Source organism: Micrasema longulum, unplaced genomic scaffold (assembly GCF_059751315.1).
Source record: "Micrasema longulum isolate JH-2025_06_02 unplaced genomic scaffold, ASM5975131v1 h1tg000533l, whole genome shotgun sequence".
Classification (NCBI taxonomy): Eukaryota; Metazoa; Arthropoda; class Insecta; order Trichoptera; family Brachycentridae; genus Micrasema; species Micrasema longulum.
In genome coordinates, this window is record NW_028277729.1 from 658,149 (window position 1) to 946,506 (window position 288,358).

At 30.6% G+C, this 288,358-nt stretch overlaps 1 protein-coding gene across 4 annotated transcripts; it reads right to left on the reverse strand.

The window, feature by feature from the left end:
* Positions 1-16,110: 16,110 nt before the first annotated feature.
* LOC148280817 (fibroblast growth factor 17-like) lies at positions 16,111-208,622 on the reverse strand. 4 transcript variants are annotated; one of them, XM_088227755.1, is made up of 6 exons: positions 208,560-208,622; positions 207,456-208,108; positions 85,999-86,044; positions 72,164-72,296; positions 20,431-20,543; positions 16,111-17,341 (listed from the first exon to the last, which is right to left on the reverse strand). In XM_088227755.1, the coding sequence occupies exons 2-6, from the start codon at positions 207,623-207,625 to the stop codon at positions 17,003-17,005; spliced, it is 801 nt and encodes a 266-aa protein (XP_088083881.1). In that variant the 5' UTR covers positions 207,626-208,108; positions 208,560-208,622; the 3' UTR covers positions 16,111-17,002. The 4 variants fall into 4 exon arrangements, with proteins under 4 accessions (XP_088083881.1, XP_088083880.1, XP_088083883.1 ...); XM_088227754.1 differs by lacking the exon at positions 208,560-208,622 and having other exon boundaries at positions 207,456-208,166; XM_088227757.1 differs by lacking the exons at positions 207,456-208,108; positions 208,560-208,622 and adding an exon at positions 89,971-90,536.
* Positions 208,623-288,358: the final 79,736 nt, after the last annotated feature.

A 288,358-nucleotide genomic window follows, 5' to 3' on the forward strand; every position in this document is an offset into this window, starting at 1 on the left:
CTTAGTATACACCTTTTCTATGGTAGTTTTATCTTACTTACCTTTTTTATATACCAAATTGTAAAAACGATTATACCACGAGTTCATTCGTTAGACGTACCTGTAGAAATTATAATGGACTCAGTATTGATGTAGACATTTTTAATTGCACGTTGCATTTATACAGAAAATTTCTTCGTGTGGTCGATTATTTGGGATAGTTGCTGAATGTGCATCTTGAGTGGTTTATGCTATGTATATGTGCCGCATGTAATGTATATTAAAATGATATTAAAGAGGGAGTTGAGTAAAATTCTCAACTCACTCTTTGATGCGCCTGAACTACTGAGCTCAATAAAATTTAATATCCCAACTAGAAACCTCAGACAAAACTTACTCTTTCATACCTAAATCAATAGAACTAACTATGGTTTTTATTCCCCTATGCCCAGAATTCTTAGGTCTGCCAACAAACATACCAGTCTTGATTTCTTTGATAACAAGTTGTCTTCTTTCAAACGATCACTGAATCAAATTCAATTATAAACACCTCTCTCCCGCTTCGACTCCCACTAAGTCTACTATAAACCATTGGGTATTTCTGATTTTTTATAATAATTTTCTATGTATAAATTTATATGTGCGTTCATGTGTGTGTGCGTGGATGGCTCGGAGTATGCATTAGGTTTTTTTTATTATTTTAATTTATTACCTCCATGGAAAACACAAATGTTAACAATTATTATTTTTTCATTTGAAGTTCTTATTTTTTTTTGTGACATTTAATTTTTATATCTTTTGCATAATTTATGAAAACTTAATTGGTCTTTTTATGTTAAAAAAATGTTGTTTTTAATACTTATTATGTATGACTGTATGTTTTCTGACTAAAAAAAATAATAATTATAAATATATAAATATAAATATAAATAATTGTGCAACTAGTACGAAATTTGCATGTCAATATAAAAAGTGTCCTTTCAAAGAGACGGGTACTTCTCGGAACCGGTAGATATGGTATATTCGGTAATATATACTAACATTTAAAAAGTATCGTCGTGTTAGTTTGTAATGTATATATTATTTTAAATATATGCTTTATTTTTCCTTTTTGCAGTTGAAAACTTGCCCTAAGACAGGATTACTCGTAACCAGCAGGATCTTTAATAATAGCTGCATACATTTTTTCTTCTCATTTTTTAACCTGACCTTAAATTTTAGGCTCGACAGGTGCTCAAGAACCGGAAATAAATCCTTTTATAACAAATTCCTAATTGTGTAATCCCCAAAAGCTTTCACGCCATACTTATTATATTTTAAGTGCTCATTTTGTTAAACACAGCTGTCCGTTAAAATAATATCACTTATATTTATATCAAAAAATGTCGACGAGATGTTTTATGACTATATTGAATAATACTTAAATTGCGTGTGTAGTAAATAGGTGTAAACTCGTTATAAAGATGTATAGGCTCTTTTCACTAATCTCATAATTAATGGTTTTTATTATTAACTTACGCATGTCCTGCCGGTAAAATAACGTTGTGATTTCAAATTTATTGTATGTCACTTTGTTGATCTGGAATATAAAAAAGGGTTTCCACTACAGTTCATTAAGAATTTTATAATCGTTCCTCGAATTACAAATTAAATAGCGTTGTATATTTTTTTTAAATAATTAAATCAACATTGTTCTTAAACGCTTTTTTTACCAACCGGTTTTGAGGCTATGCAAGCTTTTTATTACTGGGGAATTGGATTATCATTTTTATAAACATAAAGTTGAAAAAGTTCAAAACCGGTAGGTAAAAAAGAATGAAAATAAGAATGTCACTGGCATCAATAAAGGTTTCTGGACTTGACAATGATCAAAAGATGGAAGAATTTGAGGAATTTTGATGTGGGCGATTCATAGGTGGAATGGTGAATGTTACACTGTGTGTAGAGTGGCCACTTGAATCGGTCAATGATTGGTCATAAGCCCTGTAAATGCCTAGACGTTAATATTCCCTTCTATAAAATGTTCTTCATACTCAATGTATTAGATGAAAATTTGTAACATTACCTTTAGGTACATGCATTTTAGTAATAGTAACCAAAATAAGTTATTTTGAATGGGTGTCAAATTTGTTGTGAAATTATTCTTCGTGGCATCCCTGCTCGCCATGCATCTGCTGATGATAGTCCATACCTGAATATGGCAGGGACGCAACAAATTGACCATTAAGATAGTAATTTATTGCTGCCTTTAGGGTGGCCATTCGCTTCCCGCATACGACACACGTTGCCATTTTTATACGCGATAAACCTTATTATATTACAAATTTTATCCCTAATAATATAACCTTAGTTCTGTTCTGAGAAAAAATATGACGGAGGAACCTTTGAAGAGAAATCGATACTTTGAAATCTTTTCGATCTGGTATTTTGTACATTAACACCTGATATTTCAGAGAAAAATATTTTTTTGTTGAACGCTTTGTGCTAAATAATGTTTTTTATTGTTTTGATAATATTAACCTTGACATTAATTGATTAAATTTATTAGCGTGTTGATAAAAATAATCCTTAAGGAGTGTGTCGTATTCACTTTTTCGGTCGATTTATTTTATGTCCGGAAGAAATATCATTATCATACACACCCCCCACTCAAAACGCGTTGCATCGATACACTTAACGAAACCTCGTTCATCTGTTCTATAAAGGTAAGGTGATCAGCCTCACGCTTTAAGTGCCAGTCCAGGAATATGAAATATTGCAGCGTAGAACCACCCTTTAAATCAACATTTTATGTCAAACTTTCCTGAAATTGATTGCAAAAAAAAACTAAAAGTTGAAGATTTTTTATGGGCTACATTTTAAACATTTGATTTTGAAAAACGAGCTTCTATTATCTTGATCTAATTTCAATAACTTCTTGGTCAACCCTTTGCTTCCTGACTGTACTCCTGGTGTAAAACAAATCGTATTATATTTATTTATTATAAACATGGCCTAAGTCAAACATTGACATTATATGACGAAAGATATGCACAAGAAACTGAATAAAAATAACATAAAACTATGTGGCAAAGACAAACAAGGGCAATGAAATTTAATATATTCATAATCGCGATTAACATATAAGACTTACAGCCAACCCATGTCAATCCTTCTTCATCCCATTCTGTGTTAATGGCGAAGAGATCTATGAAAAGCCGGAAATATTCCAAGTTGGGTGACGAATTGACTAATTTACATTTTCTGGACATTGGGGCATAAAAACAAGAGTTGCTATAAGAAGATTTGATAAATGGCAGATTTTGACTTCTGGTAACACGGTTGGGAACATGCAACGAAATTGAATGCAATTATATATTTTATTATGACAATGCATTCGATGTAATAAATCATGGTTGGTACATACATGGACAAGTTTCGACCATTTTAAAGTAATTTATTCCAAAAATGATTCCTGGGGATGATTATTGCGTAAAGTTGTCAACCGTTTTGTTGTGTAAAATTACTACTCCTGTACAAACCTCAATATTATTATTATGGTATTATTGTTTTTGGGAATATTATCGTAATTTTATTAAAACGATATTTGTTAAATTTGTTTTTGTAAATATATCATATAAAAAAAACGCATTTTTTGTAATAGTTTATAAACACGTCTGTTCTTAAGACACTGATGCGTAACTAGTTATTGCTAGACACACATACATACATGAAAGCTAGAAATATAGGATGTCTAGATTGTTGGAATGCAAACTAAGGACAATAGAAAGGTGGGATCCGTCTGTCACTTCAGTAACCATGACCGAATCCATTTACAGAACTACAGACAGTCCTACACCTGCTAGAGAATTCAGTTATACGATGATCATGTTAATTCGATATGATTTGGCGGTTTGGTGGTGAAGTCAAATACAGCTAGCTAATGTATTATGTATGATTTAAAAGCTAAACGGTGCGTTTTTCAGTGCTGTCTTACAATTTTAAAACATAAATTCAATCGTTGTATATCTTGGATATCAACACGATTAACTCTACAGGAGATATAGAAAATAATCTAGACCATTCCGGAATGTTTGATAGACCATGTATATTATAGCAGAGTGCATCGCTTAAAAGATTGCAGAATTTCTTGCCAATTAATGTTTAGCAAACATTAGACCATAGCTTACTTCTTCCACTCCTCGATTATGCGTATGTTACCCAGATGCTAATTTTAAATTTCTTGAAAAGTTGAAACGATTGCAGAATGTTTGTTTCATAGAATTAAGAATAGTCTAGAACGGTGATTCCCAAAGTGGTCTATATCGACCCCCAGGGGTCTATGACAACCTGCAAGGGGTCTACGTCAGCGAAAAAAAAATTTGGGGGTCCATGAAATGAAAATGGGGGTCCACGATAGTGCATCTCAACATACACTGATAGTACTTACACTGTACTTCTGGATGCAAAAAAACATACCCGTTACTTATCCTGTATTATGGAATATAGCGAGCAAATGTTTAATTTCCTTTCCATCGTCATACCTAGTGGAAAGGAGATTCAGCGCTGTTACCAATCTCCTAACGAAAAAAAGAAACAGACTGGACATCATTGGCCGAGGAGATTTAGGATCAAACCTGACAAAACTGACGCCAAATGTTGATAATTTATTATTAAAGCATCAGGTTCATCCTTCCCACTAAAAACATTTACTTATTGCTTAGTTTTTTTATATAACAGATACAAAATTTTATTTTGAGTAGTTTTAATTTAAATTCAATTAATAAATGTGTAAAACTTAACATTTGTTTTAACTTGAAGTTTTTAACACTAAACTTCACTACAGCTAGAAATTTATGAAAAATCAATATCAGGTAAGTAGGTAGTCTACCAAAAACCGAAAAACATGGCAAGGGGTCTACAACACAAAAAAGTTTGGGAACCTCTGGTCTAGAAGGAGCGTAGAATCATATTTGAATACATCGGACTGTGTCCAAAAAACCTCCCACTATGCCCCACTTTCACCACGCGCATTCGTGATGTCGCTGCGTAATGTTGCACGATGGGAAAATATAATCATAACACAAATGTGAGGTAAAAAAAGCAATCTGTTAATTTCTCTACAATTTTATTGTGCACGCGGAAATATTGATTGACACAACAGAATAGATAAGTAAATGGTCATTTAATAAGAGTAATTGAATTAATGAACTTAAAATATAAAACAAATTTTATTTTACATAAAACTGATATTTTTATATCACGTCAAATAATATTTGATGTTTTAAAGATAATGTCGGTCAAATGTCCACCACAAAGTTGTTTAATCCGAGGTGCAATTTTCATTAGTTCTCTCATTAGACGAGCAAAGTAGGGTAAAAAATTACTATCCTAGCAACACCAACGAAATATCCATTTTGATTTTTTCGACAATCTGACAGATGAAAAAATAATTTAATTTTTAAGTAATGTATTTGCTACTTACACATGTATTTGCTAATTACACATGAAATGTGATTCTATCCTGTTTTTTTAAGATCCTCGCGGTATTTCTACACTTTAAAAGGACACACCACGGCATAGTTTAATTCAAATCAGGAGTTGTACACTGAGCGACGTCTACAAAGAAACTAATGAGTCAAAACGTGAAACTATTCTTTTAAGAGTAGTTTAGTCGCCTTCTGTTTGATGCTTGAGTTTTTCCTTCTCCCATTTTCCTTGCCTCTTTATCCCCCCTTTTCTTTATAGTATAGTTTAGATATTTAGTGATTTTTTTATTTCTTAAAAATATATAAAGTATATACGTCAATGTGTTGCTTTATAATGAAAATATTATAAGAATATTTATGTTCAAAATAAATGGTTTGGGTAGGTAGGAAGAAATTGCCGTAAGGCAATGTGCCCGCCTTTATGCATATGTACGAGTATGTTAACTATATATAAAGTGTTAAAATAAATAATTATTATAGAGAAAGCACTATGTCTATATATTATTTATTTATTAACGCTCAAAGGGCTTTTACATATACAGAGGTTATAAACAATTTAAAAATATGAAACTGCAATTTAAAATTTAAAAAAAAATATAGGTATATGTAAAAAATTAAAGAAAATACTAAAAACTCAATTGTTTTACAACATTTTGAAGAATAATTGGCTCTTGAAGTTTGATAAAGTTGGAGCAAATACATATATTTTTTTGCTTATCAGTGTATTTGTTTCCGAGAGAGTAAATTCTCGGGAAAAGAGAATTAATGTGCGAATTGGACACAGATATATATTAATACCATATATCTTAAGTAAATATGATGCCTCATTGGCTTATAAGGCACATTGAAATAGATACATTTGACCAAATCAGGAACGTCAAAAAGATTATTTACAACTTTTTACAGAAAAAAACATATCAGATATTATTCCTTTATCACTATTTTTCACTAATTTATTTAATGGTCAGCGCATTTGCCTACCATGTAAGAGGTCTCGGGTTAAATTCCCGACATGGTTGAGATGAAATATTATTTTAAAGGGTGTTTTTATACTAGAATATTTCATAGTCCCTAGACTGGTACATGGAGCGTAAGACTGATCACCTTACCTTCATGTAACAAAAATGATCAAGAAAATTCACCAGAGCTAAAAACGCTTTAAAAAAAAAATTTAACATAGCAATCAACCCGCAAAATACTTTGTTCAAATGATTTGAATAAATTATTTTTTTTAATAAAAAAAATATATATTTATAATTAAATTTGATAAAAGGTACATGTTTTTTAAAATTCTATACATATCTAATTTTACACATCTAGTAAATGTTATCACTGTAACTCTCCAAAAAAAGAGACTAACTCTTGTGCTTGGAGAATGACTTATACTGTTGTAGTTGTTTATTTATAAGAGTTTATATAATTTTAAATACGAGTACATGAGAAAAAATTTTTAAATACAGAAAATATAAAGAAAAAACACAACAATAATACATTCACACCAATTAAAATTGAATGCATCTTTGTTACAATATGGGATTGTAGGGTGGGGTGGTTCATACGCCAATATATTAAACCCTCTTAAAATAGTACAAAGAATAATTATTAAAGTAATTCTAAAGAATCCTTCAGCATTTAACACGGAAAGTCTAATTAAAATATTTAAGGTTCATACAGTAGACACTCTTTATAAAATAAATTCTATTATTCAAATTTATACATAAAAAAAAAAATTTTTTTTTGAGATGAATTAGTAGATGATAAGAAACCTACATAATATTAGAATTCCTAAATTCCACACAAGTCATGGTCAAAATAACTTTGTCTTCAAAGGTGTAAAAAATTATAATAATCTTCCCAATGAACTAAAAACTATTAAAAATAATATATCAATAAATAAATTTAAAGTAAATCTAAAGGAATTTTTTGAACACGTGTAAAAACTGTTTGAATGTTGATTGATTTTTTTCGGGTCGGTTTAAAATTTTTGGGAGTACATTCAGTAAATTCCTTTTCAGGGCTGATTCAAGGTACAGCAGGTCTACAGGGACCCCGTCACGAGGTGTTTGTTCACTGTCGCTCCGCTTTTGACATTCGATAGCGGTCCGCAGTCCATTAGCTGGTTCCCGGCCACGGTAGGTCTAAGCGCAAACACGCCACTTGTCCGGGAACACTTTGTACGCCGTGTTCCAACTTCTAATGGACTCTAATTCCCGTTTGTTCAAACACCGTGGACGCGTTCCGTTGCAGGGCTGCGACCTGCGACTAAATACCGGGAACTTCATCTTAATTTCACTTTAAATGCTTTCAATTATTGAATAAATTAACACCTTGTAGATAGATACGTACTACGTACACTTCCTTACCACCCACAAACGTCAGAACTACAAAGCCACAAATTTAGGTATGTCCCGCGACAACACAGACTCTTTGAATTTGAGTTATTTCACTGTTCTGGCTGCATGATAATTCCTAATTTGAATGATGCGCCTTTTTAATATTTTTACTTTTTGAAAGGTTTGTGTGAAAGTGAGGTTACTGACTGCATAATAAATGTAAACAACGAATGTCTCGAGCGAGTAGAAGAATTTGTGTATCTGGGAAGCATGTTTTCAAGAGATGGAAGAGTAGAAAAAGATGTTGAAAGAAGAGTGAATGCGGGCAACTAAATGAACGGAGCACTAAGCACAGTAATTTCTAATAAAAATATGTCAATCGAAGCTAAACTGGCAGTGCACAACGGAGTTTTAGTCCCAACACTTATATATGGAAGTGAAATACGGAACTGGCAGAGGAAGGATGAAAGCCGAGTGAACGCGGTTGGAATACGATCTCTTAGACGAATGTGTGGGAAATCAATGTATGACAGGGTTACGAATGATGAAATCAGGCGAGAGTGTAAATCTGAGACAAGTATAATTGATAAGATTAAGAAAGAGTCTCTGAGATGGTTTGTTCACGTAGAACGAATGGACGACGAAAGAATGGTAAAACAAGTATATATGGCGAAAATGAACAGCAACGTTAGACGAGGACGACCAAGGAAGACGTGGCATGATCAGATAAACCAAAATCTTAAGTTTGGTCATGTCAAAAGCAGACAGAACCGAAGGGCATGTATGACAAAATGAATGAATGTGGAAGAGGCTAGGATTGTATGCCAGGATAGACGTGTGTGGCAGTCCTGCGGAAAATCTGCTATTTATAAAATCTTCTAAGAGCAACTTTGGTTTTTATGCCCCAATGTCCAGAATGTGTAGATTAGTCAATTCATCACACGCCTTGAAATTCTTTGGGATAGATCTTATGGCTTTTCGTAGATCTCTTCGCGATTAAACAGTGTGGGATGAAGTTGGATTGGCATAATTTAGCTCGAAGTCTTAAGTCTTTCGTTTTTATAAATATATTGTGTACAATTATTGTTTTGCCCTTATTTGTCTTTGCCTAATAGTTTTATGTTCTTTTTGTTCAGTTTCTTGCCTTTATGTTTCTTCATGTAACTGTTGTAACTGGCTTAGGCCGTATATATAATAATAATAATAAAAAAACATAAGTCCCGAATTGCTAACTTATCCAAATTACCAGCACCATTAACATTTTTTCCCGCGTTCTTTTCAGTATAAAATTTATCTACAAAATAATAAACAGATACATTTTCTTCAGTGAAATACAAATAAATGCGGGATTGAGAATATTTAGACATCGGGGTATCATAAAACTACCTCCATTTTTAAGCAACGCAACATATACACCTTTGGTCGGGATGTATCGAGAATGTAACATACACTGCCGAAATAGCAGGATGGACATATTTCATGATTCTTTCCCAATTTTGTAAATAATCTATAGGGAATAAATATTAATTAAAATTATACTGTAAGTACACGTGTACAAGTAATTTTGTAAAATAAATATTTATTCATGAAAACACTTAAATGTGAAACGTAATTTAATATATTCGATAATTGAATCACATTTAAAATTGCTGAGACTAATATTTAAACATTGAATGTTTTTCAAATATGTATTACTGTTGAATTACCAAATGTTATAAAATAAAGAATCGCCGCGTCGAAAGCAGCCCTACTGTTTCCTAGTTCTCCAACTATTTTTCTTTTCTCCTTACATCCATTTCTTTTTCTTTTGCCCACTTTTCATAGTCATATTAAAAAAATTCTCAAACGTTTATGTTTTACATTTACTTTTTTAGTTTTTATTATTTACTCAAATATTTAAATTTTCAGACCATTTCCTGAAATTCGTAAATAACTTGTGCTGGAAAAATGGATATCGAGTTGCGGTAGAGTGTGATTTGAATCTCGGACCTTTGGCCCGTAAGTCCACAATACTACCACTCTACATATATTTTTTTATGCAATAAAGACATATAATATTATGTTAATTCACTTAGTTTGATGACTTTCTTGAATTGAAATTTCGCATATTTTCTCTAAATATCCTCAAAAAAATCTTCGTCCTTAATCTTTCCTCCTTTCTTTTTTCCTCTTTTTTTCCTTTTTCCCATTAAGTAATAGTTTTGATTAAAGGTAATTAATTACGTTTATTTCTATTTTTATATATCTTTAGCTTTTTAACCTTTTTTTTCTATTGTATATGTTCTGTAACTTGATTTATAAAAATAAAACTTTTATTTTATTGGTTGGTTGGAAGAAATTCCCATTTGGCAATAAGCCCGCCAATGCACAAACAACATTATGTACAAAAAGTAAAATAAATAAATAAAAATAATTATTTTTATAAGAATTTTGATGCTGCCAAATTAATTGAGTGTGTTTCATTGATCTGATTGCATGACTCAAATCTAAAATCACCTTGACATTTCATTAAAAAAAATCACTTGATCTGATTAAAAAGGACAAAATACAAGAAACAGTTTTTCTCAAAATGTCATTTTTTGACTCTGGACACTTTAAAAAATCATTATTTCTGTCTTATTTTAGTCAGCCATTTGCTTCAATCAATCGTAGTAAGTCAGAACGATTTCCTCATTTTTTTATGCTGTCCAGCATTTTGTATAGATCTTTTCTGTGTAAATATTGCGCATAACTTTTAAGCTTATTCACTCAAAGTATTCGACACATTTGTTTAGTCATAGCTGTTTTGTCATAGCCTACTATATTTACGCTTGTGGTATTTATTTGTCATTATATAGGAACAGAAAGAGAATACTATCTTTGTGGTTTGAACGAAGAAGTCATATCTTTTTTTTCATATTTGCTCCTTCTGATTTGCAATATATTTGTGGAATATTAGAAGAAAAAAATGTGTTTCAGGCAGAGTAAGATATAAACAAAAAAGACAAATATTTGATATATCTACCGAGGTATCAATTAGAAAAACGGAAAAAAGTTTAATGTTAGGGATTAAAAAGTCGTATTATTTGTACAATAAAAGATCAGACGAAATGAGATATGGAAACAATCGCGATGTACTACGCGATATAGTAGACGAAAAGATAATCAAAGCAGGTGTTATATTTTTTGTAAAATAAACTAACTTAGAATTTTCATTTTAATAATAAAAATAGGTTTATAATTTTATTATTTCAATTAAAATGCAGTTCTACCAAGAAATGTTAGAAAAAAACTTAATCTATTAGAATTTTTAGTTCGAGCAAATGAATTCACCATATTTTTATCTGCATTTAAAAAAGTGGATTCTTTCGAGGATAATGATGCATTAATCTTTGTACATTGTATGTACAATGTGCATAGTTCCCTTCAAACAAAAAAAAAACATTTGCGTTAAATGCTATATTTTATCTTAGGGATATAATTTTCAGAGCCAAAATGCTAAATTGAGAATGGTTTATTAAAAATCGAGACTAAATGTAAGGTATAAGTGGTTATTTTAAATTGAAAAGAAACATTTTTACCTTGATACCTACTCGTCTATCATGTGAAATAATTTATGGCTATTTTTATTCCAGAGCTTTTTGTCAAAATTTCAGGTATCGAAACTATTTGAGAAAACAACAAGATTACACCATGCAGTTGACATAACAGTATCGTTGATCGTAATAATTTATGTCTTCTTAAATGCAAATAAGTATGTTATACAATTTGGGCTCGGAAAATTTATTCTAAAAATGGTTTTAAATGCTCATATCATCATGATCGTAGAACAACGACGGATGTCTGAAAAATGCGACAATGATTTTTTTAAATATTTGATCTTGAACGTCTTAAAAAGGCTTTACATTCCAGGTTTGAAAAAAATATATCCAAGTACCAAAATATATACTTATCGAGTCGTGAGGTAAAGTGCCAAAAATAAAATTCTGCTCTTACAGTAGAAGAAAATCACATGCGTCGTTATTTTATGATTATGAAGATATAATGGATAGGTCCATGAAATTTCAGTTTTTTTATTCCCACTTAAGTCAAAGTTAAATTTGAAATTGAAAATGGTTTCAAATTTGAAAAATTACCTTTTGGTTTTAAACCTTCCTTGCGTTTATTTTTTTATGATATTTACTTATGTTTTTGTTTTGAGTTGTTTGCGTTTCATTCACAATTATAATCGAAATCAATTTTTCATTTGTAATTCTGCATATTGGTTATGTGTACAAAGAGTTACTTTCTCGAATTCCTGCGAATCATAAAGCGATAAATAAAACAAACTTCATTTGTGTTTATTAAATGTAAAATTTTTATTCTGACTGATTAATTTGTATGAAATAGCCATCCCTGAAAAAAAGAGCTTTCGGGACTAAAGCCCTCAAAAAACGATTTCCCCCTTGATCCAATATTTGAAGATGTTTTTTTTGGCTTCTTTGCGCTATCATCTAAGAATGTCTTTGAACATTGTCATATCCCCTTGTGAACCACGTAAGTATCTCGTTTGTTGAATTGTTTTTTTTTTTACTTTTGTTTTCTTCTTTTATTGTACGTAAATAACCTTTGTATTTAGGGAGTAGGTGAAGAAAATATTTTAATTGTTATTTCGGCCCTTATACCCAACGAATTAAACCTTTTTTTAATCTAATCATAATAATAATTTTAAATCTAGTATAAAGGTTTAGTAATGCGATGTCAATATTACCTTTAAAAAAACATATGTTAGCTTCATAAAACAACCGGGTTGTAGTCCCGTAATATTATTGTGGACTCGCGGACTAAAAGTCCAAGGTTCAAATCCCACTCTATCACAACTCGATTCCCATTTTTACAGCAAAAGTTATTTACGACATTTAGGAAATTGCCTGAAAATTCAAATATATTCGTAAATAATAAGAATTCAAATGAAATAATAAAAACAAAAAAAATACAGTAAATAAATAAAATAAAATCAATTATAATACGTCCTTATGGCGGTGCGGTCTCGGCATTGTTTTGTAGCCACTGCTTGAACAGAGTTTAGCGGATCCACCCGGCTTGGAGAAGCATATTGGAGCTTCTAAAGCGATGCCATAGGCTCCAGGCTCTTTGGTGAAGTAGCGCAAGCGAAAAAGTTTGATGTTTAAACTTAACGCCTTTCAAACCTCGGACATTATTGTACTGGTACTAATATCGATCGCACCATATCTTGTCAGTGATTACACAATGATAAGATGATCTGTCCTTCGCTAAAGCTATGAAATACTGTGATTTAAAAACCTTGTCAAGAATTGAACTCGCAACGTTAAGCGATATACGCTCCAGTGTATCGAAAAATATTTTTTAACACATTTATCATTGTTCAAAACAATTGTTAAATTATGCATTTTCTAGAATCTTTCAATTTGGCTTTCCATTAAGTTATATATATGAAATCTAGAGTTAACTTTGTAAAATTGGTATTAAAAATAATTGCCTTTCTTTTTTTGAAAATTATTTAGTAAATCGACTTCTAGGCACTAAGATTGGAACAATTATAAGTAAAGCTAATACTGTGATACATAGAGTCCCACAAGGAACAGTTTTTGGCCCGTTATTGTTATTAATTTATGTAAACGATCTTTGTAATATTAATGTGCATGGTAGGTTCTTTTTTATGCTAATGATACCGCAACTATTGAGCAAGTTAAATCCCGGGAAGAAGCTGCCATAAAAGCCAACCAATGTATAACAGTAAGCAAAGAGTGGCTGGATCAGAATCTTTTTTCTCTTAATTGCAAAAAAACTTTTTTCATACCTTTTTACTTCTTCTGATCTTAACATTATTATTACGTATTATTATGGACAATCTGTGTAAAAGAGAGCACAAATATATAACTCATAACAATGAAGACAAAGACGCTGTTCTGTGGCAGGTATTTGTGTGAAAGATATTCGGTCGGTTATTAACAGTGATGGGGGACGCACGCATGTAAAATAACCGGCATATTTATGATTTTCAATTAATTTTGTTGCTAAGGGGCTAAATTATATGTTTTTCAAAAACAAATCATGGGAAAGAAATGAATAAACAGTATGTTCCCATGCTTTTTTTAAATGTCTAAACTTTAGAATATTCTATCGTTTGCTTGTGGTAACACTGTTACATCATCGAGCGCAAAAAAATTATTTACCACAGGGTTTTAACAGTTTACAAACTTGTTTATCGTTAAAGTTCGTTTGATGCAGAATCCTTGGGTCCAAAGTTAATTAATTTTGTCATTTTTTGTATCTAAGTAGGTTAATTGTGTGGATTTTTAATACGGTGTAGGAAGGCTGTGTATTTGCCACGACGCACCACGCTGAATCAGTGTAATTCTGACCATATAAAATACATGGACGTGGTATGCGCCAGGTAGCTCCAAAAACACACCACTCCACAATGCGACATAATAATGAAGAATGAAGACACATACTATTTTGTGAGTTAAAAAAGAAGAAAGGAATTAAAAATAACAAGTCGTATTTAAGTAGAATTTCACCTTTTTCATTTATTCTTTCCATATTTCCAATTTAAGAAATAATTTCCTCAGACTCGGAATGTAAACAAGTACAATTTATCTTCCAATGTTATATAATTACATTAAAGTTACTATTTTATACATACATATATATCATAACAATGAATTCAATCATTAAAATTATAATTATATTAATATTTTCATAATTTAAATTGCCAAACTCATTATGGCACAGATCTTAAACACATGTAAAAGCTTATTTATTAAATGAAGGGATAAATATTACAAAAGGAAGAAAGGTTTGTTAGAAAGGGTTTTAATCTTATCGTGATTGGTTGTTATTCTAGTATTCGATAAAATGATCAGATGAGCAATGATAAATGTCTAAAATAACTTTCCACAAAAGCAAAAATAACTATCAATTCCTAGTTTACGACTGCACCAAGCCAAAAACTATAAATATAGTTGATGGTAAAATTCCAATATAATATTAACACTTTGAAAGTATACATAATCAAGTTTCTTTAAGGAAAACACGTCCAGAGCCTTGTCCTTCTAACATATGATAGATAGATTATACCCTCAGCCATTTTGGGGTAGACAAATCACAGAAACATTACTCGAAAAATCGCTAAAAGAAAAAAAAGACACATCACACACCTACTCAAAACTTCGTCACGCAATTAGGTCTTGAAATATTAATGTAACAATAAAAATATGCGTGCTCTCCAGGCATGACTCTGGACGTTCTTGAATTAAAAATGCAGTTCAGTTTATTCGTGTATCAAAAAAGTAATATTTTTGACAAATTCGAATATTTCTTGTTGTATTAAATGAACGAAATGAAAAAAAGTTTCTTTATCTAAAAATAAATAACATAATACGAGCACAGGTAATTAATTTGAAAACATGGTATAAATACAATATTGTTTATTGGTGTCTTAATAATGTTAATGTTTTTTTAACATTTTCAAATAATTAATTATATTATTTCGACTTGTTACAGTATTGAACTAAGGTAACAGTGTGTTGATTGTCACAAGATGAGAAAACAAAAAATATTTTACTAATAGTATGCAAGTAATATTATTTTGATTATTTCAATGATTATCAATGAAAGGCTTACATAGTATCGGCTAATTAAATGACAATATTTTTTAGACATATCATTGCATCGATTGGATTTTAAATAACTGTGTTTCTTTTTATAGCGATAAAAAAAATGATCATTTTCTCATTGCTTGTATGATGAATGGGATGAAAGTAATTTATTTCTAGCACGAGACAACTTTATTTAAAGCTTTATATAAAACTACGGTTCTTGCAACGAATCGTAAATATACAAGTTTTAAGTACACGTTATTTTTCAGAGTCGTTAAATAAATATATAAGTAGTATTTAAGGTTACAAGGACTAATCATTAAGTTAATATTATTTTCACATAACAATACATTGATTTCATTACGTACAATAATTGTATCGCTTCATCGGATGCGTTAAGTGATTTTTGTCACAAGTATTACAACAACAACAGCAACATTAATAATAAACGTCTTGTTTTAAATATAAACAACTACATGTGAGCAGTTATACATACGAATGCTGTTGGTTTTACATCGCATATGGGTAGTAAGATTTGATGTAAATACAGAAAGCTCGAAAAATCATTTTTCACACTGATAAGCGATGAGTCCGTAAAATGCACATAATTTTATCTACAACAAATTCGTTATCTACTAATGACATTCCGATATTTTAATTTGTATTCACCTTTTGAGTATTTTCAACGTACGTTTTAAAATGCAACTAGTCACAAATTAATATTCATTTTTGTCAATTTCGTGAATCCCGCGAGTAATGAGTAAGCGATTTACTTTCTACTATGACTGTTGAGGCCAAATATATCTTAAAATTTATCCATAAATACAAGGTACGTACTTCGAAGTTCACCAAATCGATTTTCCATCGAAGAGCAAATGCATTTTCACAAGAAACTTATATCCGTCGAGATGGTTTCCTCTCTGCGGCTTACAACAATCGACTCGAAGACGGATAGATTTGTTCTAAGCGAGTTTTGGGTGTATGTAAACCGTTCGGAATACTTATTTGGAACAAAAATATCCATAATTGGTCATATTTGTACAAATTTAGTCAGTACCGGCTCCACTAGGTAAAACGCAGGCGATGAAGCGGTAAGGCGGGCGGGCGGTAAGGCGGGCGGGCAACAGACACAGACACGAAGAGGATTGTCAGCGGAGTCGCACTGGACACATTTGTCTAGCTCGAGGGTAAACAGTAAACAAAGTCCGACTACATCGCGACTTCATGGGGAATTTCACAATACATATCGAGAAGCGGGCACCTTGTTTGTTAACAGCGAGCCAAGGAAGAAAGCGCGTCTAAAATACGTTAAGTCTAAAGTCAGTGCGATAATACTGCGCAATAATATACATCGATAATAAGTTATGCTTTGTAAGAGAGTCCAGTTAAATAAAGTTATTAATATAATAAAAAAGTACATTTGAACTGCACACATCGTCCTAAATATATATAAGCGTATTTTGATTTTGTAACCGTAGGCGCGTTCGGTTACGCGGCGCGCGGCGCGCGGCACGCGGCTCGCGTCACGCGGCACGCGGTTCACTACGCGAGTCTAGCATCCGCGGGACGAGCGCACTCCGCGCGCGAGCGGGCGCGCACTAGAGCCGCAGTCAGGCGCCTATGCGGCCCCGTCGCGGGGCCTCTTCTTGCGCGGGTGGCGCGAGCGCGCGTGGCGCAGGCGCTCGTGCCGCTTGTGCGGGGCGCGGCGGCGCGGCTCCGCCCCCGTGCCGCCCACGCGGCTGTTGTGCTCGGCGATGGAGAAGTCCCAGGCGATCTTCAGGAACGACCGGCAGCGCCGCATGGCGGGGGCGGCGGCCCTCCGGAGCCCCGGCTGCTGCCCGTGCTGGTTGAAGGCCATGTAGTGGCCCCGTTCGGCAACGGAGTGGTACGTGTTGTAGGCGTCTGGCATGTTTTCGTAGAACTGGCACCGCGGCCGGCCCAACGCCTGTCGTTTGCTCTGGAAAAAAAATCCAGGTTACTTTTCAGGGAAAATTTGTCACAAAAAGTTCGTAGGTATTAAAAAAAAAAACATATTTTTATACTTTACGTCCGAAGACGGCAGATAAAACAAGGGGCTTTTAAAACTATAAAACTAGGTTTATTTTGATAGTCTTAGCTCCTATGAAAGACAATAATTTAAAAAAAACGATAGGGACATGCCAATAGTGGATATCTACGCAAAAATATCATCGCCCAGGTAAAAATCCTAAAATAGGAGTGGAGATAAGTCCGTCGCGTAGTGCATCGGTTGCAACGTTTGCCTGAGGTCCTGGTTTCAATTACTGGTAATTTTAATACAAACTGTTAGTTTTAAAGGTTTTTAACACCGCAATATATCACTGTTCCTGTGGCTCAATCACGAATAACTATCAACGTGCTTAAAAACATGCTAAACATTTAATCGATCACAATGAACAATAATGAACATGCTTAAGCTATCACAGTCATAAGTCAACGCGTGTGTAATCTCTAGTCAACGCTCGTGTCGGTTTGTTTTCCTCGTAAATAAATACAGTTCATTGGCGAAAAATCGGCTTTTATTATAAAAAATATAATACAGTTGCATTTGCAAAATAGTAAGGAGTATCAAATAAAAAAAAGTAAAAATTAAATTTCAATTACTATGGCGACTGCGTTTCTTGACATTTGGCTTACCAGCCGCCGCCGCCGGCTAAATGCAATGATGAGCGTGATAAATAATAAATAAATAAACAAAAATAGCAGTTTTGAAATATTTTCCATATTTACAACGGTGAAATTGAAATATGTGATTGCGCAGCAGGATTATACGTCACGAAACGTAAATATTTTGACATTTAATATTAGGTGTTCATGGATGTTGCATTGTGATCGCAAATACGATAAGCAACCATGGCGAGAAATTGTTATCACGTCGCTTATTAGCACGTCGATAATTATCTGTGATTGGGCACCTGGACTGGTACCTGAAACGTTAGCTTGATTATCTCACCTTTATGTAACACATCAAGATACGCTACATTTTGTGTTCCAATGAAATATTATATGCACTTTTAGGTGCAAATAGGATTTATGCACGATATATTTGAAAATGCACCTGCGACGTAGGATTCATATAACAGGTACAATAGAACTTGTTGACATAGCTATTGAAATGTTTTGACTGGACTGACTTTGCGATTGTGTGTTTATTTGCGTTTTTTTTATGTCGTAATGTAGCGATCGATTTACGTGTTTTTTTTGCATAGGGATAACGGGAAAGCCAACAAGCATCATAGACTACTTTTCATCCTAAAAAATATCAAGTTTTCGGAAAACCTTGGTGGAAAAACAAATACATGTTACAATGGTGCTACGTCGCGGTCGCCATAGACTAATGGATCATCGTACTTATACATATCAATAGTTGGAGGACCAGAAGTAGATGTTGGCTACTTTTAATCTAAAAAAAAATCATCGTTTTATCGGAAAAAATATTATTGTTAAACGACAAAACTATTTAAATCACCGTTTCTTCTATAATGCTATGCGTGCGAAAACCGCAGGTAAAAGTTAGTCTACTACAATAACATATTAATAACAACACAAAACTAGTCTGCCGTATTATGTTCAATAGTCTAAATGCTTTAAAGCTTTACTTCGTTTTTAAGTTTAGTAATGGTGCAATTTCATCGAGTTGCAGAGCCTGCGATCAAATGTAATATCTAATATCTTCTGGAAAATGATTGTATTTATTATTTGACAGTAATTTTCCACAATCATTTTTCAAAAATAATCCAATCTATTTGTCAAAGTTTTACGGCGTACGAACAAGATAAAACGGATTAAGATAACACGAAAAAATATATTCTGTCAATTCGGTTTTAGGAAGTACATACGTATGTATATAGTTTGTTATATTATCAGTGTCGTCAATAATATAGCCTAGATAGACTCTTAAGCCGTACGTATATAGACATTGCTTTTCTATAAGTTTTTTAAAGCGATTAAAAAGGAAGGTTATATATAAGAAATTCCCGATAACCAGGAAAGCCAGACTTTTCAAATTCACAATGGGTCACAAAATAGCCGGCTGTCGACGCTAGGATTTTAAAAAAAATTATCTAAAGCATACAAAAATTAACATACAAATAAATTATCAAGTCCTATCAAGTCGTCAGCAGGTGCTTATAGTTAAATTCTAATAAATAAACATAATCTTATCTTTTAAATTCTATAAACATATAAAAACTCTTATTACTTTGGAAAAAAAATATATATATTCCCATGTACTTCGAAAATAAGATAAAACATTGTCCAAATAAAAAAAAAAACACAAAAAAAATACAATAAGTTACAATTACTTACCGAGTCCACATCCAGCCTTATATTTCACAAAAAAAAACATTTCAAATCAACGTGCGTCCAGCTAATAGTATTTTTCAGAATTGACAAATAAATAAATATATTGGTTCTATTTTATAATACAATTTTATATGGAGATTGGCAACCCCACATTTCGAAATATTCTTATAATTTAATTGAATTACAGTGAAAATTCAATGAATTTGAAATAGTTTCAACGTATTTAGAGTATTATTTTACTTATTTTATCGGAGATTATGAACTATTCGTATAAAATTAACAGTTCAATCATGAGTAATATTGGTTATGTTGGAATGATGCGAAGTTATGTTTCTGATATCTGAACCTTAAACAGCATAGAATTAGTAGGACAAACCATGTCTTCTCGCTTTTATGTACTTGTTATTTAATTTTTATAATATTTCTTTTTATTAGCACTTAATTTTTCCCCTCTCCTTCTGTATTCATTAAAAAATAACGTGAAATCTGTAATTGATCTTACTTTTTAAAATTATTTTCTCATACCTCGTGTTTATTAAAAAGACTGACGATTTCCATAGTAAATAATTCAGATAAATAAATAAACTGTAATTAACTTTGATCAGAAACATATTGTCTGAAATTTAAATATATTTTTCCGCTGGCAAATATAGTCTCAGCATTGCTCTCTGGGAGGAAGGTCATAAGAACTTATTTATAAAAGGTCGAGAAGAAAATACTCACTATCGGCTCTCCAATCAGCTTCCACCTCTTGTTGTAGCACAAGAACCTCCGGACCTCTGGAGCAAATATCAACATCTTCAGGTCTAAGTCTTCCGTTATCATCGTAAGGTTCTCTGGAAAAAAATAAGAAAAAAGGATGTAGTCACCGTTCAAGACCATTTCAAAATGATGTAAAAAAATATAATGAGATCATCATTTTACTAAGAAAATGAGCGCATTCCATACATTAGTTTAGATATAGCATTCAAATAAATTTTTCGTATTTACTACTAATAATAACCTACAAAATGTATCTATAAAGAAGTAACTACGTAGTTATTATTTGAAAATAGAAACATCACAACATCAGTACATACAACGATATGTGATATTACCAATAGAAACACTGTCCAAGATGCAACACCCCAAAAAGGATATAAAGATCCCAAAGATTGTAAAAATGTACACAGATATCTTCCGTTTACGAGATTATATTTTAAACAAGTGATAATCATATTACCTTCTCAATATCTTGTTTTAAACACATTTAAAAAATATTATTTTTGATGTTAAATTTTAATATCTTTGTTAGGAAAATAAAAGCAAGAAAAAGGTTTCCTCCATTACAGATACTTAATAAAAAACACCACTGGTTTTTCAATTAAGTAAAAGAAAAAACTGGTCCAATTAACGTTATCTCAATAAATAAACTATGTACAAATAAGGATAAGTTTGTACAACAAATCAAATAAATATTAACGCCAGTAAAAGACAACACAATTATTTTATATTAACAGCAAAAAAAATATTTAAAAAAAACTTTATTAGCTACTGCGCCACGAAAACGACGCGACGCGACGTGATGAATTATATCCAAAAAAATTTTTTTACAAATATTGCGGTGTTTGTCTTAGTTTGTCTGCTTTCTTATTATCCATGTTCATTTTTTAAGATTCCGATTACCCACTAACGTAAGTTAAATAATTTAAGCACGTTTGTTTGTTGACTGATCTGATGTAATCATTTAGCAGGCACTTGCAATGATTTCGATTGGAGCGTGTCTCGAGGTTGTGCCATGAATTTTTTTTATTACAAGGTATCCAAACATGAGGAACCGTATTCTCAATTTTGTATTTGTTTTAATTCACCTGTTACGAGTGCCCTCTTCGTATACTTTACTTGAAACAAAGATTACAATAATGACGAAAGAAGAAAACTCAATATTATTTTTTACTCTGTTAAGGTTACGGCGGTCATATTTGTTTACCGTTCAGGGTGGTGGCATTTTAAAGAAACAAGAAATGTACTTCCTTTTTGTGAGATAATTATAAAATACATCATAATAAATCGCATAAATTTGTTGAGGGACGGAGCTTACAACTTGTCATTGGTTAGTTAAGGGGTCATTTACATATTCTTAAACAGTCATTTTTCTTTAAATTCGTATTTGAACATTAACGCAGTATTTGAATATTCTTTTAATAGACTAAGTTTGTATAACCTGTCATTTAAAAAAAAATTTTGCCGTATAATTCAAATAAAAACATTTTGTTTACAATTATACCACTATAAAAAACCGTGTGTAGCACCGGAACCATTCGGCAATTGAATAAACAATAAATTATTAAAAACAGACAATTTTTATTTTAAATTCTGTAATGAGAAACCACAAAGGCAGTACTTTAAATCAAAACTTTTGTTATTGAGATATTGTGGCTGTATAAAAAAGGTTTTTAGACCTTAAACTAAGAAAAACTTAAATAATTGGAAAGCAAAAATAACTTTTTCCAGAGTTGAGGTGGACCAAAATAGTCCGTACTTACGATACTTTAAATATGATTAAAAAACATTTGTACTTTTTTTATGCCGTTCAAAGAAAGGAAATATATAAATTCAACCACTTTTTTATTAACATATTACAACAGACATGAAAAACATTTTACAGAAGAGAATATAGAAGACTAGGCATCCACAGGGCTTACGACCTGTCATTGACTGGTTTAAGTGGCCACTTCACACTTGTAACATTCACCATTTTGCCTATATTGGAACATCTATATTAACAGCACTCTAGGGGGCTGAATCCAGTTCTCGTCCACAAAAATTTGGACAAACTCAAAACATTGTCGACTTATTTTATTGTTAATTATTAGGTTATACATTTACAGTAGTTAACTGATATAATCAATATCTGTTATAAAAAAGAACGAGAAAAACTAGAATACATAGTACAAAATATAAAAGTTTAAAAAAAAATATAGCTAAATTTATAAATAAATAAATAAACAGGGACAGTTTTAACAGTGGAAGCGAATCATACACGCAGTGCCTGATATCCCGGAGACCACAACGATCAGCATTAGGCAGGTCGATGAAGAAGAAAATGTAGAATATTTACGTAGGAGCAAACCACTTGATAACCAATTTTAATAAAGCAAGACAAAGATTAAAATTCTTATTTATGTCGTCGCTCTCTTTAATTCGTTATTTCGCAATATTATGGTGAAACTCACCTATCAAAATTTTTATCACCTAAAATATTAACAACTCTGATTAAGTTTACACCAAACACCGTGCGCTAACCAACATGGCTGAATAAATCAATGAATAATCATTATTTTGGTTTGATTATGTTAGATAGGTATGCGCTACTTAATAGTGATGTGACGCTTTTGAATACCTATAAGAAAAAATATTTTATTTACTATTCGGCTGAAAACAGAAGAGTAACTAACTCATTTATTTGTTTCAAATTATAATAAATTACAATTCAAATACGCATGAACTTATAGGTTTTAAGGTTGAACGTAGTTATGCAGCCAGTCCACAATTTGGAAAAATGAGATATTGGTGTTATCAGGTGCAGTAAAGTCAATACTATGTTCTGCTTAAAACACCAGGCTGCTTTCAAACAAAAAACAGTAATAATCACTTTCTGAAAATAGTGTCTATCACAAAAACAGGATTTTTCCAATTTGCAGAAAACACCTACAGCACTAGAAAAAGCTTAAGGTACTTTAAAATTAATTAAACTAGTCAAGTACGTAATTAGATTCTTGCTTGTATTATAAAAAAAACTAATGTATTCATTGTTTATCATTCGACAAAATCAAAAACATTTCAACTATTGTGTAGATTTGATTATTAACTCTTTCCACAAAGGTGCTATTATCTCAGTTTCACTTTTCTATGGCTGGCTGCTTTCTGCATGACTACGTTCAGTTGTTCCCCTGCTAAGCTATAATAACAAGCATAGAGGAAAAATCGAGTAAATTAAAATAAATAATTACACATTATACAATAACAATATTGAGAATTACAATCCAAAAATAACGTTAAATTCGTAAAAAAAAAAAACAGAATAGAATGTATACAATGTTACAAATATATTTCACTATTCATTCACTTTTACTTATATTCGATTGTCTGTTAAATTATTGTATATTTTATCAAGTATTGTCTTAAATACTATCTTTACATAATGTGGTGACGGTAAAATCAATAGTGTATTGTTGTAAATGTTGTTGTAGTGAGTGTCCTGATGAAGATATCTGTACGTCATGAAACTGGTAGGCGTTAAGAAATCGGCAAATAGTTAGACACAAATATTTATAAATATTAGTTATTCACTGATAGAATAGCGCAATAAGCTGGCGAAAATTATGAAACAAAGAGTATTTATACAATTCAGATATTTAGTTTATTTCACAGAATACTTAATTGCGTTACTAGAAAATAGAGTTTTTTTTAAATAAAGTCTAAACATAAGCAGAATGGTAAATATTTCTTACTGTGTAGTGATTAATTAAACTAGCTAATGACACTTTATAAGTCATAAGCCCTGTAAATGCCCTGTCTTCTATATTATCTTCTCAAAGAGGTTCTCCATCCCAATTGAAATATTTATCAAGCTAACTTGAATTTTTATCTAATCAGATATGTCTGATGTGGTTATCGAGATAAAAAATTCATTAAAACTTTCTGCCATGTTATTCATTGTTGAGCTTAGTAGAGAGCGCCGTCGAAACCGAATAAATATTTGAATATCAATATAAATACTCGTTATTTGTCTATTAGAAATTTTTCGAGTTGTTACAACACTATTTTTAACTGGATAATCAATTAATATTTGATCTACTTTGAACCATTTTATTACAATAATAAACAACTTTTGAATTGTAAATTCGATGTTTTTATTTTATACAACATGTCAATATCACTCGCTATTTTAATGTGTGAACATTTGATACATGGGACAGAGTTTTCAGACTTCTGTTGTAACATTGAGAAAATTTATGACTTAATTAATTGATAAATAATGCTAATTCGAATTAAAAATATCTGAGAAAAAAAAGATTAAATGAGATTTTAACATATTTACTCTGAATAAGTAATTGATAAGATTAAATTGAGCGTAGGTACTATTATTTTTTTTAAGAAGTATGCAAGATATGAAATAAAGAAAATATTCAGAAATATTTAGTACAATTTTTTTTAATATTCCTTACTCGTATGTAAGTAACACAATGAGTGTTATTTGATATTATCAAATCTAGGATCAATCATTATTATATTAACTCGCTTTTTCAAAGAGTTCATAAATTACGCAATAAATTTAAATTAATTGATATCTTTTGCTGTTTAATATCAATACCTTAAGAAAGGCTTATTTTAAAGGTAGAATGTTTTTTGGAGTCACTTTGAACAGACATTTTGTGGAGTATCCTTATTGTTTATTTGGTTTTTTCTAGGGTACACATTTTTTTGTTTGTTTATCAGTTGATAAAATTGTTCACAAAATAAGTACGATACAAAGGTTTTGTAGTAATTAATTATAACATTTCAATTTCTCTATTAGAGTTAAACATTGTCTTTAGAGATGGAGTTTGTTTTACATAGTTGAAATGAGATATTGAGATATATTCTGAAAGAAACATAATTTTCTACTCTATGGAGTTCAGGATAGTGTGAATTTCGTGTGTTTTTCAAATTAAGATTTAAATCAAGGTGTTAGAAGCAAATTTAGAAATCTCAACCTAAAACGGAAATTTTTTTATTGATGCCAAAATAAACTATACATAAAAAGCTAACTTTTTAAATATGGCGTTATTCTAAACCGCCTCTAAAATCAACAATATTTTTAGTTTGTCCAAATTTTTGTAGACAAGGACTGGATTCGACTCGCTGGGGAGCTGTTTATATTAACATATTACAACAGAGATGAAGAACATTTAAGAGAAGGTAATATAGAAGTCTAGGCATCTACATCATCACTACAATCCAGTCCTTGTCTACAAAAATTTGGACAAACTCAAAATATTGAAGAAGTAAAGAAATTGAAAAAATAACATTTTCAGGCGTTGCCTAGTATGTAGGTGAAATAATTCAATTAGATGAATCTCACCCGCATAAATAAAGGTTTCAGCTCTTTAACTTCACAAACATCAACAGATGAAAGAATTGAAGGAATATAGATGTTCAAATACAGGCAGAATGGTGAATGTTACACAGTGTGTAAAGTGGTCACTTAAACCAGCCATTGACAGGTCATAAGCCCTGTAGATGCCTAGACTTCTATATTACCTTCTCTTAAATGTTCTTCATCTCCGCCTCTAAAATGTTTTTTGCACAGTTAAAAGCGGACGTAAATTTGACTTGTAAGCTCCTGCCCAGCCTATAACTCTATATTGCAGAATGTACTGTATGATTGCGTCGTAAACAGTTTTAGTATTTTAGATAATGTTTCATAGTCTAGCAAATATGAAAATTAGTTTTCTAACTCTTTTTACCATAGCTTTTTTTTGTGATTTCCACTTCATATTACTATCTAGGATAATACCAAAGTACTTTGAACCATTATATTTTTTTATTGTCGTATATGTTTGGGGGCTCATAAAATAATGATTATATTGTTTTCATTTATTTATTTAATTATTAAAATTAGTAGGAAGATCACAGTGATTTATTAAAAAGGGCCAAAAGAAAACTTTTTCACTATTCAGTGATAACTGATTACAGTCGAACCATTTTTTCAATAAATTGATGTTTTTGTTTATGTTAAACGCGTTAATTTGTTTTGAAAATATCGGAAAGAAACACATTGTACATTTTGCTACGTCATTTAATATTAATTAATCAGTAAATTTATATTATAAGTTTTTTTTTATAATACATAATAGAGGACCATTTTATGACCCCGACTCGTGAGTTCAGCAAAGTTGTATTCCGACAAGTATACTTGGGTGAATTGTTTGCTTCGGGCCGCACTAGAGTTGTTTGCTCTTGGCCGCGACCCTTGTTTGAACAGCTCTCAGCTCTATATCTTCCTTGTTCCACTTCTTGCAATTTTTATCAAGGTTTTGGGATAAGCCGCATGAAAAAGGGATCACTAATCACTTAGTTGCGGTCAGATATAATTTTTTTTAAATCAGAAAATTTGCCTACAAGTTTTTAAAAATACTTAGAATACCTATTCATGAAAATAAGGTACAGACTTTTACATTAAAAAAAAATAATAATACATACTTTGACAGATATTTTTACTCACATGGAGAACCTATTTGAAAATTCGATCAACGTTCTAGGCATTTACAGGGTTTATGTTCTATCATTGGCTCTTTTAAATATATAAATATTTCGATGTTGGGACTATTTTAAATAATCGTACTAAAAAATTAAAATCAAATTGCAGTTTAGTGGTATTCGAACGTTGGATCAAAATACGAGACCAAAATGGGATTTTTACGAGTTATTTCATCTATTATATGCAAAAAACCCCATAAAATATTTTTCAACTTAATAAAATATTGAAAAAAACATGTAAAGGGCGCTGCACTAGTACTCCAATGCAGCGTATCAAGCTAGTTTTCCAAGTTCCTATTACACATTATAAGGCAAGACTCCTACGTCATAAGGCCAGCCAGATGACTTAAAAATATTGCAGTGTACATGCAATTTTAATACAAATAATTCACCTCCTGCGAGAAATCGAACCCGGGACTTCTGCAGTCGATTTCCTTTTTGAGAAATTTTACCTAAGGGCAATCATCGCATCGAGTCGAAATTACTCGTCAAGGGTTGCTTCATTTGCCTAAACACAGTTTTTTTTGTCTAAACGGTAAGTCCTGGTGATGAAGTGGTAACCTTGAAACCGGTCAAAGTGTTACTAAAAACTAACGTGTTCCATACAAATTTATAAACAAAAAAGTATAAAATGTCTTATCATAAGTGAATAATGTTTTTGATAAAATAAATTTATTAAATCTACCATGACTCCTATTTGGACTCCTTACTTCAACTGTCACCAAAATTATCTTGAAAGAGCCCAAAAAACTTCTTAAGGTATATAAAATTTAAACTTAGAATCAGTCATGAATTTTAAATTTACGATTTTTTACTAAAAACATTAAATTTGTTAAAACTTAAAGATAGAAGAAAAATTATAGACCTTTTAAATTTATTCAGAATTGTAAATTTAATATGGGATTACCCTGAACTGTTATCTATCATCAACTTTAGGGTGCCTGGAAGAATGACTAGACAGGTGCCACCGTTTTGTAGCAACGATTCACGGACGGTGTATACTTGTAATGCCGCATTGAACAGACTTCATGTACTCGGCAATAGTTATTCCCACGTATCGGATATATTAAGTGTAGGGTATTGTTCCGATAGAACAAACCTTTTGAACCTTTTCAAAGATGGTGAATGGTAATTATATTGATTTATTTATGCATCTCATAATATATACAATTTTTTGTTCACTTTGCCCAGCTATAAGAAACAGTACTTACGATTTACTTGTTATATTACTTTAAAATATTTTATTATTTAATTTGTTTTTTTTATTTATTCTTAAATTGTTTAAACTTTCTACCAAATATGTTATATATTTTTTTGGTTAATTTTCTTATAAATCTTGGGTAAAAGGATGTTTATGTTTTTTTTTTTTTTAATTACTAAGTCAAATATGTCAGTATTATAATTTTTTTATTTATAAAGGCAGATTTGCCGTTTATGTTAAGAAAATAAATAAATAAAATAAAATAAAATGACTCCTACGAATTTTTGGCAAAACTAGCACCTATTTTGCTATTTTGTTTAACGTGGTTATTGGTTTAAAAAAATATATATAGTAAAACGTCAATTATTTTGTAATCATAAAGAAAAAATAAGCTCATTTTGCCATTATCTGATTCACATCCTTAGATCAACTGAGTTCAGTTAACCAAAATCACTTGAGTTGCTTCAACAAATAATACTTAAGTGTTTGTTAAGAGAAGAAATAAACCATTGTTGAGGTTTTATGCCGCACAAATTAGCACATAATAAAGTGAAGCTCTTCTTTTTCTTTTTTGCCTCTCCTACCGGAGGTAGGCGACCATCATTATGAATTTATCACGATCCTGGGTCAGTCTAATCAGCGCTGCTGCATCCAACACACAGAACCACTGTCTGAGATTTCGAAATCATGATGCTCTTTTCCGTCCCATATTCCGCCTGTCCTCTATCTTCTCCAGAATAATTGTCGGAGAAGGGCTATTTTTTCATTGCGGAATATGTGACCAAAGTATGAGCCTTTTCTTATATTGACAGTGGTCAGCAACTCCTCTCTTTGTTAATAATGCTTAAAACCGCTTCATAAAAGACACGATCTGTCCATGAAATTTGAAGCATTTTTCTGCATAATTAAAGTTCGAAGGCCTCAATTTTGTTCATCGTTGAAACTTTAAGAGTCTAACCCTCCACTCCATACAGCAACACTGGCAATGTGGAAGCTTTTATTGCTCTCCATCTTGTGCTTAGTCAGATCTCGGTTGCACAGGAGTTTCTGCATTTTATAGAAGTGAAGTGAAGCTCACGCAAATAAAATTAAACAAAATCAAAAACGGCGAATACCATATGGTTTTATAATTATATTATACATGTATTAAGTTTTTGGCTAATAAAATATATAAATATTTTTAATTTCTTATAACAGGATTACTTACCCTTGTCAGATAGATAAAGCAACTTCTGCTTATATCAAACATTTACATTTCTTGTTTTTTTATATTTATTTATCCTTATAAACTACATAAAAGTAAAAATCCACATTATTCGACAAAATTTGGTTATGAAAATAATTTCTAATTAATTTGCTTATAAATCTACAATTAACCAACGTTTTTGCATAAATTGAAAACTCGAAAAATTAGGCCACATTAAAAAGACCTAAATATTTATGACATAACAATTAAACATTTTCATATCGGCTTCATAATCAAAGAGAAGATTTTTTTAATAGTCAATTAAAAAATATTCAAAACGATTCCGTTGAGTTATTTGTGTGATAGCGTAGAACTAGTTTACCTGACATAAAACTCGATATGTTGATATAATTAATCATTTAAATATTATTTATGGACTTCCAAGGCACTTTGCCTACCCGGCAAGATAGAGTTGAAAACATAATTAGACCCAAAAAGATAAGTATTCAAGTATGTGATTGAAAATTATTTGTTGTATAAAAATATTTTTTGAAATACATTTCATTACTGATTTATTTCTTTATGTTAAATTATAAATCTACATTGTTACAATAAACATAATATATATATTTTTAAATCAATAGGTTTTCTTTCATTCTTCATACTTTCACGCACCTTATAAAAGAATTTAAAAACTTTTTACAATATTATTTAAAACGATTCGCAGGTTAATTAATAAACTCTTACAAACTAAAAACATTATTGATAAATCTATCTGGTCCAAGAAGAAGTGTGGAAATTAAAGATTATTTTTAGGCGTTGTCTAGGTGTAATAATTCAACCAGATGAATCTCATCCGCAACGATAAAGTTTTCAGGTCTTTAGCTTCACAAACGTCAACAGATGTAAGAATTGAAGGAATATAGATGTTTAAATATAGGCAGAATTATGAATGTTACACAGCGTGTAAAGTGGCCACTTTAACCAGCCAATGACACGCCATAAACCCTGCGGATCCCTAGTCTTCTATATTGCCTTCTTTAGATTGTTCTTCATCTCTGTTGTAATATGTTAATATTAACAGCTTCCTAGGGGATTGAATCCAAGAGTGTCTACAAAAATTTGGATAAACTCAAAACATTGTTGATAAACGATTATTGATCGGAATCTAAGCAGTAATAAATTAAATAAAGTATTATTAATAACATTCAACTACATATAAACAACAAAATATACAAAAAGTACACATGTACACATTAAGTATTAAAAAATATATTTTCGTTATGACTGCATTTGATCAAATAATTGCTAATGTAGCTACGAAGAATTTGGTTTTGTGCACGTAGAACACAAATAATTTAAGCAAATACGTAGTTTAAAAAAAATCTTTGTCCAGGAAGATGAAGAGTTCAATTATGTATGTGAAATAGAGCCAGAACTCTGAACGAGTGATTTCAACTCGATGGCTGCTCTCATGCAGAAATCCCAGTCTAGGAAATCAGGTGGAAATAAGTCCGATTTATTACACAGTGTTTGACGCGTTCGCCTACCACTCTTGAGTTCACGGACTCGATTCCTGGCGGGTGGAAGTGAAATATTGATTTCAAATGTTGTTTAAACTGAAGTGTTTTATTGTTTCTGAAATGGCACCCGAAGTGTAAGACTGATCACTTTACCTTCATGTAACAAATGATCGAAATATGCTGAAACGGGTACGGAAAAGGGAATGATGTTAATATATTTTTATTTTTAACCAATCAACAGGTTACCATATAAATTCCGATTGACTGGTATATAAATAGAAATTAAACTAAAATATTTAGTAACTAAGAAGTTTCGGTTTTGGATTCAGCCAGTTTCAGCATATAAAACAGGTTTCGGTTTAAAAAATTAGTCGAAACTTCAGTTCAGCCAAAACCTGGTGTCAGGATGTGTCGGATTACATTCGGCTGTACTCGGGTGCATCTTATGGCTCGTGACGATACAAGTTTTATGCATAACTAACAACGAACCGAAAAGCGCTCAAAACAAACAAATTTACTCATTAAGTTAATGTCTTTGTTGCATTGTGTATTTTAGTTGACACTTAATTTAATTAACTCGTATTTTTTATCAGTAGATTATCGTCAGATTTGGAGTGGCTTTTCATGTAAGTCTCGATTTCAGTTTCAACCGAACCTTGAACAGAAGCCAAAGGTTTGGGCTGAAAATCTTATTTTGGTCAGTCACTAACAATACGATACATTTAAAAAATACGTGCTTTTAGTTTATTTCTTTAAGTTTACTTATATGTCAAGAAAAAAAAAGAAATTAAAACAAAACTCAAATTTTACAAGATATAAAAATTTATCCCTAAATAAACAATCTTTGAAAAATGATTTGAAATTTCATAATAAAAGCTAATTCGATTCCGCCAAAGGTCATTGCTTATCATTTTTTTAAAAGTATAATACTCGGATGCTTATAAATGCGATAAAAATTATTCTTAAAACGTGAAATTTGTGTTTAATTACGCTTCATCTAAGCAATTTAATAACGAGTATCAATCAAACGATAAAAATAAAAGGGATGTGTATGAATAATGCGTAACATTATAATAATTAACGCATAAATATAATATAATCATGATCACCTATTTTGTTATACATTAGAAATTGAGTTTGATTTTGTAATAATTCGGATTGTCTGATTGAGTTCGCACATTTTTGGTGGTTGAGTAGTGCCGCGATTAATTCAATAAATTTAAATTATGAAATTTAAAAAAAAATTAATAATGTAGAGTTATAAATACATGACATTAGCTAAAGTAACAGAACGTCAAACTGGTGTGTTTTTCGTACAGTTTTTTCAAGCTTCTCATACTAATTACTCCTTTTTTATCTGGTGTTAATTATCGGTGTTTTTTAATGTAATTTGTCGTTATCTCAGCTGATTTCTAACTTATTGGTTTAATGATGATCATTGGATCAGTTATTGAACATTTTATTAGTGTGAGTAGTATCGGTTAGTTCCGTCTTTGTGTTTAATATTTAGAATTTTAAATTTATTTCTGATTTTTTAAAAAATTGCAGCTGAAAGAGCTTTTAAATTTTGCTAAAATGTGATATAAGTTGTCGGTTTCTGCGTTTATTTTTTATTTACTTATTTTAATTGAAATAGAGCACACGAAAACATATTCTTATGTGTGCTCAAATAATAACAATGTACATATTTTGCATTTATAACTTGTTGATTATTTATAAACCTTCTGTTTGTATATTGTTTTTTTTTTAATAAATATTTTTTCCCATGTCGTATTATTTTTTGCTGCCTTATATTATAAAATTGAATTTTATGACTTCGCCCTTTTTTCAATGGGAGTCTGATTTATACATTTTCTCTGGTATTGTGATCATGTTTCTGTTGTCTTTGATAAAAAAAATTCAAAAATATTTTTTTAATAATATTGTACATAAATACATATTGACTCGTCGAAGAGTCGAAGAACTGTAAACTTTGTTTTTCATTCTGACGTTACTGTTTTTATGTTTTCTATAAATGTGCGAACTTCCATCAGAGTATTTCTTTAGTGTATATTGCAATGTAATAATGTAACAGCAGGTTGGTGTCGTTGCCTGGGCTATTTGTCAATTCCTCCGGGTCAAAAGTTCCCTCTGAATGAGATCGGACGATTTGGTGTCTCTCCTCATTCTGTTTAGGTGATCTCGGTATCACAATTGATTTATTGAATGGGTAGGTGTACTACTTGCCTTTTCTGTTTATTTTTATATTCTCTATAACCAATTCCGATACATTTAAATTTATTTTATTGCCTTTGTGCTAGTCGAATTGCCTTCTCGCAGGCGCAAGAACATGTGCACGGCCGGTAAAAGAGATTTCTGCAATTAGGACCGTGTAGGTAATGTAGATTATTAATATATTCATTGGTCGATTAAATCAAGTCACTTCTTTTACCATTACGCTGTCCTGACAGTACGCTGTAAAAACATGAATATTATTTGCACTTGTAATTATCAATTTGCAGGTAATAAATACTCATGTTAAATACTACTTTTTATTCTTCGTTTTTATTCACGTTTCTTGATGAAATACTAAGTGATTAATTTTTTTTTGTTGTTCATGGTTTTGTTTTACCATTGAGCATGCTTTATACGTTAGGTACTTGGTTAAAAAACAAAAAAAAAACAATTCAAGAACAAATTTTGAGAGAACAGTGTTAACTGTCGTTGTTTCAGATCTTTCAAATTAAATGTTCTCGTATTTATACAAAAATAGTAACGATAGAGAATTTAAATATATGTAAATGTAATTGACTTGATCTATTTTATCTTCATACAAAGTGTTACGACGTAAATAAAAGACTTTCAATAATGTTATTTTAATAAGTTTAAATTCATAAATACATTGTTACGGCTTGAGTTCAAGCATCAATAAAAAGTTCAAAAGTAAACGAAACGTGTTACCTCAAAATGGATAATATGATATTATTTGTAAATGGAAAGCAGACGGACGAGATATGATTTTTACCCTTAATTGCATGGTATATCTAATTTGATACACACTAAAAAATTACCATAAAATTACCAAAAACGAATAATAAAAACGATTTTGTAATTTTACGAATTAGATACATAGCCAAGATAGGACAAAAGAAGCGCAAAGGTCCGATGACTCGGGTAACTCGGGTTCCTTCATCTGAAGTTCACAAGATAAAAAGAGTCATTGAATATTAATCAACAAGGCAACGCTGTAAATTTTTTTAATTCAAATGTGTAATTCAAACAACAATGTATGACAAAATAATGTATGGCAAAATAATTTAAAAAATGCTTTTTCCCTTTTCTATCAATAAATGTATTTAAGGTAAACACATTTTTTGTACCTTATATTTCCATAAGTTTAACCATTGCATAGTGTCGTAAATTTGATTCATGGAAATTATTTTTCCATCAATTTTTAGCGTATGAAATATCATTTTTAGTAATAAAATTTGAAAAAAATTATCATGCAATGAAGAATTAAATAGACAATGATTTTAAGCTGTTATACTGACTGCAAAACACGATTAAAATTTTGTTTTTTTTTTTAAAGATTTCAGTGGCTCATTTAATAAGCCATAAAAAGCATAGATATTGCATTCATTTTTGATAAAAACTGGACGTAAGGAATGTTAGAAATGGGCTACTTTTGTGTAGCCAATTATTTTTATTTGAGGCTGAATTTTAAAAACCGGTAAATATATTCAATAAATGAAATGAATGCATGATCTATAGATGATCTACAAATGTTCAATAGATGATCTAAATGAATAGATAAATAAAGATACTGGAGTTTAAATCTTACATGCGAATAATGAACGGTTAAAAGAAAATAATATGGAAATATTGTACATTAGGAAAGCATTAAAAAATTATGTTCCTTCGATCAATAACCAAACAACTTTTCAATATAGCTCGTTATAGTATGTTTCATTGTAACGCCCTCCCTTTATCCCCTCTCTCTTTTTTCAACTATTCCTCACTCAATATAAAAAAAATCATAATCCAATCAGTGCATTTAAGGGTTGCCTATTAAAATGCATGGCATGCTGGTTTTATATTTTTGTGCAACAACTATGGTAAAGGTGTGTAGTGGGTTTTTCATGTTGGTTTAATGGGTGTCTTAACAAAGAGACGGGTACATCTCGAAAGCGGTAGACATAGAAAAGTCGGTAAGTGGTTATATACAAATATTTAATAACACTAAGCGAATAGCTGATCGCTTATTACAATATCAATTTTAAACTAAAACATGATAACATCAACCAAAAACAAGTTACATGGATTAACAAATTATAATAAACATTTCAATACCTAGTACGTACTAGTTTGATTATTAATTGAAAACGGCAATTAAATTTAATTATTTTTTGTCTGAAAGTCCTTCTGGTTATTCTAAATTTGTAGATTTAAGTAGCACTCGTCTTTTTTTTTCTATTTGCCATTAAATTATTCGTAAGTATAATGATTACTTTGTAGTCGCTGTATCTAGAAGTAGATGTACGAAACTAAAACATCTCAATTGCATGGAAGATATTATGGGTTGCTCTTATGAACATCCAAAACGTGAGAGGTTTGCTGTAATAATTTATTACATTGTAAATTTTGCAACAGAATAAAAAGGTTTAACCCCTGTTCCTATGTAGATGAAGACGTTAGTCTAAATAAATGTACGTAGCTACAAAATTTAATAATTTTCAGGTCCGCATTTGTTTATAAAATTAATTTTATGCATTAAAATAAAATAAAATCACTTTGTTTTTATGTACCACTTATATTTTTATAATTTGACAACAAACTAGTTTCGGCAATACTATGCCTTCTTCAGGGTTAATTACAAACTAACATAACATATATAATTTTTTTACAGTGAAAGTAGAGTAGGTGTGGCTACGAGAGTAGAAAAGAGAGGGGGTTTGTGTGTGGATTTGGAGAGAGGGAAGATATTTAAAATGGGACTATTACTAAGATTTATTTGATTATTAATAATATTTAAATTTTTATTTACAGCCTTTCTAATCTCCAATATTTCAAAATAATCAAGTGCATATCTACGTAGCAACGCTCACTCTACATTTACTGTTAATTTGTTTTATATGTTATGTTAGTTTGTAATTAACCCTGAAGAATGCATAGTATTGCCGAAACTAGTCGGTTGTCAAATTATAAAAATATAAGTGGTACACAAAAACAAAGGGGTTTTATTTTATTTTAATATATTAAATTATAATGTTCCACAAAGTAAGTCCAAACATCAGAACTATTAATTTTATACATTTAATGTTCAGTACTAAAAATAATTACTTACCATTTTTTAAAAGTTCTTCGTCATAACGGACACAATAAGTCGCATAAAAAAAGTAAAAACGCATTTTGCCCACTTTGATCAAAACAAGACAATTATTTTACTTTAATCTTGATGTCTGGACATGTAGAGCGAATGGACAGCGGAAGAACGGCTAAAAGGATCTACGATGCGAATTTTGATGGATGCAGATTCACGATCAAGTTCATCAAATACTTGAAGATGGACATGTCAAAAGTACGAATAATCGGCGTGCGTCCATGAGAAGATGTATGAATGTAGAGGAAGCGAGGTCTGTATGCCAAGATATAGTGTTACGGCGTTCTATTCTCTCTGCTTACCTTTACGGCGAAACGGCGTGATGGTTTGTGTGTGTGTGTTGACTAGTTTTAATGATTTTTAAAGTACCGTAAGATTTTCCTAGTCCTGTGGGTGTTTTCTGCAAATTGAGAAATGCCGTTTTTGTGATCGACACTATTTTTAGAAGGTGATTATTTCAGTTTTTTGTATGAATAAGGTCTGGCTGTTTTTAGTAGAACATAGAATTGACCGTACTGCACCTGATAACACCAAAATATATTTTTTTCAAAATTGTGGACTGGCTACTTTTTTCATAACTACGTTCATATTATAGTCTACTTTTTGTGTATAAGTAAATATTAACCTTGGTAAATATTGCAATTTTTGTAAAAAAAAACTTACTTTTCATTATTACTACTAATACTACTACCATCACACTTTTTTTCCTGTAGGAGTATACAGAGAGGATGGACCGCTACACACGTCTATCCTAACATACATTCCTTGCTGTTACCACATTCATACATCTTGTCATACGCGTTCTTCGGTTGAATGGAAAACTTATATATTGCCATTTTTGTAATATAATACCTCAAGGGCGCTTTTAAAAGTGATCTAATAAAAATATATATTTAATTTAAACTTTTTCAAATTTGTAAATTAAGTAAAACGATAAACTTTGGCGGCCTTCATGGTGTAGTGCTCAAGACGCTCGACTCACACACTGAAGGTTCCGAGTTCAATTCCCGGTGAGAACACAAAAGTAAATATGTGATTTTCTCAATCCTGGGTGTTCTATGATGTAATTCACCACTGTATTTAGGCCTCCTGGCCTGTTGTGGTGCAAAAAAAAAGTGCATGCTGCGGATTTGTTTAGACGATTTACATCAATAAAATTTGTCAAATCATTTAAAAATAACAATTTCACTCTTATTGAGCAAAATATCAAAAGATAATATTAGTTGTAAAATAAAATGTAAAACTGTAAAAAATATCCTTAGACTTGACCTGAATAATTATATATATATGAAATAACCTTTGAAATAATTAAATGCCATAGAAAAAAAACTATGTGATGACTTCAAAAAGCCAAACAGTTAAAAAAATAATTTTTTGTCGTTTAAACTGTTATTCTTAGTACATTTCTTTATTTTTTTACAGAAAAACTTGTCTTATAAGTTATATTAAATCTCTATTTTATTAATTTGAATAAAACATGATTAATATTTTTTTATTGATATATAGTATTACCTAGGTCTGGCCCTGATATCCAAACGATTTAAGGGTGAATTCTTATTGCGTCACGTAAAAGTTTCCCTAATTACTCATGTATTGGAAACCGCCCTGTTATTACCGGGTATAAATATGATTAAGTACAAAGAGATGAGATGATCCGAGCTGCTGTACATAAACGATTTGAGAATTTATTGTATGCGAGATAACGAAATTGGATGAAGAATGATTGAGAGGTTCGCATTTTAATGGAATTAGTTTTTTCAAAAAACTTAAACGGTCCTGATTTGAATTACAAAATAAAAAGTGCAATTAATCGCCGATAACCTATTGTATGGAAGGTACAATTAATTAAAATTATTCATTGAAAACTTTGTTGGTAAAAAACGACAGGATCGTATTTATTACTGTTTTTTTTTTCAATATCTAATCGCATTTTTTGCCGATTCTCAATTCTTCAAATAAAAAAAGACCAAAACGTTGGATTTTAAATCGGGCAAAGGTTGTTTAATTTATTTTTAATTTACTTAATTTGCGCCGCTGAATGAGTAATTTATGTATACCGGTTTTGAGCTAACAAGCTTATCATTAAAAAATTTGCAAATACGAGTCAATATGCATTATATGTAGATATTTTTAATTACAAAATATGCAAAAATAAAAAAAAAATAAAAATGAAAAATCATAATAGTAGAAACTACAAGTAAAAGCGAACTTGTTTAGTTGTTTTGCTTTTGTCATATTTATTTAGCATTGTTGCTTCAGCTATTATTATTTTTTTTCTTATGATAGGATACTCAACACAAATGAAAAATTTGATTGAGACTAGGTCTAAAGGGATCAATAAATTTTGACCCTGTATAAACAGAAGATATCTCTAAGGTGTCCAGTGTTTGATAAGTAAATGTCAAACACTTTCAATGTTTTAAAGTTTTTTTTTATATTATTACTCGATAGCAAAAAAATGAATTTCTGCTTCAATACAGGCTAACGATGGAGATAACGTTAGCAAAATCCAATGTAAACAGTACAAGCCATAATCATGATCATTTCTCTATCCGCACCTGTTTTCCTCTGTATCATCCTCTGCATCTGCAAAATTGAATGAAATGAGGAGTGTTACATCTACCTTTCTTAACCACCAACACGATACCGGTAGCCGTGAACTTGTGATGTAAAGTGCACCATATCAGAACCTTAGGGATAATTTTAAAGTTTTTATCCCTTTCTAATATTCCAAATCATCTTTTTCAATATACTGTTATCAGTGTACAAAATTTTTAAAGTTATCAGCTGATTAAACAGCTTTCTCGCATTTTTACGGCAGATAGTTGTACAATTAAATCAAATTAACAAGAGGCAGCAGATACAAAAAATTATTAAACTTAAGAGCTCAAGGTGTCTCAATAATATTACGTACATACGTGTTAGTTCAAATGAATACACGAACATTGCTAAATAAATCAGTGTTTTAAGTAATGTCAGGTTATCAGCGTATTAATTAAGGTGGATTATAAACATCACAAACTGCATTTGATTCACTGATGTATATTATTTAGGTATTTATAGCAGGTGGTAACAAAGTTTAATTAAACAGGCATAAAATCAAGATCATTATTTAATTATTAAAAAACAATATTCAATTTTCGAAAATGTTTTCACGTATGTATTGTTCCGATTTAATTCGAATGAAATATGGTAAATTTTGATGCAATCGATTTTTACTGTTTTTTTATGTTGTTTTTTCGACAGATTGTAATTATAAGAAGATACGTGATTATTGTATTAGAGAAGTCTGTGCAAAGTCTAAAGTGGCGTAGAGTTGTGGAGTTGTGGAGCTTTCTCTTACAAAGAAATGGCTTGATGGTCTGTTATTGTAGAAAATTTGGGATTCGATTTTTTTTTCAATAACTCATAAATATATTAACCAATATACGAAGATTTCCTATATATTTTATAGTGTCGTAGCTGCATGTTAATTATAATGAATAGAATGTATGATTATCAACCTTTGTTCTAACTTTAAATATAACATGAAAAAATTTTTAGCCTCCCACCAATATGTCGTTAACTATCAAACCTGATCAGTACAACACATTACATTAAGTTGTCGAAATTAAAGAACTTATTTTGTTTATTATAACTAATTCTTTTAATTAAAATGAATTGTTTTTTTATTTCAGATCAATTTTTATATTTTGTATTGATGTAATAAATATATACAAACTAAAAGATTCAAAGCAAAACACGCAAATTTATGTGAATTTCGATTAATATGCAATTATATTAAAAATAACTTCAGTTTCATCAATGTTTCAGTGTATTTATGACGCAGGTCTTAATTTTATTTAAAAAATCATGTACATACGGACAATGTAAATCTGAAAATTGTTATTTGATGTCAAGTCAAGTTATTAGGTAATTTGTAATTATTTTCACAATCAAACTGTTTTTTTTTAAAATACTAGTGTTTCGAAATAATATGATTGATAATCATATTTATGAAGGTTTTTGTTACTTAGGAATATAAGACATAATGATCGATGAATTTCAATCAATAAAAATAATTTTATATAATATTCTATCTATATTATATTATTAAAGAAAATCAAAGTAAATCCCCCCAATAAATCAGTGATAAAATTATTGCATAATTGCACATCCGTTTGTTATAATTTATAATCATTATGATAAAAAAAGTAATGCTTTATTAAAATATTTCATTTATTGAAAATAAAAATGTAATAAATAATGTCACTTTTAAAAATAAAAGAAATTGCAAACTCTATGCAAAACCTTGCGATTCAAAATAATAAAAACACGTGTTAAATGGATAGCCACTGAATAGATTTTCTGATCTCAAGAGTTTGATCGCATTATGAAAATGTTTGATTTAGATTAAACAATTTATTTATCGATGAACGAAAGGCACTCATGAAAGTAAAGTTAAAAACTTCATACACAGTTTTGTAAATTAAAAAAAAAAATGTTGTTGCAATCGTGAATAATTTTTAACATACATATTTGTCTGCGTATTGGTGATTGTGTTTTTTTAAGTACGATTTTTCAAAAAGATATTAACACTAATAATCAAATATTTTACAACATCATAATTTAACACGAAGTATTACAAACTGAATATCCTGATTAAATTGAATATTCTGATGTATTTAATTTATAATTATCTAGTTACAAAAACAAATAAAGTCATTTTTTACCCTCTGAGCAAAACAACATTTAATAAGAAAATAAAATTAGTATGTGGCAAAGGTATTGAATGCATTCAATAAATAAATTGTGCAATGCTGTAATAATACGTGAAGATTTATTATATAATATTAATCAAATAATAAAATAAAATAAATTTCTTGGTAAAAAGAGTCAATAAATTTCAATGGATCGGGTTAAAATAAAATTGGTGTAATGCATTGTTACTATAGTTAGTTATCATCGGGTTTTCCCATATGGGCGCTTGAAACTTGACAATGTATAAAGGCCATGTTGGTAAAGCTACCGCTGTCAAATTTATAAGTTGTAATAATTCATGTTGGACAAATCATCATGAATGGTAAAGTGTTCGTTAGGAAAATCCTCTTCAGCATCGAGGTTCATTTTTAAATGAATGGCTTAGTAAAGCAGCAAAATTGTCGCATTTGGGAAGATAACAATCCACATGAGATCCATCATTGAAACCATCCACCACATACCCGAATTCGTTTTAAAGACTAAATGTCTTTCTTTGGATTCACTTTTTTTTTTTTGTTATTAATTGATTATATTTCATCCTCTACTAACCAAAATCAGTAAGTAAAAGCGCGAACGAATATATTTATATTTATTATTATTTAGAAAAACAACCGCAATACAAAAAAATAGACACAACATCATAAAAAAAACATAAAATAAAGCCAAATCAGTTTTCAATATAAATACAATTATAAAAAATATAGTTCAGTTAGATATTAATTCATAGAAGTGCATGTGTGCGAGTTTTTTTGTTTGAGGATGCGTGTGTAAAAAAGTGGAGTGTGGTTATGGTAGGTATGTGAATATGTGTGTGAGTGTATATGGGTGTGAGGGTGGGTTTATGGACAGGGTGAGTGTGTGTTTGATATGAGTGAATAGAAACAACTTAAATTTATAATGTAAAAAAAAAAATTCTCAAATTTTTTCTTGGGAAGCATTTCAATAAGCTGATTTCTGGAAGTATATATAATGCAAATAAACTGAAAGAGATCAAGTTCGTATGTTCCCAATAACTATACTAGAGCGAGATCTGATACACTGTTTTACTCACCCAGAAGCCGTACAAATGCAAGTCAGAATTTACCTATTTATAGGGCAATTCGATTTCTGAATACGGCTTCTGCGAATAATATGGATCTATTTTTCTGTACATATCGGCAGTTTAGCAACTATCTGATTTCTAGCTTGTCTAGCTTCAAAAATAATCATATCAAATTACCACCTTTTTAGGAAAAAAAGACTTGATTTATTTTAAAAGGCTTCACGTGTGATATTTAGTAAACACGAAAAAAATAAAATAGGAAAGAATTCATTTGTTACGTATACCTTGACGAAGAAGCTTGTTTGCTTTAAAACCGGAGAAAAAAAAACAATAATAATAATAATAATAATAAAAGTAATACAATAGTGGTTAAAAACAAAGTTGTTTTCTTTATTTTATTACCTGCTTTCTATTAATTAATTTGTAACTTATGTTTACAGTTTGCATAACATGACGGGTTAAACAAACCGTAAAGTAATGCAGACTATAATTGTCAAAAAAAAAAACAAATAATCTCTGTAAATGCCTAGATTTTCATATTCCCTTCTCAAAAATGGTTTTTCTCTGTCGCAACAAATTTACAACTTATTTTATTTAAATTTAAAGTTTGAGCCGCCGTCATGCATATACTCTCATATGGGAAATAATTTTGTTTAAAATCACTAAGCATAAAATATGTGTATTTACTAATTTTTTTTCTGCTATTATTAATGTTTCATAAACACTCTTTAATAACATCTTATTTAAATGAAAGAAAAAAGGATAACTAATAAATCTAGTGTTTAATCAATAAAACTATTTTCGTTGTGTTATTGCTAGTATGAAAACTGGAGTAGGCATTTGTTATAAAGCCTTTTAACAGAGACCCTTGACCCAGAAATATAAATTAAATGCAGAATTGAGACAGAAAGAGCTGCTTATTATAAATTGAAATCCTTATTCTGCAATGCTAATCTAAACTTCAAAATAAGGCAAAGATTGGTAAAATGTTATGTGTGGTCTGTATTGTTGTATGGCTGTGAGACTTGGACTCTAAAAGTGAACACTATAAATAAGCTGGAGGCTTTTGAGACGTGGTTGCATCGCAGAGTGCTTAAGATATCTTGGACAGACCTAATAACGAACTCAGAAGTCTTGAGTCGAGCTAAAACGAACAGAGAACTCTAAACCACCATAAAAATTTGTAAAATTTCATAACTGGGACATAAAATGCGTGGAGAAAAGTACCACTTGCTTCACTTAATTTTGAAAAGGTCAGAAGGGCTGAAAGAAGACAGATGTCCTGGCTGCGAAATATACGAGACTGGACTGGCTTCAGGACTGTGGAGCAGATTTTTCGAGCAGCACAGGACAGAGAGCTTTGCCAGAGTGATTGCCAACGTTGGGTATACCTGACAAGGCACTAAGAGAAGAAGAAGAATAATGCTACATTATATTTGTTGGTTCATGTAAAACATTCAAATAAGTTTGAGGAATTTCTTGATGGAAGTTTGTAATTGAAATACGTAGATTGTAGGCAGAAGGCCTAATATAGCCATCGTAATAGCATAAAACAATATTGAAATTTCATAGCCTATGCATAGTTAAAACTTCTTACACAGTTTGATAAAAAAAATACATGGAATTTGTGTACATTCTTAAAAATTATAAAATTGATAAAATCTACACTTCAAGGTGTCAAAATAAATCAAAAATGTTTTTCCTTTTTCACGATTCAATAGAGGTTTTATGAGAGTCAATAAAATTGATAAATAAGGATACTGCTTGTAGTATTTTGCCACTTTGCGGATAAAACCAATTACTGTACAATATTTAGTAAGCACAGAAATATACCAGCTGTATTTTACGATTTCTCGGAAAAGCGGTGTTGTACTGATAACATGATAACAAGATAATTGTTATTGGCACAATAATTGCTCTACTGATAAAGCAAATAGATACCTCAATAATTGTTGCCACATTATACAAAAACAGTATCGACGGAAACAATACAATTACTTAAAACTCATTAAAAATGAACGTTGTCTCGTGGCTAGCGTCGCGGTCTCACGGATCATTTTATGCACATTGGTTCAGAATATGTAGATTAGTTAATTAGTTACACAACTAGAAATTCTTTGGGATAGATTTTCCAGTATTTCGTAGATCTCTTCGCCATTAACAAAATATTGTATGAAGATGGATTAGCATGGATTAGCTCGAAGTCCTATATATTAATCCTGTTTATGAATATATTTCATACCATTATTTTATTGCCCTTGTTTGTCTTTGCTATACGCATTAACGGTATTTTTATTTAGTTTCTTTTACATAAGTTTCTTAATAGAACATTTGGAACATAGGCAGTATAAAAAATATAAAACACATTTTATCATATGATCTAATTTATTATAGTTTCGGTAAAAATACGGAGAGAAAAAAATCTATTAAGTATGCATACGCCTGCTGCGCGCGCACTAAATCTACTCTTGCATGCATGCGGTTTAATATGTTAATGTCATATAATACACATGTAGAAATGTTTTCTAGTGTAACGGTTTGGAAAAATTGATGTTGCAATTCGAACCATCACATTTCGAACGGTGAACCCCCGAAATTCCGCGACATTTACTTTGAATAAGTAGTAAATAATATTTTTGACACGTGGTGACTATGAATTCATAAGTAATCGGAAATGGTACCGGAGCGGATTGCAAGCCCCTTTATGCGAATCAGTGCAATGTTTGATTCAGCTAGGTCAGCAAGTACCCGTGGTCGCAAATTCAAAAGAGTCGTTTGAGCGAACAGAATGCGCAATTTGTCAAATCGAATTATGAAACCGGCACACAGGGTTGCAAGGAGTCGATCTTAAGAAGGCATCTTTTTAAAATTTAATTTATTTTTTTAATTAAAATTTTTAATTGAACTCCTACGGGTTACATACATTTAACAAAATATTTTTACTTTTAAAATTCACATTATACTGTTAATAATAATATTTTTAACATCTTTTGTAAAGGTTGTCGGAGTCTTTTGTTTAGTTTTGTCTGGTAGTTTATTGTATAATTTCAGTCCATGGTTTATTAGTCTCGATTGTCCTTTTCTCGTTTTAGAAAGTTGTATATGATATTTATCTGATATTCTCGTATTATGCTTATGTTTACTTCAGTTTTTTTCAAGTTTTAATTCTTCGTCTACAATTACATCAGTGGCTAATTTATGAATAAATTTTAAGGATTCTAGTTTAAAGAGTTCAGTTACATTTAATTGTTTGTTTAAAAAGTTTTTTGGTTGCTGTTAGATAGGGTTGATCATAAATAATTATTTATTAAAAACCTTTGAACTCCGAATTAACATACTGCAAATGGTTATAGAATTTGGAAATTCCTCCTAAATTCGGTGATTGGAAATATTATCTAATATTCAAGTTGTTGTGTTAACTTTCATAAATGGCATTTTTCATTTTATTTATTTAAACTTTCAACTTCAAAAAATGTGTTTACTTTGGCAGGCTTATTGCCTAAAACAATAACCTACAGCCGACCAAAAAACAGACTGGGTTAAATTAATATTGGTCAAAATATGGACTTTATTTAAAAAATATATAAATGGAAATTCAAATATTTATTTTTATTTTTATTAAAAATGTTTCAAAACCAAAATTATTTTTTAAAAATAAATAATATGTATTAATATGACAAACAGTACAAATGAAAAAAAAAACAAACAAAATACTACACCAAAAAAAAGGCAACCTTTTGTGCTTTGTATGGGATTACATGTTATCTAAAGTACAATCAAATTATTATAAAATAATTAAAGGTTACACATATTAAATGTAATGTAATATACATATAACTTAGTGATAAGACTGATAAATAAAACAAAATATTTATTCGAGTCTCTCACCACACGCACATATGTATATTAACAGTTATTTTGAGAACTTTATGATGATGAGAAATGTGAGATCAGGTAATGAGTTTGGAAGGAGACATGAAGAGGATACAAGACAGAAAATGTATTTTTTTTTAATTTTAAAAATGAGTGACATCAAATGAGGATATGAGGATATACGAGTACAATTATGTTTTAGGCGTTTCTTAAAAGAACCCAAAAAAGGCGCATTTTTTATATGCAGAAATATAAGTCTGGTACCTCAAACGGAAACGGAACCCTTAAAAAATGATGTGGTATTTCAAGGAATGGACATTGTTTTTTCTTCTGAAGATCGAAGTGAAAGACTATGATCAGAAAGGTTAGTAAAAAAAATAATCAGAAAGGTTAAATAAATTTAAATTCTCAAGGTTAACAAGATATTTTGTTACGAAGATACTATTTGATTTGATCATCCTTGCAAATTTTATGAGGGAGAAATGTTTAAGAAACAAAATAAGGATCCTGTTCTTTTTCTTCTCTTGGTGTTCTGAGCTGCCCGGAAAATCTGCTCCGGAGCCCTGAAGCCAGTCCAGTCTCGTATATTACGCAGCCAGGACATATTCAAAGCAAACTTAGAAACAACAACAAACCATCACGCCGTTTCCCCGTAAGGGTATAGAAAAAAAATATTAAGAGTATTTTACTAAAGTGCGAGCTTCATGCGTACAATTTAGATGTGTTGGAACCAAAATTGCGTTGTGCACTGCCAGTTCAGCTTCGATTGACATATTTTTATCTTCCAGCCCCTCAGTGACCCTCAATCTTGCCGCTCAAAATTAAATGAAGCTAGTGTTGCAACATTTCTTGCACGTTGATTTATTTGAGCATATGCTCTGGACTGTAAAAAACTACTCATTTAACATTAACATGAATCAAACAGGAACAATGAATTTGATTTATGAAAGATTATAAGCGATGTTTGGATCAAAACTATTTTTCAACTCCTTTAAACGAGATTATTCTTTTCAATTGTGTTTTTGTTATAAAATTGAATTGATTTTTTGCTAACTCAGATTTTGATGAACATTTTTCGGTATGCAATTTTGGCAACCCTGTTTTACGGTAACTACGCGGTTAACGGAAACCCACCCTAACGGCGATACTTTACGAATATCTTGGTATAAAATTTAACGAGGCGTGAAAATCGTTTATACCTTCTACCGTAATGCGTTAACTTGCCCATATATTCACGCACTGTGAATACTAAGGCAATGCTCCAGAATCTTACGATGAAAATAAAGGGTTGGAAAATTCTCATTCATTAAATACTGAAAAAAAAGAAACGAAATGAAGCGACAACGTTATGCACTTATCTCAAATTCTTTTTAAATTATTCTATTAAAATCCGTAATACAATTTTTTGTCAGAACTTTAAGGACAAGGAGTGCCGACCTCAAATGAAATGGGATTATTTTGTTTTGTTTTGCAGATTGTACAAGAAATTTAAAAAAAGACGGAAAAGTAATTTCATCTATTTCGTTTAATTATATATGCATGTGAAATTATATTGACGAATATTTAAAAATCGAACGTTTTTAAGTAAGTATCTTTGTTGAATTACCTATAATAAGGGAGAAAAAGAAAAAAAATGTTAACGCCATCATCATAGTCAAAGCTGTGTTAATCTTCAACTACAAAAAATGATTACCCACAACATTGCAAACTCCATTTAATTTTTAAAGTTTCAGTAAAAAGTTTTGAAAAAGTAAAATAATATTTTATTACGACAAAAAGTGTAGCGACCTTTGTTTCATGCATGTATTATAAAAAAAAATCATTACAAAAAAAAAAATCAATGCACATGTGTTTCTCAATAATCAATTGTAATTTATTTTTATTAGATATGGGGACTTGATACATGAATTCGGTACAAAGCAATACCATAAATTAATACAAAACTTTGTTCATAAATATTCCCATCAAGATAAGAAAAGATCCTCTCCGTGGGTCCTCGTGAGATGACGAGTACCAACCAAAACGAACAAATAAAACGACGAATATATCTCACGATTCAGTGCTTAAAAAACTTCAAACAATTTAAAGAGAAGTTTGAAAACATCACTGCGCGTGCGCAGTATGGTGGCGTTAAGATGGCCGCCGTTGATCAGCTGAGCGATATGTCATCGATACATTTGAATGAAGATTGATGGGGCAAGTACGATCGCCTTGCATCGACATTCAGAAGCCTATAAAGGTGTCGTCGTGACTATGAACTCGTTTGAAAGGTGACCATAAAAATACATTCTCGACTATTACAGTTTTTAAACGCTTTTCTACATTAAATTTGACCTTCGTACGAACACATTTTGATGTAGAATAGTACCGAGCGCGCGTTTTGTTATCAAGAAATTGGTTTGATAAATGCATGTTTATAAATTATGTGATTATGATAATTATTAGCAAGAATTATCATCATCATTCCCCGCTCCACAGCCAGTGGACCACCGAATTGGTACTCAACATGGTTCTCAGTTGGCGTTACGCCATTTTGACGTCACATGTCATGCCCGCCAAATGCTCTTCAATTTAAACAGTGCATAGAAGTATGGCCCAGTATTTTAATACTTAGCGTTTTTCTCGTTTTTAAGTAGATAATTTAAAATATGCACATATTAAACCTTTGTAAAAAATATCATTCGTCTTTCTGTACGGAAAAATAATAATACAGTTACTATCGTATTTTTTAATAATTAAAAATAAATAAATAAGAAAAAGTGAATAGTCCCAATTGAAGGATAAATCGTTGTCATTTTATTTTAAAATTAATATATCTTAAATGTGTGATAAATAAATGAAATATAATCGAAAAAACATGCTATCGTATAAGAAAAAATATCAAATGATTAAATTTCTTTATCAATTATTTAGTAGTCTAAAAATAAACAGAGCGATCCCGAGCCGCGAGCGTGATTTCATTTTTTAAAAACATTTTATCCGTATAAACACGGAGATAAATCTGTCCTGTAAAAATATTCAAAGTGCAGCGGTGAGATATTGCTGCGTACCCGAAATGTTTTAATTTAATAAAGGAGAATTTCGATGGGTTACCAAATACTCGATAGGGGTAACTTTGTAAGGACCACCCAATATATATTTTTAGTAAGCCCACCCTTTAAAAAGAAATTGATACTTTTCATATTTTTGATCAGATACGAGTAGCATTATTTTTGTCATAGAATATTTAGATAATGTCATTGTTAAAGGTGATTTTAGTAACAAGCCTGATGAATTTATGATTTCTTGAAGTGTTAGAAAAAAATATTATACGAGTATTACCGACAACACGCTTATTTCTGTGTCAAGGCAGGTAAAAAATAAAGTTCTGAGTGAGGAATAAAACCAGAACCCTGGACGAGTACATTGGACTCGATGGCAGCTATCATGCTAGAAAAAAAAATCGAGTGAAGATAAGTCCGCCTTGTAGTGCAGTGGTTGGTCCTTTCGCTTACCATGTTTTCAGTTCCTAGGTTCGATTTTTGGCAGAGTGGAAGTAAATTTTTGATTTAAAAGTTGGTTCTACACAGCAGTGTTTTATGGCTTCTGCACGGACACCTGAAGCGTAAGGCTGATTATTTTACCGTCTATGCAACAAAAATTATCGAGATACCTGCGCTGCAATTAGACTATTGATTCAGTGCCCCATACACCAATGGGTGCGGATAGGAAAATGATGATGATGTACGAAATGATAGCGATTAAAAAATAACGTGAACGTAAATGGTAAAATACTGATTTTAATTTTATAATAATCCGTAAGGATTATTAAAACAACAATAAAAAAGTTCATTGCTACGGGAAATTGGATGTGAAAAATGTTTTCTTACGCGCGGTTAAAATTAAATTTTAATTTAATTTAATTGTGCGGCGAAGTTTTTAGAAAATTAATTTTGAAAATACACATTTTAATGAAAACGAATTACTTTCACTAGTTCTTTTGAATCAACCAATGATAAATTGTTGTGCTAAATTTCAATTTACGGAAGGCTAATTCACCAATCAGCAAAACTCACCGAAGAGAACTTGTGACGTAACTCGCGGAGTAATTTTAAAATTACAAAAATAATTTTAAAATAAAATTGTTGGCTTAGTTTAATAGTCAATTAACAAATAAATAAAAAAAAACACTCAACCTTTTCACTAACAAACACGGATTTAAGGTCTAAAACGAAATTAATTCGTAACAATTTATAGATTGTTGAAACTTTTGTAGATATGGACTGAATTTCACCCCGTAGATAATGAAGGAATATGGATCTTCAAACATTGTGGATTGCCAGAATTGTGAATGTTACACAGTGGATAAAGTGACCACTTATACCAACCAATGACAGATCATAAGCCCTGTAAATGCCTAGACGTCCATGTTTCCCTGTCTAAAATGTTCTCTTTCTCTGTTGTAAAATGTAAAAAATCATTATCTTGATTAGATAATGATTAACCAAAAAAGATAACCTTTAAATTTTAATTACCGTACGATCAACGCAGGCTGTCATAGTATGCCCAATCCACGGAAGTAAAACGCTGCAACGAAATGTAAAATAAACATATATTATGTAGCAAGTTGGAATAAATATTCTTCATAGCATAATGCCGCTCTAGACGAGCAAGATTTGAGTTGAATTAGTCTCATAACGGGTTGTTGCAATAACCGATTGATTTAAATACTAATCAATTAGTAATTTACAAAACCAGTTTCGGATTATTTAATTATTCCAATGAAGTGAAGTTGCGCATCTCTGATCCGAGAATGATGAAGCGTTAACTCTGAGGTGTGAAGACTAAACTTACTTTAATGTTGTAATTTTGTTTAGCTACATTTTTATCCACCAAATATAATTACGCGAATCAATTTTTCACCTTTGCAACCCCTTCAATAACTTTATTTGCATAATAATATATTTTTTTGGCGCGCGCGGATGAAGAAAACAGTTAAACGTGTGACAACACCAGACCAATGTTTCCGGATGACCATAAAAATCCTGAAGAAAGAAATCCAGTATACCTACCACAGTTGAGGTCTTTGATTCGATTCCTGGCAAGGTAGACGTGAAATATTGGTTTTAAAAGTGGTTCTATACAGGCCAGCATGCGCCGGTGTGCACAGATTTCTTCCAGTAACTTCCAGTATAAATCTATATTTGGGGATTGGATTATCTTGCTTACGCAGCGATTTGTCCCCTGCAATTTAAACTGGAAGAAAGGATAGTTATATAAAGGTTTAGGTCGAAAAGTTTAAAACTTGAATATAATTTTTCGAAAGATGTGTTTACCTTTTTTACTTATTACTCATTTTTGCACGTATCCACGACGTTAAGAGTAATAATAATTATCTCTCATTTTTATTTACAAACAAAATAAAAAAAATGAGTCACAACAATAGTAAATTTTCTGATTATTTATGAATTTGTAATTGTTATACATTATACATTTTTTTTGCATTGTGAAAATAAGGAAATATCCTAAATAATATAGGGTGTCTTCATCAATATTATTATTACGGATAACGTTTATAGCGCCATTGTTGTAATATTTTCACCATCATTCCCTTTCCGCACGTAATGGTGCATATGGAACTGCATTAATACACCAATCACGGCGTATCTAGATCATTTTTTTGTTACATGAAGGTAAGATAATTAGTCTCACACTTCAGGCACCATTCCAGGGACTATGAAATAATCTGGTGTGAAAACACCCTTTTCAATAAATATTTATTGTCAACTATTCCGGGAATCAAACAGAGACCTCTTGCATGGTAGGCAAACGCGCTGACTATTACACCACGAGGTCGTAATATATTACAAATAATATTCATTATTTACCGACAAAATTTGAATAACTCGAATAGATTTATAAATTCTCTTAAATTTAATTATTATTTACATTGTTAAAACAATTAAGTTGTATCCTAAATAATATATGTCTTTAAAAATTATTGTTATTATAGATTACATATATAGTGCCATTTTCCGAGGGCAGAAGACTCGACTGACGCTGTAGGGCCTATTTAATAAGGCCAAGAGGACAGATTCATTTAGGCCCGTAGGGTCGATTAAATGAGGTCCGAAGGGTCGAATTTACTAGCATATAACAGACACCAACAGATGATGGTTATAATTTTAAATTACAGATTCTTAAGTATTCTATTTCAATAGCTTACTAACAGAACGTTTTGAATAGATATTTAATATATGTTCCTGTAAATTTTGAGTGGTTGTGGTAGCATTATTTTGAGGGATATATTCTTCTTTATTACATTTAGATTGCTCCGAATAAAAAAAGGGATTGTTATCACTCGAGGCCCAAAGGGTCGATCAACCGAGGCCCGTAGGGTCGATGAAACAAGGCCCAAAGTTCCGAATCTACTTGCATGGAACAGCCGGCGATAGCCGTATTTTTTTGTAACTAAATGGACCGAATGAGTCCGTAAATAAAAAAATAATTTACTGTTCCTAAACTGGACCTGAATTGCTTATTACCTTACCTTCCTTGTTACAAAAATGATCCAGATCCGCTGCAATTAGAGTATTGGTGCAATGCCCTACGCACCAATAGATACGGATAGGGAAATAATGATAAAGATAAATTAATGTTTTTTTTTTTTTTTTTTTAAATGCCACTTAAGTGTACTATTATATATTTTGCTAAGTGTGGAACGAACATCTTTAAAAAATATTTTTATGGTTTAAATGAGTATGAAAAAATATTTCAGAAAGAAAAAATATTTCAAATAAATATGTTGAGTCAATATAGCTGACATCTATCAATTTAATATTTTTAAGGATTATAAACATGGTTTAAAATTTGTTATCAATAAAATAACCTTACAATGACACGACCGAAAAATTCAATCATGTCAACCGGTTGACAAAACTGAATCAAGGTAATAATCTACAATATGAAGATGTCGTATAAACAAAGTAGAGAATTATCTTTTCCATAAAATATAAATTTAACTTTAAAAACTAAAACACACATCTAAATGACGCATAAAATCACATGATAAAATTTGAATTTATAGTAAATACCTGGTCACCTTTTTTTAAAAAGGAAATCAAGAAATTGTAAGGATCTAGTATAATATCAATTAAGTGATTGAAAAGTTTTACCCTAAATAATTTGATGTATTCCCCTTTCTTCGGCAAATAATGGTTACCACAGGGTGGGCTTCCCAATTACGAAACCTTTACTATACAGGGTGGTTAATAAAATAAAATTGGGTGGTCTCCAGTACTATATGGACCATTATATTTTTTCTACTGCAACAACGCTCCGTCTATGGCTCGAGATTTATAATGACAGGCGCCTTTTGCCACACGTATTCATTTTTTGCGTTATTTATCGACCACAATTAATAGAGCCCGAAGTTGGACGTTTAAGTTTTTAAAAGGATTTCGGGTATTATGCATCCCACTGTGATTTATTGATTTTTCGGCAAATTGATTTAATAGACTCGTAGTTTGTAGGAATTTTAATAACTATATTAGCCGGATTTAACAAAACTGTATAAAAAACCTGTTGTTCGTGTCTTAGAATGAATAACATACATATGTGTGATTTTTCAAAGAATAGCATTTTGGACACCGCAGAGTATTTATATATTTAAAGCCAATACATGTTCTTATACTTATCATACGTGTATTTTCATGTTCAATTTAAAGTTGAATAAAATCTACCCCGAGTATTCCATTACACCTTTTTCCATGATAATACTAGAATTCTAGGGTTCAGTGCTAAAAAAGCTCTTGGTGTCATTGCGAACTGTGTAGATTGAAATGTCACTTTGTAAATACGAGTATTCGAGATTTTTCTTTCTCCTTATTTACTTCCCATCCCCTCTCCTCTTTTCATAGTGTAGTGCAGGTTTAAAGATTATTTTTGTTTCAAATTTTGTATAAAATTACAAGATTCTGTATTAATACCGATAATCTGTCCATATACTCGTACTTTTTATATTCTCAAAATGAACGGTTTGGGTAGGTAGGAAGAAATTACTTCAAGACAATAATATGTAGGTACGCCGTTTAATGTATAAAAAATGTATTGTGATTTTCTACTGACATTTCTTGGTGGAATTACATTTAATTAAAAAGAATAAAAATAAAAGTGTAAATAAGTATTTTTATTATTATTATTGAATTCCAAAAATACGTGCGACGTTTGCTCAGAGGAATTTCTCTTTTGTGGCGCCAAGAGTGTTCAATGACCTGGATGAACAATTTAAGTTCTCCAAAATGAAGGCCATTTTCAGAGAGAGTGTACAAGTCTGGATTTTGTCTAAGGGAGAGGACCATTGCAGGAGACTGCTGCGAGATATTGCATAGATATATATACTACTATGCGTGTTATACAGATGTTTATTGAAATGTATGTATGTTTACGTAAAAATATTTCATTTTTATTTTTGCTTTTTTTAAATTATGTACATGTTCCTCTTTCCATTACGTTGTTTCCCAACTCAACACAGGCCTTTGGCCTCATAGAGATTGGGATACGTTATTATTATGTTATTGTAATATATATGTATTTTTATAAATAAATAAAAAAGATGTATATATATAAACAAACAAACAAACAAACAAACAAACAAACCATCACGCCGTTTCCCCGTAAGGGTAGGCAGAGAAGATAGAACGCCACAACACTCTATCTTTGCATACAGATCTCGCTTCCTCTACATTCATACATCATCTCATGCACGCGCGCCGATTATTCCGACTTTTGACATGTCCATCTTTAAGTATTTGTTGGATTTGGTCATGCCATGTCTTTCTCGGTCTTCCCCTATTTCTGCATCCATCAACATTCGCATTGTAAATATTCTTAGCCGTTCTCTCGCTGTCCATTCGTTCTACATGTCCAAACCAGCGCAGAGCTCCTTTCTTGATTTTGTCGATAATGCTTGTCTCAGCCTTACATAATGTACGGATCTCAACATTTGTGCATCTATCGTACATAGTTTTACAACACATTCGCCTGAAAAATCGCATTTCGACAGCATTCAGCCTACTTTCATCCCTGTTTTTCCAAGTTCATACTTCGCTCCCATACATCAGGAACGGGACCTCAGAGATATATATATATATATATATATATATATATATATATATATATATATATACATAATTACATATATATGTATATATATATATATATATATATATATATACACACACATGTATATATATACATGTATATTATATATTTCATTTCATTTTTTTTGCACCACAACAGGCCAGGAGGTCCAATTACAGTGGTGAATTACATTACAAAATAACCAGGCTTGAGAAAAATCACATTTTAATTTTTGTGTTCTCACCGGGAATCGAACCCGGAACCTTCCGTGCGCGAGTCAAGCGTCTTGACCACTACACCACGGAGGCCGCCGTATATGTATGTATATATATCTATGCATATAAATATACATATATATAAATATACATATGTATAAATATACATATATATAAATATACATAAATATATATATATATACATATAAATATACATATAAATATACATATTTATAAAGTGTTAAAAAAATGATCGATTGTGACAGGTCCCCGTCGATTATTTCTCACCCTCCAAGTGAGGTAAGGGGCAAATGTTCTCACATCCTCAATTCAACCAACAATCCCCTGAAGATGTGATTTCTTTTGTGATTTTAAGCATCAAATTCATATTAAATGACAACCATGTATCCTTATGAAAGTAAGTTGACTAAATTTATTTGCAGAAAAAATCCAAAGTTGTAAAGCATCTTCATTCGCATTTGTAAAGACGTTTGTATTTATTTCTGTCACAATTAATTACCTAACTTTTAAACGAAGGTCCAGATATAATAATTCTCCCCTTTCCATTTAAAACACACATGAAACGAAACGTGAATAAATCAAATTTTTTTTTTTTTTAAGTTCCCCGTCATAATCTGTTTTTGAACGACTTCATTTATTAAGGATTTAATGTTTGCGTTCTGAAACGAGGCTTATTTAGCAAACAAGCGATTATAATGAAAGAGTATCCACTGATTGCGGCCCATCCCCAAAACGCCCCATATTTAAAAGAATCTTCGAGTAATACAACCAAAAAATGAATGAAGTCTTTTCTCATACAGACTTTCTAAATTTGTGATTAAAAAAACCGAAATAAATTAATTGACTTGACAAATTTTTGATCTTCGGGTAAAAAATAATTGTGTGTTTAAGGAAGTATTTCTGTAATTTATTTATTTTATTTTCGTTGTTTTCTGACTGCGTGCATTTTTATTTAAGCATAATTTGTTTAACTGTTCTGTTTCTCACAAGATTTATGCAATACAAGAGAACATGTAAATCGTATGTATTGAGTAAATTTGTGTTTATAGAGAATGTTTAATACCTGTATTCAGAAAATCTCAAGATGATGAAAGTACATTCTGCTGTCCTTACCTTTAAGTTTTTCTCTGCTTATAAGATAAGAATGTACTCTCCTCTGAGTTGTGTTTCTGAATCAGGCATAAGTGTCATAACTATCAAAATATTTTTCAACAGAGAGGGAAAACATTTTTGAGAAGGGAATATGGAAGTCTAGGCATTTAAAGGGCTTATGACCTTCCATATTCCCTTCTTAAAAATGTTTTCTCTCTCTGTTGAAATAAATTTAAATATGAATAACTCCCTAGGGAGGAAATCCAGCCAGTCTGCAAGCATTTGGACATACTCAAACATTGTTGTCATAACTATCCTTTAATCTTGGAAAAAATAAGTACTAAATTTTATTCCACAGCGAGTAAATTGTAAAATGAATCAACCATTTGGTGTTAATGTTCCTATTTAGGACACATAACTTATTAAAGAATTTATCTCTGATGGTTTACAATACTAGTATACTGTTTATTATCTTCATTTTGTGAGAGATCTAGTTTTTTTTTGGTCAATATTACGCCTTTTGCTCTGTCATTTGTCATTTGACATGCATAAGACGTGTATTTGTTGCAATCTTTTGGGGTCAACGAATTTGTTATATATAAAATTTACTCTAGAATCCGCAAATATTACTATTTTCTTAGATAAATCTCTCGATTACATGCCTATTTAATTGAATTACATTTATAAATATGAAAAAAACAGCGACGTTGATTAAAATGTAGACGAATTACCCGATTGATTAAAATGTAGACGAGAAATGAGAACGCGATGACAATCACCAATCAAAATCTCTGAACATGATAACGCTACATTGAAATAATACAAAGAAGACCGAGAAAGACGTGGCACGATTAAATACTTCAAGATGAACGTGTCAAGAGTAGGAATAATCGGCGCCGTGCTTACGCACGAAGATGAATGAATGTAGAGGAAGCGAAGTCTGAATGCAAAGACATAGTGGTGTGGCGTTTTATTCTATCTGCCTACCCTTACGGGGAAACGGCGAGATGGTTTGTTTGTTTGTTGCTTGGTTAAGAAATAAGCCATTTTTTCAATTTTTAGAAAAACTATCAACAATATGTATTTGGAACGTGTTTTGAGGTAAGAAGATTAAAATAGTCGTATAGTGAAGGCGTTGCCTGTCATAGGATGCGAAACAAAATGCATGAAAAAAGTTGAGATGATCCGTTCGTCGATGGTAAAGAAGCATCGTTATTATGTTCACAAAACCAAAATCCTACTACAAAACCAAAATCTTGCTACAAAACCAAAATCCTATTACAAAACCAAAATCCTACTACAAAACCAAAATTTTAATACAAAACTAAAATCCTATTACAAAACCAAAATCCTATTACAAAACCAAAATCCTACTACAAAATCAAAATTCTACTACAAAACTAAAATCCTGCTACAAAACCTAAATCCTACTACAAAAATTTAGGAATATCGCAATAAGCTATTTTATACGTGAGTAAAAAACCGAAGCCCACTTTTGTCATGTAAATCCTTTTTTGAGTTGAAATAAAAAATCTGAAGTTCAATTTGTTTTGAATTCAAAAAACTTCAATAGTCCCAAATAAGCTATTTTAATATGTACTCGTACTAATGCTATCAAAATAATAATTATTTTACATTGAAAGTTCTTTATAGATTGAAATTATCTCATTTGATTGAAAAGTTATGATGTTTTGGAAATCGGACAATCACAAAATCTAGTTTCCTGAACATTTCGTTTAATATTTTGCATATTTTTTTAAATTTAATTGTCCGTTCTTAACCGATTCACCGGAATTCAATCAATAAATTAGTTTAAATTGTAGAAGCCCGATTTGCCAAGGCACGCGGTTATCTGGAAATGAGTACCTATGGCCAGATATTACCGTAACCAACGCAACAATTCAACAATCCAACGTGGAGTGCAATAAAACAGTTCTTCAGGTAGGAATTTCTGCGTATATTTACACTCGGCCGTATATTGTAAATTGCGGTTTTAGGATCGGCCGATAACCGCTGCGAAGGTTTCCTCACAATACGACGAATCGCTAAGTTGCGGGTAGGGTTCCCAATAATTAACCACTCATTTGCTTAGTTACCATTTTGCTCCTAAGAAACCGTTATTGACCGGTAACGGTTTTTAAAAAGACTTTTTATTATTTGAAAATCAAGCAGCGCACATCAATATGATCTATTACACATTTTCATGCCCAGGCGGACAAAGAACACAGCGTTTCGTAATAAGTAGAACAAGAAATACAGTTTAAAAAAATATATTAAATAATCGTATAAAAATCTTGAAATATTCGACAGTAGATAAGTCCGTCTCGTTGCGTAGTAGTTTGCACGTTCACCTAGCATTCTTGAGGTCCTGGGTTTGATTCCTGTATAGACAAAGGCTAACACGTTACCCCTACACCTCAGATTGCTCCATACCTCTGTTCTTTTTTTTAAAAAACAAAATGTACGAAATTCACAAATAGTTGTGAATTTCGACGAAGTAATAGAAGGCAAAATGCTTGATTGTTGTTGAGCTTATTTTTCATTTGAAATTAAGGCTTGTTAATTGATTCCGTTTTTTGATTGATTATCTGATTTAGGGCTCGCTATTTACGATATATTTAGTGCAAAATTAATTTCTAAACTGATAAACAAAATGTTTTGAAGCAATGCCGTTTTATTTAGTTTTGAATTGTTTATACTTGTATTGCCAAATTCAAGTATCACTCAAAATAATTACTGATAAAATAAAGATTAAATTATAGATAAAACCCGGTTGTGGTCTCGTGTACTGAAGGATCAAAAGTACAAAGTTCGAACCCCATTCTATCATAATGACTTGGGCGACTAAATTATAATATTTTGAAAAATCATGAGAATATATTTATAAATAACTTTAAATTTGATTTGCGATGGAGCTTAAATAACCCGTTATTTAAATAAAAGGTTTAAAAAATTACAATGAGTCAGTTCTTAGTTTTAAGGTTTTAATTGTAGTCTGCAGATTGAATAAACACCCCACTAGTCTATATCTTGCTAAATCTCCGATAGGTTTACATTTTGTGTGAATGTTACGCTTTATATTACAAAAATGCCGCATCTTTGAGGGACCATTCGTTCAACCTGAAGATCTGAGAGTTCTCGCCATCCACGTAGCTCGGCTTGTAAAAGACTAGGGCTGGGGGCGAGATTTAATTTATGGATATCTATCTCATTACTTCAATACTCAATACAGTTTTAATTTAAATTGTTAATATATATTTTAAGTTTTTAACTGATTTAATTTTTAAGATCATCATGACTTTTTTTAACTTGTTTTAACTATGTATTTATTTTTTAAAATTTTTATTACATCTTTTACTTTATTTTTTTTTATGCTGTTTTTTTTTTCTTTCTTTCTTTATATATGCTTTTTGCTATACAACATACATTCATTTTTTTATTATGACTTTAAATATGTTTCTTACTATGTATTCTGTTTTTATTTCGCATTTTACTGAGTTTCAAAATATTTTTATAGACTTATTTATATATTTTCATGGTTTTTTTTTTACTATGTTTTCACTGCATTTATTAATTTGTTTTTACTACATTTTTAGTATGTTTTTACTACAATTTTACTGTGTTTTTACTACATTTTTTACCATGTTTTTACTCCATTTTTTACTTTGTTTTTCACTCTGTCCTGTATCTTTATAACTGTTTCTATAAATTGATTACTGTTTTTTATATTTTTTGACTGTTTTAGAACGGGGTAAATAACCCTAGTTAGACAGTCAAAGCAACTTTACATAAATTATAATTTTGTGTATGTAATATAATGATAAAAATAAATAAATAAATACACAGATCGCAATGACGTCAGAAGTTTATTTAGATCCAACTGCCATCTATGAGAACATAACAGAATTGCATAAAATAAATGTAAAAAACGCATGTGAACATATACTATATGTTGTCAGATTAAAAAAATATATTGTCTTAACTATTTTCATGGCGTTTTTTGTTTACATTTAAACCGTTTATGCGTTTTGCGAGCCCTGGTTTTGTTGGTTAAAGTGCGCCAATATGCTGGATCATTGTTTCCACGTAATGTGATTCCTTCGTATTGGATGCCTCCAACTCAACTCTCTACACTACGCTGATGACGAGGAACTATGGAACTGAGTAACCAGAACGCAGAGCCCTAATAGATTTATTTTTACTAAGAGTTCTTCATAAAGAAAGGGCAAAATCAAAATGACTAACTTACGAAAGCATTTTTCATATATTTTTTTAGATTGTAAACTAATAATATGCCATTTTAATTCTGAACTATCCTCAACTTCAAAACTTAAAATGTACAGGAGAGCGCTTGTTTCAATTTTACAAACTATACGGTACGTTTCAGAGTATTTTAAATGCCATGTAATTGTAAAATAGTTAGGAATGAGAAAATCCTGGCAAGAATTTAAAGCATAATTGCTTTTTAAGAGTATATTAAGGATTTAGGATAGTTTAGCTGATCATTTTGAGTGTTTGGCGTTTAGGATACACGAAAATTATAGAATAAATTAAAAATAACCGCATTTTTGGCATTTAAAGTTTTACAGAAAGGAAGGCAATTTCACAGGAAATTCTGTAACAATGTTTCAAAAAATTACGTTAAGGATGGATCAAAATTGTATAATGACATTACTAGCGTGGTATCGCATTCACGAGTTCTGTTGTTTGCAGATGATCTAAAATTGTTTTTGGAGATTTCCACCTTGTATGATTGCCGCCTTCTTCAGTCTGATATAAATGATATATTTGATTAGCGAACTCAAAACCAACTAAATTTCAATGTTTCTAAATGTTATGTTTTGTCATATACAAGGGCATTATAATCTATTTTTAAACGGTACTGTATGGGAGTGTGTTCACTTAAGCAAACTGCCACTGTCAAAGATCTGGGAGTTATGTTTGATGCTAGACTGAAATTTTGTACTCACATAGGCACTGTCTGTGACAATGCGCGCTAAATGTTGGGATTTGTTCTCCAAACAGCTAAGGTGTTCTTGAATACTCATGTCTTAGGCTTCTTTATAACTCATTGGTGCGAAGCAGACTTGAGTGTGGATCTCTGATCTGGGCGCCCCACGAATTGAAGTACTCTGTTAGGCTGGAGGTGGTTCAGAAGAAATTTCTGAGGAATCTTTACTTAAGGAAGTGCGGATACTATCCGTGGTTGTACCCGTCTGACTTCATACTGGGAATGCTCGGCTACAATAGTTTGGAGAAAAGAAGAAATGCATACTTGCTTATGTATTTTTTCCGATTAATCCGTGGTATTACGATCAACATAGGTGTAATGGAGTGTATTTTTCTTTATGTTCCTAATTACTGCTTTAGACCTTGGCAGCTTAAGCTGTTTTATCTTCCTGCTTGCAGAACCAACCTGCCAATGGTAATGCCAGTAGGAAGAGCAATGTTTTTACTTAACTGTATCTCTTCGGATTTCGACATCTTTCATATAAGTGAAAAAAAGTTCAGAGAGGATGGCATCCTTTTTTATAATTGCTGGGTATTTTTATTTTACCATCTTTGCATATTTAAATTTGAGTATTAATTTTTTCATGTTATGTATGCATTGACATATTTTTGTAATGTAAATTCGAAAAAACACTTGTTTAATCAAATAGCAAGCAAGTTAAGGTTTTTACATTCATTTTACTGTTTATATGATGGTGAAAAATGCAAACTGAATTGATATTGTAAAAAGCAATATCTTCCAACCAACCAAAAAACCGACTGGTCAAAAAAAGACTTTTTCGAAGTTTTGTACTAAAAACCATAAATATAAACAAACAGATACATACATAAAATAAAAATAACCCAATTAATTAAAACTAACAGCTGTTTTTAATTGAGAGATAAGACTTGAACATAATACACCCTTTTTCTTAAAAGTACATTATGTTTTACATATTAAATGATGAGGAATAAATAACCAGATAGTGAGTTTGGGGGGAGAGGGAAAGAGGAACCAAAGAATAAAAGGGATAAAAATATACATAAAAAAGCAGTCCAAATCCAACAAATACTTAAAGATGGACATGTCAAAAGTCGGAATAATCGGCGCGCGTGCATGAGAAGATGTATGAATGTAGAGGAAGCGAGATCTGTATGCAAAGATAGAGTGTTGTGGCGTTCTATCCTCTCTGCCTACCCTTACGGGGAAACGGCGTGATGGTTTGTTGTTGTTGTTGTTGTTAAAAAAGCAGTAAAAATTCAGGGAGTTCAGGATTCTGGGGATATATAATAATGTTTCAGGCGTTTCTTGAAAGTTACTAGAGAAGGTGCATTTTTTATATAAAGAGATAGCTCATTCCAAAGTCTAGCAGCTTTGTATGCTGGTATATTTGTATTTCAAAATAAAAAAAAAGTTTATTAAAAAATGTTTTTAGAGATTGCTTTTTTTATCAAATTGGAAATGTAAGAATATAAAATATTTTTTTCCTTTATTGGAAGGAAAGCAGTCCTGGTTGCGGAATATAAAATATAAAAGTAGTCATTGTCGCGTCGGGAGGACCTGACAAGGCATCGGTAGAAAAAATATGTATGAAAATAAATCTACTCAATCGTTTTTTGGCACAGGTTTTTTTTTAAATACATGAAATAAGTGTCGGCCACGACAGCGGGTCTTTTACCAACAGGGCTAAATAACAAAATAATTAACTACCTGTTTATTTTATTTATAAGAGGACCAGCTTAAAAAAATATCGCAAAGTGTTATTTAACTAATCCCCCTTTGATAAAAAAGATCACACCCACAATTAATAAACGCCCATATTATAATTACTTATCATCATCACCATGTCGTTATCGAAAAGCACTGCATTTGCTGGTACACTAAATGCAGCAAATATAACTTTTATTTGTTATTACAATTAGTATGATGTAGATTTTCAGTCTTACGCTTCATATTATTTTATAATTCCTTTACACGTGTTTGGATGTACTGGTGTGTAACTTAAAATTAAGATAGTAAAATGTTTATCAAAAAATTCATACACAAGTAGTAAAACATGTTGACAAAATTATTAGTTACGGAATAATAATTAATCCCTTAAGTTTAGTTTTAGCGATAAGATTTTTTAATCAAATCCGTAATAAATAATAATCATAAGTTTGAACGTCATTACAAATCTTAAGAATCATGTTTAAAATTAATATTTTATAATCATCATAATACGTATTTGCATACCTACACATACAAAAAAAATAGTACATAATAATATGTTGTAGTTAAAAAAAATATTCCTCCCTTCTTTCAGTGTATTTTTTAAAACATTTTTTATTTTTTTATTTGATAAGTTTAATTTTTTTTTTACAATTTTTGGTTTACTAACGTATGTACAAGTACATCATAGTAATTAAATTGAAGAGAGAGTGGAAATGTTATAATATTATGAATATTTAAGCTTAGGTGGAAAATTTAAAATATTTTTTGTCTTTACCTTTTTTTTGGTATTTTTTTTTTGTATTTTTTGAAGGAATACAATTTTTTTAGTATTTATTTTGAAACTGAATGTTGTATTCAATTAACTGAATTTTTGAAGTATGGCATAATTTTACAACATTGTTTATGCTTAACATCACCATCAAACTCTCATCCGCACCTAATGGTGTATTGAGGACTGCATTGGTAAATAAAAAAACCACCTTGTAAACAAATATTTCATGTCTACCCTCCGAATCCAGGGCCTCGAGAATGATAGGCGGAGGCGTCACTTACTACAAAGCGGACTTTTCTTCGCATGATTTCCTTTTTTTGATATTCTGAGAGTAGCCACCAAGTCACAAACACTCGTCTAGGATTATAATTCTATTTTACAAACAGTTTATTTGTCGTACACGTCTTTTACGAATGTTGTATTTTTCCCCGTTATTCATGTTAATATTTTATGGACAAATATACGTAAACAACTAAAATAATAAAATAACCATAATGATCACTATACTTGCAAGTACCTAAACGGAAGTGGCAAGCAATTTGTCAAAACGAGGAAGGAAATTATTTGAAACACAAAAAATAAATTATTATTAATTGTAACTCATGATTTTTGGACGTGTCAGAAAAGGTCAATTATTTTATTTTGATTCGAAACTGTCTATTGAAAATTAATCCTTGAACTCGATTTAATTAAAAATAAACGTCCTTCTGCACAAATTTTTGATTGATACAATTTTAGTGCAATGCCCCGGATAAGGCCTATTGACCTTTAATAGTAAATTAAAAAAAGAGTAGTTTACAACGCAATTATTATTGTAAACTAAATGGTGCATAATCCTTGAGACAACTTATACGATCAATCAACTAAGTTAAATTAGAATTATTGTCATAATGGCTCTCCCTTTCGTATTCTGATTTATATGTTTTTAAATTAATAGAAACAATAAATGTTTAAATTAGTAGGCAAACCATGAAACGTTGATATTTAATGCATTTGTCATTGGTCCGATCCGAAATTGGATTATGGATTTATGTTTCGTTATCGTGAGTTCATCACGGAATATGAAACCATTTGTTTCGCAATGTTTTAATTTCTGATGTTCTTAGAAGATGTTTCTGACTATGGGTCTAATGCATGTTTCGTACATTCTGGCTTTGCACTAGCTACTATCATATGCTGATTGACCCAACCAGTGTCCTTCAAGCATTCGGCGATATCTGCTTCTTAATTAGTATAATAATAAATGAATAAAAGCAGATTTAGCTACCGTTTGTGATATTGCAAAACAGTCATGACTAAGAATGGAAATATTAGACGTAATCTTTTATACGAAACTTACAGTGAAAGAGACAATAAAAGGAATAGAGAGTTATTTTTTTAAAAAAGGAATCTGAGAAAATATTTGAAGTATTAGTGGAACTGATAGGAAGACCGTTTGTTTAAAATGGTGTATATGTTTTGTTTTTTTTGTATATTTTACACAGCGGTTGTAACTTATTATCATCAAAACGCATGTAATAAAGCGAAAAAACGTAACAGTTTTATGTTGATCGTTTGTTTGCAGGTAAACAAATACAACTTTCAATTAACTGGTATCATAATAGCTATTTTAGAATAAATATTATTTACATAAATAAAGGTTTCAGCTCTTTAACTTCACAAACATCAACAGATCAAAGAATTAAAGGAATATAGATGTTCAAATATAGGCAGAATGGTGAATGTTACACAGTGTGTAAAGTGGCCACTTAAACCAGCCATTTTTTTTTTGCACCACAACAGGCCAAGAGGCCTAATTACAGTGGTGAATTACATCACAAAGCACCCAGGCTTGAGAAAAATCACATTTTTAATATTTGTGTTCTCACCGGGAATCGAACCCGGAACCTTCCGTGCGAGAGTCAAGCGTCTTGACCACTACACCACGGAGGCCGCCTTGACCGCATTGACAGGTCACAAGCCCTGTAGATGCCTAGACTTCTATATTACCTTCTCTTAAATGTTCTTCATCTCTGTTGTAATATGTTAATATAAACAGCTCCCCAGGGAGTTGAATCCAGTTCTTGTCTACAAAAATTTGGACAAACTCAAAATATTGTTGATAGATTACCTGGTCCATGAAGAAGTATAGAAATGGAAAAAATAACATTTTCAGGCGTTGCCTAGTATGCAGGTGAAATAATTCAATTAGATGAATCTCACTCGCATAAATAAAGGTTTCAGCTCTTTAACTTCACAAACATCAACAAATGAAAGAATTGAAGGAAGATAGATGTTCAAATATAGGCAGAATGGTGAATGTTACACAGTGTGTAAAGTGGCCACTTAAACCAGCCATTGACAGATCATAAGCCCTGTAGATGCCTAGACTTCTATATTACCTTCTCTTAAATGTTCTTCATCTCTGTTGTAATATGTTGAATATTATTTCATTTAATTGATACTACTATTCACTGGGTAAATAATAAATATTATAATAAAAAGCAACTATAGACCATATTTAAATAAACGCATTTCAATTAAATTATAGATAAGATCACGTGTTTTGGTATTCATTTCTCCACCGGCAACTGACTCATAATTGTGTCAAGCGGGTAAACAAACTGTATCTGTTATTCGATAATTAATTACGTAGGTATTATTTCGCATGTGCGAATATTTCAAACAAGTGTAAAATAGTATTATAAAAGAAATACGATACAAATCAATATGAAGTATGACATAATATAAACACGAACAACTTACCTGAAAAAAGAACTGAATAGAGGAAAATGCTTTAACATTTTGTGCAATTTAAGCTCAAATATTTCCCACAAATCATATTACTACAAAATATTGTAGTATGGGTTTATCATCATTATCATCAGACTATATATATTGAACAAAACATCTACTTTATTTTATTGTCGAAATTCTCGAACAGTAGCTCAATATAATTAACTTATTAATAAATTATAAAACACCGGCAAGAAATATGCCTCCTATTTTGATGTATTTCATTTATCTCTGCCTAACTTCAAAAACAAAGTCTCCAATATATTCTTGACAAAAAGAGAAAATCAGCTTTAATAGATTGAGTTAGAATAGTTTTATTGAATGTAGTTAGTTATTTTATTTATATAACAAGTAGTTTTTTGTCCATATATGCGTTTATATTAATATCTTATATTGTATGATTCTTTTTAAGTTTTCTTCTAACAATTTGAAAAGTAAAGTGCAGGAGAGCCGTATATAAATAAATAAATAAGTTTACTTATACACACCCAGTAATGCATAAATCACCGAGTTTTCAGTCTTACGCTTTAGAGAAGCATTGCAGCGTAGATTCATCTTTAATATAAATATTTGACGCTAACCGACCTAGGTAGGTGAACACTATACTACAGGCGGATTTATTTACGCTTGATTTCCTTTTTCAAGATTTTTCCTGATAGCAGCCATCTGGTTGAAAGCACATTAATCTTCATAATCATATATTTAAAATAATAAAAAAATTGGAAATTTTTTGATAATTGCCCTAAAATTGTTTGATTTTCCAAGTAAAAAAAAAGATTTTTGTTTAGAATAAGATGGTAAAAATCTTTATGGTTTTTTTAATGAGTATTAAGCAGTGTGTTTTTGTCCTTCTTGCTGACGAGAAGCGAAGTTTCAAAAAAATGCTGCTTCTATGACATCAGGACCAGAAAAGCCGCAAAAAGATCTAAGATCTAAGAATTTTAGAGGTATTTTTATTTATCGAGAGTCCAGATGAAAATGAATATGCTCTTGTTTTTTCAACGAGCCGAGAGGAGACTATGATTTTATTTTTTCCTTTATGCCAGCCATATCACAGATACCATACATATTACATACATATGTATTTGCTGTTTTATAATATAAATTAATACTACAAGAGATACCGCGTAGGTTAAGTACTTTATATCACATTTTCGTTTGATATAATTTTATCGTCTATAGTAAAACAATTGATTGGTGACTTGATTAGGATAAATTTGTTTGTATCTATGCTTAAGCTTCTTATAATTATTATAAGTTGTAGATTGCATCGATTTTTAGTCTTGAATTTGTTACCAGGGCAACTGCATGAAATAATTCTGTATCGTATTTTTAAAATTTAAAGTAAGTATGTTGTAGGTATTGTAAATGTTTAAATATTTATTTTGTTGTGTAACTGAATAAAATGGATTTTTGAAAATATATCGGGCATCTAGAGAAAAAAAACGAAACAAGCAGTTTATTGAATGGTACCTAATTCAAACTTTTAATGAATGATGTGAAACTCTGTTTTAAAATGTATTATTTTATTGCAGATATTTTTTAATTATTGAATTTATAGACTTTAAATACTTAGATTTAACCAGATTAATTTATTTTAAAAAAACTAGATTTCTGGATGAATTAATCTTCTCATCAGCATCTATACTGTACGATTTTTCTAGAGCTTGTGGGTGTTTTCTTCAAATTAAAAAATGTCGTTTTTCTGATACACGCTTTTTAAGAATGTGATTATTGTAGTTTTTTTTTTATTAAAGCAGCCTGGCTGTATGTAGCAGATTTTTTTTCAAATTTTTCGACTGGCTGCTCTCTGCATAAACACGTTCAATTGATGCACACGAAACATAATAGGTAACTCCACAATAAATTATAATGAAATAACGTATTTTTAAAAACTTAAATGCGCGACAGGTTTTCCTTAAAATTAACTTTAGAATGTTTTACCTACATCAAACAATTTTTATCTTGTGGTTAAAAATTTACATATTTCTAAGTTATTAAGAATGAGATTGAGGGATAAAGAAAAATATAATAAATACAACATTGAAATAATTAAAAGTGGTGAATTTTTTTATCAAAAACTTATTTTACTGTTTTATATAATTTATTCATGTATTGAGCACACTGAATTCGCGCCTACGTTTGGAGTGAATCAGCTGTCAATGAAAGGGCGCGCGAAGTCGTTTAAGTTTTTTTCAGCAAATTCTCTGATCAGTTTAAAGTTCCTCGATTTTAAACGATTATTGGCCCATACGAAGTAAATCACAATTTTTATTTCATTGCATTTTTTTTGGTACAAAATGTAAATTGCACATTGGCGGGCTTACTGCCAAATGGCAATTTTTTCCAACCAACAAATAAAATGAAAGTTTTATCTATAAACATATTCAATAGAAAATAAAAACAAAAGCCAAAAATATACAAAAACCAAATTTGTATATAAATTACCTTAAATTAATAGTTTAACTCAATGAGAAAAAAGAATATGAAGAGCGATGAAAAGAAGAGAGATTAAGGATATCACCAATAAATAGCCAGTACGCGGGACAAGGCGCACTAGGAAATTCTATATTTAATAAATAATAATAATAATTAAAACAGCGAAATATTTGTTAAGCAGAATTTTCAGGTTTTAAAAGATAAAAAAATATTTGATTTCTCATACATAATTTGTGATATTATTTTCTTTAAATGCATGCATATATGCTAAGCCGCGTTCAAGAGTTTTCCAGATTTTTTATAGTTGATTCGACACCTCTTTTTTTTCCTTAGCGGATTTGGACCGCTATTATTCAAGTGTTTAAATGCTATGCTAGGAAAGGCGGGAACTTTGAAACAATAGGAATGGTTTCAGATTACGATATTTCCCCTTCTTCCTTCCACCTCACCGCTTGCTGGCGCTGTCCGGCAGCTTTCTGATATAAATTCGAGATTAACTAACTTAACTTGGTAGGTGGTAGCTAGCGAATGACGTATTTGCCGGAATGCCTGATTCGCAATACTAATAATTTGAAATTGAATTTCTGAAAGTTTATTGCTTATTATGTACTAATTATAAGATGTAATGGTCAGCGCGTCTGCCTACCTTGCCAGAGGCCTTGGGTTCGATTCCCGACATTGTTGATATAAAATATTTATTTAAAAGGGTGTTTTCGCCAATGAGGTATATAACTAGAGTAAGCATGATCGTTCAAAATATGGTCCTTCAACCTGCAGCCAATTGGCATATGTTTGATAGAACGGACTTAAGCCTGTTGCGAGCAGTCCCGCTTCCTTTTCTTCCCGTAATTACTAAAATGCCTTTATTTACGCTAAGATACTGCACAAATCGATCTGGAAAAGCGATGGTATAACCTTTTACCCATAAGTAATGTTCTTATCTTAATCAATACTTGTCTAAAATAGCTATTTTAATTTAAAAAAACGTATTATTAACATGTTACCGGTACTTATTATTTGTGAGTTATCTCCAGTCTTTGCCCTGCTCAGTTAGTCTAGTGAAACGACAAACAAAGGTGACGCTTATGCAGAAAAGAGCGACATACTGAATAAAACTTACAGTCGACCGATGTAAACAGTCCGTGCTTTTTACTGTACTAGGTGTTTTGCTTATCAAAATCGACGTCATATGACGTGACGACACCTTGCTCCTTCCGCTGGACATTCCCTTTTCTTTGGAGACGACTTTTTAGCTCTAATTTGTATGGTGTTTTATCTCTTTATAATTTATCTCAATTGTTTTCATACCAGAATATTTCATAAGCCCTGGACTGGTACCTAAATCGTAAGACTGATCATCAAATGATTAAGATCCATGTACTATTAAGTGCGAAAATGAATGCACTATTAGGTGCGAAAAGGTAATGATAATGAGTATATAAAAGTCAACATAATCTAGAACTCGCCACAATAAGTAAATGTTTATTGGCGCGTTACTAATAAATAAATAAAAAAACAGGAAATTATTTAAAAAAATCAAATTATCAAAAAATACAACAATACTTCGAATTTACAAACAATTCAATTTTTTTAAAAGAGAAATAATAGTTGAACGCCTTTTTACAATTTGAACACTTCTTGATTTTTAATGTTTGTACCGATGGTTATATGGATAACTAATCGTCATAGTTTGATTATACATACCTATAGTTGAGCTAAAAATTCGGAATAATTATTTGATTTAAGAAAATATCTGGTCTCAGGCATTCACGAGAAAATTTAAGCAACATACACGCAAGCCATTTCATCATTTGTCATTGTTCATTCAGATAGTTACATTTAATTTATTTGTATTAAATTATATAATTTTTATTTGAAGCACCAATATTTAAACCATAAGGCCACTAACCCTTGACGTCACATTTTACATGACGCTAATCAATAGTATTGCATGAGGCATTGTATAAATCTTTTATAAACATGACCATTCAGCACTAAAGCACCTACTTATTCAACTGAAAATCGATAATTTGTTTTATTTCAGGTGAAAAATGACCGTAAACCAATAGTATTTGAAAAAAAGTCAAGATTGACGTACTTAAATAAAAGTATTTATCAAAAGTCCGAGATTTGAGTCCTTTATTCTTAATTCGTTGAAAATGTTCCGAAATTATCATTTTCGACTATTGGACATAAATATTTTTCATTTTACAAAAACAAATATTACGACATGTATCCAATTGTAGAGTTCGAATATTCATTTTACAGAGTTGCATTTTCATAATCACAATCATGTCCTCAAAAAGGGCATGATCATTATTCAATATTTTTACAAAAAATATTTTCATTTCATACACATTCGGGTTATTGTAAAATTTTTGAACTTTCGACTGCATTTGACCGAGTTGCAGATCGAAGCATTAACGATTTCCATATATTGTATTTTACGATTTTATTTTACACATTCATTTGAGGACAATGTAAAAATTTGGACAATTTACATAAATTATTTTTAGTGTATTTCACGAATCTTAAGCACATACAAAACAATAATGATTTTCATAGTATATAGGTAAAGGGTATAATGTATTAAGCGTAAAATTTACGAATCCTGTGTTCATATTATGTAAGTCCATTTTCACCATTGATAATTTACACAATATATTATAATTATGGAGTAGTACTATTTTGAATGCATATGGCAATTTTCAGGTAAACAAAACACACTGAATATTTTCACAGTTATCCGGCAAACGGTTTTTAATTATTGTTAAGTACATGAGTTTGAAGAATGTTGTACCCATTAAAAAAACTTTGCTGATTTCTTGGTTAATACGATGTATTATATTGATACATTATTATTTTTTAATTTTGCAATGTTTTTTAATACAATTAGAAAAATTTGGGAACGTTGCGTCGAAAACATTTTACAAAAGGGTGTGCGTAATTTATAAGCGTGAAAGCACTACAGTTATTTTATTTGAATCACAACGTATGTATAGAGTACCTTCTACAGTGAGAAAATACTAACATTATATTATGCTTCTACTTGAGTATGTCACTTTGGACCGGGAGCATAAAGATGAGTGAGAATGGTATTGGTGTACTTACGATATTGTTCTCTGTCGTCGTTGCCTTTGGCCATGACAGTTCCGTTGGGATATATCTTTAGGTAACCGTGGGAACATTGACTGTAGAGACGGCCTGACCGCACCATCGATGGTACAGCACCACTGATCACCACCTGCGTAAATAAATAACATAATCTTAGATGAAGAATATTGTACATACACCTTTAACGGAAAGTATTGCTATTTGAATATCATGCTAATCTAAATAATCTTCTTATTCTTGTAGATGGGTGTCAGTGCTATTTAAGCTCCTGATGTCACTGCGACTATTGATGTATTTGGAACACATATCTTTCCATGATCCAATTCATTTTCATTTGTACGTTATGTTTCTGAGACCGGCGAGTACAAATAATGTTTATATTTCGTATTTTAACAATATTCAAAAGATTAAAAATGCACTTAAGATAGTAAAAAAAATACGGTGTTCATAATTTTATCTTTAATTAATATTTTATCGCAGGTTATTGCCTCTATAATCATTTTTTGCCTAGTAATGATAATATATTTTCGTTTAGTGAAAAATACGAAAATTGTTTCGAAAACATTTCAATGTAAAGGTAATAAATTGACATGGAATCGTATGAAATCTATCTGGAACATTATAATATTTCATTGTATATAAAAAAATCATTGGAATTTCAGTGCGTTTACTCTGAAATTAAAGTACTTATAGCAAATAACACTGCAATAATATACTCGAATATATTACGTAAACCTATGGATAGAAACTAACATTAGATACGTGTTCTTTTTTGTCAATTCCTAATAAAATTTGATGATAATTAGTTTATAACAGTAATAATATAATAAATACATATATTTAATATAAATTATAACCTGATTCAGTAAAAAAAAAATTAAATTACAAATCAACTAGGTTTCTACTACAAAAAACTTATGTAGCTATGGAAAATTGTTTTGGCCTTGACTTTTTTCAGATTTAAGTCCGAAAAAATAAATCCAAGTGGAGATAAGTCCGCTTCGTAGTGCAGTGGTTGACACGTCCATGTTTAAAGTTCTAGGTTTGATTTCTGACAGCGTGGACGTGAAATGTTCTAAAAGTGGTTTTAAACTGCAATGCTCTTGACGGCCACCCAAAACAAAAGCGTACCTTACCTTCCAGGTAACAAAAATGATACAGATACACAGCAATTGAAGTTTGTACTTCAATTGCCATGTATCTGTACTTGTATACATTGCCCTATGTACTACTGGAAGTGGATAGAGAAATGATATTTTGTTAAGTTCATTTATTTAGATTTGTTTGGTAGTTTGATGCATAATTTCAGTTTCTAGGCCACGATTACAGTGGGAAGTAAATAGAGTTATCTTCAATTAATTATAATAATCAATAAAACTTTAAAGTTTCATTCTATTTTTATTTATAATTTTTATCAGTGACCAAGTTTTGTCGTGACTGACATCGTCAGACTAGTGGGAGACTAATCAAATTTCAGAGAATCACTTAATTACCCCCGGCCCGGGGACATGGCTTTCGAAGGAACCACCAACCAACGGCCCCTGTTGCATTTTAATCCATTTTTCCTATAAAACATATTACAAAAGGGATGGAGAACATTTTGAAGAAGGAAATATGGAACTCTTGGCATTTACAGGGCTTATGACCTGTCATTGGCTGGTTTAAGTGGCCATTTTACACACTGTGTAACATTTACCATTTTGCATATGTTTGAACATCCGTATTTCTTAAATTCTTCGGTCTGTTGATTTTAGTTTGAATTATTCGGCTGGTGGAAGGGTGGTAACGGTTTTGGCTTTCCCGATCGGACTTGTTTCTTCTGGTTTACTGACAAGCTAATGAACTAACATACCCTATCGCCGTCAGAATTCGGAAAATTTGATTGAGGGTGACAGACAAATTGACTGTATATACCAGACTGGTTGCTCTGACGGCGATCGGGGCACTGAAAGCAGAAAATGTAAATTCAAAAAATAAAAATAGGCGAATCTTTTGAAAACAAAGATTTTTTTTGAAAAAATAAATCAATTTACCGTTTATTACAGTTAAAAAAGACCAGTTGATTTTATTTCAATATTTGTCTACAAACATTTGGACAAACTCAAAATATTGTAATAAAACTATATCTTTGAGATACGTCTTTTTTATAAAAATTCACGTAAATTCATTTACTTGTTATTATTTTATACTTCAATTATTTTAATTTAAACTCATTTATTCCCATGATTATATAAAATGATGAATGGCAACCCCTGCTTGCACTTGTATAATATAATATTTTCTGAAATTCGTTTAGTCTACCAGTCTGCGATGTCGATTATGATAAAACCCATTTATTGGTAAAAATTATAAATAAAAGTGGAACGATTTTCCCAAAATAATTCAAATGCAAATCCACCATAAAATGTCAGCAAAAAACTCAACTTATTTTCTTCAATTGCTTTTGAAGTAAAATCGCATTTTCTGTGTAAAAATGCACATATTTGTTTAAAAAATTAAGTATTTTCGTCGGTAACATGTAGATAATTCAACACGTTTTGAAGAAAAATATAAAGACATGAATATATATTTACATTTTTATACAGAATATTTGATTTAACTTTTTATACAATAGAAAAATATCACAATATCGTGTTTTCAAAATCGATATGGATGTTTTAGAAAAAAAAATTTTGTTCATAATTATAAAAATTCAATTGTTAAAAAATACGCCTTCACGAAAACGCGACGAAACTTGCTTTTACAATCCTGACGTGAAGAATTCGACGATCTATTTAAACGGTCATAAGCGACGCAGACGGTAACAATTTAACCGAATCTGGATGTATTAGGAGCGTATAATATATTATAAATTTAAAATTATACATTAAAAAAGAAAAATTATGCTACTAATAATTTCCAATTTTTATATTGTTTATTGTTCAGTATTTTATAAATCCCTTTTAATTTATAATTGTACAAAATATGATATTTTCCTATTAACTTATACTCTTGATATTGAGGTTCACGATACTTAAATATTGGCTAATTTATACAACACAGTTTTCGTGTAAAAAAGCAATTTTAAAAGATTAAAGATAAAAATACAATTGATGCGTTTATGCCACATTTTATTATCATAATTTTTTTTCTCACCACAACAGGCCAGGAGGCCTAATAACAGTGGTGAATTACATCACAGAATCATCACAGACCCAGGCTTCAAAAAAATCACATTTATTTTTTGTGTTCTCACCGGGAATCGAACCTGGAACCATCCGTGTGTGAGTCAAGCGTCTTGACCACTACGCCACGGAGGCTGCCAAAAGAAATATATTTGTTAATTTCCTTAATGACATTTTCACATCTTAATTTTCTCACTTAGCATAAGGCTTCGCATACGTAGTATTTTCTATGCCTATGGGGTACCATTACGACTAAAGATTCGCACCGAGGAGGCCTTAATTACCGCGCATACGACAGACGTCGTTTATATTAATTTCTCGAGTAAAATGATATGCCCGAGGGGTGGAATTTGCATAATTTGACGGAGAGACTTAAGTCCTAAGGCTTTGAATGAACACAAGAAGCTCAGGCCTGTTCAATAAATTTATTCGCGGAGTGTGTAAGGCGAATGCACACCTGTTTGTCAGGTGATTTGAAATATTATGTAAATATTCTCAATTGTAAGTACCTGTCTACGCATTAATATATCTCAGTAGGGAAAACAGGTAGGTAGGTTCAATTATTTATCTGAGGGGATTTTAATCATTGTTTCAAAAAGCGAAAGCTGATTGTCAATGCATTTTTACTAGAGATTTTATTTGATTGCGTGGTTAATATGCATATATATGTATATCTAGATATGTATATATATAATATACATATGTAATATATAAATATATATAAACATATAATTCTTCCATACGTGTGATTTCACTGAACTCCCCCTAAACGGTTTAGCCGATTTACATGCGGTTTTCAGCAAAATGTAGATCTTTGCTTTGCGCGTGTTCGTAAATATGAAAGTTTTCAATCAAATCTGTAAAAAAAAGTAAGAGGCATAAATCTTTTTTCATTGATCTACCATGGATGCATTCGACGAGAATGCACATACAAAAAAAATTGAAGGATGTTGTTTTTTTGTGTTTCAAAAAATATTGATTTTGAATGTTTACAAACAATATTAGCTTTTAATGAATCCCAATTAGATTATTTTTCTTTATTTTTTATAATATATTTCCATTTATTTATTTTTACTGGATTTTTGGTATTACTAAAATAATATTAACTGACATTCAATACATTTTTGAAAATCGAATTCATGAATAAAGTGCACTCCTGTTAGTGAGAAGAGCTGAGTTGAATTCAACCATAAACAAGTATCTAGATACCTACTTAAATGAAATATTTGAATATTAATAATTTTTAATTTTGGAATTCAATCATTTACAAGTACCTAGGTACCTATTTATAAAAAAAGTCTTATTTCAAGGTAATAGCAGGCAAATCAACGTTTGGGCAGGACAACGTCTGTCGGGTCCGCTTGTAATACATATAAAGTCTTGCGCTGAGATACTAATCTAGAAGAACGAAGCCGGAATGGTTGATGTGGGAATCGTTCAGTATATTAAAAAAAAATGCTACATCTGCCTATCTTTTATCAAACTATTAATTTGAGAAAAAAAATGCATAGTTAATATAAACATATTGAATAGTATATTTATTTTAATTGCATATTAAAAAATAATAAGAAAACATACACAATATTTTTTAAAAAGGATCACCATAACTCCAAATGCACCGAATAGTTAATAAGGCACTAATTATATTGAATATTGAAACACCAAATACAACATAGTCCGATAATCTGTTACTTGAAGTCAAGTCGATCAGTAATACAATAGAGAAATATCACTTCTTTTTTTGACATTTTTAAAGTAAAAAAGGTCTATGGCATACTGTCCAGTAAATTTTTTTTTCCAATTATTAGTAGCATAAAAAATTCTTTTAAATATTGTAATTTCGAATTCCCGCAAAAACGGTCATTTTATAGGCCACGCCCCTAATAGGTCACGATTCGTGTTTATTTGATCCTTGCCATTGAAATAAGTGTAGAAAAATTTGTGTAAAAAAACTCAGTGCACACCACATCTGAGGACATAAGTCTCATTGGCGTTGCCCACATACACTTTGCTCGTTGTCAAAAAAGAAAAGCTGCCCAAAAGAATTTTCCGAAATCTAGTAGCCTTATCGTCTTGGTGCTGAAAGAACGTAATCCAGAAGTACATAATTTGTACTGCATCGAATTGAGAAAAGAAAGAAGTTAATTCTTCACTGACTGGGATTAAATTGATTAGACATGATTAATTCACAGAAATGATTACATAACTTTTTAAAGCCACCAGATCTGTATATCTGACAGAACAGAGCCACGGGTAGTAGCGAAAAGCTCCATTCGGTAATCATAGAGAGTAGGAAGGGACAAGACAGAATGTGTGAAGATCGATAAGGATATCCGCAGCAGCACAAGGAGAAGTCAACAGTATTGAAAACAAATAATATTTTGTTAAATTAACTATGACTTAATTAAACTGCGTAGTCCAGTGATCATGGATAACCCAAGAAGATTTTAAGCGTTTATAGATTGAAGGGAAAAAAAAGTAATCCTTCCTGAAGGGAAATATTCCCATCGCGATTGCAAGCATCAAGAAGAGCATTTAAAGACACACACTCAAACAGCACTACAGCTTGTACAGCGAGGAATTGAGACAAGAAATGTAAAATGTAAAGCACAAAATTCGGATGTTCGTGGTCATAGCTGGAAAAAGGCCACCAAATAGCAAAAAGCACACCAACAAACTGTAGAGCGATGAATTGTAATGTTTTCTATTTGGGCGAGGAGAAAGCAATGAAAAATGACAATTATTATTCAAAGAATTCGACAGAAAAAAATATTTTAATCATTTTCATACATTCTTACGATTAAGGGGTAGACAGACTTCCAAATATGAAATCAATATGATTTTTTAAGAAATAAGTTATTTAAAAAATATGCCATTTGGGGTGGGGGACCCTAATATTCCTTTCTTAGGCCCGGAAGTGTTAAAAGATTATTGTGAATAATGTTTATTTATATCTCAACACACAGCAAAGTAGCGAAAGGATTTTTTTACTTATAAAATGAAAAGAATCGAAAAATTTAAGACTGAAAGCACGTGTACATTTATATATTTTTTTAGTACTGTGGCGATCACATAAAATCTTTTCACATAACTCGTATAGGTACACGCGTATTAGCGACATGAACTTTGCCATCCTTATAAATATTGTGAATTCCTTCATAATTATTTGAATAATATTGCAATCAAAGCAGATGATTAATGGAATATTATTCCCATAAACATAACATAAATGAGATAAAACTGATAATTCAAATGCTTTCTGAATCCAACATAAGCAAACATTTAAATTATCATTAATATTAAATGCATAAACTTTGTGGACAAACATTTTACTAAATCTTATTAAATATTTGTATATAACCTCTTACCGACTTTTCTATGCCTACCGGTTTCAAGACGTATCCGTCTCTTCGTCAGGACACCAACTAAACCAACATGCAAAACCCACTATACACCTTCACCATAGTTGTTGCACAAAAAATAAAACCAACACGACATGTATTTTGATTTATTCAAGCTCAGTCTAAAGGACACGAAGATATATATTGAAACAGTTAAGTCCAGATGAAAAAATTATATTAATTTAGTTGAAATAGTGTGAAAATTAAAAACATTTGCACAGGCTCTACCTGAGATATCGAAGAACGAAGTAATCATTAAAGAACTATACATTAATTAAAAGTACTAGTAGGCAATAGTCGGCTATAGCCAACTGGTTCATGATAGGGAATTCGGCCCTTTGGGCCTCATATGATCGGCTCTCTGAGCCTCGTTTTACCGCCCTACGGGCCTCAGTTGATAAGCCTCTCGGGGCTCAGTACCTTGAAATATCCCTCCTTTGAGCCTCACGTTTCTTTTTCTTTAGTGTAAGATAAAGAAATATAAATGAGATAAAGAAGAATTTGTCACGTAGAATAATGCTACAGATCCCGCAAAAAGATACGTATTTAATATCTATACGAAAGGTTAGGTTAGTAAGCGATTAACTGTCTAAATAATAACCGTCAGCTACCACTGACTATTAAATTCGGCCCATCGGGTCTTATATAATCTGCCCTGCGGGTTTGAGTGAATTCGTTAAAAAAAGCCTGGCTAATTAGGATCTCGGATGCGCTGTATAAGCTATCCGTAACTAGAAAAAATATATTTTAATAAATTACTTTGTAAAGCATACTTGCGGGATTACATTACGAAAATGGCGCTTTATACGTTATCCATAATGATAATATTGATAAAAGACCATTAATATACCAATAATAAAATTATGCAAAGTGGAAGGATGGTACAGTAAAAAATCTTAAACCTCGCATAAAGTTATACCGATATCGACCACTATTTATTCAACGATTATACCTGGGACCAACGTGGTAAAGCGCTGGAATCCGCTATTTTTTGTAAAATAGATTGTATTTATTTCAAATTTAAACAATTTAGAGAACACGTTTATTGGGTGTAAAACTGACCATCGAATTTTCGTTTCATTCGGATAAATTTTATTTGGCAGATATTTTAACAATGATCCTTGTTATGTTTTGCCGTATTTGTACATGAAAAAACTTATTGCAATACATATTTAAATTTAAATTTATCCAATGGTCTAAACATTTTTATCAAGTGCATTCTCAGGTATGTAATTTATTGTTTTTATGACCAATGTCGATGCTAATTTCAATAACTATATTTAACTTTATCTAAGAATTGTTATTTTTTTTTTTTTTTAAATATTAATTTATTTTTTCTCTTATACATTTGCTTACATTAAATTATTTCACGTACTAGAAAAACTCCTAAAAATGCTAGACAAATTTAAAACTTCCGATCTCTTAATAATTTGTCTATGAACTTGTAAAAAAAATCCAAGCTCATATTGCAATGGAAAGGTTGGGAAAGCGATTTCTTCAATTGTCTATTAACTAAAATCGATTTTTTGTGTAAACGATTGAATATTCCTACAAAATAAGTTAATACAAATTATCAACGAGGATATACATAATATATCAATTTTAGAACAAATTTACACATTTTTTAATGAAAAAATATTATGCTTTGTAAAAAATTGAAGATAATTATCTTAACTTCTCATTGTAATCGGGGAGGAGGTGTTAGAATAGATGATGCGTAGAGTAGAGAAATTGATCATGTATTTTGAAGTAGCTTGTATTTTTCTTTTGTCATTAGTTTTTTGTTTTTAATTTTAATGAAACTTAGCCCATTTATTTGTTAAAATATTTAAAGTTAGCTGTAAAGATAAAAAAAAGTCCAGACTTAACACAGAAAACTCAAATTCAATTTTTTTTTTAATGATAGTACTCGTGCTTTAAATGTCTATTTTTGGTGATCCTGAACAGGTCAGATTTGTTCCGGCGATTGGGCTTCTGTTTAAGGAGCTTTTGGGGTAAATAATGTGTCGTGTAGAAAAAATGATGTGTTTATCCACTAGTAGTTTGTACTGTCGCAGTTGGCATTAGGTGCATACACGGAAACACCTAAAAATACGATACATGTGGATAAAAATGACCATGAAAAGGTTCGCAGCTTTTTAATCCTAATATGTTTATATTGACTTAATATTTGTTTTGCTCGCTTTAGGATAGTTATTGACATAATGAAAAATTTAACGCCCATTTCTTAATATAATATACATGTCAAACCAACATATGTGCACCTACATAATATAATATACGAATGTTCGTCAAGAGCAGACACTCAGACTTGCAAGTCTTGCGGTCGACCATGATAGGCTCTTGTGGTAATTCCTTCACTCACGGTACCCATAAAGTTTGCCTTTGGCCAGAAAACTATGGGTTCAAGATATATTCTGCAGGTCACAACACACTGTCGTCTTAGCGCGAGGAATAACATCTATATTATTTACAGTTTTACGTTTATTCTCGACGGTATGTTAATTATTTTTAATGTTTTTAACAACTGAATTCACCTTCCGCGATTCTAAGTTAATTTTTGAAATGGCGGAATGACTCACGTAGGTTATAGTATAGCTTAATTTGTTATATAAATAAAACACGAGTGATACTTTAATCCACAAACTTGGAATATCCAGTGACCGGTTTCATCGCTTTTGCGACATCTTCGAAACTGGTATCTTTATTAAAAAGTTAAATGTATTTATACAGAACAGAGGTAAGGATAGATAATTCAAAGTTATATGTTATCGTTTTTCAGAAATCATTATTTACAAAACCACACTCACGAAGGATGGGACACCAACAATAAAATAAAATACTTAAACTCATTAAAATAGAATTATATCAATTCATTAGTTAACCCAAAGAAAATTTGTAGATAATGATAATATAAAAATAACTTTATTTAATTTACTTACATATAACTTTGAATTATGTATCCTTACCTCTGTTCTGTATTGTACATTTAACTTTTTAATAAAGATACCAGTCTCGAAGATGTCGCGAAAGCGATGAAACCGGTCACTGGATATTCTAAATTTGTGGATTAAAGTATCACTCGTGTTTTATTTATATAATAAATTACAATGAACTTCCATCAAGAATTTTCACTTACAAACTTAAATGTTTTGTATAGCTTAATTTTATCGTTTTTATTATTCTCAAAGATGTTCTTATTGTATATATTACAACAGAAATGAAGAACATTTTTAAGCAGGCAATATTGAAGTCTAGCCATTTACAGGGATTATAACATGTCATTAGGTGGTTTAAGTGGCCATTTTACACACTGTGTAACATTCACCATTCTGCCCATGTTCGAACATTGATATTTATTCAATTCTTCCATTAGTTTATCTTTGTGAAGTTAAAAAACTAAAACCTTTATTGATGCGTTATAAATATTCTGACCGAATTATTTCACCTACACACTAGGCAATGCCTAAAAATAATTATAATTTTTTATACTTCTTCTTGGATCAGTTGGTTTTATCAACAATACTTTGAGTTTGTCCAAACTTTTGTAGACACGAACTAGATTCCACCATGTTACACAGCATCAGCATGTAAAGTGGCCAATTAAATCAGCCAATGACAGATCATAAGCCCTGCAAATGCTTAGACTCCCATATTTCCTTCTATTTTCCTATCATTTCGGTTAATGGCTTTTAAGGGCGTTGAATCCAGTTCATATCTATAAAAGTTTGTACAAACTCAAAGTATTGTTAAAGTTTTTATTTATTTATTTAAATACTTTATACACATATACAGACGGGCATATTGTCTTAAGTCAATATCTTCTTAACTACTCAAACTGTTAAAGGCATATAAAAATACTTTTTATTGTATAAAAAAAAAAGTTTATTTTTAAAGAAACAGAAATTAATTTAAATGAGAATCTTAACTGAAATATGAGAAGAGATAAAGTAAAAGTGGAAAGGAAAGAAGGATGAGATTGTTATAATGATAGTTTTATAATGATTATAATATGGTAATTAAAAATCAATACTTTTGTAAAAGTAACAGGGCGCTGTACAATAAGTATCTTAGGGTTCCAGATTCCAATTATAATATTTTTAATTACAGATAAAACCCATGTGAATTGCAACCGATCTTGCAGCTACAGGTCAAAAAAAATAATTTGATAATGATGTGTTATTATTTGTTTCAACAGAAAATAAATTCATCATCATTATTCCCTTCCCGTCCTAATGACGTATAGAGCACTGCATTGGTACACTAACTGCAGCGTATCTAGATTATTTTTGTTACATGCAGGTCAGATGATCAGTCTTAGGCTTAGGTGCGTATAAAACATTACGGCGTGAAAATAAATATTTTAAATATTATAATTTTTATTCACACTTTTAAAGAAATTGAACCCGAGACCCCTTGCAAGGTAGGAAAACCCCTTGGCCGTTAGAAAACAAAACAGAGAGTAAATACTTGTTGAATCGGGTTGCGATCCCGTGGCTAGTGTTTCGGACTCACGGCTCAAAGATCCGTGGTTCTAATCCCACTCTACCCCAACTTGATTCCCATTTTCTGAGTTATTTACAACTCGTTGAAAATGGCTTTCAAAATTGATTATTTGGGTAAATTAAAACACAAATATTTATTTTATTTTAAAAAAATACGTAAATTTAATTGATTTTATACACAAAACGAGTGCAAAAAATAGTGCATTTTTGATGGAAGTTGCCAAAATAATAACCAGATCGAAAAGAAAAAAATCTTGTAAATTAAAAGTCATTAAAAATAAAACATCCTAACAGGATTCAACCATAGTGTTTTTCAACAATGTTTTGAGTATGTTCAAATGCTTGCAGACTGGCTGGATTTTCTCCCTAGGGAGTTGTTCATATATAAATTTGTTGCAACAGAGAGGGAACAAAATTTTGAGAAGGGAATATGGGTGTCTAGGCATTTACATGGCTTATGACGAGTCATTGGCTGGTTTAAGTGGCCACTTTACAGACTGTGTAACATTCACCATTTTGCCGATGTTTGAACATCCACATTTTCTTAACTCTTCTACTTCACAAATGACAACAGGTGGACAGGTCATAAGCCCTGTTAATGCCTAGACTCCCATATTCCCTTTTCAAAAATGTTTTCCCTCTCGTTGCAACAAATTTAAATAGTGTTTTTATTTTAAAATATGTTGTTTTTAATGGAGACAAATATTTAAAAAAAGATGCGTATTAAAATAAAAACATATATTACCATTCCGATAGAGGTTGTGTAACTGATATAAAATTTTGAGAAAACAGTGATAAAAACATAATTTTAAAGCTGCCTTTAAAAGATTTATTTTACAGATCATAAATCTTGTAATTTGTATTTTTTTAGCATAACAGGCTTCATAATACAGGTACGAAAATCAATGTCTATTAAGCAAAATATTATGATTAGCCATTCATTTTGACGAATAAAATTTGTCCCGCAACACAAACCAATAAATATTTTAATGACCGCTAATTATCATGATTGACATTACAAAGAATTAACCACAAGTTTTTATATTTTTAATGCAAATACATTATTCTAATTTGTCCATACAAATATAAGCGGATTATATAACCATAAAATGAAATTCAGGCATAATTATTAGCAAGGTTAATTGCCTTTTTCACTGTATGGTTTTCTTCAATTCATAAATTTTATTTATTTTTTGGGAATAAAATGAATTTCGCATATTTTAAATTTCACATACCTAAACGTTTTTAATAAAAGTATCATCATGTAATTTTTTCATTAATTTCATCATTAAAAACGTTTTGGTTTTGATTTTGATATGTCTTTGAATTGATTTAAATAATTATATGTTCAACGCAAGTTGGGCGATTTTTTATGACAGGTTAAGCATATATATTTTAAATTAATATAAATGGCTCTTTGCCTTATATTTTTAAACTGTTTTGAATTGGGCACAAATATGATACCTTCCGAAAAAATCGTGATTGACAAGAAGAGTTTTTCCGAATCTCAAGATTATTTTATGAACTCAATGTTACACCGTTAAAAAATGTAAGACATTATTTTTAAAATAGAATTTTCGAATCACCTAATATAATTTGAATATAAAACGTTTAAATTGAAAGCTCTAATATTGTTTGAATTTTACTCCTGTGTGTCTGTGATGTAACACGAGTCTACAAAGAATACAAGACTCGATATGTCTCTCTTATTTATAGTAATGAAGTTTTATTTTTAGTAATATTCACAACATTTTCACACCGGATTCGATTCACATGGATTAAAAATATTTATCCTTGCTATGCGAAGAATAATGATACGAATGAAAGTTATGTCAATACCACAATAAATATTATGTTTAACTGTATAAGAAAGATCGCGAGAATAGAACTTACAACAAGGAAGACAGAAACGGTGTTCCGTGGCCAGTGTTTGTGTGAAACAGACAAAAAGAAGAAATTCGTTCAATCAGTCGGTTATTGACAGTGAGCAGGTATGCACGCTTGTTAAATGAGTGGCGTATTTTATTTTGGTATAACAGGTCTAAATTATATCACACTTTTTTATAAATAACGAAAAAGGAATTAGTTAACAGTACGTCTCTATGTATTTTTTTTAAATGTCTGAATTTCAGAATATTTTGTCCTTTGCTTGAGGTAACACGATGTTACATCGCCGCGTGTGAAGAATTTTTTTAGCATAGATTTTTAAGAGTTAAAGCGGCCTTATTTTAAAAACTCGAACGTTATTTTTAAAAACCCAAACGTTGTTTGAATTTAAAGAGTAGAACGCTTTCAGGAACATGATTTTTAAAAACTCGAACATTGTTTAAAATTAAAGCGTTCTTTTTTAAAAAAGACGAAAAATTTTTTTTAGAATCCAAACAGTATTTTAAATTTTAGCGTTGTTATCACATTTTTTACTAAAATTTAAAATGAAATGCTGTCGGGTAAAAAAAAATTTTTTGAAGCTATCAGCAGAGTAATTTTTTTTTTTTTTAATTCCTGAGAAAACGGTTAATTTCATTGGTCACGCCCCTAATATGTCACGTTTCGGTAAAATTTAAACTTTCTTTGTGATCGTTCTAATTAAAATACAACACCTACACGAATCTTGACGTGCCATTGTCAAGGCCAAACATATCGCGTTTTCGTGGAAACATATTTTTGAACAATTTTATTTTGAAAGTTATGTATGAAAACATTCCTTCACATCCATATTCCTATTTTTTTTTAAATTACTACAACTATAATTTTTTTCTTACCATCAGGAGGCACAATATCTTCGCTGACACGGCAAGCTGTGGTAACCTGAAAAAAAAACATTTAATTAAAAATTGGTGGCAAATAATAAAGTTTTTTCATCAATGGTTTATAAAAAAAACAAACAAATGTTTTATATACATGTAACATTAAACGTTGTGTAACTTTCAACAAAATTGGCTACCAATAACAGATCATTACCCCTGTAAATGCCTAGACTTCTATATTCAATTCTCATTCTTTTGTTCACTTTTAATCGAGGGAATAAAGCTGTCAAAGCTGCTCGCGATATTTGGGCAGTGTACGGTGAAGATGCTATGAATTATTGACTTATATGCTGTAAAAGAATGAAGAAGAGTGCATTTATTTATTTATTCATATAAATATACATATTATAAAAAATATGATAACGTATCCCTTACTCAATGAGGCCAAGAGCCCTGTGCTATGTTGTATTTTTTTAAATAAATATTTTCGTTCTTATAACTAACTTAAATATTTAATTTTGAGGGCCATCTTTAACGAGTTGGAAATAAATTACTATTGGGAATCAAGTTAGGGTAGAGTGGGATTCGAACCACGGTCCTTTGATCCGTGAGTCCGAGATACAATTAACCAATTTCTTGTATTCTTTTTGTTGTGTTCCTTTTTTTCTGGCGTTTCCAAAAGTTGTGTTCATTTTTTTTCAGCTGAGCAGAATTAATTTACTCTCTAGATTGAACGCAAACAGAATGAGGTGTCAAAAATGCTCTTTTTCGTATTCCATTTTGAAGGTTTGTAATAAAAAAATAATGCATATAACGTGATACCAAACACAATATCTTGTAGAGCAGAATTATTTTTTCGAATGACGTGTAATCTTTACCACTTTGTTTTACATATTTTGCTCATTTTTAGACAAGGATAAAAATGGCCACAGTATATTATAACATCAGATCTAATATTAATTTAATTAAAAAATAAGCAAGAAAATTTAAAAGATTGGGTATACTATCTTGATGAATGTAACACAGTTTGTGAAGTGCCTATTAAAACCAGCCAATGACATGTCAAAAGCCGTGTTAATGCCTAGAGTTGTGTGTTTTCTTTTCTTAAATGTACTCAATCAAGTTATGTAAGATTTTTAGTGTGCATAAAATAATATGATTATATAAAAGAATCTTGCGATTAAATGTAAATCAACGTGTAATATAAACACACGTCATGTACATACAACATTTTCTACTTACTCAAACAATATCAGTTAGATCGGATTATATTTTCATTACAACAATTAATCAGAGAATCGAAATCAATGTTATTAATGAAATTTAAAAAAATGTTTGAAATATTAGTGCCAATATATTTCCAAAATAAACTTTAAAATAACGAGTTTTTTGTTACCTTGTAACAAGAGAATCTAAAAATAGAAAACTGAAATAAAAATCAAAAGAAATGTCTCAGAACTCCCCTATGTAAGTGCAAAGGAATAAAGTTTTTTATGATTATTACTATAATTGATAAATTACTTGTGTTTTTGTAGCAAAATTTTATTTGATTCATTTTTAATCCTTTTCAATGATTAGAATTTCAACAACTAAATTAGATAATTATCAATTAATTGAATTGCATTTTTGTAAATAGTTACATAATATATAAGAAGGTAAGTGCGTCATTATATTTTAATGTATAATAATTATTGACAAATTAATATAAGTATTGTAGAGTAAAATTGTGATTGCATAATTTTATACGAATGGCTTATTAAGGTTAGAAAATTATTTTAAAAATGGAATTAAACTGAATTTGAATTGAATCACAATACTCTGTGTCTATGAAGGATAACGTAGGTACTGTGTAAAAAAAACAGAATTCAGGACAAGTGTTTTCAAGTCGATATGTAATAGTTCTTACAATGAAAATCGAGTGGTGAAAAGTCCGCATCATGGTTTAGTGGTTGCCGAATTTGTCGACCATGCTTGAGATTCTAGATTCCCGAGAAGATTGACATGAAGGAGGAATTCGGTTTAACAATGGAATATTTCATTGTCTCTAGACTGGTACCAAAACCGTAAGAATGATCACCGTACTTACTTTTAACAGGATACTCATACCCTGTAATGCAGTTTTCTATGCACTATTAGTTCAATGATTTGAGTTTAAATTGTTTGCAGACAGTGCCCGGATTTTACTCCACAGGGAGTTATCAAAATTAACATATCATAGAGTTGAGCATTGTTTTAGGGATGATTGAAATGGTTATATTTGAAGGATATTAAGTGATTGAACGAAGATGGTCAATTTGTTACCAAAGAAGTCAAGATTAGAATTTATGTTAGCAAATCTGAAGATTCTTGGAACAGGAAAGTAAAAACCGTAAAATAAACTAAATATTAATTTATAGTTTGCTTAAAGATTTCAGTCTTACGGCCATTTTGTTTAAGTAAAAAAAAATCGTGATGAACATTTTTATTCTAACTATGCTGTCATTTATGTTTCCAAATAACTTTTTATAAATCACATTTATATAACATATAATTACATATACTCACTACTACGAACTGCCTAATTGAGCTGAAATAAAAATATTATAATAATAATTTTTCATATTTTAATCAAAATTGTTAAATGAATTTTATATAATGTCATAATATTCCCTTGTGGTAACTTTTTGCTACCATTTCTAATTTATTTAGACATAAAATGATAAGAAACACCCAATTTCCTTATTAACTAAACCGAAACTTTACCACATAAATAGCTTTCTTTGATTAAAAAGAAACAGTTTAATTTTGAAACTTCGTTTAGAAAAAAACGTAGCGAATGAGTAGTAAAATACTTGTGACATAGATAATTTACTTGGTAAATGGTAACGTAAGGCGAGAACGGCCGTGAAAGACTTGACTTGGCCGGCATGATTTGATAAAACAAAAATCTTGGTATATAAAAAGATTGCGGGCATGCGTGAATAGATGAACGAAAGTGGAAAAAAATATAATTGAATGCCTTTATGGACGCTTGGAGCCTTCAATCCTTTACACTTGCTCTACTTTACCCAACCAGCGAAATTTGTTTTTCAGTAATTAAAAAAAAAATAGTAATGAAGATAGAATGATATTTAAAAAATAAAATGCTTTGGAAAAATGATGCAGGTAATCAATTTTACAGCTTTAAATTGAATTCCCGACGGAAAACAAAATTAGTAAATAAATAAGTAGTGAATATTACAAAAGTAATTTTTTATTTTATTTCTCATTATCAAATAGTCGAAACCTTAATAAATAAACAGTTATTTTGTGAAACCAGTAGGGAGCTAATTATTACTGCTAAAAATTGAAAATAACAATCTGAGTGCTGAAAGAATTAATTTATAGATAATCGATAAAATAATAATTATCACAATTTCGATTTAAAAAGAGGAAATTCATGAAAGTTTTTATTAAAATAAAGGGTAATTTTTGTTCAATTGTGTTAATTTCCACGTGAAAAAATATTAATATGAATTATTTCATAATATGAACATCTAAATTACAATCAGAAATTAAATAAAGATTATTTAATGAAAGTAATATGAATAAGAAAAAGAATGCAAAATATCATTAGATATCATGTCACTAAGGAAATAATTATCACAGACGAAATAAAAAATGTAATTAATGATTTTATGTAATGCATATTGATATAGTGGTTTTTGTTTTATAGATAGTCTTAATTGTAGTTTAAAAAAAATGAGTAAGTAAAGCTTTAATAATTGAATTCATTTGAAAGTAAATCTATTCGTATATCTACCATCGTATTCATTTTTAAAATTAAAATTGAAAAAAAAAACCTTGTTTAAATGGTTAAGCACGCAGGGGCGTTTCTTTAGAAGTTTACCCAAGTTATCTGCATTTCAGGAACTGTTTGATCAAAACTTGCACGGAGAAAAAATCGTGTTTTGTGAAGTATGTTTGTCTTGTGGTTAGTACGTTTTATTTCAAGTTATGCAAACCTACATAGCAGAATGTTTCCGTCATGTTGTGCTCTCTTCTACGATCGAAAGCTGTAATCAGTCATCTAACACAGCACTTGTAGATAAAAACTCAACAGAATAAAATATAATTTAAATAAACTGAAGTAAAAATTCATAACATTCCGTACAAAAATCAAAATACCACTGATACACTTTGAAAAAACACACATTCAATTTGGATTTTTAAGTCCAGAGGGCCACAATGCTCAAAGAGAAACAAATCACTTTTGAAATCCATCTTGAAATTATAAAACATTATTGCGATTCACATTTCAAATTGCATTTCATGAAAATGCTAACGTGCTTTAATTTCGTAAGCCGCGCTAGTCGTACGTATTAATATTTGAAAACACTGCTATTCATAATAGCATGATATAATTTTGCCGCGCGGTATTCACATATAATTAAAAACACACAACAGAACTTGTACAAACTATTGAGTATCGTGTTTTAAAATTAGTAATGTATATTTACTTTTGAATTTTCGTACAATATGATCGTGTGCTAGTCTACGATACGCCTCTTCTCGACAGTAGCTACGCGCGTACTAAAAGTAGAGATAAAAATGCCGCGCGATATAAAACTTACGACTGGATAAAATACACCGTCGGCTAGTCCCACCAATACTTAAACATGTCGTTTGTATTCTCTAACACATGTTTAGAGATATATTAAATATTTAATTAATAGTTTGCTAGATTAAGTATTGATTTCGCATAGTCGGTGTTGAGGCTCTGTTATTACAGTCGATTGCAAATGTAAATGAGTGAGGCGTCACAAGGATAATAATATAAGATTTTGTTCCTCGGATCTGTATTTGTGGAAGTTTTTCTCGTGAATTGTGTTAAGAATCGAATCGAGCGCACTCGTTTAATTATGCCTACACCTATTGCGTAACTTTTATCTGAAAAATGCATTATTGAAACATTTCTCAAAGATTATCCCATTATTATTATTATAATGATCGATCTTCTGAGGCAACCGTTTTAAGTCTATTTCACCTCGGATAAGATTATGATAAAACACGCCTTTATTATACATCTAAATATCTTTTATCTTATAATTATATATCCTAAATGCGCACTGTTTAAAAGAAAACTAATTTGAATTGGAATGATTAATTTATTTTGTTATTTATTTATTTCAATACATATTAATAATATATAGTTTAATTAGGTTGAATATATTTCAGTTCTTTAGATAAAAAAAATTGTTGAGCGGAAATTTTCTATATAAGAATAATTCAATACGATATTAAACAAAACTTGTTTATCACATATTTGAAGTGACAATACAATTGATATTAATAAAATGTACACAATTAAAAATAAAAAAAAGTTTTAAATATACAGAAACGTTACATTACGGTTTAAATAAACCACAAATAAATACAAGCATTTTAAAGTATCCATAATAATGAACAAAAAAAAAACTGTACTCGCCATGTAACATATACCATTCTGTTGATATTTAAACATCTAAACTTTCTCAATTCATCCATCTGTTGACCTTTGTAGATCTGCTGGCAAAAGTATTTTTTTAGACCAAGTAAAAAACTCTATCATTTTATATTATGTTCGATTTAATTATTACTGTAGTATTTTTTTTATTTTTTTTTACAAGTGAAATGATACTGAGTGGCTTTACACTTGTATGTTTTTTTTGCTTTTTAAAAAAAATTGTACTTAGTAATATATAGAAAACTATAATTGGTTTATTTTTAAATATTGTATTTTTTTAATAATGACTGCTGATTTATTTGAATAAATAAGCTCTGTGAATGCCTAGGGTTCTATTTTCTCTTCTAAAAAATAGTTTTTCCTGCCGATGCATAAATTAAAATCCAAATAGTAAAGAGTAAATTTCGAATAATTTTAAATTTATCAATTTTTAGATGGGAAACCATTAGCTTATCGGGAAGAAAAGAAATCAATATTGTACTTTTGTACGTAAACTAATATTGTATTGACATGTGTATATTTAATAAGGTTATTTATGTCGACAGAAATACTACAATGACTTACTTGACTACTTAAAAAAATAAATTGGTAATAAATTAAAAATCACATTAAAAGGCACATAATGACTAAACTAACAACATAAAAAAACGACATAATATCATTTACTGTCCCGATCAACCGTAATTTGTAATACTTATTTAAAAAGCATTTTTAATAAAAAAAATCTTCAATTAATTAGTCCTGTTCTCGTACTTAAAAAGAGGCACTCTAAATGAATTTGGCCAAAAAGTAAAATTGTTTAGTATAATTATATTTTCACTCTCGCTAAATTTTGCAATGTGGGCTGGTCGATAAGTGTGATATATAAGTACGCATAGCTTATATTTATTGTGTAGCATTGACCTGACCATGTGGTATAAAAATGATTGGAGAAGTCTGTGTCCTCTCCGGTCAAAATAAACTTGATTGATAAGAAACAAAACATTTCTTTGTGGGAATGAAAAATCTCTAAAATGACTGATAAAGAATCAACCATATGCATTTTTAGCTTTAATTTTATAATAATTTGTAGACATTTAGTACAAAGAAACGCATTGAAAAAAATATCACCAATTAATTTATTATTATTATAAACAAAAGTAAAAGGAGATAAACTATCGAGACGAATCTCCAAACGCTCTCGCGGCCGCAAAAAACATTTTTATCTCGCGTATTTTGTATGTTAATATACAAAGGAGGCCGAGCAATGAATATTCATCATCATCATTCCTTTTCCGCACCTAGTGGTGCATAGGGCACTGTATTGATACACCACTTGGAGCGTATCTTGATAACTTTTGTTACATGATTATCAGTCTTGTAACAAAAATTGCTTCAGGAACTTGTCCAGGGACTATGAAATATTCCAGCGTGAAAACACCCTTTTAAATAAATATTTCGTATCAACCATGTCGGGAATTAACCTGAGACCTCTTGTATGGTAGGCAAACGCGCTGACCATTACACCACGAGGCCGACTGAATATTACTTTTACAATTGAATAAAAATATGTGTTATTTTGTCTGCTTAATCATTAATATATATTTATTGTTGAAATAATTAAATATTTGACTAAATAGAAGAGGCATGAAGATAATTTACTCATTTTGTATGCAGTTAATTGGTAAAACTCCGTATTAAAATTTGGCATGGTATCCAAATTAAAATACTTTTATTGGATTTAATTCAACGTTATTTTTTTTAGATATACAAGAGAGTGTGACACGTTTCGTCTTGTTAGAACATTATCAAACTTGTCAGTAAGTTTCAGAATGTCATTGCGTATTAAAAAAATAAAAGTAGTTATAAATCTAATTAAAGTATTTTATTTTGGATACCTTAACAAATTTTTATGAAGACAATACTTGAAAAAAAATAGTTCTAATTAATGATTTCTCAGTTCACATAATACATTATATTACTTACAGAAGGAAAAAAAGGGAAAATTAATAAGGGAGAAACAGCCTCAAACATTAAAATTAATACTTGTACACATGGTTTTGTGCCGATAATTGATATAAAAAATGATAGAACTCTTCTTAATCCTTCCTTTTCCCCCTGTTTCCGTGTCGATTTATATTTTTTTTTAAATTTATTTTGTGGATTTTTGTGATGTAAAAGTAACCGAAAGCAGTCAACGACGATAGTTGCGTGTAAACGCTTTAACTTACTTATTCCACTTTAAAAAAGGTTTATCATTTTAGAATTGAAAAATTCTTCTCGATTCACGTACAGTAGGTAGCGAGAACGGAACATAAAACGCTTCGCAAACAGCGCCACCCTAAGTGCACAATGTATCTCTGAAGATTATACTTGGCTTAATTAAGGGTTATTACCACCGGATCCAGGACTTATGTCAGGATTACTACAAAAGCCCAAGAACGTAAGTACAGTTAAACTGCGTGCTAAGCACGTGGCGAGGTTTACTCAGTGCTGAGCTAATATTTGAAGAACCTTCCTAAAAGCGCTATTGGTCACTTGATTATTATGTAAATAAACCTTTCTCCGGCACCGTTTTTCACAGAGATAACATCAAAACTGTCGGGAAAAAATATGTTACTTAAAAATATACAGTTGTCGTAATAAATCATTAAAAATAAAATACTCGTAATTTTTATTTGTTTTAGCAATATTATTCAATTCAATTCAATTCAATTATTAAAAATAATACATACATTACAAATTAAATTTAAGATCGTTCAACAATGGACCCAGGTTAGAGCCTTGCGGGACACCCGAGAAAATATGGAAACACTCCGACGCGTATAGACTCTAGGAAACGTTTATAAACGTCGGTTTCGTTGTGTAATGGTCAGCGCGTTTGCTTGTCATGCAAGAGATCTCGGGTTCGATTCCCGACATGGTTGATATGAAATATTATTTAAAAGGTTGTTTTTGCACTTTAATATTTCATAGTCCCTAGACTGGTAACGAAGTGCCTTATGAACTTTTAGGTGTGGAAAGAGAATGACGATGATGATTTTAATAAAGTCATTCAATTTTTAAGAAAGAAAATAAAAAGTTTTTTCTGACTTAACGTTTTTGATTACTAAATGCACGCTGTTGAAAATAACGTTACGTATAATACATCAGTCCTACATAATAAAAAAAACGTTATGTTAAAAATACTTTTTAGATAGCACGATTATAGTATTTTAAAGCCACAATGTTGACAAACTGAATTAGATTTCTAATTATCTACTCTAAAAATTGCTGTTCTAAGATATAAAAAAAATCTTAGGAGTTGAAAAAAATTGGGTGTGTCTCTACCACATCAATAAAAGTCTTTTGCTGTTTTAATTATTATAATTTTCTGAATTAAACCTAGAGATTTCGTGTATCTGGATCATTTTTGTTACATGTTGAGGTCTTACTCTTCAGGTGCCAGTCCAGAGTCTATTAAATATTGTAGTGTAAAACCATTTATTATACAAATATTTCGTGTTGAGCTTTCTAGGCGTCGAAGTCGGTACGATATGAAAATGTTCGTGAATAAATTAAACAAAATTTTACGAAAAATGAAATAAAAAAATCTATTCGATTATAAGGGCAAGCAAGATAACGGTGTCCTACAAGCAGGACCAACAAACAAAAGTAATAAAAATAACGGAGCCCTCATTTGAATAGGCTCAGAGCCCAGAAAAATAGAAGCGTATCATACACCTTGTGTCTGATATCCCTGAGCCCGTATTACATTAATAGGAAGTTAATAGAGTTATCTTCAATGTAAATATTGATATGAAAAAATTAAGTACCTTCCTCGGTAATATGTAATAATCGTAGAACATGATTTCAAAAATATAAAATTTACACATTTTTAAACAGAAAATCCAATGATTTTTTGTCAAATGAACAATTTAATTTGGCAATGTATGCAAAATAAAATAAGTTAATTGGATTATAATTCTACTTTATTTTTTATAAAATTAACAAAGGGTATATTGTGACGCATGTCGTCTTGTTAAGACATTTTCAAACAAACTAACTTAAATATTTACAAAGTTTCCTTATATACTTAAAATAATTGCTATTTTATGTTTGTGGATTTCTATACAAGCCAAAATAAATAGAATAATTAAAATTCAATTAGGGTATACTGAGTATATTAGAGGAATATTTTGGTTATATTGGGGAAAAACCGTAAAAAAATGTAAGGGTATGACTTTAAAATAAATATAATAATTATAAAAATATTGATTTCATTTATACAGGTTTTTAAAAAAAATATTATCGAAACTCTTGTTGTTTTATTTTGGATACATTACCAAATTAAATATGGAATTCTACCAATTGTCTGCATACACAATAAATAAACGAACAATTTTCAATAAAGTAAACTAGATTTTTCCGTACGAAAAAAACAATTATGGATTTTTTTTTCTCAGAAATGTTGAACTACAGGTAATAATGGAATGTTTTTTTTATGTTTTAAACAAATGTGCAGTTTTCGCACAAAAATCGTTTTACTTTCTAGGCAACTGAAGATAACTCTGTTAGAATCGGGCTGTAATCCCGTGGCTAGTGTTGCATACTCACGGATCAGAGGTCAGAGGTTCGAACCCCACTCTACCCCAACTTGATTTCCATTTTCTAATAGTGAGATATTTACGACTCGTTGAAAATGGCCCCAAAATTGCAATATTTGAGTAAATCATAAGAACGCAAGTATTTCTTTTAAAAAAAAACATGTTCAAGAAAGTAAAATTGAAATTGAAATACAAAGAAGTGTGTATTGTATAAAAATTTAAAGTTTCTTCGTCGGTAACCTGTAATTAAAAATGTTTAGAAAAATTGTGTCTGTATACACAATTTTTCTTGTGAATACAGGGTGGCCGAAGAAGTGACGTCCAAAGGAAAAAGGTAGGTGCTCCCATGTATGTTCCGCGATATCGCATAGTTTTCGAGTTATGATTTTTTAAAATTGGTTTTTGAATCAGATATTTTTTTTTTTAATTTGTGGAAGGTTTTTTGTTTTTTTTTTGTTTCTTATTTTATTTGAATTGTGCTCTTTGTTTTTAAAAAACTTTAAAAATAAGAATAATTAAAAATTTTCAAAAATAAGGAAATTGCCTTTTTAGATTTTTAATTTAAGGTTGAAAATTCAAGTCTGAGTCGCTCGTACGTAAATTCTCAACTTTCGGTCAAAACTTTTGTAGGTTTTATTGATGTTGCGAAGCTGATTATTTTATTTGTAAAAACACAATTTAAATAAAATAAGGGACAAAAGAAATTAAAATAAACCTTTCACAAAAAAAAATCGACCCGGTCGAAAATTTTCAAAAACTAATTAAAAAAATCATAACTCGAAAACTATGCAAATATTGCGGAATATACATAGGAGTGATTCGAGTACCCCTCAACATGAGGCACCTACATTTTTCCCTTAGACGTCACTTTTCCAGCCAACTATATATTGTACTTTTTAAACAGAAAACTTAATTTTACTTGGTAGATAAAATGAAAATAACTGTTAACTTCTAATTGTTAAAAGGGCCTTGGAGACCACGATGCTCAGTATTCAGTTGACGCTGACGAAGACGAAAAGGAAATTTTTTATCGTGTTATTTCACAAAGTACACACCGAGAAACAATAAACATGTACATACATACATGAACACTGTTATATATGCAATATAAAAACAACGTCGTTTATTTTCTGCAAGGCAAAAATCGCATTTTGCTTCTATTTTCAATGCAATACCTGACACGCGTGGAATTTACGACTTTAAGAGTAAGGTTGTTATATCGGTGCTCAATATGATGAGGTTGTCGACTTTATTTTATCGATGTATACGTAACAGTCAACATGTGAGTAATGCTTGCGTTCATATAATATTGTACATAACTTTACTATGACGTTTCTTGTATGTAACAAACAAAATGATGATCAACTAATAGTTCGACAAAAGCGGAAAACCTCATTAATAACGGGAAATCCAACTAGAAAAATTGGTCAACAATTTTTTGAATATAACAGTTTCCTAGGGAGTTGAATCTTGTCCTTGGCTACAAAAATTTAGACAAACTCAATTTTTTTTTATAAATCTACCCGGTCCATGACGAAGTATAGAAATTAAAAACAAATTTTCAGGCGTCGCTAGTATGTGGATAAAATAATTTAATCACATGAATCTCACCCGCATAAACAAAGGTTTCAGCTCTTGAACTTCACAAACATCAACAGATAAAAGAACTGAATGAATATAGATGTTTAAATATGGGCAGAATGGTGAATGTTACACAGTGTATAAAGTGGCCACTTAAACCAGCCAATGACAGTTCATAAGCCCTGTAGATGCCTAGACTTCTATATTACCTTCTCGCAAATGTTTTTAGTCTCTGTTGTAATATGTTAATACAAAAATTTGGGCAAACTTGAAATACTGTTGATGTGAAAGGGATCAGTAATCAGTAATATATTGAGTTTTCTGCTGACATATGACGTGTTACTGTACTGTAATTAAATCAAAAATAAATATTTTTTTTAGATTTCATTTTAGTCAATTTCAGATTTGTCGACAAATGAATACACATAATTTCTCAGTGATAAGTCACAAGACCCGTAAATGCCTATTATTTAATAAACTTCAGAAGAAGTACAATTAATTGTCAGAAGGTTTTGAGGTTTAGACCCCTTCCTTTCTTGTTTTCAATTTCTAACATGGTTGTAATAAAAACATCGTCATTTATCATATGAATACAAAAAATATTTAATTTAAATATCTGTCGTCTTCGTTGAGATATCTGTCAATAAAAAAAATGATTGTTGAGTTAAGTAATAATATTTTCCTATTCAAACTAAAAATATTATTTGAAACATTACCTTCCTCCAGATTTTTATGACCTGCGTGCGTTTGATGTATTTATTAATAAAATAAGTATTGCATAACTTCAGAGGCATTAAAGGCTTTCATATTTATAACTGTAATTTGCTTTGGTATAGGTCAAATCAATAAATTTATTTGTAACTATTAAAAATCATTGCACGAGAAAAGAGATTTAATCGAATTTGTGCTTTATATGTGCACACTCGTATATGGTGTTAGAAATTTAAAGATTAATCCTTCGCACTCCGTTGGCGACATATTGCCGCCACAGAAAGTTTATGTATAACCCTGTTAATAACTATATATTATGTCGACACAAGCAGAAGTTTTTATGCCTTCGGAAAACAGTCCTGATAATGAAAGTAATGATGTTACTTAGACGCATACATCTTCTAAAAATTCCGTAAAATTTTCAATTGTGCTCACGTTTAAAATGCATGTCGTGTTGGTTTTATATTTTAGCAACAATAACGGTAGAGGAGTGTAGTGGGTTTAATTGGTGTCCTGGTGAAGAAACGGGTACGTTTCGAAACCGGTAGAAATAGAAACGTCGGTTAACATTTATTAAAATGTTTGACCATAAAGTTGATACTGTAAATATCTTTATATATAACTCTTCTGTACGTGTGATGTCACTGAACTCCTCCTAAACGGCAAAATCGATTTACGTGTGGTTTTCAGTGAAATTTAGATCTTTGCGCTGCGCGTGTTTGTAGATATTAAAAATAAAAAACTAGGAGTATAAATATTTTTTTCATCGACCTACCAAGGTTGCATTCGACGAGAATGCATATACAAAAAAATGAGGGAATGTTGTTTTTTGTTTTAGAAAAAAATGTTTTTGCATGTTTACAAACATCATTAGCTTTCATGGATCCCAGTCAGATTTTTACTTTACATTCCTTATAATTTCTTCCCATTTATTTATATTTACTGGATTTTTGGTAAAACTGAAATAATATTAACTGACATTCGATCCATTTTCAAATATCGCATTTATTAATAAAGTACACCCCTATTGGTGAGAAGAGCCGAGCTTGACATTTGCAAAAAGTATTCTGTATTTGAAAATGAATTGTTTTATATTTTGGAATTCAACCATTAACAAGTATCTAAGTACCTACTTAACTTCATTTTTTATAGATAAATAATTTTTAATTTTGAAATTCAATCATAAACAAGTACCTAGGTACCTACTTAGCAATTAAAAGTCTTTTTCCAAGCTAATAGCTGGCTAGCAAACGTTCGGCAGGACAACGTCTGTCGAGTCCGCTAGTTGATTTTCTTTTTTTTTTAAAAAGGAATAACCCTCCAAGCCTCTATTTTGTTGCTTGTCAGCAGGTAAGGTAGAGGGGATATGGAAGGAGGTAATGAAAAATACACCACATCACCCAGATTAATTGAGAAAAAAACCTTTCTTGGATTTTTTTTCTTGCAACTGGCGGGAATCGAACCCGCGACGCCAGTTTCACAGATAGCCGTCTAACCAACTGCGGTACGGCGCCTGTCAAAAATTAACGTGCCCGAATTTGACAATTTCATGTGGATTTGGATAAAAAGTATGAAACGGGCCTTACGCTCCATCCACCCTTATGTATACCGACAAATACTGAACCAGTTTACCCCGTAGAATGGAACTTGCAAAAAACGAAAATGCAGGAAAACGTTTTCGCTCAAAGTTGCATAAAATGATTAAGAATTGTCGGCATATCAAAGCAAAAATAGTCCGTGGTGAGTAAACGGTTAAAGATTATTGAATTATCATTAAAAAAATACGCTGCCATCCCGAATGTTTTACATCCTAAATGTTATCAGATTCACGGTAGTTAAATGTACATAAATCAAGTTTTACTTTTATTGATATTATGCGAATTTCCTCATTAACGTAAAATTCCGAATAAAATCCTTGAACTAAAGGTGACAGCTCATAACGCTTACTGCTCAAATAGTAAATCGTGTCACTTAAATACAAGTTTATTGAGAATTCTACAGTTTCTACAATTTTTTCCTTATATTTCAATACGGTAAACATGGAATGAGACTCATCTGTCGAAAAGTGTAATTTTTAGACAGTATAAACGATTTTATGTGCATGTAAAAAAGTATTTTTTATAAAAAAAGTAAATGGCTAATTATTATTATGGTCGTTTCGAATTTCATCATTTTGATAATTTTTAGAAAAATTTAGAAAAATTCGCATGTAAGAAGAAAAAGAAAAGTGTTTGAAAAATAAGAAAATTAAGAAGAAGGGAAAAAAAAACTCTCGTTTGTAAAACAAGATTATTCAAATGAATCAAAAGGAACGTATCTTTATGTGCACAGTATATCTCATTTTGGGCGATTTCAAAAAAATGCGGTACAAAAATTCAATTAAAAAATAAAAGAAACGTTCTGTAATAGTGCGTTATAATGATATAATTATTATACTATTCATTTTTGGATTTTGTATCGCTCTATTTACTTACAAGGCGCAGTATGGTACGCGCAAGGGAAGGATTGTTATGATGTTTTAAAGTATTTTTTTTTCATGTTTTATTTTTTAATAAAATTAAAGCACAATAAATAGTAACCATTTTTTTTAAATACGATAAATTATTTTTATTTAAAAAACCTATTCACCATTTTTCTTGTATATTTTTTTACACAGTACTGTTTAGAACGAATCCTCCGTGCAAAAAGAGGTACCGGTATGAATGATAAAACACCTCTCGTTAAATGATATTTTTCATAGATTGAAAATTTTATTTATTTCTTAAAAAAAAAAACAAGAAAGCTCAAGACTTTTGCATAGCTTTTGAGTACTTATTTCCAAAGATTAAAGATATTGAGAAAAAAATAATAATTAGCTCATTATATCTGTTTTTTTTGTATGTATTTGCATATAAATAAAAAAAGGGAATCTAAAAATAAATGTTTTAATCAAGTTTGCAATATACACGTTAACCGTATGTTAAATATTTTTTAATGTATATATTTTCTATTATTATTTTGTATATTGTTTAATATGTTTATAAATGTTTTTAATTTATATATAGAAGAGTCCCGACTTAACACGGAATTTTCCGATAAGTCGGGACCTAAAAATTTTAATTGTGCTCTAAAATAAAATTGTGTATTTTGATAATTAAAAAAAAAAAAAAATGTTGATCAATGAAAATGGTTACTTATCAACGCAAAAAAATATCACCAAAGAAAGTCTACTCATGCATTATTTATATTGAAAATAAATGATTGGTGATTATATGTAATTTTTTTTTTTTTTTAATTTGCCGATGTATTTAATCGAAAAAATATACTTCAATATTTTGTTTATATTATTTCATGAATCAAAAGTACCATTAATAACTATTTATTATTTTACTGTAGCAAAACTATTGAACGTAATAAAAAACAAAGCGTTGATTACAAAAAACTAGCACACCTGTTGGTTTTTTTACACATAATGCTAAATATACGTTTTTTTAAGAAGCATGATTTAAGGTCACGCTAATTTATTTAATGACTGCCTACTTGCAAAAAAAAAACAATTTAATGAGATAAATGTTCAGTACCTTCAACCGTTTAGACAAAAAAATAAATTAAAAAAATGTGTTCACGATTTTGTTCATCGATATTCATTATAATATATTTTGTTTAATGATAGGAATCATAATATTTCATTTTGTATTGCAACAAAAATCTTAACAAGTTTGTGTGTATGGAATAAAATATTGGATTGTTTAAAAATTAAGAATGTCTCAAAAAATGTAGTGAATCAAAACTAATAAGAAATAAATTTCTTGCAAAAAATAATCCTTTAAATAATGCCTTAAAAATATTATTGTTTCACCGTGTTTCTTTAAAAAATTCTTATTATTTATTCAAATACTTACATTTTTAGACCAAGTCATAATTTCTTGTGGTGGAAAAATGGGAATCCAATGGTAGAGTGGGATTTGAACCTCGTACTTTTAATCCATAACATTACACACACACACGAGTCTACGAAACACACCACTACCACGAGTCTACGAAATCCGAATAAATATACCAAACGCATCAACCTTTGCAAATAATACAATTTACAGATCTCGTCATTTTAAAATAACGGCGATAAAACAAAAAGCTTTGTATTATTAATATTTAAAGCATTAACTTTGTGGTCAAACATTTTACTAAATGTTATTAAATATTTGTATGTAACCACTTACCGACTTTTCTATGTCTACTGGTTTTGAGATGTACCCGTCTCTTCTTCAGGACACCAATTAAACCAACATGCAAACCAACATGCAAAACCCACTATACACCTTCACCATCGTTGTTTCACAAAAATATAAAACCAACACGACATGCATTTTAATAAGCACATGCACTGATTAGGACAAAGACGCACTGATTAAATTATGAAGAATATTCTGTTGTTTGAGAATTAATTAAAAAAGTAGAGGGGATGGAGAGACGGAATAAGCTTAATAGGTTTAATAGGGTGACCATTACAGTGGAACATCGTATGAAGGACTATATTGGAAATTTGTTGGATTATTGATCAAAGTAACATTACTTTTTCAAGCTTTTCTAATGTAAAAAAATTCCATATTATTTACTTTTGACCCTTTATTATTTGTAAGTAAGATTTTAACTCCTGTATTTTTTTGAAAGTCATGATTTAAATTGATTAGGTGATTTGAGAATTCAAAAAAATTATTATTGTAAAGACACCTTATATGTTCTTTAACACGTACCAATATATCATAACATTTAGTAAAAAGATTTATGTTTAGAAAAAATAAATAATTTTGGTTTTTTAATAACGTGCACAGCATGCGTATAAAAATTTGAAATAATTATGTGGTTACAGCCAAATTAAAAGGTAAAAAAAACTACAATAATATTTCAACACACTTTAAATGAAAAACGATTTTTCTATTATATTTAATTTTAATAATCACTTGATAAGAGTCGATAAAAATATTTTTGATTAATATGTTCCAATGTGGCAGGAAATAAATAAGCAGATTCAACGCCATGATCGATTGTGAGAAATTATAGCCAAGAATTAATTTTAAAATCGTGACGTTTGCCACAGCCTTGGATTCCGTTTAAATTCCAACTTTGAAGACTATAATTTATTGTCCGACACGTTTCCACCTATCATGAAACAATATGTAAACAAAGCATAATTCACCTGTCTCACAAATATGTGGGATTTTGTATTGCGGGTGTCTCGTCTCGTGCCTGAGTCGTTCGTAAGAGGAGAGTTGTTATGCACGTGGCAATAGACAATTATTCTTGCTGGAATTTTGATGTAGGCACCTAAATTGTTTTTTTTTTTTTTAATAAAACATATCATACATCTATTTTTATTTTTTTTATTTCAAAATACAGAAAAAGTACAATACATAATTGTATTCCCATGGTTAGCAAACTCATTCTGGGACAGTAAGATTATAAAATATACAGATTTATAGTTATACATTATTTAAAGAGGATTAAGATTAAGATAAAAGACAATAATAAAGTATTAATTGACTATGTCAACGTGTTGCCAAACAGTGTCAGTATAAGATGGTGACAGTTCATTTCCTCGACTGCAGTTTTAAATTCAATGTCACCCGCCATATCGTGACCCGACACGTATCGGCACAGCAGCTGACGATGCCCTGACAGAAAAACTGCTATGGGGATAGAACAATGGGGAGTGTAGTTCCAAAACTTTTTAATATCGTTTAATTTAATCGGAATGTTTTTGGTTTAATAGGTGTCCTAACAAAGAGACGGGTACGTTTTTAAACTGGTAGATATGAAAAAGTCGGTTGGTGGTTGTATATAATATTTTATAACATTTAGTGAAATGTTTGACCTCGAAGTTGATGCTTTGAATATTAATAATAAATTATACAAAATTTTGGAAAAAATCATTTAATACTCATTATGACGCTTTTTCACATTCGCTTGTAGAATGGTGACTTTGTATCGATAAAATTACATCTTCTGGAGGTTATTTATATTTTACTTGTTTTTAATTTTAATATATGACTTGATAGAAAATCAGTGTTGATTAGTGAATTTTAGACAAAATAAAAAGGAAAATACTAAACATATCATTGCACTCAAAAATAAAGACGCGGGTTTGAGTCCAGACTATCGTCTTAAAAATAATTGTATTTACCCAATATTTACTTTAGAGATATCCGTTATTCTAATACTGAACTGCAGCCTCACAAAATAAAGATTTCCAATTATTTTTAACAGGTTTATGGGCGGAATATTAGAGAAATTATCTGTGTATTACAAGATATTGATTTGTCATCGAAAGTGATTTTTGACCTGAACCTGAAAACCAGACAACCTGAAAAAAAATTATAATGAAAGTGGACGTTTTATTCATGTATAAAAAAGTTTATTGCGATAATTTCTGTATGTTTAAATTTTCACTCACTAAGCATCCAAAAATTACAAAAATCTGAACGGGGGGACCAAACGACCCCAGCGCCTACTTGTATATGGCGTCAGGAGAATAAAACGTTGGAAGTGTTTATGGCAGTGCAATAATTTATTTATGTTTTCGTGTACACATATTTTACTCGTTCGTGTATTTTATTCATTTTTGTTAGTTTGCCGAATGCTTATGTACATAAAGTAAAATTGACCCTTGTATTATTTACGTCTTTTTTGTTTTAATATTAAAAAAAAAAACAACTTTTCAAAATTTTAAAATAAAAACAGGAAAATGTTTATTTCAATGAATTTCACGATTACGAAAAATATACGGCTAATAATTTTAATAATAGTTGAGTTATCGAATTAAAATCGGTCTATGGGGGATTCGAATCCCCACTTTCGGTCCGGCTAGGTTAACTTCAAAATGGCAAAAAGTGGACTTCAGTGTTTTATCCTCTAAGGTACGGTTATATATTTGAATCACTATCTGTCTAATTTATAATTATCATCCATTTAATTACCGACAGGTTTCTGAGCTACACTAATGAGTAAATTCCTATTTTAGTATTATATTAGGCACATATATAAATTAAGTAACGAGTATTAATACATTTTTAAAAGACCCTTTTTTCCGCAAAATAGCTGATTCATACACACCACAGTTTACTACACCTTGGGGTGCGATAAGGTGGTGAAATGAATTTGAATTAAGAATTTATTACTTATTGAAAATACAGTTTTAACTCAAAATTAAAGTTAAGACTTATTTAATTTATATATATATTATATGATTTTTAGAGCACACTTAAAAGTATGGTTACGTGCGCACTATTTGACTGAAAAAAAAACATATTACAACAGAGACAAAGAACATTTAAGAGAAGGTAATATAGAAGTCTAGGCATCTACAGGACTTATGACCTGTCAACGGCTGGTTTGAGTGGCCACTTTACACCTAATTAATCTAATTGAATCATTTCACCTACATACTAGGCAACGCCTGAAAATGTTATTTTTTCAATTTCTTTACTTTTTCATGGACCAGGTGGATTTATCAACATAAATCTCACCCGCATAAATAATGGTTTTAGCTCTTTAACTTCACAAACATCAACAGATGAACGAATTGAAGGAATATAGATGTCTAATCAATCATAATCAAAACCATCTAAGAGAGGCGAGCCCGATGTATCGGCCACATTATGCGCCATAAGGGTCTCCTGCATGACATCATAGAGGGAATGGCTGAGGGGACCAATTATAGAGGGCGCCCCCGACGGGAATATTTGGAGCAAGTGTGCGAAGATTTTAACTGCTCCTCATATGTCGAGCTGAAGAGGGCTGCAGAAAATAGAGACCAATGGAGGACGAGATGCAGGACTTTGGTGCAAACCAATCCCATATTTGAAAGATGTTCAAATATGGGCAGAATGGTGAAAGTTACAGTGTGTAAAGTGGCCACTTGACTAGCCATTGACAGGTCAAAAGCCCTGTAGACGCCTAGACTTCTTTATTACCTTCTCTTAAATGTTCTTTATCTCTGTTGTAATATGTCAATATAAACAGCCCCCCAGGGAGTTGAATCCAGTCCTTGTCTACAAAAATTTGGACTAACTCAAAATATTATTGAAAATAAATAATTATTTAAAAATAGGAATTTATCTATGAAGCTGATTTTATATGTATATGTGATGGCGTGACAGTATTGAAATGGGAATATAGATAGTTTGTTACGCATTTGCAGACATAACGCATAACCCAGCACGAGACAATCTCGGGGACCTCCCAGTGCCGTAAAGGGCCGCCGCGCGTCAACACGCAGTGAGTTTGCCAGTAACTGGGAACATATAATGCTGTATACGATTACACGAACACTTATGATAGGATCGACGTTAGAATCCGACACGACATCAACATTGTAGAATGTATATACAAAATTGTGCATTGTGCAACTTGTTTATTCGTAGACGTTCAAAATTCTTGTACACTGAGCAATAAACAGTAATAAAAAGTATAATCGATATGGACTGCACAGTTGGAAAACGAATTTTGTAACGAAAATTTGTTGAACGTGGGTTTTAGGCATTTCCTTATGTAAATTCCTCACTGAGCGCATCAAAATATATAAATCAAGTTTTAATTCATGAGTACTACGAGTACTATGGCCAAAATATTTTAAGCTAATAAGGGAATCCTTCCTTCATTTTATTTCATAAAAATAGATCGCTATCTCAGCCATGATAATTTAGAATAACGTATAGTTTAATTGTACGTAATTTATAACTTTCCAATAAATAAAAGTATAAAAACAAAAAAGGATTTTCAGGCGTTGCCCAGTGGGTGAAATAATTCAGTTGGATAAATTTTACGCACATTAACGGCATGTTGTTTTACAAAAATAAGTTAGTGTACGAATCATGATCCAAAAATTATATTCTTACTTAAAAAAAAAAATTGATGAGTTAAAACTTTGATAAAAAACCACGCAATTGCACTTAAAACAATACATAATAACATTGGTTTAAGATGCGTAAAGTATTGTTGCAAATTAAGAAAAACATAATTACAATATTGCAAAAATGTATTGACCCCGCAAAAGGCGCTTTATTTGTCAAAATTGCCAAAAGTTTTGTTTATTACAAACGGACACTAATTTTTTGTAATCTGGGGATTTATAATGGAAGTAAATATCAAGTTACTTTTAACGTCTGGTTTGAACATGAAGATTTTATTTCAATTTGATTTATTTTATGTATAAATTTTTCCATCATCAAAAATTGTTAATTTAACACAAAAAAGTATAATAATTATAGATTTACATATTTATATACATTTTTGGGAAGTACATTCCTTTAAAGAGTTTTACGTTTCTGTTATTACAAATGTAATAGTTTATGTAAAATGTGTTTTTTTTTTTTTGTAATTTATATATTAAATAATAATATATATGAAAATTTTAAGTAAATTTTTCATAAACTAAACTTAACAGCCAAGCTTAATAAATAATCATGTTATTGAAAAATGAGCCTGACGTTCAAACATCAATTATCTCAATTTGAGGTTGGTATGGCTAAACGCATTTTTTACCACACCATCCAATTAAAGTTTCAGCTCTTTTACCTTACAAAAGTCAACAGAAAAAAGGGTTGGGAAAAAAATATGTTTAAACATTGGCAGAGTGGTCAATGTTACATAGTGTGTAATGCGGTCACTTAAACCAGCCGATGACTGGTCACAAGCCCTGTAAATGTCTTGACTTCTACATTCCCTTCTCAGAAATGTTTTCCATCTCTGTTGCAATAAATTTTAAAACATCGTCTGTTTGGTTTCCATCAAACGTGCATCGCGTTTTTATTTCTTCATTTTATGATCTCACAAACGTTTAATCCGAATTGACGCAATCCGATAATAATTCAGTAATGGTCTTAAGCAGAAGTCAGTCACTTCAAACTCCAACAATATTATGAACGAGCTTAGAAGCGATAATTGTTGTGAAACTGAAAAAATAGTTAAAAATATTTTAAATACGTCCAAATCTTTGTAGACGCATTCTGGATTTATTCATTATGAAATCGATTTCAATATTAGATATTTTTCGAACATTGGTAAAGCAAACAATTGTTTGAGTTTGTCAAAAAGTTTTACACAACTACTGGATTATTATATCAGGGAGTTATAAGATCAACATATTACAACAGAGATGGCAACCGACTGAATGAAGCGAATATTGAATATTGAAATATATTTTCAGGCGTTGCCTAGTGTAGAAGTATGGACTTTTTATTTTTATATGTTTATTTTAATTTTTTACAGAAACATACGGTCAAAATGACAAAATAAACATAGGGTTTAAAGACAGACAGTGAAGTTTCTAAATATCATATCATTCATACTAAATTATGGTAAAACAAAAGAGTGTGTTTGTGTGTATTTGTATGAGAGTAAGTGTAGACATGTGTTTGTGTGTATTCATGTGGGAGAGTAAGTGTTTAGGTGTGTGCAAGCGTGAGAATCATTACAAAGCAAGTGGGAGCGTATCGCAGCTAGGTAGAATGAGTCTTAATTTATTTTTAAATAAATTACAGAGCATGTTGAATATATCAATTAATGAAAAAAAACAATAGTTTGAGATAAAACGATATAGGAAAGAGTGTTGTGCATAGTTAGTGCTACAGACTGGAAGACGGAATAAATATTAATTTATTTGTGGTTTATGTAAAAATAGGACTAAATGAATTTAATCTTAAGAAATAAGTTCATCTAACGATTGAGGATTTCTCAAAGCTCTTTAACTTCATAAAATCAACAGATGGATAGTTTAAGATGTGGATGTTCAAATAAAGGCAGTAGGGCAATTTTTTTATTATGTTTTTAATGGAATAACCCGCTAAGCTTCTATTTTAGAGGCTTTTTAGCAGATGAAAACGAGGAAGTACGGAAGGAAGTTATAAAAAATAAACCACAATACCCTGACTAACTGAGAAAAAAATGTTCTGGAAATTTTCCTTATAATTGGCGTCATCGAACCCGCGACTCCAAATTCACATTTAGCTGACATACCAACTGCACCACTGCGCGACGCCTGTCAATATCAGTGTGTAAAGTGGCCTCTTAAACCAGCAAAAAAAGGCTATAAGCCCTGTATCTGCCAAGACATCCATATTTCCTTTAATAAAATATTCTCCATCTCTGTTTAAACATGTTAAGACATGAAGCTGTTGAATTTTACACAGAAAGCAAAAATCAAATTAAATTCATATTAAACTTATATTAACTATTTAGACTTTAAATAATAAAAAAATATAGGCTTCGTAGATAGAAAAAATAAATCGCATAATTCCAATTATTTTTTAAATATTTAGTAAACCTTAATTCATTAAACTTTTTATACAAATATAATTTTGTACGTTTAATGTTCATAAAAAAACAATTTACCCCTCAACGTAGATACTTTATATTGAAATACGACTTATTTTGCATAAAAAGCGGTATGTTTGAGGCAAAATTGTGGTAATGTTTTCTTTTTTCAAAACGCTGATAAGGTATCATTTGACCTAAAAACGTTCTTATCAATGAAATCTGTATCGCCATCTTTTGCGTTACGTATTGAATTAAAATAATTTCTGCTTTAAAAATCGTGTGTTATTGTTGCGAATTTCTAATTATTTTCATAATTGCATCTACTGTTGGTCATTTGATCTGATCTAATCATGATTAGATCATTTAAAAAATTAATGGAATTCTGTGTTTTATTTTTGGGGCCTCCGCGGTTTAGAGGTTAAGACAATTGAGTCACGCACGGAAGGTTCCGGGTTCGATTCCCGGTGAGAACACAAAAAATAAATTATGATTTTTTTCAAGCCTTAGGCTTCCTGGCCTGTTTTGGTGCCAAAAAACACAACAAAAGGGTGTTTTCACACCAGAATATTTCATAGTCTGTGGACTGTTATCTGAAACGTACGACTGATCATCTTACCTTCAAAGATGACTGTCGTAAAAATGTCCAAAATTATAGGCCGATATCCATTATCTTAGTTTGTTCTAAATTGTTTGAATATGTAATTAAAAATGGGCTCACAAAATATCTAAACGCAAATGTTATCCTTTCAAAACGTCAATACGGCTTCATAAAAAACTCCAATACAAAAGTTGCAGCTTTAGATTTTGTTTCAGCCGTAACGCAGAGTTATCTCGATAAAAGCCTTTACACTGCGGCTGTTTTTATAGATCTTAAAAAAGCCTTTGATACAGTCAACCATAAAATTTTATTGGAAAAACTGGAACATATTGGAGTTTGTGGTTCTTCTCTTAATTAACTAACCTTGTATTTAGAAAATCTAAAATGTTTTGCTGAAGTGGCAGGTGAGCATAGTGAAATGGGGGATACACAACTATTTCTCGATAACCCTTGACCTATGTAAGTTAATGTTAAATAATATATTATAATTTGTTTTTAAAAAGGTTTCCGAGATTTTACCATTTTTGTTTTAATTATGTTAAACTAAGTGTATTTTTATCTGATATTCTTTAATTGTATCTATCATAGAATGAGTTTGCCAACTCATGGGAGTACAATTATGTTTTGTCCATTTTTGTATTTTAAAATTTAAAAAAAAAATGTAACAAAAATGATTAAGATACGCTGCGATTTGTGTACCAATGCAGTGTCCTATGCAGCATTAGGTGCGGAAAGGGAATAATGATGATGATTTTATATCAAAACCATATGCTGTCTTATGTCCATGCGGTTCGACTGTAGAATCATCTCTTATACACTTTTAAAGATGTTTCCACTGTACCTCAGTTTAAAAACAATTAACAACTCGTTTCTCTTCCGTAATCTCTCTTCTTTTCTAATTGCTATTTTTATTTTTGTATCTTAGTATTATTATTTTTTACGCATACGTTTTGAAACCGAAATTTTACAAATAATACCATTTATTTAATTGATTGGTTGACATTGCTGTTTGGCAATAAGATCGTCAACATGAAAATATGTTTGTATAACAAGTCAATTAAATACATGATTAGTTAACGGTTGGTGATCCAATCGGTAATTAGATAATTACTGCCAAATTTCTTCTCCGTGTTTATATACTTTATAATACACAGGACAATTCACTCGTGCACCGATTGCAGCCTATCTTAATGAGTTGTTACTCGAAATCAAAATGATAAGTCTTAACTACGATACTTCTAAAAAGGTTTTAAGTTTAAGCTGAAAAATCTAACAATTTAGATGAATAAATTATCTACCGGTTAAATCCTTCTTGTCTCGAAAGATTTAGAAATTTTCGAGAAATTTGCAAGAATAATAAATTTGCCTTTAATGTTTACGGCTGGAATACTAAACTTCTTCACTGCCCTACTTTGCCAAAGAGCCTTGAGCCTATGACAACGCCCAAAAAGCTCCAACAATACCCTTCTCCAAACCAATGCAAGGTGGATATACTTACCCCCGTTCGAGAAGTGGCTAAAAGTGCGTAGACGGCCATAAGGCCATACGGCCATATATGATGTATTTTATTCAATTTCTTCCCGGTAAAAACTCTATTTTTTTCCTCGCCATTTGATTATTTTTATAATTTTTTTCTGTCCCCTTCTAGAAACATTTCCATATTGAATTTTTAGACTCGTATATGTTAGTTATTTACGTTCTGTTTTATAAACCTAGAATTGTTTTTTTTTTGTTATATGGTAATATTTGTTCAGCGCTATTAGATTTTTTACTGGATTAAAAATTATGTTTATACGGAATTATTTCATTACAGTTTTTCATAACATATTATTTAAACTTATGTAAGTAAATATTAGTAAATAACCACTTACTGATTTTTTTAGCCTACCGGTTTCGAGACGTACCTGTCTCTTCGTCAGGACACTCACTACATCAACATGCAATTACTAAAATACACCTCTACCTTCACCATAACCTTAGTAAATATTATATAGTATTTCCGGTAGACTAAAAAACTAAAAAAACAAAAAAAGTCGGTAAGTGGTTATAAACTAATATTTACTTACATTAGTTAATATGTTTGACCACAAAGTTAATGCTTTAAACATAAATAAATAAGAAAATCAATTTTTTGATGTTTGTCTTTTCACTTATTAGTTTAAACACAAAAACTAGTGTCTGAAACAAGAAATATCTGTAACTGGTCAATTTTCAAATAAATAAATATGCATACAACAAAGTAGGCCGTGTATTTTTGTACACAAATAAAAAAGCTGAAGTAAAGTGGGTTTAAAAACTCTAACCTCTGATACAAACTTCAATCCATACAGTTTAAACTAAATTTGTATGCGTATCTATCCGATTATTTGTTTTATTTGGTATAATACAACTAAACGGAATTGGACAGTTAAAATATAAACTCAAAACCTGATGCAAAGCTAACAGCTATAAAAATGTTCTTACACAAACTTTCAAACGGTGTGACTTCAAAAGCTTTTTCAAGTCTGTTATGTACAAGTGGGAATGTTTTATGTGTGATTCCTCATTCTCAACTTCCTAGAAACTTGTGTGTCGCTACGGTACGTTTGTGTCAAAGAAAACAAACTCATCTGTAGGAAGAGAAAACTCAAATACCGATTTTCAATCTGCATTTTACCGTACTCTGTGGTAACCAAGCGTCAACGCAGAAATGTAAATATTGAAATGAAATATCGACTACAATTTGTTGATGTCAATAATCGTAATAATGTTTCTTCATATTTTTTATTTATTTAGTTTTAAACATATTTTTAACATTTTATTGACATTTTAAATGTCATAAATACTTTTGTAGAAAAATTATCGTGTTACACTTGATGGTATCAAGATTGGTCTTTTAGTTTTAAACCTCAGGATCAATGTCAGGAAAACTTTTGCATTTCCTCCTCAAATCATCATGGTTTAAACTACTCATCGAGTTGAATCGTTAAGAGTATATAATTAGTGTATTATTATTATTTTTTTTTTTATTTTTCCATACACATATTATTTACATAGAAAAATAATGACAAAAATACACTTTAGAAAAATACATCTTAAAATGAAGCTATAACATTAATTGGAAAAAATGCCCACAAAGCGTCTGAGCGTGGGCCATTCCTTTTTTAATCATTAAAAAGTTGTAATCACATATATATGGTATGACATGACCATAAAAAAAAGAAAAGAAAAATAAAAGAAAAACCAAATTAACGTATGCTGAAATTACAAAAATATTATTTATTTGCAGTATGCGTTAATTGATTTTTTTAAAGAATGTGTCCATCTGCTCCTTCCATGCTAATCCAAGACCAAAAACCTACTTTAAACTGTACCAGTGATTTAATGTTTTGTTGTTCCTTGGTTAGAAGATTGAAGGATCTTGGACCAACATGTAAGGAGTGTCTCTGTGCAAACTTAGTTCTGCATCCTGAAACTGACAGTACACTTTCAAATCTATTATTTATACGATATAAATTATTACTTAACAATTCCCTATTCAAGTAATTATATTTCAGGCACTGAAATATATAAAATTTTCTAATACTAAGGAGTCCACTCTCTATGTATAATTTATTACAAAGAAATGGTCTATGTTTTTTGTAAATTATTTTAATTATACTTTTATTCAATATGTTTAAATCATTGACCGCTTAGAAAAACAGTAAAATTACGATCTCATAAGTGGATATGCCTGTGAAAGCAATTTTTCTATTTTCTTTGCCCGAAAATGGAACCGATTTATTTATTTTTAAGAAAAAGAGTCAAAAGAAAAAAAAATGTATCTGTAAGTTTTGCTTTTTTTGAAAAAAAAAAAAATAATTTGTATACCGTACTTCTGTAAACGGCATATAAAACTATATACTTATAAGGGTTTTTGGATGGTCCAGCTCGTATAAAAGACAATTTAATAAAAAAATCTAATGACACGGACACGCAAATCGTAGATATGTAGAGGTTTTTTTTTTAAATAAGAGGTCTAGTGCCATAATCCAGGGAAAAAATACGGAAATACGTTTGCATGAAGTTAAACCACACATCCTCTTAAGAGCTATGAAATGATAGAAACACTCAGTGTATTGGAAATTTCAGGCTGTTGGTAAGACTATTGTGATCTTTAACGTAGCTATTAAATCCAACTTGTATATTGATGTCCCTTTAACGACATTCGTTCAGGCGGTTAAGTGTTTACGAGTAATAAAGTTTTCTGTGACGATTGTGTACTTAATAAAAGAATATTATTATGATTGAATTGCTTCTTACCTTTGTGATGTTTTCATGACAAGTTTCGACCTGGCAGAGCGACATAATTCCCACCTTGGTATATCGGGGACATGCACTGTAGTGAGTAGTCACATGTTCATTATTAGTTTTTGTCACCTTACCACAAAATATACACAACGAAACTCGGCAAGATGAAAAAGTATAACTATATATTACTCAATTAGTTTACCATTGCACAATTTACATTAGTTTACCATCGCACAGCGTAAAAAGCATGTTATTCTAAGACTCGGTGCGCGTAAATTCAAGTCGAACGACAAACAATCTTCTAAATTCCTCGTAGATCAATATTTGTAAGAAAAGCTCGTACTGAAAATTTCGTAAGTTAATTTGTGTAATACTTACATACATTACAGTGTTATCAAAACATCTAATTTAAATCAATATATAAGGTTGATTTTGTGCCTTATCGGAATAACCACATTTTGGTTTTTCTTTAATTAATTCATCATAAGGATTCGATGTTGTTTATTTTATATCGCTCAAAAAAACAATGACGCGTAGTAAAAAAAGGATTTATTAAAATAGTTTTTTTCTGAATTGAACATTCCGTAAATATCAAAATATCAGATTATCTGAAAGTTACAGAAAACTGTTTTTGTGTCAATTTTAATTTAAAAAATTAGATAAACCAATAAAAAATACTATTTGCTTTATTTGCAACTATTACAATTACAAAATACAAATCACAATTTTTTTTTGATTGGTTTTATAATATTATATTCAAATTTTTTTCAGGTGATAGATAAATAATATTTTTATAAATATTTTACCTAAAGAAATCTGCGTTGAGGCATTATTTTATAAATTTTATCAAAATACCAAATATTTTTACATAAAAAAGCACTCAAAATTTATAACTAAATAAGTAAAATTCTAACGAAAAGAAACGATAGTCAACGTTTTTTATACTAATGTAGGTTACCATAATTTACAAGCTATTACATCAATGCAAAAATTTACACAAATACTGCACATTACAAAGAGTTGATCAAGGTTTTGTATTATTTTCTATTTTGAAAGTTTTAGAAATTTTAAATAATATTTTCTATGGTTTAAAAAACACTGTACACTGGTTTTGGGTATACAATGAACATTTAGAAGAAATCACTGGTGTTCGTTGCGGTCGAATTTTCCGGGAAAGGCATTCAAACTTCAGAGCCGGAGTCTGAAGGCTTATTAAGGCAAGTGTTTCTTGCAGTTACCGACAAAGGACTGAGAAGTGTTAACGAATTCACGAGGCATGCTGTGATGTGATCACACATAAATTGGCTGTCGCGAGTGGTTGCTCATAAACAGAGTTATATGAACCAGAACATAGTTTCTATTCGAATCAATACCGCACATGGTCAGATTGAAAAGCTTTTATGACGCACATAAACAACTAAATGCATAAAAATTATCACTGTTAACTACTCATATTTGATTAGAGAAACAAATTTATAAAACAGACTTATAAAATAAAAATACTTTGCTGTGATAATACCATACTTCAGGTACTAGCTTAGGCATTTAATAAATTGACATTTTACTACAAAAAATTGTACTTTACCTGCATCAGCTTTTGAAATAACTTTTCAAAATAACGTGTTGAAATTTTTTAGTAAGTTGACGTTATACGCGAGTTAGTTTAGTTTTATTTTATTTATTTATTTAAACTCTGTATGTACATATACAGTTTAAATGTGGACATATGCATGAAAATGGGCATATTGCCTTAAGGTAGTTTTTCCCTATCTACCCAAACCGTTTAACTTGATAAAATCAGTGGTTTATGAATATGTAGTTATAAAGCGTGAGACTGATCATCTTACCTTCATGTAATGATAATGATCAAGGTACGCTGCGATTGGTGTACCAATGCAGTGCTCTATGCACCGTTTGGTGCGGAAAGGGAATTATGATGATGAGTTACATGTTATTAGTTTATTTATAAAACAAAACATCAATCTTTAAATTTATATTTTTAAAAAAGGAATTGACTAAATATCTACACTGTACTATGAAGAGACAAAGTGGTAAAAAAAGAAGAAAAGAGGGAGAAGATAGAAAAAAAAGTGATATTTTAATCATGATTTGAATGTGTATAAAGAAGGGCATAACATTAATGGGTAGATTATTTTAATATTGTTGTAGGGTTCATAGTCCATTATCAATGACACACACGTGCTAAAACGTTTCACCCGAAGAAAGTAATGAAAACAAGCGAATAAAGTAATGCCATTATTTTCTATAGAATCCAATACAACATTTTAATGCAAGTCTAACAGTATTGTACATAAATCGGGACCATCGTTCTGTAGTACATTCACATCGTCCCTGCCATGAAGAAATGAACTACAAAGGAACGTCGTCTATAAAGAGACCACAGGACGCAACGCCAGTCAGTCAGCCCAACAAGTTCAGTTCACTTCAGTCAGACCAGCTCGTGGCTTCGTATCTTCCAGCATTTAGTTCTAGTGCAGTCTCTTCAACCCATTACCAACGCTATGCTCTTGCTACACAACGAAGTGCTGTATCTTATTCGCCATGTAATAAATATACATGAAACAGCAACCACGTCTTCTCTGTCAATATCTAACTGGGGTAGGAGGCCAAACCCTCAACTACCGAATTCCTAAATTATGTTGTAATTTTTATCTTGTTATTATTGTATTAAAATGACCAGTCTTTCTATAAATGTAATTGAATATAACTTTGTTAACTTCTTATTGTAATTGGGGCTCTTTATTTATGTACACATTATTATAATAGGTACCTACTCATATACCTTTGGATTCATTTTAAATAAAACAATTTGTAATTTTTACCACATAAAAGTTATATATTTATTTATTTATTTTATTTAGAAAACACACAGTCATACAAAATAAGTACTAAAAACAACATTTTTTTAACATAAAAAGACCAATTAAGTTTTCATAAATTAAAAAGATATAAACATTAAATGTGACAAAAAATAAAAAATAAATAAGAATTTTAAGTGAGAAAAGGATAATTGTTGACATTTGCGTTTTCCATGGAGGTAATAAATTAAAATAAATAAAAATACCGAATGTAAACTCCGAGCCATCCACGCACACACATGAACGCACATATAAAACATACACAAACATATACATTACATGCGGCACATATACATATCATAAACCACTCAAGATGTATATATATATGTAGATGTATATGTATATGTTATATATATATACCAACACCTCTTCACCCCTGCTATCAATATTCCCCATTATTAGGAAAACCCAACCCCCTCTACCGCACATTTGCTTGCCCAGATCAGTACCTAAGTTCTAATCTGTGTGTATATTTTAGTTAAGTTTATATTAACACCTGATGATGGGTAATTCAGAATACCTGAAACTAGTTGTGTTATTATATATTAAACTGGTTACGCCACATTTACTATATGTATGTTAAACGTTGGATTCATTTGCTGCCTACTTGGCCCTGGTTAAGATGTTGCGATGCCTACTGTGGGTAGGTACTACATGTTTGTCTCCGGCCCAACATAATACTTTATTCAAATGCATACAACTAAAAATATGATAAATAACGAAATAAGAACCGAACTATCGTCGGGTGTGCATGTGCTTTTGATATTCTCACCGCAATCGCGAATAAGTCATTTTTAAGATCAATAATTCATTAAATCCACTGTCGCGTAATAATATAATAATATAACTGCAAGACAATGACTAGAAAATTATGTTTAAATAACTTTTTATCAAAATTCCTTGTCGTTACAACAATTTATGTAAACCGAAACACAATAATAACAATGTATACGTACATATCGAATTTGGACTAAATACTTTAATTGATATATACTTTCGATTGTGCTCATTTAATATATAATATATACGCGTATGTACTCATATCTAGCAATATTAAAGTATTGCCGGGTTCAGCTCGTACATCATAATTTAAGTTGAGATGTAGATTACATTTTATTTACTAATGACGTCACTTTTAATGACGTCACAAACCGTTATAATGGAGAGTGGTTGTTAAAATGAAATGATGGCGACACTTTTAAGTGGATTGGAAATTTGGATTAGCAGATATTCTGGTCCGTGATTACTCCATTCAACATTCAATGCATCACTTGGCATTCGAGATATTAAATAAACTTAAAACACTTGATAATGTCTTAAAGTCACACATTCGAGTAAGAAACATTTTGGAGAAGGGAATATAGGGAGAAGGGTCTAGGGTGTATGCGTGACATGCCTATTTTGTCCTGGTTTTTCTAATTCTATACAAAGCTCGGCACCAGCACATCATTGTGAACGGTTAAATTTTTAATAAAAACAATGTAAATATTTTTCGTTTATTATAAATAAAGGAATATCGATATTAAGATTGCATCTGATTGTGGTAGATAAAATAAGCTCAATAAAAATAATTAAAACCGCATGCATGTTGAATACTTAAAATTTAAATTGAATGTCTCAAACTGCCATTGAAGAATTTTATGGTTTTCAATATGGGCCAAAACTCATCTCATGGGCGGCCACGCGGTGTTTTTTGTTTTTTAATTCTTATTTTATGTGTTCACTTTTGTTCCGATACTCAATTGTTTTGGTTTCATAATTATCAAATATTTTTATAACAGTTTGTGAATAAAAATTCTTGGTGGAAGTTTGTTATAATTTATTTTAGAAATAAAAAAACAAGTGATACATAGATAAACAAATTAAAAATAACCAGTGATTGGTCTTATCGCTTTTGCGAAATCTGCCACTTAAACCACATTATGTCAAATCTATAAAAGAACTTTATGTAAAAACTTTGTAACTATACGCACGTAAACATTATTCTCTACCTTCCGTTACAAATACAAGAGTCATGAGATACTCCACCCTGGTGCTGCAAAAAAATAAAAAATTAATACAACCTTCGGTCAAATAGGATTGACCTACAACTCGGTTAAAGTGTACAATCTACTTTTAGTAAGTAAGTTCTCACAATATAAAATTGCTATTAAGAAATGGATAGTGGAGGTGGGTTGCGCACGGATCGATGAGTGGATCAAGCCAAATAGGTAAAATGTATGCACTGTTTATGAAAAAAAAAAATTGGTCTGTATAAATTGGTTATGTTTTTTATGAATATTTTTGGTTTTTATTTTTTATTATGTTAATTATAATTAGGTTAATTGGATTAATTACGTTTTTTTTGTTTCGTTATTATTATGTTAACTTTGTTAAATAGCTAATCTTGGCATGTTTCACATTTTGTAAAATGTTTCCCTCGGCACGAGACATAACATTATTCTGCATAAAGAAAAGAATACAAACAATGTAAAAGTATAAATAAATAAATATATACTCTTTTATTTTCATAGTAACACTTTGCTAAAAGATCCTTCAAACCAAAAGAATTTAATTCAACATCTTTTATATAATTTTGAATTCTTCATCCTTACTATTTATGTATGAAAACATTAAATTTTATAGTAAAGATATCAGTCTCGAAGATGTCGCAAAAGCGATGAAACTGACATTAGTTATTCCGAGTTTGTGAGTTTAAATATCACTCGTCTTTCATTTCTATAATAAAATATAACACGTTTATAAATCTTAGAGGTATAAATAAAATAACTTTGTTTTATGAACCACTTTTTATTGACACGATCGACTAGTTTCGATAAATACACGTTGCCCTCTTCAGGCTTGTATAATAACTAAAATATACATATGTAAAAGAAAACAGTGAACAGATTAGTGATTGTCGATAAGGAGAGAGTATTTGTGTTTATCTTGGGGTAAAAGAAAGGGGAGAGGGAGGGGGTGATTGTGTTTAGGGTAGGGTGAAAATTTATAGGGAAAATATTAAAAAGTACTTTGACTTTAGTTTAACTGAATATTTATAATATTTAAATTTTGTTTGATGGTTTTATTTATACCGGAATATTTTTCGTATATTTTTTCGGAATTCTCTGGACATATATGAACAAAACACCACTCCTTTAATTTTGATGATGGAATCGGATTACATTTAAATAGTAAAACTCATCAACTTAATAATTTAGGAATTCTTGAAATAAAAAAAAGCCGTCGAATGAAATTTAAATATTATAAAAAATCAGTAAAACTTAAAGTCAATGCCAAACCTTTAATATTTTCCCTAAAAAGTCTAACCCTTAAATACAATCACATAAACATAATTACTCCCTCCTCTATCCTTTTCGACACCCATTAATCTGTTCACTGTTTTTTTTTACATGTGTATGTTGTGTTATTATATCCCTGAAGAAGGCAACGTGTCGTTGCCGAAACTAGTCGGTTGTGCGAATAAAAAGTGATTCATGAAACAAAGTTTTTTTTTTATATTTCCAAAATATAACAATGAACCACAAAGTTAGTGCTACAAATATCCAAAATACGTTTATGAATCAATCAATCTTTTTGTCTAGTTAATAATTCTCCGTCTCTGTATTTGCCAACAAGCCTTTGGATATACTTAAATTATTGTTAATTTAAAAACCTTATTTACTAATTTAGAAAAAAAAATATTAATGAAATTATCTGTTTCACTTTTATTTAATTTTTATATATAAATAATAAAATAAAAACAGTTTATTTTTTAATAATTGACCTATAAAAGCCAAAACTGAAAATGTTAAAAAAAACAAAAATAATGCCAAACGACGGAATAATTTACCGGACAGAATAAAAAAATTATGGATATAAAAAAAACCTGTGTTGTGATGTTGTTGATGGGTTCGAAATTCGGACCCCGTTTTATCACAACTTGATTCCAATTTTCTACCAGTGGGTTATTTTCAACTCGTTAATATTATAAACAATTACAAAAACTTGAAGTTTGACTATGACGAGTACGATCTTCAAAGGTCGCAATGACGTCAGGAGCTTGCATAGCACTGACCCCCACCACTAAGAATGAGAATGACGAGTACCTTAGTGGCTACATTCGTCATTTCAAATATACCTGGTAGGTATGTTATTATGATCAACTATAGAAAATACATCTACGAAAATTAGGTACATTAGTTACGTCACTTTTAATTTTCATTTATTCATTCATAAAATATTAATTGTTTTAAATTTTAAATACAAAGCACTTGTAATTATCTTCAATGGAGTACAAACAATTAACCTGACGCGCTGAAAAAAAGCTATACAAAAATCCGTGCAAAGATAAGCTCTAACTGGAGCTTGGGATTTGTGAGACAACTATCAAATTGAGTACACGTCAGAGAAAAGTCTTTTCTTTTGTACTAAGATCAAATGAGTCTGAGTATTTGAATAGTCCCTGTTATGAAATGATGGTGATGTATTTTTCAAAATAGTTCTTTGAACATTTACCCGGAATTTTTGGCAGAACTCTGAACTTTTGATTTAGCGTGAAGAATAAGTCGCAAGGTTTTGTTTAATGGTAAGAGATGACGCCACCAAAAGGTGTTAATTTGAGGAACAATGGAAAATTTACTACCGTATTCAACCATTAAAATTAATACACAGGTCCTTTGCAAGGATTTTATTCTGTTTTATACGTTTTCATGAACACGCCGGCAATTTATTGCAACAAACAAATAACGAAGCCCCACAAGATTTCAAAAGATTACAATAATATTAAGGTTATAAATAAGTATTTCGATTTCTGTGGCTACTCTCAGGTTAAAATCCTGAAAAAGGAAATCGAGTGAGGTTAGGTCCGCCTCGTAGTGTAAGTGATTGACGCGTCACCTGCCATGCTTGAGGTTCTGGGTTTAACTCCTAGCAGGATGCTAGCGCTGCATCATTACATTGTTCCTGGACTGGAACCTAAAGCATTATTCTGATCAACTTAGGGTCCACTGAGTGCAAATAGGGAAATTATATTAATTATATTCAATTTAATTATATTTAATTATGTTAATTTTATAATAATATCAAAATTTTGAATTAGTCAACTATATTTTAAAAATCTCTCTCCTCCACTCCTCCACTCTATTTCCTCAACCCTTAACCTTCTTAAGAGCTCTTTTTTTTCTCGTGTCTTAAATAATAATTAATTTTCTCTTTACTGTGTAACATGTTCTCTCATTATATTTGTAAAAAACTTTAACTGGATGTACGTACTATTTTTTATATTTTGTATTCTTATATAACAACTGTTGTTTTACCTTAATAAATAAAAATAAAATAAAATATTTATTTCCTTCAAATTAAAAACCTTTTTGAATTTAAACTATTGAAATTACAAGAGAGTTGGAATTCATTATTTAGAAGGGAATATGAAAGTCTACAGTGCATTACTTTACATTTGAGATGTTTAACAAACAAAACACTTTATAATGACCCAAAATCACTTCGAGTAAAAAAAAAACCAGCTTTGTTGGAATCAACATTAATATTTCAACACTGACGTAAATGTTTTTATTTCAAATTAGTATTAAACTTCGCTGACTTAACAGGTCCTATATTAATTTTATTCCGAATTTTTGTTTTACGCAAAGCTTAATATATTATATTATACTCGTATTACGTTCCCAAGTAATTCCCAATTTTTCGCTTGATTTACAGTCTTGGATCTAATAATGAGGTAGCCGTTTTAGTTGTTCATTTATTTATTTACTTCAGGCCTTAGCCAATTTGTACGAATTGTATAACATAGTTAAAAAGTAATAAAATATGAGATACATATTAAGTTTATAAATCTTACATACACATTATGATGTGGACATAGGCACATGTTATGTTGCAATAAGTAATGGTTATGCCACACGACTTTAGTAGCAATATCCTAATTTTCATTTTCGTGATAGCACGATGCATTCGCTTTTGATTTGTATCTATAAAACGTTTATTTCCTTGATTAAACTTGCTTATTAAATGTAATCGATTTACATAGATAGACAAGCATAAAAACACGCCGATACTTAACAACTTGTTATACGTAACATGCAATTAAATTTCAAAGAGGTATCTGGTTTAAGTCAACAGAATATTTATTTATATGAACATTAACGTATATTTATGTAGTTTTTTATAAGATTTTATCATTAATAGCATTGTCAACGCCACCGTCATCGTTATAGTCACTGTCACCGCCACCGTCATCATTATCGGTATGGCCTCCGTGGTGTAGTGGTCAAGACGCTTGACTCACTCACGGAAGTTTCGAGTTCGATTCCCGGTGAGAACACAAAAAATTTGAACACAAATAATTTTTCTCAAGCATGGGTGTTTTGTGATGTAATTCACTACTGTAGTTGGGCCCTCCTGGCCTGTTTTTTTTAATTTTTATATTTTAAAAAAAATTATTTGGAAGTTCAACAAGAATACATAAAATACATACATTTTTTAAGTAAGCATTACTAACGTTCTTTATATATAATCTCAATTATAGAACTCCACCATTTTTCATAAATTATATAAAATAAGTGTGTAAAATCAATTTAAGTAATAATAAAAATTAAGTTTAGTGAAAGTTAAGAATAAAGATTGAGTTAAAGATATAAAATTGAGTTAAACATAAGAAACTACCTTTTTTTTTAAGAAAAGAAAAGAGAAATTAAAAACATATAAGATGTAACAAAATAGACTAAAATTAATTTACATACATAAAAATAAGGATTAGGCATTTGATTTAAGATACATGGTAATATTTTTTTATAATCATTTGCTCTATCATGATAAATGTCAATGTCAACTTTTTTTTCCATTTTGTAATACATAGAGTCTTAACATACATGCAAGAGGGTTAGAATGTGCCATATTGTTTTGTAAAAAAATGTACCATATTGTTGTGTAAAAAAAATAAATAAATAAAAATAGTGTTTACGTTTTTATGATTTACCTAAATATTTATGTTCTACTTGGGTGTTTTCTTTATATTTAATATAAAATAAAATAGTAAAATAAATGCGCCAAACTGGAGTAGGATTCACAGTTCACACGAGTACTTAAAGGATAATATTGTTCTGTTCCAGAATCGGACTAACTGTACTGATGTGAACGGAAATTTATAGGACAGGATAATGAACTGAAACATTGTCCTAGAGATAGAGGGGCAGGTTATCTTCGCAGGACAATGGATTATCCTCACCAACGCGCGGGGCCGCACGGACAGGACAGTATTTTTCTGTCAAATATGTCGCGTATATGCCACCCGGAAGAAATTGTAAAGCTAATATTATGTTTATAAAGCTGGCACTCTTCAAAACCTACGTGTTTTCGGCGTCCTGGAAGACCGTCGATGACAACCTTTCCGACGCGGTATTGACGTGGGAAGGAGGGGAGAATTCTGGCTGGAGATACGGTCTCTAGGAGGCGTGTGGTGATGTGCACATGCTACACTTATAGCGGATGTGGAAAAGAAGAAGATAAATAGCAACACGAATGCTTATGGCGCATTGATTGCCCAACTTATATGGAGAATTGGTGCAGAGAAAACGCAGCGGAATCGATTGTAGCTGCTATGAAAATGCCGCGTTTCACACAATTAAGTTGATAAATTTTAATGGAAAATCACCACTAGCAAACAAACAAAAACGTAACAAAATATTAAAAATGCCCCTCAAAATGAAATGTTTGGGTGAATCGTAAGAACGCAAATATTTCTTTACGAAAAAAACAATAGTTTAACTATGTCCGAAATTCCAAACTGTTGAAGTCTTCTATTTTCTTAAAAATTCTCGGAATCTTTAAGATATCCATAAACCTGAGTATTTATCTCTTTAATAATTTATCGAATCAAAAGTGGTAGTCATGGTCGAGTAGAAAATGAAAAGTTCACAGAAAAACAAGAATCAACAAAATTGTACAAAAAACCCACATTTGTCTTTTCTTGGAAACGGTATTCCGGAAAATCGTTTCGTATCTTTAATCAAAATGGTAAATAAAAATCCATACAGGTTTTTGAAATCGGCAGCGCGTAGCGCTAAAAAAAATGGTTTCGGAAGTTCAAAATGTTGAGAAAAGATTAGGAAAGCGAAGAAAACAACGACGTTTAATAGATACCTTAGCAGCGCGAAGGAAATAGGATTTCAATTCGTGGGTAATGCCTTCCATGTCCAAACTCTCTATCCGACTTTTATTACGATCAAACGTGATACTGTAGAAATATGCGGTCTTGTGTGGTGAAAAAAATCTTTCATTTATCCGCAACTGTCATTAACAAAAAATATGTGTCATTAGGAAATACGAAAAGAATAAGTAGATAGTTATATTTTCAAGTATATTTTTTAAAGTTTTGACGGCTACCGGCTAGTATCGTACCTATGCCAACGAGTTACACATGAATAAATATGTTATATCTTTCTTATTATTCTTAAATTATTGCTGTATATCGTGATTTGCTATCTTTTTTACTAAAAAAATGTTGCGGGCATTGAAATATATTTTATATTTCAGATGTACCCGTAAAAAAAGAATTTACTTTTTATACTTCATGTACCAAATAAATAATTTCTTTAAATAAAGTTAAATAATATTATTAAGTTAAAAAATTTTAAAAATGAGTGTTTTAAAACATTTTTAATCATTTGAATTGAAAATTTTAGCATCAATTACCGCTACTAAACGGAATAAAGAAAATTAAGATAGATACATAAAAAAACTGAACACAGTGACGAATTCATTAGTTACATAATATTCTTTATAATTAAAACATACCACAAGTATATTAAAAAAAGTATTTTGAATATTGAGATGCGTCTTTCTGTTTGTAATAAATAGAGATTCCACGAATAGTGATTTGGCTGCATACCGAATATTCAGCCATGCTCTCGTTCGAAGCGCTGAATATGGCCGAATATTCAGAAAAAAATAAGTGCATTTCGCGCGTGACGACTTGTCTCATCGCGGTGTGTGCGGGGGTGACGGGGAGGGCGTATTTGTTTCATTTGCGAGAAGATAATGTCGCGATACGCGTTATTTAAAAATTATTACATAACATTGTGTTACTAATAACCACTATTCGTAACAATTTTTGAAATTAGTTATTTGTTTATTTAATACACCCAATACACAATTTTATTATGGCATAATTATGTTTTTTTTGTCCCGACTTATTATTTAATTATTTGTTCATTATACGGCATGGCAACATTTCATAAAAAAATTATCTATTTGATAATATCATGAAAATTGAAGTGAAAATAGTTTCTGTGTGTTTGTTGTGTAAAAACAAGATATCGGAAATATTTATGAGGAAAAGTGCAATCGTTTGCTACCAACAAATTCAGAAAAAAATGTTTTCAACTTACCATTGATAAAATTTAAGTATTAAACTAATATTTTGTGTTTAAAAAAGATACATTTTTGAGTAAAATGTACGTTTTGTTTTTCAAAAAAGTAGCCGATTAGGCCAAATACCGAATAGTAGCCGAATTTTCGTGGCATCTCTAGTAATAATATCATGAAAAACAAATGTCAAAAATTATTCCCTACTTTTTTCTCACTAGTTGCAAGAAGTGTATTTTTTAAACCCAAATACATAAAATCGTTAAAATAATATAAATTATTCATAATCCATATCTTTTCTATGAAAAAAATAGCATAGTAACTGGTAATTCGATGAAATAATTACTTTAGTATAACGTTATCAAATAAATTTTACGTAGAAGTCATGAGTGCATTATCGATTAAGAAAAATGATTTTTGAGTCAATCGCACTCAAAACACTTCGATTGACAATTGCCTTGGCACAGTTGGTTTGGCGGTCAATTATGAAACTGGCGTCACGGGTTCGATTCCCACCAGTTGTAAGATAAAAAAATAGTTTTCTCGATTGTTTTGGGTGTTGTGTGTTTTCATAACCCCCTTTCATATCCCCCATTTCTCACCCACTGACGAGCCTCTAAAATAGCTTAGCTTAACTTAGCGGGTTATTCCTTTAAATAAACAAAAAATATGAAAAATGGTATTTTATGCATTAAAACAGTGATAGAAGGGAATTGGAAAATATGACTTGTCATTGGGTGGTTAAAATAATCATGTTACATTTACAATCAATCAATTTCTTCATTTGTTAATTTTCGTGAAGTAAAATCCAGTATTAAACATTAAAATAGGGAAGTATGCTTATGTATGTACGTGATATAACACTGATATTATGATACTGCAATATTTTACTGTTCCTGGACTGTCACCTAAAGCGTACAGCTGATTACCTTACCTTCATGATACAGATAATCGAGAAATAATAGAATATTAATATTATTCAGAAATCGGTTGCAGTTCTAGGTACAGATGCGTACATACCTACGTAGAGAAAGTTAGATTTGTACAGTGTTATACGTCATTATGGAATATTTTATTATTATTTAATATAAAAGATATATACTTTTATAACTTGTATTTAGTCGGTACTTTCATCTATGCATACATTTTTCAGTTGCTTTTTCAATAAGTATTATTTTTATTTAATTTGCCGTTATCTTTTTATGTATTATAGGTTTTTTTTATATGCGAAAATTAAATCGGTGATTAAACATTTTTATTTGTTTTTACAAAGTATTCTTTGTTTGGTTAGTAAATTTTAATATCCATTCACTGCTCTAACTTTTTTGCCTCCTCGTTCACTGTAGTAGCTGCTTGGTTTTGTTATAGTACACCACATGCTCCAACTAGAGAGTGGACATGGAATGATGATGATGATATAAATTTTAAATGCATAATTAAATTGTGTTTTGTTTTTTTTTGCACCACAGAGGCCTAAGTATAAAGAATTACAACACCCAGACTTGACAAAAATCACAATCAACTATTTTGATCTCATCAATAATTAAATCCGGTATATAGGTACAGTTGTTAATTACAACATGTTATAAGTTCATTAATAAAACTGTAGAAGAGTCAAAAGCAGCAGTTTGATGCAATGACAAGAAAAAGTTTTTCTCTCAATGCGTTACAATTGTATTATTTTTCATTTTTAGTAATTTATATTTAAATAAGTTTACTTGTTTAGTGCGTAACTATTGTTTATTTTGGTTCACGTATGTACATATGTATCTCAAGCTTCCGTACTTTGTAGTTATAAAAAAATGATTAAAAAAGAAAGGTTTCGGATAAAATATGATATTTATCAATTCACATGATTTCCTCTTTGCTGTGTCGTGTTAGTTTAATGGCCGGTTTAACCTTCTAGCTATTAATAATAGTGTTCTGATATCACAGGAAATTAAATATGGTATTTCAACGGTAATAATAACACAAAATAATTCGATTTTAACCATAACATTTACCTTCATGTTTTACAAAGTAAAATAACATTATTACTAATATAAGTTTCGTAAGGATGTTTATTATTTTTTTATCCTCGGAAAACCTTATACATATTTACTATAAACCTTATATATATTTGGGATACCCCGTGACAAAGAAAACATTAAAATTTATTGCAACAGAGAGGGAAAACATTGTTGAGAAGGGAATACGGAAGTCTAGGCATTTACAGGGCTTATGACCTGTCATTGGCTGGTTTAAGTGGCCACTGTACACACGGTGTAACATTCACAATTCTGCCCATGTTTTACCATCCACACTTCCTCAATTCTTCCATCTGTTGACTTTTGAACATTGTTGAAGAAAATATTTATTTGGCTTGGATCTAAAAGGGCAAATGTCGGATTTCATTTTTCCTTACCAGCATTTTGTAGAGGGTCGATGTTAATTAAAAACTATATTTGAACAACTATTTTATAAACACATACGTATATGAAACGTCAAAAATATACTTTATAGTATTTTTTGTATAATGTAAATTGGGAGCTAGATCGTAACCATCCATGCGCTTTATAGCTGCAAGAAGATATGTTTTTATCTAGCTTCTATGTATGATTAAAATTTAAAATCATCAATTGGGAAACGGGGAACTAAAATCCCAACCGCCAACGCGCTCTGTAACTGCAGAGTGTGGGGATTTTTATTGTACAGCCGCCCTTGAGGTGATTTTCTAAAAAATAAAAATTATCCGGTATAAGTTCTATTAATATTCGTTATCAAACAAGTAAAATGGTTTATTTAAATTGTCATAAAATGGGGGAAATTACTCTCTTATAATTTTGCCAAATTACGACATTGGCCTCTTTAGATTCAAGCCCATGTACGATAGATGCACAAATGTTGAGATCCGTACATTATGTAAGGCTGAGACAAGCATTATCGACAAAATCAAGAAAGGAGCTCTGCGCTGGTTTGGACATGGTAGAACGAATGGACAGCGAGGAGAACGGCTAAGAATATTTACAATGCGAAGTTGATGGATGCAGAAATAGAGAAGACCGAGAAAGACATGGCATGACCAAATCCAACAAATACTTAAAGATGGACATGTCAAAAGTCGGAATAATCGGCGCGCGTGCATGAGAAGATGTATGAATGTAGAGGAAGCAAGATCTGTATGCAAAGATAGAGTGTTGTGGCGTTCTATCCTCTCTGCCTACCCTTACGGGGAAACGGCGTGATGTTTGTTTGTTTGTTTGTTTAGATTCAAGCCATAAATTTCATATTTTTATTTTTTATATATGTATGTGCCATGCAAATAATAAACAAGACATCAGCAAATGAAGTGTCCATTGCAATAATGATTGGTATCCAAAATATGTCAAATTTAAACTAATACCCGTATGCAGAGACAAAACTTAAGGTGAGGAAAGTACATTCTGATCTCAAATGCGGAGAATAACCCGAATAATGTACTTTCCTCACCTTAAGTTTTGTCTCTGCATACGGGTAAAGTCCACAATTGATAGTGATATTCACATAGTAACTGTTCACTTTTTAAAACTTAGCAAAATCGCTGTCAGTGTCGTCATAAATCATTTTTTAAATACGGCTACATGACTAGAATGCTTAGCGTCATCAACATTCACAGCAATAATTAAAAATAATGGATAATGTCTATAGACAAAAACGTCCACTACTTTGTTGCATCATTTCTGTCAGTTTAGCTCTTTATTTAACTTTAAGCGGAGTTTGCATCAACCGTTTGAAGCTTTCAATAGCAAATATCTCAAAGTTTCATTGATAGGACATTTATCATAATTGCATTGGACTCTTTAAATAGTTAATTTTAACATTCGGTGCAGAGTGAAAACTTTCTTTACTTAAAAATTATCTATTTAAGAAACCAGATTTTATTATATTTGTCGGATCCCAGTTTAAATTACCTACCTTATTGTCTTATCTTCTTAAATCTGTAAAAAACATAACTTAAGTTAAATAAATAAAATATTTATAACAAATTTACTTAAGCAAACGCTCTTTTTGATCCGCTTTAAATTATTAAAACTAAACTAAGAAATTCGATTGATGCTTTAGATCTAATTATGACAATACAAAATGCGATTGCCCTTAGTACTTTCATTTCTGACGTTTTGAGCAGTTATTTATTAGTATATTATTTTCTACTTAGTTTTCGTTTTTTCGTTTTTTCCTTTTTTTTCTTTATCTATCCTCGTCTCTATTGCATACACCATGATTGGTCTGACACACGTTTTGTGTAATCGATCTTGCATCGAATCCGCATGTGCTCATCGTGCCATACGACATTTCTTAGGCATCAGATGTTTTTCTAACAGAGATAAATATGTTCTAATCTATGGCTGCATCGTATACGTGGTATATTATGTTAACGACCTTATCTCCCTTAGTTCTAGATTTACCACTTCTTTCAATCTTGAAAGCGTTTTTATCCATATATCTGCTTATGTAAGAAAAGGTTTTTAGCCTATATGTTTTTGTGTTATAGTTAGTTTTAAAGGTGCTAAACTTGTTTTGTTTCTTTGTTGTTCTCAATCCATATTTTTTTTATGTTAATATTTTTTAAGTCCCGAATTGAGTTTGTAGTAACTCCTGGGAATGTTATTCATATGTATTATACTTGTAAAATACTTTATAAGCTTTGTTAAAAAAACATAAGCTAGAAAATTGAAGATATATACATGATATGTAGACGTTGTCATGGGTTTTATTAAGAATATTAAATACAAGGTAGACTATGGTAACTTGAACCAGCTACCGACCGGACATAAGCTTTGACAGCGTTGCTAAAATCCATCAGCAGTTAAGAAGCTAGAGTAGTTTGGACATTTTATGCGCGGAGAGATGTACAAAATATTACGAATAACGAAACGGTTGAAGAGAAACGCATCTTAGGACGACGTATCGCCTGGCTTAAAAACTTTAGATGGTGGATCAAACGGAGCTTAAAATCCTTATTCAGAGCGGCCGAGGACAAAAAAATCGTCAACCTCCACCGTGAAATAGCATCGTAAGAAAATGAATCAAAAGTTATTTTCCATAGATTTCTATTTTTGAAGAAAGTGGTCAAAATCATGCATTTTTGCGGATTAATTTTGATTACACCCAATTCGTGGGATAAATATTAATTTGTATACTGTGTTACTATAAATTAAGGTAGACAAACTCGATTTTTTTGTAATTTTTTTTATTGAAAATTTAAAAACACCATGGATTTATCTTTTGTTTTTAGTTAACAAGGCTGAGATTTGAGTTGGAAACTCTTTACCAAGATGTGACATGACGTGAAGAGGCATCTATGTACATAGCCGCTTTCTCTTGTAATATCGCGAGGCCTATGTAAGTATTATAATATTTATTTTGTATAAATCCATCTCACGCATGTGTAGTTAATTTGGTACACTACTATATAAAGTTGTGTGTTTATCGTAAATCATTTGTAATATACATATTAAGGTGAATATTATTAACATTATACGATAATGTTACCAGGTTCGTTTTTGGATTTCGGCTAAATTTGGCGTAGAAGCAATTAGTTGTAATGAAAATTCTGTGGATCTAAAAGAGCCGATGTCAGAGTTAATTTCTTTCTTGCCAAAGTTTTGGAAAGGGTCAATTTCTATTTTAATAAACATATTCGAATATTTTATTTAAAAATGCATATGTGGTAATGTTTTGAAGTAAATTCATTTAATGCAGTTCATTATTACGATACAAAATTCCCGAAACACGACTCTCCTGTAATATTGCAATTTATGACATTTGCCATTTTAAATCCAAGCCACATAATCATCGACTGAGTGAAACGCTTTAAATAAGGGCAAAAAGGGGGAAAAAGATGAAAATACAATAAAATAAATTATCCTTTTTATTTTAAATCACGAAGTTAGTGACGCAAATGAAAAAACTATTTTACCAATAAAAAAAAAACATTGAAAATTGCATTTGTAGACGGTTATGAATTGAAAATAATTAAAATAAAGTATTACTGTAGCTGCAGTCATGTGATAGATAGGTAACAGAACATACATATATGTAATATATGAAGCATTACTGATTCAATGTGTCTCAAGTATTCTTGTGATAGATTTAGAATGTAGTGTGATCTCGGTACACTTCTCACACAATTTGGTACTTGCCTAGTTTAGAGAATACTCCCAGAGTAGTTAATCATAATGAAAATAATATAAAAAGACCCTTGTGGGAATACAACGAGATAATAACATTGGGGACTCGAAAATTATTACCTATTGGATATCGCTGATAAAAATGCAGTCAAACTGGTCCTCTAGCCTCGTTGAATAGGAGTTCCTGCCTCTTCCCATACTTGACCGCCCGAATTAATATCTAATATTTCTGGTTTTCATATTAAATAATCAGTTCTTGTTCATTTTAATTAAGTATTGTGTAGTTGGTTTGTGAGACGCGGTAAAAGAGCACTGCTTTAATTAGGAGAGAATTATCTGTGGGCGAACGGTACAACTATGCATCTCGAAACAGCTGCTGCGTTGAGATGTCGAGTCTGTCCCGGGCTTAACTCACCGTCTCCACACTGGTGCCTCAGTACCTGCCCGCATCTTGCGATGTGTGACCCACTTTGTCAAACGAATACCGAAACAGACTAATTGTCCCCGCAGTTTCGGAAAATCACAAACTAACACTGGCCATAACCACGTCACACCAATCCATTAACAAGCGATCAATTATTCATTAACACAAAGAGACGTATTCGGTTATTCGAGGTAGCTTAATGATTTCATTCCAAGAAAGTCATTCGGAGATTATTTGCTTATGTGGGTAATACATGTTTATCTTTCGCCGAAATTGAGGAAATGGCTTCAAATAGAATTGTAGGAATTGAAACATACGAGAATTTAGTAAAAATAAAGAGAATTTAGTGTATTTATTATTGGTGAACAAGTCTAGTGCCGTAAACAACAAACTTAATCTTTTCGATTAAAATAAATCTCGTGACTTCTGCGAATCATCAAACTCGGATAAATCCGCCAATATTGGAGAATAAAATGTGGAACCTTGTAAATTAGTAAAGTAAGCGGTTTAATGTACGACACGACATACATTCCGCGAATTACTGACAGATCTTAACATATTGCGCGCATCAGTATTTAACTTTGCGCATTTTATGGCCTATGGGCAACTAATACACGATATATCCAACGCAATCTAAACCGCAGACGAAGCCGAGCTTTACTAATTACAAATTAGCTGCATTATTACGAGCCTCGGCTTTTTATCGAGCTTTGTTACGTTTCCCGCAGACGTAAAAATCGCCATTTTGTTAACCATTCCCTCATTTGTATCTATTGGTACTTTGTGGTGAGGACTTGGTATATATTTTCGTACAAAGTACCACCGTTTCAGACAATATGCAAAGAACTTCTGAGAAAACAGATTAACAGTTCATGGACAAACTTGTACAGTACACATAATATCAAGAGTTCACTTCTTGAGAATTATTTTTATTGAAGAATGTACACACTAAGATATTCTGTTTACATAGTTTATTGTCTTGAGTTTCCGATAAGCATTTATAGTTGAAAAAATCATGTGTAATTAAGTTGTGAGTACTCTCGTGACACTTGTGATACATTTTTAATTTCCTTTTTTTTACACGGCTTACTGCTTTTATTGTACACAGTAATACAAAATTAAATATACTACTACATTAGTACACGTAATGAAAAAAAAATGAAACAAATAACATAAGTGATAATCTTCTTTATATATATAATTCCTCTATACGTGTGATGTCACTGTACTCCTTCTAAACGGCTTAACCGATTTAAGTGTGGTTCTTAGGAGAAATATAGGTCTTTGCGCTGTGCGTGTTAGTAGATATTAAAATCTAAAATTTAATATGTTAAAAAGAAGTAAGGAGCATTAATGTTTTTATGTTTTTTTCGTCAATCTACCAGGGTTGGGTTCGAGGAGAATGCATTTGCAAAAAAATTGAAAGATGTTTTTTTGTGTATCAAAAAATTTGTTTTTGAATGTTTTAAACCGCATTTGTTTTTTATAAATCTTAATCAGATCTTTCTTAATTCCTTATAATTCTACCCATCTATTTCTTTTTACTGGATTTTTGTGATACTAATATAATACTGATTCAATACATTTTTAAAATCGTTTTCCTACATAAGTACACTCCTTTGTTGGTGAGAAGACCGGAGTTTGACGTTTGCAAAAAGAATGCCATATTTGAAAAAATTTTTTTTTTTTTTTTGGAATTCAACCATAAACAAGTACCTAGGTACCTACATAAATTAAATATATTATTAACATTTTTCAGTTTTGGAATTTAATCACAAAAAGTACCTAGGTACCTACTTATCAATGAAAAGTCTTTTTCCAAGCTAATAGCAGGTAAGCCAACGTTTGGGCAGGACAACGTCTGTCAGGTCGCTAGTACATTATATAAACCAAATACAATTGGAGAACAAAATGAAATGGAAACAAAAATAAAGATAACATACAAAATACGCTTGTGTATGAAGAAAAAACTGAATATAATTTGCGTAAATTTAATGCGAAAAGTAAGATACCAGACGTTTTTGATTTTTAAATCCCTCGTGTTAAAAATATCAACTATATCCCCATATTTATTTGCAATAATTGCCAACCTATTAATAACGTCATTGTAATTGATGTAGGTTCTGCAGTTTTTTTCAAGGTTGTTACCTGATTTAATAATGTTAAAACGCCATACCAAATATTTTTGTTTAAATACTTATGTGTAGTATTTTAAACATGAAAGTATAACAATTAGTAGCCAAAAATGTGTTCAATAATAATTTTTAAAAACTTCCAATATTTTAGAATAAAATCTTTATTATACAAATTATTAATTAAATTCGTTACTCGCTTAGGTACAGCAGATAGAAAATCAATAAAGTGATAATTTAGAGTAGCTTGATTCCTCGCCGTTGATGATCAAGTCCTGTGTTTATAAAAAACCGAAATTAAATTTTGCCTTATTTAAAAAATATTTGTATACATATTATTTGGGTATACCATGATGTAAAAACCCATGATTGTTTTTAAAAAATACAAATTATTAAAATTCCTGATATTTTAACTGTGTCTAAAGTAAATGGAGTTGGCTGCTTTTGAATCCTAAGTAACAAATAGATAATTTAATGCGTAATGATACGGGTAAACCTCTTGAACGGATAATCAGTATAATGAATGGACTCCCATGCAGTAGTGATAGCCGGTGCACGGCTACACAAAGTAAGTCGCCAGTAAGTTGCTCCAAATCGCAACAAGCTTTTCAAAGTCTTTCAATAAATCAGTTACCGATACAAGAGTTATGTTAAAGGTACTATCAGAGTGTTTAAGCGAGCTTTTACATTCGTGTTTAATAATAAAACAATCTTACCTCGAATATGGCGATAATGTTACTACTGTCTTTATTGCATACGTAATATAAAATACTTATTGAATGTTTAATTTATTTAACTTATATTAATAATAAAAATTGAAGAACGTTGTGTAGAAGAGAATATAGAAGTCTAGGCATTTACAGGGCTTACGACCTGTCATTAGCTGGTTTAAGTGGTCACGACTCAACGTGTAACATTCGCTATTGTGTCTATGTTTGAACACTTTACCTACATGAGTACTAGGCAACGCCTGAAAATATTTTTCAATTTTTAAACTTCTTCTTGGATCAGTTGAAATAATTCGCTCAGAATATCACCCGCGTTAATAAGGTTTTCAGCTCTTTAATTATACAAAGATCAACAGATAGATGAATTGAAGGAATATAGATGTTCAAACATAGGTAGAATGGTGAATGTAACACAGTGTGTAAAGTGGCCACTTAAACAGCCAATGACAGGTCATATGCCCTGTAAATTCCTAGACGTATGTTTCTCTTCTGTACATTTAAAAAAAAGGAATAACCTAAAGTCTCTATTTTAAAGGCTTGTCAGCAGGTGAAAAAGACTGGACGTGGAGGAATTTTTTAAAAATACATCACAACACGACTGACGAAAGAACATACTACTATTTAGGTATATACAAAACGTTTCCCAATTTTGTCATAAAAGGTTGGCGGCCTCCGTGTGTAGTGGTCAAGACGCTTCACTCACGCACGGTAGGTTCCGGGTTCGATTCCCGGTGAGAACACAAAAAAATAAATGTGATTTTTCTCAAGCCTGGGTATTCTGTGATGTAATTTACCACTGTTATTGGGCCTCCTGACCTGCTGTGGTGCCAAAAAAAAATAAAAATATCAGTGCATTTTCAACTTTATTTTCGATTGTGAACGACGGGTTATTGCATAGATTTTAGAAAGGATTACCCAGTCATTTATGAAAAAATAGACATGAAATTGGATTAAGAATACTTTTCACTAAAATAATATGTTTTAAAGACTACGATGTTAATTTTTTTAAATGTTTACATGTTGCTTAATATTTTTGAAATTGCTTCTTTGGTAAAATGCGTCAGGCCGATTTAAGTTTAATTTTTCCAACTTTTTGGTTAATTTTTAAACTCAATTCTTTAAAAAAGCACAAAAATAATAATTTGGAAGATAAATAATTCTTGCACCTCTGACCGAACGTAGTCTCAAAGGAGAAATATTGCTAATATAAAAAAAAAAACAAGCCTAATGATGAATGTATGTATAGACGGTGAAACTATTAAGAAAGTGGATGAAATTAAGTATTTGGGTATAATATTAGACATTAAATAAACATTAAATGAAAGTATCGAGCATGTTTTTCAAAATAAATATCTCGGTAGATTGAGGAATAAATTAGATCGAAATATTGCAGAACTCATTTACAAAACATATATAGATTACTGCTCTTCGGTATTATTTTCAGCCAACGACGGAAATGTAATAATTTAGAAGTCCTTTAAAATAGAGCCACGAGAAAAGTGCTAAAAAGGGTATATAAAATAATACATAAAAAAATGCGAGCAAAACTCAATTGGATAGCAATAAAAAAGAGACTGATATATAATATGCATGTTATTTAATTTAAAAATTTTAACAGCCGAATGCCTGAATTCTTTATTAATAAGAGAGTGTTAAATAAAAAAAATCAAACGTATTTTACTAGAAATAAGAATAAAATGAGGCTAACATAAAAAAAAAGAATTTCAAAATTACTCTACGTATAAAGGTTCAAAAATGCATGAAGAGATGCCTGAATAAATGAAAAATGAAAATAGTTTAAATGAATTAAAAAATAAATGTTTTGTTAACTGTAAAATGATGTAAATAGATACGTTATAGTGTAAATATTAGTTTTTTTTACTGATTGTAATATAAGCCAACTTAAGAAGTAAATCAATTAAAAAATATATTATTTTTAATTTTTTACTTATTTATTCATTTTTTTCTCTTTCAAACTATTATTAATAATAAAAATAATGTGATCTCACTGGGGTTACCCGTGCCGAGAACACTTAACAATATACTTTTTAGATTTTTTTTTGCATTAGAGAATGAACAAAAAAGACTTACTTAATTTATTAATAAACAGAGATAATTAACAAAATATTCACAGTTCAAAAACTAGGTATATTTGTATATCTGTATATCTATATTATTTATATTACAAAATGCAAAATGAAAATAACAAAAACCTAACATAAGCTATACACTTGTGGAGCGGTTGATTCAATGTTGGTTTGGGCGAATAAGACAATCCATTTTACTTCTACCTAGCTCCACTATCTATTTTTTTATACCTTTTTAAAACATTCTCTCGTTACTAATCGTTTTAATAGATAGTGGAAGTAGATTATAGATTTTAATTGAATAATACTCAAAATCTCTTTGTCCGAAAGTGGTATTAGTTTGTATTTGTGTAAGTTGTCTTTGTGTTGAGGATCTAGTAATTATGTCTTTGAGCTGGGAAAAGACGCTGTACATCTAAAATTCTCTTGCACCGTTTAAATAATTAATATATCACTATGAATTTATTTTAATCTCCATAATTTTATATCTCTTACATTTTGCTACAAGAAATAAAAATATGCGTTTTTAAACAAATGCTTAAAAACATTCTCTTCTGTTGGCGAATGACGACAGTCCGCCTTTTCTTGAGGAGTTTTCTGTAGTTTTCTCGTCACTAGAGCAAATGCGGAGAAGCTCCTAAAACGGGCCACAACCGAAACATCCCAACCGATCCTTTCATATCATATCAACTAAACAAAGTTTTTTATTGAAGTAAATTTAATAGAATATTTATTTTTTTAAGTAAACAAATAAATAAATATCTCTTTGAAGTCAATATAGACCTTATATATTACAAGCAAGGTAAAAAAGAATGCAACTCACATATTAAAAAAAAAATCTCTTCACAAAGTTAGTCGACATTTTCTTTGGGAAGCCTTCATTTTTTCGGAAGTATTTATCTATGGTGAATATTATGCATATTATTATCTGTATAATGCATATTTCCATGACACCATTCAAATAGAAAATAAATGATAATGAATTAACATAATGGTCAATGATATTTACAATCAAATAAAATAACTTTAGAAGTACGTGCGTATATGTAGGTTCCCACTTGACTATTGAATAAAATATGCAATTTATTAAATACATGCATTACTTGAACTAAAAATAATCTCAAAAAGTCACCTTTAACGAAGAATCTACTGCACTTAAGAAATCAAATTCACAAAACCATCCCTTATTTATTATAATTTTAATAAATATTTCAAACGGAATTGAGCACGTTTCTAAGAAGCGATTGTGGTCCCGATGTTGTGTCACACATTTAAAAAACAAAGGTTTGGGGTTCAAACTTTGCTCTATTACAACTTGATTCTTGATTTTTATCCATTCAGTGAGTAAAGTTATTTACAACTAATTGAAAAAAATTTTTTTTCATCTATTGTTAAAACGTATTTGAAAAAAACTAAATGTTTTTATTAGGAACACAAGCGTATTTGATAAATTTACTGTAAATATCTATTAGCTTATGGTCACGTACAGAATATGAAATCTTGATTTAGTTTGTTTTTTATTTATTATTATAATATTTGTGGTGATATACTCGTGTGTTTGTGTCAGCTAATTGCTCGTCCCGATTCAACACAGGACTTTTAGTCCCATGGAGTTGGGACTTATGTCTCAAATATGCGTAATAAACTACTTATAAGTAAATAAATTCAAAACTTATTTATGTATAAGCCACAAAATCTAAGAAAATTAATCAGAATCATGATCCAAAAGTGATATTGTTACTTTGGAAAAATATTTTGACGAGTTTTAACTTATAAATTTTATTGTTAACAAAAAACCTCGCCAAATGGTATTTTCCCTTAGACAAAATCCAAACTTATACCAGAAGGGAATTCAAAGGTATTTTTAATTTCTTGTTAAGAACATAAAGCTTTTATTTAAATTGCATTTTTATTTTAAACTCTCAATTTTCCATTGCAATAAAATATACAAAATCAGTAATTTTACATTTAAATAAAAATATTAAAAAAATAGATTTGTCAATTTGTCTTTTTGGGAAGAAAACTGGTTAACAACATATTTGCGTTGTTGTTATTACAAATGTACCGAATAGTTTTTAAGCTGTTCTGAAAAAAATGTGTTATCCAACTTTTATGTTTAATTTTTATATTAAAAAATATTTAACAACAAAAATATTTTTATTCTTTTTTTGTTCTATTAGGTAGTTTTTAAGTAGTTATATTAACAGCCAAGCTTAATTTTTAATCATATTTTTTAAAACATCAATTATCTCAATTTAAGTTTGGTGTGACTTAACACATTTTTGCATAACACCATTAATATTACCCGTATCATTTATATTTGCATGTATATATTTCTCAATTAACAGTTATTCATAATATATTGTATGACCAATAGGTTATTTTTTATTATAAAGCTTCTTTATTGTTAAATTAGTTATAAATTATTCATCGGTTTGGCAATGGTTTACGAATTCACAAAAATGTGATATATTCAGTGAATTATGTGTTTATTTGTGAATAAAATAGGCCATAAATTACCGCGAATGTTTACAATTGATTAAGTATTCAATTTTTAATTTATTATTATTTCGTCGATTTATGTTGAAGATCAAAATTTGTTAGTTTAAATGGTTTTATATGTGAGATAAATAACATATTTGAATTTAATAATCTTTAAAAGGGGAAAATCAACACATCATTTTTGTAAAACAATGTTTCACAAATGTCAAACAATATTCTAATGCTATTTTATCAAATCAAACTGCATTAAAAAACGACACAAAAATCTCTTCAAAAGTGGGCCTTTTTGTGATTGTTTCCCCTTCTCATATAAAAAAGGCAAAATTATGGGAATCTATAGCTCAAATGACTCGTTGGGTTAACATTGTACTAATAATAATATTTCCACTTATAATGATATAGACTCGCGTTGTGGTCCTGTGGGTAGTGTCACAGACTACCAAATCAATGGTCCGTGGTTCGAATCTCACTATATCCCAACTTGATTCCCGTTTTCTAATAGTGAATTATTTACAACTCGTTTTAAACGGCCCTCAAAATGAAATGTTTGGGAAAATCATAAGAACGCAAATATTTGTATTTAAAAAATTACACGTCTTAGAAACTGACACCGGATTGTAAATGGATTACGTAGAGAAATGTAATTTCTTAGAAATGAAGTCCAATTTACACTTGAGATGATGATTGGTGGATAAACAGCATAATTTACCGCAAAACCAACATGTTTCAAGATGGCCACATAAGATCATAATGAACATCGCACATACGGATTGGCGCCAACGTCACTTGTACGACTGCGACTGGCGCCAAAATGCGTTAGGTGTTGGTATTCTCGATTTGAATATTTAAACAAAACGTGGAAAGACATTGGCGGTAAATCTTCAATTAAATGCGTGAGGATTTAAGGTTCGTGTGTGCCTGTTTGACATTTTGTGCAAGGTCTTCTAGAAAAGTTCTCAAGTGGATTTTCGTGTTTGCAGAGTCGCGACTTTTTGGTGGTTGAACTCTCTATACAACTGTTGCGAACAAAAGTGACAGGCCAAATAATTTAATATGAATAATTATTTAACAAGATCATAAATAAAATAATACAGTGAAATTTATTTCAAATCTTAGATTACGAATTATACAAGTAATAAAATTATTATCCAAAAAGAAGGCTGTATAGTGTAGGTACACGGCGCTGCAAAGTATCTTGATATTCAGTCTGATGTGTTGGATGGAACATTGGTAATGCAAAACACATTTTAAATGAAATAATATCTATAATATTTTAAGTTTCTCTAAATTTTCGTAGACAAGAACTGGATTAAACCCCTTCAGATTCACAACAACTTCAGATTGTTCAGAGTCAGATTGACAAATGAACGTAGTTATGCAGAAAGCAGCCAGCCATAGAAAACTGAAACTGAGATAATAGCGCCTTTGTGAAAAGAGTTAATAATTAAATCTACACAACAGTTAAAGTGTTTTTGGCTTTAACAAATGATAGAAATGGAATTTTTTTTTTATATTACAAACAAGAATTTAATTATGTAATGATTTTTTTGGTGATTTTTAAAATTTGTCAACATTTTTCTAGTGCTGTGGGTGTTTTTTGCGAATCGAGAAATGCCGTTTTTGAGATGGACACCATTTTCAGAAGGTGATTAAAACAATTTTTTGTATGAAATCGGTCTGGCTGTTTTTAGCAAAACATAGAATTGACCTTACTGCACCCGATAACATCAATATCAATTTTTTTCAAAATTGTGGACTGGCTGCTTTCTGCATAACTACGTTCAAATTATTTACTCTGCTCAATGTTTATTTTTAGTAAATTTATTTGGATAATTTTAAGTTGCTAGAATTCCACTCGTTCATGTGATTTGTAGCTGCAAGATGATTGGTAATCTTGCTTCAATATTTACATGTTATTAACCATACAATACTTAAATTTTGTTAATTGGGTCTAGAACTTCAACAGTCCATGCGCTCAGTAGCTGCAAGACTTTTAATCTAACTGCTTATTTTAAAAACTAGTTTTTTAATTGATTTACTTTCATATCATTCACACCAAACTTCACTGTCAAATCAAAACATAATGTAAATGGGGGCTAGATTACTTAACGTCCATGCGCTCTGTGGCTACAAGACGTGCTGTAATCTAGCTCCCACCGGTTAAAATTGAAATAATTGGAAAGAATGAAATAGAATACCAAAAGTCTTTTCGCTCTGTAGCTGCAAGACGTTCTGGGATATTTATTTATTGTACAGCGCCCTTGAGGTGATATTCACAAAAATGGCGGCATATAAATTATCCAACTATAATAATAATAACGTCAAAATATGAGAGAATTGAAGGAATATAGATGTTCAAATATAGGCAGAATAGTGAATTTTACACATTGTGTTAAGTGGCCACAAACTTCTGAAAAAAATAAACTTTAAAAAAAATCTCCGTCTCTCTTGGAATATGAAAAATAATATTTGTCTCTTGCATCTATAAGTGCCTAGTATGTTTATTAAAAAAAAAAAACATTTTATGTGTATTGTATCGTGTATATATAATTATAAAACAAAACGTTCACAAAACACAGTGTTTTCACGAGTGAATTTGAAGTACCTATTTTTAGACAATATTTGGAAAGAACGTTTGTATGGACTCATAGACAGAATAATAAAATTCACTAATATCGATTTGGAAAATTTTGGACGTTTCATATTTATACAACAAGATTTTCAATTTACCACCTAATAGTGCATATGGCATTGCATTGATACACCACGACTGCTGCGATCCGCGTAACTTAATTAATTTTGTTATATGAGAATAAGATGATCAGTTTTTTTGCCAGACCAGGGACTATAAAATATACTACAGTTAAAATACCTTCAATGAAAATTTCACATAAAATATGCCGGGTACTGAGCCCGAAACTTCATCCATGCTGGAAAAATACGTTTATCATTAGACCCCGAGGCGGTCCATTTTTACTATTTAAGTAAATCTGTCAAATGAAAACCAATCGTTATTGACACAAAGTCATGTAAAAAATAATTAAAAATCCAAGCTAAATACAGTAAATCATCATTATCATTTCCTTTCTGCAACATCGATGGAGCATAGGGCACTCCATTGGTACACCAACCGCAGCGTATTTATATATTTTTTGTCGTGTTGAGGTAAAATGTTCAGTTTTAAGTAAATTGAATGAAAAATATTTTATAAGCAAATGTAATCAAAGTAAAATGGAAGAAAACTAATTTGTTTTTTTAATAAAATTCTAAGTTCATTCTCCCGTCCCCAGTGCATTTTTTTTAGAGATATAGAGTGAATGTAAGTATCATGAATGTAAGTACTTCCACTTCCTATTAAAACAATTAAAAATGAGAAAATGTTCAAAAAGGCCTGGAAAAAAATGGATAGTGGAGTTTGGTAGAAGTAAAATGGACTGTCTCATTCGCCCAAACCAATATTGAATAAACTGCTCCACAAATATATAGTTTATGTTATGTTTTTGTTATTTTATTGTACGTTTTATAATATAAATAATAAAGGTGTAAATGCGTGGTGTTTTGAACTTTCTGAACATTTTGTTAAGTATCTCTGTATATTAAGTCTTCTTTGTTTATTCTCACGTGTAAAATATTAAAAAAAGGTATATTGTTAAATGTCCTCGGCACGGGTAACCTCAGCAAAGTCACGTTATTTTACTGTTAATCTTTGTTTATAATGGGAAAAAAAATATTGATTAATAAGTGCCGTGTCCTCCCTAAGAAAAGCATTTTAGTAATGCTGATTCTTTTTCAATGTGATTTGGGCACGTGGTACATCTTATTCTATAAGTTAAAAAGAATAACTTTTCCTCTTACTAAACAACAGTTTCTTGGAATTATAAGAAGACGGATGTGCGATTTATTGTAAAATTGCTAAGCAAATATTGTGTCAGCTCATATAATATTAGTGCATGTGCTACAGGTGTAAAATAGAAGAATCAACACAGTTTTGCTTAAAGTAAATTTTATTCAAAGACACTGAATTCTAATATTTGCAAGATTTGTGTTAAATTAACACGAGGTGAATAAAACTATTGTTTGATTTCACGCGACTTCAGGTCAATTCAATAATAATGTTCTCAAACTTCGCCTAGGACGAAAATTAATCAATTCATTAAACTCAGAAGCAAGTAACAATATGTTTCATTTCGAATGCAGTAAGTTGGTAGAATTCCACTCTAATACGTGGTAAAGTATAAAGTTTTGAGTGTAAAAAAGAATCGGAACCCCGGACGAGCATTTTGAACTCAAAGACAACTCTCAGGTAAAAATCCTGAAAAAGGAAATAGAGCAGAGATAAGTCCACCACGTTGTTAAGTGGTTGGGGTCTTTGTCTACCATTCTCGAGGTCCTGGGATCAATTCCTAGCAGGCTAGATATCAAATAGTTATTTAAAAGGTTGTTTAAACTGCAATATTAAATTGTTCTTGGACTGGCACCTTAAACGTAGGACTGATCACCTTGTCTGCATGTAACAGATGATTAAAATATGCTCCATTTGGTTTAATAATCCGCCCTATGCACCACTCGGTGAGAAAAGAGGAATAAAAGTACACTGAAAGTAATCAGTTTGTATGTTTCCAATAATAATGTTAGAGCAAGATCTCATGCACAATTTACGCACCCGGGGGTAGTATTCTGGATCTTCTAGAGAGGGATTAATTTGAAGATTTTTTTTTAATGCAACGAAAATTTGCTTCATATAATGGCCACGCTGATAATTAACCGTCAAATGGTGTTTAAAACTGCTTCAAAAACGGAGATAAAACTAATACGTTTTGGTCAATTTAACCTAATTAAGTGATTTGGGTGAATACTTAAGGTCGCAATAGTGTTCTAAATTAAAATCACCATGTTTGATTTTACGTGTTTATATTTTTTGGCGTTTAATCATTAGTGTGTCTGTGTTGCGAAGCAAAAATTAGTCGCATGGTAAAAATACATATCTTCAAATTAACCACTCTCTAGGGGATAGAGAAGATTCATAATTGCACCCCAGGAGATGCACGAATGCAAGTGAAAATCCACCCATTATTAGGGAAAATTGACTGATAAATAGACATATATTTCTTGTACTTGTCGACAGTTTAGCAGCTATTTTATTATTTATTAATGGACTTGGTCCTTTCTATCTACATATGATTTTAGTCCATTTGATAGGTATTATCATCTATAGATAGAAAGATTATTATACTATCACCGATCACTGGACTACGCAGTTTTTATCAGGTCGTGGTAAATTTAAGCAAAAATTGTTTGTTTTTAATATTGTTGACTCCCCTTCATGCTGCTGCGGATATCCTAAACAATCTTCTAAACACATCCTGGGGTCTTGTCCTTTTCCTCTTCTTTATGATTACCGAATGGAGCTTCTCGCTACTATCCGTGGCCCTGTTATAGGTCCTGTCGGATATACAGATCTGGTGGCTTCCAAAAAGAATTTCGAGGCTTTTAAAAAGTTTTGTAATCATTTCGGCGAATTGATGCTGTCCAATCAATTTAATCCCAGTTAGTGAAAAATTCACTTCCCTCTTTTCTCAATCCAATGAAGTACATATGTACTTCTGAATTACCTTCTTTCAGCACAAAGATGCTAAGGCTACTAGATTTCAGAGAGCTCCTTCGGGCAGCTTTTCTCGTTTGACAACGAGCAAATTTTCCGTGTATGTGGGCACCGCCAAGGAGACTTATGTCCTCAGATGCGGTGTGCGGTATGTGGTGGGCAAGCTGTTGATGGAAAGATCTCCAGTTTCTGAAAATAGTATTTATTTATTTAACTTTTTGTACATAATGTTATTTGTACATTGGCGGGCTTATTGCCAAATGGCAATTTCTTCCAACCAACCAATAAAATAAAAGTTTTATTTTTATTATTCAAGTTACAGAACATATTCAATTGAAAAAAAAAAATTAAAAATATAAAGATATATAAAAATAGAAATAAACGTATTTGTTTATAAATTACCTTAAATCGAAACTATTACTCAATGGGAAAAAGGAAAAAAGAGGAAAGAGGAAAGAGGAAAAAGGAAAGGAGGAGAGATTAAGGAAGAGAAAGATGTTTCTTCAGACGTGATTTAAACAGAGATAATGTAGTAACATCTTTGATGGTGGATGGGAGATGATTCCACAGTCGAGCCGCATAGACACTATATGAGTTAGAGAAGAAAGAGGAATTGTGTATGGGTATTAAGAGAGTGCCTTGAGAATGAGAACGAAGAGGTAAACCATGAACTGATAAGCGTTGAAATTTTTCACACAGGTATATAGGAGCGTTAGGACTATGAAGTACATTGAACAGAAGTGAGAGGGAGTGATAGTCTCTCCGCTGTCTAATTTTGAGCCATTTCAGTTGCCTACGATAATCAGAAATGTGGTCATATTTCGTGTAGTGCTTTAAAATAATCTCAAGGGGCCTAAGAGCAAAGTGCTTTATTATATATATATATTTAATCATGTTATTCCACAAAGTAAATGCCAATTCAATCAATAATTGTTAAAATAAAAAAAAGTTTGGGAATATACACAAATATCTGCCTCATAAATAAAAATGTTGTGTTTGATTGTAAAATAAATCATTTGATAGAATAGATAACAAATACAGTAAATACGTATAAAAATCATTGACCACTAAACCCCTTCATATTTTTCGAAAGATGTTTAATGTCTTGTCAAACTTATCATAGCCACATTTTAAGAGTCATTGTCATCGAAATCCTATCCGGATGATATCACCGAATTGCCTTTGGCAATAAACAATACTAAATTAATCTTTAAGTGCAATGACAAGTTTTGATTCGTGTCCTTACGACCTCTTCCAACAGAAAACAAAAAAATATTTCAAGATAAATTATAATAATTTTTTTTTTACTTAAATCATTCATTTTACAGAAAAATATTACAACAAATGTAAGTAAATATGATTTAATATATGACGACTGAATTTTTAAAATGTACCTGTTTCGAAACGTATCAGTATTTTTGTGACGACGCCTACATTTGATTTATTTGTACCTACATTTTATTAATTGTACTAATGTCAGTAGCAACTCTGAAAAACGCAAAGAGCTCGTATACTTTGTAAGCAGGATCACCTGGGGTAGCAGAACAAAAGGAGAAGTTGACTGCGGCATACATCGAGCAAGGCTGTCGTTTAGAAAAAAATCAAAGGCTTTCGATTCGGATAATATAAACCTAAAACTCCGCAAGCAACTTGCCAAGACACATGTATGGAGCATATTGATGTACAGTTGTGAGACATGGTGCCTTACCAAAAGAGATAAAAAAAGACTAGAGACCTTTGAGATGTGGCGTTACAGAAAAATATAAGGAATTTCCTGGAGAGACCATATTACTAATGACGAGGTTCTCAGCAGAATCTAAGGAGGGAGGCACCTATCAAAACCATCTAAGGCGAGCCCAATGGAGCGGCCACATTATACGCCATGAGGGTCTCCTGCATGACATAATAGAAGGAAAGGCTGAGGGGACAAATTACACGGAAAAATATGGAGTGTGTCAGGATTTGTGTGTCAGGATTTTAACTGCGCCTCATATGTCGAGTTGAAGAGGGCTGTAGAGAATAGAGACCAGTGGAGGACGAAATGCAGAACTTTGCTGCAAATCAATCCCCGGGATTGAGACTGCGAAGAAGAAGACACTTTATATGCATTTATAATTGATGTACACATGTGGTAGGTTATATTGCCTTAAGGCAATTTCTTATCACCTATTCAAACCGTCAAATTTGAAAAATTACATAATATGAACGTATTGAATAATATAATGGTTTTATTTTATTAAAGACATATAAAAAAAATAAATTGATGAAATTGAAAAAAAGAGAATAATCAATTAATTTATGCAAAAAATTAAAATGGAGAGGAAAGGAAAAAAACTTTTACTACATTTACATGTAAAAACTAAAATGCAACTTTATCATACCTAATGGAGGTGCATAGTATAAATTAAAATATTTTATAACTATCACCGGTTCTAAAAATGAACTGATTGCATTAAATTATTAATCAAGTCAGAGTTCCGATAAAGAGATAGGTACGTCTCGAAACTAGTAGATATTAAGAAGTCAGTATGTGTAAAAAGTTGAAAAATTTTTTTTTGTTTTTTATCATGATTTTGTATGAAAACAGTTTTTGACAAGTTTTAATCAATTAAAATATTACACATCAAAAATATTGTTGACAAAACCAATTAGCCAAAAAAGTAAAAAATTCGGAAAGTATTTCAAAGCGTTTCTTTCTTGGGGATGAAATATTTCTGATGAATAATATTTACATATACAAATTAAACATTTTAGGTGTATAACTTCACAAAAATCAAAAGATCTAAGAATCAAAAAAATATGTTAATATTCAAATAAACGGTGAATGTAAAGCAGTGTGCAAAGTAGCCTGCTCTGTAAACGCTTAGGTTCAATTAAATTATTTGAAAAGGTTTTCTATCACTGTTAAAACAAACTGAAAAATAAAATACTAAATCTGTTATGAAAGATGTAAAACTATCAATATACGCGGGAATTTATGCCTCAGTACAAAATTGTATGCGGGAATAAATTATTTTCATACATACTTGTATTATTATTGCTAAGCATTTGCTTTATAAAATGTCTCATAAATGTGCAACATACGTGTTTATTACACACGGCATATGCAAATATAATATTTTAGCAGACCTTTACTAATTGAGGAGTATTTGTTAGGATTTGCATGTAAAATATTAAAGAAAATAATGGTCCAATCTAATTCGTTTGATTTTAAAACCATGAACGTAATGGTTAGTACACCATATAGTTTAACGGAGATATATTTTTTTGAGAAGCAAATAGAACAACGGCAGGATGGTAAATGTTACACAGTGTTTACACAAAGTGGACTCATAAGCCAATGAGCTGAGTTGTAGTCCCGTAGTAGGGTCATTCCAGGTTAGACACCGCGTTAGGAGAGACGCCGTACATTATGTAACTTGTTCCTGGTGGTAGAAGCGACGATAATATTACGTTAAAATGATACCCTTTTGGTTACACGTCCACGTCAGTGCCGCTGCGGCAGCTGTCGTTGGTAATGAATTTTGACCTCATTTTTTTTTTAAATACCGTCAAAATTTGTGACAATTCTAGCCTGATTTTAAAAATATATATATCGGGACCGATATTAAGTTAGGTACGCACAACTTTTATATGGGTAAGGGCTTTATTATGAACATGTTTAAATATTATTTTGTTACCTTTTTGCATTCCTAATATAAAATATGCAGTGCGGCGTCTATCGCACAAGATTGGAGAGACGCCGCATTTTATTTTCCACGTGATATTTTTTTTTAAAGTCAGTGCTCGGGGACGATAACACAGTAAACTTAACTAAGTTTGGCCAACGAAAAGTCATGAAGGTCCGATAGTTGAGGATTTCAAAATTTGTGTTGAAAAAAATATTTTCTAACAAAAAACAATAGCTACACGAAACTTGCGCTTTATATACAAAAAAAAATGTGGAATCCTATGGTGGTAAAGAAATCAGAATATATATATTTAATGGATCCATAGGGCACGTCTCCAGCATACCACAGGGTCTCACCTGCACAGTGTGGGAGAGACGTCCCTTTGAAGTGGTCTTTATTAAAAATTGCTAATTGCTCTTCCTAATAGAGAATTCTGAGCTGCTCTGGTGTTACATTTGTCGTTGTTCAGGGAATATTACATATATACACACTTTAACAATAGAACATATACACATACCATATTTTATTATATCCATATGCATAAGAGTCGCTCAGGGGTATCCCATAATATGGCGAAAGATTTTTGCACAATTCTCGTATTTAAGAGAATTGAAGTGTTGGAAAATTATATTTTGACAAAGAAGCCCTTAGATATGAGCTGAACGAATATTATGTGCTGTCCTTCCCCATCTACCCCTTGGTGTTATCAAATGAAGAACTGCCAAGTCTTTCACTGAGACTTGATTAAATTGAAGTATGTAGTTAATTACAAATGGTTTCATTCATTCGTAATAACCTTAAAATAAGTGGTGTTAGTTGCATAATTTTGGAATTAATCTTTTGTTGACTAAGTGAATGATACAAATAATCTAAATTGATGTAACTTTACAGAATGGGAACAACTTTTTGCGAATGTAAAAATACAAGTAAATTAACACAATTTTGGCTATGATTCGTGTAATTTGAATACAGTGATGAAGAAAAATGATAACATACAATTTTCTAACCTAGCAGCGAAAGGGGTAATGAAAGCAGTAAAGTTAAATCCTATTAAAATCGTGGTTAATAAATTTTCTTTTTCAAAAGCAACTACTTTTTTGACAGAAAAAGTTTTTTTGGTATAAGCGAATCCGAAATAACGACCCTTGGTCTTCAAAACGGTTAGTAAGGTAGCTGAAGGAAGTACTTTTGCATACATATATGTGACCAGTTGAAAATGGTAGAAAAATAAAAATATTTAAAAAATCATAAGAACGCAAATATTTATTTTTTATTAACTGAAGGCTGTAAATCCTAACCTTCCATTTTTTTTCTTTTTTCTAACCTTATTAAAAAAGTCTATGAAATTTGCTTAGTTATCTTCCAAGAGGATAGAATCTGAACATTGTCTTTCAAAATTTGAACAAAGTTAAAATATTGTTGATAAAACCAGGTAACGAATTTCGTGCATTTTTAAGGCTAAGATTTTAATCACCTTGTATAAAAATATTAAGAAGCCTTAATGTCATTAACTAGCAGGTCTTTATAAACTAATAACTATTTAGATTTTTTTATGATAATATAACGGTAATAAATGTTTCAAAAGCAATAAACTTGTGTTTGCGATGGTTTTAAAAATATTTAACTAACTTACAAAGATACAACTTTTTATGTACAAAATGCAATGCAGGGATCTCCGTTAGAAACAAATTAAAAAAAATGTTCAAATATGCTCACGAACATATAGATACTTGCAATTACCAGTAAACGTATAATAAACAGGTTATTATTATTCACAGGCGTCGTGGCGCAGTTGGTTAGAGGGCCAACTGTGAAACTGGCGTCGCGGGTTCGATTCCCGCCAGTTCATATTTCAATAAAGATTTTTTTCTCAATTTGTCTGTGTGTTGTGGAGTATTTTTCACTATCTCCTTCCATATTCCCTCTATACCACTCACTGACAAGCCTCGAAATAGAGGCTTAGCGGGTTATTCCTTAAAAAAAAAGATATGGCAAATATTGCAATGCCATCAATAATTTTGAAAAAAAAACATTTAGAAAATTATGATCACGATGCAACCATTCATGATAAAAAGAGATAGGCATATTTCTTTATATACTTAAAATCAAATAAAATACCATTAATCATCTTCTTGCATCCGCATTCAGTGGTGCATATGCCACTGTTTTGGCACTTTAATTGCAGTGTATCAGTGTTCAATTTTTGTCATTCATATGGCGGCAAGATAATTAGTCTTCAACAATGTTTGAGTATGTCCAAATGCTTGCAGACTGGCTGGATTTCCTCCATAGGGAGTTGTTCATATTTAAATTTATTTAAATAGATAGAGAAAACATTTTTGAGAAGGGAATATGGAAGTCTAGGCATTTACAGGGCTTATGACCTGTCATTAGCTGGTTTAAGTGACCACTTTACACACTGTGTAACATTCACCATTATGCCCATGTTTGAACATCCACATTTCCTCAACTTTTCCATCTGTTGACTTTTGTGAAGTAAAAGAGCTGAAACCTTTATCACGTGGGTGAGACGTTGGCGGCCTCTATGGTGTAGTGGTTAAGACGCTTGACTCACACACGGAAGGTTCCGGGTTCAATTTTCGTTGAGAACACAAACATCTGATTTGATTTTTCTCAAGCCTGGATGTTCTGTGATGTAATTCACCACTGTAATTGGGCTTCCTGGCCTGTAGTGGTGTGAAAAAAAAAAAAAAAGATTTATCCGGCTGAACCAAATCTCCTATTTAGGCAACGCCTGAAAACAATTTTCCAATTTTTATACTTCTTCTTTTACCAGGTAGTTATTTACGCAATGATTTTTAAGGTCACACAAATATTATTAAGAATTACACCGTTAATTATACGGATACGAAATATATTAATTAACGTTTCAGGATACTTAAAAAATAACTTCTGTATAAACGAACATCTTGAACTTGGGACCACTTTTTGTCTCATGATTAAATCAATAAGAAATTCCTGCTATATTGGAGATTGTTCATATTGATTGTATACGTTTTTACCTACACATTTTTACTACGGATCTTAAACTCGACCGTTTAACGTTTGTATATAAAGTCAGTAATTACAAGTGATATAAATTATATTCTTGTTAATTTTTGAATGCAGAAATTTGCAGACTTATCAAAATAAAAAAATTAATACCCTCATCAGAAAAAATTTATGCAAAAATATTTTTTATCTTGAAAATTGATTCAAACGGAATGCCGTAAAAATGCCGAACATTTTATGCCAATCTGGAAATTTTATTATTCGTTTGACCAAAACACTTGTTTCGTTCAAATATGGAGTGACATATGAAAGCAACTGCAAGGCTTATTTTGTAACAAAATATTTGGAGATTTTTGAAAATTAAATAGTGTAAGAAAGCTAAGAGAACCGTAAAAGATTTAATTTCATTATAATATTATTAAATTATGAAAATACATTTTCTTGCGAATAAGCATAATCTGTGTCTAGGCGAATGGATAATACATTCCTGTATGTAAAATAAAACCATAATTTTAGACCAGTGTTATTGATTCGATACTAACTATCAGGTACAAATCCTGAAAAAAAAATCGAGCGGAGAAAAGACTGCCATCGTGTAGTGGTTGGCGGGTCCGCCTTTCCATGCCTGAGGTCCTAATTTTAATTCCTGACAAGGTGGACCAGAAATATTGCTTTTTGAATTCCCTGGAATTTAGGTAATAATATTTAGTATTTAAAATATTTAGGTGTTTACATTTGTCGACTAAAATATATGTTTACTTATCACATCAAGAGCCTAAGCCAATAACATCATTTGGAGAAAAGAAAATATAAACAAGAGATTGAACAAACACTAGGTACATAAATATATGCAGCATAGACAATCTAAATATAAGATTTCAAGTTAAACCATGCCAATTCTTCTTTAGCCCGTACTAGTGACGAAGAGATTGATGAAAAGCAAAAAGAACTATTCCAAAGATCGCTAAGTTTTGTAACTAATTAACTAATCTACACATTTTTGACATAGGGGCATAAAAACAAAAGTTACTCTTAGAAGATTTCATAAATACAAGATTTTAACAGTTTTGTTATGTCACACCTTAAGAATAACAGTGACACAATCCAAAAAACGTATTTTTACAGGAGAGCAGTAATAAAAACTCGTTATCAGTAAGCTAAACGAAGGCATTACTTAAAGTAACGTCGCTTGTCTAGTTTTAAATGCTTTCAAAAATAATAATAGTATAGTGCTTATTGTGCCACTATTGTTTCTTTAATTTGAATGAAACGCTAAGGATATTGATTTTTTAAATTATTATTTTCACATAAATATTTTGAAGAATCGTGCCGTTAACTGTTTAGATTAGAAGTACAGTATTTTCAGAACCATTTCAGCACACTTCACTCCAATTGTTAATTTTAGACTTGTGCCATTGTTATCGCTAATGTTGATGTGTGGTTCGTAAATTATTTGTATGTGAACTCTGCATGTTATTTCCTTCTAAAATAATCCATGTTTTTTTATACATATCCCCAGTTCGCCAGGTGGTATCTCATACGTAAGCACCAATTTGAACTACGCATAATTTGTACAATATCATTAATAAATTGCAACATTTCGTTCTTTGGAAAGTTTCTCATTCAGAGTTGCTATTAAAAAGGTATTAGCAGCACTCTGGGTGGCTGACAACTAATAAATGGGCCTTATAATGAAGAAACATACTCGGCGATTACAGTATCATTATTAAAAGCATTTATTATTTCTGTGATTTAACGCGCAGATAGAACCATGTGATTCTCAGATAAATGCATTTGTAAATAAGGATTTCTCGAGGGACTGACAATTACTTCAACAGAGATGGATACATTTTTTGAGAAAGGAATATAAAAGTCAGGGCATTTAAGACACTTTTGCCTAAACAACTCTTTCTGAGGAGACAATTAAAAATGCTACCTTCATCGGTATGTATAGAGACGGGGTACATTACATTTCTACTTTTCTGTCACATAGCATGTCAATACGTGTTTTCAGGAAGATGGAATGGCTGGATATGGATGAAAAAGAAAAGTTATATTTTTATTGTGTTTTCTTATTTAGCTCTTGTGTGGCGGTGATGTCACACAAGTCTTTTATTTTTTTAATGATGTACTCGTATTTTATGTAATCTTCAAATGTACATTTTTACACCGGATTTAGAAAAAAAAAATTGTATATCTATGCTGGATGTTAAAACAAAAATATTTATCCTTGCTACGCGAAGAATGAATGTTCGCTAATTCATCAACACATCTGAATAAAATAGAGCACGAAGATAAAACTTATAACAAGTAAAACAAACACGCTGTTTTGTGGCGGGTGTTGTGTAAAACAGGTTCAGTCTTCGGTCGGTTAATGACAGTGATGGGGGACGCACGCGCGTAATTTGAGCGGCGGCGGCGTATTTACAATTTTAAAATTGTTTTACCAAAAAAGTGCTAAATTATATGTTTTTTTGCATAAACTATGAAAAATTAATTATTAAACGGTATGTCTCTTTAGATTTTTTTTTCAATGTATGAACTTTTAAATATGCCGTCTTTTACTAGTGGTAACACGATGTTACATTATCGCGCGCTAAAAGATTATTTAACACAGTCTTTTAAGAGTAAAAAATAGATAAACAATGTTTGAAAAAACTGGACCCATTTGAGTTTTATAACACTTTTGTATGTAGATAACTTTCTTTTGTACTAACATTTGAAATTTGTAATTAATTGATTATTAATAGACAAAAATACAAAATATAATTAAATACCTTTTCATTTAGTTACCAAAAGCTAAATTCATGTTATTTAATCGTATATCATGTTTTATGGCCACGGTGTTAGGTCATTATTTATTTGTTTGTTTTAAAAGTTTTATACGCCAATAAAGAAAATATATCCAAATGTTTTACGTAATTAAGTTGTTATTCTGAGCACGCAATATGATATTTAATACTTTACGCATAAAAATGTACTCATAAATGTTTATTTTTCCATTTTGAACTAATTAAATCGAGAATTTCTATATTTTTTTTTTCAAGTAGAATTAATTTTATATTTATAGCTGGAAAATATAGTTGAGGCAGGTTTTTAGTGAATAAATGTAACTATTTTGTTTAAAATTACCCTGATTAGTTTCGGAACATGATAGTGACGTGGAGCGCTGAACCAATGTCATATCAACAAGTGTATTAGGTGCTTGAAATGTTTTAAGATTGGAAAATATAAAAAAATATTTTTTTTTCTGCCATGACAAAGAAACAGTCATATTCCAAAACTAGTCAGAATATTAAGTTTATCGCATTCAAAGTTATTTCCAACGTAATAAATCGATGAACATAAAAAGTCATAATTTTTTTGTTTTTTATATTAAAATGAGTTCTTATACAACCCCATTGCTAATTATAATGAAAAATGTTAATGGACACAAATAGTAAAAATATATAAGTAATATTCCTTGTTTTTACAATTAAATATCTTTTCTCGAACGGCATTTGTAAATAATGTTGAAAATTTATGAAATTCAATTCAATTCATCTATTTAAATATAACATATACATTGCAAACATATATTCAATACATACATATTATAAAAAAGAAAAAAAAATATGAAAGAGACTCATTTCAAAGTAGTAGGCGAATCCTGTTCCGGAAAACCCCTTCGGATACGTGGAACAGATCAATATCCAGAGCGATGTTGTTCAGCATAGCGGTAGCCTTTTCAACAGGCATAATCATAGGCAGGTTGGTCCTGTATATTGGAATATGAAACAATCTATGCTGACGCTGTCTTAGGTAATTATCAGGAACATCCAAACCAATGCTCATCATAATCTTAGAATTATCAATCATACCGTGCAACAATCGATAAAAATGTGTATTCAAATACACATTCCCTCTAGTCTTTAAACTGTTGTAGCCAAGCATACCCTAGAAAAAATTCGTTCGGGTAGGGCGAAGGATAATACCCGCACTCTCTCATATAGAGATATCTCAGAAACATTTTTTGTATTTTCTCTATCATTAGAGAGTACTTCAGTTTATGTGGCTCCCAAATCATCGAGCCACTCTCGAGTCTACTTCGGACCAAGAGTTGTAAAAAGTTCTCAGTACGCGGGTATTTTCGAAAACCCTGGCAGTACGCAGAATAAATTCTATCATCTTCAATGCATTACCACTGATTGTATCTATGTGTTCATGAAATGTCAGGGTGCTCACAAATCTAACGCCCAGATCCTTAACATTCGATGCTCGTATCAGATCTGGTTATTCATTTTGTAGCAAAAATATCTTTTATTTGGGCCCTAGTGAAGGACGTGACCGAACACTTGGAAACATTAAACCTTCCCTATTTTGATATATTAGATATATCAGCTTGGAGAAGACGAACATTGTCAGAAGTTGTCACCTTTAAGAATAGTTTTAATTCACTCGCAAAAAACAGAAAAAGCGAGCTCAAAATTACATTTTAATATTATTAATTAAAATTGAGAACAACAATGGACCCCGGTTAGAGCCCTGCGGGACACCCGAGAAAGTATGGAAACACTCTGACGCAAATAGACCATAAGAGACGTATTGTTTTCTAATTTGGAGGTAGCTTGCCATTAATTTTAACATACTATTCGATAAACTGACCTCATATAGCTTATTTAATAAGACATCCTGGTCGACAGTGTCAAAGGCCTAAGTATTTTTAAACCACGTAACTAATAAAGAGTTGTAACACTTATTAAATATTTAAATCAGATGACAAAAACACCTTTTGAACCTTATCATATGTGTTTTTAAGAACTCTTGAACATGAAAAAATAAGTCATGCTTTTGAGTTAAGATTCTATACTGTTTTTATATAAATTCAATTTGGTTTTTTTGAAACCGCTGAAGATTTTCCATTGAAAAAGCTAAGCTTTTTTTTATTAAAGATGTAACGTCTATTATAATGCCTTCTTAAGTTGTTATGTTTTTGCAAATTGATTAAGATCTTCCTGGTAAAAAGGTTAACTTTATTTTGATTTTATGCATAGACTTAATTTAAATTAATAGATATTTTTTTCACACAACTTCGTCCGCTTCAATCTTGTACCTTTTAACCACCGTCAATTAAAACATGGTAATCTTTTGACAATTTTATCTTGTTAAAAGAACAAAACGATTTATAGCATGCATAAATTTTAATTTACTAGACAATTTTGCAACCGTGATGACAAAAACTAAAATTGTATTAAAAAAATATTGGTAACAATAAAGATAATTAGGTCATTTATGTTTACAGTGCCTTATAAAAAGTCACGTCAAAAGCGCTTTTTAATTATTATTCAATTACTTGCAATAGGTAACGCAGCAATAGTTAATGCCAATAAATACACACAAACAGGCGTATATTCATTGTATTTAATTGTTATATTTAATTTTATTTGTAACTAATATGTAAAAGGCACTAAGTGCCGTTTATTTCAATAAAATAAAAAAATATTGGTGTATCTGTATAGCTTTCCAAAGCCAACAATAGTCATAAATACATCCACATATTTGAGACAGATCGAGTAATACGCAGCAACGATCAGTCGCTTCATGGTTGAACTGCAATTCTTCTTTGTTGTTTTTTCAATTTTAATCCTTTATTTATTTATTATATATATACGGCCTAAGCCAATTACAACAGTTACACGAAGAAACATAAATGCAAGAAACTGAACAAAAAGAACATAAAACTAGTTAGTAAAGACAAACAAGGGCAAAATAATAATAGGATACAATATATTAAAAAAAACAAAAGATCAAAAAATTTGAGCTAAACCATGCCAATCCAACTTCATCCCACACTGTTTAGTTGCGAAGAGATCTACGAAAAGCCGGAAGATCTATCCCAAAAAATTCCAAGTCGTGTGATGAATTGACTAATCTACACATTCTGGACATTGGGGCATAAAAACCAAAGTTGATCTTAGAAGATTTAATAAATAGCAGATTTTGACTTCTGGTTACACGGTTGGGAACACGAGAAGAAATTGATTGCAACAGAGATGGGACATCACTTAAAGCATTAAGTATTTTGAAAATGCATATAAGGTCCATCTCAGTTCTACGTCTCAAATCTCTTCATCAAATAAATCATCTAATTTCGCAAGTTAAGAAAATTAAAAAAGGACAGGTAATTTTTTTTTAATATTTACTTTTTATCAATAGTTATTTGTTCGCAGAATCAATCCTGGGGATTGGTTTGCAGCAAAGTCCCGCATTTCGTCCTCCAATACTCTCTATTCTCTACAGCCCTCTTCTGCTCAACATATGAGTCATAGTTCAAGTCCCCGCATACTTTCATAAATACTACCGTATTTATAGTTATTATACGCATTGTTTTAGTAATGAACATTGTATGTGCATGAGTAATATACTTTAGTACTGATTTAATAATTTTATTAAATATTTGTAATTGTTGTTGAAATCAAGCATGTAAGTTCGGTGTTTATTATTTATATTTCATTTCTGTTATCAGTATATTCCAAAAGCCTTTTTTCCTAGTTTTATAATATACAAAACATCCATGTTAATAAAACATATTAGTTACCGACCGAAACAAAATTTTCACCCGAAACTGAAATTTAGACTCCTGTTCTAGTTTCGGCCGAAACAAATAAGTTAAAAGCCACCTTAAATCGCCCAAAATAAGACGTTTTTATTGTTAAATTTATCATTTATTCAAAAAAATTTAGAATAAAATGCACAGTTAAATAATAGCTAAAATATAACTCCTGAGACTTTAAGTTTCAGCTGTTCATTCCTCTCCTTGATGGTCTTCCGGGCAGATGGGAAACGGCCAGGATTTCGAACGCAATGGTATAAAAGATCATTAATGGAATTATTGACGTAATCTCTCCATAATCTTTTTTGGAATCCGCCTCTTTGGGGTTTCCCTGCGATTGCCTTTAGTATTTTCGTCTCTGACGTTCTGAGCAGTTATTTGGTTTTTCTATTTAGTTTTTCTACTTGGTTTTTCTTATTTTTTATTTTCTCTCTATCTTTCCTCGCCTCTATTGTATACACCATGATCAGTCTAACACGTTTTGTATATCCGAATTATGTTTCCAATAATCATGTGTTCATTGAACTATACGACATTTCTTAGGCATTAAGGTGTTTACTGATTGAGATGGATATGTTCTCATCACCACTATGGCTGCATCATCTGCGTGGCATGTGATATTAATGACCTTATCTCCCTTAGTTGATTCACTCCTTTTTTCATTCTTAAATGCGATTTTTTATATATTTATTCTGATTGTGTAAGAAAAGGTTTTAGGCGTAAATATTGTTGTGCTATATTTAGTTATAAAGGTGCTGTAGAGAATAGGTTCGTTGTTATGTTATAAATTTAACTTGCAAGTAACAGTTTTTAATGTACGCTATAGGAACTTTAATTTATTAACTATAAAGGAATCACAAAAATATAAATATTAAAAACCTTAAAAATACTAATTATACTCAACAAATCCCAAAATCAGACTAGTTTTTATTTTTTATGTCAGACAATGGCAATACAGTAACTTTGTGCTTTATCTGTTTAGTTTTTTTTTGTTTACTTTTTAACACGAACACTTTACAAATTTACTATTATGCTCAATGTTTGTTTTTGTAAATTTATTGATAATTTTAAGTGGCCAGAATTTCACTCGTCCATGCACTTTGTAGCTGCAAGACTTTTAGTAATCTAGCTTCAATAGGTAAATGTTATCAACTATCAAATGTCCAAATTTAGTAAATGAGGTCTAGAATTCCAACCGTCCATGCACTCAGTAGCTCCAAGACTTGTTGTAATCTAACTTCTATTTTTATAAATTGTTTTTTTATTTTTTAAATATCACTAAATCTCTAAACTTTATTGTCAAATAAAAAATGTAAAAAGGGGCTAGATTTCTTATTGTCTATGCGCTCTGTAGCTGCAAGACGTGCTGTAATCTAGCTCCTGTATATCATAATTGGAGACGAGGAACAAGAATCCCAACCGTCCATGCGCTCTGTAGCTGCAAGACGTAGAGGGATATTTATTTATTGTACAGCGCCCTTGAGGTGATTTTCACAAAAACGGCGCTATATTAATTATCCAAATATAAATAAATAAATAAATAAATATTAAATAATAATTTTAATCGACAGCAATTCAATATATCTATTTGTGTTAATTTTCTACCCGAGTACAGTCCAACGTAATCCGATACATTTTGATTGCAGGTTTCGGCTGAGCTGAAGTTTTGGCCTATTTTTGAGCAAAATCGAAACCGCGGTCACAACTCGTTTTGAAACTGAAACCAAAATTTCGGTCTGTCACCAAAAAACAATTTAGTAAAAAAAAAGAGGCACAAAGTTCACTCAATATTATGTTTTGGAGTGAATGTTTGTTGATAAAATGTTCTATCAAGTATATTTGTTTATACTTTGTAACATCGTGACGTTTTAAGGACTTACATTTTTTATAATTAAAATTAATTGAATCCGTACTGTTAGCTCGTTTCAATGCTTATTCAATGCAGTTTGATTCCGCTTATGCATTTTAAGATAGTGTGCATAAATAATAAATACCAAGGGATATAATTCAACGAATATTACCAACTAACAAATTGCAGACTGGCGACGTCATATCCAATTAGATTGCAACAGGTAGGTTAATATTGCCATTGATATTAAATTGAGATAACCACAATTTATCCTTACTCCAGACAATTAAACAAACAGAGGTTTAATGTTTATAACGATTCATAAACTTTTAATACCAGCCATTAAATGCGGATAAATAATACATGTCTACTACGTATTAATTAAATATTACGGACTTAGACATAAAAAGTGCAAACTGAACACCTTTATCTGAAAAGCATAAAATTATTTATGTTTGTTTTATTCTTACAAAAACATTAAATATAAATTTATACCTACATATACATTTTTATGATCGATGTTTGTAAGCATGAAATATCGTAATAAATTAATATCCTTTGTAGTAGGATCATAGGTAATATTTCGAATACTCAAAAAAAAAATCAACTTACATTCAAACAATTTCTACAGCGGGTTTAAAAAAATAGGTTTTTTTTTAAAATTTTAAATGACCAAATGATTTTTCGTCTTCTAAAACTAATAAAATAATAACATTTATAGCACCCGCTTTTATCCCTATACATTTTTTCGCATATTGCTATCCTACTTGTACAACATATTTACGTATTATCGATTCTACTAACATGTGCAGTAGGTTTGCAGACTCTCGCATTCCAACGCGACATCCCCTCAGCCAGCGCGCTGACCTCTTGCCCCGCAAGACCCCTAAATTTGTCACCCCCCTTAATTTTGGCCTTTGTAAGGCAGATTCCCAGCTCCAGAAGTCAGAGTAATCCGGGTCGTCATCTAACCTTTCTGTTTACCCATCTACTTGGTACTTTTCGGTAAAGACCTACTTGGCTTGCTTCCCTTATCTGGAACTCTTTGGTACTACGCTATGCCTTGGCTCTCATCCTGTACGATAATTTCTGAATACGTGCTTGTACTGTATGTAATGTATGATCCGAAACGATAAATATATTCCAAATATAACCAGACGTGTTATAAATTGCAATTATCTGCTATAAATGATGCAGACCAACACAGTGATCCAATCGAATTCCTGATTTGATTTAAACCAGGCAGTATCCATAGTCATTTAAACCCTTTAGACAAATGGTAGACTAGCGAATGTGCAATCATTAAACGTGAATAACTCCGAATAACAATTTGTTGTAATAGTTCCACCTTTTTATTATAATACAAGTAACTAACAGCTTTACGGCTACCGTCAGGTGTGTATATTGGTTTTAAGTACCTCGTCTCAGTTGACTTGAAAACGAAGCGAGGTCTCCACGATTTTACTGTCAAGAAACCACTTCGAGAAGATAATTAACCACTATTAGTGAAAACGAAACCGGTATTGGGTTAATAGACAAATTGGCATAAACAATCAAGAGTTTAAGTACCGCTTGTAAATGTAACAAAATGAGGTCTTGTAGTTGTTTATATTTTGGTTAAAGACGTGACCGTCAAACTCCACGACGCGAAGTTTCGTATATAATATGCAAAGATTTGGAGACAGTTTGTATTTAAATAGAAAACTTTTCTAACGATGCGCATTTAGAAATTACAAGGTAACTGTTGTTTACTAATACGACAACTTTACCGCATTTTAATTTACACTTTACTATAAAAAAGCTACAGTTAATGGTAGCCTGAGGTAATGAGTATTGAGCTAATGAGTGATCTTGGGATGCGTCAGCGATAAAGTAAAATAATATGTCTTCAAATGTCAAATGAAATGAAGTTGCATCGGGTTTTCGACGTCCTGGATGTCCACTGCTGTTCATGTCAGAACTGCGAACCTGACTTTGCGAACCACATAACATTATGTTCTAACAAGATGATTGCAGGTGTTTATAAAAAGGAAGTTCAGTGGTTCTTTATATTTTTTGTCTGTTGATAGACTACTAAAATAAGGGAAAAAAATTCAATGTAATCTTAGATTTTTTAATTTTTTATTTTTTAACCCTCTCCGCGTGTGTCGCCTCAACTTCTCTTCCCCTTTTTTACGGTGAGTTTTGCTGATTGGTCAGTTAACTAACAGTAAACTATGTACCTATTAGAACTCTCTTATCACTGGTCAATTTAAAATAATTAGTGACGTCGTTCAATGTACAGTAGAATTACAACTATCCGAATTAATTGCTACCGGATCCCATCCGGATAGTAAAAAATTCGGATATTTTGATTTTTTCCGAAAAAAAGGTCTATTTTAATTCAATAATGTATGTATATCCCGTGTCTGTTTCGACAACTTCGACATGAATATCGTTTTCTTTCTCGACACTTTCTTCTCTCACACTTTTAATATGTTCATCATCGTCGAGGATTTGAAACCCCGAGTCTGACAAATTACACACCATCCACTATCCCATATCTTCAGCACTAACTTCTGGATTTACAGGTATTTTCAAAAGAATGTTTCTGAATTTCTCAAATGATTCTCTTGTCTCTTCCCTTTCCTTTTCTTGAGCTTCTATGCCTTTAAATTTGTTCCACGCACGTCTTAATGTAACTGCCTTAACCAAGCTCCAAGCTTCCGCTTCCACGTGAGCGCAATCTTTAAAAAATATATTTTTGTTGATTGCCAAAACATATTGTTCGTCTTCGCCCTTTACCAATAGTTTCCTGAAAAGTTGTTTTCTGTAATGGCGTTAAATGGTTTTGATAACAGACTGGTCCATTGGTTGCAACAAGTTTGTGACGTTTGGCGGTAAAAAATGTTTTAAAAATGGCCGTTCGCCTTTCCAACAATTTTTCGTAGGGATGAGCAAATCGTACTACGTTTCTGCCTTAACTTTTTTTCGGAAATTTGAAAGCGATTCGATTCGATAATCAGAATTCTACTGTAGTTTATTTTTTCATTAATTTTTAAGAAACTTCGCCACACAATTGAATACTAATTTTTTACCGCGCGTAAGAATACACTTTTGTATATCCAATTTCCCGTAAGGCTGAACTTTCTCATTGGCGAATAAATTTATACGTGCGAATTTGCGATTAATTTGAAACTATTTTTTGTACGTTTAAGAAATTTTACAATGTACTGAAATATTCACATTGTCACCGTGTCAAAGAAAACAGTTAGCACTCAACTTATTTAACGAGCGCCATTTTTCATTTTAGTTCTGTGACCCGCTACGCATTATGGATGGCGCTACTATTTATTGGCATGTAGTCTTCTTGTACATGACATTTTATTGCATATCGCTGCATGAATACTTAACAGGTGAACTTAAATATCACTCCCGGAGAGTTGCGAGAGAGGCGTTGCCAATTTGTCTTCGCTGGCCAATGGCGAATATTAAATGCAGCCGACTGACACGGAGAAATTAAATAAAGTGTGTCTTGTCCGCCATTTTGACGAAAACAATTGAGCAGTTGGCGCGAAAGCGCCGCCCGCCGACTGGTTCTCCACAATTACTGTAAAAAATACCTATGTGTATGTATATATTTATTAAAGAATGCCAATATGGGGGCAATATGCATATTTTAATAAAAATATGTTCAGTGTCCATTGTCTAAAAATGTAAGCCTCATCCTCCGTAGATTCAATTCGATACTTGAATCGGTTTTTTTAAAAACTATCATAATAATGGCATTTCAACCTTTGTTTCGGATTAAGTACCAAAGCAAAGACAAACTGTTGTGAATTTTAATGCGTTAAATCTCATTTACCACAGGAAATTACAATTAATTATTTTATGATAATAATGTTGTGTCCACCCCGTTGTCTGATAGCCAGCGCTTTTGTATACCATGCAACCTGTCCTAGATTAAATACCCAGCATGGTTGACGTGAAGTATTTATTTTAACTAAAATATTTCATAATCTCTAGACTGGTACCTGAAGCGTAAGGATGATAATTTTACTTTCATGTAACAAAAAAAATAGAAACGCTGCGGTTGGTATACCAATGCAGTATCTAACACACGGTTAGATTATTTTCAAAGATAACAAGTCGTCTACTCTTTATGTATTAGTAATTAAAAGTGAAATCTGTGTTCAGGCGGATTAAGAATACAGTTCTGCGTGTGAAGTAAAATCCTGGACGAGTGTTATCGACTCGACGGCTTCTCCCAGGAAAAAGTCCTGAAAAAAGAAGTCTAGTGGAGAAAATTTCGCCTCGCAGTGTAGTGGTTAGCGCGTTCACCAGTTATACTTGAGGTTCCGGGAAATACTCGAGAAGATTGGGACGAAATATTTATTTTCGAAGGTGGTTTTACACTGAAGTAAATACTTGTCTTTTGATTGGCACCTGAAGCGTAAGACTGATCACCTTACCTTAATGTATCAGATGATCGAAATGAGCTTCGTTTCGGATTCTACTAATACAGTGCCCTGTGCACCACCGGGTGGGGATAAGGGAATTAAGATGATGAAAAGTAACACTGGAAAAGTGATATATTAGGTACAAGATTTAAAAAATAAAAACACATTATTTTGTAAAATCGAGAAAAGGTATGTGAGAAAGTCATCGACCTTGTGGAGTAATGGTCCAGACAAATACCTACCATGCAAGAGGTGTCGGGTTCGATTACCGAAATGGTTTATACGAAATATTTATTCGAAAGGGTGTTTTCAAACTAGAATATTTTATAGCCCCTTGACTGGTTCTTGAAGCGTAAGACTGACCATCTTACCTTAATGTGACAAAAATGATCAAGATACGCTTCGATCGGTGTGCTAATGCAGTGCCCTATGCACCATTAGGTGCGGAAAGGGAATGATGATGATGATAAAGATCATAATTTTTAAATAAAATAACTTTGTTTTTAACTACTATTTTTTTATTATGATTTTTTTTCACCGACCGGCTTCAAAGCTAACAAGCTTCTTCGTCAAGGTTGACGTAACTAATGAATTAATTCCTATTTCATTTTTATTATGTTCACTCAATACTACACGTGGACCCAATAAGTCAAGTCTTTTTTTCCTTACAAGGGTGGTAATTTGATATCAATATTTTTGAAGCTAGACAGAAGTACTTCATGTTGAAAATAATATATTAAAATTAGACAACTTAGAAATCTTAGAAATTAAAGAAGTGATTCATAATAAGAAAAAGATCATTTATAACCAAATAAACAATATTTCTGTTAGTCCTTTCCTGTCTAGCTTCGAAAATATTGATATCAAATTACCACCATTGTAAGGAAAAAACGACTTGATTTATTGGGTCCACGTGTAGTATTTAGTGAACATGATAAAAATAAAATAGGAATTAATTCATTAATTACGTAAACCTTGACGAAGAAGCTTGTTTGCTCTGAAATTGGTCAGTGTAAAAAAAAATGCGGCTAAAAACAAAGTTGTTTAGTTTATTTTACTATAATGAATATTCACAAACTTAGAGCTTCAAATATAAACTTTATCATAATTTTAATAGTAGAAATGGTGGCTCAGATGAAAGCCGTATAAAATTTCAAATACTCACTGCAACATTAAACGTTTTACAGTATTGCCAGTATTATAATTACTGAATAAGCAATTAACCGAGTTAAGGTAGGTACTTGTTAAGGTTTTATAATTAATTCAGTCCGCGTCGGAATAGAGGGGTGTTCTTTCATATCAAAAGGAACTTAACATACCAACTATCTTACCGGTACATCCACTTAGCCAACGGGAGTCGAAACCGTAATGGCTTCTTCAATGGGCAATTAGGTACCCAATTCGCATTCACTCTACAGCGGTTCGTAAATAAAAAAATATACCTCAAATTTTAGTGAAATTGTTCTTAGTAAAAACAATGTCCTCATACCTATACTGTCGTGATGGTGAATGTGTGTACATGTAAATTTAGTAAATGTCCTGACGAAGAGTCGATGTCTTGAAATCGGAAGACATTCAGAAGTCAAGAGTGGAGTGGTTGTGGCGTTAACCTAATATGCATAACGTCCCGGATTCGATTGCTGACAATAGCCGAAAACAAAAATGAATAAGTAGATATACAAGAAAACCGATTAATGATGCTAAAAATTATGTTTAATAAATAAAGATTGAAAGTATTTTAAAATTAATTCATTTAAACTATTCCAACCAAACTCCCGTGTCGTTTTATTTCCGGATAAATTAATTCAGAACTAAAAATAATATTTATAAAAATAACAATAACACTAATTAACCCCTAAAACCTGAATGAAATCTGGCAGACGTAAATAACATTTGACACGAGAGAATTATTTGAAAATATTTTTTTGTTGTAGTTTATAGTTTAAAAGTTATTGCTTTGTTAGTTTGAACATACATGAGGTTTTCAAAGGTGTTTTTTTTGTATAGTAAATATATACCAGTTGCAAATACATACTAAAATTCATTTTATTAAATAAAAATAACAGTTACAATAAAAATGAACATGTATTTAAATATTAAGGTTACAGACCAGTTGGCATTTGATATATTACTAGCGGACCCGACTGACGTTTTCCTACCCGAACGTTGGCTTGTCTGATATTAGCTGGTTCAGCAAACGATTTTTCGATATTCAAATTTTCCAAATACCTACTTATTATACACACCAATTATAAATATAAACCATCCAAAGACCCAGTAAAACACACACAAAAAAATTCATCAAAATCGGTCCAGCCGTTGAGGGGGAGTTCAGTGACATGCACACGTACAGAAGAATGATATATATATATATACGGACTGCAACCTAGTGGATAAAAAAACACGCCATAGAGAAGATTACCACCAATAGAAAACTAAAAACCAAAATTATTATTTGACTTATTACGAGAAAAAAAACTCGCAAAGTTGGTTTTCGTTTAAACATACTTCCGGTCTCAAAGGGTTAATATAATTACAATGATACTTTTATCCGAGTTTGATTAGGCGGGTTGTACAATTTCCCACCTTTAATTATACCTTTAATTATTATAAAAAAATATACTACGTTTTTACATGAAAAAAAACTCTAGTCCTCACTAGGGAAACCTGGTCTAAGGAGGACTGTACACTGTTCTAAATTGAATTTGCATTGTTTGCAAGACTCTCCATTTTTTTTTATTTCTTTGCTAATTTGCTTCTGCCTGATTTTGATGTCTTTTATGAAATATTTATTAAAAATATTTTTTTGAAGTATTGTTATTAAACCAAGCAGCTCTGTACAGTCAACCATTCCTGTCATAATTTTGTAAAGCAGTAGTTGGTCCGCACACACCATATTAAATTATTATGCTTACCATATTAAAAAATATAATAATTATCATCTTTCTTCTACTCGCACCCATGCATAGATGCATAGGACACTGGATTTTTATACCAAATGCAAGGTATCTCGATCATCTCTTAAATTTTAAATGAAGGCAATGTGAGACCAACGTTACAGGTTAACGTTACGCCCAGAAACTATGAAATATTGTAGCGTAGAACCACCTTTAAGATGAAATATTTCACGTCTGCCCTGACAAAAATCGAAAGTAGGACCTAATGCATGGTAGGCGAACGTGCCAATTGCCATACTACAAAATGAAATTATCTTCAATAGATTTCCTTTTTAAATTTTTACCATCGAGTCGAAAACATTCGTCCGTCATTCTGTTTCATACATAGAGCTGTATTCCTCCTCGGTCTGAACACAAATGAAAATATTATTTATAACAAATATACTTAAATACCTGCGTACCCTGTAAAAGTATACACATTATAAATGAAAGATTAATGGCTCTCAAAGCCTTCGCAGAGAATTCATAATAACTCACAAAGAATGATAATTAAAAAGTCATCTTTACCACTCATTACTCATGATCTCATTTGCGAAATATGTATCGAGAAGTAATTATTCCAGAAACTATTGTGCACAAAAATTTCAAATGATTTGTCGCTTTACGTTTCCGTGAAATTTTCGACTGTAATTTTCTATGTGACAGCAGAGTATTTTTCTATACCGATGACATTAATTAAGCATACTTTGTATGTACTTTTTTTTTTCTTATTTACTCAACGGTAGAAGATGCCTTATCATCATGGCCACCATGGAACCACTTTCTTAAGTTTTTAAGCTAGGAGAAAATATCTTCCTACACTACGTTTTCCTTGGACTTTTCCATGTAATACGATACGGATTATTTCCAAAAAAAATTTAACCTAAAATTTAAACAAGATTTATATTTAAAAAATTAACCTAAAAATATACAGCATATTCAGAAGAAAGTTTAAATAATAAAACATTCTAAAGTAATACAACAAGAAAATCATAAGTACTGTTTCATAAAGCTGGGCAAAGTGAACAAAAAACTGTATATATTATAAAATGCATGAATAAATAAACATAATTACCATTCACTCTCTTTGAAAAAGTTCAAAAGGTTTGTTCTATAGAAACAATATCCTACACTAAATATATCAGATACGTGGGAATAACTATTGACGAGTTCATGAAGTCTATTTAATACGGCAATACAAGTATACACTGTCCGTGAATTGTTGCTACGAAACGGTGGCACTTGTCTAGTCATTCTTTCAGGCACCCTGAAGTTGATGAGAGATAATAGTTTAGGGCAAATCCCATATTGAATTTACAATTTTGAATAAATTTAAAAGGACTATAATTTTTCTTATATCGTTAAGTTTTAACAAATTTAATGTTTTACCAAACATTCGCCTAAGAGATCGCATTTCGAGAGCATTCAGCCTCCTTTCATCCTTGTTTTCCCAGTTTCATTCTTCGCTCCCATACAGCAGGGTCGGCATCGGCACCAGAACTCCATTGTGAACTTTTAATTTTGCCTCCTGTGACAAACATTTTTTTGTCAAGGTTTACCTCATTGTGAAACTTATTAAAATAAGGAATGAACTTTTGACTTTCCAGAAAAGGTGTGTAAAAGGAATGTATAGTGAAATATTATTTGTCTTAGACTTCCCTCATTTATAACAAGTCTAGACAAATTGAATAAAAAATGGCGTTGAAGTTACACGGAATGGTGTCATTCAGTTCTCGGTGTCTATTGCACAAAGCCTGCTGAATTGTCAGCTGCTGTGACCTCTCCCACGCCTAAGGCGGCTCCTGACAGGTAATTAAACATGTCCTGCAAATTATTTTGTTTTGTATATTGCCGCCATGCGAGTTCAGAGTTCCTTTCGCTTTTACGCCTGCGCAAAATACGCGCCGATCGTAAATAAAATCGGCTGCTTGATGGAGTACATTTACAGTTTAGTAATGAGAAATATCCATAATAGAATTTTAATTCTTGCTTCGATTATTCGATACCAAGTATTTATTTGCATGATAGTTTGAAAAAATCAAACCAATCGTTGCAAAAATCATTCATCATTATTCCTCTTTCCACAGCCTGTAGTGCATAGGGTACTGATATGGTAAACCAAATGTTGCGTATTTCAACAATCTGTAACATGAAGGTAAAGCGATCAGTCGTTCTCTTTAGGTGCCGGTCCAGGATCAATGATAAATTGCAGTTTGGACAACTTTTTAATTCAACATTTCATGTCCAACCTGCCAGGAATCGAACCAATGACCTCAAAAATGGTGGGCGAACGTGCTTACCACTTAACAACGAGGCGGACTTGTCTCAACTTTAATTTCGGGGTTAGTAGAAAACACTCGTCCAGGTTTCTGGTTCTATTACACAATTGTATTCTTCATTCGCTTAGACACAAAAAAAAAGTTGAATTATATTTCGTTAAACACGGTGTTTTAGGCCCTGACCGCGAAAATTCAGAAGAACATTTCTAATGGTAAACTTTTGAAAAGTTCTAATAAAATTTTACAAAAACTCATCATTTTATATGATTTTTCAAATAAATAATATGAAAGTTATGTAAACCATTAATTTCTCGGACAAGCATCCCTTCCACAAACTCCTACCCCGTACCTACAGATTGAGATAAAAAACGTGTTTCACCTACGAAGCGATAGGCACCGGACGCCTCTAAGGGAAGCGGCTGGGTAGGGAGGGGTAGAGGTTTATAAAATGATTGCTAGTTGGAGAAATTAAGGATTTACTTTATTTTCAGATATAAAAAAAGAAGTCTTTAAAAAAATTAGCTTTTTGAAAAATTTATTAAGATTTTTGTAAACGTTAAGAATGAGAAATGTTCCTCTAAAGTTTCGCGGTCTGGCTTGAAACACCATGTATACGGGCTTGATTGGATTGTCCACCGCTTGCCGCATACCGTATCTGAAGAGGAATGTCTTTTTTGTGATACCCAGATACAAAGAGAGATTGACTTTTATCGAATGCGCCCGATAAAGTTTATCGTAATCTTACCAGATTACCCTGGCGTCTATGTGCTGAAAAGAGATATCCTAGAAGTATCTATTTCGTTGAATTGACGTAAGGAGGGAAGTAAATTATTTTTTTTCCATTCGGATAAATTTATTGATCTATTCAAATAAATTGAAACACACACAATGGATCAAGTGCAGGCAATTGGTAAAATAAACCAAAATGGGGAACAAAATGCCGAACACTCTTCTTGTGGAACGGAAGGCCAATTGACTACCGTCAACAGGCCGGCTTCTCCTGAGGAGTTTTAAGTGGTTTCCTCTCCACATGAGCAAATGCTGAGAAGTTCCTGATTGGCCCACTTTAGAATATCCTTCCTGATCCCAAAAACTTAGCTAAAATTTAAAGTAAATAAACTGTAGAAAAATCCACTTTTTAAAATATAAACCTTGCATATTATAAGGTAGAAAAAAGTGCAACTCCCATATAAAAAGATAAATTTAAAAAACACACAGTGGATTTGACATATTATCCTAGATGTCACTAAGTTGTAGGCTATATTATTAATGAAATAATTATGGTGACATCAACTTTTTTCTAGTAAACAATATTTCACTATATATTTTCTGGAATTAACTGAAATAATAACCTTTATTTCAACTTCAAAAACAACAATTACGACCAAAGAAAAGGTTTTTGACATGACGTTGTTAATAAAAACACTCACAATTAAGCGCCAAATTAAAAACTCGAAAAATTCTTCAACGTTTTCTAAAGAAACCTCGATTTTGATAAATAAAATAGTTTGAATATGACGTCGTTTGAGAACCGAAGCGTCAAAATAAGTGTTAGTGAATGTACATACGTGTGTCATATAGCCATCAAGCGAGTAAATCGTACATCTAGATTTTTTGTTTTTCAGTATTTGTGAGTTTTAAAATTATTTTTTTCTGTATACTCAAAGGATTTAAAAAAAAAGTTTTGACTATTATATCGGATGTGCGATGTGTAGGTACCCTAAAATTCCATTTTAAAAATCGCTATGTATTTATGTATTTCACAGTTTTAAAATGTACAGAATTTCTTTGTTTCAGGTCCAGACTAGCTAGGAAATTCATGTGTTTAGATAGGACCTTCTTTTATACATGTGTTTTTTTCATTGCATTAAATGATGCTTAAAATATTCTAATAATAAAACCAAAAAAATCAAAATAAATATAAATTAGAAAACATGCAGGTAATAAAAAAAAATTAAAGCATAAACATAAATTAGAAAATATATCATTTATTATTAATAGTTAAGAAATGAGACATAATTATTATAGATTTGAAAACATACCAAGAGTTTTAAAAATTGAAGCATAAATATAAATTACAAAATATACCATTAGTAATCAAGAAATGAAACATAAATTTAAATTGGAAAACATACCAATAATGATAAAAATTCAAGCACAAATATAAATTGGAGAATAAACCATTTATAATTAAAAAATGAAACATAAATGTACAAATTAATAATAAGACAATTAAAACAAATGTAAATGGCTAAACATGGAACTATGGACCAGTAGCACAAAATTTTTTTTTTTAAACAAAAAAATGCTTATTTATACTAAGAACATCATCATCATAATTCCCCATCCACCCCTAATAATGCATAAGGGACTGTATTGGTATACAAATCGCAGCGTATTGTGAAGGTAAGATGAACAGTCTTACGATTTAGGTGCCAGTCCAGGGAGTATGAAATATTCTAGCGTTAAAACACCCTTCAAAGTAAATATTTCATGTCAACCATGGCGGGAATCGCACCCGAGACTTTTCGCATGACAGGAAAATGCAAAAATGCGCTGACCACTACACCACGAGGCCGACTAAGAATATCACAAAATAAAATGTAGGTATATACTCATTCAAATAAAATATTCACCACGTAGGTATTTACATTTGAAATGCCGTTTTTTTTATTTATTTGAGAAGCTTAAATAATTACTTACCGATAACTATATACAATAGACAAATTAAAGTCTTGCTCATGCTTTAATTCATTCAAATTTATCAGATAAACATAAATTAATATCGTATAAATTATTATCGTATGAATTAACGCATTTTATTTCAAATTAATAAAATCAATAAGAGTTATGATAATTTATATGAAATGCATATATTTGCATTAAATGGACCATAATAATTATGTAGAAAAAACAGCCTTCAACTTTGATAAATACGTAAATTAAAATGGATGTATGTTTTAATTTTTTTTTAATCAAGCATAAATACTTCCTGCACTGAGAACACGATATGAAAAAAAAAACTATCGGTTTTACTGCTACCCATATTTTAAAATAATTTCGTAATGATTATGTATTACTCAAATACAGATGATCGAAATTCAATTATTTATTTTATAAATGTGATTGTATGGGAAACAAAATTCTTATATGTGCACGTATTTTTTTTATTCATTAATTAAAGTATTTTATTATTTGTATTAAAGATGTTGTTTTTACCAGTTTTGATTGACAATAAATGTTAGGTTCTAGTTTACTAGGCACAGGACCCAAAGGGCCCTTCTTATTAGATTTCCTTATAACAGGCTTATATTACGAATTAACTAAACTAAGTTTAAATATTTATAACCGATATAAAAAAAGCTTACTTATAAAAATATTTATTAACTAGAATAACAGTTCACAGGTTATTTAATGCTTAATTTGAGCAGTCAACATTGATTTGTGCGCGTGCGCAGTAACTTTTAAAATAACACAATCAAACGTCAAAGTCAAATCGAGACCACTGTTAGTGGAATATGGGAATATGAAGAAAACCGATAGAAAAAGAAATCAAAATTAGGAAGAAGAGGAAAAGTTAAAAACTAATTCTACAACAATGTTTGAGTATGTCCAAATGCTTGCTCAAATGTTTTCTCTCTCTGTTGAAATAAATTTAAATACGAATTCTTGTTTCTTTTTTTATCACTATTAATTAAAACACATACAAACATATAACATTTCAGATATTATTCAAACAAATAATTAAAAATCACTTGAATCGCATTGAGAAGGTCGCAGGACTTCGAAGTTGTTTAAATTGAAAAAAAAAACTGATAAACTATCCATTTTGACTACCGACAAATATGACTTTTGACAGATCGCGTACTTATTCCAGTGTTATACCACATAATGTGCAGGTCTAAGTTTATATTGTCGGTTTCCCAGATTTAAACCGAGTTTAACTTTATGCGAGGTTTATAAGTAATATTTTTTGCTATACCATCATTATTTTACCATTATTTTCAAGCTTAACTTTATACCCGATTTATAGGTAAGGCCTATTGTCTATTTTAGTATGTAGCTTTTGTAACTAAAAATAAAAATATAATGTACGAGTATACATTAATTTATAATCGTTATTATTTCATTTATCCGTATCTTTTTAATACTTTCTTCATGGTCGTAACATTATCTATGTAAAATCCTTTAGACTTTTGTAAATTTCCAGTGAATCGATGTTGAAATTGAAAATCTTTTATAATCTATAGAAAGATTTATTGCATTGTATATTTATTTTAATATATAATTTTTTAAAATTTAATTTTATTAATATTATTTATTATATATTTTCATATATTTATTTTATTTTATTTTTTATATTTTTTTATATTTTTTTAATTTCATTTTTTATTTTTTTATATTTATTTTTAATTTCATTTTTTTTTTTTTAATTATAATTTATTTTATTTGGGAAATCAACCATTCTTTATACATATTTATGTAGAGTAAACAACAGATGTATTGAAAAAACCTAGAACCAATACCAGATTTTCACAAATTGTACAAAGTTAGTAAAAAAATATAATACATTTATATGTAGTTTATTCATATGAAAAAGTTTTTTCCATTGTTTTTAATATTTTTATTTATATATATATATATTTAAAATGAGCCATCATATGTCATACATATTTTGTGAGTTATCCTTGCGTTGTTATATTAAAATTAAATATGCTTTGTTTTATATGGTAGAATTGGCTCTGTACTATTTAGCCATTTTACTGGAATAAAATTTATTATCATCATTGTAATTATTGTTTTTATTAAAGAGAACGAGAAAAATACAAAGTTAAGTTAAATAAAAAAGAAAAACTTGACAAATTGATTAAAATGCCTTTTCCGGTAGGGGTACATAATGTACATATACGCATTATTTATATCTTTCGAAAATTATCATCAGTTATGAAGTACTAAAAAAAACACATTAATTAAAGTTTAAAACGAACATAAAGGTCGGAAGAATTTTGACATAACTATCCTTAATACAGTTCTGCGATTATTCGAAATTCTTGTTTTATATAAATGTAGTCTTTTAATGCGTTGAATGGAACATGCAATGTTTTCTTTATTGATAATTAGATTATTTTTTAAGGTGTTGGCTTAAATATTGTGAAATCGATAGTATTTTTTTTCTTTTTATTGATTTCGATAAGAAAACTGAATGAAAAATTGTGTTTCGTCAAGGATAAATGTTATCTATTAATTGCGAAAAGCAATTCACGAAATATCTAAAAACATTGATTAAATTGTGTAGGCGTTTCTTGGGAAAAACCCAGAAGTTTATAATTTGGATTTAATGTATCAATGAAACTTTAAAGTTAAATTTTACTTTTTTTTTTTTTTGACAATGAGCGCTCTCTGTTTTGTCAGCATCTTTGTTTGCATAAGCAAAAGCGTTCAGTCGTAAAAATCGAAAAAATTAAAAATTAAAAAAAATATGAGAAATTGAATCAATAAAACAAATGTATTGCATAAATTTGAGCCGGTGCTCATAGTTAAGTGGTAAAGGTTGTGTCTTGTGTGTTCAAGAGCAGTGGTTTGTCGAGCTGGTGTTAATGAGGTGCAACAATACTTGGAGTCGCTGTGAGCTTTGTTCAAACAACGAGTGCATTCTTCCTACAGGGCAGTGTTTCGTTGTTTGTGTATGTTGCATCGACAGCGACGACTGGTAGTTCACATTAAATTAAGATGATACGCGGTCTGAATTTTCTACCTACAAACGTATTCCCGTATTTTCTCCCCGCATTATGACACTAATCTACTAATTATGTTTTTTGTTATATTTATTTATTTTTTTATTTAACTTTTTGAACATAATGTTATTTGTACATTGGCGGGCTTATTGCCAAATGGTAATTTCTTCCAACCAACCAATAAAATAAAAGTTTTATTTTTATAATTCAAGTTACAGAACATATTCACTAGAAAAGAAAGATCAGAAAGCTAAAGATATATGTATAAAAATAGAAATAAATGTATTTGTTTATAAATTACCTTAAATCAAAACTATTACTCAATGGGAAAAAGGAAAAAAGAGGTAAAAGGAAAGTAGAAGATATTAAGGAAGAGAATGGAGATGTTTCTTCAGACGTGATTTAATAATATAGTAACATCTTTGATGATGGATGGGAGATGATTCCACAGTCAAGCCACATGGACACTATATGAGTTAGAGAAGACAGAGGAATTGTGGGTAAGAGAGTGCCTTAAGAATTAGAAAGAAGAGGTAAACCATGATCTGATAAGTGTTGAAATTTTAATTATACAGTATAGATATCCACCATTGGCATTTTATTTTTGTTGATTAATTTTCTTTTATAGGAGCTGGGATCTTCCAAAAAATCTTAATTCTTTGATGCAAAGCATTTTTATTTAAAAAAAAAAAAAAAAATTACCAGTATTTTTTTGATTATTGAATATTTTTTTAATCCGTAAAAAAATGGAAACGTTATATAAATTTGACTCCCACCATGCCAGTGAGGAAGTAAACAACTCTTTAAATCAGTCTTATATTAGTGAACATGTAATGTTTATATTGTATTATCAATGCTGTAATCAATATTTACCACGGTTGTAGTATCATAAAACTGCATTGAATATGTGATACGTTTTTTATCTCATTGTGCTTCAAAGAGTTAAAAGTGCCTTATTTTATATGCTGCCTTTAGAACGTACGGTATTCAAATATGGTAATTATTTTTAGAAATATCAAAACGTGCTGAAACATAATTTGTTTATCTGAAACTGCTTTTTTAAAAGAAAATTATTTCAGCGTTTGGGGTTGTGAAAAACGGGACTACGAGACCTCAATTTTGTAGATTTTAGCTAGGCATAATCAGTCAAGGCGAGGGAGTGACAGAAAAACTGTGTTTTAATACCTATTCATCAAATCGCTCTTCCACCGTATATCCTCTTAGCCAACAGAGTCGACCATTGGTTTCACCATTTTCTTCCATTTTTCTTCAGATTTTAATGCCCGAAATTGTTTTGCAACAAATATTGGCTGTTTTTTTCGTAATAGAACTTCGATTAGTACCATATACAGTCCCTTATCAAACTAACATTCAATGTTTTCTGTCACCGTTGCATTCAATTGTAATATTAATAACACCCTACGGAGTGAAATCCAGTCTACATTGATTATGTCCAAGCATTTGGAAATAACTTATTTATATCACGTTGACATATTTTCTAAAATATCTGATAAAAACAGTTTGTACAGGAGTAACATAAATTAATATCTAACGGATATGATGAAGAATCTACTACTTTATCAGCACTTAACATTCTTTGCAATCAAATGTATGCCTTTATATTATAAATATACTCCACGTGTACATTAAATGGCATATCTAACGCTCAAAATATTTGGCGTGTATTATTTCAAAGGCGTTTAATTTATAAAAACATAAATTGAAGAACAATAAAATAGATTTTATCAATATTATCTAATCTAAAGTCTCATATACATCCTGACGTATGGAGAATTGATATCAAAAGGCGCCTTTCAACATTTTGTGTGCGTATTGTTGTTTATCATTTTAAGAAAGAAGTGTATTGCCTACATTACATAATGTAAAGTTAATTCAAATAGATAAGCTGGAATTAACATGCAGCAATACTTTGTTTATTTTGCAAACCTATTCCAGATTCTTTGGAAAACTCAAATACATGTTTGGAAGGGTTCTGTAAGTTACTTTTTAACTTGCATTTTCATCAAATAGCTTTGATGCACCTTTTTTCTTATGTACTGCGAAAATATTGAAAATGCAATTAAATTGATGAAAACAAAAAAAAGTTTAATCGTATGAAGTTTAACCATATGTGTGATGATTGCGCCATTTGCCAGTTAGAAGATGAACGCTCGAATTGGTCTGATTCGCGGATATGAGTTATCTTTATTTACTTTGCCACCGAACCCTTATACAATTAATGCAATTACTTACCTTGTACTGGGGTTCTGGCACTTCTCTCGCGGCGGGCAGGGTCTGATTGTGTGGTCAGGACGGAGGAGCAGTTGACGTGGTTTCTTGATTATTATATGCGATTACATGACGCAAAATGAATTATTGATCGCAAAAATAACTTAATCGCGATCACGATAGGAATACCAAAGGCGGTAGGAATAGCACACACGATGACAGTTCAGTTGTTATTATAGAGCCGGAGACAATATTGGATACCCACTGTAGGAATTGTAACATCTTAACCTGGGTCCCGTAGGTAGCAAATAAATTTGAACGCCTCAACCTAGTAAATGTGCTACACACACATACAGTAAATGTGGCATAACCATGTGAATTACTAGAATAAACTGAACAGATTTTTAAATATATTTACAAACAAGTCTGATAATTTTTTGATATGCCATATGCTTGTTGAATTGATTGAAAAGTGAAATAACTGCAAAAAGTTTATATTTAAATACAGACATAATATTCCCTTTCGTTTTTATTCTTTGAAAATATTACCCGTTAATTTTTTTTTATAAATTTACATTATTTGCTTCTTGCGCTTTATAAATTATAAATTAAAAATCCCCATTAAATTCTTGAACTATTATTTTCTAAGAAGTGAAATGAGATTATTCAAATAGTTTGACCGTTGAGTTATGTCTGATCTGTTATTTTAATAAAATATTGAAATCAATGATTGATAGGCCAGCATTGCTGAACTGATTTTTTCGATTTTATATTTGTTTTTTTAAAATATTTAATTTGATATATTTCTCAACTTTATTTACTAACATTTTACTGCATTAGATTTACTCATCATTACTGCCATTTTTTGTTTTAATGATGTTGTTTCGTTTTTACGACTTACATATATAAGAATGTTTTTTTTGTGACTTGTGATGTAGATGGTTATTTTGGCACGTCTATGCATTTAACTTTCTTCAAAACTTTTAATGTTATTTGTATGTTTTTATTTATACGTATATATATTTAACCTTTGTATCACCTACGCTTAAAAATAGTTGTCACCGGAGTTTGCTGCGTCCGCTCTCTCATTTCCTTATTCCTTACAAAGTCAAGCTAGCACTCCTAAGATTCTTCCGAGCCATCGGTTTTCAAAACTCAGTATTTTGCTGTTTAATGCCCTAGTAAGGTACCACGACTCGCATATATAGAGGAGAAGAGATGTTATCCAGGCGTGATATAGGCAGCTTTTGGTTTGACCTAAGTATATATACAATCTACAGACAACCTTCATATTGTTAAAATGACGCCTGCTATTCCTAGTCGCACTTCCAGCTCTTTTTTAAATTATGTAAATAATGCATGCATTATAGTATTTATCATTGTGAAACATTTGGGTTAGTGGCACAAGCGCCTGGCGCGCACGTTTCCACTTTTCTCTACAATTAATTGGACAACGTAAATACAGGTTGCGATTTAGAGTTTAAGACACGATAACCTTTTACTGTGTTGTATAACACCCTGATTTATACATTTTAACTTTATTACACAAGGTCGTGCAGAAGATATCATAGTTCATGAGGCTTTTGGCGTAGTAGGGATCGATCAAGGTAGTCGCCGAAAATTTGCTGAAACCGCCGATGAGATACTACATATTTTTATTTTATTTTATTTTATTAACATAAACGGCAAATCTGCCTTTTACAAAAATTAATAATACTAACATATTTGGCTTAATATATACATATATTTTTTAAAACATAAATTTCCTTTAACCCAAGATTTATAAAAAAAAAATAAACCTAAAAATTATACAAGATTGATAAAACAATTAACCTAAAAAATATATATGGCACCTGGAGCCTGATTATCTTACCTTCCATGTAACAAAATTGATACAGGTACTCTGTAATCGGAGTACCAATGTAGTACCCTATGGATCATTGGGTGCAGATTAAAAAGTGACGATGAACCTGTTTATACTATGTTCTCATCCCTAGAATTGGCGTGATCACTGAGCACGCTTCGTAGTACTAATTTCACAAATGATAATCAGATAACAGGCAATTTGTTTCAAACAAGCTGCTTAAATCATTGTTTATCTCTTTTTTACACTTTATTCAAATTTAGCAGACCAGTATATCTTGATATAACATCATCTTGCAGAAGGCTGGACAAATATAAGTGTGACGTGATCAAATGCTCACATCATAATCGAAAATATTTTTCACCGTCTTCAAATATATTTATATACTCGCCAATTGTAATTTTATTGATTCATGATAATGATCAATATCTGAAACTTTTGTCTTTAATCAGACAAATGACTCTTATTACAAAAACACAATGAATTTTAGAGTACTTGAAAATAAACATTTTCATTCACATCTTCTTCTTCTTAGTTTTTAATTGGCTTTTTCACCTCCCAACTGGGCATTTCCTTCACATATAAATTACAGTATAATTTCTTAAAAGTCTTTATTAAAAAAAAATACACTTTTTAATTATACCTACATAAATGTACATAAACAATATTCATCTAGATAAACCATTAACTAATAATATGCCATTAGGTGTTAAGACATTGGTGTTAATTAATATAAAATAAAAGAGTGCAGACAGTAATATTGTATACATAAAAAAATAAAAAATGATTATTATGGATTTGGTATTACTAAAGCGAAAATTGTACGCAAAACTGGAACTAAAGTAAATAAAAAGTACAAGCTGAATTTTTTAAACATTAAAATGGATAATAACGTAAGATTTTTTTTTACAAAAAACTACTTCTTCATAAATTTTAAGCCAAATTTTTTTTTTAAAACTATCTCGTTAGTGTTAGCTACTAAAAGCAAGTGGTTTAAAATCAGCACGTTGGTTTTATATTTTTATGCAATAAAAATGGTGTAGGTGTATAGGTAGTGGGATTTGCGTGTAAGTTTAATTGGTGTCGTGACAGAGAGACGAGCACGTCTCAAAACTAGTAGAAATACAATAGTTGGTAAGTGGTATAAACTAACTGTATGCAGCTATTTTTTTTAATTTTTATATTTTTTTATTTTCTTTTATTCAGGAAACATACAGTACAGTTACAAAGTTTAATATTTTACACAATTAGACTTAATTCTAATGGACCAGTGAAGTTTCCATATTATAAAGCAATTATATGTAAGGTTAATTATGAAAGTATAAAAAAGAGAAGGAAAAAGAAAAACATAAATGAAAGTTGTTTAAAAATTAAAATTTAAGTGAAAAAAAGATATTTTAAAGTTTGTAGTTTGTAGTGAGTATTTACAAATGGAAATAATATTAAAAATGATGAAAATTTCTAAGAGTACTTAAAAATTAAGAATTGAAATAAAGAATGAAAAACATGCTCAGATGTAAAAATAAAATAAAATAGTAATAACATTAAAAAAAAAAAATATATACAGTAATATATAGTAAATATATAGTAATATATAGCTATATAGTAATTTGAAAAATATTTTATTTTTTTTATTCGCCCAAAATAACATGACAAATAAAACACAATATTTATACCATTAAATTGGAACTAAATATCAGGTCCTGGCCCGTATCATGATGAAAAGTTAACACTATCTTCAATTTTATCAACAAAATAAAATAAAGTTTTCTGTATGAAAGATATAAGGTGTATATTTTTTTGTTCTGAACATGTTAAATTACTAGTTACCGACGAAGATATGTTGAATTTTCACGCAAATATTCACATTTTCGTTTATAAATATTGATTTTACTTTATACCGTCTCGATATGTATCGATGAAGATATTGCTTGTAAACGGGGCCTAGAACCACTGAAACAACGACCCGATATTATAAAGGTATAATAATCTCCAATAGCAAAATTATATGCCGTTGTAGGTCGTTTACACGTAAAAAATTACAAAAATTGTTTTGTTCCAGGACTCGACCATTGTCCACGTGTAAACAGCAATTTGTAGAAAAAAATAGAGATATTGCCGCTGAGATATACTCATTAGATTCGCTCGTAACAAATTCCGTCGTGTATTAGTTTTCGCAGCGCTCACGTGTGAACTGCGGCCGAATTTTCTTATCGTCCCAGCGTTATGTCCTGACGAGACTGTTCTCGGAGCTGGGACAAGACAATATTGTCATATCTATTGAATTGTCTACATGTAAAAGGGCCTTCAAACATTGTTTCACTGATGTGTAAGTTGTCGATCTTCAAAGTGATCATGTTCTAATGCCAGACTGCTCTTCCTATCGGCATGACCAGAGACTTGTCGGTTCTAGAAGCAGGAGATAAAACAGTTTGTGCTGACGTCGGAGATACCTACCCGGAACATAAAATTTGATATTCTGCTAAATGGCCAAGTTCCCGATATAGCCTTTGATATAAAAAGTGATCTTGATACGCTACAATAGAAGTATCATTCCAATTATCTTATAATTATTAGGTACAGATAAGGAGAGTATTGAAAATATCCAAAATACTGTTTTTTTCCAATAAGGTGCCCATTTTATAAAGAAATAAACAAAAAACACTTTGTATTTGAATTTCTGAATAAAGGAATTTTATTTACTCTATGGCATTGAGAACAAAGTCTACGATGCTTGCACGGGTTCAGAACATGACTAATTTCAATCAATTACAATATTATTATAAATAATAAGATAATATCACAGAAGCGCCGACTGATTTCAGGTATTTACAACAGAAATGCAAACAAACCATCTAACTGGTACATTTTATGATGAAAAGTTAAATAATTACTTAATGATATTGAAATCGAATATTAAGTGAGTTGGTGTTTAACTTGTAAGATGAGAGTCAAGTGGAACGGTGAGTACTTCCATTAGGCCGAGGAATTCCAAAAGGAAATAATATTTATGAATGCTCGGAGGTCCATTTATGCTTTCAAAGAAGCGTGATTTGGGTGTAATGTAATCAACTGAATACCAATTGATTCTTGCATTCTATTGATTTTTCGTGAAGAGATATCGCGCACGCTCATCTTTTTTTCAAACGATTTATTGGTTGCCGCATTGACTTGAAATTATTCGGTAAAAATGTTTTTAAAATCAAACTAAAAAAATTATAAAAAAAACGAAATGTTATCGAAACAAAAATATTCAACAAAATATGAGTCCTGATAATAATTCCCAAAAATGCCTGATAACATATAACTGTATAAAAATAAGAAATTAAACAGTCACAACCCGATCATTGTTACAATAATTTGTTTAGATTTTTTAAGTAAACCAGTATTTATATCCTATATGACAATAAAGTGATGTTATCAATCAGTATAATGATAATAAAAATATAGTATTTAATAACATAAAACAACGCCAAGTTTTCAATATACTGTAATTAAATAATAACCATCATAGTTACGCTATTTTCCGTACCTAGTAATGTAGTACAGGGAACTGAATTTGTACATAGAAAAAAGAAGTGTATCTCAATCATCTCATACAGGGAAGTAAGGTCTCATGAGTAGAAAAACACCACGATCACCTAATGAACAAATATATTATGCCGTAATTCATTAAAATTAGATTTTTTAAAATATTAAAATGTTATAAAACACAATGTGGGTTTTTTTGATCTTTTTAATAAAAAAATAAATATTAGCTTTCGTATAATTTATCAAAGTATTTCAATTTTGGTGGCCATTTTCAACGAGTTGTAGATAACTTACTATTAGAAAATGGAAATCAAGTTGGGGTAGAGTGGAGTTCGAACCACGGACTTCTAATCAGTGAGTCCGCAACACGGGATCATAATCAGATTCAAAGTTAAGTTAGCTACTGTTTGTTAAAAAAGCTAAAAACAAGCGTTTTATGAAATAGGAATGGATTGTGACTGGGTGACTTTTTATCTGACGACAAAAAGTCGCACGACGATGTTTGCATTGTGTGCACGGGTCTTAAGAGCAGGTTGTGTGGTCGTAGCGAGAAATGTTTCTGTTAACAGTTACACCATCTAAAGCGCCTAGTCCAAAGGGTGGACAAAGTATTATTATCATTTTATCCTGTTAACCGCATCTAAAATGTAAACATTTTCCTTCGTTTACTGTTAAATGCGGACGATCTTGGGTGTAATAAATTCTGAGCTTTAGTGAGTCATGAAGAGAAAAAAAACGCAAGTCTAGTATTGCTTAATGTATATTTTAACGGCATTACGTAAAGAAACGTGCAGTTCAGAAATTTATCGCTTGTTTTTACAGATAAATAAATTCCACCAGGGTTCATTAGAATAGAAAAATACCAAGCAGGAATTAAAACATTTAATGAAATTAATAAAAAGTTTGATCTTAAAATAATACGCATACATACAGCAGATTTTTTTTTTACATGTTTTCGAAAAATAAAAATAAAAATACCATCGATAAATTCTTCAAATCGCTACTGTATTTTCCAATATTCTTTTTTGATTGATTTTTGAAAATTAAAATATCATCATCATACTATAACCCGCACCTAATAGTGCATAGGGTATTGAATTAGTACAAAAAACCATAGATAATACAAAAAAATATTGGTGAACAGATAAAAATAGAGGAATTAAAAAAAACCCTCTTTATTTCAATAGCCAACTATTTATTTATTTTAAGAAAACAGTAGCCATTACAAAAAAAAAACATTTACAAACAAACCAAAATTTAAGTCTGAGTACAGTTTTCTATAAATAACTAAATACATGTAAAAAAAACATGCATGTGTAAAGTCACTTCGTATCATTCCGCTTATAAAAAAAACAATAGTAATGAAATAACATGTAAATCTGAAAAAAAAAAAATGTCAACTTGGTCTTAAGAAAACCTTTGCGTCAACACGGAGTGACCTCAAATAAACCTAATATACAATACAAAAATATGACAATATGTAAAGTTTGTTTAGTACATGGACTCATTAATATTATGACTGGTTGTAGTTTAATATTACTTTATATTTCCAACTTACCATAAAAAGTCCCTATATAAAGGTGGACACCCAGAATAATCAAGTGGAGACCATGGGCAAACAAATGAAGTGTTGGAAGGCCACAGAAAAGATGGGTCGACGACATTACCTCTATTGCCGGTAAAACGTGGATGATATAAGCGGGTGATAGGAAGGAATAGAGACGTTTGGAAGAGGCCTTTATCCAGCGAGAAGATAAAAAGTCCGAGTTTTGAAAAGTAAAAGAGCCAAAACCTTTGTTGATGTGGGTAAGATTCTTCTGGCTAAATTATTTCACCAGAATTAATCAATCTGATCCATTATAAAATAAATTTGTTATATGTGAATAAAATTATCAAATGATGACTATTTGATATAATAAAGATTTCACAATAAATTTTACAGTGATATTCATTGCACTCATTGTATAAATATAATAAAAAAAGGAGCACGTTAAACAATATTAAAAAAATAAGAATAAAAGTTCATTCTGCCTAAATCTTTTAGTGGTTAATAAAATACTCCTTCATAGTCCCTAGACTAGCACCTGAAGCTTATCTTACGTTAATGTAACAAAAATGATAAAGCTACACTGCAACTAGTGTATCAACGCAGTGCCCTATTCACCTTTAGAGATGAAGAATGATGATGATAATGAAAATACTCTTTAAACACAAATAAGATTATGGATTTTTTTATGAACGGATGAATAAGAAAGTACTCTGCACAAATGCGAGCGCAGGTTTAAAAATAAATGTTGCCTTTTTTAAAAATTCTCTTTTTCATGGAACCAATTTTGTCGATTTAAACGATCGATTATTTTACTTTTTATGATTTTTTCACACAATTTTTTAGTGCAACTGGACCTAAAACATATTGCGTAACGTGCTATTAAATATCTTTTGTTTTCAATGTAAAAAAGTACATACTTAATGCAATACATTAATGTAGGTACTCGTATATTTCTTAATATTTTTTTGCGAGAATAAAATGATTGTGAGACTTCGAATGAAAACAGATAATTTAAACTTGTCAGCTTAGAGCAATTTGAATTTGGTACAATACAAATATATCATAAGACCACAATATTACTTCAGTAGATCAATGCTGAACCGTCTCAGACAAATTTACTACGGGACCATAATATATATGTTTCCCCTTCTTGTCCTTTCTCGGTATATTCGCGAAAATACCGCAATAAATAACGTTAATATGACGTGCTTTGTGAACTATTTGAATGGCGAAGTGCACGCACTCAGACCGAATAAAAAATAAAATATAATTGCCGTATTTTGGCAACCGCCCTTTGCCATATCGCAATTCGCAATGCCTTCCCGAGCCGTCATTAACCCTCGGTTTTAAGATCTTACCACAGGCATAGAAACGTCTGGCCAGTGATTTCTAGAACTGCATTCACCCCTAAAATTATACGCCTTTATAATTTACTATACTAGAATGAAGGGTTGACTGAAACAATCCAACTAATTGACATGGGTTATTAAAATACTTCTAAAATAAAATTTATTATATTTATTTTTAGCATTATTATTAATGATTTATTTTTCAAATTTTATTTATTAAAAATTAAATTTTAATTATTTATTATTTAATAAAAAATCTTGGGGTTTATATTTATCTTTCACATCAGTGAAAATATGTTTATGAGGCAAATACTTTTGCTATTGGAGAGTATTAAACCTTAATAATGTCGAACCATTGCTCAAGGGTTCCTGGTGTGTGTTGTCCTAATATAACGCCTTAAATATTTTGCTATTTTTAATTTATTTTAATTTGTTTATTTATATATACACCCAATGGGCAGTGTTATGAACACGTTTATAAATAGAAAATTATTATAAAAAAATTAGAAAGACTCAAAGGATTATAGTAGACTTTGTGGGAGTGGAAGCGGGAGAGAGGTATTTATAATTGAATTTGATTCAGTGATCGTTTGAAAAAAGACAACTTGTTATCAAAGAAATCAAGACTGGTACGTTTGTTGGCAGACCTAAGAATTCTGGGCATAGGGGAATGAAAACCATAGTTAGTTCTATGGTTATCGGTATGATAGAGTAAGTTTTGTCTGAGGTTTCTAGTTGGGATATTTAATTTTATTGAGCTCAGTAGTTCAGGCGCATCAAAGAGTGAGTTGAGAATTTTAAATAGGACTAAAAGATCGGATTTATTTCGACGGCCTTGAAGAGAAGATATATTCTAGGTAGTTTCTAACTCATTATACGATTATGTTATATTGGTAAAATAAATTTATTTTAATTTGAATCATACATCTTCATGTAAGTTTGTCGGTTTTTATAATGCTTTTTAGTTCATTTTCACAGAATTTCTGTATGGACACTGTTTTAATATTGTGGGATAAGCCATTTCGAATTTTTAATATATTGTTAATTAGCCGGGATGGGCCTTTCCTTATTTTGGCTATTTGTATGTGGTAGTGTTGTGATATTCTCATGTTGTGTTTGGCCAGTTACTCCTCTCAGCGAGATGGCATCGTCTTTGATGTGTGCTTGTGTGATTTCATGAATTAGCTAAAGTGTTTTTGGTTTTCTCAGGCTGTATACATTTTTATAGAGTTCTACGGGTGGCGTAAGGTAGTTTAAACCCCGCTGCGAAACACTAGATATATATTTCTCAGTTATAATTAAAATATAATTAATAAAAATATCATTAAAATATATTATAAAAGTATTGTACATCGTCATAATAATAATTGTGAAAAGGTCTCAGTAAAAATATAAAAATACTGATTTATTTACTGAGTTGGCGTTTATTTTGTAGAACTTCATACCTAAATCTTAATACGAGTATTTAGGTGAAACAATGATTCGATTCTACTAATTTTATTAATTTTGATTTAAAAAAAAAGAAATCTCACAACTGTTCGCCTTATTATGGAATTTGTTTGAAAATGGCCTAAAGAGGTGAAACTGCTGCAGGATATTTTATTTTTAAAAAAATAGTACACTTATTTAGCTGTTTGATTTAGATTACCTATTTTGAAATATCTTTTTTCCGAAAACTTTTTTGTTGAGTTTGTAGTACATGAAGTACTATTGGCTTAGGATAATTGGCAGTATTACCACGTATAAAGTATTTATGGTTAGTACAAATGAGATATTTAGAAGTCTAGGCATCTACAGGGCTTATGACCTGTCAATGGCTGGTTTAAGTGGCCACTTTACACACTGTGTAACATTCACCATTCTGCCTATATTTGAACATCTATATTCCTTCAATTCTTTCATCTGTTGATGTTTGTGAAGTGAAAGAGCTGAAACCTTTATTTATGCAGGTAAGATTCATCTAATTGAATTATTTCACATACATACTAGGCAACGCTTAAAAATGTTATTTTTTCAATTTCTATACTTCTTCATGGACCAGGTAATTTATCAACAATAAGATAAATTACCTGGTCCAGTGTGTAAAGTGGTCACTTAAACCAGCCATTGACAGGTCATAAGCCCTGTAGATGCCTAGACTTCTATATTACCTTTTCTTAAATGTTTTTCATCTCTGTTGTAATATGTTAATGTAAACAGCTCCTCAGGGAGTTGAATCCAGTCCTTGTCTACAAAAATTTGGACAGACTCAAAATATTGTTTAAAACTAAAGTTTATTGTTAAAGTTAAGTGTTGTGTAAAGACATTCAAAATCTTTTTTTTCCGCACCTAGTGATGTACGAGATAAGGCATAAAAATTGGAATATTTGTGTAAATTGTAAGAATACCAGTATGTCTTTTCTATAAAAAAGGCATACCTATTTTAAACAATAAATATTTGATTTGGTTGATAGTGCATTTTTATAATATTTCATTTGAATTTATGATGAGGATAAAGGATATTACAATTAATTGTTACATTATTGTGCATACATAAGATTTAAAAGGAAATAAATGTAGGTAAATTGTAATATTACAAAAACAAGAAGTGATAAAAAGAGGGAAAAAAATGGTTCTGGCGCTCAATGGTACATATTTCATAAAGGGTTTCTTATTTTAAATTCATATATTTAATCGCGTTCTACAACACAAGATAGGCGTTCAGAGTGTGAAGTATAAAAAAGATAATCATTATATTTTTGTACTTTTATTTTTATGGTCCTATAAAATATTTTTATAGTACAAATACTAACGCACATATTAATAAGTTTAAAAACAATCCCATATATTAATTTCACGTGGATCTATGAAGCGTTTTAAAAAGGTGAGCTTACAATTTAATTTAATTATGAAAATGTAGTAAGGCTCGCGCTAGTAAAAAGGACCAAAACATTTCGATAAAAAAATTTTCTTCAGGCACTCTTAGACTAAACATTTTGTCTAGCGCTTTAATTTACAGGTAAAAAAATGTATTTAGTTACGCCTAACGCCGCGGCGCCACTAGACACTGCGGGCGGTCTATGTCCTTTTGAAACATTTTTTCGGTAAACCGCACCTCATATCGTAAATCGTAAAAAAATGCCTGTTAAGTCTAGATCTAGGTATTCGTTAGAAGGAAAAAAATACTACTTTCATTGCCTTTTGCGCATAAAATAGTGTATAGGGCATTGCATTGGTACTTAAATTGTAGCGTATTAGCAATCATTTGTAGTAGTCATGATTGTCAGTATTAAACATTAGACCTGATGAAAAATGCAAAACGCACTTTTTTTCTAACCCGTTTGAATACACAAGACATCCATACTATAATGATGACAACATCATTTCTAGAGTATCCTAAGATGAGAAAAATTACAAAATATAAAACTTCGTTTTTCCAAAACATTAGTAATTTATAAATATTTTTTTTGTATACCTAATACTAAATATAGCAATTACGACAAAAGACTGGACACATGATAATTTGTATTTGAAAATAGAACGGATATTTTAAAAATGTTTTGAAAGTTAAATGATTAGGAAAGAAAATTTTTATAAAAACAAAACAAACTTTCAGGTACATAATTATTGATAACCCGATTAAAAAAAGTAGTGCAAAATATTTTTCAGGGAATTGTGAACTAAATTTTTTGATACGTGAAAAGTCATCATCAAACGTTTTTTATTATCGATTTATTTATTTTTATAAATAATAAAATAACCAACTCAAAGTACGATACATAATAACTTTCCCTAAAAATGAAATAACCGTTTATTGTTTTTCAAAATAAAATATCAACATGTAAGTTTTAAATATTTTAGATTATATGAAATCAATTTCTATTAATTTATAACATAAAAATATCAGTGGTAAGTACATCAAACCTACTTTCATACAATTAAAGATATTTTTCGTGACTACTGAGAAATTCTCACGATATTTGATGGAATGATTTATTTTTTTATTTATTCACAAAACATAAATAATAAGTATTAAAAACAAAGATTTTCAAACATGAACAGATAAACTGAATTGTCATAAATCAACTTAAAGATATAATGATGTTTTATATGGCATAATTAAAATTTGTGCCCGAATACATTTTCAGTTAGTAAGCGTAAAAACGAAATTCATTGTTAGCTTACGACTCCAAAAAATATGAATCATGACAACTCAGAAAAATCTGTACCATAGAGAACAAATGATTTTAAATAAGATGCCGAAAGAGATTAGGGATACTGGGTATATTGCATCGTTTTGCGGAATGGCGATGATTTTCGTTAAAAACAAATAAAAACATCCATATACTCGTAGATAGCTAGAGTGTCATTGAATGTGATGAATAAATGCAATGAAAAATGAAGTTATTTCTGTGTATAATGTTTAATAATAAAATTGTAACCAGTTGTAAAAGTTATTGTGTACAGCTATATAAATAAAATAAATAATATTTTTCATATAAAAAAATAGTTTAAGGAGAAAAAACAGGATAATTGAATAAATAACTATGTTTATAAACAATTTTAGGGTAGAATTTTAGGAAGAGAAAAAAAAAACAATACATGATATGAAAAATATAAGTAATTTTATGTCATTTTCCCATTCAATTTAGTACAGCAACGACATTATTTTGCTCCACAAAATTATTTGTGAAAAAATACTAAAAACAAACTGAAAAAGAAATCAAACACTTATTTGAGTCTACTGAACACTTTATTTTATTTTTACAAATATAAAAACAAAAATTTCGTGACAATTGTTTCACCTTGTTAGGGCATTTTCAAACGAATTCCTAACAAGGCGAAACAATTGTCAAGAAATTTTTGTTTTTTTATTTGTAAAAATAAAATAAAGTGTTCAGTAGACTCAAATCAGTGTTTGTTTTCAAATATTATAAGTTTAAATATGAATTTCTACAAAATAAACACCAAATAAATCGAAAAAATACTGTTTTGATTTCAAGTCAATTATTTTGCTTACAAGCAGTTTCGATTTACTAGCTAGCCAATCACGGCGCTTTGTTAAACTTTCCCAAAAGCTCTTGCCGTACGAAGTGCGGTTTGTCTGAGGGAAAAAAGGCCTAAAATTACGAGGCGGTGAGTGGTTCCACCTCTGTCGTGTAAGAAATTTAATAAACATAAGTTTTCAACCACACTTGGGTACGATCGTTAACTTAATTTGAATTTATAGGTTAAACTTTACAGATATAATTTATGTAAACTATTGTATGACTACCAGGAATATGTTTATTATTAATAACCAAATTTAGTCCCAACTATATGGGATGTTGAATGTGAGGTGACAGCTTTTGGTTGGTCCTAAATTTTATATGAAGTAACGCCCTTTTTTGTTCCGTCATATGTATTATTCGATTAATTCAGTTTCTAGATTTTATTATTTTTGTACGCTCATAAGGCTTTGGCAAACATAAGAGTAATATAAAACACAAATACATAAACAGCATAAAATTTAAAAAATACATTTTAAATAAATAAATTAAATAACAGTATTTAAAAATATAAAACTTAAAATAAAAGAAATCAGTGTTTGATTTCTTTTATAATAAGTTTAAATATGGAGTTCTACAAATTAAACATCAAATCAATCAATTTAGAAATATAGTTGGTATTGAAAAATATAAACAAAGAAGATATAAATGGCCTCCGTGGTGTAGTGGTCAAGACGCTTAACTCACGCACGGAAGGTTCCGGGTTCGATTCCCTGTGAGAACACAAATAAATAAAATGTGATTTTTCTCAAGCCTGGGTGCTCTGTGATGTAATTCACCACAGTAATTAGACCTCCTGGGCTGTTGTGGTACAAAAAAAAAGTAATGTAATGATATTCTGTAAAATAGAGAAAATTTGGTGTTAGATATAAAAAATAAAAAATTATATAAGCAAATAAAATTCAGAGATACTACGTAACTCAAATAAATATTTTAATGCATCATCATCATTCCGCTTCCCTCAAGTAATGGTGCATAGGGCACTGCCGTGGTACACAAATCGCTGTGTATCTTGATCATTTTTGTTACATGAAGGTAGTATTATCAGTCTTACGATTCAGGTACCAGTCCAGAGGTTATAAAATATTCTAGCGTAAAAACACATTTTTTAAATAAATATTTCATGTCCACCATGTCGGGAATCGATCCCGAGACCTCTTGCACGGTGGGCAAATGCACTGACCACTACACCGCGAGGCCGAGAATATATAATATTCACAATAATTTATATTTTATATGGATCTCATACATTGTTTTTTTTTTAATTTACTATTTATATTATAATAATATCCACACGCGTGCATATATATTCCCGTTATTATCAATTTTGCTGCAATTAGTGTACCAATGCAGTGCTCTATGCACCATAAGGTGCAGAAAAGGCGAAAAAAAATAATATTAGCAGTCAAAAAGTATAATATATTTAAATATATTATGTTCAACAGGAAAAAGCCTATTTTAGACGGATTGCACAAATCCACACGGCATGGTGAAATAACATAGGGTAGTTATTGTATTATTTTTAGAATGTGTGGTAAAACGATGTATGATAGGTCCACAATTGTCGAGATCCGTGAACTGTGTAAGGCTGAGACATGCATTATCGACAGAATCAAGAAAGGGGTGCTGCGTTGGTTTGGACATGTAGAGCGAATGGACAGCGAAAGAACGGCTAAAAGGATCTACGATGCGAATGTTGATGGATGCAGAAAACGAAGAAGACCGTGAAAGATATGGCACGATCAAGTCCATCAAATACTTGAAGATGGACTTGTGAACAGTATAATTAATTAGTGTGCGTGCATGAGAAGATGGATGAATGTAGAGAAAGCTAGGTCTGTATGCAAAGACAGAGTGATATGGCGTTCTATCCTCTCTGCCTACCCCTATGGGGAAACAGTGTGATGGTTTGTTTGTTTTGTTTGTTTTGTATTTTTCATACATTTAATAGAAGGTAAGAATCAGCACACAACTAGGCCGATTAATCCCTATTCGATTTCCATTTGCAGTATTTTTACATGAGTAGTGTCTAAATAATTAAAAATGATAAAATTAAAATTATTGCATCCTAATTTTATCATGTCGTGTAAATTTAACGATCTGACTGGTGTTAATCCTTATGGTTAAAAATGTATGTAAATTAACCTCAAGCAAAAAAAAATGCAATTATATATTATTGATTTACTGTTTATTAATTTTAGAGTTCGTGTTTCGTTGCTTCTGTGACATCAAACTATGAAAATATTTACTGCGTACTACATAAAAGTACCAGTAGTCAACCTGTGGTATAGTGGTCAGCGCATTAGCTTACCATGTAAGAGGTTTCGGGTTCGATTCCCGACATGAAATATTTATTTTTAAAAATGTATTTACACTAGAATATTTCAATGTTCCTGGACTGGTACCTGAAGCGTAAGACTGATCATGTTACCTTCAAATCGAATTTATTAAGCATATTGTTTTCAAAAACATAACGTCTACTGAATAAAAAAATATTGAAATATGTCATTCTTCTCAATTTCACAAAATATGAACGCTAGGAAATTATTTTATAAAAATTAATATCCTTGAACATTGCATCCCAAATTGACCCTTATTGACATTGGATATTCAAGATTTAGTTCCTAATTAATACCAGTTTCCTAACAATCAATAAACATGACTAAAACAATAAATAAGGTTCAAAATCGTATCATGCAGCGCGGTGTCTCTAGGGAATTAAATAAACGGAATTTATAAAAAGAAGGGATTTATTATGTTTGAGGCTTTGTCAGTAAAGGACGTTTATTGATAAGCCTTCATTTACTCCACTTCAACAGAGTAATTTGTATCGATGTGAATAAGGTTTTAGTATGTATCTAAGAATACCTTTTTTATTTTGAAATTCGAATGCTTAAATAGGTTCTCAAACGTTTTTTAAAGTACCTAATTAAGGATATTAATTCAGAGAAAAATAAAGTTCTGTTTTCTCTAATGAGGAAGTTCAGAGCTTTAAATTTAAATTTTTTATTTGTTAATAGACCAACAAACTAAAACAAAATGTAATTATGTATCGTATTATTAGCTTCATATTTTTTTAAAGTTTTTATTTCTTAAATTACTCCTCCAATGACGTCACAAGTTCTAGCCGGTGAGTTCCGCTGATTGGTGACTTGGCCTCCCGGAAACCAGAAATCTATCACAACACTCTATCATTAGTTGATTCGGAAGCGTGATTCAAAGTGGTTATTTTTTATTAATTTTTCATGCATTTTCAAATACTTCGCCTTACCCACTATGAAATGCCATAATTTTTACCGCGTTTAAGAAAACCTTTTTTGACATCCAATTTCCCGTAGTACTAAACATCCAGGTTGTTTTGTTTTTTTATTTTTATTAATTTAACTTTTTATACATAATATAAATTGCACATTGGCAGGCTTATTGCCAAATGGAAATTTCTTCCAACCAACCAAAGCAACGTTTGAAATTATATAAATACACATATTTACATAAATGTATCTCGAGATGGATGGTACGGTACATATTTAACAAATGAATAAACGTTAATTTAACCACTTATGAAAAATGGAAATCGAATAAAAAACAGTTCGTCCCATTTTTATTAGTAATACTTTTATATTTAATTATTGATGCATAATTTGTACACGTATAGAATCACTTTGAAAACGGAATATTGAAGTACAGGCATTAACAGGGTTTATGCTATATCGTTACTGGTTTAAGTGATCACACTTTATTCGTGTTGTGGTTTCGCAGTGGTATCGAAAAATACAGAACAGGCTCCGTATTCCAATGGGAAGTTAAATTTTATCTTCAATTTTATCTACAAACTAAAATTAAGTTTTTCATTTGAAAAATATAATACGTTTACAATATTTTTTCTAAACATGTTAAATTACAGATAACTGATGAAGATACATTGAATTTTCAAACAAATATACACAATTTCATACATAAATATCGATTTTAGTTTATACCGTCTCGATATGTACCGATGAAGATAGCGTTCATAATCGCGGCCCAGGCATCTGAGGTTCGTTCTCCGTTCTAGAAAGACTTGCTTGTGTCAAGTACAATTATTTACGAGTAATTAAAAAGATGAGAATGATAAAATCAGGCGAGAGTGTAAATCTGAGTCAAGTATAATCATTAATATTAAGAAAGGGTCTCTAAGATGGTTTGGTCACGTAGAACGAATGGATGACGAAAGAATGGTTAAACAAGTATATATGGCGAAAATAAACGGTAACGTAAGACAAAGACCACCAAGGAATACGTGGCATGATCAGATAAACCAAAATCTTAAATCTGGTCATTTCAAAAGCAGACAGAACCGAAGGGCATGTATGACACGATGTGTAAATGTGAAAGAAGCTAGGAATGTATGCCAGGATAGACGTGTGTGGCGGTCCATTCTCTCTGCCTACCCCTATAGCGGAATGACGTGATGGTAGTAGTAGTAATTAAAAAAATGAAAGTAGTTGCCTATGGTTCTACTTTTACTATAAACACAGAACTATATCCTTTATCCGCCCAGCCACAGAATATTTTATTTTATTTTATTTAACTTTTTGTACGTAATGTTATTTGTACATTGGCGGGCTTATTACCAAATGGCAATTTCTTCCAACCAACCAATAAAATAACAGTTTTATTTTTATAATTCAAGTTACAGAACATATTCAATAGAAAAAAAATATTAAAAAGCTAAAGATATATAAAAATAGAAATAAACGTATTTGTTTATAAATTAACTTAAATCAAAACTATTACTCAATGGGAAAAAGGAAAAAAGAGGAAAGAAAAAAAAGGAAAGGAGGAGAGATTAAGGAAGAGAAAGGAAATGTTTCTTCAGACGTGATTTAAACAGAGATAATGTAGTAACATCTTTAATGGTGGATGGGAGATGATTCCACAGTCGAGCCGCATGGACACTATATGAGTTAGAGAAGAAAGAGGAAATGTGGATGGGTATTAAGAGAGTGCCTTGAGAATTAGAACGAAGAGGTAAACCATGAACTGATAAGCGTTGAAACTTTTCACGCAGGTATGAAGTACATTGAACAGAGTAAGAGGGAGTGATAGTCTCTCCGCTGTCTAATTTTGAGCCATTTCAGTTGCCTACGATAATCAGAAATGTGGTCATATTTTCTAAGACCAAAAATATACCTAATGCATGTATTCAATTCAATTCAATTAATTTATTTTAAATATAACATATACATTACAAAAATATATTCAATACGTACATATTATAAAAAAGAAAAAAAAATACATGAAGGAGACTCATGTCAAAGTAGTAGAAGAATCCTGCTCCGGAAAACCCCTTCGGATACATGGAACAGATCAATATCCAGAGCGATGTTTTTCAGCATAGCGGTAGCCCTTCCAACAGGCATAACCATAGGCAAGTTGGTCCTGGATATCGGAATATGAAACAATCTATGCTGACGCTGTCTTAGGTAATTATCAGGAACATAAAAACCAATGCTCATAATAATTTCAGAATTATCGATCATACCGCGCAACAATCGATAAAAATGTGTAGTCAAATACACATTCCTTCTAGTCTCTAAACTGTTGTAGCCAAGCATACCCTGGAGAAACTCGGTCGGGTAGAGCCAAGGATAATACCCGCACTCTCTCATGTAGAGATATCTTAGAAACTTCTTTTGGATTTTCTCTATCATAAGAGAGTACTTCAGTTCATGTGGCCCCCAAATCATCGAGCCACTCTCGAGTCTACTTCGCACCAAAGAGTTGTAAAGAGTTCTCAGTACGCGGGTATTTTCGAAAACCCTGGCAGTACGCAGAACAAATCCTAACATCTTCAATGCATTACCACTGATTGTCTCTGTGTTCATGAATTGTCAGAGTGCTCACAAATCTAACGCCCAGATCCTTAACATTCGATGTTCGTATCAGATGCGGGTCCTTCATTTTGTAGCGAAAAAAAAGAGTTTTTTGGGCCCCAGTGAAGGACGTGACCGAACACTTGGAAACATTAAACCTAAGTTTGTTTTCTGAAGTCTGATGATTCTGAAGTCGTTCAAGTTTATCGAGTTGCTCACAGCTTAAATCAGTCATGGAAACATCAGCATAACCGTGCACCTCCGTATAAGTCAAAAATGATAAAGTCTGATATTTTATACAGTTTTACAATCTTTGGTAGTACCCACGGAGCGTACGCATGCCAACTGCGGTATGCGGGTGCGTATATTTGTATGGAGATACGTTTTATACGAACATTCCTTCTTCCTTTCCACTTTTAATTGTTTTTCAACCTGTACGCATTTCCTTTTTCCATAATTCATCATTTTATTACACCATAACTAACCAAAAAAGCGCAAGAATAAACGGAATTTTGGGTGGCGACTTTTATTATACTTAATAATGTGCATATTCATTTTAGAACTGGGTTGATGTCATGTGGTATTATTGAGACTGACAGATTTTTGGATTCAAAGTTCGGATCCTGCCTTACAACAACTTATTTATCTTGTTTCTTGCCCTACAATTCTGTAGTCAGATGCTAGAAGGGACCATCTGTATTTTTGTCTATGTTTTAGTTTTCAAAAGTTTTAATTAATATTTCCGTAAATACACGCAGCAAAAAAATAAAAAAATCAGCGCCATTTAGAATGGTAATTTATTATTGAAAAGCAATACTAAAATACTTTAGTTTGGGGATTCAAGTCTTGAAATTGAGACGTATTTCAAATCTCCTGAACATTTTTGAAAATTACAGATGGTCCCTTCTGCCACCTGACTACCGAATTATTAACTGTAATTAGAATATGTGTGTGAATAAAAATAACGAAAATAATAATTTTTTTAAACAACATTTGTAGTATAATTTTTTTTATTTGAAACACTAACTCTGTGGTTATTTGTTTTAATAAAATAAACATAAAACATATAAGTTTTTGAAGCACTTATTTTTACTTTTTCTACCGACCGGTTTCAAATCTACACAAGTTTCTTTATCAAGAAATACTTAACTAAATCCAGAGGGAACCGGTCGGCCAAAAACATTAAAAAAAGTGGTCAAAAACAAAGTTGTTTTACAATTATTTTAATATGGTCAGTATTCACACACGCCTTTGTTTTCGAAAATTTTGGTGTGTCAATTTATTATTAATTTTTATTAAAAATATTAATTGTGTTCAGCCATGTATATTTGAACATTTATGGTGAAACCCGTGTTGAGTGGAAATATTGAACAACGTTAACAACAATAATTGGATGCAGTTTAAATTTTAAATTTCATAAATTAACAACAAAATACCAAATTAAATATTCACTGGTTTGTAATTTAAAAAAAGTTTAATGACATTTTTGTACAAATGGACTATTGCAATTTGTTTATACTGCATATTAACAAAATATCAAAGTAGGTTTATTCCAATTAAACATGCTATCCAAGGGTATATAAAAATGTATTACGTACATTACAAAATTACACAGGTTCTGGTATTATGTTATGGGCCTAACTGGAATAAATTCACGCCTAAACATTGTGATGGAATAAGGATAAGAATACCATCTTTATTCTACCACTATAATAAGGATGGTATTTCCACCCGTATTATACCACTATGCTCAGGCGTAACTTTATACCAAGTTTATGAGTAAAACCCGTAGTGCTCCAATGAACACATGGTGGTTAGAAGCTGGAAATAATTTATTTTATTAGGTAATTCAACAAAGATACATACTATAAAACATACAATTTAAAAGCATTCGTCGAAATAATTTAAATGCAAATATATCTTTAATTATAGAATTACACAAAATAGATTTATACGTTAAGTTTTAAAACATATTTTTAATATTTTTGTTTATACAGGATACAATGCAATAAAAAATAAGTTGTACGTGTAATAATTCACACATCAATATATTGTTGCACTTGTACGCTTTCTTTTTTTGTTCGAATTCATACAATCGTTTTCATTCGTTCACCCTTTTTCCAGTTTTTCATATTTTAGAAGGAAATTTTAATCATATTTATTTCTCGGGAGTTTAATCTATATTCCTGTTGGTTGATATTATACAACGCGTATTTTAACGCCGGAAAATCATTGAATTTGCCTTTATATTAAAATGTATTATAAAAAATTGGAAGTCAACAAAACCTGTAAGTTTAAACTGTAGTATGCTAAAATCACAAAGTTTGTAATAAATAACATTTTAGTTACAATCTCTTATCATTTGATAAATACTCGAATATATATGAAATCATATTAGATACAACCATTTGGCTGACGCCTTAAAGCAAATTTTGAACCGTTTAATAACGTATTTATTGTAAATTTGTATCTCAGTTTGCATTATTCATTAACACAATTACATCTCATAATGATGTTAATATACAATGTCTTATATACATAGATTGGAATTTCGTTCATTATGGCGCTTATTATTTAGTATGAACTTACAAATACACATACTAAAGAATTATTATTTACTGTTTCATTTAAAATTAGCTTCTTCTCGTTATATTTAATTTGCCCGTGTAACAAATATCGCAAACACGCTTTTTAAAAAGAAATATTGTTACCTAAGACACGTCTACAAAAGACAATGTAATATACAATATTGATATGTGAAATTAGTTATTGGTACATGCCAATTCTATGAGAATAATAGATGTATGGACAGTAAGTATGATTTGTCCTTTCATTCATTTTTAAATATATTTTTGTATCATTTAAAATGACAAGTATGAGAAAACGTATATAAAACATACAGAATCTTAGCTCAAGGTGAGCTTTTAAGACCCTAAGAATACGTGTAAAGTGGGTACAAACGTTCGCATTTCGCATGCTAGACTTACCTGCGAAAGGTGTAAAGCATAACCGACACCTAACAGTTTTACAGCAGGCCATAAAATCGAATCTTGCCTCAGAAATGTAAACCTTAAACAGCATCCGATGCTTTCGGTATGTAATCATATCCATTGTTAGGTTTCACGAAAAGGGAGAAAGTAGATTTATGCTTTTGTCGAGTTAAACAATACCTGGTCTTGCAATTTGCTGATGTATGAATGAAAATTGGCCTCAAATGAAGGCAGATGTTCCAGACTCTTGAAGGTAAAACAATAATCTTTTAAACATCTTACTACAAAGACGTTGTTAAGAAACAAAGATATTGTTAATAGCTTTAGTAAAGATAATGTTTGCCCCAAGTTAAGGAGAGCAATTGTAACTATTAAATTATCATATCTGATTATCTATCGACAGTAATGAGTTTACTATTATACAGTAAATTTTTTAGACCAGTTTCAGTACTCCGAAAATCAAGATATAATATTTTGAACATCTTACTACAGGAATATTTTATAGAAACAATAATTTTAGTAAGGATAATTTTATATTTGAAATAAAATGATTCTATTACACGATATGATATGTTCATACTTACTGATTATTGTCTCAAATTGTGCTGGTTGGGGTCGGCAGAAAAATCAGCCTTTGCATGTACACGAAATGCTTATATAAAGTGTTTAAGATAAAAAATAAGTAAATACGTTTATTTATTTTTATTTTTATAATTCATACGAACATAAAAATTGAACAAAATAGGTCGAGATTTGTGTACTTATATAGTACCTGATGCATACATCATTAGAAGTATAGACATGGGTAAGTCAAGAACTTCAAGTTTTGAAGCCAAATGTATTAAACACATTATCACGAAGAAGACGTAGACAGTAAGAAAACAGCGATTAATAAATAAACATATTGACAATATTTGCATTACTTATGAACAATCAACTTTGTTTTTTTGTTTAATTCTGATAATGTAAGCAAAATACATAAAATGTGCACTGCAAAATAAGTTCAATTTATCAAATAAATCAAATGATAACGCAACTTTACATAAAATATATTTTATTTATAACAATACTTGTAACGGAATCCTAATATTATTTATAATACAGAATTAATTAAAGAAACTGGAGATCGCCGTTTGATAAAACGAATTAAAAAAATGTGTTCTTAATCAATAATCGTCGAAGGACATCAAAATATAATGACGTTTTCATTTACTATTATAAAATGACGTATTTTATTTATTTATTGCAAAAAATACAAGTTACAAGTAATTCATATATTAAGAAAAAATACTTGATCTATTTTTTAAATATAATCAAATATTATAGTGAAAATAGTCACGTGAGAACCACTATTCTTAGATTTTATAAATGATGGATTAGAATCTTAATTGAAACAAATACTCTACAAAAATTTTGATAAACTCAAAATATTGTTGAAACATATAGGGAACATTTAATTATTAGTATTTTATTAATTTAGTTCTGTGATAATAATCATTGCATTTAGAACACAATATTAGATTTATAATTTTTCTCACAGTATTTTACACTACTGTATTCTAATAATTATAATTTATGATAATTATGGCGATGTTTTATATGTAGGTATAATTATAATGAGTTATGTTAATTTACTATTTATTTAACATTTAATTAATAGTATTTGAGAACAGAGGCTCATAAATGTATTTGAATATCAACGATAGGTCTACATGCATCATCATCACACCCCTGGTTGCCTCCGATGATGCATTGGGCACATCATTCGCACGTGGAAATGCTTCAATCAATATTTCAAATCAACCCTCTCAGAAATCGAACTCGAAACCTCGAGCATGGTTGACGAACGTATGAGATAGACTTGTTTTCACTTGATTTCTTTTTTCAGGATTTTAACTTGAGAGTAGCCATCGAATTGAAAACGCTCACCTAGGGTTCCGATTCTGGACATTGACATTCATCACCGCCCGCCTTCCAATATCCAAGGTATATGAGAATTGGTTTTTATTTACAAATTAGTGCACTAAATAGTGTTTTTATTGACGAGTATGGCTTATTTTTATGGTCAATTTATTTTAAAAGACTGCATATATTATTTATTTTCTTATTTATCAGTGTCATCAAGTACACAATCTTTTGATTTTTATAAAACACGTGGTGCAAAGAATATCACAGTAAATTCAATCTCAAAGTGAACTAACAAATAACATATATGAATTTGAGGAAGCTTATTCGTCTATTTCTTTAACATGTCCACTTCTTCATCTAAATGTAGTAATACATATGAGTCAAGGTCTCGTAACTTGTCGACTCTGTATTTGGCATTGGCTGTAGTAATTTTTCAATCATAACCTTCAAAATCATCAAAGAATGGTAATTATTTCAATTTCGCAACCTATAGATATTCAAGAAGAAGACATACATTGTACGAACGTGGAACCAAATCGACGTGTTATCTGTAAATACTTACTATACAGTTTGATAAACATTTTGTTATGTACGCTGACACGGAGTATTATAAGACATAATTATTCATCATGAAATAGGCCTAGTTCAAATGGTCTTAGTATTTTGTTCTAAGCCACTCTTTATCGAGAGTTTAATGCTCTACACGAGTTAAGTCTTGTCATCCATTTATCAAGCTAAGTTTAGAAATAGTCGAGTAAAAGGTTTCGAGATTTGAATTAGAACCTTTTCGCTTAGTGAGTCCCTTCGCGGGTCTCAAAGGGTTTAATGGTGACACACATCAACAACTGATACATTTTCAGTCGAGTGGGTGTTCATGGCTCACATTGATGATAGGAAAACCGCTATCTTTTCAGGGCTAATCGAGTGGAACATGCCTTTAATGCAGGGCATCAACCTTTCGATTAATTTTCACAGAACTTCCTATCAATCTCGATCTAATGGCGACCGGTTGACTTCAAAATCATATCTTAATCGCAATCCAAACAAAGTTGCATCACGCGCTATCGGGCTGCACCGGGATGTACTTATTTTATCGATTTATTGAAATGTTTGGCGCCAGCTTAGGGAAAATGTCAATATTTGTGAATTGTTTTATGGATTATAGCGTTCGTAAGTATGTCGAATGTGTTTGTGTTCGTGCGAAGAATCAACTACTACCTAATACTATCACTGAGCAACCAAGAACTTTGATAAAACTTTAGAACTTCTAGTGTTTGGTGACAGGCGCCATTTCGTACCAGGAATAAATACTTGCACGAAAGGAGTTACACTTCATATTTATCTGTTGTTTTCGTATTTCATTAAAACATACTATTCTTAATGTTATCAATTTTGTTTATTAATGAAATTATTCATTCATAAATAGCAGATTACAGCGTTAACACCCGCCGCCATAAGCAAGTCAAGGATGGGCTATTCATATTTTGTATGTGTTTTAAGACCATAATTCCCGCATCAATAAAATTGCTCGTTAATAGGCTTTAAAAATGTAAACAAGCATTACCAGTGTTCCGCTCGAAAGATACCCAAACATTAATTTTCAAGCATATTTATTCTTAAAACAAATTACTTCATATTTTAAATAAAATTCAGAACTATTATTTTACAGTTACTGTAAAAAACCCCCTATATTAAAACATTTTTAAGGCTGTGGTATTAAAAACTGAAATTCATCAATTGTAAAAAAAACACTAATTTATAACCCCATACCAAAAGCGGTAAAGACGTAAGAACAAAAAACCACATGTTTTGTATTATTGTTCCATCCGAAAGGTGTGAGCAAGATAAAACATAATTCTTTTCAAAGAACTCATCCAAATTATAAACGTATTTATAATGGCTGGAATTCACAAGAGCTTCAGTATTGAAATATGGTTTTTTAAATAAGCTAATTTTGAAATATCTATCCCACTGCAGGTAGGCCCTTCGAATGACATGCAATAATGATATATCACAATAGTTCTAGTGATAGAAGGAGAATCCCTTTTGTTCGCCACCATCAACAATGATTTATATAACTTAATTTTGTTTCCTTTTTAATATGGAAATGGAATATTGATTTAGTTTACCTAGAGCGGCGTGACTTCTTTCAGTTTAGAAATTTCCCCTAACGATGTTTCACGCAGAGAGCCGACGATTTGACTTTAAAATTGAATTGAATATTTTTTTTGTAAAATAACACGAAATTCTCCAAATCTTATTTATGATGTATTGCTTTAAGTATGTATATTATTTGCAATTGACATTAAGGTAGGTATATTAAAAAGAATTATCGTTTTAAAACATACCTTCATAATTACAGTTTGATAAGGTTTCCTCTATCAATGATCATGAATACATAGGCGTAAATATAAAGATAATTCGTGTAGTGTCGAAAAAATTTAAACTAAGCAGTATGAGCGTGGATACCTATATTCATGTATACTAGGTACCAAAAATGATTTCGTTTTAAATTTGGCTTACAATATCTATTAAAAATTTACCAATAAAACCTGGTAGGTATAGACATAATTATTAAAATGTTGTATTCTTATGATATTTTATAATTTCGTGATGCAACATTACTTTGAAAAAGTATTTTAATAACATATTTTCAGTAATTAAACTTGTTTTCGTTTACTGAGAATTTGTTCGGATACTTAGTTTATTTATTTTTTAAATCCTGATTTGATAAAACGTCGGAAAAAATAGTTTAAAAAAAACATTAAACTTAACAGGAAATGTGAACACTTAGATAAAAATCACGCGAAAATCAGACTTCATCGGTAGAAGACCAGTGCCTTAATTTCAAACACGAGACATTTAGAGAAAATAGTTATTTATATATAAATTTGAGTGAAAACAGTTTGTTTTTTGGTTAGCTGGAAGATAGTGCTTTTAGCAAAAAGTCCGCCAAAGTACTTATTCTTTGTACTTGAAGTTTTAAATAAATAAATAAAACCTTTTTGAGAAGAGAATATGGAAGTCTAGGCATTTACCGGGCTTATGACCTGTCATTGGCTGGTTTAAGTGGCCATTTTACACACTATGGACAACAAACTTAGGTATGAATAACTCCCTAGGGAGGAAATCCAGCCAGTCTGCAATCATTTGAACATACACAAACAATGTTGTTAAAATAATTATTCCTTAGAAAAATGCTCGAAAATATATTTTATGTAGGAATTCGTGTAAATAATGTATTCAATCGTTAATTATTCGTGTTTGGAGTACCTAAGCGTTGCATCGTTGGGTTGATGCATCGAAAACCGATACCAAAATGGAGTGACATTCGATATCGATTTGAGGGTTTGAAGGTCTTCATGGAATGTCTTTCGTCTAAGAAATAAATCGACTTATACATACCTAGTTATACCATATAAATACATGAAATTTACTCCTCAAAGTAATTTCAAACCGTGCATTTTATGTGTTTTATTATTTATTTATTTGTTCAATTATGATGTAAAAGTGTTTAAAGATTGAACCGAGAGTCGAACATTGATTAGGTATAGAATTCCGTTAACTGGGTAGGTAGATAGTTATTAACTATTGATTTCCACATTTTAAACTTATGTTTTAGCTGGAATTCGAGAAAAAATGAATATAGGAAGTCTATCAAAATCCAAATTACTACAAAATTTATTAATTGTCTTCGAAATGATTCTCCGAAGGTAAGGATGATAAAGTTTTTTATGTCAGTTAAGAGATTGTTGGAAGTATCTTTAATAAATTGGATAAGTTATTTTGCAATGCACAAATAAGCAAAACAACGTTAAATTGTCATACCTACGCACGTTCTGTTACAGACGTGTTAATAAAATACCTACATATAATCACAGCTAGGTATAAAAATGTACAGGCTACGGTAGTTTGAATATGTAAAATATAAAATTCCGAAACGATGACATGTAAATTTAAGCTGGCTAACGTGTAAAATTCTAATGTCTGTAGTTGAAGTAATGTTTGTAGTAGGTGTCTGTTCTCCATACCTATCGTAGAGTGGTGCGTTGAATTCAGCTCTCACGGGAATACCTACCAGACTAGCAAATGACATGAAGAGGTGTGAAAGACTTGTAAATTCAAGTGGAATATCTTCGTACGTAGCTGAAGTAACGTGGAAGTATCGAATACATCTTATAGTTAGTAAGTGCGGCTTGCCAAGCTGGCAGGTGTAATAGAGAAACATAGGGGACTCATAGTAAGTAGGTATAGAGAGTCTCACATCAGTCCTACCAGGTTGGCAGACCACACGAGAAGGGGTAAGAGACTTACGTGTACAGAGAGAGTAGCATCCAGCACTTCACGTGTGCGCCCGGAAGCCACGTAAAGTAGCGACCATTAAGCGCACGATGCACATAATATACAGAACAGCATCCACTCGCGTTGTTGATCCTGGTGCCCTGAGACTGTGCATCCGTGCTACAGGGGAGTGCGCGGCTCATGCAGAGTCTACGTGGAGTCTTTCCCCCTTCGCCTCAAGGCATCTTGGACCAGCATTTTCGCCATCGATTATTTTTTGACAATTTACTGGTTTTTTTATTGAAACTGCGGTGGCGGGTCGACGCGGTGGCCGGCGCGGCGCTTACAGTTTGGTCGCTTCGGGAAATCGCGGCGGACTGAGTTCGCTCGGGAATGCGCCGAGGACCGCCACTCGGACCGAGAACTTAAGTTCCGCGCTTAACTATTATGACGGGGTTAACTGACGCGGGACAATTTCTCTCGAGAAAAGTCAACGCTCCGAGTCCGCTGATCGCGATCGCAGGCACCGTAACGACGGCGACAAATCAAGGCATTTACTGTAATTAATAGTTCACTTGTTCATACGGCAGGGAACGATCGGTATCGATTGTAATTAACGCCGGTTGTAATTCCGGCCGCCATAAACGCGAGTTTAAGCAGCGCATAAACTTATCGAACAAACTGATCTGAAAAACGAGGAAAATAAACAAATAAATAAATTTTCCACCTGTTTTGAAAACTTCCGAAAAATCGATCGGATCTCGGAATCGACAAAAAAGCGAAAAGTTAGCTAGGCATTTCGAAATTCGATTCCTTTTATCCAAAACACAAAATAGTTATTTTTCAAATATCCACCCCTAGACCTTCGTAACATAGTAAAAAATCATATTTCACATTGGCACTCAACAACTACAAAACCAAATAAAAAAGAAGCACTAGCAAATATTCACGAAGAAATAAAGCACGCCACAAATAATCATTAAAAAGCACAAATAAAAAGTTTTCCACTACAGAATTGTATAATAGTTGCCATGCACACACAGAAGCGCAAATTATGAAAATTGCATTTTGAAGCACTAACAAAGGCGAAAAAAAAATTAACACGAGAATGAAAGTTCGCGAAAAGTTCGTTCGTACTTGGCGGAAATTCGCGCGGGACCGGGCGCGAGGGAAATACCGTGAGATGTTCTCGTGTCAGTTGCTAGAAGGCGACTGTTAGCGTGTGGCAGCCCAGCGCCGGTAGGTGGCGCTGCGTTCGGCGCGGACGGCTACCCCCTGCCCGCGATGGCGAGGGGGGGGTGAGACCAGCCAGGGGGGTGGAGGGGAGGGACTACCACCCCAATGCAAAACGGTCCAGATTCATAACCCGGTAAGCTTTTTACGCACGCACGATGCGATGTTAAAAAAAAACACAACCATGGTAAATGTATAATAATAATAATAAAATTATATATAGGCCCATATCTGCCACGTGGTGCATAATAACTCTGTGATTTCTAATTTTGTTTCTTCCATTTTGATTATTTTTTTAGGAGAGTCAAGAATATACAATTAATTAAATCTGTACTATTCAGCCAATACACTTTAATTTTTTTTCCGTTAATATATTTAAATTCTTATTATTTATACTTTTTTTTTAATTTTCAGAACATTTTTTTTTTGAAAGGTCGTAAATAACTTATGCTCGAAATATGATAATCGAGTTGTGGTAGAGTGGGATATGAACCTCGGACCTTTCCATAGTCTACACAACTATTACAAGATTACTACCTGTATTATAGTGTATCGATTTCGAGCAACAATTGATGATGTATGGAGGCAAGCTGATCATTCTAACGCTTAAAATAAAAAAATAAAATAAAATTGTAGATAAAATATAACTGAATGATTACGGACGGGTATAGAATATCCCGAAATCCTCATAACACGGTATTGGAAAAAAATGTTCACGATAAAACAATTAATCGCGGTGACTAGAGGGATTGACTGATCGTCTTAGTTTTATTTAAATGTAAATTATTGTGATATGTGACAATTGGTGTACCAATGTAGCACCCTTGCAATTTTGGGCACAAATCTTTTATACGGTGTGAAACACATTAAATTCATATTAATTACATATCGAACTTACCCAGAATAAAATCTAGAACATTTTTTAGGTAAGTAACTTACTTCGCGCTCGGAGGTTTCGTTTTCGATTCTCGGTGAGATATCAATTGATAATTAAATAGAACTTTGAATCAAGTTGTAGTCTTTTCGTGGCATAGCCGATTCAAGGTCAGAGGTCCAAGATTCGAGTGCCTCTCTTCTACAACTTAATTCCCAGCACAGTAGGTGTAACAGTAATTCTCCACAGTTATATTCGGTTAAATAAAAAAAAATTTAAAAAATGAGAAGAAAATATTTATTTAAGAATATTTTTTTTTTTTGAGGCCTTGGTTTTTTGTGTTTGAAGTATTTTTTGTAGTTGGCCTCTTGGTCTGTTGGAGTGCAAATAAAAAAAATATCTGGAAAATGGAGCATACAATATTACAAACGATGTTCGTTGAAATTTCGTATATAATCATCCCTCGCAAAAGTGTTTTTTATTCCTTAGCGCCTACAATTAATTGCGCAAACAATGTCATACTTACCTCAACGCAGAAAGAAAAATAAGTAATATTGTTTCATCATGACTGGAATACTTCAGTGAAAATGTTTTTGTACCTACCATCAGAAAAACTGACCTAGAAAATATTGGATAAATTCATTGTAAGGGTACATGGACGCGTCAAGAGTAGGATTAATTGGCATGCGTGTATGAGAAGTTTAATGAATGTAAAAGAAGCGAGTTCTGTATACAATGACAGAGTTATATGGCGTTCTATCCTCTCTGCCAACTTCTACGGGGAAACGGCACGATAGTTTGTTGTTGTGGTTGTTGTTATAAGGATACAATTACTATTTAAAAAGCAAATATTTTATTTATTAAATACAAACATATTTTTTTTTTTGCGTTAGTTTTTAATAAACGATAAGAATTAGATGTGTAACAAAATACCTCAAAATGATTTTTAAAACAGAAAAGTTCAATTACCACATAGTAAAATTGAAACCACATTTTATATAAATATTAATTTATTTTTACTATACACAAAAAAACCGAATACAGTAAACAGAATTACCAATTGATTTTATTGAAATACTATGAAAAAATTAATAAAATAAAAAATTACTATTTCATTAAAATGTTTTTCCCAACGCTAGCTGATGTAACAAACTTCCGTCGTCATCACCAAAGTACTTTTGAAACGACCCAAATTTTTACCGGACACGGAGCTATGAGAAGTTTCCTATATAGGTTTAAATTAAGGAATTACGACTATTGTCAATGCGATTATATTTCTTTACAGAGTATCGAACATTTGTTATTTCAGTGCCCATTTTTCATTTGACAACGCCACAATCTTGAAGCAGAATGCAGAAAAGATGGGATCTCTTTCATAGTGTCGTTAAAAGTAGTTATCACGCGCCATTGTTCTTGGACTTTGCAACGATGGGGATTGGACTCATAAAGGTAATAAACCAAAATCAGTGACCGAACATCCTATTTCCAAGATAAACAAAAACGATTTTTTTTCCGAGTACCTTAGCCTTGTACATGAAACGTAAGGCTACTAAATACAGGGGTCCAAATATATAAAAAAAATATTTAAAAAATACTGAAGAAGAAATCTTCTTAGAATTTGAATCTTCTCTCCCGAGGAATCTGCAGCACGTATCCAAGCCAGGTTCACCGTCGCACCCTCAAAACGCTAATTATAGAAGTTCGTTCGTTCTGCTGCCTTCGTTCCTGTACTTCAAACTACACTCTACTGATTAATCTCTTCGATGGTTTGAGAAGGTTTAGTGTTTGGAGTTTAAGTAAGGTGCCAGGATTCGCACACAATATATAAAAGTGAAATATCGACTTTCAATCTATTCATTTTTAATTAGAAATAGTTTTCATAATAGTTCATTTGTTACCTTGTTAAAAAACGTGCACTTAATATCAATGTTTAATTTTAATTAATCAAAAATAAAAGTGATTCGTTAATATTATATTATATTTAGCAATGAAAAACGAAACGTGACCCATCTATGAATGAATACGTAATGTATGCAAATTAAGATGACACATTAAAATTAATCCGCTTGAACTATTGAGCATGATTTATGTGTGTAGGTTTACACGTTCACAGTATTCGAATAAAAAAAAAACAAATAAATTACATAAATTAAGATACAAATTAAAATTTGACAGAAACCTTAAAACCGTAACATAAAGTTTTCGGAATGAAACGAAACATTTTTTAGATATAAAAATCCTTTTTTACCATGTTTTATACTATTTGTTTATATATTTTCTTCTTCTTCTTCTTCTTCTCTGTTGTTCCTCAGTTCTGAGGGTCGTGATTATTGGTACTCTCATTAGCCATTCCATTGACAAAGCGTCTCCACTCTTCACGGCTCTGCGCCCTCTCCACAACTCCATATAGGGTCGCCTGTGAGGTTGTTTTCACGTGGTCGATCAATCGAGCTGCAGCTCTGCCTCTGTTTCTTCGTCCTGGCACACTGCCCCTGATTATTATTTTCTTCAGATTTTTTGAATCGCGTCTAGCTATGTGACCGAAGAACTACAATTTTTATAAACAGCTTTGATTTTTGGTCTGAGGTTCAAGTTCTGATAAAGAAGTAGTAACTTCGAAACCGGCCGAGGTATAACTGAAGATTAAAGTGGTTTATACAAATTTAAGAACAAAAAGTGTGAAACATTTTTGAAAACTTATATTTTAAAATGAGTTTAAAATAATCCAAGTATAAAAAAAGTGATTTTTGGTTGAACGCTGAATTTTTTTGTTGATTTAATTTAGAAATAATCACAATTGAACAATAAGGTGTTTATAGACAGATAAAAAAAAACATTATTGGACCAGTAGGGTGTGTCACACTACACACAAAAAAATACTATTTTTGTTTTTGGTGTAATAGGTCTCAAAAGTTTTTTACCAGGCTTATGGAAATAAGAAAATTAAAAAAAAAAACTCCTTAAAAAATTATCTTTGGCTCGCTAAAATGGATTGAAAAATTTGAAAAATAAAAAAATTATTGCTACGAAAGAAAAAAAAAATATTGAAAAAAACTAAAACAATAGTTTTTTTTCAAAACATAAAACATTATTGATTGATTGATTAAAAAATAAAAACAAATTTATCTCAGATTAGACGAACATAAAAAATACCAAAAAAAGCATATTGGACACGAAAATACGAAAATTTACAAGCGTTTTTAAGGCAGTTATTAGACTTTTTAAAGCTTATTATGGATAAAAAAATAAAATATAAAGATTTTATACATATTAAAAGGTACATGCAAAAGAAATAAGCAAACAAACTTAATTCGAATTAAACATCGGCATCACTTTTTTCGAATTTTGTTTGGTACATATAAAAAACTTCGTGGATATCTTCCCCCCAAGACATGGCATCTTTCCACTGATTTTGTGTGGAGAAGTGTCATGGTTCACTCGTTGCACGAACACTACTGACGTTATGGCTCGCAAAAGCGGCAGTTTTGTCAAAACAAGGTCTGTATCATGCCGGTAAATCAAACCATTATAATTATCACTTTTAAAGATTAATTTAGGAGTGGAAAATACTCTAATTAATCCTGAAGAAATTAAAGGAAAGAGATTGAATGATTCTTTTGCAAAAAAATCTTTTATTTTAAGTCATTATCGGTTATCATTGATAGTAAAAGATTCTCAAGATAAACAAAATTGCAACAGCAACCAAATCAGTAACCGTATAATTTTTATCTTTTAAAAATGAAAATATGTCTTTCTCGCATATTCCAGTACTGCCTTCTGAAGAAGAAACATGGCCAAGATAAACTGATCCAGGTTCCTGCACGAGAATAATATGGTCTTCATCAACATATGTATACCAATCAAATTTGTCAATAACTTCCTTTTTTTTACAAAGCATATGTATAAAGGTACAAAGTAAAGGAATGTTAAGTTTTTTTATTAAAATGTTTTTGGCTCTTATTCTTTCTCTTTTCTGCTTGTTGGAGTCTTATACTCGTATATAGTACAAGAAATGTTATTACTTGAAACAGAGTTTAAGTTAAGTTGTTGGTTGGCGGAGCAGATACAATTGCTACCCTGCATGGAACCTTGTTACCATCACTTCTCTAAAAAAGTTTATAGAAAATGATTGGGTTTTGATATTGGGTTTGATTTTTATCATATATATGACTGCAAGTTGACGAAACGAAATCTCAATTTATTAGTAGTACCTTTTCTCTGTCATCTGAAGGACTATCAGAAACGTGCAAAAAACTGAAAAGTTTGATAAATTAATTGATGCTGGTTTTTTTTCCTCACAGTTTTCTTGCGGATAATAGTTGTAATAAGTTTATCAATACCACCAATAACCATTTTTCAGTAAATTCGTTGGTCTCAAGACAAGAGACTGTTCTACTAGTAGAAAATACTTATTCTTACTGCATCTATAAACAGTAAAGTTTGTGCATTTGCACGGCGCAACATGAAAGAGTTTTTGATTTTTTTGAAAGGAAAATGCTGTACTTTGTTCAAAATATATCTAATACTTTTGTTCAATAATGTTTTCCGATTTTTCAATAAATGTGGATATTATTTCAATAAAAATTACATCATTCCTTAAATATCATACTTGAAACCACGAAAATTGAGACTTTTTGCCATATTTCTACTTTTTTAACAGAAACTCTTAAATGTATTTCTGACGCCGGTGGCTCTTACAATGAAGAATTTTAAATTAAATGTCTCACCCATTAGTTGTATCTGAAGACATTTTCATTAGTTGGTAAAAATGAACTCTTCATTTCTTTTGGAGTTTAGTTTAAAAATTGGGATTTTGTAACGAGTCTCGTATCATTTTTTTAGAAGACATATTGATGAATTTCATCTAAGTAAGCAATCGAAGTAATCGCACAAAAGATAGGTTGAAACTTTTGAAATTACTTATGTAACGTTCACAAAACTTGTGAATCGAAATGAAGGGACAGGTGTATTGGATAGATCTCTCGGACGTTATTGCGCAAATGAGGATGAAAATAGGTATATGGAGGGGTAGGGAAGAGAGGAGAAGGATAACAAAGAACTAAAGTGGTTAAAAAGAAAAAAAATATTATATAAATACCCTTCATAATACATTAAAAAAAAATATTTGATAAATTCAAGCTTTCTTTTCTTTCGGTTGTGAAAATAATAAACGGGTTTTTTTTACATGGGTTGTATTGTTATAAATACGGCGAATGCTAAAAAAACATGTAATATTTGAACAAAAAAAGTATTATTTTATTATTGAAAAATAGTGTATTTTTATCTTTTTTCAAAAATCCGTTAATCGAGCCAAAGATATAGTTGAAAAAAAATGATGTTCTTATTTTTTTTTCTAAAACGAAACTTTTGAGACCTATTAAGTTTCTGAATTCGAAAGATGTAAAAAATGACACACCCTAACCAGTAAACTTTTATTAATGTCTATCAAATCGCTAGAATTTAGAAAAAATAAACATTTAATTATCATTTTTCTTCATTTTGAATAACCCCACTAAGGTTCCCACCCATTACGATTAATGTCATACTATTTTTTTCATACGAAAATCTGCAAAGGGCATGTAGGTTTTCAACGCTGCTGTTTGAAATTTAAAGGTTTCATTTGAATCGAATCAATTCCTTGATCACGTGTAGATAGCAGAGGCGTGCAATTTTAATAAAATATTGGAAGTATTTATAGAAAACGAGGGAGAAGTTTTTTATTCGCCAAAACATTGACAAATAGAAATGTAAAATACATATAAGAAAATATTTGTACATGACCACTTGTGTGCCGGTTTTGAGAGGTACCTGTCTCTTCATCAGGATACTTATCACACTAACATGCGAATTTACAAAAATATAAAACCAACAGGTGCATAGTGAGTACGTTTAAACATTAGAATGTGGTTATTTACAGATATTCAGTAATATTTATTTAACCTTTTGACCACAAATTTAAAGCTTTGAATATTAGAAATATATTTATATAACTATAACTGAATTTATAAAACCAAATAGCTTCCAGTAGTTTATTTCTGTAGCCTGGGTATTCTGTGCTGTAATTCACTAATGTTATTTTGCTTTCTGGCCTGTTGTGGTGCAAAAAAAAGAAAAAAATTCTCAAAATGAAATACAAAATATTGGTTAATTTATCAAACACAAAAAAATTCGGAACTCTTAAGAAAACATTTTTTTCAGCTCCCGGGCCTTAAACTAGGAGATAATGTTGGTTAAATTTTGAAGTATATAAATAATTGAATTTGAAAATGTAAAAACTCACCTTTTGTATAGAAACTATTGTAAATATTTGTAAAAATTTTCATGGGACGCTTCGTCCGTCTGAATATTTGATTTTTCGGTTCGAGTATGGGCTATCATTTATTGATTTTTACTGACTTAATTATTTATTGAATTACAAATTTTAAAATACAATATAAGTATATTTATTTATCTTATCGCTTTATTGATATACGCACTCCCCTGATAGACAGCTTAACCTGATTACATCAAAGCTTGTTATAAAATAATTCTAAATCAATCATATTGAAAATAATTGAAAAAGGCAACACATAGCACGCTATATTTTTCCATTTTTGTTTTCTAAACCAAATACCCATAAAACAGCCGCGGATTTTAATACGACCTACCGCGATATATTTAACATATCAATTCACACTTCCATAGAAGCTGTATAATACTGGATTATAAAGGTCACGCTAGCATGATTTGTGATAACACCCTTAACACCTTTAACAAATAATATATTCCTTTTATGTATAAACAAGTTTATAAGCCCCAACATGCAATGGGGGGTAGTTTATACCCGGAAATTTCGGATGGTGTTACCAAAGCCATTAATAATGTTAGTATGCAAAGTGATTCAATGAACAAAAGTTTATTGCGTATGTATTGTTATGCATAGGAAGTGGGCAGGTCTTTATGTCTATATATTACTCGTAAATATTGTAAATATATTTTTGTAATTTAACCGGTAAATCTGATTGTAAATGAGTTTGTTTACATGTATAATTTTTTTTATTTTTTTTTTAAATAATTTAATTTAAAGACTGCTCTATTTCAAAAGAGGAAAAATTAATCATTTGAAATACTAACAAGCATGCCACCTTTCTTAGAAAACGGTGTTGGAGAGACTCGATATGGTCAATATGGGTCCTATAGAATGGATACCAAATTAGAGATTTTTTAAGCCATGTATTGCACGGTTATCAATTTATATTTGAGTTTTCTGTATGTTTTGTTTTATGAATAAATATTTTAGTTTTTAAAATTGACTTAAATTGTAATTTTTACTATTATTTTTATTATTACTATTTTTATTACCTTAAAGCTGATATGTTTAAATCTATTTAAACGAAAGTTAGTTGTTGGCGCACTTTAATTTTTCCGAAAACCAATCTAGTACATTTTTGAACCCATTGAGACTACACATTGAGACCAGCTCTTGTGCTGATCAGCTTATCCCAACCATCAACAACTTTATTGTTCAGGAAATGCTTCCGTGGATTTATATTAAATCTCGTTTTCTCCAGCCTAAGACTGTGGCCTCGACGAGCATCTTATTTAAGCTTGAACATGAGATCCAAATTTGGGCAGCTTTAGTGATTGTTGAGTATCTTGTATGTCTCTATCAGGTCACCCCTTTCTCGCCGTTCCTGCAGCGTTGTGAGACCGAGAGTTTCCAGTCCTCCACATATGGAAGCCGTTTTAGGTTAAATAAAAAAATTGAAAAATCCCGGGCGATTTGCTATTTTTTTTTCCACAAAAATGTCGTCACATAAACAATACTATTTTTAAAATGACAGAACGTTTTCCCATTTCTAAAATTTTTCAATCTATGATATAATATATTAATGTTAGTACCTAGATACATGAATTAAATGGAGTAAAAACATTCCTTGACAGCAGTTATACCCAGTTTACTACAGTTCATTCAAATGGAAAAAAAGTACTTGGTGCATATTGTATTGGGTGTTTTTTTAAGAGGCGGAGAACTTTAAATTGGCAACACTGTTTTCTGTGACCGCTGATTTGACAGTTCTCGATTTTTCTGAGGTTTGCTTGGTTCGGCAACTCATCACGAATAGACTCACGTCGAAGTCACGTCTGAAAATTGTTTATATTTATTTAGAAAAACATGGTTTGATTCGGGAAACTCACCGGGCTCAACTCAACGGTGAATTTTATGATGCTCATAATCGTCCATCTGAGCGATTAATTCGTAAATCGTTTTCGCAATACTTGAAATACGCATCTTGTAAGACATCGTACAGTACGCACACAACAAGCGATTGATGGTGTGCAGCGTAGTGTTGATGATGATCCAAATGTGTCGATTAATCATCGTGCTGAACATTTAAACTTGTGTCCACCCACTTTATGGAAAATTTTACGTAAATACCTTGGTTTACATGCTAACAAGATTCAACTTGTTCAGGAATTAAAACCACATGATCATCTTTCCCGCCGCACCTTTGGTGAATGAGCTGAAGGAAACATTGCTATTGATTCTAAATTTCATTCGAAAATTTGGTTCAGTGATGAAGCACAATTTTGGTTAAATGGCCCTGCCAATAAACAGAATTGCCGTATTGGGAGCAATGATAATCCACAAACCATTATTGGAACACCAATCTATCCTGAAGAAGTCACCGTTTAGTGCGCTTGATGGACCGGTGGAATCATTGGTCCATATGTCTTAAAAATGATGATGGTCAGAACGTTACAGTCAACGGTGAGCAGTGAGCGGTACAGGGACATGATAACTAACTTGTTCGTGCCTTAATTGGAAAGGCATTGATGTTGTATACGTGTGGTTTCAGCAGGACGGCGTCACATGCCAAACAGCGCGCGATACAATGAACTTAGTAGAGGAAGAATTTGACGAACGATTCATTTCACGAAATGGAGCTGTTAACTGGCCACCTCGTTCGTGCGATTTGAAGCCATAGGATTATTTTTTTGGCAATATGTAAAGTCGCATGTCTACGCTGATAACCCGAAAATAACTGAGCACTTAGAAGCCAACATTTGAGGCGTTATTGCCGAAATACACCTTGATTTACTACGAAAAGTGTGTGAAAATTGGACCACTAGATTACGCCATGCACGCGCCAGCCGCGGCGGCCACATGCCCGAAATTATATTTAAGCCTTAATGTCATAAAATTATCTGTCAATAAAAGCTAATTTTATGGATATTGAACACATTTTTCTATGTTTTATTTCAATTTAAAGTTCTCCGCCTGTAAAAAACTACCCGTTACATGAACTCATTTTTTCATCTAGAAATACATATACTTTTATAAATATGATTAATGATGGTATATAAATGTTTTAATAATCGTCATCATATTTCTATCCATATCCAGAGTGTGCACTCCGACTGTGCAATTGTGGCAAAGCTGTGCAACATTAAGCATTCTGCATATGCTCAAACATTAGTATTTTTAAAAATTCTTTCATATGTTTCTCTGAATTACACTACAAATACAAATTTTATTAATCATTAACCTTATATAATTTAACTATCAGCTTTAATATTTCTATGACTTGACTATTGGCCATCTATAGTTTTAAGTTTTTAATTGGCGTGTTTTCTTATTATTTTAGCGAAATAACTAGATATAACAAGCTTATCTTATCAAACATAAAGACGTAAGAGATTGTCAAAGGTACAATAGGAAGACGTTTATAACAAAATAGTAACGTTTTCCAAATAATCAAAATTCATTACATAACTACTTGTTCCAAGAATCATCAAATCTTTTTTATCGGTAATTTCATATAATAATCCAATCATAACAACCTCATAGAAAAAAACAGAAAAACCTTTTTTGAAAAATATTGAAATTAAAAAAAAGGTAAAAGAAAAAAATATAAACAAAATGAAATGTGGCAGAAAACAAACGAAAAAAAGAAAAAGAAATGGTTGTATACTGTAAAAATACATTATTAATAAGATACTACGAATAAATAATAGGGTCGAGAACCAACATTTATTATTATGCCATAAATTTTTTAATGATAACATTATGCATTAAAATTTGAGGACATAAGTCTCCTTGGCGGCGCCCACATACACGGAAAATTTGCTAGTTGTCAAACGAGAAAAGCTGCCCGAAAGAGCTCTCTGAAATCTGGTAGCCTTAGCATATTTGTGCTGAAAGAAAGTAATCCAGAAGTACATAAAATGTACTTCATTGGATTAAGAAAAGAGGGAAGTGAATTCTTCACTGACTGGGATTTAATTGATTGAACATGATCAATTCGCCGAAATGATTACAAAACTTCTTTAAATCCTTGAAATTCTTTTTGGAAGCCACCAGATCTGTATATGTGACAAGACCTATAACAGGGCAACGGATAGTAGCGAGAAGCTCCATTCGGTAATCATAGAGAAGGGGAAATGGACAAGACCACTGGATATGTTTAGAAGATTGGTTAGGATATCCCAATCTTACAGCTTACCCACCACATACCGCACACCGCATCTGAGGACCTAAGTCTCCTTGGCGGTGCCCACATACACGGAAAATTTGCTCGTTGCCAAACGAGAAAAGCTGCCTCTCGAGAAGGAGCTCTCTGAAATCTGGTAGCCTTAGCATCTTTGTGCTGAAAGAAAGTAATCCAGAAGTACATAATATGTACTTCATTGGATTGAGAAGATATCCCAATCTAACAGTCAAAACTTTAAATGTTACACAGCTTACAAAGTGATCACATAAACCAGCCAAGGACACTTTGAAGGGGATCCTTAAGCCCACCATCCACCCGCAGCCGTTATCGAATATAATAAGGAATACAAATTTTATGCAGATTGAGGAGAGGGGAGATGGATATTGTCAGGGGCCAACAGTTAAGGACGCAGGTTAGGTGTCCAGTAAATACACGGGTTTTGTTCCTGAGGGTATTGTCGCGGACCCTGAAGCATAAGGTCCGAGGTTCGAAACACGCCATGTCACCACTTGTTTCCCGTTTTCTAACACGGTAGTTTATGATTAAAAGAAAATTTCAAGTATTAATATTATGTAAGAACGCAGATATGTATTTTTAAAATACCTAGATTTGCGTATGCCCACCTAAACAAGGTAAAATAGCTTTTAATGATTTTACACGCCTATTATGCTATTTTAAATCTTCTCGCGGGGGTATAGAAGATCTTTACTTTAGATATATAACGAGGGTAATATTTTTTTTGCACGTGACTATACTTTGCTTCGTATTTGACCACAGTAATGATAAAACTGTTTAAAAAGGGGGAATAACACTAATATACGGTAAGGTCAATTCACTAAATTAAGGATTTAGGTAATGCTTTTATTCATTATTCGCTCCCTAGTTGGAGCATATGTTGTCCACAAAGATTCTCCAAGTATCTCTGTCGGCTGCCAGTTCCAGTGCATCCTCCCAAGTCAGGTTCGCGTCCCGTAGTTCTGACACGAACTGCCGACGAACAGTCAGCAGCGGACGTCTAGGACGTCGAAAATCTGATGCCTTGTAAAATAGGCAAGCGCGGTTCTCGGAAAATGAAAACTAATACAATTTTAACACATTGAGAGAAAAACTTTATCTTGTTATTACATCAAACTGCTGCTTTTGACTCTTATTTATACGGTTTTATTCATGAACTTATAACATGTTATAATTAACAATTGTACCTATATACAGGATGCGATTACTGATGAGATCAAAATAATTTATTGTGATTTTTGTCAAGTCTGGGTGCTGTACTTCTTTATACTTGGGCCTCTGTGGTGCAAAAAAAAAACAAAACACAATTTAATAATGCATTTACACTTGGAGTTGGACCATATGGTGTCCACAAAGATCCTCCAGGCATGTCTGTCGCTTGCCAGCTTCTGTGCATCTTCCCAAGTCAGGTTCGCGTCCCGTAGTTCTGACATGAACTGTTGACGAACAAGTGGCAGTGGACGTCCAAGTCTTTGAGAACCTGATGCTTTGTAAAGTGGGCAAGCGTGGTTAAAGCTCTCGGGAGCATCCGTAGCGCATGGCCAAGCCAACCATATCGCCTCCGCTTAGTGACAGTTGTCACCGGAGTTTGCTTCATCCGTTCTCTTTTTACTTGATTCCTCACAAAGCCAAACGGTAATGCTATATAGTTCTAAATGAAAATCATCATGTTTTGTTTCACGTGTTCGTATTTATTTTAGATAATTCGACGTTTAATCATTATTGTGGCCATATATGAAGCAAAGTGTAGCAGGGGTGAATCGTGTAGAAAAGCGATTATATTTGACTGTCCACAAAAATGTTTTACGGTTACTTTATTTACAGAAAAAAACAAATAATTACTATTTCTTATAAATCATCGCCACCGTTTGTATTTTTCTCCAAATATAAATATCAATACAAAACGCCAGCGTCAGCAGTGAGCCAAAAAACTAGCTGATTATTCTAGCTTATTTCTTCATTCAAATAAGCATACTATATTTTAAAAATCTTCAACTAAGTGGCGGTTTTTTTCTCCTAGAGTAAACTTGCTGATCTCAAATCTGATTTCAAACATTATTTCTTAAGGGCTATTTTTTTTTAAGATGATACTTTTGACATATTAATATTAAAATTATTATAATAATTACTTTCATGCGTCATTTTATTTTATTTTATTTATTTTATTTTATTAGGTAATTCAACAAAGATACATACTAGAAAACATACAATTTGAAAGCATTCGTCGATACAATTTAACATGCATATATATCTTCAATTATAGAATTACACAAAATAGATTTATACGTTAAGTTGTACTACATATTTTTTAATATTTTTGTTTATACAGGATACAATGCAATAAAAAATAAGTTGTACGTGTGTACTTATTGAATAAGATTTATTCCTAAGAGATTATTCGCAAAAGCTGAGAGTATCATGAAAAATGACAATTTTATTGTTTCGGCAGTATATATTATATTCTCGACACAAGCGGGCCATAGGTGTGTAGTATGTAGCATTATTTGAAAACAAAGGCAGTTTAAATATTTCCCGATGTCTAAGTGTTCTCAATCCTGCATTTATTTGTATTTTATTTAGAAGGTTAGCATCTACTTTATATTTTATACAGAAATTTTATATCGAAAACAACGCGGCGTTTTATCAGAGAATTAAAATGAAAAAGAGTTAGAAGTTGCTCGCAATTTGAATTTGAACGTGGGTTAGAAATTTAGAACTTGTACAAAAGGTACTTTAAGAACTTTTTTTGAACAGATTCTATTGAATTTATATGGTTTTGATATTGCGGACTCCATACGCATGAGGCATACTCAAGATTACTGCGAATCAAACTCATATATAGACATATGACAGTTTCCGGTTTTTTAAAGGGTTTGGTTACTCTCTTTAGGAACCCCAGTAGCTTAAGTGACTTACGAGTTATGTAATCTATATGCTGTTGTAGGACATGTGGCGCTCGACGCGGCTGTTTGGCATTACTCATTTCAAGAACAAATCGGCCAGTTGACATTTTAATCGTAACGAGAATACCTAATACCGATTGAATTCATTGTGATATTTTTTATAAACTTTTACATAAGTTATGTATTAAAGTAACGGATAATATAGCTACATAACATAATATATTAAATCGAAGTAACGTCGTTTGAGTTGATTTCATTTTCAGAACCACAGAAAAAAATAGCAATTAGTAGGTACATTTTACATACATTATATTATGTACCTATAATGTAGGTCCAAGTATATATTTTTTTATAGCTTACCTGAATTTTTTTTTTTTGTTTTTTTTTTTAGATAAACATTTTTTTGAACATTCATTTTATTCCCGCCAAACGGCAAAATCAGCTTTTTTGCAATAAAATCACCGTTCGCCACTGAAGTGTTGTCACGTGCAAAAAATAGAAACCCCAAATGAACCCACTTCATACACAGTAGAAGATTCAGAATAGCACCCCAGGGGGCATAAAAAAAACAGGTAAGTACAAAGGAATATTTATTTTTAAAAAACAATATAATAAATTTTAAAATCTAAAAAACCTTGATGATTAGTTAAAAATAAAAATTTAAACTCAAATAAAAAAATTCTCCGTTGTATATGTAAAAATTACATTGATACGATATTACATGATTAATTTTTTGTAAATAGTGTATAAAGATATAAAAAATGTTTATGCGAAACATAAAAATTCCATTGTAAATAACAAAAAATATATTGAGTTTTTCGACTGACGTTTCTTGTCGGAGCTACATTTTAATTATAATAATAAAAATACGTAAACAGTTTTGTTCATACAGATGTCAGACAGTCTGACGATGCCGATCATGACGAAACCTGATCACTGCTAAAAAATATAAATAAAAGTGGAATAAAACTAAATTCGTATTTTTATTATTGTAAATATTTAAAAAAAAACAATTAAATTAAGGGATAATATTTAAACATTAAAACATTTAATTGAAAAAACATATTTATAAATTCTCGAAATGCCTATGGATTTTAATTAGGTTTTAAACAATGTACATATTTAAGAAAGTTAAAAATGAATAACTGTCGTATTAAAAATGTCTTTATCACGGGTAAATTTATTGTATCCCTTTTTCCTTTCCTCCCTTTCTTATACTTATCCTTTTTTCCTCTTTATATATGTTGATGCTTCGTTTTATTTTTTATTACTGTTTAAACCGTCATTTTGTTGCATTATTGATAATTTTAATTTACACTTTATATACCACACTAACATTATTATAATAAATACGTTTTTGTACTGTTAATTTTTATTGTACATATTATTGTTTTGTGCACTGGTTTACATTTGTTACTTCATATGAATGAATGATATTTTATTATTTTAATTTAATTCATATTTTGTTGTTGTTAATTATTGTAGCTTAACACGGGCACAGCCTTAAAAGCCATAACATGTCATATACAAATAATAAAATGTTATATATAAATAATATGAAATGAATATATAAATAAATAAATTACACACTTATGTTACTTCAAATAGTTAAGTACTTCTAGTTTCCTTTTGTAGGTAATCATTTATTTTTTGTTAAACAAATGTCTTAAATAATGAATGTTTCTTACGCTTATTTCGCTCTGAATTGGTTTATTTAGCATCTACATAGAAAATATAACCGTAACAAAAATGTGTTATTTATTCTAAAGCTTCTTTGTTCATACATTGAAGTTTTTGATGTTGAAGGTTCTTCCTTTTTAATTTAATCACTTTCAACATTCCTTCTTCTATTTGATCAAGAATTATATTACTGTAATCTGGAGTGAATAGGAACAGGTTTCAGTGTTTTCAATATCATAAATTAATCCATTTAAGGAATACAAATATTTTTTAATGCCTCTTTAATTTATTTATTATTTATCAAACACTTTACATACATATGCATTTTATGTACATAGAAGGGCGGGCATATTGCCTTAAGGCAATTTATTCCTATCTACTCAAACTGTTCAGTTTGAGAAAATAAATAGTAGGTAAATGGAAAAATTCTAGGAATATAAGACATAATAACTTTTTTATAGAAACAAAAATTGACTAAAAATCTACACTGTACTATGAAGAGAGGAGGAGAAACAAGAAAAAATACGAAAGAGAAAAGAAACTAAATTTTGTGTATTAAAAAATCATTTTACTAAATTAGTAAACGAGATAATCTAAAAACAAAGTTAATAACAAATATAGGAATGGATTGTAAAAACAAAATTAAATCAAGTATACTTATTTCAATGAACTCAACTATCATTAAAAATATAGATCATCTCACGGCGCATAAAGACTAGATCTTTCAAATTGACATCTATTTGCTACACAAATCGTTCTAAATCACCCTATAGATTGTCCCTGTTGACTCTTTATATAAGTTATAAGTAGTGATACCTGACAGATTAATAAGTATTATTAATAACATCTCTTTCAAACAAAACGCGAGCCCCTAGCAAAAAAAAATTGTTGTAATTTTTTAATGTTGTTTTTTTTTTTTCTCTTTCTACTCGGTATTTTGCTATGTTTTTTTTTCTTTCTTTCTTCAAATATGCTTTTTGCCATACAACATACATTCATTTTTTTATTATGACTTTAAATATGTTTCATACTATGTATTCTGTTTTTATTTCGCATTTTACTGACTTTCAAAATGTTTTTATATAGACATATTTATATATTTTAATGGTTTTTACTATGTTTTCACTGCATTTATTACTTTGTTTTTATCATATTTTTTACTACGTTTTTTTACTAGATTTTTACTATGTTATTACTACATTTTTATTATGTTTTTACTACATTTTTACTATTTTTTAACTACAATTTTACTATGTTTTTATTACATTTTACTATGTTTTTACTACATTTTTTACCATGTCTTTACTCCATTTTTTATTTTGTTTTTCACTTTGTCCTGAATCCATATAACGGTTTTTATATATTGATTACTGTTTTTTATATTTTTGACTGTCTTAGAACGGGGTAAATAACCCTAGTTAGACAGTCAAAGCAACTTAACATAAATTATAATTTTGTGTATGTAATATAATGATATTAATAAATAAATGAATAAATAAATTGGGTAATTAAAAAAATAAAATATTATGTTCAATAGATTTACAACCGCAGTCATGTGATGTCAAATTTTACATGTTTAGCTGCAATAACTTCGACCTTCAAAAATCAAAGATTTTTGTTTTAAAACTGTTTGTTGATTATATTTTCAGATAAGAAAATTTATTCTAATTTTAAAACAAAGCATAAAACAAGAGATAAACTTAACCCGAAATTGGATTATATAACTTTAAACGTTTTCCTGGGCGATCGTCACTATTCACCCTAAATTACTGTACCTATACTTACACGTGTTATTTGTTCGAAATACAATCTACGCAAGATGAAAATTCCTAAAAACTTAGTTTATTTTGTGAAAGATGTCTGACAATACTGGCTTATTGCATAAGGTTTTTTTCGTTAAATCTCATTTTGTTAAGGAAAATAGTTGAAATACTATTTTTGTTATACACACTGTTTGTGTTTGCCAAATTTGGTCTGCCAAAATCGGAATTCAAAGAAATGATCGATAAATAGCTTTAAAAAGTTTTTTTTTTTATTTAAAAATTATTCACATCATTGGAAAAATATCGCGATAAGTAAAAATGAATGAGTTTTTATTTAAAAAAAATTCAACAGAGAAGGAAAACATTTTTGAAAAGAAAATATGGAAGTCTAGGCATTTATAGGGCTTGTGACATGTTATTGGCTGGTTTAAGTGGCCACTTTACACACTGTGTAACATTCACCATCCTGCCCATGTTTGAACATCCACATTTCCTCAATTCTTCCATCTGTTGACTTTTCTGAAGTAAAAGAGCTAAAACCATTATCATGCGGGTGAGATTCATCCGGCTGAACCAATTCACCCACTAGGCAACGCCTGAAAACAATGTTCCAATTTTTGTACTTATTTTTTTACTAGGTAGTTCAATAATGTTTGTGGTGAATGTTACACAGTGTGTAAAGTGGCCACTTAAACCAGCTAATGACATGTCATAAGCCCTGTAAATGCCTAGACTTCCATATTCCCTTCTCAAAAATGTAATCCCTCTCTGTTGAAATAAATTTAAATATGAATAACTCCCTAGGAAGGAAATCCAGCCAGTCTGAAAGCATTTGGACATACTTAAACATGGTTAAGTTTTTATTTAATTAGAATTTTATTGTGTCCTTATGGAAGAATGAGGAGATTCAGTTATTTAAAAATATATATATTTGTAAATAGAAAACGCCATATTATTATTTTTTATTTATTGAATAATCAGCTAGTTCAGTACCTACATGAATGTATTTTAAAGATAATTGTGGTGTGTGATTAGTGTACTTGTGTATTTGTATTGAACTCAAAAACACTTAATAGATTACGATGGTACATAACAACCCGGATTACCCAGTGCTTAAATGTCGTACAATATAAAATTATATAACTAAACGAGTCTGAACCCGAGTTTGGGCGAAATGAAGATGACAGTTATGTGTGTGAAATAGAACCAGAATCCCATACAAGAGTTTTTAATTCGATCTTAAATACCCGATGAAGAAAATCGTCTTGGCTATTCTTAAAAATGCAACAATTACAAACATATTTTTTTAGAACATATTTTTTTTAAATGCAAATGATCCTTAAGGCCAGTTGCATAAAAAAAAGTTAAATATGCATCTCAAATTACCACCCTTTTAGAAGAAAAAAAGCTTTGATGTATAAGCTTCACGTGTAGTATTTAGTAAACATGGATAAAATAGGAAATAATTCATTAGTTACGTAAATCTTGAGGAAGGAGCTTGTTTGCTTTGAAACCGGTAGGTGGAAAAAAACTTGTTGTTAAAACAAAGTTGTGTTATTTATTTTATTAAGTTTAATAATGTTAAAGTTAAGTAATTCTGGCGTTTTTGTAAACGTGAGTTGTTTTATTTGACTTTTTCTTGCCAACTCATTTGTTCATTTTGACGAAAACGCAACAATTATTTTACTTTATTTAACGAAACTTTTTTTTATGCAACTGGCCCTTAGTGGTTTTCAATACAAGATACATACAGATACGATTTAATCGACAACATTTCAATTTATGAATATAAACACAGGATTTATTTCTAGCAACAAAAAAAATATAAAGAAAAGACAAAAACGAAAATATTAATTGACTCTGAACATTTTTCGGTTAATTTTTTTATGCAACAGGCCCTTAGCGATTTTTAATACAAGACTAAAAAAAATTTAATTAAATTATCAACATTAAAACGAGGGTTAGTACTTTAATTGCTTATGGATAAAAAAAAACTTTATTTGTACATTGTTTTATAACAATATTAAGAAAAGACCAAAACTCAACAGTTCCGTTAAACATTTTAGAAAATAACTTTTTTTTTGTACGCAACTGGCCATTAGCAATTTTCGATATAATACACTTACAAATACAACTTAAGCAACAATATTTCATACATGTGTGTGTTCTTTAATTATGAATATATTTTTTTTATTTGTACCAAGGTTAAAATTAATATTAAGAAATAAACATTTTTTTCTCAAAAAGAAATAACTTTGTTTTTAACTATTTTTTCTACCGACCAGTTTCAAAGCTATACAAGCTTCTTTATCAAGGTATACCTTACTGTAATAAAGTAGCTTATCTAGCTTTAAAGCCGGTCGGTAGAAAAAAATAATAAAAATGGTTAAAAATAAAGTTGTTTTATTTACGTTATTCAAATAAATAAGCACAAAATTAGGTCTTCAAATATATATATAAATAAATATATTTTCTTTGTTTGTATATTCAATATATTTACCGTAAAAAGGGAATCGCTCGCTGCTTACTGATACGATTATAGGAATAAGGTCAGATCTACTATAATAATATTATTGTGACGTTTTGATTGTGCAATAAGCAACAATTAAATCAGTGAATGTGAATTTGACAAAACGAAATGTGGTGAAATCGGCTTGTAATAAATAACCGCTATATTTGACACTAATAGAGACGGACCGTACGCTGCGCTGGCGCATCTGTCCCCAACAACAATACCTCACCACGCGCTTGTCCGAACAAAAGTCGACTCTGCGAAGGACATAAATTACCTGAAAAGGTAGCATAGACTAGATCTCTTAATAGAAGAAATTATTAGGTCTCCGGCGACACAAAAGAAGAAGAAATGATGAATCCAAACGGGACAAGAGACAGAAGCCTTGACAAGATGAAAGATCTTCAAAATTCCAATGCTGCATCTTTATTATACTAGAAAGCTATGTATTTACGATATTTCCGTGTTTTGAAATTTGAACATCCTACGTAATTTGTAAGTTTTTTTATACTCCTTAACCTAATGCGTGGGTGGGTATTTTTTATTTAATAGAAAAAAAATATTTTAAGGATATTAATAATTATATAACACTCTCTCGCAAATGTAGACATGTTACACGAAAACACTGCGAGGAACATTGATATCTTAAGAAACTCGATCCGGCTCTTCTTAAAAAGGGTTTTTCAATAATTTTGCCCTAAATTGTTTCATGTGTATTACATATACCTGCCCTTTGCTTTTATATTGTTTATATATGTATTTCGCTTTCTTCATATTTGGGAAAATATATTTGAAACATTAACTTTGTGGCTATTCCCCAACCAAAATAAAATAACTCTAATGTTAGTAAATATTAGTATATAACCACTTACTGACTTTTTTAGTCTATCGGTTTCGAGACGTACCCGTCTCTTCGTCAGGACACTCACCACACCAACATGCAAATACTAAAATACACCTCCTCCTTCATCATTGCCGTAGTATACATGATATTTATATAGTATTTACAAAAATACATAAATCACATGCAGATTTATAGATATGCGAACATCACCATGTCTAAACATGCACTAAGCTTAATTAAACATATATTCAATCTTATATTGAAGAATTGGTAGGGAGTTGAGAGGGAGGGGGGTAAATGTGGGGTTACTCGATTGATAATTTTTTAGTTTGAAAAGAGGTCGGTACTTAAAAGTTATTTCATTATTTATTTTCGTCTCGAAACCGGTGAAATAAAAAAGTTGGTAAGTGGTTACATGCTAATATTTAATAACATTAGGCAAAACGTTTGACCACAAAGTTATTGTGTTAAACATAAATATTATAAAATAACTCTGTTTAAAAAACGTTTTTTTACCGACCGGTTTCTAAGCTACACAGGCTAATTTATAAAGAAAACCAGAGGGTAAAAAAAAAAATATAATTAGTTCAAAACAAAATAGTTTTATGTAAATTTTCAATTTTGATATTTGTTTATTTTTTAAAATTTATTTAAAAAAAAAATTCTAACAATCAATTAATAAATGCGTTTGTAGAGTCTAGAGTCGATTATTGTAATGGTATCTACGCAGGTCTACCGATGAATAAAATGACTCGCCTACAGGCTGTATTAAATGCCGCAGCGAGAATTATTTTTGGAATCTCTAAATTCAGTCATATCACTCCAGATGAACTAGTTGACAGACGTCTTACGCTTAGATCAGCTACATCTGCGTCGAAAGGAAAAGTTATTATACCTCTACGCAAACAGCGCACTAAATTCGGCGAACGTGCATTTGCGGTCGCAGGCCCTACGGTATGGAATGCTCTCCCAGCAGAAATCCGAAACTGTGAGAGTGAAGTGATGTTTCGGAAGAAACTTAAAACCCACTTGTTCTCTAAATCATTTTAATAAATTCTTAGCATATGGTGGAAAAGTAGTATGAAAAAATTCATTATTATTCTTGAATTAAAAAAGTTAAAATTAAATTTATATCCTTATATAATCACTTTGCAAAGCGCCCTTGAGGTATTATATTACGAAAATGGCGTTATATAAGTTATCCATAATAATAATAATTATTATTATAATGTTGTAGTACATAAAAATGTACCTACCGTTAATTGTGTTAACGTGAACCATTTCAAGCGGTGGTAAAAATATACACGGCACTATAAAATTACATAAGGTGGATTGTTTTTAATTGAATTTTAAAAAAAATATTTTTATTAATTTAATGATAGGCAAACGAGAAAATTTCTTCGCTGTGAGGCTAACTAATCTCTATTAGATTTTTTTGATCACTTTCTATTTAAAAGAACACTTACCTTAAAACACTCACTAAATAAATAACTGAAACATGTAATAAAAACAATCTACCCCAATTTTACCTTATAGTGTAAATTTGTTCGACTCTAGTGAAATTGGTCAAATGTCTTTATAAAAATGATAGATAAAAATCTTCATAATTTTTTTTCCCGTTTTAAGCATCATTAGATTTAACAGATAGTAAATACCTACGTAGTTAAATATTTTTTGAGGGTTGATATTGTTTGAATACTAAAATTTGTAGCATGCGGTTTTTACCGTATTACTTGAGCTGGATTTCTTGTTTGAGCGGGGCGGTCCAAAAATCTCATTTCCGGTCAACACCATTGAAGGCAGCTTTACAATGCACGCCACTATATTATACCCCAAAAGACATTGTTTGAATTTGCAAAAGATCACACTGCGGTCGATGTCACCCTTCATATTTTGAGTGAGAGTATTCAGACAAATTATAATGGCGTATTATTACTAGTGAGATATAAATTTGGATGTGCCCTACATTTTATAAAACCAGTATTTTGACCGTCTTATAGTTTAGTGGTTAGCACATTTGCCTACCATTAATGAGCTCTAGGGTTCGATTGACTCGACACTATAATCAAAATCATCATTATCATTCCATTTCCACTCCCCAGTTAGATCATATGGTGTTCACAAATATCCTCCATGGCTCCACCACGATTACAATGGGAAGTTAACAGAGTTATCTTCGACTGTCTATAAAGAAAAACCAATAATTATGTACGAAAATGAGTATATTTGCATGAACATTTAAAATATTTTCATCAGTAACCTATAATTGAACATGTTTAAAAGAAAAAATAGCATTGGCCGCCTTTGGTAAGCTCTCATATATCCTGAAATCTCCGAAGTATTCACATTACTTAAAGAAGAAACTTTTTGATGCTTGTGTTCTCCCTGTACTGACATATGGCTGTGGTTCACGAAAAAAATTTTACACAAATTATCAGTGACACAGAGACCCATGGAAAGGAGAATGCTGGGTATTTCGTTAAGAGACAGAAAAACCATTACATGGATTAGAGCGAGAACAAAGATCGCCGATGTGGTCCATAGGGCTGCCAACCAGAAATGGAGCTGGGCTGGTCATATAGCCAGAATCACAGACTCTAGATGGACCAAAAAAGTCCTGGAATGGCGACCCAGAACGGGTAGAAGAAGTGTCGGCAGGCCTCAGACAAGGTGGTCTGATGACATAAGACGAGTTGCAGGAAGTGGTTGAATGCGGTTGGCTCAGGATAGGGAAATATGGAGACTAAAGGGGGAGGCCTATGTTTAACATTGGACAAGAGACGGATGCTAATGATGATGATGAAAAGAAAAAAAATGCATGCATATTCTGCTTTTCATGCAGAAAACTTAATTTTACTTTGTAGATAAAATTAAAGTTAAATGATAACTTCCCATTGTAATCAGGGCCCTGGTCTTTCTATTGGCTGCCATCTCCTGTACGTCTTCCCAAGTCAGGCTCGCCTACCGTATGACCGACATGAATTGGTCCTTATAAAATCCAGCCAACCGTATCGCCTCCAGTTGGTAATAGTTGTCACCGGGGTGAAATGAACCATTTATCTTTATTAATGTGTTAGTGCGGGCATCTGAAGCGTTATACTAAATATATTTTTAAAATATCGGTACACTATGCACCATTAAATCATTTATGATTTTTCAATAGTCTGCTTAGTTTATTGAAAATAAAAAATGTTTTAGTAAAAAACAAAGGATTTAAGTATCGTAAATCTGCGTACACTTTTTTATTATTTATTATTTTTATTATATTATTTTAATGCATAATTTGTTTTGTGATTTTCAGTACTATATATATTTTTTGAAGCATGTACAAGCAGTAAATACATAAAAAAATAACGTTTTATATACACGCAAGAAGCTAACGTTATTGTACGTGAATAGAATTCGATTAAGCGAAATTAAAAACATGTTTTTTTTTCTTAAAATATAGAGATAATAAGTATTATATGCGCTTATACATAATAAAAAATGATTTAATAAACTTTACGATGAAACAGTTTTGCTTGATAATAAACGCTTTTTACTTGTCTACACTTTGTTAAGATTTATTTAGTTTTTATACAAGTATCAGATATTCTGATATTTTGTTTCTGAATGGACTTTAATATTTATTTATCAGTCGCCTTAACATAGTAAATATTTTTTCAGTATATGGCGCCTTCTCGGATCTTCATACCTGATATCACAATTCATTCAAAACGCTCGATAGATGTAAAAAGGTTGGAAGTATAAGAAAACGCGGTACTATGAAGCACGTGAGTGATATGTGACTTATGAAGTGGTATTTTGCTTCACGGAAAAGTGGTTTGTTTGCAGTGTAGGGTCGGAACAACACAGGAATGTCGAAAAACAATGTTTTGTTTAGCAAATGCAAATAATGAAGAAGGAAATTCACACACCCACCTACTAAGACTGGTACGGCAGCAAACTAAATAGACTCCATTGATAACTTCCATTCTTCGATATCTAAAATAAACCAATAAGCAACAAACGCCAAAGCAAAAGCTCAAACTAAAATTAATACGAAAGTTCAAAACGTCAAATTGTTGTCAACTGTCGCGCTTTTCCCAAGGATGGTGTTAGCTAAGACACAGAGTAACGAGGCGAGTCTCTATGTACTAAAGCACTTAGCACATTTTACTAAAATCATTGCAAATGCACCATAGTTTTCAAACAAGGCATGAGTTAGAACAAAGTCTAGTTATACTAATAATTGCCAATAGGTATTTGAACATAAAGGGGGTAACGTTCACACATGGCGCCCGCTTTTTAAGGTAATTAATTTCTCAATTTCAAGAAATCTGCAAGATCTTTTGATTCCAAGTGAGGCACAAAAAATTAAATCCCGCTTGAGTTTTTCAGTGGGTTTTTTGGAATTTTTTTTTAAAAAAGCACGTAGAGCACCTAGGCTGTTCTAAAGCAATCGATAATTTTAATATTCGAAGATTATATTGAACATGAAATAAATTTTAAAAACTTGCACCAGGCTAGGAGGGTGAATTAAATCACTGTTTTTTTTTATGGAAAAAAAGATACACTTGAGTTCTTATAATTTACTCAAATATTTAAACTTTCAGACCATTTCTTAAAAGTCGTAAAAAATTTTTGCTGGAAAAATGGTAATCGAGTTGTGATAGAGTGGGATTTGAGCCTCGGACCTTTGGCTCGTTAGTCCACCATACTAACACGGGACCACAACCCTGTTGTTACATCATTTGTTTATCTTGTTGTTACTTCCGGTAACTTAAAAAACAAAAAATGTTTCTAATAATAAATATGTGTTAGTACGGAACCATGTATACATAAAATAAATATAACGCTTTGTATTTTAACGCCACACACGAGTAATGAAAATACAATGAGTTTCGGGTATTCAGAATTACATATCATCAGGTGTATATATAAATTAAACTAAGACTAGTACTTAGATACATATAGAGTTGGGTGGAGGGGGTTTTTCAATTTATTTTTGGGAATATTAAAAGTAGGGGTAGAGAATTATGGAATATAAATATTATTAATCGATGTGTTTACTTATAATACGAGTATAAGAAATCCAACACTGATTTTAGTCTATCGAACACTTTATTTTATTTTTAAAATAAATAAACGAAAATTCCGTGACAATTATTTCGCCTTGTTAGAGCAGTTTCAAACGAATGTGAAGACTAAATGGATTTAATGTCCTTAAATAATTATATAACTCAATGTACTTTAGTAAAATAGTAAAATTAGTATTAATTATAGCATTAACAATAATCATTTTCGTTGGAAAAACCAATAGTAAAGGGCAAGGTTAAGTGTACAATAGGTAATAGGGATTAAGGTACTTATATTTGAATTTCGGAAAAAAAAACAAAGTTAGCATTTATTGACATATATTATGTTTCGTAAGATAATTAATAAAGTTTTATATTTTTAGATAATTGTTGTGAAAATTAAATTAATACTTTTATAATAGGTTGCTGTTCTTTTGAATTTTAATACGTGATTTAAATATTATGAAGAAATTTATATAAATATAGTATTTAAAAAAAAATAAAAAAAGTTTTGATCTGAGTTTTTATTTATTCATTTCAAAATTATTTATTACTTTGCATTTTTATGTAACAAAATGTAAAAAAAAAAATAGGCCAATGAAAATAATGATTTGAATCTAGGTAGTATAATGTGATTTGTAAATTCGGAAACTTATTGTGTTTTTATTAATATTTATCTCGTGTGTGGCGTAAAAATAAACGGTGTTAAATTTATTTTAAATTGAAAATGTTATTTAATAAAGTAAATGCCGAAATAGTAAATAATATACGGAACCATAAAATCGTCACCCCAGCTTGTAAAACTCGTTAATCCTCAAATGGTCAAAAATGACATATTGGCGTTTTCTGTTAGGACTTTGTCGGATTATTTTTTAAAAAGCTATATAGAAAAAAAACTTCGCTTCAATTTGCTACTGAAGTAAAAACAGTTTTTACTCTCCCCTGAAAAAAAGTCAGCTTGGGATATACTAGTTTTACAAATTAGGCCGACGATATGTTTATCTGACCAATAAGCACTACCGAATATTTTTAGAATGATAAATAATGCTTACTGGTCGAATAAACAAATGAATGAGAATAATTAAAACGATTTACCCGTTCCATATATTAAGAGATTTTAAAACTATATACATCTACAAAATTTCATCCTAGAGTACTAAAAAAGTCAAAACAAAATACGAAATAATGTTTAATAATTCAACGAGAAAGCTCAGTGCTACGAGAAATTTGATATCAATTATTCATATATTTGATTGTTACATATTTATTACAACAATTAACATTAAATTATTTACAAACTAGGTTAATTGAGTGGTAAAAGTACATATACATAATATTTTTTTTTATTTATTTAATTAGTTTTTGCTGGTGAGTCATCTAAACTGCCTACCTAGGGATAGCTTCCCCGTTCTAAGGCAGTGAATAATGTTTTTTTTAAAGTTATTTTTGTCATAAATAACATTTACTTTAATAAAACATTTTTATCCGTAATACATATTTAATTAATGTATACACAGTATTAATAATATACACATACAAATATTATGTCCATGTGTGCCCTTATTCCAGATTTAAAATTAAATAATAAATGTTCACAAATAAATAATAAATATGCCACAAATATCCGTTGTCATTACTAATAAAACTAGAAATCAATTTATCTATCCATTTACATACGTCTTTTTAAAATAAATTTTAATATAAAAAACGTTTTCGTAAAAATTAAAGCCGTTAATTGTAATGAAAACGTTTTTTAAAATAATAAAAATGAACTACTTTGAACGACGTCACAAGTTCTTGTGAATCAACCAATCAATGATAGCGTTGCCTGGTGTTGTGATAGATTTCCGATTTCCGGGAAGCCATTTTTTTCAAGGTTTAGTATATTTTGACAACTACGGGGTTCTACTTTTAAACTTGTGACGTCAATAGCGGAGTAATTTCCAAATTATAAAACTTTAAAAAATCATAGCGATGAGAATGCGATACTCATTTTTTTTATGACTTTGTCCTAGTTTGATAGTCTTTTAACAAACATTTTTTTTTAAAACCACTGAATTTCCTCATTGCTAAATGATAATTGTTTTTACACAATTTAAAATTCAAAATGTTTTCATTATATTTGAAACTCTTGAGGATATGGAAGTCTTGGGTTTTACTAAACTTATGAACTGTCATCGACGGGGTTAAGTCATCACATTAAACACCGTGAAACATTCATTTTTATGCCTGTAGGAACTTGCCTTCCATATTTACGTATGGCATTTTACGATTCTGTGTATATGCTTGGTTTAAATATTGCATTCCTATGCGTGTTGGCTCACTATATGTAGAAAATTAATTTATGAAGAAAACTAGCGACATTTATTGTTAAAAGTTGGATTTCTTAAATAGAAATTCATAGATTTTTATTGATTTACAAGATTGCTTTCCAACGAAAATTTTGTATATAAATTTTTCATTAATCTTAATGATTTAAATCAGAATATTTTCACCAATGATATTTTGTATGTATATATGTTCAAACACCTAATACTGATTTCAATCAAAAATTTAAATTCCAGAATTTGTCCATAATACCCAAACTATGTTAAAATGTGATTTAAAAAGGTATGTATTTTAATTAACTGCTGTGGTAGCATTTTATTTTTGTCAAATCAAGAAAATTTTAATAAATCAACAATATGACTAAAAAAAACTCGTCAGAATAAGTTGGAAAAAAACAAATTTACTAGGGTAAAGTCGACGGTAAACGAATTAAAAGTACTTAAATATGAACAAATAATATTTTACAATACAAAGATATCTGTTCATAAAATTATGAATTTTGGAAATAAATTGATCAAAGCCAGCTGAACATGATCAGATTTCACTTAAAAAAGGCGAAGTCCCAAAATAAAATTTTAAAAATAAATTTAAGGCAGTAAAAAAATATTGTGACGTGGGAAATACATTTATGAATAACAAAATCTAAGTTCAAACTGAAGGTTAAGACATATTATGCGTTGAACAATTTATAAATTAAGTGTATTTACAATGTTATTATTAGAGCACACATAATGATATGTTTATGTGTACTTCAAGATTTAAAATTAACTAAAATAAAAAATAAACAAAAATAAATTGTCTTGACAATAAAGTGATAATGTGCTTAAATTCAAAATTGGGAACAAATAATAAATACAATGATAATGTATGATCATAAGCATCATAAAACTAATCGCCCTATTGTTTGTTGATAAGTTTCGTGTAATCATTCTAATATCTTTATTATTTCATCAATCAATTGATCATGCGGTCTAAACAGATAACTAGATAACTGGCCCATTGCGATTTACCAGAACTATTAGGAAACTTGTAAGATACAATAATGATAAGAAAGGTGATGTTACCTAACACGATGTAATAAAGTAAAATTAGTTCATCAAACATCCATCCACGTCTCGGGGCCGCGGCCGGTTGCAAAAAAAAAGTTAAAACAGTGCAGTATGTTGAATTATCGGTACGTTTACGTCAAAATAAACTAAATGGGTTGCATGAAAAAAGTCAGATATTTTTTTAACTCAACTTTTTTTTTTGTTGAATATTGTATATGTCTCTTCGTCGGGACACCAACTTAACTAATGTGCGAATGCCACTTCACTCGAAACCGGTAGATATAAAAAGTCGGTAAGTGGTTATCAATATTTACAACTATTTATATTTTTATTACATTTTTATAAAATTTAATGAGTAAATCTGTTTATTTTTAGAGCTTTTTGGTTCGTTGTTATGTTTTACACGTAATAGGTTGCCAATGTGGGCTATAGGAACTTAAAACTCATTATGTATGATGGAATTACAAACATATACATATGAAAGATCTTAGAACTTACGAGAACTTAGAGTCACAAGCTGTAAGATGAACCCGAGTACACCCGAATGTAATTCGACACTTGCCGACCGCAAGTTTTGGATGAGCCGACGTTTCGACAAAACTTTTGGCAGAAACCGAAAGCGCGGCCGAAACTCGTTTTTTTGCAGAACTTCAGACGGCCATTAAGAAATACGGACGTTTAAACATTAAGGCCACTTAAACCAGCCGATGACAGTTTAAGTTAAATTTGAATAAATGTTGTTGGCTGCTTCAAATAAATTTTTCTCGTTATTTAATTTATTTAATTAATACACATATTGAGAACATCACAGGAAATGCACCCCATTCATCTTCAGTACATTACAAAATATTATAGTGTGGAAAACAGATAACAACACACACAAAAAACAGGCGTGTAAAATTAACTTACGTTACAATTTGGAAATTGCTTTCCGAAAAAAAATCCACTTAAAATATATCGATATCCATGGCGATACGATTAAACAAAAATACTGTTGGAGTTTTACCAAATGGCATAGCCATTGGCAAGTAGGTTCTGCATCGTGGTAAGTAGAACAGCCTGTGTGTCTTTTGTCGAAGATAACTAGGGACAAGACTCGATTCATTTAGAATATCTGAATTACGTATGCGACCATCAATTTGTTGAAAAAAGTAAACAACCAAATTTATATTTGTTCACTTCAACAATGATTATTAGCCCAGCATTCCTTGTAAGAAGTCAGTTGGGAAAAGCCACAGATATTATCTACACACTCTGAGGTACAGTAACGCCTTTTTTCTGCAACTTCTCTACTATTAAGGAATATCTAGTCTCGTTTGGTGACAAATGGATTGGCTTTATGGCAATTCCTAGTGCCCAGGCTTCCGTATTTCCTTCTCAAAGAGGTTCTACAAGCCAAAACGGAGACTGATAATTTTAGTCTGTTTTTTATAATAACTCAATAATAAACTGGGTCAAAAATATTAATACAAATGTCGATGTTTTCTTTTCCAGGTAAACTTTTTATTTGCGTTCGAATGTATTCTTAATTAAATTAACTAACATTAATTTAATAAATTTTGCTCTACATCTATTTTTATTTTTTTTCTATTTCATATTATTCACTAACTTATATATTTTTTTAAATAACCAAAATGAAACTTAAATTTTTAATTTTAAATCATTTTTTTATGTATTTATAAATGCATCAACACAATAGAATTCAATGTGTATTTTAGATTTAGTATACCCACACGCACAGGCCATGTCTATGTGGGATTTTTTTGTTTTATTTAAAGAAAATTATATATTATGTGATAAAAAATGTAACAATTGTGAACAAAAAAATGTCAGTAAGTAAATAAATAAAATAAATATATATTAATCTTTATAAACGCCCTACTCCAGTGGATCAATCTAGAAGATTCGAACACACTCAAAATATTATTGATTTTCGTTTTTTTCTAAAAATATTATTATGAATTAATGAAACGTTGATTAAATTTACAACCGTGGGTGTAATAAGTTGCAAAGATATTATACCAATAAAGGATAATAATGTATTGCGTTTTCTGCAAATAATTAGACAAACGGAATAAGTATCGATATAGACATGTTGCGAAATATTTCTAATAAGCCTCTGAAAAGATAAAAATGTTTCAGATAAAATGTACATACTAACTAACCTACTCCCAATGGACAAATTAATTTAAAATTTACTCGTATACCTTTATTAAATTTACATGAATTCGCTGTGTAGAAATTTATTATTGAGTGATATTTTGTTAGTTAAAAAAAATCCTTTAACCTTCCTTTGAAAGGGAATGATGATGTTATTTAATTTTTATTATTTATTTTTAACATTAATTTGTTAATACATTTTTTTTTATTTTTTAAAAATATTTACTATTTGCTTTTAAATTATAACATTTTCTTATTTACTTTATATACCTACTGTTTACATTTATTTTTTAAATGTAAATTTTTATACTTTTTATACTATTAATGTTACATTACATCAAACATTTTCTTTTTTTTAAAACACAAAGTTTTAATTTGGATTTTGCATTGCAGCATTCTTTTTTGGTTTCTACACGTCTTTAAAAAAAAAACGTTATTTTTTTTTGTCATTACTATGTTTGTACTTACCTGAATTATTTTTTGTAAATGCCCCTTGGGCGTATTGTAAAATTAAATAAATTAAAACAATTATTTACTAACATATAATAAATGAAAACCAATGCATTTGATATTTATACGGTAAAATAATTATCTACGCTTTGAAGTTATGGGATTGTTATTTTCTGTGAGAATTTATTGTAATGTTATATGTCAAAGAGATCAAATTCACCGCCATATTGGCAAGTTTGCTTAAGGTTTATACCTTATCCAGTGCGTGGAGTGTTTACATTGATCTTCAAATATTTATTTAGAGGACAGACAGCTTCCTTTATATAAGAAAAAGTAAAAAGGTTTCGCAACTGCATTATTTTGTTTGCATTTGTGATTCCCTTTATTGTAGAAATTGAAATCGAGGTGAGTTGTATTCAGGCTCACTGACTGGATATATTTTCGACACCCTAAGAAGCAATAAACCAAATGTGCGCATTTAAAAAATAAATAACGTTAATATTTGCGTTCCTATGATTTACGTAAACAAATTTATGTTTTTTTTATAAATTAAATGTATGATTGAGAAAACAGGTATAAAGCTTAAAAAGTTAATAAAGTTCCAAATACAGAAGACAAATAATTTATACAAAGTACATGCAGCATTATAGCAAAGTTGGCAACAAACACAAATTAACCCATAATGGTCGTTAACAATTTATTTTTTAATGACTGTCTAGATTCCTTAAATATGTCCAACCCCCTACTTGAAATAAATTATTAAACGTTCGTTGAATTCTTGGTAGGGGTGAGTGGGTGATATCGTGTTCTTCTACTTGGTGCAGAAAAAAAAATTTGTGTAGTAAAGTTTGGTGCGTCTACGGGTGAATGTATTATTTTATGTAGGTAAATTATATCTGATAATTTACGCCGGTTGGATAAAATAATTGAATCGAAATGTTTAAACTTATCATTGTATGTGTGTAAGGTGTCTCTCAAACCACATCGAAATGTAAGAGTCCGAAGCAATTTTCTTTGGATAGCTTCAATTCAATCCGAATGAATTTTATAATTTGGATACCAAGCAATTTTTGATAGAATTGTAAAAATCCACTTTTTCACGTCCACGCTGCCAGTAATCGAACCCAGGATCTCAAAAATGGTATGCAAATGCACCAACCACTACACAACGAGGCGTATTTCTCTTCACTCGATTTCTTTATTGAAGGTTTTTACCTAAAAGCAGCCATCTAGTTAAAACACACTCGTCCAGGGTCCTGGTTCTATTTATTTATTTTTTAAATAGGGGTTAGTGCTACACATACATGTTTCTGATGTCACAGTGACTTATGAAGTTATATTGTAACGGGTTCCCGTGAATTAGTTCTCGCCTTCCAAGCTCAGGTTTTTGTAGAGCCTGGCTATTGTGTGAAGAGGGTGAGTTTCATTTTGCTAAACCTCCCCTTCCATGCTCAGATCCATAAAGTATCGGCTATTAGGTAGAGAGCAAACGCTCTAATATCCTCAGGTTTAACCAGTGGTCCCTCGAGGAAACATATTATTTAATTATATAAAGGAGTGTGTTTCCGTGTACCTGGTCGACATACCCGCCACAGATCTCCTTTTTGTTCTACAAGTTCTAGAACCAACTATCACATGCACTCGCCTATCCCTAGGCTCCATAGATATGGCAATCAGTATGAGGACAAGGCTGATATATTCGGTTCTGGACTTGATAGTTATAAAACGAGTCTGATTTCTTTTTTTCTCTCGCAATATTATTCTTAAACTTTTCTTTTTATTTAAAAATGTTTTTTCCTTTTTTGTTTTTTCATATTTATGTATTTATTTCGTTATTATTTTTGGTTGCTTTTATGTATTTACCTGCTTGTTACTATTGTTATAGTTATGCAATTTTTATAATTTTTTGTTATGTTTCTATATATGTATTTTTTAATTTTTTTTTCATATTTATGTTCAATATATGTTAAAGGCAATTTCTGCCGTTTATGTAAAATAAATAAATAAATCACATTCACATATAATGCGTTTAGATGTTTCCTCATCTGCACTGCAGAACCTACATTTATAAATTTCAGAAAGGTTTAATTTCATACCCAGAACTGTATTTTTCATTCGCCTGGACACAGAAATGACATTTTAGAGATGAAACGAAAGAGCCATTGAGCATTCAATAACTTAATATTTGAATACATTCGCCACACGCCAATTAAATGCACAAGTTGGTAAATAAATTAAGTTAAGTTAAGTTATGAGGTATTGCAGTAAAAATCTGTTATGTTTATTTAAGCACTGTTTAAAAGGAAACCATCAATGGGTTCTCTATTTAATAAACTTGTTGAGTGAGGTTGTTGTGGTGCAATATTGTTTAGTAAAAGCCAGCTGCATTTCTTGGACATAGAATATAGACAGGACAGCGGCTACCTGCGTACATTCAACGTTCATTCATTTAATTGTGAGGAATTTCCAATGTTGCTTGTGTAAACAAACGCCAGATGAGAGTCTTCTGCAAGCACCAGCTCTGAGATGTGTCAAGATCTCTTCAAGGTAAAGGAGTGTCACATGACCTTAGCAGCATCATCAATGGACGTATTAAGCGAAATAACAAAAAATATCCAAGTGACTTTCCGAGATGTGTTCTGACGTATTATTCCGACTTGTTTATATGAATGAAAACAATTTACGGCTATTTTTATTACTTTATTTTTTTTTATGTTTATAATACAATAAAGGTACATTTGAAATTTCCACTGTAAATGACTAATTTGCAGAATATACATACACTTATCAGTCAATTTTTATTTATGTTTTTATGTTATTAATTTACAAGTTAACTCTTATTCCCCCTTTAAACATTTTATTTGTTGAAATACACTAGACAAAACTGGTTAAAGTTGTTATTAAGTAGAAAATTATACATTGTTTCAATTGTATATTGCCAGCTGTTGTTTTCTAAAAAAATAATAGAATATTAAAATATAATTCATGCGTTTGCAAATGAATACGCAAATGATTTAGATATATTTAATGCAACACTTTTGAATTTTAAACGACAGTGTATCAATTTACTATATTTAAATTGAAATACCTAAATAATAATATGTTGATTGCAATAGTTTACCTTTTATTGACTCATATATGTATTCTAAATTATTATTTTTCTAACTTCTTCTAATTTTAAGATTATTTTAATGTAAGTTATACGAAAAAATGCACTTCTATTCTCTCCACTGGAATATATGCAAGTATTATTATGTAAACCTATATATTGTTTACTAATACGTAAAGGTGATTATTTTTTTATTTTTTATACTCTTCTTAACTGATTTTTGTTTTTTCTACTTAAGTGTAAAATACATGTCTGTATATACAATATATGTATTGGTATACCCATTCATTTTATACTAAGATGTAAATATGATATTTCTTCATATTTTTTTTTTATTATTCTTCTTAAAATCATTTTTATTTTTTGCTATTTTGTGCAAAATACATGTCTGTCTTTATATGTTAACATGTATATAAAACATGTTAAAGGCTAAAAGGCACTTAAATAATTAAATAAATAATAGACAGAATTAAATTTCTTTTCGGAAAAAAATGGAAAATGTTTTCAGCCATTGAAGCTCTTAAACCTCACAAAAATCAGCAGATAGACGAATCAAAGAAATATGGATGTTAAAAGATAGACAAACCTGGGTAATGTTACACAGTGCGTAAAAGTGGCTACTTAAACCAACCGATGACAAGTCATAACCCTTTTCCGTAAATGCATAGGCATATGAAGTCTAGACTTCCATATTTCTTTTCCTAAAGATCTCTTTTGTTATATCGTACGATAACAATACAATTTGTTGTATTGAGTGTTAACATAAGTTGAACCCGTTTTTTTCCAAATTTAAAAATGAGCGCCAAAAGTAAAAAAGGTAAAGGTAAAGGTGAAGGTTAAGGTTCAAAGTAATAAGTAAAAGTTATTCGAAATAAATTTTTCTGTTCCATATGATATTGTGTTTGCTTTTTCGTTGCGTGTATTATTTTATATTATTAGGAGCCTTCAAAATGAAATGTCAAGTTGACGAAAGTGAGCATTTTCAAGACCTGCCTGCTTGTTGGCGCTCAATCAAGGAAATAAAGTTTCCAAAGCTGCTCGCGATATTTGCGCAGTGTGCGGTGATAAAGCTAAGAATTATTAATTAATTTTATGTAAAATAATGAATTAGAATACAATATTGCCTAATTTGTTGGTGTTAACATAGATTGTGACATCTTTTTCTAAATAATAAGAACAAGGGAAAACAACAAAAATAAAATACAACAAATGAGTGAATTATTCAGAGCCTAAGGCAGCTTTATTATCTTGATTAAACGCGAAAAAAAGGAGGTGTCAAAAATGCTCACTATCGTCTTCTTGAGATTCCATTTTAAAGGCTTGTACTCAAATAAAATAATACCTACATTCAACGTAAAAGCAAACACAATGTTTTGTGGAATAGATTTTTTTTAACGTATAACTCTTGACATTTTCTTAAACTTTCGGTGCTTGCTTTCAAATTTGGGAAAAAAACGAACTCAACTTATGTTAACATCTAGTATTGAAAAAAAAAATGTTTTTAACTGGTTCTTGTAAAAATTACTCTACCTATTTTCGAGTAGTCGTGTTTTATTCTATCCGTCTTCCACTTCAAGTTAGGTACTAAGAGAAGAATGCAGTAAACAAATAAGACTGTCTTTAGGTTTATTAGGAAACATAATCTTTTTTAAAGTTCTTCATCTTGGTTAGTTGAAGTGTATTGTTTTTAACGTTGTCAAATCCATAAAAGGTTGACTTTGAACAGAAAAACAATCTCATTACGTATGTATGACCTAATATAGAAGCTGTTGAAAATAAATATTTTAAAAAATATGTGAAATAAAGTTTAAATATCGTTAAAAACAATTGAATAGAAATGTTGTTGTGTAATTGTAAGTAATTTAATACTTTTCTGAAAATTGAAGATGAATTTTATCGCCATACTTATTTACGATGTGTTTGTATCAAATTTCTTAAAACGTTTTCTGAAAAGAATATTCTTAACTCGTCGATTCGCTTGTCAATATAAATTTTAGTTACAATCAACATATTTATTTTATTTTATTTTATTTGGGATTTTTACAGCTATTACATAAATAAAATAAGTAGAAAAATCTAAACAATGCTAAAGCCAATACAATATAGATGAAGAGCATTTTAGAGAAAGGAATATTAAAGTCTAGATATCCACAGGGCTTATAACCTGTAATTGGCTAGTTTAAGTGGCCATTTTACGCACTGTGTAACATTAACCATTGTGCCTATATTTGAAAATATACATTCCTTCGATTCTTCCATCTGTTGATGTTTGTAAAATTAAAAAGCTGAACATTGTTGATAAATCCACCTGGTCCAAGAAGAAGTAAATACAATGATAAATATTTTCAGGCGTTGCTTAGTACGAGTATGTAGGTCAAATCATTCAATCACATGAATCTCACCCGGAACCATAAAGGTTTCAGCTTTTCAGCTTCACAAACTTCAGCATATCTCGCGGCGGCCTCCGTGGTGTAGTGGTCAAGACACTCACGCACGGAAGATTCCGGGTTCGATTCCCGGTGAGAACCCAAAAATTTAACTGTGATTTTTCTCAAGTCTGGGTGTTATGTGGTGTAATTCACCATTGTTATTGGGCCTCAAAAAAATAAAAAAATGAAAGAATCGAAGCAATAAAGATGTTCGAATATAGGCAGAATGGTGAATGTTACACAGTGAGTAAAGTGGCCACTTAAACCACCCAATGACAGTTCATAAGTCCTGTGGATGCCTGGACTTCTAAATTTCCTTATCTGAAATGTCCTTTATCTCTGTTGTAAAATGCTAATATTAACAGCTCCCCAGGGAGTTGAATTCAGTCCTTGTCTACAAAAATTTGGACAAACTGAAAACATTATTCAACTACAAAGCTGGGTTATATAACAGGAATGAGAAATGAGAACTCAGTATTACTAATATTTTTTATTTTTTTATTATTGGTTTACAACGCATTTTATATTTCTGTATCACATTTAAAAAATCCACGATAAATCAAAACTACACATTTTTTTCATATCTGTATACAATAATTTACAATTTTCGTTTGCCTAATAAAAATTTTCAAAAAAATCAAGATAAGCATTTTTTAATGAAAAAAAACTATATAAGTAATTCTGCACTTTGTATTTATTAATTGATCATAAATCACAAAGTATTTAACAAATATAATTCGTTGAATTACATTCCCAGGAGTTACAACAACTCAATTAGGGACATAAATAATATTAACATTAAAAAAATAACACATATTGAGAACAACAAAGAAACAAAGCAAGTTTAGCACCCTTATAACTAAATATATTACAAAAATATATACGCCAAGAACCTTTTCTTACACAAGTAGATTAAATATATAAAAAAAAAACGCTTTAAAGAATAAAAAAAAGTAGTGGTTCTACTAAGGGAGATAATGTCATTAACATCACATACCATGCAGATGATGCAGCCATAAAGATGATGAAAAAATATCCATCTCAGTCAGTAAAAATGATGAGTATGATGTATCTTTTGATGATCTTAATATGGAAATAAAAAATATAGCGATAAAAGCTGTGCCGGTAAAAATCTGTTCTCCTACGATAAAATATGATTTGTTTTAAAAGCTCATGTGCAATGTATTTCTTGGAAAACTTTTTCTCAATGCTTGGTCTTGGAGATATTTCATTTGAATTAATCGGGATAAAAATACGCTTGAATGCAACGGTAAAATAAACAAAATATCAATTGAATCACACAAACGATCCTCTTATAATCGTTCTTTTCACTGCGACTAACGGGTTGAATGAATTATTGTACGGGGACGGGTGACAGTGGGACCGGTGCCTTTGAAGAATGCAGTGTTATTAGGAGTCCCGAATGGGATTTTCTTTTGTCCTGGATAAATTTGACAAGTCCCGACGTGTTGACAATGTTGAATAGGGATTATGTCCTGGACTTAGAATTCCGAATTATGTAGAGCCCATTCACAAACTCAGCGGAATGAAGGGTTATAAGTAAAGTGCATGATTGAGCTGTTCGACGCAAAAGAAAGAAAAACACCCCTGAATTGTACAAATGCTTTCGCATTTCGGTCAAGATTCAAGGACTTTAGCACGGGTGAAATCGTCAAACCGCCCAAGCATGAAATATTTTGTTTTCTTTGAAACTTTAAGCAAATGAGATTCAGCCATGGTTTCATACAATGTTAATTATAGACGTTAACTATAGACGATAAGAAATATCATTAAATAATTTGACGAATGAAGTCAATGACAGCATTTTTTAAAAATACATTAAGAACTTAGATTTCTGATCTATCCAACATTTTATTTTATGCTTTCTACCTCATGGAGTGGAAAAATTTGTTACCATGCATGAGATCCGAGTCTGATTCCCAAAAAGATTTTTTTTTTTTTTTATGGATGAAATAAGAGAAGAAACGTTTAAGTATTTACCTATAAGAGGGTTTTTATAATATTTTTTGGCCATCTTAGTAATATTGTTTGGTTTTTTTTTTCAATTTTATCCCTTTTCTTAGATTATTTTACTTCCTATGCTGTGGACAATAATTTTGAAGAATCCAGTCCTTGTCTACAAAAATTTTGACAAACTCAAAATATTGTTGATTAGTAGCCATGTATTATTTTGTTGAATCTGTTTATGTGAGTGCAATTGTTTATCTATTATTTTTTCATAAAATAAATACATTAATACGTGCTTTTCCACAAATGCTATTTCATGTTATATATAAATATTATATCGATGTTATTATGTATTGACAGGAGTGCAATTATTATTAAGTTTAATTAACCTTAAATTATTTTTTGTTAAGAATTTAAAACGATTCAAATTATAAATCCAATCCCACACAAATATAAATGATTCAATATTCAGTCATAGACACGACAAAATGTCGTGCGCAACTCACAAACAATTCAGTTTAGTCATCGCGCATTGCTAACCCTATTCGGTAAATATTGGCACTTCATGATTGATCAATTGATTTGAATAAGTAGGCACCACATCACTCATCAGAAAAATGTGTCGGGGGTTGCTTTTGTCACATGACCATATTGTGAATCACCTCGGTACGCTAACTAAAGGATTAAGAAAAAAAAAGGATTATATATTAATATTATATTAAATCTAGCGAACTTTTGCGAATTACAATAAAAGAATTAATAATTCAACCCGATTATTCATAATGTACGTCAGGGAATAAAGCTGTTACGAATTAAGAATGATCGAAAATACGAAGAGCAAAATATTTATATAAGTATAAAAACTTAGGCTGTCTTATTGCTTAAATCAATATCTTCCAGCCATCCAAAATAAAAATTAGTCAAAAATAAATACATGAAAAGATACAAATACTTAGCCTAATAAATTAAAAATAACAGCTGTTTTTTTTATAGGGAAATAATAATAATAGTAATCATGGTTTATTAACAAAAAATACAATTTCTTTATCTACTACATACAAACTTAGGTAATAGATTTTTATGGATTATGTCTAGTCTGCCTGGTACAATCTGTTTTAAGGCAGACATTTTTATGTAAAAATAAACAATAACATGACTACCTACTAGTTATTTTATTATAAAGTTATACAATATTCAAATATAATATTAATTATTTTAGAATGTTTTTTGGTAAATTTTCCGATTTTTCTCTACCTAAATTCAGTAACCATTTTATTACAAATTTATTGAATTAAATTCGGGTCATGGTTTTGTAATGTTTGGGTAACATATTGAATATTTTGGGGCCCAGAAACCTGAAATTTCTTTGCCCGAATTCAGAGTTTGCGGTAGACCCCATGACTTACCTTTGTGTTTGACTTCTGGCAGTGTGGGAGTGTTCTTTTTGGGATTTGGTAAATTAATTTGCTTTCACAAACATAATTATTCTAGATATATATTTTGCCTTATATTTAATTTATCGAATTTTTCGAACAACTTGACGCTAGGGTATCGGAAAGGCTTTTTAAAAATTATTTTAATAATAGATTTTTGAGCAGATTCGAGATGTTTTAACATTGATTTATAAGTGCCTCCCCATCCTATTATGCCATAAGTTACAATTGAGTTACATCAAATATAAAATTCTTGTTTATGTTTAATTAGGGATAAGATGTTACGTATCGACTCGACACATGCAGTTATAAGAATTTTTTAAAAACCGATTTTGTAACAAAACTATTTTTTTTACAAAATGTTTATTTGCTCGTACCCAGGCGGATATATAATATATATTTGTGTTCGTAAAACGTAACCATGAAGAGTGTTTTTGACTCGATGTCTGTTTTCGTTAGATTTCTTACCCGTACCCGTCATAATAAAGGTTATCAAGATAGTTTTAATCTAGAAAATTTAATTGTCCCTAGACCGGCACCTGAAGCATTAAATTATCGTTTAGGGCAACACAATGTATAGGATAATATTGTCTTGTCCCAGTTCCGAGAACAATCTCGACTGCGCAGGGCAGGATGCTGGGACAATACGAAAAATTGTCCGCAGTTCTCATATAAGCGCTGTGAAAATAAATTCACGACGGCATTTATTATGAGCGAGTTGAAAAAAGGTATTATTTATTTTATACCAAGGTGCAATGTAGTTTAAAAAATGTTCGGGAGCGACACGTACACGTCGAACAAATCACTATGGAAATAAGGTCCTTTTCGCACGTTCACGCGAGGACAATGCGGCCGCGCGCGATGGTGGGGGTAATAATTGTTCAGCGGGGAAAACCTGTCCGTCTATCTCCGTGACAATGCTATGTTGTATCTCAACTCAACACAGAGCTCTTGGCCACATAGAGTTAAGGATACGTTAATATTATTTTTTTGTCTTACACATGCGTGTGTTTGAATAAATAAATGTACAATTTGTATTGTCTACGCGAAAACGGCCTTTGAGGCTAATCAGTGATCACCTTCCTTTCATGTAACAGATGACTGTTTATGATGATGTTTATTTGTTATTTTACAGTTTTTTTACATTATTTTAAATTAAAAATAACGTTTCGTTACCGCCCCGTGACGAGGGAAATATGTTACTTGCATAGTTTTGATACATGTCCTAAATACGAGTACATAGCAAACCAAATTTTACTTTTACGTTTGTAATATTATTTATTTCTTAGTTAAAAAAATTAAAGTACAGAGGTTAATTGTTTCAGGTCCCAACAAGTTAGGGAATTCGTGTGTTTAGGCAGGATCTTCTTTTTTACGTGAGTTTTTTTTCATTAAATAATGCTTTAAAAATTCCAATAATAATAATTGTATCAAAAACTAAAAAATAAATATAAATTAGAAAACATACCGATAATAATAAAAATTGAAGCATACATGTAAATTAAAAATTTACCATTAATAATTTAGAAATAAAACATATATATATAAATTAGAAAACATACCGATAATAATAAATAGTGAAGCATAAATATAAATTAGTAAATATGCCGTTAATAATTTAAACATATAACAGAAAAATGAAATAACTAATAATGAAAAAAATTATAACAAATATAAATAAAAACATATAAAATATATAAATATAAATACTTTTACATTGTTGGTATTCTTTTTTTTATACAGAATAATGTTCCCTCACTGGGGTGTCCCGTGCCGAGGGAAACATTTTACAAAATGTGAAAAATGCCTTAAATTAGTTATTTAACAAAGTTAACATAATAATAATTATAAAAAACGTAATTAATCTAATTAATCTGATTAAAATTAACATAATTAACAATATAAACTAAAATAATAATAAAAAACATAACCAATTTATATAGACCAATAGACCAAATTTCATGAACAGTACACACATTTTACCTATTGGCTTGATCCACTCATCGATCGGTGCGCAACCCACCTCCACTATCCATTTCTTAATAGCAATTTTATATTGCGAGAACTTACTAATTGTCCTTATGGATAATGGAAGTAGATTGTACACTTTAACCGGGTAGTAGGCCAATCCTCTTTGACCGAAGGTTGTATCAATTTTTTTTTGCAGTATCAGGGTGGAGTATGTAGTAACTCTTGTATTTGTAACGGAAGGTAGAAATTAATGTTTATGTGCGTATAGTAATAGAGCTTTTACATAAAATTGTTTTATAGATTTTACATTAAGATTTCCGAATATACTGAGGGAGCTAGTTCTGATTGGGACTCTTAAGATAATTTTTATGAAAGCTTTTTGTGCAATTATTATTTGTAAGGCCAGTAAAAATAAAAAGAATAAGGCAATATTTGACAAATAAAATTAACATTTTTTTTTATAAAACAAAATAAAAATCTCCCTTTTCCTATTTGGCCTGATCCATTCCCCAATCCATGCGCAACCCACCTACATTATTCACTTCATGAAAGCATTAAAAAATACAAATAAGTACTTTGTTTTTTTATCAAAAACCTCTTAAAAATCTCTTCACAATTTAAAACATTAAAACAGAGAGTAGTACGAGAGATACATAACTTCTATCAGAAATGCATATAAAAAGCAATTCGTTTTCTCGTCCTAATATTACATCTCAATCTGACGGCCTTTCAGTAACTTCCCCCATATCGAGCTAAAGCTTAATCTTTCTCTTATTAAAATACTGCTTACCACAAGCTTTACTCGAACTAGTGCAAAGCGGCTTATTTTACGCTTCGATATTTTTGATAGCCACGTCCTATGAAAAAAAAATCAATCGGACGACGGATCAGAAAACTGGAGTTTTTAATTTTTTATTTATAAATCATATAACACAAAGTATTTTAAAAGTTTAATAAGTTGAATCACTTTCCCAGGAGTTACAACAACTCGATTTTGGACATAAATAATATTAACATAAAAAAATAACACATATTGAGAACAACAAAGGAACAAAGCAAGTTTAGCACCTTTATAACTTAATATAGCACAACAATATATACGCCAAAAAACCTTTTCTTACACAAGCAGAATAAATATATAAAAAAACACTTTTAAGAATAAAAAAAAGTAGTGAATCTACTAAGGGAGATAAGGTCATTAAGATCACATGCCATGCAGATGATGCAGCCATAGTGATGATAAGAACAAAATGGAAGTTTGAGGAACATTCTTGTTCTGCCTTGGGATACACATGTAAAAGATATTTACAGTCAAACAAAATTACTTCCTTTTAAAGTAATACCGATGCATGATATCACAAACACCATTTTAAACATTTTGAATTCCTCAGTTCATTCAAATTTAAAGCAAATTTTTAAATGCGATATCCATAGCCACAATACGCGCAGTTCGAAAAACCTGCATATACCAAAATTTCACTATCCCAAGTTTGGTAAAAAGTCCTTGGAGAATATCTCTCGAACGCTGTATAATAAACTACCGACCAAAATTAAAGAAAATGAAATGCGTAAACTGCAAAGCGTGGCTCTCAAGGACTTCTACCTAAAGAAATGTCGTAGAGTACAATGAACACATGATTATTGGAAACATAAATCGTAATCGGTGTATACAACAGAGGCGAGGATAGATAGAGAGAAAAATCAAATAGAAAAACTAAATAGAAAAATCAAATAATTGCTCAGAACGTCAGAGATGAAAGTACTAAAGGCAATCGTAGGGAAACCCCAAAGAGGTAGAATCCAGAGTCAAAAGTTAGACTGAATTGCGATACTTAGTGCATAGTAAATAGATTATGGAGAGATTACGTCAAAAATTCCATTAATGGACAGCTCCAAAATCCCTTATACCACATTGCCCTCAAAATTTCGGTCGTTTGTCGCCTGCCTGGAAGACCACCAAGGAGAGGGAACAGGCAGAATCCAGAGTCAAGAAGTTAGACGGAATTGCGATACCCAGTGCATAGTCAATATATTATGGAGAGATTAAATAAAAATCAACCACAACTTGATTCTCATTTTGTAGTGCAATGGGCACTTACAATACTGGATACATCAAGCTTCAGATGACAAGCCTGCCAACACAGAGACGCAACACGGCGCTAACGACCGAAAACTCAAACCAGACTCTCCGACCACCATTGATTCCGGTTGCCTTCAAAACAACATTGTTACCAACTTATGATATGAAACGTAAATTGTTCATTCGATGTATTTCATTTAATTATTTGTCAATCAAGTTGTATATAAAACTCCAGACAGAAATCTTTTATTTTATACACGCGACCTAGTAGCAAAACATTGGTAAAAAATAATTCTATTGGATTATAATAACCTGACGAAATAAATTCCACTACAGTACTTTTTTTTTGACATACTAATAGATGAAAATGAGTATATGTGATATATCATAATATCACATATCTTATCAGACGCACTATAACCATACTGACAGTTCGAACCCCATTATTCTAAAAATATACAATTGCCTTACAGCTAAGACCCAGAATTCTTCAAACAACTTGACGCTGGGGGTACCTGAAGAGTTTTATTAAAATTATTTTAATGATCGATTTTTGAGCAGAAAGGTTTAAATGTTGATTAATTAGTTTCTTCCCATCCTATAGTGCCATTAGTGGTAACTAAGTTACAAACAGTATCATATAGATGTTTTTGTTTAAATAAGGATAAGATGTTTCGTATCGATTTTAAGATATTGGAAAGTTTACTAATTTTTTAGTGCTTTATATTCTATGTATTCTGTGTATTCAACATATTTATCAGTAATTATTCTCAAATATCTTTATATATATATATAATTCCTCTGTACGTGTGATGTCACCAAACTCCTCCTAGACGGCTTAACCGATTTATGTGCGGTTTTCAGATAAATATAGATCTTTGCGCTGTGCGTGTGAAAGATTTTTTTTTTTGTGTATGAAAAAAGTTTGTTTTTGAATGTTTATAAACAACATTTGCTTCTTATGGATTCCAATCAGATTCTTTTCTTAAATTCCTGATAATTTCTTCCCATTTATTTTTTTTACTGGATGTTTGGTAGTACTAAAATAATATTAAATTCAATACATTTTTAAAAATCGTATTCTTACATAAGTACACCACTCTGTTGGTGAGAAGACCGGAGTTGACGTTTGCAAAAAGAATTCCATATTTGAAAAAATATTCATTTTATGAATTATTACATTGAATTAAAGTAAGTACCTAGGTACCTACTTTAATTCAATATTATCAATTTTTAGTTTTGGAATTTAATCACAAGTACCTTATTAATTAAAAGTATTTTTCCAAGCTAATAGCAGGCAAGCTAACGTTCGGGCAGGACAAAGTCTGTCGGGTCCGCTAGTTTTATATATATTACAATAATTTCACTATATTTGAAAAAAGTCACGTTTCGCATTTTCAACGGAAAATTTTCCAAATTCTAAATTAAGAATGCTATTTGTTAAAAATATCAGACAATAGGGGTGAGTTTTGAAAAAAACCCACGCATTTGGCATCTTGCCAAAAAATTTGAATTCTGCCAAATCACGAGGTTACATGTAACTTTGTATATTCCAGACGTTCAGAGAAATAACATGTATCTGCGGGATAAATATAAAGATATATAAATATACATTTGTACATACAGTCGATGTTATGATACGGGGGAATAAGAAAGTCACCACTTTGCGTGGGAGAACTTCATTTAATTTTGCGAAAAAAGTAGGACATACATTCGAGTTTATTTTATTTGTTGGAAAACTTCGGTATTTCTACTATTCTATAATAAGAAAAGATAAAAGAGAAAAAAAAGAAAAACTTGGGAAACTATAAACTCCATCCTCGCAAACGCTCCTCAGTCCAAAAAAACGGATATCAACTGTCTTTTAATCAATAATGTTGAGATGAATGAACCTAAGCAGATTTGTGCAGAGTTCAACAAGTTCTTTATATCAGTTGGTAGCAACTTGGCAAAAACAATTTCATCAGATCCTGATGACAAAAATACAATTTGTAATACTGCTAAGACTAATTGTTCGTTTTTTATGCACAGAACAAACAAATCTGAAATTAAAGCTATTATTTCAAAACTTAAGAAAAGATCAGCACCTGGCCTCGATGGTGTCACTCCTGCTGTCCTTGGGATCTGCAGAGATCAATTAGCAGATCACCTTGCAATTCTTGTAAATGAATCGTTGTTAACTGGTGTCTTTCCAGATCAGCTTAAGATGGCAAAAATTGTCCCAATATATAAGAACGACTGCAAAAAAGATGTGTCCAACTACAGGCCAATATCAATTCTTTCGGTATTTTCAAAAATTTTCGAATATGTAATCAAAGATAGGTTAATAAAATATTTGAATCTGAATAATATTATTACAACCAAACAGTACGGTTTTCGGAAAGGCTCTAATACAAAATGTGCTGCTTTTGATTTTATTTCCAACTTACAAAAAAACCTAGACAGGGGCAATTTCGCAGCTGGTATCTTTATAGATTTAAAAAAAGCTTTCGACACTGTTGACCACGAAATTTTACTAAATAAACTTGAACACCTGGGAGTGGTAGGTACTCCTCTTGAACTAATTCGTAGCTACCTCACCAACAGGTACTGTTCGGTTCAAATTGGAGAGTGTTCAAGTGAATTTGGAATGATAACATGTGGTGTGCCTCAGGGATCCATTCTTGGTCCACTATTATTCTTAATCTACATTAACGATGTCACTACTTGGGGCATAAAAGGTACGCTTCAATTATATGCTGATGACACTATCATCTTCTATAACTGCCCTACGATTGAGGAACTGGAGAATGCAATGCAAAGAGATCTCGCTCACCTTGCGAATTGGTTGAGAATTAATAAATTGAGCTTAAATGTTAAAAAAACTTCGTATATTCTATTTGGAAATAAAAAAAATATCCATCTCAGCATTTTACTCGGAACGAATCAAATTGAAAGAGTACATGTCACTAAATATTTAGGGTTATTGATAGACTCCCAACTTTCATGGAACCATCAATTTGACCACGTAAAATCCAAGATTGTACCTGTAACTGGAGTTCTGTATAGACTTAGGGGTTTACTTCCTAAACCTATTCTACTTTCAATTTATTATGCTTTGATTCACTCACACTTGATTTATCTATCATGTATTTGGGGTTTTGCAACACAAAAACTGATCTCAGAGATCCAGGTTCTCCAAAACAGAGCTTTGAGGAGTATTTTCGGTCTGCCTTGGGATACACATGTAAAAGATATATACAGGCAAACCAAAATACTTCCCTTTAAAGTCATACCTATGCATGATATCACCAGCACCATACTAAACATTTTAAATTTCTCAGCTCTTACAAATTTAAAACACCCCCTTAATAACGAGATACATAGCCACAATACGCGTAGCTCAAGAAATCTACATATACCGAAATTTAATTCAACGAAGTTTGGAAAAAAGTCTTTGGAGAATATCTCTCGAACTCTCTATAACAAGCTACCAAGTAAAATTAAAGAAAACAAAATTCGTAAAGTGCAAAGCGTGGCCCTTAAGAATTTCTTCCTAAACCTTTTTATAGAAAACAAATATAAAGGTTATTTTTGACTGGATATTAATTTGATGTTTTACTGTTTCTATTTATAAGAAATTGTGTTTGTTTTCCTTCTTTTTGATTGCTTGCTTTTTAATGGTTTGTTTTATTTAAGGTTTCTCTATATCTGATGTTTAATGCTTTTTAGCTAGGATGTATGTTTTTTTTATTTTATAATTGCATATTTGTAGGATAAAATAGTATTTTTCTTGTTTGTTCTTCATACTATGTACTTTTTGGTTAGGATGTATATTGTATATTTTATAATTGTATATTGTAGTATAAATTTATTAGTCTATCATATTATGTATTTTGTTATAATTGTTATACATTAAACTGGTCCATTTCTGGTTGATCTTTAAATGATGTACTTTTTGTATAATTGTTAGATTTTTCTTTTAAGGTAAGATGTTTGTTTGTAGTTAGGATGTATATTTTTAATTGTATAATTGTTACACTTTAAACTGGCATATCTCTATTGAAATTAATCTGATCTGGTTGATCTTCAAATTTCTATTTGTATGAACTGGTTTAAGATTAGCCAGAAATGCGATGTCTCTTGTAACTCTTTATATCATGTACTTTATAAAATTGTTATATTTTCCTCAGTCCCGGAATGAGTTCTAATAACTCCTGGGAGTATAATGTATATGCATTGTATGATTATATTAAATAAAAAAAAAAAAAAAAAAAAAAAAAATTATTGATTTTGTTACTCCTACGCAGATCTGCAAGATATGGAAATATTTCTATTTTTGTTTTCACGTAAATAACATGTCCCAATGTAGATTCAAACACTAGATAGGCTAATAAGAAAGCGCCTGGATGGTTTATTTAATTTATTTGGGATATCGACTGTAACACGGGAAATATAACCTTTTGACATTATTTGGCCGGAATAAGTTTCTCCGAAAATTTGCACCACATGAGCTGTGTGACGTAGTGCGACTATGTTGGAACCACAAATGCTGTAGACCCAACATATTTGACTTGTTTGGCACTGAAAAAATCACGCAATATTATTCGAGTATTCATAATGGAACGATTATTTAAATGTGATTTTTCAAAATCATTTCAAAGTGTCGCTGCGGCGTTAGATGCTCCATAATATTTTTTTATCGACCGCTGTCCGTAACCATCAAATATGAGCCGACAAATGACAATAAAACCAAAATGGCGGTCAGACAACATCGGCCTGGACGATAAAACTCATCCAAGATACGCTGGAATTTGAGTACCAATGCAGAAAATCTAAAAGAACTTTGCATTCCTGGGCTGCGAATACAATCAGAAGTTAAGAACATCATGCCATCAGCCTTGATGTTCTAGTCGAAGATAAATTTTCCTGAACGATTACGAAGATACACTACCGACGCTCTATTTTCAAGTTTTTGGTAAATACGTCGACATGTTCCAAGGGAACGCGTATGCCACGGTACACGAATCTACGCACTAAAGTGACATACCTTTATTATGACGTCATAGTTAAAGATAAATTATCCCAAACGATCACGAAGATACACTACCGACGCTCTATTTTCAAGTTTTGAGGTAGGTAAATCGGTATGTACCGAGGGGTCGAGTCCCCCACGGTATACATATCTACTTATTTAAAGTGACAAAATATTTGTTTTAAGTACAATTTATTTCATTTTTTGATAGTTCTTATGCGTCCAGTTTTTTTCTTAAAAGCCTATTTAAAATACGAAAGAGAAATAAGTAAATTATGAATTTAACAAAACTGTCATTTTTGAATCCGAAAGGCTAGGTGTGGCGAGATACTGCCCTATTAACATATTCTATCATCTAGTTGAACAAAAATTGCCGCGATAAAAAAATATTAACTTATTATATTTTTCCACCTTTTTTACTATCGTCATAAGTGTACGTATCGAGATGTCAAAAGAGCCGGCTTGGTAATACCCCAGTTGATGAATACAGACGAAGGTAAAGCATACCGTCTTTGTAATTATCAAAATATGTAAAAAATATTATCTTCATGCGAACATTTTTTGCTTGAATTGAGATTTATTTGAGTTAATAATCACTTAGAAGTGGCCACCTTTTATCACAGAAGCCTATTTAAAATACGAAAAAGAACAACTTATTTTTAAATAAAAGAGTAATGTTTCAGCGTTATTTATTGGTTAAACTCAATAATATGACGTCAGAGATGACAAGTCGGTAGGCATACGGAGGTAGATAGAGATAGTACAGATGTTATATCGTCTCGGTTTTTACCGATAAATATAGCGTTTGTCATTGCCCGCCAAATAAACTAGATGATAGACGTCATGCGCTTAGGTCAGCAAGTCAAGTTACAAAGCCCGCTCAGGATGCTTTTTTAGTTTTGAGAAAACCACATAAAAGTAGCATGATAAATATAATTTATAATAAATGTGCGAGTCGGAGCGGGATTTACAACTTACCTGAAGATTTATTCAAATATGTCAACACTTACTATGGGAAGGAATTTGTGACACACGGTCATTTTATTTTGAGAATACTTCCAAACCTCAATAAATCGAGACCTTATTTTTTTTAAGAACATAATTGTACGACTCATTTATGAAATAGCCGCGTTTTTTAAATGCATAAAATAATTTGATAATAAAGCCTAATTATATTTCTATTTCCCTTGAAATAAAACGGGAAACTTAAATGAAAACCGTTTGAAATTAACCATGATAGTTTACTAAATATTTTAACAATTAATAAGTCACGAATTTGCAAGAGAACCAAATTCGTATTTTTATGAATGAGAGAAAAAAAATTTTGGTAGAAGGTTTGAATCGATATCTATGAATGAGAAATAGCGTAGGCGTATGAAGCTATCATCAATCATCTTGTTATATTAAAACTATCCAAACAATGGTCTGGTCTAGATAAACAGAGTTACTGTAAAAACATTCTAGTTTTTGTAAACACGAAAAAAACTTTTCTTTTGATAACGAACAGAAAACAATAATAAAATAGGGGAGTGTTGCTAAATCATATTTTTATTGTGAGATTACCAAAATAAATGACTTTTATATGAACTAAATTAAAAACAATGTTTTTTTTAGTTCTGGTGACCTACTCTTAGACGCGTTATCTGAGCAAAAAAAAAATATGAATCAAGCTTTTCTAACAATATAAAAATAATTTATTATTTGAAGAAAACCGCGTTTTTGTATCGATAGTTCACAAGAAGAGTATTGTAAGTGTAAAACTGTAACATCGAATTTTATTATAAAGTGTTAGGCAATTTTTAAAATATTTTTTTGTTATGGAATAAAATTATGCGTCATTATGTTTTTTTTTTTTTTTTTTTTAATATTTTAATAAAAGTCTTAAAATTAAAATCCTGCTGAATTGTGAGCATACAACTCGTCAGCAGGTTCTTACATGTTGCTTCGATTTTTCATACTTAACTTACATTAATCATAATTTTATTTTATTAACATTACATGTCATACCATATTCTATTTTACATTAATAAAGATTAAAAACTATCCTTAATACGAAAACTTTTTTCCATCAGCCATAACTTGAGCATATGAATATTTCAATTGCAAGGGAAATTTTCAACGAGTTGTAAATAATTCACTATTAGAAAATGGGAATCAAGTTGCGGCAGAGTAGAGTTTGAACCTGAGACCTCTGATCCGTGAGTCCACTACACTAGCCACGGGACTTCTACCTATTTCTAATTATTTATTTTTTTATAATAATCCGTTTTTTTACCCTCTCCTTCTGCATTCATAATAAATTAATGTGAAATCTGTAATTACAATTGTTCTTACATTTTAAAAGTGTTTTCTTGTAACTTGTATTTATTAAAAAGACCATATAATTTCCATAGTAAATAAATGAATGAGTTAAAAAATTTTAACGTTATGAAACTAATTGAACAATTCAATTATATGAAGATAAATAATTTACTGGAGAGCCATATTTTGTACTCAAAAGTAATTTCTGAAAGTTGTAAGACAGTTAGAAATAAATTTACGCTTAAAATGTTTTTTTAAAAACCATCGGTAGACTTAAAAAAAAATGTTGTGAAAAAAAATTGTGCTTGTTTAGTAAAATAAAACTTTAAAAGTAATGTACGCATAGAATAAAATGGAAAACAGAGGATTGAATGTCACGATATACCAGAAGCGAATCGTCGAAATAAGCGATTATGCACAGCTTACCATTATCTTTTGATAATAATGTTTTATAGTAAATACGTTGTTGCGAAAATAAATAAAATAATTGTTATTTCCTATAAATCACTACCACCGTTTATATCGTCCTACAAAAAATATCAATAAAGTGCGCCCAGCCCGTTCTCAGTGAACGATGAAACTAGCCGATTACCTCAGCTTATTTCTCCATACAAAAAAGTACATTATATTTTAGATCTATAACCCAATTCAGCTTTTTTAGTACTAAAACAAGTCTGCAGGTTTCAAATATTATTTTGAGATTCACTATTTGGAAACTAGTATTTCGAACATTATTTCCGAAGGACTATTTTTCTTGGATAAGATACCGTTGACATATTATGTATCATATAGGACATGTGGCGTTTGCAGTGGCCGTTTTTGACATTGTTCATTTTAAAAGAAATCGGTCAGTGCTCAGTGTTGACAGTTACTGCCGAATGTCATTGTGGTATTTGTTTATGAAACTTTGTACAAGTATTGTATTAAAATAGTTTAGAGCAAAGCTACGTTTATCGCGTGGTAAATAATAATTGTTGTTTGGGTTGATTTTTCCAGAACCATACAAAAAATAGTAATTTATAAGTATATTACTTACACATTATGTACTTATTTAACATTTTTTGTAGATTACCCATAAAATAAATCACAGCTCGCCACTGTGAAATACGCAGGTGGCGATCTTTTCTCTTTGGCTACTACTACGGAGAAATAAGGTGAAAAACGTGTAAGAATTATCAGTTTGTTTTAAAAAACAAGTAAGCATATGCTCATAACTATTACATTACGAGGTGGACAGATCTCTACTCGATTACCTTTTTCAAGATTTTTACCTGAGAGTAGTCATTGAGTCGAAAATACTCGTTCTGTTCGGTTCTGGATCTATTTCACACACAGGACTGTATTCTTCAACCGCCCAGACATGAACATGTAGAATCTTAGGAAGATGAAAAATATCAAAAATGAAAACATAAACTTGAAGAATTTGGTTGCAGAAAATCAAATATATTCGAATTATTTGAGAGACTATTATTTGTCAGTCTTTACAAAATCCCAAAGCATTAAAATTTTCTTTTTCTTAAAGGTACAATCTGTTCAGCTTCTATTTAAAAGGGTTGTCATCAGATGAAAAAGAAAGAATATGGAAGGAAGTTATAAAAAAATACACCACAATGTATTTTTTTCTTAGAATTAGCGGAATTTTAACCCGCCACGCCAGTTTCACAGTTGGTCGTCAATCCACTGCATCACAGCGTCTATCGGCGATATGGAAGAAAAGCAGCCAGTCCATAATTATTCAAAAAATTAAATTGGTGTTATCGAGTGTAGTTGTAGTAAGAATAATTCTATGTTTTGCTAAAAACAGCCAGACCGCTTTTATGCAAAAAAAAACTGTAATAATCAACTTCTAAAAAAAATAGTTTTGATCACAAAAACGGCATTTCTCAATTTGTAGAAAACATCCACAGCACCAGAAAAACCTCACGGTACTTTAAAAATTATTTAAATTGGTCTAATATTTGATAAGATTCTGGTATATATATCATATAAAAAATGTATTTATAGCTTATCATTTGTCAAAGTCAAAAACATTCTAACTGTTGTGTAGATTTGATTATTCACTCTTTTCTATTGTGCTATTATCTCAGTTTTACTTTTCTATGGCTGCCTGTTGTCTGCATAACTACGTTCAAATATACCACAACACCCAGACAAACTGAGAAAAAATCTTTCTTGCATCACGAACCCGCGCGCCGCGACGAGAGTTTCACAGTTTGTCGTATAACCAACTACGTCACGGTGGCTGTCTACTAACTCAGTACTAGTCTTCCGAGATTTTGGCATCAAACTAATATAGATCTATACATGTCATTGCATTGTTTGATGACTCACATACCTTTGTATTGACTAGGTCAATCAAATTAACTTTCATTTAAAATTTATTGTCTGATCTATTAAATTGAATTCAGGAGGCACTAATATGACATTGAACCACTAAAGAAATAACCCTGAAATGATTTGTAAAAGTATGCATGTAAATATGTTTATTGTAAATAGAACACATTGTATTTTTAACCCTATACGCGAGTTTAATATTAGTTCGAACACGAGTTTCAGGTATTCAGAATATCCCATCAACGGGTGTTGATATAAACTAAACCAAAATAGTACTTAGGCACTGATTGGGTTAGATTCGGGAAGTTAGACAGGGTAGGTTTTTAATCATTGGAAATTTCTAAAGCAGGGTTTTATCAGATTTTTTTTTTTTTGGATTTCTAAATTTTAAATTTATTGTGGTGCCTTTATATCTATTTATTTATTTATATATCAACGGTTCAAATAACCTTTTACAATAAAAAGTTTTACAGAAATAATCACAGCAGTGAACAATTCTAATGTAATGTAATATAAAATATGAAATATAACGACATAATTCAACTAAATAATTAAAAGTAGACAAATTAGTAAATTTTTTATTTATTTTTTAAACTACAAAAAAGTAAAAGAGAAACATACAAATATAAGATGACAAATAAAAGATGACAAATTGAAGTGAGAAAACCTTATGTTATTAAATTAAAATTGAGAATAATTTAACATAAACATAAAGTGACTAGTATTTAGGCTAGGTTATAATGAAAAAGAAAAATAATGCCACAATAAGATTTTATAAATAATACGTTTTTTGGATAAATGAGAAAACTAAAATAATCTTAATAACACCTTTATATTATCAGTTGGTTGGAATTATATGTAATATAATCTAAAAGTTAAATTTTATGAAAATGCAATGGATGATGTGTAAACATAATTTAATTTGAGAATTGAGAATGGTTATTAGATACTAGAAAGATTGCAGCCGTGCTCGTTAACACATTTTTTTGGCGGTTTATCCAATACATATTTTTTAAAAGAAAAAATAAATATTAGCGTTCTTATGATTTACACAAATACTTAAATTTAAGGGCCATTTTTAACGAGTTGTAAATAACTCACTAGTAGAAAATAGGAATCAAGTTGGGGTAGAGTGGGATTCGAACCACAGACCTTTGATCCGTGAATCCGGGACACTAGCCACAGGACCACAACCCGACATATTTATTATTACAATATTCACATACAGTTTCACACACACCGCTTTTTTCAAAAAGGTCTATTTTTGATTTAGGTTGGTCAGATTTTTACCTTAATTGTTGTTAGTATAGAACGCTGGTTGTATATTGAGAGCCAAAAGTTTACTTACTCGTATATTTTTTAAATATATTTGTTTAATTTATAATGTATTAAAATTTTTATCCCACATAGCAAATGTTGAAACAATAAATAATATAGTGAGTATGTATAAATATTAAAAATTTTTCTCGACAACCGAATTGGATATAAATTGGTTTATTTGACCGTTTTTGCATTTTTTAAAGGTTTGATTATTTTGAAATATTTTGAGCTTTTGTATTCTTTTGTACACAAGGATTAGATTTCGTTCCAGGAGTTTTCGAGATCAACTTATTACAACAGAGATGGAGAACATTTTTGGCAGAGAAATGTGGAAGTCTAGTTCTCAAATTCCGTCATTAGTTGGTAAGTGGCCACTTTCAATCTCTGTTGTAATATGTTAACATTGGATTTTTTTTCAAGGAATATGGATATTCTGACATAGGCTGAATGGTATACGTTACACAGTATGTAGAGTGATCACGTAAACCAACCAATGACAGATCATGAACCATGAAAAAAAGGCCACTAGAAATAGATCATGATTGTCTACAATTGGCGTACTGGTGCAGTACGCAGGAGAATACGAAAGGGAATGATAATTGAAGTGTCCATGATGAATATGGCTTTATTTTATTTGTTTATTTATAAATCGTATATTACAAAGTATTTTACGAAGTTCAATTAAAATGAATAATATCCCTTGGAGTTATTTGAACTAAAGTTGTAACTTAAATAATATTTAAAAAAAAAAACATATTTAAAAGAACAAAGAAGTGATTTAAGCATCTTATAACTAAATGTATCACAAAAATATGTAAATAATAAAAAAAAAGTTAGAAAAACAAAACAAATAAACAAAGACTCATTTAACAGTGGAGAAAGTGGTAAATCTAGGACTAAGGGAGATAAGGTCGTTAACATCACATGCTACGCAGATGATGTGACCATAGTGGCAGAATCAGAAAATGATTTGTGACGCATGTTACACAAGTTCCATTCAGCAAATTAGAAATTTAAAATAAACATTTATATCAGTTAGTAAGTTTTCTTTAAATATTTCATAATATAAATAGTGACATGTTTAAATCTCGAGCCATGCTTTTAAATCTCGTTTGAAAATACAAGCATTTTAAAAATATTTTTTTATTAACTGCAGAAATCTATTGTATAATAAATAAATAAATAATGTGGGGTAGGTGGTCGAAATAAATTTTCGTATCTATAGAAATGTAAGTTGTACCCATCTTATAACCAATTGAAAACTTTTGAAATACCTGTAGTGATCTCTATGTCGGCAGTATCAAATAGGTACTAGAAAGTGCAGTATTTGATGAAAACAATGCCATAAAAATCAAAATCAAATCATTCGGTAGATAAAAGTATTCGTTGTTATTTTTCGGAAACACCATTTTGCTACAGGGTTCTGCGACGGGTCGAATATGACAAATATTACAAAAATTGAAGCATAAATTTGCAAAAAAATGTTCCAAAAAATAGGTGCATAGATTTTATCTGTATCTGTCATGAATATGTGTACTATTTTTTAGGTGACCTCGTGAAGATTAGATTCGTTTCAGCGCAGCGTTTTGACTACCGTTGTTTTTTTTAAATACATATTTGCGTTCTTATGATTAACCCAAAAATTTCAATTTAAGGACTATTTTCAATGAGTTATTATTATTAGTGATATTACAAAATTCTTGATAATTATTAAGAAATACTATTTTAAGACACTTTTATTAAAAGCCTGACAGACATCATGACGGACAACAAATTTACGATACTAGACTAAGACAAAACACAATACTCCTGCTACCAAAGAAAAAAACTACTATGATTTTCTGCCCCCTAAGCTATACAACTTTTTAAGTATGGATATATCGGTAAGCAAAATGAAAAACAATGTTTTCAAAACTCTGATCCATAAATGGATTACTAAAAGGACTAGACAGGAAGCTTAGGAATATGTTACATATATCAGAATATAATTTTAATTTCTTGAAAGTGCTTTCTCATTTTATTCCTGTAGGTTACTTTTTTATATATTTCTTTTGAATTTTTGAATGAAACACCTATAATATGTTTTTGTCACTTGACAATTGATGTGAAAATATGTACTATTATGTATAAAATAAATAATACACTGACACTCCGTAACGCACCTGTGGGCAAGTAGAGTGGCAACATACATAAATAAAATGGAAATAATATTGAATGTACCTATTGAATAAACGTTTTTTGTGAACTATGAATTCGTATCATACATTGGATTAAAAAAAATAAAAAAAACTGTTGATCATATTTTTATTCATCCTGCCCGTTTGTTCGACGTTTCGACTACCGTTGCTTTTTATTTGAAAAAAAAAATGATTTCGTATAATTTAGTGATTTAACCACTTTTTATACATATTCAGTTTGCATACATATGCACAAAAGCGGGCATATTGCTATAAGGTAAGTTCTTCTTACCTACCCAAACCGTTCAATTTAAAAACATCAGTGGTATATGAACATATTGTAAAATTATAGCGATGCAAAAAATTTGATCCATGAATTGGTATTTATTTATTTAATTTTACGATACGCCCAAGGGGCATTTACAAAAAATATACAGGTAAGTACAAACATAGTAAGTAATAACTTAAAAGATAAACAACGCCTTTTTGTACACATGTAGAAACAATAAAAAGAATACTCCCATGCAAAATAAAAAGTGAAACTTTACATAGTAAAAAAGAAAAAAATATATGGATATAAGAAAAGTAATTAAATTAAAAAGTAAATTGTAAATAACTTGTAAAGAATTTAAACAAAAATATATTTATTTTTAAATATACTTATACGTATAAAAAAGTGGTGTTAACTAATTATTGTTGAAAACAAATAATAAAAATTAGTTTACAGTAAGTATATATAAGATAATAACATAATATCTGGTACCCAAAAATATTTGATACATTAATTTCAGAAAAGATAATAATAAATAAAAATACACATCAAAAACAGAGAAAAAATTGTATGAAAAAGAAAGTTTTATTACGACATTAATAATTAGTTTCAAACAGTGCATTTAAGAACGTTTTAAAATGGATCATTGTCGTATTAAAAATGTCTATATCACAATTATTTTTTTTGAAAGGGTTCTCTCGTTATCAGAACGAAGATATAGCCCATACTGTGATGGATGTTTGAAGAGCTCTCGCAGATAAACAGGAGTAGTGGGATTATTTAAAATATTGTGAAGAAGTGATTCTGGTAAAATAATTCAAATGATTAGTCTGGCTCGTGGTGTACTTGTATACCCGAGGTCTCGGATTCCTTTCCCGGCAAAACTGACATGCAATGTAATGTTTTATGTTTTATGTTTTATTTTAATGTAATATTTTATTGTCCCTATACTGGATGTAAAGTGTAAAACTGATCATCTTGTATTAATAAATAAAAATAAATAAATGATCGAGGTGGGCTAAGTTTTTTTTATTTACTGCATTTACGGCCTAAGATGTATAAAACTTACACGTAAAAAAATAATATATACAAAATAATGAAAAAACAGAACATAAATGTATGCAGCAAAGACAAACAAGAACAATAAAAAAATGGTATACAGTTTTTTTTTTAAACACGATCTACATTATAAGACTTCGAACTAAGTCATGCCAATCTTTCTCCACACCTTACTGTGTTACTGACAATTAAATTTACGAAAAGCGAGAAGATTTATCTCAAAGAACTCCAAGTTGTGTGATGAATTGATTGATCTACAAATTTAAAAAAAAAAAAATATTAAATAAATAAAAAAACAGAAGTAACGCTTAAAAAATTTGATACATATAAAATTTTGACTTCTTTTATACTATATTGGAAACGTAAAAATAGATTGATTGGAACAGAGATCGGATATTATTTTATAGCAGTAAGTATAAAATGTGAATAAAATATAAATGTCTTAAAAGTTGTATATCAAATGTGAATCACATAAAACGATCCATCAAAAGCATATAATTACTACCGCCAGTTTAAAAAAACTAATAAAAATAATAATAACAATACCTAATAGAAATAATACTGGTGAGTTTTCATACAAATGATAGTATAAAAACAATAACTAATTTATGTTGCTTTACCGAACAATTATCTTGCACGGCTTAAAATGTGATGAGATGACTTATAAATCAAATCGAACAATGAAAACAATATCGCTGTTTTGTGGATATTACAGTAATCGTTTTGCTTTCCTAATTGCATATTGTAAAGTAAGGCCGCTTAACTTATTTATTGTTTGTGTTATTAAACCTTTGTTCTTAAGCAGTAAAGAAGATGCAAACTGAAAATCCTTGGCATTACATGATTTAAACACAAAATGCGTACAACCAACTTTAAAAAATATTATGTTTTAAAAGTGGCGTACCGTCGCACAGCTCCAAATGGTAACATTCTGGATAGTTATGTTTTTACTCATTGTATAAAAACGTTTGGAATATTTTTACCTCAGAGTTTCATTTGAGCGTTTCAAAAATTTTGTCGATCCCGTAAAAGATTCTCAACTTTTATAACATTTTATTATGATGAGTTATTTATTTATTTAATAATTCATTAACGGTGGATACTTAATACCTTTTAAATATAATTTTAAAAATTTCAAAAATATATTTTGTAAACTTGCATTTAAATACAGAAACTTTTTAATATATTTATATATACAAAATGCTTCAATACAGTAACTTAAATCAATACAGTAAATTAAATCTAAAATACATAAAAATATGTAAATATATAATTTTTTTAAATGTGAATGTGAATGTGAATATGTATGTTTTGTATGTGTACATACAGGATGTTCTTTAAACTATGTCACATCTGAAACTTTAAAAAAAAAAAAAAATACATCTCGCTTCTCCCCTGCAGAAGTAAGCGACCATTTGTTTTTTTAATATTTTATTTTTTTAATTTTCTTCGTTTTAAATACTTTTTTAAATATGCTAATATGTCTACTTGCCCATACTGATCATCGTGGTTTCAAATGTGACAGGGTTTAAAGAACACCCTGTATATGTGCATTTTATAATAATTTTTATTTAATTGTTACGTATTTACATATTTATTACAGCAATTAACATTGAATTAGTTGCACAATAAGTTAATTGAGTGGTAAAATTATACATACATAATTTTAGCTGGCGTGAGATACGTGGGATGAGATACACGTATTACGTTAATTTTACTAGAGCACACATAAGATTATGTTACTGTGTGCCCTATTAACAGATTTAAAAAAAATATATAAATATACGTCAAATATCTAAATCCTATGAAGTACCAGTAAAAATCTATCTATTTACATACATCACACAATCTAAAAAAAAAAACTAAACTGCCTAAACTGCCTTCTTCCCCTTTTAAGACCGTAAATATATTTTTATTTTAAATAAATACAATATAAAAAATTAAAATAAATTTTATTTTTGTAATTAGAGCGTGCATACGAATATGCCCTTGTGCGCCCTAATTCCAGCTTTAATATTTATATAAATGTGTATATAAAAGACTGTGCCAGGATGTTAATGTAGAATTTAATTTATCTTTATACCAATTAAAATCATTACTTTTTAATAACTTCTTTTCTAAATTATAAAAATGTACTAAGTGTTATACTTGTTTTACTGTTTATGCTATGATACATCACCTCTGTTACTTCAATACTTTGTATTTAAATTCTTTATTAATTGTGTTAAATTGCTGCATACCTATGTTATAATTTCTAATTTCATTTTTCTTTATTATTTCCTTATTTTCATGTGTCTATATTTTTTTATACCGTGGTCAGGTGTTTTGTTTTATTATAATTGTTTTTCAATATTATTTTATACTTTGTCAAAGGCGTAAGCCGTCGAAATAAATAAATATATGTAAATGCGACGGGGTTATCTTTTAGATAGGTGCGCTATTAGCATATAAAGACTGTTTTTTAAAAACACGGCATTCACTTTAAACATAATTTTTCAGGGTTTTTTGTGATTTGCGTCAAATCGTGTGAACAATAGTTGTTTTAAAAAAGTACACCTTACAACTGTAAAGGGTCTGTCCAACATCGTTTTCAAAGAAAAGTGGCACGGTTGCTCGGATCGCTAGATTTACACGGGTTTATAAGTAAACCATACTCTTTTGTCCACGCTGACACGCAATTTAGTATATTAGACATCGATTATATTGCTTCGCTGGTGCTTTCAGGTCTGCAATGAAGATATAGTTGTAGATCATCTGCATAGAGATGATATGAACAATTGAGACATTCTGCTATCGGATTGATAAACATTATACTGTGGAAGTAATGTGAAATTCAGGTATTTTTAAAACTAGGATCATGTTGGTCAAACAGTTTGGGAGTTCTTGCGCGCTTTGTATTTTTGTCCAGAAGATGCATAAAAGAAGTTTGTAGAAGTTTTCTGCGTACGCAAACTACCAACTTAACTACGAAGTATTGGAAGATTTACGTACAAGCAATAAAATTATTCACCAGAGATGGGTTAATGCTCCTTACAACTTGCAGCTCGAAAACATTTCCCTTACAAACTATGTAAGGACATCTCTATTAGTTACAGATAATACCTTCGTATAAACATATAGCACTCTTAAACTTGGCGCCACTTGTCAGGGACATTGAATTAATTAATTCATAATTATCTAAAATCTTAAAGACTTGACTTCTTGGCTACAAACGTTTAGATTCTGTATTCAGTAGACACTGTTAAAATAAAATAGGATAACATTCATTTGTATATTATACCTTGATAAAAAAGCTTTTGTAGCTTCGACACCGGTTGGTAAAAAAATATTTTTTAAATAGGGGGTAAAAATGAAGTTGTTTTATTTAATTTTAATTTAATAATTAAATATTATAATGAATTATTTCTCAGGTTGTAAAATAAAAATATTGAAGAAACGCCGTTAGGCTGGTCATGTTGCTCGCAGTTCAGATGATAGAGGGATGAATTGCCTCTTGTGCTGGCGCCCTCGGACATCGCCATTTGACCGTTTGGCATGGAGGAAGCCCATGTACGTTCAGGAGTGGACGGCGTCAGGCATAAGAAGAAGGAGACTGCATTCCTTGTGAGACAACCCATTCCATGGAGTAAATTTTATCAATAAATAATACTAATACATGACTTTCTTTTAAAACAAGATTTTTTTAAAACGTAATAAGTCTTACTGATAGGCAAAAAAAAAAAAAAAGAAAACAAAAGTTAAAAACAAAACGTCAAAAAATAAAACAGTTCATGTATGCACATTTCAAAATTTTGTAAAAAAATAGTTTATTTATTTATTCCCTTTTGCATAGGACACTACATTGGTACTCCAACATCAGCGTAATATGTTTTGTTTTATTTTATTTAAAAAATATTTAAAGTCGTTCCCATTTCTCCGCGTTTAAAATTGACCTATTTCGTTTATTATTTGAAACACCCATTTTCCGTATTTGATTTATTAGTTTAAACACTTATTTTGTAAGTGACTATAAATATATAGACCCTGTACTTGATAAATACTTAAGCTACGAACCTTTTTGATAGTAAATTACTCACATATGCTGTGAGCACAGCGTAGTAGTGCTGTCATAGGCATTCACAGACGTATGTGAGCACCGAATGAGTGAATGAGTTAGTAAAATAATATTTTCATTTTGAATCGATATTCTATTGTTAACAAACATATTTTCAACATCTTTTGTAAAGGTTGCCCTAGTCTTTTGTTTAGTTTTATCTGTTAGTTTATTATATAATTTTAGTCCCCGGTTCATTAGTCTTAGCTGTTTTTAGTCACATGAAGATAAGATGAAAATAAGCAGACCTTCGCTTGAAAATATTTTTAAATTTCAATACTTCTTAGATTAGTTGTTACTTAAATGTCTGCGAGAATTTGGAAAAACTTAAAACATTGCTAAATACTGAATTGCGAAATGATTTTTTTTTCTGAAAGCATGGTAGGTAAAATTATAGATCTTAAAAAAATGATAAAAAAAAATATTTGCGTTTTTATGATTGACCAAATAGTTAAATTGCGTTTTTGTGACTGACCATATTCTAATTTAGTGGTCTATTTTCAACGAGCTGCAAATATCTTACTATTTAAAAATAGCAATCAAATTGGGGTAGAGAGGACTTTAAATCTCGAGTCCACGACACTAACCACGGGAGCACAATACACTTCAAATTTAAAACAGTAATCTATCTAAGAGGTGGAGCGATGCAGATGTCACACCTTAATTAATTTCTTTTTATTTTATTACGAATCCTATTCAAGAGCTCTGAGAATAAAACCGTCCATATTTCAATGTAGGTTCTATCTTGCTAGCTAAACAGGTGTAAATATTCAGAGGTTATGTAACCACGAAGTATCTAAAGGTATGTAATTGAATAGGCAATGTTTTCAGAGGCATAAGCACAGCACGGGATCAAAAAGGATCTTACAAGCAAAAGATGCCTAAGTCTTATTTAACGTTTTAATGCTTCGATTTGAATTATTTTTTAAAAATTCTCTATAGAATTCCATTGTTATTGGTTAATAACTAAAATATACATTTTAAAAGTATGTTGTGAGTAATATTTATGTTGTAACCGCCACAAACTAAAGAAGTTACGACTGCTTTCCTGAGTAAAATTGGTCGCAGAAAGTCAAGGAGTTTGTTTGAGGAATTTTTTTCGTCAATAGAATTTTGGAGATAATCATTATTTTACTTTGTAACCACTTTATAAATGTTTAAATTTTTTCTCTTATTTTTACAATTGTTTTTATATGTTTTAAAACGAGGTTATTTAACCTAGTTCGACAGTCGAAGCAACTTTATATTAGAATACATTTTTTTGTGAATGACATTTATTTTTACATTTTTTCACGTTATAAACAATAAAAATAACGTGACCGCACTGGCGTTACCCGTGCCGAGGACACTAAACAATATCCTTTTTTAAATATTTTTTTTACATGTGAGAATATATAAACAAGACTTAATATTCAAACTTAATAATATACGAGTAAATATATGTAAAATAATATTTTCAAATACATAAAATAAAATTAAAAATAAAATAAAAATAAAATCAAAGTCAAATAATACAAAAAAAAGTAAAATTAAAATAAAATAAACAAAAATAAAAATAAAAACAAAATATTTTTTTTTTATTTTACGTTTACCAGTCTGAAAATGCCAGTTAGAGGGGAAAAGTGTTGATTGGTAAAAAAAAAGGGTAAGTGTTAGTATTTTAATTTATAACGTTTATTAAAATATAAGTTTTGCCTAATTATATTAAATGATTTAAGGAAATACGAAACGTCCTGACTTTTTAGTAACTTACTTAAAATATTGCATTATAAAAAAAAATATTGAGCGATTCCCCAACATTCTACTACCACTATTACTACTACTACTACCATCACGCCATTTCTCCGTAGAAGTAGGTAGAAAGAATGGTCCACCACACACGTCTATACTGGCATACATTTCTAGCGTCTTCCACATTCATACATCTTGCCATACATGCCCTTCGATTCTGTCTGCTTTTGACATCACCAGACTAAAGATTTTGATTTTTCTTATCATGTAACGTCGTCTTTGGGTTATTCTCGCCATATATACCTGTTTCGTCACTCTTTTTTCATCCATTTGTTCTACATGACCAAACCATCTCAGATAACCTTTTTTTATCTTCTCAATTATACCTGTCCACGATTTCACTCTCCCCTGATAGTGTAATGTACGCTGTTAAATTCCATATATGCTGCAATCGAAGAACCAATGTAGTCCCCTATGCACCACTGGGAAATGATTATGAGAGAAATAATAACTAACAACAATTCTGTGTTTGTAGGTAAGGATTGGATTCCACCCTTTAAGGACTTTCGATTGACATATTACAACAAAAAAAGATATCATTTTAGAGAAGGGAAAATAAAGTCTAGGCATTTATTTGTCCATTGGCTGGTTCAAACGGCTACTTCACAGACTGTGTAACATTCACTATTCAGCATATGTTTAAACAAGCATATTTTTTCAAAATTCTTCCATTTGTTGTTAGACAAAATAGTGGATGTTATACAGTGCGTAAAACACCTAGTTAAACCATCCAATGACATAAGCCCTGTAAATGCTGAGACTTCGTGAGTGGGGTGTTTGCTGCTGCTAAACTGCTGCTACACTGGACAATAGGCTTCCAGGATTGGGAAAAGCTCTAAGAAATAATCAGCTTATTGGTGGAACACAGCTGGAAATCGAGGTTATGGCAGCATTGGAGCAGGAAAGTAAACTGCCATTCTTCTGAATTCTGTTACCTATTCTACTCAATTTTTGAAAAAAAAAATTGTTTTCTCTTAAATGTTTGTTCCGTTTTATATTTTTTATATCTGATCAATTTTTTTTTGAAACATGTTATTCTTAATCTGTTTTTTCAGATTTTTTTTATACTTTGTAATGGTTACATGGCTGGTTGGTATTGGACTACCCGTCCAATCGAGCTGTAATAAAATTATTATCATTTTTATAATATCCCCTCTTCTAAAATGTTCTTCATCTCCGTTGTAACATGTTAATATGATTATTTTTTAGACATGTGCCACTTGTCTTAATGGTTGGACCAGCCAAATATTATGATGTTAGAATTCGGTCGACTATTATAATTTTATGTCTGATTTCATCTTCAGATAGTTTTATGTAAATAAGGACAGCATCCGTGAAGTATCGTCCAATTATCTTAAAACCCTTCAATGGAAGAAACAACAGGGTGCTTGTAAGATGAATGCATTACTTTATGATGTTATTAATTATCGAGTAATCAAATAATCGGGTTCCCATTCCCAAGGGCCTGAGGTGTTTCTTTAGACTCCGAATGAAATCGCTGTTCCAAAAAGGTTATTAAAGATCTTTGATAGTCAAAGTGTAACTCGGATATAAAAAAATGGTTATAAATGTTTTAATCACATTTTTTCATGATTTAAGATTTTGATAGCGTTTACATACCACTAGAAAAAATATTAATAAATAAAATTATCATTTGAACGAAAAAATATTTTTTTTGATTTGTGAAGAGATTTCATGAGAATTTTTTCGTGTTTTTTCATCCAATTCCAATCCATTCTTACTTTTTCAATATTAAAATTTTTGGAACATTTTCTCTTAGTCAAAAATAATCGTGTTGAAAATGGGAAACAAGTTGTGGTAGAGTGGGATTCAAACATCGAACCTCTTGATCCAAAGTCCGTAAAATTAGCCACGAAGCAATATTCATACCAGGTATACAAATCGCAACCCATTAAGCACCAACTGCTGCAAAACGGAAACCCAAATTAGGCTCCCTCCGTTTAGTGTCAGTACTAGTAACGCGACGCGACCTTCGATACTCGACACAAACTTCAAATTAATTTGCGTTTGTTAATACGGCTAGATTAAATCAGTTTTGTCTACATTTTTCATTATTATATTCAAACAGCTGTTATAAAAAAACTCCATGATATATGTTGTTGAATTTTTAATTTTAATAGACGCTACCTATTTAACAAAACTTCTGGTAAATCCGATTTCAATATAATCATCTTTATACGAATCAAATTCAGTATAGGTGCAACGCAATATTAATCTGATTAATACAAATAAAGGTGGTAAGGAAATAACGTAACTATTTTTACAAGTCAGTATTTGAAAAAAAAAAAACATTTTTTTAAAAATGTAATCGAGTTTTAGCAATTGTGATTGATTACGAGATAAAATCCGACAGGTTGCAGAAGAATCCCCATATTAATAATCAAATTAAATTATCAGATAAACAGTATGGAAATTATGCGATTTTGTCATTTTAAAACACCGTTGTGCTCATATACATGAGCACAACGGTGCATACGCAATACGATTATTCCTATTTTTTATATTTCCAACGCCCATCTTCACGTATTTCTTAAATTTGGTCATGCCGCGTCTTTCACGGTCATCCTCGTTTTTTGCATTCATCAACAATCGCATCCATTTAGCTATTCGTTTGCCGGTCATTCACTTTATATGTCTAAACCAGTGCAGCATTCATTTCTTGATTTTGTCCATAATGCATGTCTCAGCTTCATAAAGTGCACAATTTTTGATATAACTAAGTTTTACCACAAATTTACCTGAGAAATCGCATTTCGACAGCATTCAGCCTCCTTTTATTAAGTTTTCAAATTCCACACCTCATTTCCACATGAAAAGATCAGCGACAGGACTCCATTGTAAACTGCTAATCATGCCGGGAAATATTAACTTTTCCAAGCCTAAAGGTAAAAAAAATCTGCAACCTGAGAGAGGTATCAGGAATACTCCCGTTAAAATGCTATAAATACGGCTTGAAAAAAGTTGTTATGTTTGTCATGGTGTTTATAAACCTGTTTCATAATATTTTAAGTTTTCTGGCATATTAAAAAAAAAAACGTAAAATATTGTTGCAAGAGGATGCTTTATAGCATCGCGCTGTTTTCTCTGTCTCACGTTGAACAATACTGATTAAAAAATTCACTACGTGAATGGAGTTGAGAGCTGGAATACATGTAAATGAAAAGCACGAACTCCGTTTGTTTGTGGTTACGGCTGAGAATTTGCGACCAAATATCAAAAGATACAAGTGCTAACTGACTAATATATCAAAGACTTTTAAACTGCAAAGCAATTAATTGTAATGTTTGAAGTTTGCAAAGAGGAAAGCAAAAACAAATGTTAATTATTATTGAAAGGATTCCGCAGAGAAATATTTTAATAGTTTTCATACATTCTTAACTTATGGGATAGGATTGTGCAAAAAATCAAATCTACTAACTAACAAAAAAAGCAACTGAAAAAATATGCTACCTAGAGGACCTTAGAAACCCTTCCTTTAGGTTTAGAAAAAATAAATTGGTGCTTAATTAGTACATATAAAAATGAAGTAAATGTGTAAAACTCAAGAAAGACAATAGTCTTTATAAACAGTTTCAGAAAAGGGCGGGTAGTTTTAATTGTAAACCTGGTTCCAATTTTTTTTTTCGTTTTCCATGTTGCATTAATTAAAGTCTCGACATTAAGTTTGCTTTTCTCATCAAACATGTATAACACTTGGTAACGCAAAGATAAATACGTGTAATTCCTGTTTCTCGCAAAATAGGTGAGGTTCGAGAAAAGGCGTCAAATTATGAGAGGTTAGTTATGGAGTCCGCCTCACAATTAAAGGGTGCGCGTTGCACTGAATAATGGAGTACCACCACCGACACGGGTAACTACATCCCAGGCCACGGGTAGGTGTTATGACGGTGTTGAGACTTGCGAACGGTGTATTTAAAATTTACACGACTAGCGGGTTTAATTGCTGCTTTGAAAACGAAATACATCACCTCTTGCATCGTGTACAATCTCGCTAGTTTGAGCAACGCATCGTTTAACTTTGCCGAAGCGCAAACATCTTTCGTTTTATGATTAAACGAATAACGCTATACTTACAGTGCAGCGGAAAGGGGGGACACTTTGACAAACGAATGTGGGACACACGCGAAAATCGATTCCCACTGTCATATGACCTATTATAGTTTTAAAGGCAATAAATTAAGGAATGTTTTAAGGAATCGTGTATTAAAAATACCACATTGTGAAACGAGGCTCGCACAGAAACATGCATATTTTATTGGCCCTAAAAAAATTTTTTAATTCTTTTTTTACTGATAATATTTCATTGATTCCAAACTTTTAAAAAACATGCACTATCCTGGATTCAAACTTAAGATATGAACTCTTTTTTTCTATGATTTATTTTGTTGCCCTTTACAAATAAGGAATATTTTTGTGTTTTTTTTTTAAATATTTTTTATTTCCTTTTATAATTACTATGGAAAAAATGCCATTTAATCTTTAACAGAATATTTTACATTTTTTTTTATGTTACACAAAAATTATAACTGTCCACTACTTATTATAGGAGCAAAAATTCATTAACATTTTCTTGTATACCCACAAACAGGCCATGCCTTTGTGGGATTTTTTTGTTTACTATTTTTACTAATAGTATGTATTTCATTGTTTTGTTATTATGCTTTATTTTTTTAATACTCTGTTTTATCACTTATGTTTAATGTAAAAAAAAATAAAAAAAATAATAAAAATAAAAAAAAACATGTATTTCCTGCATGTGAACAATAATTAATAAAAACGTCCAAATTACTGACGTTAAATTGCTTACACTCGGAGAAAGAGAAAATGATCTCAATTTTCCACTAGGAAGCAAAGTAAACACTGTGAATTACTGTATAGGCAGTAGCACTCTCAGGTATCAAAAATTACTCAGCCACTCAGTTGCTTAGATAAGTCTCTTAGTTCAGTCAGTTAATCAGTTAATAACTTTCGTGCTCCATTATCAATTCTGCATTTAATTCAAGATGTAAAAAATACATTTCGGAGCGATAGCGTCATTTTTATACTGGTAGGCGCTATATTAGACTAGCAAAAATTTTACATTGGTGACCCCGACGTGATGTATCTCCAACAACTAGTAAAATTCTACATATTTATATATGATCCAACCCTATCGTAAATGTGTAAGTGCTACCTTGTGATTCCTTTCTTCCCGCTGCATGTTCTTAAAAGGCATAACTACTCCTCAACATAGGTTGATTCGTCTAGCGCCACGCCGCCTCTCTAGTAAGTCCACCCTGGACATATTATACCCTTTCCAAATAAACGATTGTTGATTCATTAAAATAATTTTCTATTTATTATCTAGCACCCAGCTCGGTAGTCTTGATAGTGGGTATTTTGAGCCGCTACTACACCTGACGAGACGAGGCTACTTAAGTAAAACTCAACTCGTCGCACTATCATTGATTTTTAAATGTGATTTTAAATGCGAAATTCTGTGCAAAGATGTTTATTTATCGTAAAAATGTTTTGTAAATAATAATAATTTAAGGATAAATTTCTGTTTACATTATGTCCACATTTTTAACAGTGTCTCGGTTGATGACTGTTGAAAAAAAGCAAAATAATCTGTGTGACGAACATAAAAAACAATAGTTTTACAATCAAATTTTTATAAGGAATATAAAATATTTTGTGTAAACCGATTTGAGTGCCAAAAGAGGTCAAATTAAATAACGTTTAGCGTCTTGGAGTTGTATAAGCCAAAAAAAAATATTAACAAACATTGAAAGAGCAAAATAATGTCACAGAAAACAAAACAAATAGAATAGAAAAATCAGATAAAATTTTACATTAATTCAAATACATAGAAAATAATGATAAATTATTGTCATTTAGATATAAAATGAAAGAATACGTTTTATAAAGAAAAACGCCTTTAACTGTTTTCCTTTTTTTATTTGTGTTTTAAAAAAAACTAAGCAAAAAATGAAGACGTAATAAAAATAAATCAGTATTTCTCTTGCAAGAAAACTTAATTAATGTGTTTTTTTGACATCTTGAAAAAAATCACAATTAAGAAATTACTATCCTCGCTTTACACAATGAATGTAGGTACAGTATATTAAAAAGATATGCTTATGATCTTTTGTAAACGTAACACGAATCCACAGGTTAATGAATTAATAGGAAACTAAGCATGCCCAATTTTAAATTAAAACACCATTCAAAAGTATTACGGACGTAAAAAGTTAGCTAGTAAAACGTTTTAGCTTTTGATGTGTTTAACTATTTAAAAAAAAAGAAAAAACAATCGTCCAACATTAAGACTCTAATTTCAAAGTACTGTGCTGACATGTTATTACTGATAAATTCTATGTGTTTCTTCTTAATCAAATTACGAAAAACAAAAACGTTTCATTAAGTTGATTTGAGAAATACTATTGTAATTTATTAAAATGTTTATATGCATTCAAAAAATAAAATGTTTGAAACACATACTTTGTGGGTATTAATTATAAAATTAAAACTGTCATGTTATTTTTTCTTCGTATGAAGGTATTTTACCATAAGAAGGTATTTTATTCATTTAATTTTTTAATTAAACATAAAATTATATTTTTTTATTTCTCTTCTTATTTATTTAACAACAATTTGAGTACGCCATTTTTTTGTAGACACGGCAAGATATTACATCAGAATTGGAAAATATAAAATTTGGTCATACTCAGAATATTGTTGAACTAACCGGTACAGGTCACAAGCCTTGTTAATTTTTAGACTTCTATATTATCGTCCTGAAAATATTTTCTTTCTCTGTTGAAATAAATTTGAATACCATTTGAATTACCAACCACTTTCTGAGCTTCTATGTGCTGCTTTATCGGTGTATAATTAACAAAGCAAAAAACGTTTACGAATTAAATAAATAAAAAGTGGTTTAAATTAAATATGACTGTACCAACTGAACTGTTTTTTTATCATTTTCGATTTTCTTATGTGCCAGTTAAGAGGTTACTAGGGGCGTGTGGTGGGGTTTTTGATTAGGGAAGCAATTAATATACAAGTAATTGGCACATAATAATAAACACTGCCCATAATAAATTAAAGACAAACTAAATACAATATTTATTTATTTATATATGCACCCAATGGGCATTTTTAAGGACATATGTATACATAGAAAATTATTATTTAGATATGTTTAGAAATAGTAAAAAAAATATTACAAATCTAGTAATAAATTGTAATAGCAAATCAACCAACTTCACTATATATAGTATACTAAATAACTGCGAAGTAATTTGTGGCGTTTTATTACATTTGAAAAAAATGCAGTTAAAGCAAAATATATATTTTTATATTGTTAAAAAACATGACTTTACAACGAAAAAAAAACAACTCATTATTTGAATCCAAAAACTAAAAATATGTAGTAGATAATAAACTTTTTTCTTTTACCAAATGAACATTATATTAATGGAATGTTTTAATTAAATTCTAAATTTTATTTTGTATTCCTACTCCATCACAAAACAATAACTATAATATTATGTATAGGGCCAAAATATCAAAATCATTAATAGCAAAATCGCACCTGTGCTACGAGGCGTTGCGTTCGCATCGCGTCTTTACTATATGAAAAACGTACGAAAAAAAAATGTATTGGTTATGTTTCGATTGCTTCCGCAGCCTAGTTAGAATTTTAGTCTGAGCCTGCGCTCGGACTGCGCGTTTAGTACGACGCTGGAACGAAATTTCGAATTTGTTTCCATCGCGATCTTCTTTCCTCGAGACGCAGTCAGCGAGTAGCAAGTACGCGCCGATCAGTACGCGCATGACACAGCTGACAAATGGATGTGTTTGGGGGTTACGTTGCTTTTTAACATTTTTTTATTAGGCTATAGTTAAACTGCTCCGCAATTTATCGCGATTATTAATAAAATTTTGATTACATTATTTGTGTATAATAATCTAAATGTAAGGTATTAATACTGATAATTAATTTATTAAACATGCTATTTCATAAACATTATTTGTCTGAATTTAAGGGAACCAATAGTTTCATGCGTTTTATTGACGGACCACGCGTGGAGGCTATATTTACAAAAAGGAATAAAAATAAAAACGTTAGCATAATTTATTATTAATCATACACCGCTTAAAAATTAAAGTATTTTTTGGTTTAAAAAATCGTCGAAAATAATAAGTCAAAGCAACGTGAAGGTACAATTTTCTTTTTATTTTCTAAAGTTATTAAAAAAAAAAACAGAAAACGTTTTTAATTTAAACACATTTACTTCTGAATGCTGTGTTTGCTTCGTGATCTGATGTAGTGAGATTATTTACCACGCAAGAGGTCTCTGGATCGATTTCAATTATGTCACATGAAGTAGCTATTGGAAAAAAGTGTTTTTACACTGCAATATTTTACAGTCCTTGACTGACACATGAAGCGTCAAGCTGATTATTTTGCTATATATAATTTTTTAAATGATCGGGATAGTGTACCAACGAGTGCCCATCATAGAGCATAGCGAGATAAAGACATGATGTTTACGCTGAAGTGCTATTATTTTCATACGGGTGTGATATTTTTTACTTGAAAAGAACGCCGCTATGTCAAATATTTTAGATAGTTCAAATCTGTAAGTGACACAATTTCAAAGTTTAGTAGGCTAATTCAGTAAGAGGTTTATCTTCCTGTCTTCACTATCAAATTTACAAGCGAACACATCTTATAATAATGAATAACGGTACATATGTAGCTACGTCAATATATTATTATGAAGGGGAATCTAAGGACAAATAAAGTCACAAATCTTCCAGTTGCATAATATCGTTTCAATCAAGCTAACTATCCAAAATTACAAACGCATTTTTTCAAACAAAAAAAAACAATAAAATAAAAATCAAAACAATACAAAACAAGCATCATCATTCATTTCCGCAATGTTTGAGTATGTCAAAATGATTGCAGTCTGGCTGGATTTCCTCCCTAAGGAGTGATTCATATTTAAATTTATTGGAAAATTGTTTTCACGCGTTGCCTAGTAGGCGATTTGGTTCAGCCGGATGAATCTCACCCGCGTGATAACGGTTTTAGCTCTTTTACTTCACAAATGTCAACAGATGGAAGAGTTGAGGAAATGTCGATGTTCCAACATGGGCAGAATGGTGAATCTTACACGGTGTGTAAAGTGGCCACTTGACAGGTCATAAGCCCTGTAAATGCCTAGACTTCCATATTCCCTTCTCAAAAATGTTGTTCCTCTCTGTTGATATAAATTTATTTCCGCACCTAATGGCGCATAGGTCACTGCGTTGGTATACCAACCGCAGCTTATCCTGATTTTTTTAGTGACATAATTTTAGCTTAAGGAGCCAGTCCCAGGATGAGGAAATATTTTAGTATAAATAATACAAACTTAGTTGTTATAAATCATAATTTTGGAAAAATGTCCACGAAGACTTAAACGCTTGGATATTTCTTATTTAATTTAGTTTACGTTATGTGACGTAAATAAAAAAAAAAAATTCAAAACACTTGTAACTAATGAATAAATATGTTTCTTTGGTGTTTGTAAAAAAGACTGCGATTTTTTAAATAAAAAACTGTTAAAAAAAAAAGAAAGTATTACCCACATTGCCGTTTTTCCCGTTTTCCCCCAGTATCAATATGTAGGTTGAGCTTAAAAACATGACAGTAATGAGTAAGTACTCTTTTTTGAACTGATTATCCATTCCAAGCGTGTCAAGTGAAGTAAGGTATGTGGCATTCTCACTTTTATAATAATAAAATGTACAAAGGTAATTAGTACATTCCGATTCCCGATAAAACGTGTTTGCGCCGGTTGCATCACCAGTATCGCTGCTCATAGAGAAATAATTTTCTCCTATCTTTTATTAAAATAAACAAATTTTGAAATTTATTTTAAACACAGCTATTCCGGTTATTATTTAAATATGGTGAATAAATAGCGCAATGAAAACCAAAATTGTGTAATTAAAATGTGGAAATAAAATATTCCATAAATATTTATTATAAATATAAATATTACAAACCTACATATTTTCTTTCTTCAGCGTACAACTACTGATATAATTTTATATCTATGTTGATTTACAAATTTTATGCGTTTTATTTTTAATTCACACATGTATGTTGACTTGTTACTATCCCATACGTTTAAAATAAATGGGATTAAGTGATATATCAGTTTTTATTTTCTTTCAATAATATAATGAGAAGGCTATCAATGAAGACCTTAACGGCTGTGATGGCGGAGATGAAGTGTATCAGTACGGCGGAACAGGCGGAAGGGGCACAAATCGTTTCCAAGAGCAATCGGACGTACTTTGGGCTATGGGCTATTGGTAGACAGTGGCGTCGGGCAGGACGTTGTGTCGAGGATGGCAGCGGAGGAACAATAATCAACGGTAGCATCCTTTGATTATTGTTCCAGTTAGCGAGAGGGGTTACTGTCTTGGCGTCAGGTGGTAACCGGTCGTAAAAAATATACCAAACAACAAATCTCCTAGTCCGACATGTAGACTGCATACTAGGAGGGCTGACCTCAAGTAAATAGGTCAAAGAGCCAGAATAAAGAAGAATAATAAATTAATAAAAATAATAAAATAATAATGATAAAAATCTGAAATAATACCTTGTCCTTGAGCTCATATTTTTTAATTAGGTCTTTTTCTAATAAGGTTAAATCTAATAATAAATAATAAAAAAACAGTTTTTTTGAACATTTAACGTTAAAGTATTTTACAATTATTTAAGAGTGATAAAATTTTGCTCCGAAATTTTTTTATGAAAACCTTTCATTGATCGAATGTTTATTGTAAACACCTAGCATGCGTCTTTCACATAAAAAAATAATCAAGAAATTCCCAATCCCCGATATTAAAATATGTATGTATTTCAAGTAATTCATAATGTGTACAGTACGAGTATATTAATATTTCATACTCGATTTTTTTTTTTAATATTTTCATTTCTAAGCACTCTTTATACCACATATATGTAAATGGCAGAAATGCCGTATATAAATAAATAAAAAAATAAAAAAAAATAAATAAAAAAAATAAGAGGCCTTACGTAAAGTATCTATTTCACACAATATTGAAGTACGAAAATATTTTTTAAAAATCGTTGTGGAACAGTTAGTTAGACGGCCAACTGTGTAACTGGCACATGCTTTTAAAAATCATTTTTGTTTTTTTTTGCGAGTGGAGTGATACGGATTGGTCTTTTTTACACAAGTTTTTTTTTTTGGCAATGTATTTAGTAATGCATAGAAAACTACAATATTGGCCTATAATTTTGCCTTATTTGTTAACATTGTATTTTTGGTGTAAGCCGTTGTTTTACTGGCATAAAATAAAATACTGGTGAAGTAGCCCATACGAAACTTTTACAATCTTAAGTAAACTATCAGAAAGCTATGTTTGCAGTATTGAATTTCGCATGCTTGAGTCAAAATAATACAATAAATAAAGAAGAGAGATTTTTGGTAGGATGTGATAATAATTTAGCACTAAAATCCGGCCACAATAATTATCGATGAAATCGTATAAATTTAAGTAATTAAATTCCGGAAACAGGAAAAAATATTGGTGAGTTAATTTATTGTAAGAAACGACTTTAATATCTCTGACGTCGTTTTACGACGTTAGTAACTTTAAATACATTTTATAAGACAATATTATTTTCAATTTTGACCGTTCAATTAGAAACTAATTGTCAACATTGATTAAAAAATTGTCACTTCGACTGACTTCTTGTATTTCCGAATTACTTTTTAAAATACAAACTTTTATTACATTTATATCAGATGGTAATATCCGCTTAAAGACGTGATTATTTAGAAAATACCTGATAAACTAATCATCAGTAAGCTGACATCACATCTTCACATGTCACTGATTAAGACTCAAAATACTGGACCGTTTATTGATCTCTATATCATAGTTGATATCTATAATAGGTATTATATTTTTTAGTTATAAAATTTCAATAAACTTTTCTTCGACATAATGTTAGTTTCTAACATGCAAGTTAAGCTACAAAATTATTTATTTACATTAGGGTTGTATTTACTTATACTGGAAAACTAATAGTAGCTACCGACAATGAATCATTTCTTATAATGTTAGTGTTACTAAAGACTGGTATTTTTTTTTTAAAGATAATTAACATGATTCCAAAACAATTTTGGGTTTTAATATAAGGTTTTGTCAATTTGACACTAGTAACTGTAACGTTCCGAAGTTGTTCTTTTTTTTTTATTTTACTCTTAAAAGGATATGCGTGACAGAGCAGTTTGATGAAGAGGTATTTGAAGATTTTTTCTCTCACTCTCTTGCAGATGCCTCCCTGATGAAAAGACAACTGCAAGTTGGATTTATTATGCCTAACTAAAGTAAAACCAAATGATATCTCGTATTCCCGTTTTCCGCACCCCAAAACCAAATATGTTTTTTTTTTTTTTTTTAAAAGAATATCAGAATGATTTTTTCTGAAAAATATTTGTATACCGTAAATCCATGACGGCAGACAGCTAGGCGCTTTAAATGGTTTTTGGATACTCCTATCTCCCATAAAAACCAAATACCTATAGCGTGTAAAAAATACTTTGTTTATTAAATTAATTTTAAAGAAACCCTCAACATCCAATACGAAAATTCTATATAAATGATTTAGTGCATAAAGTACAGAGTTTTTTTTTATAAGGAATAACCCGCTAAGCCTATTTAGAGGCTGGTCAGCAGGTGGGATAGAGAGGATATCGAAGAAGGTAATGAAAAATACACCACAACACCCAAACCAATTGAGGAAAATTTTTTTTGGATTTTTTCTTGCAACTGGCAAAAATCAGTAAATCCCCTAATTCCACACAAGTCATGGTCAAAACAGATTTGTCTTCATAGGTGTCAAAAATTACAATAATCTCCCTAATGAACTTAAAACTATTAAAACTAAGATATCAATAAATAAATTCTAAGTATGCCCAAAGATTTTTTTTTGGATAAATGTAAAAACTGCATTCAATTTTAATTAGTATGAATGTATTATGATTTTCTGTTTTTCTTTATATATCCTTTAATTTTTTTTTTCTCATGTACTCGTATATTTAAAATTTTATAAATTCTTATAAATAAACAACTATAACAGTGTAAGTGACTCTCCAAGCACAAGAGTAAGTCTCTTTTTTTGAGAGTTATAGTTATAATATTTACTAGACGTGTAAAAGTAGATTTTTACAGAATTAAAAAAAATTGTACCATTTATGAAATAAATTAATACAAATTGAAAAATATACAATACCATTATTCGGGGAGAAAATACGTGAATACGTCTGTATGAAGAAAAGTATCGATTGTTGCGCGGTATGATCGATAATCCAGAGATTATGATGAGCATTGGTTTGTATGTTCCTGATAATTACTTAAGACAGCGTCAGCATAGATTATTTTATATTCCGATATACAGGACCAACTTGCAGATGGTTATGCTTGTTGGAAGAGCTATCGCTGTGCTGAACAACATCGCTCTGGATATTGATATGTTCCGTATATCCGAAGGGGTTTTCCGGAGCAGGATTCTCCTACTACCTTGACAAGAGTCTCATTCATGATTTTTTTTCTTTTTTTTAATATGTACGTATTGAATGTATGTGTAATATATATGTTATTTTTAAATAAATTAATTGAATTGAAAAAAAATATATATTATCACTAACAACTAACAACAACAAAAATAATATTCGTACATATTTTCATTCCATCTTGTTATCCTGTTTAATTTTTTTATTTTTTATTGTGTTGTGAACATAATTTGTGTCGTGTTAGGTTACGTTTTTGTTTCGTCTTAATTTTGTACCAATAAAGCGCTGTGTGTTGTACAAATAATACAAGTATACGTAACGTTAATAAGATTCTGTTAAACCTTCATTAATATTTTAATTATATTAAAATCAAAGCTTATAAAAGTTACATATGAGAAAATCGTGTATATTAAATACCCGGTAAATACTGTTCACCTCATTAAATTAATTAAGATAAAACCAGTTCTCGATCAATTTATTTATGAGTCGAATTTCCTAAAATTAATTTACGTAATTATGACGACCGGCGTGAAAAGGGTTAACTGTCATATTTACGTCATAATTGACGTCTCAATCAACCAAACCAGAATAGAAAATGATAACGATCTATGTGTAATTGACTTT

Coding starts and splice junctions, on each gene's coding strand:
- LOC148280817 (XM_088227755.1), bottom strand. CDS start 207,625: ATGAGCCGCGCACTCCCCTGTAGCACGGATGCACAGTCTCAGGGCACC. Junction 86,045..207,455: donor ATGCTACTCTCTCTGTACAC/GTAAGTCTCTTA, acceptor TTTTTTTTTCAG/GTTACCACAGCTTGCCGTGT. Junction 17,342..20,430: donor AGCTGATTGGAGAGCCGATA/GTGAGTATTTTC, acceptor TTTTTTTTCCAG/AGCAAACGACAGGCGTTGGG.